The sequence below is a fragment of the Euprymna scolopes genome, chromosome 12 (assembly GCF_053919585.1).
Source record: "Euprymna scolopes isolate OS-2025 chromosome 12, ASM5391958v1, whole genome shotgun sequence".
Classification (NCBI taxonomy): domain Eukaryota; kingdom Metazoa; phylum Mollusca; class Cephalopoda; order Sepiida; family Sepiolidae; genus Euprymna; species Euprymna scolopes.
This window is the reverse complement of record NC_136493.1, coordinates 26,853,966-27,142,323: the sequence shown is the minus strand read 5'-3', so window position 1 is coordinate 27,142,323 and position 288,358 is coordinate 26,853,966. Positions and strand designations below refer to the sequence as shown.

Genomic DNA, 288,358 nt, shown 5'->3' with positions numbered 1-288,358 from the left:
CTGATATACTGTAAAACAAAAGTGTTGATATACTGTAAAACAAAAGTGTTGATATACTGTAAAACAAAAGTGTTGATATACTGAACAACAAAATTGCTGATATACTGTAAAACAAAAGTGTTGATATACTGTAAAACAAAAGTGTTGATATACTGTAAAACAAAAGTGTTGATATACTGTAAAACAAAAGTGTTGATATACTGTAAAACAAAAGTGTTGATATACTGTAAAACAAAAGTGTTGATATACTGCACAACAAAAGTGCTGATATACTGTAAAACAAAAGTGTTGATATACTGCACAACAAAAGTGCTGATATACTGTAAAACAAAAGTGTTGATATACTGTAAAACAAAAGTGTTGATATACTGTAAAACAAAAGTGCTGATATACTGTAAAACAAAAGTGTTGATATACTGTAAAACAAAAGTGTTGATATACTGTAAAACAAAAGTGTTGATATACTGTAAAACAAAAGTGTTGATATACTGCACAACAAAAGTGCTGATATACTGTAAAACAAAAGTGTTGATATACTGTAAAACAAAAGTGTTGATATACTGTAAAACAAAAGTGTTGATATACTGCACAACAAAAGTGCTGATATACTGTAAAACAAAAGTGTTGATATACTGTAAAACAAAAGTGTTGATATACTGTAAAACAAAAGTGTTGATATACTGCACAACAAAAGTGCTGATATACTGTAAAACAAAAGTGTTGATATACTGTAAAACAAAAGTGTTGATATACTGCAAAACAAAAGTGTTGATATACTGTAAAACAAAAGTGTTGATATACTGCACAACAAAAGTGCTGATATACTGTAAAACAAAAGTGTTGATATACTGTAAAACAAAAGTGTTGATATACTGCAAAACAAAAGTGTTGATATACTGTAAAACAAAAGTGTTGATATAGTGTAAAACTAAAACAAAAGTGTTAATATACTGTAAAACAAAAGTGTTGATATACTTCAAAACAAAAGTGTTGATAAACTGTAAAACAAAAGTGTTGATATATTGAAAAACAAAAGTGTTGATATACTGCAAAACAAAAGTGTTGATATACTGTAAAACAAAAGTGTTGATATACTGTAAAACAAAAGTGTTGATATACTGCACAACAAAAGTGTTGATATACTGCAAAACAAAAGTGTTGATATACTGTAAAACAAAAGTGTTGATATACTGTAAAACAAAAGTGTTGATATACTGTAAAACAAAAGTGTTTGTTTAGTGTAAAACTAAAACAAAAGTGTTGATATACTGTAAAACAAAAGTGTTGATATACTTCAAAACAAAAGTGTTTATAAACTGTAAAACAAAAGTGTTGATATACTGCAAAACAAAAGTGTTGATATACTGCAAAACAAATGTGTTGATATACTGAAAAACAAAAGTGTTGATATACTGTAAAACAAAAGTGTTGATATACTGCCCAAAAAAGTGTTGATATACTGTAAAACAAAAGTGTTGATATAGTGTAAAACTAAAACAAAAGTGTTGATATACTGCAAAACAAAAGTGTTGATATACTTCAAAACAAAAGTGTTGATATACTGAAAAACAAAAGTGTTTATATACTGCAAAACAAAAGTGTTGATATACTGCAAAACAAAAGTGTTGATATACTGTAAAACAAAAGTGTTGATATACTGTAAAACAAAAGTGTTGATATACTGCAAAACAAAAGTGTTGATATACTGTAAAACAAAAGTGTTGATATACTGTAAAACAAAAGTGTTGATATACTGCAAACCAAAAGTGTTGATATACTGAAAAACAAAAGTGTTGATATACTGAAAAACAAAAGTGTTGATAAACTGTAAAACAAAAGTGTTGATATACTGAAAAACAAAAGTGTTGATAAACTGTAAAACAAAAGTGTTGATATACTGCAAAACAAAAGTGTTGATATACTGTAAAACAAAAGTGTTGATATACTGCAAAACAAAAGTGTTGATATACTGTAAAACAAAAGTGTTGATATACTGCAAAACAAAAGTGTTGATATACTGCAAAACAAAAGTGTTGATATACTGTAAAACAAAAGTGTTGATATACTGTAAAACAAAAGTGTTGATATACTGTAAAACAAAAGTGTTGATATACTGCAAACCAAAAGTGTTGATATACTGAAAAACAAAAGTGTTGATATACTGAAAAACAAAAGTGTTGATAAACTGTAAAACAAAAGTGTTGATATACTGAAAAACAAAAGTGTTGATAAACTGTAAAACAAAAGTGTTGATATACTGCAAAACAAAAGTGTTGATATACTGTAAAACAAAAGTGTTGATATACTGCAAAACAAAAGTGTTGATATACTGTAAAACAAAAGTGTTGATATACTGTAAAACAAAAGTGTTGATATACTTCAAAACAAAAGTGTTGATAAACTTTAAAACCAAAATTGTTGATATACTGAAAAACAAAAGTGTTGATATACTGCAAAACCAAAGTGTTGATATACTTCAAAACAAAAGTGTTGATAAACTGTAAAACAAAGTGTTGATATACTGTAAAACAAAAGTGTTGATATACTGCAAAACAAAAGTGTTGATATACTGCAAAACAAAAGTGTTGATATACTGTAAAACAAAAGTGTTGATATACTTCAAAACAAAAGTGTTGATAAACTTTAAAACAAAAGTGTTGATATACTGAAAAACAAAAGTGTTGATATACTGCAAAACAAAAGTGTTGATATACTGTAAAACAAAAGTGTTGATATACTGCAAAACAAAAGTGTTGATATACTGCAAAACAAAAGTGTTGATATACTGTAAAACAAAAGTGTTGATATACTTCAAAACAAAAGTGTTGATATACTGTAAAACAAAAGTGTTGATATACTGTAAAACAAAAGTGTTGATATACTGTAAAACAAAAGTGTTGATATAGTGTAAAACTAAAACAAAAGTGTTGATATACTGTAAAACAAAAGTGTTGATATACTTCAAAACAAAAGTGTTGATAAACTGTAAAACAAAAGTGTTGATATACTGTAAAACAAAAGTGTTGATATACTTCAAAACAAAAGTGTTGATAAACTTTAAAACAAAAGTGTTGATATACTGTAAAACAAAAGTGTTGATATACTGCAAAACAAAAGTGTTGATATACTGTAAAACAAAAGTGTTGATATACTGTAAAACAAAAGTGTTGATATACTGTAAAACAAAAGTGTTGATATACTGCAAAATAAAAGTGTTGATATACTGTAAAACAAAAGTGTTGATATAGTGTAAAACTAAAACAAAAGTGTTGATATACTGTAAAACAAAAGTGTTGATATACTGCAAAATAAAAGTGTTGATATACTGCAAAACAAAAGTGTTGATATACTGTAAAACAAAAGTGTTGATATACTGTAAAACAAAAGTGTTGATATAGTGTAAAACTAAAACAAAAGTGTTAATATACTGTAAAACAAAAGTGTTGATATACTGTAAAACAAAAGTGTTGATAAACTGTAAAACAAAAGTGTTGATATACTGTAAAACAAAAGTGTTGATATACTGCACAACAAAAGTGTTGATATACTGTAAAACAAAAGTGTTGATATACTGTAAAACAAAAGTGTTGATAAACTGTAAAACAAAAGTGTTGATATACTGTAAAACAAAAGTGTTGATATAGTGTAAAACTAAAACAAAAGTGTTGATATACTGTACAACAAAAGTGTTGATATACTGCAAAACAAAAGTGTTGATATACTGTAAAACAAAAGTGTTGTTATACTGTAAAACTAAAACAAAAGTGTTGATATACTGTAAAACAAAAGTGTTGATATACTGTAAAACAAAAGTGTTGATATACTGTAAAACAAAAGTGTTGCTATACTGTAAAACTAAAACAAAAGTGTTGATATACTGTAAAACAAAAGTGTTGATATACTTCAAAACAAAAGTGTTGATAAACTGTAAAACAAAAGTGTTGATATACTGAAAAACAAAAGTGTTGATATACTGCAAAACAAAAGTGTTGATATAGTGTAAAACTAAAACAAAAGTGTTGATATAGTGTAAAACTAAAAAAAAAAGTGTTGATATACTGTAAAACAAAAGTGTTGATATACTGTAAAACAAAAGTGTTGATATACTGCAAAACAAAAGTGTTGATATACTGTAAAACAAAAGTGTTGATATACTGCACAACAAAAGTGCTGATATACTGTAAAACAAAAGTGTTGATATACTGTAAAACAAAAGTGTTGATATACTGTAAACAAAAGTGTTGATATACTGTAAAACAAAAGTGTTGATATACTGTAAAACAAAAGTGTTGATATACTGCAAAACAAAAGTGTTGATATACTGTAAAACAAAAGTGTTGATATACTGCACAACAAAAGTGCTGATATACTGTAAAACAAAAGTGTTGATATACTGTAAAACAAAAGTGTTGATATACTGTAAAACAAAAGTGTTGATATACTGCACAACAAAAGTGCTGATATACTGTAAAACAAAAGTGTTGATATACTGTAAAACAAAAGTGTTGATATACTGTAAAACAAAAGTGTTGATATACGGCACAACAAAAGTGCTGATATACTGTAAAACAAAAGTGTTGATATACTGCACAACAAAAGTGCTGATATACTGTAAAACAAAAGTGTTGATATACTGTAAAACAAAAGTGTTGATATACTGTAAAACAAAAGTGCTGATATACTGTAAAACAAAAGTGTTGATATACTGTAAAACAAAAGTGTTGATATACTGTAAAACAAAAGTGTTGATATACTGTAAAACAAAAGTGTTGATATACTGTAAAACAAAAGTGTTGATATACTGTAAAACAAAAGTGTTGATATACTGTAAAACAAAAGTGTTGATATACTGTAAAACAAAAGTGTTGATATACTGCACAACAAAAGTGCTGATATACTGTAAAACAAAAGTGTTGATATACTGTAAAACAAAAGTGTTGATATACTGTAAAACAAAAGTGTTGATATACTGTAAAACAAAAGTGTTGATATACTGTAAAACAAAAGTGTTGATATACTGCAAAACAAAAGTGCTGATATACTGTAAAACAAAAGTGTTGATATACTGTAAAACAAAAGTGTTGATATACTGTAAAACAAAAGTGTTGATATACTGCACAACAAAAGTGCTGATATACTGTAAAACAAAAGTGTTGATATACTGTAAAACAAAAGTGTTGATATACTGTAAAACAAAAGTGTTGATATACTGTAAAACAAAAGTGTTGATATACTGTAAAACAAAAGTGTTGATATACTGCAAAACAAAAGTGCTGATATACTGTAAAACAAAAGTGTTGATATACTGTAAAACAAAAGTGTTGATATACTGTAAAACAAAAGTGTTGATATACTGTAAAACAAAAGTGTTGATATACTGTAAAACAAAAGTGTTGATATACTGCACAACAAAAGTGCTGATATACTGTAAAACAAAAGTGTTGATATACTGTAAAACAAAAGTGTTGATATACTGTAAAACAAAAGTGTTGATATACTGCACAACAAAAGTGCTGATATACTGTAAAACAAAAGTGTTGATATACTGTAAAACAAAAGTGTTGATATACTGTAAAACAAAAGTGTTGATATACTGTAAAACAAAAGTGTTGATATACTGTAAAACAAAAGTGTTGATATACTGTAAAACAAAAGTGTTGATATACTGCACAACAAAAGTGCTGATATACTGTAAAACAAAAGTGTTGATATACTGCACAACAAAAGTGCTGATATACTGTAAAACAAAAGTGTTGATATACTGTAAAACAAAAGTGTTGATATACTGTAAAACAAAAGTGCTGATATACTGTAAAACAAAAGTGTTGATATACTGTAAAACAAAAGTGTTGATATACTGTAAAACAAAAGTGTTGATATACTGCACAACAAAAGTGCTGATATACTGTAAAACAAAAGTGTTGATATACTGTAAAACAAAAGTGTTGATATACTGTAAAACAAAAGTGTTGATATACTGTAAAACAAAAGTGTTGATATACTGCACAACAAAAGTGCTGATATACTGTAAAACAAAAGTGTTGATATACTGCACAACAAAAGTGCTGATATACTGTAAAACAAAAGTGTTGATATACTGTACAACAAAAGTGTTGATATACTGTAAAACAAAAGTGCTGATATACTGTAAAACAAAAGTGTTGATATACTGTAAAACAAAAGTGTTGATATACTGTAAAACAAAAGTGTTGATATACTGTAAAACAAAAGTGTTGATATACTGCACAACAAAAGTGCTGATATACTGTAAAACAAAAGTGTTGATATACTGTAAAACAAAAGTGTTGATATACTGCACAACAAAAGTGTTGATATACTGTAAAACAAAAGTGTTGATATACTGCACAACAAAAGTGCTGATATACTGTAAAACAAAAGTGTTGATATACTGTAAAACAAAAGTGTTGATATACTGCAAAACAAAAGTGTTGATATACTGTAAAACAAAAGTGTTGATATACTGCAAAACAAAAGTGTTGATATACTGTAAAACAAAAGTGTTGATATACTGTAAAACAAAAGTGTTGATATTGTGCAAAACAAAAGTGTTGATATACTGCAAAACAAAAGTGTTGATATACTGTAAAACAAAAGTGTTGATATACTGTAAAACAAAAGTGTTGATATACTGTAAAACAAAAGTGTTGATATACTGCAAACCAAAAGTGTTGATATACTGAAAAACAAAAGTGTTGATATACTGTAAAACAAAAGTGTTGATATACTGCAAAATAAAAGTGTTGATATACTGCAAAACAAAAGTGTTGATATACTGTAAAACAAAAGTGTTGATATACTGTAAAACAAAAGTGTTGATATAGTGTAAAACTAAAACAAAAGTGTTGATATACTGTAAAACAAAAGTGTTGATATACTGCAAAATAAAAGTGTTGATATACTGCAAAACAAAAGTGTTGATATACTGTAAAACAAAAGTGTTGATATACTGTAAAACAAAAGTGTTGATATAGTGTAAAACTAAAACAAAAGTGTTAATATACTGTAAAACAAAAGTGTTGATATACTGTAAAACAAAAGTGTTGATAAACTGTAAAACAAAAGTGTTGATATACTGTAAAACAAAAGTGTTGATATACTGCACAACAAAAGTGTTGATATACTGTAAAACAAAAGTGTTGATATACTGTAAAACAAAAGTGTTGATAAACTGTAAAACAAAAGTGTTGATATACTGTAAAACAAAAGTGTTGATATAGTGTAAAACTAAAACAAAAGTGTTGATATACTGTAAAACAAAAGTGTTGATATACTGCAAAACAAAAGTGTTGATATACTGTAAAACAAAAGTGTTGTTATACTGTAAAACTAAAACAAAAGTGTTGATATACTGTAAAACAAAAGTGTTGATATACTGTAAAACAAAAGTGTTGATATACTGTAAAACAAAAGTGTTGCTATACTGTAAAACTAAAACAAAAGTGTTGATATACTGTAAAACAAAAGTGTTGATATACTTCAAAACAAAAGTGTTGATAAACTGTAAAACAAAAGTGTTGATATACTGAAAAACAAAAGTGTTGATATACTGCAAAACAAAAGTGTTGATATAGTGTAAAACTAAAACAAAAGTGTTGATATAGTGTAAAACTAAAAAAAAAAGTGTTGATATACTGTAAAACAAAAGTGTTGATATACTGTAAAACAAAAGTGTTGATATACTGCAAAACAAAAGTGTTGATATACTGTAAAACAAAAGTGTTGATATACTGCACAACAAAAGTGCTGATATACTGTAAAACAAAAGTGTTGATATACTGTAAAACAAAAGTGTTGATATACTGTAAACAAAAGTGTTGATATACTGTAAAACAAAAGTGTTGATATACTGTAAAACAAAAGTGTTGATATACTGCAAAACAAAAGTGTTGATATACTGTAAAACAAAAGTGTTGATATACTGCACAACAAAAGTGCTGATATACTGTAAAACAAAAGTGTTGATATACTGTAAAACAAAAGTGTTGATATACTGTAAAACAAAAGTGTTGATATACTGCACAACAAAAGTGCTGATATACTGTAAAACAAAAGTGTTGATATACTGTAAAACAAAAGTGTTGATATACTGTAAAACAAAAGTGTTGATATACTGCAAAACAAAAGTGCTGATATACTGTAAAACAAAAGTGTTGATATACTGCACAACAAAAGTGCTGATATACTGTAAAACAAAAGTGTTGATATACTGTAAAACAAAAGTGTTGATATACTGTAAAACAAAAGTGCTGATATACTGTAAAACAAAAGTGTTGATATACTGTAAAACAAAAGTGTTGATATACTGTAAAACAAAAGTGTTGATATACTGTAAAACAAAAGTGTTGATATACTGTAAAACAAAAGTGTTGATATACTGTAAAACAAAAGTGTTGATATACTGTAAAACAAAAGTGTTGATATACTGTAAAACAAAAGTGTTGATATACTGCACAACAAAAGTGCTGATATACTGTAAAACAAAAGTGTTGATATACTGTAAAACAAAAGTGTTGATATACTGTAAAACAAAAGTGTTGATATACTGTAAAACAAAAGTGTTGATATACTGTAAAACAAAAGTGTTGATATACTGCAAAACAAAAGTGCTGATATACTGTAAAACAAAAGTGTTGATATACTGTAAAACAAAAGTGTTGATATACTGTAAAACAAAAGTGTTGATATACTGCACAACAAAAGTGCGGATATACTGTAAAACAAAAGTGTTGATATACTGTAAAACAAAAGTGTTGATATACTGTAAAACAAAAGTGTTGATATACTGTAAAACAAAAGTGTTGATATACTGTAAAACAAAAGTGTTGATATACTGCAAAACAAAAGTGCTGATATACTGTAAAACAAAAGTGTTGATATACTGTAAAACAAAAGTGTTGATATACTGTAAAACAAAAGTGTTGATATACTGTAAAACAAAAGTGTTGATATACTGTAAAACAAAAGTGTTGATATACTGCACAACAAAAGTGCTGATATACTGTAAAACAAAAGTGTTGATATACTGTAAAACAAAAGTGTTGATATACTGTAAAACAAAAGTGTTGATATACTGCACAACAAAAGTGCTGATATACTGTAAAACAAAAGTGTTGATATACTGTAAAACAAAAGTGTTGATATACTGTAAAACAAAAGTGTTGATATACTGTAAAACAAAAGTGTTGATATACTGTAAAACAAAAGTGTTGATATACTGTAAAACAAAAGTGTTGATATACTGCACAACAAAAGTGCTGATATACTGTAAAACAAAAGTGTTGATATACTGCACAACAAAAGTGCTGATATACTGTAAAACAAAAGTGTTGATATACTGTAAAACAAAAGTGTTGATATACTGTAAAACAAAAGTGCTGATATACTGTAAAACAAAAGTGTTGATATACTGTAAAACAAAAGTGTTGATATACTGTAAAACAAAAGTGTTGATATACTGCACAACAAAAGTGCTGATATACTGTAAAACAAAAGTGTTGATATACTGTAAAACAAAAGTGTTGATATACTGTAAAACAAAAGTGTTGATATACTGTAAAACAAAAGTGTTGATATACTGCACAACAAAAGTGCTGATATACTGTAAAACAAAAGTGTTGATATACTGCACAACAAAAGTGCTGATATACTGTAAAACAAAAGTGTTGATATACTGTACAACAAAAGTGTTGATATACTGTAAAACAAAAGTGCTGATATACTGTAAAACAAAAGTGTTGATATACTGTAAAACAAAAGTGTTGATATACTGTAAAACAAAAGTGTTGATATACTGTAAAACAAAAGTGTTGATATACTGCACAACAAAAGTGCTGATATACTGTAAAACAAAAGTGTTGATATACTGTAAAACAAAAGTGTTGATATACTGCACAACAAAAGTGTTGATATACTGTAAAACAAAAGTGTTGATATACTGCACAACAAAAGTGCTGATATACTGTAAAACAAAAGTGTTGATATACTGTAAAACAAAAGTGTTGATATACTGCAAAACAAAAGTGTTGATATACTGTAAAACAAAAGTGTTGATATAGTGTAAAACTAAAACAAAAGTGTTGATATACGGTAAAACAAAAGTGTTGATATACTTCAAAACAAAAGTGTTGATAAACTGTAAAACAAAAGTGTTGATATATTGAAAAACAAAAGTGTTGATATACTGCAAAACAAAAGTGTTGATATACTGTAAAACAAAAGTGTTGATATACTGTAAAACAAAAGTGTTGATATACTGCACAACAAAAGTGTTGATATACTGCAAAACAAAAGTGTTGATATACTGTAAAACAAAAGTGTTGATATACTGTAAAACAAAAGTGTTGATATACTGTAAAACAAAAGTGTTTGTTTAGTGTAAAACTAAAACAAAAGTGTTGATATACTGTAAAACAAAAGTGTTGATATACTTCAAAACAAAAGTGTTTATAAACTGTAAAACAAAAGTGTTGATATACTGCAACACAAAAGTGTTGATATACTGCAAAACAAATGTGTTGATATACTGAAAAACAAAAGTGTTGATATACTGTAAAACAAAAGTGTTGATATACTGCCCAAAAAAGTGTTGATATACTGTAAAACAAAAGTGTTTATATACTGCAAAACAAAAGTGTTGATATACTGCAAAACAAAAGTGTTGATATACTGTAAAACAAAAGTGTTGATATACTGTAAAACAAAAGTGTTGATATACTGTAAAACAAAAGTGTTGATATACTGTAAAACAAAAGTGTTGATATACTGTAAAACAAAAGTGTTGATATACTGTAAAACAAAAGTGTTGATATACTGTAAAACAAAAGTGTTGATATACTGTAAAACAAAAGTGTTGATATACTGCACAACAAAAGTGCTGATATACTGTAAAACAAAAGTGTTGATATACTGTAAAACAAAAGTGTTGATATACTGTAAAACAAAAGTGTTGATATACTGTAAAACAAAAGTGTTGATATACTGTAAAACAAAAGTGTTGATATACTGTAAAACAAAAGTGTTGATATACTGCAAAACAAAAGTGCTGATATACTGTAAAACAAAAGTGTTGATATACTGTAAAACAAAAGTGTTGATATACTGTAAAACAAAAGTGTTGATATACTGTAAAACAAAAGTGTTGATATACTGTAAAACAAAAGTGTTGATATACTGCACAACAAAAGTGCTGATATACTGTAAAACAAAAGTGTTGATATACTGTAAAACAAAAGTGTTGATATACTGTAAAACAAAAGTGTTGATATACTGTAAAACAAAAGTGTTGATATACTGTAAAACAAAAGTGTTGATATACTGCAAAACAAAAGTTCTGATATACTGTAAAACAAAAGTGTTGATATACTGTAAAACAAAAGTGTTGATATACTGTAAAACAAAAGTGTTGATATACTGTAAAACAAAAGTGTTGATATACTGTAAAACAAAAGTGTTGATATACTGCACAACAAAAGTGCTGATATACTGTAAAACAAAAGTGTTGATATACTGTAAAACAAAAGTGTTGATATACTGTAAAACAAAAGTGTTGATATACTGAACAACAAAATTGCTGATATACTGTAAAACAAAAGTGTTGATATACTGTAAAACAAAAGTGTTGATATACTGTAAAACAAAAGTGTTGATATACTGTAAAACAAAAGTGTTGATATACTGTAAAACAAAAGTGTTGATATACTGTAAAACAAAAGTGTTGATATACTGCACAACAAAAGTGCTGATATACTGTAAAACAAAAGTGTTGATATACTGCACAACAAAAGTGCTGATATACTGTAAAACAAAAGTGTTGATATACTGTAAAACAAAAGTGTTGATATACTGTAAAACAAAAGTGCTGATATACTGTAAAACAAAAGTGTTGATATACTGTAAAACAAAAGTGTTGATATACTGTAAAACAAAAGTGTTGATATACTGTAAAACAAAAGTGTTGATATACTGCACAACAAAAGTGCTGATATACTGTAAAACAAAAGTGTTGATATACTGTAAAACAAAAGTGTTGATATACTGTAAAACAAAAGTGTTGATATACTGCACAACAAAAGTGCTGATATACTGTAAAACAAAAGTGTTGATATACTGTAAAACAAAAGTGTTGATATACTGTAAAACAAAAGTGTTGATATACTGCACAACAAAAGTGCTGATATACTGTAAAACAAAAGTGTTGATATACTGTAAAACAAAAGTGTTGATATACTGCAAAACAAAAGTGTTGATATACTGTAAAACAAAAGTGTTGATATACTGCACAACAAAAGTGCTGATATACTGTAAAACAAAAGTGTTGATATACTGTAAAACAAAAGTGTTGATATACTGCAAAACAAAAGTGTTGATATACTGTAAAACAAAAGTGTTGATATAGTGTAAAACTAAAACAAAAGTGTTAATATACTGTAAAACAAAAGTGTTGATATACTTCAAAACAAAAGTGTTGATAAACTGTAAAACAAAAGTGTTGATATATTGAAAAACAAAAGTGTTGATATACTGCAAAACAAAAGTGTTGATATACTGTAAAACAAAAGTGTTGATATACTGTAAAACAAAAGTGTTGATATACTGCACAACAAAAGTGTTGATATACTGCAAAACAAAAGTGTTGATATACTGTAAAACAAAAGTGTTGATATACTGTAAAACAAAAGTGTTGATATACTGTAAAACAAAAGTGTTTGTTTAGTGTAAAACTAAAACAAAAGTGTTGATATACTGTAAAACAAAAGTGTTGATATACTTCAAAACAAAAGTGTTTATAAACTGTAAAACAAAAGTGTTGATATACTGCAAAACAAAAGTGTTGATATACTGCAAAACAAATGTGTTGATATACTGAAAAACAAAAGTGTTGATATACTGTAAAACAAAAGTGTTGATATACTGCCCAAAAAAGTGTTGATATACTGTAAAACAAAAGTGTTGATATAGTGTAAAACTAAAACAAAAGTGTTGATATACTGCAAAACAAAAGTGTTGATATACTTCAAAACAAAAGTGTTGATATACTGAAAAACAAAAGTGTTTATATACTGCAAAACAAAAGTGTTGATATACTGCAAAACAAAAGTGTTGATATACTGTAAAACAAAAGTGTTGATATACTGTAAAACAAAAGTGTTGATATACTGCAAAACAAAAGTGTTGATATACTGTAAAACAAAAGTGTTGATATACTGTAAAACAAAAGTGTTGATATACTGCAAACCAAAAGTGTTGATATACTGAAAAACAAAAGTGTTGATATACTGAAAAACAAAAGTGTTGATAAACTGTAAAACAAAAGTGTTGATATACTGAAAAACAAAAGTGTTGATAAACTGTAAAACAAAAGTGTTGATATACTGCAAAACAAAAGTGTTGATATACTGTAAAACAAAAGTGTTGATATACTGCAAAACAAAAGTGTTGATATACTGTAAAACAAAAGTGTTGATATACTGCAAAACAAAAGTGTTGATATACTGCAAAACAAAAGTGTTGATATACTGTAAAACAAAAGTGTTGATATACTGTAAAACAAAAGTGTTGATATACTGTAAAACAAAAGTGTTGATATACTGCAAACCAAAAGTGTTGATATACTGAAAAACAAAAGTGTTGATATACTGAAAAACAAAAGTGTTGATAAACTGTAAAACAAAAGTGTTGATATACTGAAAAACAAAAGTGTTGATAAACTGTAAAACAAAAGTGTTGATATACTGCAAAACAAAAGTGTTGATATACTGTAAAACAAAAGTGTTGATATACTGCAAAACAAAAGTGTTGATATACTGTAAAACAAAAGTGTTGATATACTGTAAAACAAAAGTGTTGATATACTTCAAAACAAAAGTGTTGATAAACTTTAAAACCAAAATTGTTGATATACTGAAAAACAAAAGTGTTGATATACTGCAAAACCAAAGTGTTGATATACTTCAAAACAAAAGTGTTGATAAACTGTAAAACAAAGTGTTGATATACTGTAAAACAAAAGTGTTGATATACTGCAAAACAAAAGTGTTGATATACTGCAAAACAAAAGTGTTGATATACTGTAAAACAAAAGTGTTGATATACTTCAAAACAAAAGTGTTGATAAACTTTAAAACAAAAGTGTTGATATACTGAAAAACAAAAGTGTTGATATACTGCAAAACAAAAGTGTTGATATACTGTAAAACAAAAGTGTTGATATACTGCAAAACAAAAGTGTTGATATACTGCAAAACAAAAGTGTTGATATACTGTAAAACAAAAGTGTTGATATACTTCAAAACAAAAGTGTTGATATACTGTAAAACAAAAGTGTTGATATACTGTAAAACAAAAGTGTTGATATACTGTAAAACAAAAGTGTTGATATAGTGTAAAACTAAAACAAAAGTGTTGATATACTGTAAAACAAAAGTGTTGATATACTTCAAAACAAAAGTGTTGATAAACTGTAAAACAAAAGTGTTGATATACTGTAAAACAAAAGTGTTGATATACTTCAAAACAAAAGTGTTGATAAACTTTAAAACAAAAGTGTTGATATACTGTAAAACAAAAGTGTTGATATACTGCAAAACAAAAGTGTTGATATACTGTAAAACAAAAGTGTTGATATACTGTAAAACAAAAGTGTTGATATACTGTAAAACAAAAGTGTTGATATACTGCAAAATAAAAGTGTTGATATACTGTAAAACAAAAGTGTTGATATAGTGTAAAACTAAAACAAAAGTGTTGATATACTGTAAAACAAAAGTGTTGATATACTTCAAAACAAAAGTGTTGATAAACTGTAAAACAAAGTGTTGATATACTGTAAAACAAAAGTGTTGATATACTGCAAAACAAAAGTGTTGATATACTGCAAAACAAAAGTGTTGAAATACTGTAAAACAAAAGTGTTGATATACTTCAAAACAAAAGTGTTGATAAACTTTAAAACAAAAGTGTTGATATACTGAAAAACAAAAGTGTTGATATACTGCAAAACAAAAGTGTTGATATACTGTAAAACAAAAGTGTTGATATACTGCAAAACAAAAGTGTTGATATACTGCAAAACAAAAGTGTTGATATACTGTAAAACAAAAGTGTTGATATACTGTAAAACAAAAGTGTTGATATACTGCACAACAAAAGTGCTGATATACTGTAAAACAAAAGTGTTGATATACTGTAAAACAAAAGTGTTGATATACTGTAAAACAAAAGTGTTGATATACTGCACAACAAAAGTGCTGATATACTGTAAAACAAAAGTGTTGATATACTGTAAAACAAAAGTGTTGATATACTGCAAAACAAAAGTGTTGATATACTGTAAAACAAAAGTGTTGATATACTGCACAACAAAAGTGCTGATATACTGTAAAACAAAAGTGTTGATATACTGTAAAACAAAAGTGTTGATATACTGCAAAACAAAAGTGTTGATATACTGTAAAACAAAAGTGTTGATATAGTGTAAAACTAAAACAAAAGTGTTAATATACTGTAAAACAAAAGTGTTGATATACTTCAAAACAAAAGTGTTGATAAACTGTAAAACAAAAGTGTTGATATATTGAAAAACAAAAGTGTTGATATACTGCAAAACAAAAGTGTTGATATACTGTAAAACAAAAGTGTTGATATACTGTAAAACAAAAGTGTTGATATACTGCACAACAAAAGTGTTGATATACTGCAAAACAAAAGTGTTGATATACTGTAAAACAAAAGTGTTGATATACTGTAAAACAAAAGTGTTGATATACTGTAAAACAAAAGTGTTTGTTTAGTGTAAAACTAAAACAAAAGTGTTGATATACTGTAAAACAAAAGTGTTGATATACTTCAAAACAAAAGTGTTTATAAACTGTAAAACAAAAGTGTTGATATACTGCAAAACAAAAGTGTTGATATACTGCAAAACAAATGTGTTGATATACTGAAAAACAAAAGTGTTGATATACTGTAAAACAAAAGTGTTGATATACTGTAAAACAAAAGTGTTGATATACTGCACAACAAAAGTGCTGATATACTGTAAAACAAAAGTGTTGATATACTGTAAAACAAAAGTGTTGATATACTGTAAAACAAAAGTGTTGATATACTGCACAACAAAAGTGCTGATATACTGTAAAACAAAAGTGTTGATATACTGTAAAACAAAAGTGTTGATATACTGCAAAACAAAAGTGTTGATATACTGTAAAACAAAAGTGTTGATATACTGCACAACAAAAGTGCTGATATACTGTAAAACAAAAGTGTTGATATACTGTAAAACAAAAGTGTTGATATACTGCAAAACAAAAGTGTTGATATACTGTAAAACAAAAGTGTTGATATAGTGTAAAACTAAAACAAAAGTGTTAATATACTGTAAAACAAAAGTGTTGATATACTTCAAAACAAAAGTGTTGATAAACTGTAAAACAAAAGTGTTGATATATTGAAAAACAAAAGTGTTGATATACTGCAAAACAAAAGTGTTGATATACTGTAAAACAAAAGTGTTGATATACTGTAAAACAAAAGTGTTGATATACTGCACAACAAAAGTGTTGATATACTGCAAAACAAAAGTGTTGATATACTGTAAAACAAAAGTGTTGATATACTGTAAAACAAAAGTGTTGATATACTGTAAAACAAAAGTGTTTGTTTAGTGTAAAACTAAAACAAAAGTGTTGATATACTGTAAAACAAAAGTGTTGATATACTTCAAAACAAAAGTGTTTATAAACTGTAAAACAAAAGTGTTGATATACTGCAAAACAAAAGTGTTGATATACTGCAAAACAAATGTGTTGATATACTGAAAAACAAAAGTGTTGATATACTGTAAAACAAAAGTGTTGATATACTGCCCAAAAAAGTGTTGATATACTGTAAAACAAAAGTGTTGATATAGTGTAAAACTAAAACAAAAGTGTTGATATACTGCAAAACAAAAGTGTTGATATACTTCAAAACAAAAGTGTTGATATACTGAAAAACAAAAGTGTTTATATACTGCAAAACAAAAGTGTTGATATACTGCAAAACAAAAGTGTTGATATACTGTAAAACAAAAGTGTTGATATACTGTAAAACAAAAGTGTTGATATACTGCAAAACAAAAGTGTTGATATACTGTAAAACAAAAGTGTTGATATACTGTAAAACAAAAGTGTTGATATACTGCAAACCAAAAGTGTTGATATACTGAAAAACAAAAGTGTTGATATACTGAAAAACAAAAGTGTTGATAAACTGTAAAACAAAAGTGTTGATATACTGAAAAACAAAAGTGTTGATAAACTGTAAAACAAAAGTGTTGATATACTGCAAAACAAAAGTGTTGATATACTGTAAAACAAAAGTGTTGATATACTGCAAAACAAAAGTGTTGATATACTGTAAAACAAAAGTGTTGATATACTGCAAAACAAAAGTGTTGATATACTGCAAAACAAAAGTGTTGATATACTGTAAAACAAAAGTGTTGATATACTGTAAAACAAAAGTGTTGATATACTGTAAAACAAAAGTGTTGATATACTGCAAACCAAAAGTGTTGATATACTGAAAAACAAAAGTGTTGATATACTGAAAAACAAAAGTGTTGATAAACTGTAAAACAAAAGTGTTGATATACTGAAAAACAAAAGTGTTGATAAACTGTAAAACAAAAGTGTTGATATACTGCAAAACAAAAGTGTTGATATACTGTAAAACAAAAGTGTTGATATACTGCAAAACAAAAGTGTTGATATACTGTAAAACAAAAGTGTTGATATACTGTAAAACAAAAGTGTTGATATACTTCAAAACAAAAGTGTTGATAAACTTTAAAACCAAAATTGTTGATATACTGAAAAACAAAAGTGTTGATATACTGCAAAACCAAAGTGTTGATATACTTCAAAACAAAAGTGTTGATAAACTGTAAAACAAAGTGTTGATATACTGTAAAACAAAAGTGTTGATATACTGCAAAACAAAAGTGTTGATATACTGCAAAACAAAAGTGTTGATATACTGTAAAACAAAAGTGTTGATATACTTCAAAACAAAAGTGTTGATAAACTTTAAAACAAAAGTGTTGATATACTGAAAAACAAAAGTGTTGATATACTGCAAAACAAAAGTGTTGATATACTGTAAAACAAAAGTGTTGATATACTGCAAAACAAAAGTGTTGATATACTGCAAAACAAAAGTGTTGATATACTGTAAAACAAAAGTGTTGATATACTTCAAAACAAAAGTGTTGATATACTGTAAAACAAAAGTGTTGATATACTGTAAAACAAAAGTGTTGATATACTGTAAAACAAAAGTGTTGATATAGTGTAAAACTAAAACAAAAGTGTTGATATACTGTAAAACAAAAGTGTTGATATACTTCAAAACAAAAGTGTTGATAAACTGTAAAACAAAAGTGTTGATATACTGTAAAACAAAAGTGTTGATATACTTCAAAACAAAAGTGTTGATAAACTTTAAAACAAAAGTGTTGATATACTGTAAAACAAAAGTGTTGATATACTGCAAAACAAAAGTGTTGATATACTGTAAAACAAAAGTGTTGATATACTGTAAAACAAAAGTGTTGATATACTGTAAAACAAAAGTGTTGATATACTGCAAAATAAAAGTGTTGATATACTGTAAAACAAAAGTGTTGATATAGTGTAAAACTAAAACAAAAGTGTTGATATACTGTAAAACAAAAGTGTTGATATACTTCAAAACAAAAGTGTTGATAAACTGTAAAACAAAAGTGTTGATACACTTCAAAACAAAAGTGTTGATATACTGCAAAACAAAAGTGTTGATATACTGAAAAACAAAAGTGTTGATATACTGTAAAACAAAAGTGTTGATATACTGCACAACAAAAGTGCTGATATACTGTAAAACAAAAGTGTTGATATACTGTAAAACAAAAGTGTTGATATACTGTAAAACAAAAGTGTTGATATACTGTAAAACAAAAGTGTTGATATACTGCAAAACAAAAGTGTTGATATACTGTAAAACAAAAGTGTTTGTTTAGTGTAAAACTAAAACAAAAGTGTTGATATACTGTAAAACAAAAGTGTTGATATACTTCAAAACAAAAGTGGTGATAAACTGTAAAACAAAAGTGTTGATATACTGCAAAACAAAAGTGTTGATATACTGCAAAACAAATGTGTTGATATACTGAAAAACAAAAGTGTTGATATACTGTAAAACAAAAGTGTTGATATACTGCAAAAAAAAGTGTTGATATACTGCAAAACAAAAGTGTTGATATACTGCAAAACAAAAGTGTTGATATACTGAAAAACAAAAGTGTTGATATACTGTAAAACAAAAGTGTTGATATACTGCACAACAAAAGTGCTGATATACTGTAAAACAAAAGTGTTGATATACTGTAAAACAAAAGTGTTGATATACTGTAAAACAAAAGTGTTGATATACTGTAAAACAAAAGTGTTGATATACTGCAAAACAAAAGTGTTGATATACTGTAAAACAAAAGTGTTTGTTTAGTGTAAAACTAAAACAAAAGTGTTGATATACTGTAAAACAAAAGTGTTGATATACTTCAAAACAAAAGTGGTGATAAACTGTAAAACAAAAGTGTTGATATACTGCAAAACAAAAGTGTTGATATACTGCAAAACAAATGTGTTGATATACTGAAAAACAAAAGTGTTGATATACTGCAAAACCAAAGTGTTGATATACTTCAAAACAAAAGTGTTGATATACTGCAAAACAAAAGTGTTGATATACTGCAAAACAAAAGTGTTGATATACTGTAAAACAAAAGTGTTGATGTACTGTAAAACAAGGTGTTGATATACTGTAAAACAAAAGTGTTGATATACTGTAAAACAAAAGTGTTGATATAGTGTAAAACTAAAACAAAAGTGTTGATATACTGCAAAACAAAAGTGTTGATATACTTCAAAACAAAAGTGTTGATGAACTGTAAAACAAAAGTGTTGATATACTGAAAAACAAAAGTGTTGATATACTGCAAAACAAAAGTGTTGATATATTGTAAAACTAAAACAAAAGTGTTGATATAGTGTAAAACTAAAACAAAGGTGTTGATATACTGTAAAACAAAAGTGTTGATATACTGTAAAACAAAAGTGTTGATATACTGCAAAACAAAAGTGTTGATATACTGTAAAACAAAAGTGTTGATATACTGCACAACAAAAGTGCTGATATACTGTAAAACAAAAGTGTTGATATACTGTAAAACAAAAGTGTTGATATACTGTAAAACAAAAGTGTTGATATACTGCAAAACAAAAGTGTTGATATACTGTAAAACAAAAGTGTTGATATAGTGTAAAACTAAAACAAAAGTGTTGATATACTGTAAAACAAAAGTGTTGATATACTTCAAAACAAAAGTGTTGATAAACTGTAAAACAAAAGTGTTGATATATTGAAAAACAAAAGTGTTGATATACTTCAAAACAAAAGTGTTGATAAACTGTAAAACAAAAGTGTTGATATATTGAAAAACAAAAGTGTTGATATACTGCAAAACAAAAGTGTTGATATACTGTAAAACAAAAGTGTTGATATACTGCACAACAAAAGTGCTGATATACTGTAAAACAAAAGTGTTGATATACTGTAAAACAAAAGTGTTGATATACTGTAAAACAAAAGTGTTGATATACTGCAAAACAAAAGTGTTGATATACTGTAAAACAAAAGTGTTGATATAGTGTAAAACTAAAACAAAAGTGTTGATATACTGTAAAACAAAAGTGTTGATACACTTCAAAACAAAAGTGTTGATAAACTGTAAAACAAAAGTGTTGATATACTGCAAAACAAAGGTGTTGATATACTGCAAAACAAATGTGTTGATATAGTGTAAAACTAAAACAAAAGTGTTGATATACTGTAAAACAAAAGTGTTGATATACTGTAAAACAAAAGTGTTGATATACTGCAAAACAAAAGTGTTGATATACTGTAAAACAAAAGTGTTGATATACTGTAAAACAAAAGTGTTGATATACTGCAAAACAAAAGTGTTGATATACTGTAAAACAAAAGTGTTGATATACTGTAAAACAAAAGTGTTGATATACTGCAAAACAAAAGTGTTGATATACTGTAAAACAAAAGTGGTGATATACTGCACAACAAAAGTGCTGATATACTGTAAAACAAAAGTGTTGATATACTGTAAAACAAAAGTGTTGATATACTGTAAAACAAAAGTGTTGATATACTGTAAAACAAAAGTGTTGATATACTGCAAAACAAAAGTGTTGATATACTGTAAAACAAAAGTGTTGATATAGTGTAAAACTAAAACAAAAGTGTTGATATACTGTAAAACAAAAGTGTTGATATACTTCAAAACAAAAGTGTTAATATACTGCAAAACAAAAGTGTTGATATACTGTAAAACAAAAGTGTTGATATTCTGTAAAACAAAAGTGCTGATATGCTGTAAAACAAAAGTGTTGATATACTGTAAAACAAAAGTGTTGATATACTGTAAAACAAAAGTGTTGATATACTGTAAAACAAAAGTGTTGATATACTGTAAAACAAAAGTGTTGATATAGTGTAAAACTAAAACAAAAGTGTTGATATACTGTAAAACAAAAGTGTTGATATGCTGTAAAACAAAAGTGTTGATATACTGTAAAACAAAAGTGTTGATATACTGTAAAACAAAAGTGTTGATATACTGTAAAACAAAAGTGTTGATATAGTGTAAAACAAAAGTGTTGATATAGTGTAAAACAAAAGTGTTGATATACTGTAAAACAAAAGTGTTGATATACTGTAAAACAAAAGTGTTGATATGCTGTAAAACAAAAGTGTTGATATACTGTAAAACAAAAGTGTTGATATACTGTAAAACATAAGTGTTGATATACTGTAAAACAAAAGTGTTGATATACTGTAAAACAAAAGTGTTGATATAGTGTAAAACTAAAACAAAAGTGTTGATATACTGTAAAACAAAAGTGTTGATATACTTCAAAACAAAAGTGTTAATATACTGCAAAACAAAAGTGTTGATATACTGTAAAACAAAAGTGTTGATATGCTGTAAAACAAAAGTGTTGATATACTGTAAAACAAAACAACTAAAACAAACACAATCAATAAATATTTGAAACTATAAAAAACTTCAAACAAATGTTTTGTCAAAATGATTGAATCTGAAAAGAGTTGATATGCCATAAAACAAAACAACCTCACCTACCATCATGAATAAAATTGTTGAAGATAAAGAACTGGAATTATTTGGATTCATCGGACTATTGTTCTCATCTTGAGTGTCATTTTCACAACATTTCGGTTGATGTAACCTTCAACCTTCTTCGGGTGTATCTTGTCGAACTTGGGAATGTTTCTGTCAAACTTGGGAATTTGGAACGGAACCTTTTATTTATTTTAAGGGGGGGGTAGCATGCTCTTGTTTCGTCAGCTATGACAGGATAGGGATCTTAAGTGATTTGCAATTGTATTTTTCGATCGCTCACACTGAAAATTGAACCTTCAACTTTCAAGAAAATATCACTTTAGCAATTTATTTTTCCAAGTATTCTAACCACTGTGCCACGGGTCCGCAAGGTTACATCAACTGAAGACGTTATGAAAATGACACTCAAGATGAGAGCAGTAGTTCAATGAATCCAAATAATACAAATAACAAATCCTCATCTCAAAAATTTAGAAAAGTAAATAACTTGAAGCCTAAAAGATTAAGGTGACCCCCTAAACAGCACCACAGCACCATTCTAATGATAAAAGACTTTCCCAAGGAGTGAGAAGATGAGTGCTTCTAAACGTTCTCAAACTCTTCTTGATAATTGGGGTCAGTTCGGGGTAATTGAGTATTGTCGGTCTTGTTTGCTTTTTATTTTTTTATTTTTATTTATTTTTCGTCTTACTTGTGGAGGTATAGGTACATTAGGACTTCGTTATATAAGTATCTCTGCATGTGTTAGTGTGTGGGGGAAGGTGTGTGAATGTGTGTGTGTATATATGATAATCGATAGAGAATTGTCTCTATAATAATAAATACGTAATATGTATGAATTAAAATATCATATTTAAGCGTATCTTACGACCGGGCAGCGCCGGGCGACCTGCTAGTTTTTTTTTTTGTTTTTGTTTTTTTTAAATATATGTATAGCCCCCCCCTCCCTACCTCATCCAATCAAAGGAAGAAAAATTTTTTAAAGTAAAGTCGTCATAGTGCTTTTTTTTTTTTTAGTCATAAAGATGACTTCTCTTTTTTTTTTTTTAACTTGCAATAGTAAGCTTGCATCCATAAAAAAAATTAGCGTTACATTTGATAGCAAATCAGTTCATTAGTTTAGGAGTAAATTACGTAAGCCGCCATTTACACACACACACACACGCACACACACACACACACACACACACATACATATATATATATATATATATATATATATATATATATATATATATATAATATAAAAATATAACACGGAAATTACATAATTGTCGATGCAATAATTTATTTCAACCTTATGGTATTTTCAAGCATCTAAACTAGACAATTACATTTTTGATACCATAAGGTTGAAATAAATTATTGCATCGACAATTATGTAATTTCCGTGTTATATTTTTATGTTATTGCTCTGTTTACCACATTGAGCTCTCATACCCGGATTTCCTCCTGGAATTATTCCATTATAACATTATATATATATATATATATAGGTCTGTCTGTCTGTTTCCATATTTTCAAACTCTATCTCCTCAGAAACTAAAAGTCACAGAGCAGCACTAAGGGCCTCAAATGATTGGATTTTTTTACAGACTGTTCTTTTTTTATGGTTCTTTAGTCAGTTAAAATAGTTTTCAAGGGGTCAAAAATTGGTCAAAATTGAAAAAATTGTGAAACATTTTGTACATTCATCTTAGTTTATTTTTAATTTTTGATTTTTGATCACTTTATGTGTGTTCCACATTGGTAAAGTGGTAACGTCACCAGCTTTGAATGCTAAAGTTTTGGTTTCGATTCTAGCTGATGGCACCTAAATACTTTCTTTTTTTACTTTTGAAATCACAACTCTATAATAATATATACGAAATCTGGACGAATTAAAATATCATATTTAAGCATATTTTACGCACGGGCAAAGCCGCCTCCATCCTCGCTAGTTACATATACATCTAAAATATAAAAGGTTATATGTTTGTCTGTCTGTCTGTCTGTCTGTTTGTCTGTCTCCATATTTCAAACTCTATCTCTTCTGAAACTAAACTAAAAGTCACAGAGCGGCACTAGGGACCTCAAATGATTGAATTTTTTTATGGCTGTTCTTTTATGGGTCTTTAGCCGGTTAAAATAGTTTTTAAGGGCTCCACAATGGGTCAGAATTGAAAAAAAATCGTTATACATTTTTATATTCGTTATATATTTTTACACAATAAAAAGAAACAAACTCGATTTGATTTGGAACAGCCTTTGGAGTGATTGTTGCGAGTGAGAACTTTAGCTAGGGACATCCATTAGTCAAGTAAAAAGGTACGGTGACAGGGATGACTACAGACCCCTCCCCTTCCCTATTTCTTGAGTTGGCCTTGTGCCTTATTGTTTATTTTTTTTTACTAATATTTGTAATCCTTACATTTACAGAAAATCCTTACATTTACAGAAAATCCTTACATTTACAGAAAATAAATGATAAAAACCTCAACATCTAAAGGTTAACTAGTTTATAAATTATTTTACAAAACGAACTCTCATTAATCAACTATTCGTTTTTGTTTTATTGGATGATTGTTTTCGTTTTAATATTACCCGCAGTTCTATTTATAAATATTTTCTATATTGTGAAAGCAACTTCCGGCAGTCGCTCCATTCATTTCTCTAACTGCATATTGCTTATTTAGCAATCAGATGCAATTCTTTGCATATCACACAGATGGCCTCTTTTTTTTTTGTTTTTACTGCAGCCACTGAAAGCAACTCTTCCACTTTTCCAGGTGGCATTCTTGTTTTTCTGCAACCACCAGAATGGTGACTGCCGCCTCGATTTATTGTGTTTTATTTTAATTAATGCAAGGACTAGTAACCCATTTTAAATTTTTCTCGTCTTTCCACACAACCACTAAAACACAATGGAAAGACATACAATGAAATAATCATGAGGAAATATAAATACACTCACACACGTACATGCACACTCACACTCACTCTCTCTCTCTCTCTCTCTCTCTCTCACACACGCACATGCACACTTCGTGAACAGTAGCCTGAGATGTCAGAAATTTTCTGTTCCTATGTCTATCCTTGTGGCCATGTCACTAGTAAGGGTGCTGGAGGTAAACGTTTCATCTGGGCTGATGTTATCCGCCTGATAGTCAGGGACCTGAACCTTGGATTAACCACTAAGCAGGCCGTCCTATCAGCAGGTGCAAAATACTGGGGCTGCTGTATTGCCATTTGGTGAATGGACTCTGGACCATGCAGTAGTTTCGAGTGGGGCCTCTCGATGCCATACTAGTGGGTAATTGTTATGGCTTAACCTTATCATGGCTACAAAAAAAAAAAGAACTAAAAAAAAAACTTCCTCTCCTTTTCTCTCTTACCTTCCCTCTCTGTCTTACTCTAACCAAGTCTGTCGACCTGTTCTACAAATCCCAATCCTCAACATGAAATACCTCCAGAAAAATAACACGTGTAAACCTAGAATCCCATCCTCCAACATAGACCCCTACTACCATGTCTCCTTCTCCAACATCAGGGGTCTACGTTCCAACCTTCCAGAGGTTGAAACCCAATTACAAGAGACGAAACCAGACATATTCTCCTAAGTGAAACTGGCATTAGGCCAACCACTTCCCTTGACGAATTCATAATTAAAGGATACTCTAACTTAACATGTAAATCTGACCCCCAAGATCGCCATGGACATGGAATATGTGCTTACATTAAAGATGGCTTTCCATGTGTTAGGGATATTTCCAAAGAAGACCCTAATTTACCTTATAGGAGTTTCCGGGTTGCACTTGCTTACACCACTGCATTTATATTCGCTCTCTATCACCCCCACAACAGTGGAATTACTACCCTTAAGAGCATATCTGAAAAATTTGACCACATACTGTCTGCTCACCCTTCAGCTAACATCCACATTTGTGGTGACTTCAATGTCCACAATGCGGAATGGCTGACCCACTCTAACAAGACAGATGATGAGGGGAGGTTCTGTCATGATTTTGCCATTGCCTATGAACCCACCGGTGTGCCCAATACTTCCGGTCAGTATGCTAGCCTTCTAGACCTTTTTCTCATAATGTCGCCTGAGCTATGTTCAAGTTCCGCTCTGTCTCCTCTGGGATCTTCCGACCACGCAGCTAAGATAAAAACGAAACGCAATAAGCCTAGAGATGTACCTCTCCACCACTGCATTCGATGTTTAAAAAAGATGTTTCCTCCATAGTATCAGACCTGACCGAATGGCTAATTGTAGGCATAGACCGATTCATACAATCCAAAAAATTCCAACAAAAACCTAACAGCCAGCCATGGTTCTCCCCAGAATGTGCTGCTGTCATCGAGCACAGAAATCACTTTTTCCATAGCTACCAACGTAATAGATGCATTGAAACTAAAGCTACCTTCAGGACTGCCAGCAACCACTGCAAGTGAGTAATAAAAAATGCAAGAGAGCTATATGCTCAGTCCATTAAATCCAAAGTAGCTGAGCAGCGGCTTGGTTCCCACCAGTTTTGGCAAATAGCAAACAGGATCCTGAACAGAAGCGTGCGTTCTATCCCAACTATCATCAATGGACCTGAGTTAATCTCGTCAGCATCAGACAAGGTCAAACTATTTGCCAAGAACTTTGCGGCTAATTCTACCCTATGCGACAAAGGCCATCAGCTCCCCGTATTTCCTCCTATTACGGATAACACACTCTGCAACATACAAATATCTGTGTGTGATGTCGCCAAGCTAATCAAGAACCTTGATTCCAGTAAAGCAACTGGCCCTGACGGCATTCCAATCATTGTGCTGAAAAAGCTTCAACTAAAATTTGCCCCCATACTTACAAAACTGTTTAAGCGTTGCCTTAAAGAGAAGTGCTTCCCAATACCCTGGAAAACCTCATCAGTATGGCCTGTATTTAAGAACTCAGGTGATAAGTCCTCTCCCTCTCAGTACAGACCAATAAGTCTCCTGTGTGTCATGAGTAAGCTGCTGGAATCCATATTAAATAGAGAAGTAGTCAACCACCTCAGCAGAACTAACCTTCTTAGTGACACGCAATATGGTTTCCGTTCTGCCAGATCTACAGCAGATGTGCTAACGGTTATATCTCATAGGATTAGCACATCTCTTGACAAAGGTTTGCTCTCTAGGGCAATTGCTCTTGACATATCAAAGGCCTTCGATAAGGTATGGCATAAGGGCCTACTTCACAAGATGTCCAGCTACAGTATAACTGGAAATGTTTTCTCGATCATAAAATCATTTCTCTCCGATAGGCTCATAAGAGTAGTAGTTGATGGGCAGAAATCAGAGGCCATCAATATTAATGCTGGAGTCCCTCAGGGTTCCATCCTAGGCCCAACTCTCTTCCTGATCTACATCAATGATCTCCCAAAACACATACTTAAATCATTCGTTGACAACTATGCTGATGACGCGACCATTTACGGCAACACATCAAAGGCCGTAAATGACAAATTTCTCTCAGATTCTCTCTCCTCTGGTCTTGAGTGCATGGTACAGTGGGAGAGGAGGTGGCTGGTTACTTTTAATGCATCTAAAAGCAAGCTCCTATCTTTACATCATCAACGCTCTGATCCCCATCTGGCATCAATTGATATGGGTGGTTCACGTCTAGGGGAAGCTCCATGTTTTGATAAGCTTCTGGGCTTGACCTTTACCCCTGACCTGAAATGGAATATGTACATCAAGTCAGTTACCAAGATCACTGGAAAAATGGTAGGATCCTTCTACCACTCCAGAAGATATCTTACCTCTGATGCAATTCTCTATCTGTATAAAAACCAAGTATGTACAAGGATAGAGTACTGCTGCCACATCTGGGCAGGAGCTGCTAAAAACAGCCTATCCTGCCTTGACAGAGTACAAAATAGCCTTCATGGCTTAGTGGGTGATGCCCTTTTCTCTTCTTTGCAACCTCTCTCCCACAGGAGAGACGTTGCGAGCCTGTCTTTGTTTTATCGTTACTACCATGGCAGGTGCTCGTCTGAACTCCAGTCTCTGGTCCCCCCTCGCCAATCTTTCACGAAAAACACCCGTCTAGCTGAAACCACTGTCAAAAATTTCCCCCACTCCTTATCTGTGCCAAAATCAAAACGTAGATTCCATGAACAAAGCTTCTTTCTTAGAAGTGCACGCCTTTGGAACTCTGTTCCAGTTACCTGTTTCCCACCTGACTACAACCGGGATGTCTTCAAGTCCAATATGAACAAATTCCTGATAAACTGCCTCCTTAAGTAAGACACTTTATCAGATCTCCAAAACTAATGTACTGTACAGACAATAACCCTTATCCCCGAGTGGCTTTCGGGCCTTGATAAGTGGTTACTACCTTGTAAAAAAAAAAACACACACACACACACACACGATATATTGCCTTATTAATGTTTCAAAGCTTATAAAGTAATACTTAAAGCATCACTAAATATGTTACAGGGCTGACACATAGATGGAACTAGTAGCAAAATATCCAGATGATTTTCATAAAGTACTAACCTTCAAACGACATATGTAAAAATTTTAGCCTAATCTAATCATTATTTTACAAATTAAAATTATCTAAGTGAAGTTACATAACAAATTCTGAATAAAGTATTGCTTTCTGAGGGGACAAAATACTGTTCAATATGAAATTGTCCTGGAGAACATAAAAAAATGTCAACGCACACATTTAGGCTGACCGTAAACGGAAGTTGCGTGAGATAGCAAAGAAGTTGAAGACATCAGAGGACAGTTTACTCACCATTTTGCCTCAAATTTGTGTATCACCCTATGTGACGTAGCATGGGTGCGCGTATGCAAATGCATGCGAAATGACGTCACTGGTAGGGAAAAATGATGACTTTAAAAAAGGAGATCACATTAGAGATGGAAAGAACGTTCAAGATCATGTTAGATGTTTGGATGACATTCGATAAGACGATCACATGAGGTACATCACAGTGATAACAAGAGAATGAGGAAATCAATGTCATTGTACAATAATAACAACAACAACAACAACAACAACAACAAAAAGCGAGTTGAAGTTCTTTTCTATTCTTTGTTTTCATTGCGACTGAGGCTACAACGTGTTGGTTCCAGGACAACATTATACCTAGAAGTAGATTACGTTGATGAGTAAAGTTAAATAATGCCTTATTGAGTGATGTGTTAAAAATCCTTAATCTTAAGCGGAGAAGTGATATCAGAAACTAAAGCATATTTTGAGGCCACAATCAAATCGTTCCCAGAAAAAAAAAAAAAAAAATAGATCGTATTATAAAACAATAAAACCATTAATTATAGTACAAATAATAATAAAATTTCAAGCTGTAAATTATTTGAAAAAAAAAAAATCATGCTGCTGATAGTTTGTGTGGGAGTGGACAATTTAAAGTTATGCTTTTGATTACAGCTCTTGTCATTTGTTTTTCTTTTCTTTTTGAAAACATATTGGGTTGGCGCAAAAACAATATCGTTTTCTCACATATGTTACTTTTATATATGACTAGCGGGGGGGGGTGTACCCGGCGTTGCCCGAGTGTTTGGAGGTGTGTGTGGTTGGGCGGAGTTGGGGGGAGGGAGTGTTAATGAAAACCTAAGAATAAGCGAAGTAAAAAAAGAAAACAGAAAAACGAACGTTAAAACTTAAGCGGGGGGGGGGGGGGATACCTGGGCAGTGTGTGTGTGGGGGGGATGGGTAATCAAAACATCCAAAAAAAACACAAAAAATCTAACATAAGGCAAACGAACGATGTTAAATGTAAAAATCGAAAAAACGAAAACAAAAAAGAAAACAGAAAAACGAACGTTAAAACTAAAAACCAAAAAAACCAAACAAACACGTGAAAAATGGCTTAAATAAGCCTGCTTCGATATCAAAATTTTAAAAATCAGTGGGTACACGGGTGTTTTTTGGTGTGTGTATGGTCAGTCGGGAGTGGGGGTGTTAATGAAAACTTAAGAATAAGCGAAGTAAGAAAAAAAAAAAACAGAAAAACGAACGTTACATGAAAAATGGCTTAAATAACACTGGTTCAATATTAAAATTTAAAAAATCGAAAAAAAAAAAAATCTCACACCACGATTCGAACCCAAAACGTTTATATAATGCACCAACACTCTAACCAACTGAGCTAACACGACATACATGAAATTGTCTCTGTTCTTCAGATATTTAAACTAAATCAGGTCATGACGTCGTTTGACACATGCGTAGAACTGATCTCGTCATGAGAGGACGGTTTTTGTTGATCCCCCCCCCTGTAGAAAAGTGTTGACTTCAGGGTGAAAAAATTAACGTTTTTGGCCAATTTTTCGATATTTTTCAGGCGAAAATTGAGACCAAATTTGTGAATTTTTGTTCTGCTTGTCGAAAGTTTTTAGCAGACACACAAACATACACACACACACACACATACATACATACATACATACATACATACATACATACATTTTCGCTTTTATATATATAGATTTCTGAATTAATTTATTGATGTATATATAGTCATGCTATATATAATTTTGAAGCGCATTTTTCGCTCTATCGAATCGTGTCACTTGTTACCGTTCTCAATCTCTTCATTCAATTTTTTTTAAGGCTTTTAACAGCATGGACAAAAATTCAAATTCGCACTATTTTCTTGTTCCAGTTCAAACTAGGCTGAAAAGCTGCCGAGACAGCTTGTGATATCAATGATGCGTTTGGCCCAGGAACCACTAACAAACGTGTGGCACAACAATGGTTCAAGAAATTTCGCAATGGTGACGAGAGCCTCAAAGATAAAGACGGTTGTGGCTGGCCGACTGCAGTTGGTAACAAACATTTGAAAGCCTTAATTAAAGCTGATCCTTGCAAAACCACACGAGCAGTTGCTGTTGAACTCAAGGTCGACCACTTAACAGTCGTTCGCCATTTAAAGCAAATAGGGAAGTAAAAAAAGTTGGATAAATGGGTGACGCATGAATTGAATGATAATAAAAAAAATCATCATTTTGAGGTGTCTTCTACGCTCCTTCTGCACAACAAAAACGGCCCATTCCATTTCTCGAGCGGATTGTGACTGTGATGAGAAGTGGATCCTCTACAACAACCAGCAATGTTTGGCACAGTGGTTGGATGCTGGAGAAGCTCCACAACACAAAGCCGAAATTGCACCAAAAAAAGGTTATGGTGACTGTTTGGTGGTCTGCAGCCAGTCTTGTCCATCACAGCTTCTTGAATCCGGGCCCAACAATTATGGCAGAGAAGTAGTGCCAACAAATTGACGAAATGCATCAGAAGCTCCAATGTATTTGCCCGAGATTGGTCAATATGAAGGGACCAATTCTCCTCCATGACAACACTCGCCCGCATGTTGCTCAACTGACCCTGCAGAAGCTGAACGAATTGGACTACTAGACTCTGCCTCATCCGCCATATTCATCAGACCTCTCACCCACTGATTATCACTTTTTCAAGCATCTTGACAACTTCCTGCATGAAAAATGCTTCAAAAGATGAGATGATGCTGAATCGGCCTTTAATGATTGCATCGCTTCCAGAACTCCGGATTTCTATGCTAATGAGGTAAATAAACTTGTTTTTCGTTGACAAAAATCTGTCGATTTTAATGGTTCTTATTTCTATTAATAAAGTTTATTATGAAAGGAGTTATGATCTTTTGAAGTTGAACATCAAAAGAAGCGACATTATTTTTGCACCAACCTAATATTACAGTAATATTGTGTTGGTGCAAAAATAATGTCGTTTTTTTGACATTCAAATGCGTCATTGATATCATGAGCTGTGTCGGCAGTTTTTCAGCCTAGTTTGAACTTGAACAAAAAAATTGTGTGGATTTGAATTTTTGAGTATGCTGTCAAAAAGCCTGCAAAAAAAAAATGAATGAAGAGATTGAGAACGGTAACGAATAACACGATTTGATAGAGCGAAAAGCGCACTTCAAAATGATATATAATATGACTATATATATTTCAATGAATTAATATATAAAAGCAACATATGTGAGAAAACGATATTGTTTTTGCACTCAACCTAATATATTTTCAAAAAAAAGAAAAGAAAAAAAAAGAAAATATATTGCTTAATCCTGGCCAATACCGGGTCAGGACAGTATTATAACAAAGGAAGTGATTTTCATGATAGAAATGTTATTAATAGTCGATACATTTATTTAAAAAAAATTTTTTTCTATAATGAGTTGATTAACATACATGTAGATTTGTTCACAGCTGTGCATCTGTGTCTATTGAAAAATCATCACTTGATATAATTAGAAAGCCGTTTCATCAGGAAATGACAGTTACATTTTGCAACAAATAAATCAAGCCACAGGTTTTATCTTATGTATAGTTAGAAGAATACCCACCCCCAAGAGGACAGTGTCTAGTAGGCGTTCAAGTTCTCTCCAGTAGGCATTCAATTTCTGATAGCATAATTTATGGAGTTTTCAAATTAAATCAAAGTAGAAAAATACCATGAGTAGTCATGACAAAAAAAAACTCTCTCTCTCTCTCTCTCTCTCACTCTCACTCTCTCTCTCACTCTCTCTCTCTCTCACACACACACACACACACACACACACACACACACACACACTAAACAAAAATCTTCGAAACAGCTACATGGTAAGCAGCTGATGATCCTCGTTTTCTATTTAACAATTCTAGTTGAGGTGTTCTTTTTTTACATCCTAATATACTTCGTTTTATAATTGTAGACTTTTTAGAAGTCAGCTAATGCAAGTCCTAAGTCTATTTCTATTTAAAAATTATAGCTAATTTTTTTTTTGTCTGTATATAGTTGAATTCTCTTTTGTAATTGTAGACATCTTAGAAGTAGGATTATACAAGTGCTAAGTCTGCGATAGGTTAAATTTAGTTTTTATTTTTTTTTTCCGGGAATTGATATTGCATTTTTTATTTTTATATTTTTTTTTTTTTACTCAATACTTCTTTAGACTATATATTGTTTTTTTTTTAGATATGTATTAAGATATGTATAAGTTTGTTTTTTTTTAGATATCTATAAGGCCACCATTCGCCCATGTATGGAGTACTGTTGTCACATCTGGGCTGGTGCATCTGCTGCTTGTCTCTCGCTCCTGGACAGGGTTCAAAAGAGAGTCGCCAACCTGATAGGTCCTGAAATGTCATCTAGGCTTCAGCCTCTGTCCCATCGACGAGATGTTGCATCCCTCTGCCTGTTCTACAAATACTTTAATGGTGAATGCTCTGACGAACTGCAAACACTTGTACCTCCCCGACGTAACTACCCTCGACAAACCCAACAAGCTACTAAGTCTCATCTCTTTACAGTAGAGATCCCTAGGTGCAAGAAAGCCTTTTACTCTAATAGTTTCTTCCCAACTGCGGGTCTTTGGAACTCCCTTCCGGGATTCTGCTTTCCCAACTGCACTGATATGCTGAAGTTCAAGTGTAATGTTAACAAACATCTTTCTACTCATCTCCCTTCATAATGACCCTGCTAATTAAGTCCCTGATAGTAGCCCCCTGCCTCAAAGTGGCACTGTGCCTTGTTTGGGGTGAAAATTGAATTAAAAAAAAAAATGTATGGCTTGGCTGCCTTCCTCTTATCTATTTGCCTTTCTGTTACCTAAGGTACTTAAGCTTTTATGCATTTTTATTCTTATAAAATTTATATGCTAATCAACATATCGCAGAATAGATCTTTAATTTTATTATTATTAATTTTATTATATATATTATTAATATTTAATTATTTTTATATTAGTATAAATAGTAACTGTATCGTATCTACATTTTGTTATTGGGGAACTGGTATTTTCCACTAGAAAGCCATGTATTTTACAGCTGTCCTGTTTTTAAATCTCCGAAACAGCTACATGGTAAGAAGCTGATGATCCCCGTTTTCAATTTAACAATTCTAGTTAAGGTTTTCTTTTTTTTCATCCTTATATACTTGAATTCGTTTTATAATTGTAGACTTTTTAGAAGTTGACTTATGCAAGGGCTCAGACTATTTCTATTAAACAATTATAGATAGTTTGTTTTTTTTAAATCCATATATAGTTGAATTCTCTTTTGTAATTGTAGACATTTTAGAAGTAGGATTAAGTCTGCGATGGATTAAATTTAGTTGTTTTTTAATTTTTGCTCCAAGCTTCTTTAAACTATATATATATCTATCTATATATCTATGAAAGTGAAAGTATCTGTGTGTCTGTCTGTGTACATTTTCCTACGCAATAACTCTGTTAATTTTCACTCTACAGACTCGAAATTTGATATACAGGGTACTGAGATTTGGGAAAATCGATGTGATCCGTTTTCGGCCAGAAATTTGGCTGTTAAGGGGTAAAAGTTCAACGATTTGACCTTTGAGAACTCTACCAAACTCCTCCGACAATTTGGGGTCTAAACACTTGAAATTTTAGATATAGGTTCCTTGGACACGGATCTAACTTAATAACTCGATTTGAGCCCAAAACACTAAATTTTAAGGGGTCATAATAGGGGTCAAATTAAAACAATTGACCGTTTTTTTTTTGTTGTTTTTTTTTTTGCTCAGCATGCACCTCCAAACATCCGGGCAACACCGTACACCCATGCTAGTATATATATATATATATATAGCTTATATGTTTATATGTAATTTAACTACTTTGGAAGTATTACATATGAATAAATTAATAAAGTTCTCATTTAGATAGCTCAATAATTCAATACTAGAGCTATAAATATTTTTCTTTAAATATACGATGTTAATAGGCATATACACACAAGTATTTACTCATTTTACTTTCCGAAATTTTGTGTCCATCCCTATTAATGTGGAATATATATATATATATATATATATATATATATATATATATATATATATATATATATATATATAAGTGAACGTGTCTGTGTGTCTGTGTACATTTCCTTACGCAATAACTATGTCAATTCTTAGTCTACAGACTCGAAATTTGATATACGGGGTACTGAGATTTGGGAAAATCGATGTGATCGGTTTTCGGCCAGAAATTTTGCTGTTAAGGGGTCAAAGTTCACAGATATGTCCTTTGAGAACTCTATCAGACTCCTTCGACAATTTTGGGTCTAAACACTTGAAATTTTAGGTATAGGTTCCTTGGACATGGATTAAACTTAATAAATTGATTTGAGCCAAAAACAATAAATGCTAAGGGGTCATAATAGGGGTCAAAGTTAAAAAAATTGACCTTTTTTTTTTTGCTCAGCATACATCTCCAAACACCCGGGCAACTCCGGGCTGAGATGCTAGTATATATATATATATATATATATATATATATATATATATATATATATATATATATTGGCAGCAAGTCATTATTCAAGCATATCTGATTGAACACGACAGAGTTATTCTTTTTTCTGAGTTTTCTGGATATCTTTTCGATTTGCCGAGCAGTCTTTTTTATTTCGTCGGCTTGTTGTACAAAATGGTGGCCCAAATTTGTTGTTCAGCCGTATTCTACTCAAACGCTTTCTATCGGTGCATCCGATTATCATTAGGAGCGATTGTTGTTGCTGTTGTTTTATTTTTATTTTCCTTTCCCTTTGAGGCTTAGTATATTGATAGTTTTTTTTTTATTTATTTTTTTGTTGGTTAAAGGTGGGTGCAGGATGGTTAGGGGCGAATTATTTTTATTTATAATTTCGATTTTCTTATTTTACTATTACTATAAATTACATTAAGCCACAACAACGACAACAACCGCTTCTGATGATAATCGGACGTACTGATAGAAAGCGCTTGCAGGTGTAGGATCTATTTTCTGACACTCTTCATGAAGTTTGGCCTCTAATTCTTTTTTTGATGAACTTTGTGTATTCTCTTTTTCCTAGATAGGACTACAAAGTTTCAATCGGATTTAGGTCTGGGGATTGAAGGAGCCATTTCATCACTGTAATCCTTTTTTTCCTTAACCCATCCCATTGAAACTTTTGACGTATGGTATGGTGCATTGTCTTGTTGGGAGAATACATCATTTGGAATATTATTATTAAATATTTTAGTCAAAGAGGTTTGGTAAAACTGGTTGAGCTTGTTAGTATATGTAGTAATATATATTACTAGCGGGGTTAAAGAAAAGAATAGGCGAAGTAATAACCCTATTTTAATATTTAAAAAAAAACGATGTTAAACTTCCTAAAAAAATCGGAAAAACAGAAAAAAAAAACATCGAACAAATGTAAAACTTCTTTAAAAAAAAAATCGGACAAACAGAAAGCAAAAATAAGGGGAAAAAATGATGAACGTGGTCAGGAAAACAAAAACAAAGGAACACAGCGAAAAACAAAAACAAAATGGCATAAATAACCCTTTGTTTCAGTTAAGTCCATGGTGCGTTTCACCCAGTAGGAAGCATTGAGCGAAAAAGAACGTTAAAATTCCATTCCATTTTTTAAGCAACTACAAAACGAAATAAAACGGAAATGATATATTATGTTTATTTTATAAAAAAAATGGAAAGAATCCTTTTTTTTAGTGTATAAATGTTGGGAGATAAATGGTAATCAAGCAACGTAAAACTAAGCAGGGGATAAGAATTAATGTTTGTTGGAATGTCGCTATCGGCGTTTTACCCGATAGGAAGCATAGAACAGAAAGGCATAGTAAAATTCCATTCCAGTTTTTTTAAGCAACTACAAAGTACAGAAAAACGAAACCGGCGTTCGTTCGTAACTGTCCCTTGTGAATTATCACACAACGGTGTAAATGGATGGCGGGGAAAGGAGGAATTAATTAGAGAGAAAAGATTTTACTAATTCCAGTGATTTTAGCCGATTTTGGCTGGGAACTCTCAGCAGAAAAAATATAAGAATTTACGATTATCGAGCAAGTGGAGAGGTAATATGCCTATAACACGCCTCAGATATTGTGATGCAGTGTGTGCATATTACATTTGCATGAAATATCTTGATTTTTAATCCTATTATGGTCAAAATCATATATATATATATATATATATATATATATATATATATATATATAGGGATTACATGTGTACAACAGTTAAATCCCTTAAGAATCCATGCAGACTCAAACAATTACACTTCCTCTTCCAAGTTTGACAGTTGGAACCACACAATCAGGATGAAATGCCTCTATTTCCCTACAGCGCTCCAGGGGTGTCAAAAGCCTGATGAAAAAAGATGAGAATTTGCTGCAATTTTTGAATAGATGTTATGGATGTGTATTCACATAAAAATTTCAATTGTTCCTTTCAAAGTTTTGGAAATAGAAGTTGTTAACTAGGGCTAGGATAACAGCATATTCTTTTCATTGTTTTGACTCTTGAGTGTGTATTTTTTGATATCTTATATGCTTTTATATTGAGTGATGTGGTTCTTGATTGATTAACTGTGTCTAACTGTGTCGGATATATACTTGAGAGTCAAAACAATGATAAGGATATGCTGTTCTCATAGCCCTATTGTTAACTTATCTTAAAGTTACTTTCGTCAGAACAAACAATTTTGGCCCAATCATCAGGTGTCCAATTTTCATGTTTTTTTTTTTGTTTTTTTTTTTTGCAAATTCATGTCGTTTTTTTCTTGTTAATCTGAGACAAGTATGGCTTCTTCTTCACTTTTCAATCCCGCTTCTAATAACCTTCTTCTCATTGTTCTAGCTAATATGTTCTTGTTTGCATCCTCCCTAAGTTCAGCAGCCTGCACTAAGAACTTTTCTTCCTATCTGCAAAGGATGCTCCTTTCAAAGATCTGTTTTCCTTGGCGGTTGTAGACTTTTTACGGTTGTATCCTTTTTGTTTTTGAAAGACTTTGTTTCCTTGTACCTTTTAATCGTTATTTGAACTCCCTTCTTTGAGCATTCCATCTTCCTGGCAATTTCTACCTGAGAATATCCTTCACCAGATAAAGCAACAATTTGTACCTTTTTAATCTCTGAAAACTGCTTCTTTGGAGGCATTTTCAATTAAATATACTATTATAGCACTGGCAGGAATCAAATATTACCTGAAAATTAAGAAACAACTTTTATTATGACAATGAATCATCTTGAATATTGGAATGAATTTAGTATGAAACTCAGCTAAAACTCTTGAAAGAGGCTTTAAAGCAAATAAATACTACAATCAACTGTTAAATATTTTACATTTGCTCTCAAATGTTCATTGTACAATTCTTAACCTTTAAATGCATAGGTTTTAACTATTATCTAAGTTTTTTTTATAGGAGCTCCATAATATATATATATATATATATATATATATATATATATATATATATATATATATATATATGAACAAATGATTAATAAAACATGTTAAAAGATATCTTGAAAAAGGGTTAAAAACATATTTAATTTTAAAAAAGGAAGCACAAGATAAGTGGATAGTCCTTAATCCGCGGAATTTCGAAGAAATACTCTCCTTCTCATCAGAGGGCAGGAATTAGCAAAATACAGGATCGGATTTTGCATATAAAAGTATTTAATGAAACTACAAGTAAGTCACAGATCTTACTTGGTTAAAAAAAAGGGTGAGGTAAGGGGAACAGGAGGCAAAAGAAAAATGATAAAAAGATTTCATATGAATGGACAGTCCGGTGAAGGGTAAAAATCCAAAAATGGTAAAACCCAAAACGGTCGAATTTAAAATTTCAATCCAGTGGGTAAATTCCAAATGGTCCAAAATAATCCAAAAGGCAGAGTTCCTTGGAAAAAAGCGCAAATGGAATGAATTCCAAATCATTAAAAGAAAAGTACTGGAGAGAATATTTAAAAACACGTCTGTCAAGGCTGGATGAATCAAAATTATATATATATATATATATATATATATATATATATATATATATATATATATATATATATATATACAAACACACACATATATATAACAAATGAACAACAAAATTCTATACACCAAATTTTGAATTCAAAGATGGCGTAATAAAAGAAAAACAGGGTAATTGCAACTTCTCTCCCAATTGTCAGACTTTGTAATCATGTATTTATTTTCTGTTAAAATTTAGAAATGCTTTTTTTTCTGATGTGTTAAGGGCGAAATAAATTCATTGATTGATATAATAATTAAATGAATGATTTTGTGCTACGAAACAGGTGCTGTCAAGAATCGTGCATGTCAACATACTTAAAGGAATAAATGGTAAGATGATCAACATTTTGAAATTTGGAATATAGACTTTTGTCATTTATTTCTTATATGCTCTGTAATTATGTTGAGCTTTATAAATTAAAGAGTTGGTGTAAATAAAAGGTGAAATATTATTGAAGAAACATATTTCCACATAAATATATTTGTGGCATGGCAAGGCCACAAGGGGAGACAACTGAAGCAGCAAAATTAAAGCTGGTCCCCAGGACACTACATATACAAATGTAGGCAAATTTGGGCTTATTTGATTCGTTTGAGAATACAGGTCCTTTTGTTACCAATTTTCATATAAATTTAACCAAAGAATAGTATTATAATCTTCAAAAAGCCTCAAATTTTCATGTAGTTTTGTCCCATAGAACCAAAGATTTCAATATTCAATTCGATAAGCACTCTTGCAGTTTTAACAAAAGAGCTACACTAATATCAGGGCGTCTCCATTTATGCTGAACATCCACAGAATGCCAACATCAATATATTACATATGAAAGAGTCTGCTGTGGAATTTTCACAGGTCCCGCTAGTGAATATGTAATATCTAATCAGATCAGACACGACATATTAGCTTTGATACTCTGCTGATGAGTTACTTTGCTGTTTTTATGGTATAGCCACTCAAGGATAAAGGCTAATGGCTCCCATTATGATCAGTGATAGTGGAAATTATATAAGTTAATCTATTTTATTGGACAACTTATCAAGAATCTATTTATGTTGGACTTAAAAACGCTCATGTTATAATCTGTAGGGAAGCAGCTTCATGGTATTGTGTTCTGCAGACGAGCAGTTTTAGGCAAAAAAAATCTCTGCTTATAGAATTTTCACTTAGATTTATGCACAGATAGTCAGGGAAATTGCTAATTGTTGTTGTTGTTAGTCGAGTGTTTGCTGTAAATGTTTTGCAGGGGGAACCATAGAGTGAAGCTCAGTCGAACACCTGCCATACTAAACTTGATGAGGTCCTGACGATCAGTTAACTACGTTTGTTCGGACACGTTGAAAGGATCAATTCTTGGATTAAAACAAAATGCAGAGATCTTAAGGTGGATGGTTGAAGGAAAGTGGAAAGACCCAGGAAAGCATCAACAAAAATCTTTGATAATGGAATTTGTCAGAACAAAAGACCATCAATCTTGGAGACTAAAGTGGCAGGCTGCTAGAAAAAATCAGAACCCTGACTAAGAGAGATGAGAAGGATGAAGATGATGATGATGATGAAGATAACAACGATGACAGCAACAATGACGATGATGATAATGATAATGACGATGGTCATGATGATGATAATGATGAATGATGATGTTGGTGATAATGACGACGATGATGAAGATGACGGTGATGACAACAACAATGACGATGATGTTGTTGATGCTGATAATAATGATGACAATGACGATGACGATGATGATGACAAAGAAGGTAAGGACAACAATGACAATAATGACGATGATGATACTGATGATGATAATGATGATGACGACTATGATGACAATGACGATGACGATGACGATGATGATGATGATGATGATGATGATGATGATTTCTGCCACTTATTTATCGCTAATATCGAAGCAGTTGGAATCTCCACGGTCTGTTGATATTTGTCCTAATTTATAAAATGGTTAGATAACATAAACAGTGCCAGTGATGAGATTTTTTTTTTAGTTTGACTTCAAAGAAGCAAAAGATAAGAAGAAGGAAAACAAGGTTTATATTTTTATAGTAAAAAAAAAAAAAATGAGACTTAGATTCTGAAAATAGAAAAGAAAAAAATTAGCAACAGAAACTGGTTGACAAAATAAATAAAATATTCCAAACCACTGAATAAATATGGGATTTTCAAACAACTTTCTCTTTTTATTTGAAACAGATTTTTTTTTACATAAAAATTCATTTCCAATTTGATTTTTAGTTTATTGAAATATCTAACTGGATTAATCTGTATTTTTTTTTTTTTAGCCCAAACAAGACACAATGCCACTTTGATGTAAGGAGCTACTGTCTGGGACAAAATTTGCAGGGATATTATGTAGGGAGTTGAGCAGCAAGATGCCTGTTTACATTACACTTTCCTTGTTCTATATCCCTACAGAACACGCCTTATTATATTTTGGCTGTGTTTTCTTCTTCATACCTTTTAAAAATTTTTTTTTCATTCTTCTTTTTCTTGTTTTCATTTTCATTCTTTTTACTTCGTCTTCTTCCTTCTTTTTCTTCATCATTCCCTCTTTTTCTACTTTCATGTTCTTTCCTTGTTTTTCTTCATTCTTCTTTATCATTCTTTTTATTCTTTTTCCTCGTTCTTTTTTTTTTTCATTCTTCCGTTTTCTTTTTCTTTCCTCTTTTCTTCTTCTTTCCACGTTTTCTTCTTTCCTCGTTTTCTTTTTCTCCGTTATTATTTTTCTTCATTCTTTTTATTCTTATTCATTTTTTCTTTACTCTTTTTCTTCTTCCTCCACTTTTCTTCATTCCTTTTTTCTTCACCATCTTTTTATTTCATTCATCTTTTTATTTTATCAATCTTTTTATTTCTTCAATCTTTTTCTTCTGCTTTCTTCTTCTTTCTCTTTATTCTTCTTCAATCTTTTTACCTCTTCATTCTTCTTTTCTATTTTCCTTTTTCATTCTCCTTTTTTTCTTCTCTGAACATCTTTTTCTTCTTCTTCATTTTTCTTTTTTAACCTTTTTACTTATTCATTCTTTTCCTTCTTATTTTTTTCTTAGTTCCGCTTTTTGTCTCCTTCTTTATTCTTTTTACTTCTTCATTCTTTTTTCTTCTTATTTTTCTCTCATTCCTCTTTTTCTTCATCTTCTTCTTCGTTCTCCTTCTTCATTCTTTTTACTTATTCATTCTTTTTTCTTCTTATTTTTTCCTTCATTCCTCTTTTTCTTCATCTTCTTCTTCGTTCTCCTTCTTCAATCTTTTTACTTATTTCTTCTTCTTTTTTTCGTTTTCATTTTCCTTCTACATTTCTCTTTTTCTTTTTTATTCCTCTTTTTCTTCTTACTCATTCATTTCTTTTTTCTTCATTTTTAATTTTCTTCTTCATTCTTCTTACTCATTCTTTCTCTTTCACTTTTCTCTTTTGCTATATTTTCTTTTAATCTTTTAGATGGTGCTTTTCTGCAATATGAAAGGCTTTGTCGGTCAGTGGGTCAAACTTCAGTTTCCATCTTGAAAGGCAGTTCAGTTCGAAATAGCATTTTTTGCTGATTTCTCAGTCAGAAGTTTGGGCATTTATGCATTTTAGTTTTTGACGACGATTTTTTTTGTTTTCATTTTTGAAGATTTTCACTTTAAACAAGAGGAGACGATTCAAGAAGTTCTTAAAGTTTTGTGTAAAGTTTTTGGTAAAAAGCAAAATAAACACACTAAATAACACAAGAACACAACATAAAAAAACACTCGTCTAGCTGAACCACTATCAATAATTTACCCGACTCTTTGTCTGTGCCTAAACCTAAACATATATTCCATGAACAAGCCTTCTTTTTTAAAACTGCACGCCTGTGGAACTTTGTACAGTTTTCCTGCTTTCCAACTGACTACAATATGGTCATTTTCAAGTCTAACGTGAACAAATTCTTGATGAGTCATTCCCTAAAGTAATCCAATTTACCAAATTTCCATTATTAACGATTAATACAACATTTTCCCATTGACTACTGTACACTCTTTAAACCTTATCCTTGAGTGGCCGCCGGGCCTTGCTAAGTAGTGACTCTTTTTTAAAATAAACAAAAATAAAATATTAATTATCTGAACATTGGGAGTTGATAGTGGTCAAGTAGTTAATGACACCGAATGACGACCTGGGTGTCCCAACTTCGAATCCAGTTCATTCCACAAAAATTACTTTCACTTAAGATGTTGGCAACCTTCATGTGGTCCCTCCCATAATCCTTGATGTCTTTCTAGAAAGAATTCTGACTAGGAAAATACTGGGGAAACCAATGCCAACACTAGAATCTTTGGATTCATACAATGATGACTATGATCTGAACAGTTTTTTTTGTTTTTGTTTTTTTACTTGGAGTCACCATTTATCAAGGCCCAGAGGCCACTCGAGGATAAAGATTAAAGAGTGTACAGTAGCCAATGTGTCAATATCATAGGAATCGTTAGTAATGTAAATTTAGTAAATTGGAGGTGAACGGCTCATCAAGAACTTGTTTATGTTGGACTTGAAGATGATCATATCGTAGTCAGCTGGAAAGCAGGCAAACGGAAGACAGATCCACAGATGTGCAGTTCTAAAAGAGAAGCTTTGTTCATGGAATCTATGTTTAGGTTTAGGCACGGATAAAGAGTGGGGGAAATTATTGATAGTGTTTTCAGCTAGATTGAGTGTTTCTTGTGAAAGTTTGGCGAAGTGGGGACCATAGATTGGAGCTCAGACGAGCACGTATTCTTGAATTAAAATAAAACGTTTTAGGTTTTATAAAATAATTATAATTTCAAAATAATTACAGCAGTCAATTTTTTGTATTTTATTCTGAAATGAATGAAAATGAATGACTTTCTTTTTTCACTCGAGCCTTTTTAATGAACAGTCTCTCTCAGAAAAGAAAATTCTGAAATTAATTATATGAAAATGTATGATTTAAAAAAAATTAAAAAAAAACTTTTTGACAAAGTCAACCTTTCATAATAAAGAAAAATAATTTATAGTTTTGAACAGTTTTTATTGGAAAACTTTAAAAACTTTTTGAATTATCGTCCCGTTTCGAGTTGAAGTCTTCAAAATTGAAAACAAAAAAAAAGTTTCATTAGAAACTAAAATGCACAAGTACCGAAGTTTGAAATGGAAATTTCGTTTGTCTATCATGCTTAAAATTCAAATAACATTTTCATTTGTTTGTCATGCTTAAGTTTTACTTGTGTTTGAAATAGCATATTGTTGACATTGTAGTCAAAAATTTAAATAGCAATTTGTTAGCCGGTCACATTTATGTTTGAGATAACCTTTTCTTCAGTCTTACCCACTTGCCTCTCCTTAAAGACAAAGTTAAACGTAAGGTTGGTTTTTAATGTAGTGAAAAAACTTTGGATTTGGGAACTGATATAATGAATACATCCGGGTTCCTCCTCACAAGAATATGATTGGCTGGTGTAAGCCAAAAATAAGGTGTAGCAAACGAGAGTCTAAATCTTAAGGATATTATCAGCTACAAGCGCAAGCATTTAGTTATAAAGGTGACTTACTGTATTGTATTATTTGATTACTGTAGTTAAGACCACTCAGTTTAAATACTCCTTTCCGGCACACATCAGAACCAAAAATAAAAATTTTCTCTATCAGGAGAGATACTATACTTGTTTCTTACCCAAAAGACCAAGAATGATTTTCTTCGATCTATCACATCCCAGTTTGAAATAGCACTTTCGTTGGTGTCTTGCATCGCACTTAAGTTTGAAATGATATCTTCATTGATTAAGTTAAGATTACATGTTAACAAAAACCGTTACTATAAATCTATAAATGACTGATATATATATATATATATATATATATATATATATATATATATATATATATATATATATATATATATATATATATATATATTATATGACTACTTCAATCCAGGGGTTCTCAACCAGGGTCCATGGAATATTTCTGGGGGTCCACAGGCAAAACATAAAACTTATTATCATTATTATCATAATTATTATAGTTGCTGTCAAATACTTTATTTTCATTAAATTAGTTTTCATTTAAAAATAAAGCTTAATTATATAATATTTCTTTGATTATTATAACCTCAAAATTTATATTAGTGAAAAATGGAAGATTGTCTTATGATCAATAGTTATGAAGGGGTCCACCAAGATAAAAAGAAGGGAAAAGGGGTCCATGAGTAAAAAAAGGTTGAGAACCACTGATTTAATATATGAAAGCATTATTTTATGCATAGATTTTAAGTATTTACTTCAACACTGCTCAATAGATAGGTAGAACTAGGTAGTAAGTTATAAAAATATATATGGCAATTAAGCTACACAGAATATTTTGCGTTTCATCCACGCTAGGATTCGTCAGATTATATATATATATACATATATATATATATATATATATATATATATATATATATATATATATATATATATATATATATATATATATGTATTAGTGGTGGGACGATTAACCAGAATTGTAATCAGGAATCTGAAAAATCGGAACATTTGGGGGTATCGGAATCAGTACCGGAATCGGAAAAAATGGTGTCTATTTTCTGATGCCAAAATAATTCTTTTAATTGCCTTTATTTATTTGATTTTGTTTAAAGCAAAATCTTCCATTGCTAGTAATAATGATAAAATAATAAATATTTATTGATTTTAAAATACCAGTAAAGCTAAAATCGATAGATCATCCTCCAAAAGTGTATTTTTGATGTTTAGGAAAATATCTGCATATTTAACATGTGTTTTTATGGAAATCGGGGGAAATAACAATTCTCTAGTTAAATATTTAGAGATTTATAAAGAATCGGAATCGGTAATTGTATCGGGATTGGGAATTTAGCACGGAATTGGTAATTGTATTGGAATTGTGAAAAATATTGGAATCGTCCCACGACTTATATAGACTAAAGGAACTTTAAGTAAAAAAAAAAAAAAAATGTAAAAATAAAATAAAGAATGCAGTTTAAATTCCTGGAAAAAAGAAACTAAATTTAGCCTATTGCAGACTTAGCACCTACATAATCCGACTTTTTAAACGTTTACAATTACAAAAGAGAATTCAACTATATAAGGATAAAAAAGACCAAAAAAAAAAAAAACCTTAACTAAAATTGTTAAATAGAAATGGACTTAGCACTTGCATAAGCTGACTTCTAAAAAGTCTACAATTATAAAAGAGAATTCAACTATATAAGAATGAAAGAAAGAAAAACTTAACTAAATTTTTTTATAAATAGAAAAACGGGGATCATCAGCTGCTTACCATGTAGCTGTTTCGGAGATTTAAAAATAAGACAGCTGTAAAATATATGCCTCTCCAGTGGAAAATACCACTTCCCCAATAACAAAATGTAGAACAATACGGTTACTATTTATATATATATATACTAGCAGTTCACCCCTGTTTTGCTTGGGCCCTATGTACTGTTTATAACTTTATGTGCATATGTATATATATATTAAAAAGTTTGACTCATGTCCAGATAACCTGAATCTAAAATTTCAAATGTTTAGACCCAAAATTGGCACAGGAGTTTGGTAGAATCTTCAAAGGTCAACTCTCTAAACTTTGACCTCTTGCCGAACAAATTTTCGCCCTAAAACTGATTAAAAAGCTTGCTACATGTTTGAATGCTATTTATGTAAAATTTCAAATTTTTAGACCTGAAATTGGCTTAATAGTTAGCTAGAGACTGCAAAGGTCAAGTCTTTTGAACTTTGACCCCTTGACAGCCAAATTTTCAGAAAAAAAAAAAAACGATTAAAAAGCTTGTCCTATGTCTGAATACACTTTATGTAAAATTTCAAATGTTTAGAGCAAAAATTGGCTGAGTAATTTGGTAGAGACCGCAGCGGTCAAAATTGTTAAAAACTTTGACCCCCCAATTATGACCCCTTAACATTTATTGTTTTGGGTTCAAATCAAATTATAAAGTTAGATCCATGTCCAAGTAACCTATATCTAAAATTTCAAGTGTTTAGACCCAAAATTGGTGGATGAGTTTGGTAGAGTTCTTAAAGGTCAAATCGTTGAACTTTGACCCCTTAACAGCCATATTTCTGGCCGAAAATCAATTAAAAAGATGTTCCCAAATCTCAATACTTCTTATGTCAAATCTCGAGTCTGTAAACCGAAAATTGACAGAGTTATTTAGTAGGGAAGTGTACACACACACACACACACACACACACACACACACACACACACACACACACACACACACACACACACACACACACAAACAGACATTTTTACTTTTATAGGTATATAGATATATACATATAATGTACAGGGTGGAACGATAAAATTGTTGCTCTAGTAAGATGACATGATTCCATTTCTGTTTGATAAAAACTGGTTTTCATTTTTGTTGCAGACCATCTACTAGCTGGCCAAATGTCTACAAATCCCAAGAGTGATAGAAGCCTTCTATTATGTCTGAAAGTGACACAATGTTTAACAAGCGAGATCGGAGATGCGCCACTGTATAACTCATGCTCTCTAGCGATCCAAGTTATGACAACAGGACCATTGCCAGCACTCTTTAAATGCATCACTGGATTGCTACAAATAACAAGAACGTGCCTAGGGGGATAAAAACAAAGTTTTCAGCCACGGTTATGGTCTTTGGTATGGTCTTTGGTATGGTTTAAAGTGAGGGCTACATCATGCCACCTCATATCTTGGAAGTCAGATTGAAAGTCAACACCAAAGTGTACCTGAATGTGCTGAAGAGTGTGGTGATATCAGTGCAATCAGATGGTTGCTGGCATACCTTGGGTGTAGCAGCAAGACTCAGCGCTGGCCCACAAGTCCAAAGAGACCTAGGCTTGGCTTCAGAAGGAGTGCTATGACTTTGTATCCTTTTCTTATTGGCTTCCCTTCTCCCCTAACCTGAACACGCTGGACATCTTTGTTTCATCATACACCGAGAACATCACCAACATAACCTCCCACAAAACTAAAGTCAGCCTGAACACTGCCATCTGCCGAGTATTTGCTGAGCTCCCTCCCCTCCCTCGGTGCTTATGGAAAAGGCATGCTTTCAGTTTCGGATGTGTATCAAGGCCGTGATTGAGGCTGAAGGCAGCTACATTGAATAGATATCAGCTCTACTACAAATCAAGTTACCTGAATTGATTTTTTTCAATAGAAGTCTTAAAATAAAGGGGTAGTGTTGTTTTCTTTAGGACGACAACTTTTTTGTTCCACTATGTATATCAATTTTTTCCCATTCGTCACAATTAATTAAGCCTGATAAAAACGCCTTTACACTTTCAGAGTATATATATAAGTAGTGAACGTTCCAGATTCAAATATATATTTATTTTTTCTTTTATAATATTTTATTGGATATTACACATGTTTCATTGAATGTTGAAAAAACAACCTTTATCCTCTTTAATCCAAGAAAAAAAACAACTTTCCAACTGTTTGTTTTTTTCTGAGGAACATATGAACTGTCTCTAATGAGTTGTTTGGTGTTTTTCCAGCATTCAACGAAACACGTGTAAGACACAATAAAATATTATGAAAGTAAAAATAAATATATATTTGGATTTGGAATGTTTACTTTTAATATATATATATATATATATATATATATATATATAATATATATATATATATATATATATATATATATATATATATATATATATATATATATATATATATATATATATATATATATAATGCTCCTTGTCATGAGTTGAGCATATTGGGAAATGATCCACGATATACCATTGGCATATTAAGCGATGATCTTTGTGTAAACAAATCGAGCTTAGGTATTCGGACAATGTCAAAACATCGTTAATTCACTGCTCACACAGCAAATCCTTGACTGTCGTACGGGCAGTCGGGTTTCGATCCTGGCTTGAGGTAATTGCCTATCTAGCCACACTGATGAGCTGTGATACAGCAAAACAGTACTGTATGTGGATGACTATATATATATATATATATATATATATATATATATATTATCAATAATAAATCTTACTTGAAAAGTCAAACTTCTATGCAGTGATCTAATGTCTGTGTTGCAATATTTCTGATATAATAATGGGATATGATTGAAGAAAATTGGAAGATTCTATTTATAGATAGTAGCAATAGGAACTGACCAATCAAATGGAGCCACGTTCAGCTACAAATCAATCAGAAAACGGAATAATTCCATAAGAATGCTGGATCTTTTAGAATTCCTGCACATAATTTTTTGTGTTCACACAAGAAAGATCTTTGTCTTCAAACTTTTACAGTTAAAAACTTATACAGATTAGCTACCCACGGAAAACTTTATTTTTCATCTCCAAACTTGTATAAATAAGCTACCCATCAGAAACTCTTCTAAAATTATCATAGCTTTCAATTTGAAAGTCTGTGATCATTCATATTATTTGGACTCATCGGACTAATGTTCTCATCTTAAGTGTCATTTTCACAACGTTTCGATTGATGTAACTTATAACCTTGTTCAGGTGTATCTTGTCGAACTCAGGAATGTTTCTGTTGAACTTGGGAATTTGGACAGAATTTCAAGCGGAACCCTTGATTTACTTCACAGAGGTAGCATGCTCTTGTTCCCTCAGCCATGACTGGATAGAGGTCGTAAGTGATTTGCAGTCGTATTTTGAGTGTTGCCCACACTTCAACCTACAGAATATCACTTTTATAATTGATTTTTCCAAGTACTCTAACTATTGCACTGTATTTTTCTTTAATTCAATCATCCCGAGGAAGTCTTGAAATAAAGATGAAATGTTGATGAACATATAAGTTGGTTAGTTCCTTTTTCACCTCTCCATCTCTTTATTCTCATTATATATATATATATATATATATATATATATATATATATATATATATATATATATATATATAAAGTTTAATGATTAAAGTTAAATTCTGTAAATCAAAATATATACACATAAATTTAATTTGAGAATTTATTGTTTGAAACAAGGAATATATAGAGAAAAATTATGTTTATTTCCTTAATCCATGGATTTTCAATAATGGCTCATATCATCAGAGGAAATGAAATGCAATTAGCAAAATGTTCAGCTATGAATAAACAAGTATTTTGCTTTTCAGCACATATATTGAAACTGTTATTTGAATGGTGAATAAGAATCATAGAAAAAAGGATTTTATACAACTTGGGCAACTCATTCTGATAATGGACTGCCCAGGTTGGATGAAATTAAAATTAAAAAAAAATTTTTTTTAGTCTTTCGTTGGGAAATTCTTTTGTCAGTAAATCATTTAATCTCCTGTAATTGCTGAATCAAATTGCTTTCTCGAATTCGTAATAGCCTTATGTTTTTAGGGATCATCAGTTGTTTACCACAAAACACTGCTTTAAGGAATTAAAAACAATATATTGATTTGTTGACTATGATCAAAATATTTTGTTTTATTTGGTCTTTGTAAATCAATCGATATTCTGTCCTTGCAACACAGAACCAATTAGTGCCAGGTTTCATATGAAGTTAATTCACGGTCATCTGCATGTGGACATAATGGGACTTGAGAGGATTGTATTTCTTGTCACGAACATGGTGGTCTTGTATTTTATTTTACCACTTCTTTACGAGGCCAGACACAAGGTCTGTTGTGATTTTTAATGAACACACTCTAACCTACAAAAAATGGCTCAGCATTCCTGTCGGCATTTCTCGGCAAGGGCGCCTCAGGCGATTAGCAATAAACTAACCCTCCCTCAGAGAGAGAATTACACGATGGGTAGGGTTAGAAGTGACAACTTCAGAGTAATATCAAAGCTGTGTAGAACAGGAGATTTTGATGGCTTATTGAAAGGATGGTTGAAAGTTCTTTAGTTTTCCACTAAGCCCCTTCCTCTTTAGGAGAGGAAATAAACGTTTCCTCTTTTTGACATCAATCCCCAACCTCCTCCACTCCTACCGAGCCCCAATCCCTCCCCCAAAGAGGAAGTGAACATCTCCCCGTCAACCTTAATCTTCACCCACTTCAGTTAAACAAAACATTTCCCTCTCCGATACCGCCTGAGCTTGCGCCTGTTCTCGTTCTCAGTCCTATGAATGGGGACAGAAGGACCTGAAGAAAAACTCTGCACCAGGAAGGCAGGAAAGGATACAGAAGCTCCCTTTTTTATCAGGAGTGTTGATATGTATGGCTGACCCACAACATGCAGTGGCCAGTTTCATACCACATAAGAGAAAACTTGAAATCATTACAGAGTTCCAGAAAGGTAATAAACCTGAATATTACCAACATCCGAACTTTCTGAATCTGCTAACACCTTTCTTGAGATGAAAAATTGTGACACCGAATAAATACAGTAATTGTGTCTCTGAACTTAGCTACTTAAAGTGTGAAGGGCTTTAGATTCTGAAGCAGAACCGCTTGTATGCTAAGAGATCTGATGGTTTTCAAAGTAGATTAAACTGTGTTGCTAGAGATCCAGTTCAATTCCAGTAGGGATTGTCATGTGCTGAGGAATTTGATGTTTTCTTAGCATATGGTAATGTCCATATATTATACGGCATAATAACATTGATACACCGGTTCTCATTGGATCATTGAAGTTAGACAATGTTGAGCTTTAGAAAACCAGGCGCTTGTATGTAGGAGAACATTGACATTTCCACGCAAGAACTGCAAAAACCTAACATCATCATTTCCCCTGATGTGGATGTGACTAGGTACCACCTGTGAATTTCATACTCCTATGAAACTTCCTCCTTTGGAGAAAGCTGGTTAAACCCACATAGGATGAGCGTCGCTTCAGTAAAGTACAGATATGACAATATCCACAGTCGTAGTGTCCCTGTGTTGGTGAGACATACTTTATCTACAGTGGTTAATTGCATGCTTATGCGTAGGGTTATTTGGTTGTGATCATGATCAATGTTGTCCATTGACAACAGCAAGTTCCGAATCATTGCAGTTTATGCGGCCAAAACTCCCGGGAAGAAGGTTTTCTTTTGTCAGCATTTAAAGATGTTCCTTGTAGTTATGGAGTGAGTAGTTTTAATGAAGGATTAGAATGTCGTAATGACCACAAGATAGAAGGGGGGAAGTATAAACATATTGTATCTTCCAGGTCAGGAGATGTGGACGTGCTCTAGCAGTGTCAAGTACTTATTGGGATCAGATGTTAATGAGAAGAGATGATGTAGATTTTCTATCCTGCTTCACATCCCACTGGCTAGGACATTTGGACCACAAACTTGTGGTCAGTTTGAATTTAAGTACTTAGTCTAGCATAGCTGGGTACTGGAAGTTGAATACCTCCTTACTGGAGATGTGCAACTGTTTCCAGGACTTGATAGTCTGCTCTACAAATTCTGCTAGATGCTGCCACCCATGTTGGTACTTATTCTGAAGGATCTATTCAACCATTTATTTGTTCAACTTAGCAAGAGAATTCTTGATGAAAAAGAACAAGCATGGTGGAGAGGATCTAGAAGACTGTAGGCCTATAAATCTACTGCACTTCCAGGCATCTTCAGCTAGTCGGATAACCCGGTCCAAAACCAAGGAGTTTGGTTCAGACTGAGCCTCCAGCTGGAAAAAACTGATCACAGGTCAAATCATTGGTTGTTATTTGGATTCAAAAGAATCTTTCCACAGTAGAACTGAGGAATACATCATTCACATCTTTCCTCTCATCCTTTGCAACTCTCCGTACTACCTCTGCCTGTAGAACGTCTTCAGGTTTTCATGCATCTGCTCTTCTCTTCTTTGGAAAAGGGAAAACCATCCATGTACAGACAGGTCGGTACTCAACATCCGAGTGAAGGAGGCCTGGGAATGCCAGACATGACAAGTTAAATACATGCTGAAAAATTGGCTTTTCTGAGTCACTCTTTGATAGAGGATCTTCCATGGGTCCCGGCGGATGGGAATATTTTTCTACAGCTTACGCTGAACTTTGCAGTCAAATGTCGTCATAGACCACAAGAGGAAAAAAGTTCTACACCTAATGCTGAGCCATGCTTAGTGTTGCTGGAGCCCAGGGCTCTTATACAGCCTAGGAAGAGATTTTTGGGGAATCTAGTGGAGGGTACTGCTTTGGATTCGCTTGGAGAGCAATTAGGCTGGTCAGAAGGAGAGGCCTGCTCTCAGTGGATTTAGGAGCCAGGCCAAAGCTATCTCAACAACTATCATAAAGGGCATTGCATTCTGAACCAGAGAGTACTCATTCTGGTTCAGAATGCAATGCCCTTTATGACAGAAATGGAGTGAGGATGGATTCTTACTCTCTACACTGTGATGCTAATGAAAAAAATCTCTGAGCATGCCCTTTCCAATTGTAGTAAAGTTTAGCTACTCTGAGAATGTCAGTGAAATAATGGCTTGCATTCACGCTGAACATCTAATGGTCTTGAATGTGGCATATGTCATTCATAAGGTGGTAAGAATAGTGATATGGGTTTCATGTTTTGACAACTTCAATGGAAATGGACCTGTTTCTAATCAGAATCTGGTCATCTACATTAAGCATCAGCTTAAAATAAAGATCAAATGAAATTGGAGGAGATTAGATTACATTGACTTCAATAGGAAGGGTTTGTGTATGACACTAGATTGTGCATCCGTTTAGGAGCCAATTACAAGCCCACGTTATTTGCTTAGGCATGGCACACATGGTTACCCATCGCTCAATTTTGAAAGTCCCTTAGAGTGAATAAGTCATGATGTCATTTTGTTTTTTTGGTATTAGAGAGCCTCCAAAGATGCACACTTTCTGGATTTTATTTTGTTATTGATGACACCCCAAACTTTTGTCTCAAATCTTGGAAGACATCATTCATTCCCACACTTCACAGTGATCTATTATATTTTAAACATTCCACTAATCTCTCAATCCCTGTTGTTTTAGGATTAGCAATGGTCTGTCTACACTTAGCAAAGGGTTGAAAAGGCCTTTCTAAGTTTTAAGCTTTTTGAATATATGACCTATGTTGTCTCTCCTACCCTCACTATGTTTTCTTTTGTAATTTATTTTTTTAAAACAAACTGTGAATTATGAGTAGGATCAACCGAGAGTGAATGTGATATTCTGGTGAGAGAGTTTAGCCAAAAATTAACCAAAGTCAAAAGGTACTGACAAATTATATGACCCCTACCACCACAAAAAACAAACAAAAAAAAAACAAAAAACAAATCGATTCGGGCTTCATGCCTAGCACAACAAATAAACATTTGTAATTTATGTGGAAGCAGAGAGTATACATTGTACAACTCTCTGAAATTTGTAGAACCATTTATTTTCCTAAATAAAATCGCTTGCCTTAATATTTTATTAAATGCTAGCTTTTTTCTCGTCCAATACGGGCTTCCATCTTATCTCGAGATTACTTATAACGTCACCAACTTACTTTTGGAAGAACCCCTCCATCTGCCTTTTCTTTTACATCGTAAGCTTCTTAAAACGTGACTAGCTTAAGTTTCAGAATAAAATCACGCTTTCTTTTAACAGTTAATTTAAAAAAAAAAATGTTTTGAACGCTGCTGACTCAATTTTCTTTCACTACAGTTTGCAATTTTGAGACGGAATTGTTTTTGTTGAGATAAGTGATTTCAATTTTAATCATGCTTTTTATTTTAGATTTAAAATATTAATAACTCCATTTTATTTCAGTATTTAAATTTGTGTATTTCTGTTTTATTAAATGCTATTGTTGTTTTTTTTCTCGTACATAAATGTTTATTTATCTACCGAGTTGATTGCAAAAATAGATTACGAATTGTACTCATTTTTAGTTTGTGTGAGGGGAATCTATCACCATACTTTCCCTTAAACACGTCTGTTGGACTTTTATTAAGTACAATACTTAATAGTTTTTTTTTTTTTTTTTTTTTTTAATGGAGAGTAGAAAATGCATTGTGGATGCGTTATCGGCAGCTCCTGTTACTCTCGCTTCTTCTTATTTGTCCCTCAGTCCTCATTTTTTAATGAGTGATTTTTCTGACAAAGGGAGAAGAAAAAGCTGTTTTCTAGGTTGGCAGTATTTTGTACGAACAGTTGGCTGAGATGGCGGAAATTTTCTGTTTCTATGTCTATCATTGTAGCCATGTCACTAGTAAGGGTGCTGGAGGTAAACGTTTTGTCTGGGCTGACGTTATCCGCCTGATAGTCAGGGACCCGAATCTTGGATTAACCACTAAGGAGGCTGTCCTATCAGCAGGTGCAAAGTACTGGGGCTGCTGTATTGCCATTTGGTGAATGGATTCTGGACCATGCAGTAGCTTCTGGTGGGGCCTCTCAATGCCATACTAGTGGGTAATTGTTACGGCTTTACCTTATCATGAGCTACAAATATAAAAAAAAAAAAAAAAAATTCTTTGTTTCTTTTTCTCTCTTAATTTCCCCTCTCTGTCCTGCTCTAAGTAAATCTGACGACCTAGTCCACAAATTCCAAAATTTCATCATGACAAGTGTCAAGAAAATATACACGATTAAACCCGGTTCTCCAACTTCCAACGTAGACCCCTACTACCATGTCTCCTTCTCCAACATCAGGGGTCTACGTTCTAACCTTCCAGAGGTTGAAACCCAATTACAGGAGACTAAACCAGACCTTTTATTTTTAAGTGAAACTGGCATTGGACAGGCTATTTCCCTAGAAGAGTTCGCAATTAAAGGATACTCTAACTTAACCTCTAAATCTGACCCCCAAGATCGCCATGGGCATGGAATATGTGCCTATATTAAAGATAGCTTTCCATGTGGTAGGGACATCTCCAGGGAAGATCCTAACTTACCCTATATGTGCTTCCGGGTTGCTTTAGCTCACACTATGGCATTTTTATTTACTCTCTATCGCCCCCACAACAGCGGAGTTACTATATTTAAAAGCATATCTGAGAAAATTGACCAAGTCCTATCTGCTTATCCTTCAGCTAACATTCACGTATGTGGAGACTTCAATGTTCACAACGTCGAATGGTTGACCCACTCAAACAAGACCGATGATGAGGGGAGGTTCTGTCATGATTTCTCCATTGCCTATGACCTCACTCAGATTGTTCAGGAACCCACCCGTGTGCCCGACAATGACGGCCAGTATGCGAGCTTACTAGACCTTTTTCTCACAACTTGCCCTGAACTATGTTCAGTTTCTGTTCTGTCGCCTCTTGGATCTTCCGACCACTCTGTTGTATCAATTAAGATAAAAATGAAATGTAATAAGTCTCCAGACGTACCTCTCCATCGTACAGTATATCGATACACTAAGGCTGACTGGGATAGCTTCCGTACATTTATAACTGATCTACCTCTGCATTCCATATTTAAAAAGGATGTGTCCTCTATAGTATTAGACCTGACGGAATGGTTAATTGTAGGTATTGATCGTTTCATACCCTCGAAAAAGTTTCAGCAAAAACCTAACAGCCAGCCATGGTTCTCTCCAGAATGTGCTGCTGCCATTGCGCACAGAAATCACTTTTTCCACTGTTTCCAATGTAATAGATGTATGGAAACTAAAGCCGCTTTCAGGACTGCCAGCAACCATTGTAAGAAAGTAATAAAGAGCGCAAGATGGTTGTATGCTCAATCTGTTAAGTCCAAAGTCACTGAGCAGCGGCTTGGTTCCCACCAGTTTTGGCAAATAGCAAACAGAATTCTGAACAGAAGTGTGCGCTCCATCCCAACTATTATCAATGGACCTGAGGTAATCTCGTCAGCATCAGACAAAGCCAAACTCTTTGTCAAGAACTTTGCAGCTAATTCTACCTTTTGCGATCAAGGCCGCCAACCCCCAATATTTCCTCCTGTATCTGAAAACACACTATGTGATATACGTATATCTGTACGTGATGTTGCCAAGCTAATCAAAAACCTTGATTCGAGTAAAGCAACTGGCCCGGACGGTATTTCAATTATTGTACTCAAAAAACTTCAACCTGAACTAGCGCCTATACTTACAAAACTGTTTAAACGTTGTCTTAAGGAGAATAGTTTCCCATCTCCCTGGAAAATTTCATCTGTATGCCCTGTATTTAAGAATTCAGGTGATCGCTCATCCCCCTCTCAGTACAGGCCAATAAGTCTCCTGTGCGTCATGAGTAAGTTGCTGGAATCTGTGTTAAATACAGAAGTAATCAACCATCTCAACAAAAATAACCTTCTTAGTGACACTCAATATGGTTTTCGTTCTGCTAGATCTACAGCAGATGTGCTTACAGTTATATCTCATAGGATTAGCAAATCTCTCGACGGAGGCAACCTTTCTAGGGCAATTGCTCTTGACATATCTAAGGCCTTTGATAGGGTATGGCATAAAGGTTTACTTCATAAGATCTCTAGCTATGGTATAGCTGGAAATGTCTTCTCAATTATTAAATCATTTCTTTCTGATAGGTTCATAAGAGTAGTAGTTGAGGGGCAAAAATCAGAAGCCCACAGTATTAATGCCGGTGTCCCTCAGGGGTCCATCCTGGGCCCAACTCTTTTCCTGATCTACATTAATGATCTTCCAAATCACATCCTTACATCATTTGTAGACATTTATGCTGACGACACTACCATTTATGGTAGCACATCTAAGACAGTAAACGACCAAGTTCTCTCCAATTCTCTCTCCTCTGATCTTGAGCATGTAGTACAATGGGGAAATGAGTGGCTGATTACTTTTAATGCATCTAAAACCAAGCTTCTCTCTTTACATCATCAACATTCTGATCCACATCTGGCATCAATTGAAATGAATGGCTCTCGTCTTCAGGAGGCCTCAAGTTTTGACAAGCTTCTGGGCTTGACCATTACTCCTGATCTTAAATGGAACACGTACATCAAATCTGTTGCCAAGGCCGCTGGAAAAATGGTGGGATCTTTCTATCGATCCAGTAGATATCTCACTGCTGATGCAATTCTCTATCTATATAAGAGCCAGGTACGTCCAAGGATGGAATACTGTTGCCACATCTGGGCAGGAGCTGCTAGAAAGGACTTGTCCTGCCTTGATAGAGTTCAAAATAGACTTCGTAGCCTCGTAGGAGATGTCCTTTTCTCTTCCTTGCAACCTCTATCTCACAGAAGAGATGTTGCGAGTTTGTCTCTGATGTATCGTTATTTTCATGGAAAGTGTTCGACTGAGCTTCAATCTATGGTCCCCCCTCGCAAAACTTTCACAAGAAACACTCGTCTAGCTGTAAACACTATCAATAATTCCCCCCACTCTTTATCTGTGCCTAAACCTAAACGTAGATTCCATGAACAAAGCTTTTTTATTAGAACTGCACGCCTGTGGAATTGTCTTCCGTTTTCCTGCTTTCCGGCTGACTACAATATGGTTGTCTTCAAGTCTAACGTAAATAAGTTCTTGATGAGCCGTTCCATATAAGTTATCAAATTTACCAAATTTTCATTACTAATTATTATTATATTGTCCAATTTCTACTGTACACTCTTTAACCCTTATCCCTGAGTGGCCTCTTGGCCTTGATAATGAGTTGATACCTATGAAAAAAAAAAGGAAAAGTCCAATGTGAACAAGTTCTAATTGAATCGTCCCCCTAAGTAATCCAAGTTACAAAATTCCCACTGTTTACTATGCTAAAATCACAATGACTAATGTATACCTATTAACCCTTATCCTCGAGTGGCCTCTGGGCCTTGATAAGTGGTGACACCCTTGTATAAAAAAAAAATATATAGAATTGGAAATATTGTTACGTCAGTTCGCCATTATTTTGTAATCGAGACATTTCCTTTGTTATTTCTTGAAAACGTTCGTAACCTCTTCTGAAGTTAAAGTTTAACTTTTAAAAGCGACCATTCAAAAAGTAAAGAGGAGCCGTGAACCAGAAAGCTGACGTAACAATACTTCCAGCCTAATCTTTGGGACTTTTGGAAAAATGGGGGAGACAGGAAAGAAATATTCGGAAATCCAAAAAGGTTTTCATACATATTTAATATTATATATATATATATATATATATATATATATATATATATATATATATATATATATATATATAAGTACTGACCCAACGGGTCATGAATGGTCTAATCATAGATAACGTTCACACGAAGCTTTGGTAATCTGTCGAACATGGCTTAGGTTTACTCAGAATGCGAATAAACGAACACATGCACGTGATCCGTGGGGGAGGGGGTGCGTTATGACGTCATTTCTCTGCTGTCCCATCATGCATCTCGCTAGTGCGGAGAAGACATAATGGCCGAAGCAGACGTCTGCCTTCTACTCAGCATTACCTTTGGATCTTACATTGTCCAAATGATGTGACCGGTGTTGATAGCTTCTTTACATTTTTGGGGGTCTTAAATATATATTAAAAAAGAAAAGTAAAAAAGAAGAATTCTAAGTAGAAGGCGGTGTGTGTCTCTCGGTCGTTTTTGTCGGTAAGGCCAAGAACCTTGTTAAAAAAAATATTTCTGCAGGCGGCCATAACCAGAGTTGTTTCTCTGTGTAAATACCGACATTATTATAATAATATCAAAACCGATCGTTTCAAAACAACTTTATTTTATAAAATAGCTGTTAATTATTTATCTTGTCAGTTTTTTTGCCTTTTCATCTGTGTATCCCTTTTTTATTTATTGCGGTAATTTTTTTTTTTTTTTGCTTTTGAAGACGTCGGATATTACAATTTTTTTTTTTTAGAAAGACTGCTTGTATTTTTTTTTTTTTTGTCGAGAAACCGAACGAACCTCATTGGATCATCATTATTTATTTCTCTTTTATTTAATAAAGAAAGAACGGATTATTTTTATTTTTTTTTCTGTGTTATCTCGACTTTGATTGAAGATCCTAATAAGAGACCTACAAACCCCTAATCATCGCCATGGACGTGGCTTCTGAGTGTAATATTAAGGTCATCTGCCGTGTCAGACCCCTTAACGAAGCTGAGGAAAGGGCCGGCAGCAAGTTCATCCTTAAATTCCCAACCGATGATTCCATCTCAATTGCTGTAAGTATTAATGTTTTCATATGACCTTTGTTATCTTATATAATCTATATGAATAATAATAATAATAATAATAATAATGATAATAATAATACACTGTCGGTCAAGATTACCTAAAAAAAAAATAAATAAAATAAATAATAATAAAAATACCCCCCTCCCCTCATTGTTCTGAATGACTAAATACGTCATATGGTAAAAATACTGTAAATTAAATTATTTATTCTATTCCCCTCAGATGGGAGCCAAAAAGTGACCACTGTCCGGCCTTGGGGCTCGGATCAAAATTAGACAGAGGATGGATGACCACCACCGAGCCCTTAATTACTTTTGATGGCGTAAATAATCGTGAAAGAGGGTGGGCTTGAAGAGAGAGGGTCTTATGACGGTAAATTTATAAGTGAATATATTTGTTTGGTGCTTGTTTTCATTTATCATCTTTAAAACCAGCACATTTCAGGTGAAAACATTGTTACGTACTTACCTTTCATGGCGAAATTAGTATAGCTTCTATAAATTACGAAAAAAAAAAAAAATAAAATTCAGTAAGATATGCTAGATATATTTTTAACAAAAAAAAATCAACCAAAATTACGTTGAGAGATTTTGTGTTTAAAAATGGCGGACGCTTAAGTGATTTTTTTTTTTAATTTACCTATTGTATCTATCTTGTCAAATGATAAAAAATCCTTCTCGGCCGAGTCAAGTTTTACTTTTGTCATATCCAAAATACTCTTTCGTGGTAATTGGATACCCTTTCCTCACATTAAAAATCAACCTTGTGCTTAACTTTGTCCTCGTGGGGAGGCAAGTTAGTAAATATAGACAAGAAATCACCAAAATGAAACGCCAACAGAGTTCTCATTTCCCACGATCTAATGACCTTGTGTCTAACTATATGCATTTACAATAAATATAATCTATTTGGGAGATCTGTAATCAATAATCTCAAACTTGAAATAATAATGTGGGTTTAGAAACCCATTCTTAACATGGGGAGCTTTTTTTTTTCTTTTTTTTTTTGTAATAATATTCTGTACTCACTTAACAATAAACAAAAGATACCATAAAAATTGAATTTAACTTAAAAATCATATCTAAAAAAAAATTTTGTTAAAAATGGCACGATCTGTATTCTGCATAAATAGCACCAAGATCTACCAGAAGATCAATTTCTAAATATTTCACCAGACTCCAACAATAACTCTTCAATTTATTTTACTATTTATTTCTGAATTCATGCAGATATATTTTGGTGCTTATTCGGATTGTCACTCCACTTGTGATTTTAATTTGTTTGGCGTACCTGAACGACCCCCCCCCCCTGCCGTAAAATTAATTCCTTTTCACGTTTTATTTTTTCTGTGGATTATGGTCGATAAGACTTAACTTTCATATTAAAAGAAATTTTTATTTTTTTTAAATTAAAAAAATTTTTTTTTTTTTTTAGTTTATTTAATGACTTTTAACCCGGGGAAGCGGGTTACTTTTCAATTATAACGTTATTTTTGATTTTTGGAATATGCTATCTTCATTTCGTGACAACTAGGTACACGATAAAAGTTTTTCATTTTTGTTTATCTCCACAAGTGCTAATCTAAATAAGCACCTATATTTTAATTTGTTTTAAACCAAACTAAGAGTTTCTCAATAGAAATTCTCTTTTAAAACGTTTCCCATTTAATTCAATCTCCAGAAAATTACAAGTGAAAAAAAAAAAAAAGAAGCAATATTGTAAAAAGATGTTATTTTACTGTCAACACCCATTTTATTTTAAGCAAAAAAGATCAAAATGAGATTTTGTGATGACATATTTGGTGCTTACGCAGATTGCAGCGAAGGAAGGTACCGTGCCATTTAATAGTATTTTCAAATTAAATTCAAGTTTTACGATATCTTTTATTAAATTGTTAAGTGAAAGTGCAGAACAGTTACAAAACACCCTCCTCTGTTCGTAAGAATAGATTTCGGTAAAACTATACAAACACCGTGACAGCGAATTAACCCTAACCCTAAACCCTAACCCTAACCCTAACCCTGTCACGGTGTTTGTATAATAATACCTAGATTTCTAAATAAATAACCTTATTTAAACACAGTAACATAAATGCATAAGTACCGTTTTTTTTTGTTTTTTTTCGATTTATTGATCCGCGCTATTTTTAAATAGTATTTTCAAATTTAATTTAATTGTTTTTAAGGTTCAAGTACAGAATAGGTACAAAACAACCTCCCCTCTCCATATTAAGAATGGCTTTCTAAATAACGTTATTTCAGCACGGATCAATAAGTACAGTGCACTAGTACCGGTTTTTTTTTTTTTTTTTTTTTTTTTTATGTACGGCTCAACAAATTTCGATAAAAGATTAAAGTTAAAGCCCCCCCACCCGGTACAATGTTAAGAATGGATTTCTAAAACTCCGAAGAAGGTGTGATAAAATTTTGCCTCATGAAAAACAAATAAAAGACGATTTTATTTTAGTAAACAACCTTAAAAATTATTTCTTTTATTATTATCGACAAGAATTGGCATTTCAATTTCACACTTACTGAATATCAGTATACACTTTGGTACTCCTTGGGCGTTGAGTTCCATGGCGACTAGCAGAAAAATGTAACGGATGTTTACTTTAGCTACAACAGAACACCGACCACTAAAATTTGTTTTTGTTAGGTTCTCGGGGTCGCTGACAACGAATCTGATATTCAAACTCGTCGCAAATTTACCGTTTGCATGGTATTAACCCCTGAACCCTCGCACTATTTTGTGCCAACTCGCCGCCATCGTTTATGCTATTCTTACATGATATAAAGATTCGTTGTCAGCGACCTCGAAAACCTAAATAAAAACAAATTTTATTGGTCGGTGTTCTGTTGTAGTTGAAGCAAACATTTACCTATTAAATTTTTCTGCTGGTCGCCATGGAACTCAACGTCCAAGGAGTACCTACACTTTTTTTTGAGTGTGGGTAAATAAGTTAGTGCTGAATTTTGTTTTCATTTACAAAATATTGAAAATGTCATATATAAAAATAAGGTGCTTACTGCTTCATGAAAATATTGAATTTCAAGTAAAACCAATATCTACTTATGTCACAGTAATGAACATATCCAAAAATTACGAAAAACGATGAGATAGAAAATTAATTATTAAATAGTTTTCGAAGATAATTGCGAACAATTACAATGGAGTTTTGCACAAAAGCAAAACAAACAAAAAAAAAAACGAGTTCGATTCGTAACAAGGGAGGTAATAATTTTCTGAAAGCTTAGGCCAGTTTAGCAAAACTCAACCTCATGGTAAGAACGGCTTTCGGAATACCCCCAACCTTGAAAGCCGTTCTTAACATGGGGTGGTTGGGGGTGTTTATACTACGCTGGGACAGGTCGTAAAAAATACACCCCCTCTTTTTTTTGTTTTGCTAATTAAATGTAACAAAAAATCCAAATTTGCCTTATAAAAAATGGAAATTATTAATTTTCACTTAGCATTACATTAATGCAATTCATCTCTTTAGTCCTCGGTCAATGGGGAACTCCTTTTAGACCGAATTAATTTTATTTCTAGAATGTATGAAGGGAGCTGGATATTACCCCCCACCCCCCATGAAAACTGACCTTGTGTCAAACTTTACCCTCTTGGGGAGGCAAGTAAATAATGAACCCCTTTTTCACAAGGGACGTTGATAGAAATAATTCAAATTTCCCTTTTAAAGAGTTAAATTTATATTTTTATTTCATTATTTTGCGATAAAAAATAAAAAAGGAATTGATTCATTTTGTCAGCTTTAAGCTGACTGCCATTGAATATTTTGTGCTAGTGCAGTCAGTGCACTTACTGATCCGCGCTATTTTTTAATAGTATTTTCAAGTTTAATTAAAGTTTTACGATATCTGTTTTTATTCAATTGTTAGGTGAAAGTACAGAATAGGTATATAACACCTACCCTCCCGTCCCCATGTTAAGATGGGCTTTCTAAATAACGTTATTTCAGCACGGATCAATAAGTGCATGAGTACCGTATATTTTAAGGAAATTAGTTCTAATTTTATAAATATGAATTAATTATTAAGTTAGTAAGTATCGTACCAATTAAGTTATATCCTTACAATATTATTTGGTCATTGAATGTTATAACAACCAATTTGATATAAGATAATGTCAATGACAGTCATTTTAAAGCTAAAAACTTCAATATATAATTCATTCCATTTTTTTTCTATTGCAAATGAAATAACGAAAAATTTATCTAAAAACATCTTTTTTAAAACTGTTTTTCAGTTTATGACTAATTTATCAATGAATCAACAGTTATTTGTGTAAAAAAATCTAACCCCCCTCCTCCTCCTCTCTTTCTTAAATCGTTTTAAATACAAGTTATGCTTCGATTGATGGATTTCGTTTTCTTATTGTAAATAATTTTTCATTAAAACAAAAGAAATTCTTTTTACATTCTTTCGGGAGATTTTTTTGTTTTGACATCATAGTAGGTGGGTTGTAGTAGCAGTACAGCAAGCATTGTATATATATATATATATATATTTTTTAGTAGTATTGAAGGTTGATGATGGCCAAGCTTGTTAACATAATTTATCTATATATCACATACTACCATCTTTTGATGGTATTAACGTTTTTATTTTTATTTATTGATGTCCACGTAAATTATATTTTTCCCGTCTTCTGTGTACGTTTTAAAAATCCACCCCTTTACTGTGCAAGCCTGACCATTCTCGAAAAAGACATCTGATTTTGTGCAAGGTGACATGACGTAGGAGGAGGAGTTAGTGGAGGAAAAAAATCCTTTCGTCTCGAATGTTGCCTTTTTTTTTTTTGTTGTTTTTTTTAAACACCCTCCCCATTAACTTCATCTTGCCATCTTTGTTTATTTACAAATAAATTTAGAAATATCTTTTTGTCAAATTAATGAGTATGCAAAATACGAACCGTGCTATCTTTTAAAGATAGAATTTTCAGCTTAAATTTAATTTTTACGGTATTGTTTCAGTACGGTACATTCTCTGCATAAGTATCGGTTAATTATGCATTTGTCAAAGCAATGTTCGCGTTTTATGAAGCCAATAATAATAACAAAAGATTAATTTAAATAAACATCTTTTGTAAAATTTGTCTGTTTCTCGCCTCTACTTAGACAAAAAGGCAATCTTATAAAACCAAATATAAAAATATAATTACGAAATCAAATCCTATTTCAATGTAAGTCGTAAAAAAGTCAAAATTGAAAATAATTACTTCGTGACACTTCGAAATTTGAAAGTATTTAAACTGTCGAATAATCATGCTTAGCAAACAAACCCTTATGTAATAAAAGATCCCAAGATTTTGGAAGTTATTTACATTCAATAATTTTATAGATCCCTATTTATTTGCCTCCTCACGAGGGCAAAGTTAGACATAAGGTTGATTTATTTTTAATGTGGGTAAAAAATTCAGTTCTCCGATAAAAGGTCCACTCTGGATTGGGGAAAAAATTTTTAAATTGTCCCGGTTTAGAAGTTTTCATTCATTGACTGCAGACAAATAGGGTGTTGCACGGATACTACACTTTGATCCTAGCCAAACCAAGTATTGTCGCTATGAGGGCAAAGTTAGACACCAAAGTCGTATCTTAATATTGGGAGTTAGGTCTCCCCACAAAATGGGGCACTGATTATTCAGGAAGAGAAATTGTAAAGATCTCCTCGGCACTCCTCACAAATGAGGGCGTAACATGGGATAAACGATAAGTGCATTCAGTTCTGAATGGAGGGTACTTGAGAGGATGATCTCCTTAGTCTTTGATCATACTAAAAAGAAAAAAATTGCTTAAAACTGCCGTTTATTGTATCTTATAAAATGTCTACGTAAATAATGTCTGATATGTAGAGGAGAAAGAAATGTCGAGTAGGTGAATAAATCGACTGAGCAAACGTGACGTAGATTAAAAAAAAAAAGTTTCCAGTTGCATTTTCAAGATGGAAATATTTCATTATAAAAGTTATAACATTTTAAAGTAATATCCATAATGTGCAGTTTAGTTGTATTAATTATATTAATTATTAAAAAAATAAAATAAGAACAAAATGTTATGAATACTCTTTCCACCTACATCATGACGCAGTAGCTTATACTTTTTGCTTGCCTTTACTACACATTTTTTTCTCGTGTTTAGTAATTTAGTTTAATATAACATTATTTAAATATTTCTTTATTATAATTATTTGTTTCCTTTTATTTCATTTTAAAATAATTTTTTTTTCCAAAAAAAAAAAGTCTTTTTTAATGAATAATGTCTAGTTCTCTCCCATTGTAAAAACTTAGACAGGGTCGAAAAGTGGGGTTGAGAAGCTTGCGCTCTCGGGGAGGGGCACTCTGACCTGCAAAAAGTGCCTGGGCAGCTCTGTCGACATTCCCCGGTAAGAGCGCCACAGGCAATAAATTAACCCTTTCTTAAAGAGAGAAGGCTAAGCCTAGGAAGGTTAGCTTCCTAGAACTGCACAGAATTAGCATTACATAGCAATCAGTAGGGACCAGGTCATTACAGGAATGCTAATATTCTAATCTCTGTTGATTTTTAAGGACCCGGGATAAAAATCCCTAAGGTTAATAGCAATTTTGAATCCGAAAAACAAGCGACTCGAAGTCTGAAGTAAACAGTGTCAGATAAAAAAAAAATATTCTATTTTTCTAAACAAAAATAAAGAACTCTAAATATTTCATAAAGTATTTTTTTTATAATACAAAAGATTCAAACTGTTAAACAATAACAAATAATCTATGCAAATAATTAAGTATAATGTGATTTTTTTTTTACACTATTTGCTGCGGACTTTAAGTCACCTGTGCTTCTTATTCACTGCAGTTGTATATGTGTGTGATATAATATATCACTTATATATATATATATATATATATATATATATATATATATATATATATATATATATATATATATATATATATACTGTTTGTCACTCTACAAAGCTGATATTGACAAAGATGGCTAGACCTCTTCTGATTTCTATCACTCACATATTTTATCAGCTAATTAACATTTTCGAGATTATCCGATTAATATTAGTGAATAGTCCTTTTTGTATTTACTAAATATATGCTTTTATTGATTTTAGGGTTAAAGGTTACATTCCACGTCGTAAATTATTTTCATGAAAATGAAAGCGTATATCCAAATTGGGAATTAGTTCAAAAGCAATTATTTTTCAATTTAGTTTTCATATTAATAAAAGTATGCAACAAATCTGTGTATGTTTTTCTCGCGACTACGAGAATTGAATTATTATTTTCTGTAAATTTGTAGATGGGCAACAGGCAACACTATCAGAAAGAATCACCCCCACCCCAAACAAAATTGATCTTTCTTTTTTTTTTTTTAGGCGTCAACATCTAACAAACTTGACTGAAAGGAACACAAAACAAAACCATTATTTTAAAATTTAGAATGCCTGATCGATTTCGCATATAAATTTAAAGTAAACAATCCCTTATTTCCGGGCTGTTTGTCAAAGAAATGTAAGGCAATGCACAAAAATTTTTAAAGAGGGATAAATTTTTGTGGTTGGGGGGAAGGGAGTCTGTCTTAACCCTACCACTGATTTTATGTTCGGGCTGGGGGGGGGGGATGCTATTTCTGTAAATGAAAAGAAAAAAAACATTTCAAACAAAATGAATTTCGACATTTATACCCCCCCCCACCTTAAAATGCATAATTTGAAACCATTGTAAATTACTTCGTGATTCTTCAAACTTTGATAGGAAGCCTTTAAACTGTCGAAAACAGTCATTCATTAAAATTGCTGCTGAATTCTCAATCAGTGAAAGTTGGGAGTTAGTTACATGCAATAATAATAATAATTCTTTTTTAATTATTATTATAACAATTTAGTTAATTTAATAACCAAACTTTTAAAATATAATAGTTACAAAAAGTAAAATTACCGTGCAAACTCTGGATTGGCAGACAGTGATGTAATGTACAGCGTTATTAAAATAAACAAAAATCTAATTGTAAAATAAAAAAAATTTTATTTAAAAAAAAATACCTTTTTAGATGTTTTTTATTTTATCACTTAAAATTTTTGTCTCTTAATTAAAAAAATATCCAATTTAAATGTGGATGGACATTTATATCACCCCCCCCCCTCCTCAAGTGATATCATAACTAATGAATTTATTTTTATTTTATCATTTAGGCATCAAATTTTCTTCAACTTGTTTAATGTTTAGGGAAACTGAATATCAATTTGCCACGTTAATTTAATGTAAATAAACTATAGACTATTTACATTTCGTAGTTTATAAATGAAAAGCAGTGGTTATTTTTAACCCATACCATTCCACCAAGATATTCATCACCATCATATCCGTTTTGCTTGTATGTGTTGTTGGATTGCTTTCATAAATTGATTTCCAAACCAGCCTACCTCAGAACACGCCATAATTGGTATTTATGCACGGACCATGCTAAAATAACACTAGTATTTAGAAACCCATTCTTAACATGCGGAAGGCGTTTTGCAACTATTTTCTATTTTCACCTAACAACTTAAACAAAAGATACCGTAAAATTGATTTTAACTTGAAAATCCTATCTAAAAATAGCACTCTGCAGAAGTATTCTATCTTTTATTTCAAGTTCATCTTTATAACTGTCTTGTTTCCTTGACCATACCCCCCTCACAACTGATAATCTACTAGCACAACTTTCATTTATTCTTTCAACGTGACCATACCATCAAAGTCTCCTGTTCTGCACACATTTCCCTATACTGCTTAGATTTAATCTTCCTCCTCTGTCAACAGATCTAAGCCTGTTTTTAAAGCTCGCATTGCACATCCATTGTATCGTTCTCATATCATTTCTCTCCATGCAACGCATATCCTCAACCTTCACTAGCCAAAAGTGCCACTTTCATACATCATCGCACTGCACTACGTACGAATATCTGATACTCTTAATATAAACAAAAACACCATCTTTTCATAAGTCAGTAAATAAGAATAATCAACGTTAAATATTTAAGCAAATGTTTCTCCTAAACATTAAACAAGTTAAAAAATATATAATCGAAAAATATGGTGTTTAACCGACATTATGAAGAATTAAAAATAAATCAATAATAAACAGTAGCTCCCTTCTCCTTCCTTCCATCTTCCCGTAAAATGTTTACTATGAATTGGAGGGAAGGGGTGGGGGACTACATTGCACAGGTCCACTTTCATGTTGACTAAAAATAATATCACAAGTTATGAATTTAATAAATGAAAAATGATTTCATTAACTTAAATAATGCATTTTGTTTTTGATATTCAACGTATCTTTTATTTTGAGAACATTACAAAAATTATTGGATATCACTATTTTATATTACTATTTACTTGCCTCCCCACGAGGGCAGTTAGACACAAGCTTCGATATTATTCACAAAGTTTCAGCCGGTGTATCCTACTTTCTTGTGCATCTTTTCGAAGAATCTCTAGTCGAACTTGAAAATTCTTTTGGCAAAACTCAGGAATTTCAAAGTGATTATTTAACCCACATGTTTACATATGGCCTAACAGCTGAAAGCATTGTTTAACAATCAGTTTTAAGTGTCGATCTCATCTGAGTTGATGGTTCAATCCTTATTGTAGGCGATAATAATTTAAAAAATAACAAACTTTTCTATCCGGCCATAACATAAACTAGCGAATCTTCCGTATAAATTCCAGAGTTTAACATGAACATTTCCAATTTGGATTAAAAATCACAAACTCAAAACGATGCACCTGAAGATGGTCTGATTTATATCGGTTGAAATATGAGAATAGTAATCTCAATTGTCAGTCCCATAAAAAATCTCACAATTATCTGCTATTATTGTTGTTTCCAGGGCGTGAATTCAAAATATTTTATTATAAAATCCTGTATTTTAAAATTTATATTTAATTTTCATGCGTAAACGAAAATTGAGAATGAAGTTTGAGCTAGCTTAAAAAACAATTCAACACTTTTTATTATTCCTCTTAGAAAAGCAAAGAAAGTCAGTATTTTGGACCCTAATCCAATCAAGCAATAATTAGCCAAAAAGACAATAGGCGATTAGCAAAATTATTTGATAACGTATTATTTGTGCCGAAGTAATCGTTTTTTTAGTTATGTTGATAGGACCGATGTATCGGCCGTACAGGGTTGCAGAGTTAAAAATAGTTTTTTTTTTTTTTTTTTTTTTTTTTTTTTCATGATCAGTTTGTTCAAGTTGAAGATACCAAACATTCACCTGCTATCTGATATTTCATCCGAGAGATCTTTTTAAGATTCTAACCATCTCTTTAAGTGCAATTGTTTGACTCTCTCTTGCACTTGGTTCACCGAGTATATTTGCCAGATTGTTTTGTGTATGTAAATGTGTACACGCACACGTGTGTATGCAAGAACCTGGAGCACATTCACATTTGTTTAATAATTGATTTTTGACATCTGTAGCATCTTCTCAAATTGCTTGGCATCCAACAATAATCACTGATGCAATCCATAAAATTGTTTCTAGTAAAATTTGTCCAAGAGTAAAGGTGGTATTTTGTTGATTGGTGAAGTGAAATTGATGGACAAATGATGAAAGAACAAATGGAACAGTTCTTGGACAAATTGGTCAAAATGCATCTAGTTAAGAGTTGGGCAAGACCCACTCTGCACTCCTCCCACTTTTGAAGGCGTTGTGTCTAATTAGTAAGTTCAAAGTGAATTTGTCCTGGTCTGTCCCTTCATTTGGTAGAGGTATTGGTTTATTGTTGGTTGCTTAATACAACCCTTCGGGGCAATCCTACAAGCTAAGAGTAAAGTGTAGTATCTGTTCTGATACTACACTTAAATCATTCTCTGTCAGTGCAAGAGAAATATTTTTGGACTGAGGCAATTAAAATTTTTGTCCCAATCCAGAGTTCACCCCCCCCCCCCTTTGGGGTAGGGTGGGGGGGGCTTATTTTTCCCCCACATTAAAAACCAACCTTATATCTGCCCTCGTGGGTGTGACTAGCAAACAGAAACCCTATCAAGCAATGCCGATGGAGCCGATCATGACAAATTTTGTACATATTCAAGAGTATAAATTAGCCATGTGTCTAACTTTACTGTAGTTATCTAAGATTTCTTTGCTGTTTCCACATAAAAAGATTAACGATAAATCTTGAATTTAATCATTAAATTTTTATCACTATATTTTTTATTTTTCCTTTAAGAACATTAATTTTAAAACCATTAAAGTGAAACCTTGAATTTTATCAATTTCTTAATACGGTAAATTATTAATGCTATGTTTTAAATAAAATCATCTTAAAAATAAAAAAAAATCAAATGTAAATGAACAAAAAAAGTTAAAAAACTAATTGTAAGTAATAGGCATTTTTATCAACTAGTATTTCAGCCAGGTGTTTCCCAGGTGTTTAGAGGCATATGTTGAGCAAATAATAAAAAAAAAAAAAAGGCGGTCAATTTAACTTTGACCCCGATTATGACCCCTTAACATTTATTGTTTGGGGCTCAAATCAAGTTAAGTTAGATCCATGTCCAAGGAACCTATATCTAAAATTTCAAGTGTTTAGACCCAAAATTGACGGAGGAGTTTGGTAGAGTTCTCAAAGGTCAAATCGTTGAACTTTGACCCTTAACAGCCAAATTTCTGACCGAAAACGGATTACAAAGATCATTACCCTGTATATCAAATTTCGAATCTGTAAACTTAAAATTGACAGAGTTATTGCGTAAGGAAATGTACAGATACACACACAGACACGTTCACTTTTATAAATATATAAATTGGCGTAGAAACAAATATCAAATCTTTATTTTAAGTGCATCTCAATGAGAGCTGAGTTAAACACAACGTCCGTTTTTAATGTGAGGTAAACTCAGGTCCCCCTAAAAATATCACTCTGGATAGAGATTTAAAAAACAACAAAAAAAAAAAAACGTTGCCTCAGTCTAGAAGGATTTCTCTTTCACTGGCCGTGACAAAAACGCAAATGTAGTTTATCAGATTGCCAAGGAAAACAAAGATAAAGTTTGTTATTCAATTTTACTGCCATTAAATATTTTATCCTTAACATTTTTTGTGTTCAATATTTCTGTTAGTGTTTTTTAAATTTTCATTGAAGTGTTCACTGTCTTTGACGTTGCCCGGGAATCGTTTTATTTTGATTTTTGTTTGCCCCCCCCCCATTTTATTTTATTTTTTTAATCTCTTGTCAACAAATATTTACATATTAAGATAATGCAATGAAGAAATCCGGAATATACACACAAAAGTCGGTTTTCCTAAAATCGATTGGACTTTTTACTGAATTTTGAAATTTAAATCCACTTCAGTTTTTATCCTGTCTTTTTAAATTTTCATTTGAATATTAGATTGACTAAAGTTATAATTTACTTTTAATATTAAAAAAAAACCCAATACATTTGAATGTAAATTGTTAGAAACAAAAGATATCTTGTCTGCCAATTTTATAAACCTAAATTATTGAATGAAGAGATGCGCAAAATTATGACAAGACAGGAAAATAAATAGCCACCATTTTGTTTTGTTTAAAAAAAAATGACTAAATTGGTATTGAGATTTTGAATTTATTTTCTTGAATTAAAGTTGGTAATTAGTATGTTTTTTTTTTTTGTTTTTTTTTTAATTATTTCTTAAATTATTTTTTTACTTCGACTGTTGCATTAATTACTACTTGTTTGTGAGAATGCAATCAATATTATTGCATTTCCCAAACTTGTCAATACAGTCGCCATTATTTAGTTATGGGAATCGAATCTCATAATAGTCAACTTAATAAAATAATTTTTATAGAATATATAATATTAATATACGTTCATTAGTTTCATTAAATAGACATTCAAAATATCTCCATAGATTTGTTATTTTACATATAATTTATTTATTTTCGAATATTCCTATCTACACAGCTCAATTATTTGAAAAAACAAACTAGAATTTAAAAATATAATTACGTTATTGTTGCCATTAACACATTGTTATACTCCATTTTTATTTTAATGTCTATTTCTAAAATCATGTATTTCTCTTTTAATGTTAGAATTTACTAAGAATTTTAAAACTAGTTTAAATGACTTTCTAGTCAACAGTTTAAATGCTTCTAAATCCCTTTCAAATTTCGGAAGGTCATTAATTGATTCTTTTTTAATCAACTCTAAACCAGATTAAAATGACTGACTTGTTTACGAATGAACGAAATATATTGTGATGGTGTTAATTTTCTAATTACTTATGTATGATTAAAAAATCGTTTTATTTTACGCTATTGAATTTTTGATTTTAATAAATATTCAAGTAAAAAAAAAAATAAATGTTTATTTAAGTCACGTAATGGCGAGAATTGATCACATAATTTTATTAATCCTAGAAATATCTACACCAGAGATATTTTAAACCTGATTCAAGGAATTCAAAAGTATATTTCTATTAAAAAATGTCTCATTCTAGTGTTTAGTTTTTGAAATCTTTTTTTACCAGTAAATTGCAATAGTATTGATTTCTTTTTATTATCCCAACCAACTGTTCAACTCTTTTCTTTGGTGCAACAACTACTTCCATTTTCATCCTCATGGGCTGACTGACTACTGCAATGCACCCCCTCCCCCTCCAAGTTCGCCATTACTGTTGCTCTTCTCAACAGCTTAACACACTGTAGATCTACAACACACATATTCATCACGTTTTAATGACAATATTTTTTTTTACTTAGTCTATCACGATTAGCATCATTTTTGATAAAATGACTAATAATCCATCAAAGATATATTTTCTGATTGATTAATAGCTACTTTATTGACTCATATCGTATTAAAACAACATCTTGATCAAAGCAACATAATTTCCTTCTACGCATCGTTTAACAATTTTGTTGATTTACGATTTAGTTAAAATTCTCATCACTTGGATGTACTATTGAATTAGTAATCACTCATTAATCCAAAAATAATTTCTGTAAATTAAAAAACAAAAACAAAAACCCAGTTTTGATAATGCTGGCTAATTACGCAAGGACGTGTTTAAACTCTATTTAGAATTGAGGTTGAAATAGTGTTTTATTTTATTTGAATGAACCAATGACATTTTTTCATATTTAATGGCAGTTAATTAGGGTACTAATTAATTAGTGACGAAAAAACAAATTATTCAACTTAAAAGCCCCTTTTTTTTCCCCATATATTTCTATTTCCCCACATATTTAGCAATGACGCTATTTTCTTACTGATTACATAAAAGTAAATAAATGGATGAATAAAAAAAATGGAATTCATTTAGATTTTCTTTATCAAACATTGTAATATGGTTGTCATTTGTGTTAGTTTTCAAATCTTTATTTTTAATTCTATAACTGAAAAATTTGCAACTTTATTTTAAAGCTAGCAAGGTTATCAGAGTTGGGGTGGAGATATCTTAATACATGCATCAGTGTCAGAAATTTCGTGAAAATAGTGAATAATTCCACCCCATCTTTCCAAGCTTATAACTCCTCGAAAAATGTAATTCAAGCCCTAATTTTTTTTTTCAATTAAAGGAGTAAGGACCAAGGTTTTATTTAAAAAAAAAACAAAACAAAACAATGTGTTTTTTTTTTTTTAAAAAGGTTTTAAACTTCGGACTTTACAGGTAAATTTCTAAAAAACTGATTTTTTTTTTTGTTTTAAATTTGAATATATTATTTATTGACCTTTTCTCTTCAATTTGTGATATATAAACCTATTAAACATAAATTAATTATTTACTTTTTAATAGACATTTCAAAATGAGAGGCGTAAATTATTCGACCCCCTATCTTTCTAAGCTTATAACTCCTCGAAAAATGTAATTCAATTAAAGGAGCAAGGACCAAGGTTTCATTAAAAAAAAAAAAAAAAAGACAAAAAGAAAAAATGTGTTCTTATAAAATAAGGTTTTAAACTTCGGACTTTACAGGTAAATTTCTAAAAAACTGATTTTTTTTTTTGTTTTAAATTTGAATATATTATTTATTGACCTTTTCTCTTCAATTTGTGATATATAAACCTATTAAACATAAATTAATTATTTACTTTTTAATAGACATTTCAAAATGGGGGGGGGCGTGAAAATGGGGGGGCGTGAATTTAAAAAAAACGTTTGTCTAAAATATTATATTCGGTTTATTGGAAAGAACATAAAATTTCACATTGACCCTGAAAATATCGTAAAAATAGAATCAATAGAAAAATTTTGATAGATTTTTAAAATTTAAAAATTTAAAAATATTGAGTTTAAAAATTGAAAAATATTGAGTTCGGAAAATTCATTACTGTTTTAAAAAAAAAATAAAAATATTTTTATTACTTTTAAAACAACTGTAATAGTTTATTTTGGAAGTATAATCCATAAAGAAAATAAATAACCCACTTTTAACAGAGAAATTACGAGATTTTTATATTGTATTCGCAGTTTCGTGTTAGGGGTGTCAAAAATTCCTACAAAAATTCTGATACTGCTAATGCATCGATGGGTATATCTATTTTTGAAGGGTGAATTTTGTCCCCCCCCCCAAAAAAAAAAAATTGGCACAAATAGCTCATTATACGCTCTAGTGCCTATCAGTGTTACAACTTCCATAAAAATTTAACCATATTTTTATAATCCATAGATACATTTATGCGTTTTTTATTCATTTATTTTTTTTCTTTTTAACATAAATCATTAATGTCATATTCGGTTTAACATCCGTTTTCGATGCTGATATATGTTGGATTATTTTTAGAAATTGATTTCCAAATGTCTCTGGCAATGTGTTTATTTGGCCCTCTTTCTATCAAGTCCAGCCTTATCACCTATGTTTTCCTTGACTTTTCGCTATGAACTGATCCTGCTAATTCAACTGTTCTACATATACTAATCCAAGAACTCTCATCCATTCTTTGTTGCACACATCTTCGTATACTATCTAGATAAAGCTAAATTAACCCTAACCCACATTATTCATCGTTATGTCTAGAAACTATCATTAAAAAATTTATAATGATCAGTTAATTAGTTCTAAAGTTTCCTTGCACAAACACACACAATTACCTAGTAGACATCATCCCCAAGTGTGTTTGGTCTCTCTGTACAAAGCTGTGCTAAGAAAACTTGACATAAGTATACTTTACCTTATAAGTAACCCTGACCAAATATTCCAAAATAGCATAGTTTTCGAAGCTCAAGATCCCCTCAACCTGGCTCTATACTTGCTCATATATGGAATGGTGCATTTTTTTTTTTTTTTTGTGAAATATACTTTTATACTTGTGAATCTCCTCAAAATCTGTCATTGAGAATTGAAATGGCAATGTCAATGCTCATGTGACAATCTGCAATGTTTAATTACTTCAATTGTTGTGATATGCATCTTAAGGTTGTCAAAAATATCAATGTCTTCATAAAAGTAGTTCTCCAATTTGTCAGCCATTGCATAGATTGTGCAGCCATTCCAGTATCCCTCTACCATGTTAGAAAATTAGAGAGTATCGTATATCTCTACAAAGCTACCATTTGCTCATGCATGAAGTGTTGTTGCTACATCCAAGTTAGTGCATCTATCATTAGTCTCTCCCTCTTAGACAGGTTCTAAAAAAGAGTGTCTAATCGCAATGTTTCGTCTCTGCCTGTTTTACAAGTACATTAATCGAATATACTCTGAACTCGTAGCATTTGTGTGCCTTCTATGCACATACCCCCGATTAATCCATCAAGCAGCAAAATTCCACCTTTCATTGTAGACGTCCCTAGATGCTGGAATGTGTTCTAATCTGATAGCTTCTTCGTTCAGACTGCTAAACTTTAGAATTCTCTCCTTGTTTCCTACTTACCTAACTGTATTTACATGCAGAAGTTTAAATATAATGCGAACAGATATCTCGCTGCGCAACAACTACCCCTGGAAATATGATCCCAAATAGTAAATAGCACTTATATCCAAGCGGATAAAAGTAAAAAAAAAAAAAAAAAAAAAAAATTCCAAATTAAAAATGTTTTATAAAACTTATCACCAAAATTAAACAGAAATTAAAAAGAAAAAAATGCAACTTATTGGCTGAATGATCCAATGGATTTTTTAGCTGCACATTTTTCATTTAGTTGTATTATAAGAACACAAATATAAGAATGACGTAAGCATATCAGTAGACAGTTGAGGATATTAGTGGCAACCATTATGGAGTGTATGGCTGAGCTCTCAGGATTGCAAGTGGTCAGTTTCAGACGGTGGAATCTCAATTGGTTAATCATTTTATGTAAATTTGCTCAGGATCACCTCATCGGAGTGTGATGCAAGCTAGGGAAGAACCCAACCAAGGTGGATGACATTGTAACATCAACGGTCTTGGGAGTTTTTGGTATTAACCTTGTATGTCGTATTTTGTTTAAATTTTTTAAACTTATTGCAATCTTGTTACTGCAAAAAAACAAAAACAAAAAACTATTCTTGTAACAAATCTGATAGATTTCTTTACAAATCATAAATCTTCGTCTTTGATGGATAACTGAGTTTCTCTTATTTTGAAGACCAACTTTCAATTTAATTAGATTTTGTTTGCATGCTGTGATACAATTTAAAGCTATGAACACATCTCCTCAGATATGGTTTAATTGGTTACTTTTATTTATATTGAAATATATTAAAAAATAGACTAAAACATGTTAATGAAATTTTTTTCTCTTTTCATTGAAATATTTGGAAAATAAATTCACCTAAATGCTTTTTAGTTTATTCAAAAAACAAGTTGGTCATGTTAATTTTATTTCTTGAGCAATGCTAGATACAGCTTGTATATATGTATATTTTTAGATCCTGTTTGACTATTCACAAACTCTGAGTTTGCGGATAGACACCCATAAATCTATATTATACTAGCAGGCTGCCCGCATTGCCTGGTCGTAAAATATGCTTAAATATGATATTTTGATTAATGCAGATTTTATATTTATTATATTGGACCCAATATATAGTAATGATTTAAAAAGTTTAAAAAAATAAAAAAAATGACTTGTATGCAACCACCGAAAATCGAAAACAAAACGTTTAATTTACAATTTACTTTGTCTGTTGATGTTAATGCCTGAGCTATAAAGACATATTTACTGCAAGGCTAAAAATTAAATATGAACCAATAGCTTGCATATTCGTAATGCTGTCGTTCGACTTTCACTTGGCAAATTCCATTTTTTTTAATTTTTACAATTTGCACCGATTTTCCCCGACTAAAACCCAAATATAAAGTTTTGCATGGGTTCGAATGCCTTATATATTAAGTTTTATGTCTGTAGTCCAAAAACTGACAGGAGTTTGGTAGACAAAAATTTTTAAACAAATATATGCATGCATAGATATATAAAGAGGTTTGTGTTTACTATGACCTTTTTACGCAAATATTACGCAAATATAAATCATGTAGAATATCTGAATGAATATAATTACACATAATAAACTAAAGATGATCATCCCATAAAAAAGCGAAAAAAACTAATAGGAATTAATATGAATATTTAAAAGAATATGCAAATTAGCTAGATCTTTTGCAGATGAATGCAATTCCATAACCCATATATAACAAAGTTGTATTTTCTTTTTAAATAAATAGAAAAAAGGGTTTTTAATATATCAATACACAAAAAACAAGTTTATTTGAGTATAGATTTCTTTTTTTTTGTGTACCACTTTTTCTTAGAAACTACTTGGCTGATCTGTCTGAAATTTTGTAAGGGCCTTTGTTATAAAATTCTAAGTATTATGGTATCCATGTAGGCATTAATCACCACAATACCACATTTACTCTATAATGGCGTACACCGCTCATTCCAAGTCAACGACTATAACTTTTGCCCATTTTTAATCGGGTGAAAGTCTTATATATATTCTGATATTATATAACTTATATGGATAAGTGTTATTTTGATAAAAGGTGATACAGCATTATCATGGAGTTTGCGTTTGTGCCTGACATAAAATGGAAACTCGTTTTATTTAACCTCTAAATAAAACAAGTTTTAGAAATTACAAAATTAAGGTTAGAAATATTAAGAGATTCTGTGAATGGTGCAGGAGTTCACAAGAGTTGTCATTAATTTCTGAGAAACCCTTGGCCTACCTTGAGTGTGTTAAAAACTATGGGCCTTTATTTTAATGAATGTCACTTTTCTTGCACTCTATCTCATTCAATGCTGAGTATATACTTTGGAAAATTGAATATAAAGTTTGAAAAATCAAATGCATAATATGGTGTTATGTGCTGCAAGAGGACATGGCGTTCTTTATTCAGTCTCAGAGACCATTAGGTCTTTCTGCTTGTATTTCATATTTAGAGAAAATGATAGAAATCGACATTACTGTAGTAAATGCAATGACTAATTTAAATGGTTTTTTAAAAATTACTTAGAAATAATCAATCTGTATGATATATTTTTTTTTAATAAATTTGATATCTTAATATGATTGATCAACAAAAATTTTGAAATAGTTCTTTAAAATTTAAATATTTAACATATTTTTCTAAATTTTTTAGATTATTTTTTAACTAAAACTGAAGACAATATATATTTGTTTTGTTTTATAGAATTACTTATTAAAAACCGACAAGAATTTAGTGAACTTGATAGTTCACCAAAATAGGAAGTAGTGCATTGCAAAGTGATGATGTCAACAATAAGAGGATTTCACTAAATAATTTCGTATAACCATCGTTGTTGAAAGAATTTCTAAAGATTTCCTTTCTCGTTAGATGAACATACCAGAAGTGGAACGAAATGAAACTTTATAAAAAATACAATATCCTTAAAAGGTAATAATACTATTGAATGCTCGACAAAATGGAAGATTTAAAGATATAAGCTTGTAACAAAAAAGTAATTACATTACATTTTAAAAAAGATAAATATGAACATTACTAAGACTAAAAAGAATAAACAAGAAATAAACACACGACAAAATTCCAATAGTATGTCATGTAAAAAAATATAAACATAAATTCCAAAATCACTTTAATATCTATCCATATCGTAGAAATTGTAAATAGGCATGTTTTTGCAGTTAAAACAAATGAAAAATTGGTCAAAAACAAATATATGACAAATAAATGTTACCAAAGGCAAGATAAGTTACTTTTCTACTTACCTGTGTTTTAACTTACTTCAAAGTGTTTATTTACTTTGAAACACAAGTAATGCCAAGTTTTAAGTTGAAACAAGAAAAAAGTAGTTGCTATTAGTCATCCGGGGGAATCTCCATAATCACTCAAAAATCAAACAAAATACTGGTCAAAACCTATCCAATAAATGTCACCAACCATGTGAAAATGTACTGTTCTACCAGTATTTTGTTTCATTTTTGATCGGTTATCAAGATTTTCTAGATGATAGTCTAATGTAAACCAATTTTTTTCTTGTTCTAACTTAAGACTCAACACTATTTTGGTTTCAAAATAAATGCTTTAAAATGAGTTAAAACACAAAATTCATCCATCTAGGTAGAAGAGTAATTTATTTTCCCTTTGGTAATATTTGTTATATATTTTAGTACATTTTCATTTTGTTGTCTTAACTGCAAAATGCCCATAAATAGAATAGTCAAGATATATTTCATGCAGTAACCAGATTTGTCGTTGAATTATTGGAATGATTTTCATTATGACATAAATGCTCAGCATCAGCAATAGTTAGTTTGTTTTATTTTTTTTTGTCAATTTATGATGTGTAGCACTATATTGCTTTCAAGGAAGAATTTTTTTCATTTGAAAAATTCTTGGGTTGCTAGTGTAGCACTGTAGCAGGTCTGATGACCTAAAACCTACAATGAAACCAGTTCATCAACTTCAGAGTGTCTACGACATGGATTTTATGATGGCTCTTCTCAGTTTGTAGCAGTCATTTTTATCATTAATTCTTTAATATCTGTTTTACATATACACATTGGATGGCTTTAAGAATTTGCCTTCAAAACTAACTGATCTGTAAACAGATAAGTTCATTTTTATTGCTTCTGCTCACGTTTCCCTTGGCCTCCCTTTGTGAACTGGACCTGCTACCTAAATTATTCTACATTTGCTAACCTTAAGAACTTGCATCCTTTCAACGTGACCATAACCATCAAGATCTGCTGTTCTGCACGCATCTCTCTACACTCTTCAAATTTAATCTTTCCATGAGATCATCAGAATTAAGCCTGTCTTCAAGTCTTGTTACACATCCATTCTATCATTCTCATAACATTTCTTCACATGCCACGCATGTCCTCAACCCTCAATGGACTTTTTTCATTTCCAATCATCATCACACTACATATGTATTCTGATTGATTGTTCCCTTGATCAACAATGTAATATATTTTTATTTTAAAGTATATTACATAAAACAACCAAAGATTTATCTAATGTTATACAGTCAGTAACACTTAAAGTAGCATTTAAATTATTTTCCGTTTTTTTTTTTTTTTTGTTTTTTTTATACATAACATCTGTTAGAATAAGTCTTGGCATTTGCTATGTAAATGAATAGAAAATCAATACCATTAGTGAGGAATGAATTCATTCATCTTGAAAATACAGTAGAACCTCGGGATACGGCATTAAAAATTAGTAACAAAATACAGTACAGTATATAATACACATGTATATAATCAAATAACATTTTAAATAACACCGTAAGGTGGAGCAAATACAGTAACCAGGGGTTCGGAAAAACATACTCCACATTTTAACCTGAAAAAAAAAAAACATATCCTAGGGCCACCGTATCCTAGGGTTCTACTGTAGAATGTCTAATCAGTAAAGCAAATCTATACATTACTTTTAATAAAGTTAACTTAGCATTCAGTATTTTTACTGTGTTTTGTATTTATCAGTTTGACTATCATCAAAGTACAATTTTCAATTAAAAACTATTTCTTAAATTATGTCAAGTTCAACAAAAATTGAATTGCATAAAGACATTAAATGGTTAAATTTTTCTCCTGTAGACAAGAGATGATAGTGATTACCATATATTTCAGCATATAAGCCTACCCTTAAGTTACAAAAAAAATCATCTTTAAAAATCAATTTCATAAGATACCAAGTGTTGCAATCTCTAGCCTAGGCTAAACAAACATGGTTTCGTGATTTAGCAGTTGTCTTATACAACCAATATGATAAACTTGTTAAAATTTGGTCCAATTTTGTACCTCATCTTAACTGATGGTCGCCTTTTATATGCTAAAATATATGGTACGTGAAACGATTTATAATGAAGAAATAAGAAAATAACCTTAGAAATATGACCCTATGATTTCATCATACTTAAAGTAAAGAATTAATTGGAAAAAATATGAAATAAAGTTGTTTTAAAAATATACCTTTTACTATATAGAAGATTTTGCTTTTGAGATGAGATTCTTTAGGTTTTAAAAAAGAAATAATTTTTTTGTAATTTCCTGAAATTTAAATGTGACGAGAAAAAGTGATCTATTTGGCCACCATTGAATTGCAAAAAACTAAGTTTATAAAGCCAGTTAAAATTAAAGACAGAATGCAAAATTGTTTTTTTCTTGCTATGTCTCACTTTTCTGTGTAATGTTGTATATAGAATAGTATTACTACTTGTGATATTTTATTTATAATTCAACAAAATCCACAATTTTTTTTTTTACTTTGGTTGTACCATTTTTTGAAAGATTGAGTGATCTGACTTCTAAATCTTTAAAGCATCAAATAACTTTTTTTAACCGTACAAGTTTCTTCACGTTTAATTGACAATTAAAATAACATGTAAGAAAATGCAAAATGTTTGCCTTTTTAAGAATTCTTCAGGCAAAATACAATTTCCTGGATCTGATCTATATCTATGACATCATTCATTTGAGATGGATTGAGCTGGTTTCAAGTTAATCTACAGTGTTGAATCAAAACGACTCATCCACATTTGCTCATAGTTGACTCTTAGCATACTGCAGCCAATGATAGATTCATCATTTATTGTTGAAGATGCATGGGACAGCAATAACTTTCAAGTTGGTTTTGATCATTGTGAGCTAAACCTTCAGTTGGCCTGCTTTCCTCGTGTGCCACCCCGATAATGGGGAAAGCATTAGTCTTATGAGGTTGGTTGGAGAAGGACTAAGAGTGCGGCCAAACCATCAGTCTTAAAGGTTTTCCCCATGTCTGGAGATTTGGCATTTTGAACACTGTGATGGGTAATATGAAGCCTGAGGATCAATAAGTGATTGAACACTTGAAGCCTTTGAATGTCTTCGATATAGTTTTGGACCCAGTGTAGAATTGTGCAAATAAGGGTCTGGTATATTGGGTATTTAGTTGCTATCTTTCATTTTTTGCATCAAGCATAAGCAGTGTTGTAGGTAGCAGAATATGTCTTATTGGTTTTTATGGATATCTCATCACGCTCCTGTTCTGTGGCTCTAAAGTTGATGCCAAGATTTGACAATTTTCAGCATCTTTAACTGCTTCACTGTTCAAATTGCTAGTGACTCATTTGGATCGAAGAGTGTTGGCTGAGAATCTGTTTTTAGCTGTTTATTCACATGCTCACCACCCATGACACAGCGACATTGAAAAAAGTCAAATGCATTTTAGACATCTATGTATGTCTCGTCTAATATTCCGATGTTGTCTAAAAAGTCCAGGTTAGTGACTGAAAATTCTTATGTTAACATATCTGAAAGCACAGCACAATTTGTTACAATATGCAGTCGATAATGAAGTTGAAAAGGATGGGCAAAAGAATACCTTTGACAAACATCTTGCCCAATCATTGGCAAGATCTCATTCTGAATTAAGTTTTTATCCTAAAAACAAAACAAAAGCAGCAAAATTGGAAACAAACGATTTCTGTAAAATATTCAAATTTTGATTGGTTATTGAAATCTGACTTCAACCAATGAGAAAAATTCTATAGGAGTTGACCCTGTTGAGGATCACTATATGAGCGAGAACCCAAACACACTCAAGAACCACTGCTTGCCAAACGGACCTTTCTTAGTCAGACAACCTTAATAGTTTGTCATCCAATATGCTTTGTCCACATCTGAGTTCTCATCCATCTTGATTGTCTTGCATTTCTTGTGCTTAAACTGGTTATCATCTCTCAATCTAACAGTAATTCTATTTGTATTTCTTGTGTTGTACATAATGCTTACAGGTAGAACAAAAAATTGAATTTACACAAATTGATCAGAAGTTTCATCTTTTTCTCAGTAATATTCACTCTCAAACTATTACTTTCCATAGCATTTCTTCAAGTCTTTAACGAGTAGATGTTCCATTGTTTAACAAGCAAGTACTAAATCATTGGCATACAGCATCCCTTCTGGACAACCCATACAAAATTCTTTGGACAATGCTTCCAAGATTCGAATGAAAAGTAATTTCAAATGCACTTCTCACCATCAGTATCTGTATTTGTCCTTGCTATCTACTTAGAAATGTTGAATACTTTGTTCTTTTGATTGTCCCTTCGTAGTATATCTGGAAACTTGGTTTGCTCAGTCTCGTTTTGGCTTTGTATAGTGTATAGATCAATATTATCAAAATAAATGTTTAAAAATCGTGTTTAATTTTATGCAGAGGATTCTAGATTAATCATAGTCTTAATCTTACACTATGTGTTCATTTTATTTTTACAAAAAGCATAATTGCGATATTTTTAAAATTTGGTGATATTGCATCCAGAGATGCTGTTATATAATCGTCCTGTTTTTGATGCATAAAAGTCCCCCAAAATGTGGTAAATTCCCTATCTGTGCATCTTGGATTTACACCTGAAGTGTTTTTTTTTGTTGTTTTTTTTTTCCATTTCTTTGTATGCAATTTTGTCATATATATGCAAATTTAAATGTTATTTTAAAAGAAAATAAGCACATTTTTTTTTCTTGGCTAATAAAATTTATTCTTTAATTTTTGATGTTCGCTGCAACTTATGAATTTCATTCATTTATGTAAGAAAAAATGTAACTAGGATTTCTTTAAATCAAATTTGCAATTTTATAATGCTCATACTAAGTTTTAGCCGAGTATCTATAATAAAAAAAAACATTTTTTCATAATTCTAAAATAGTTTTAGTGACTTTTTATTTTGAATTGATTAATTAAATTCAATAATTTTTTATTTAGTCAGTTAAAGAAAAAATTGTCAGGTTAAGGTATTTGGAATAATTGAACTTTTTTCACAAAAGGTGGATGGATATTAATAAAAAACAAGCTTAGTCTGGAGTTATGTAGTTAAAAAAAACCCTACAATTTATTGAATTTGATAGAAGTCTGTTCAAATCATGTATTTCAGAAATTTTCTCCATAAAAATAGCATCACTGTTTTATAAAATAAAGCAATTTTAAAATCAATTTTAAATAAAACCTTTTGAAGCATTAAATTGCTCTCAAATCGAACTAGTATAGTTATTCTTTTAAAATGTAACTATACAGAAATGTTTCTTAGTTTTATTCTCAAAAAAGATACATTTGACCAGGTTCAATTACTACTCAATCATATTTGAAGAACTGTTCAAGTGTGATCATATAAACCCTTGAAAGTTAGATTATTGCCAATATAAGTGGAGAGGCTTCTGCAGGAAATGATCTATGCACAAAGGAAAAATATGGCTTAGGAGAGGAAAAAGAAAGGTTATATTATTCCTATTTACGTCAACACAAGAAGTACATATGATACAAGGTTGGTGTATTATCAAGCTTTCAAAGTAAAAAACATTTGTGAGTATTGGTTTCACTGTGTATAGGACAAGATCTTCGATTTTTTTTTTAATTTGGTGACCATTTTAAAGTTTATCTTCTTTATGGTAAAACTGTTATTAAAGCTTTAAGCTCCATCAGAGTTTCATAATACTTTCAGTTGCGATTTCACTGTCAGTGTTGCCTTCTAGTTTTTAGATTGTATGTTTTGTTGCAGGATTCTCTGTAGCGATGTTCTAGGATTCATTTCCAGTGATTAAGATGATTTAAAAAAATGTTTTTTTATAACCACCTTTTAACCATGGGAGTTCTGTGAAATTGTTGGTTGGCAACACAAAACAAAAAGGCAGTTAAATTCTAACATGCTGTTTTGATTGTTGGTTGAATATTTAATATCATGACCAAATATCTTTTATCTCTTGGAGATTCTGTAATCCATATTAAAATCAATTTGTAGGTGGACAAGTGTTGTGTAATATCACAAATAATGTTGTAGTTCTGAACAGGATAGACACATTGCCAGCTGTTGAATATGATTAGACCATGTTTCACAGCTTTTCTGCAGTTGAGAAAGTGGACATTTTTAGAAAAATGTGTGCTATTAAATATTTTTATTTTCTCCAAAATCAGTGAAGCAGGTGAAGTTGACTTTCAGGGGCCATTGCTAAAGTAGAAATGGGAGAATCATATTGATGTGAAAACTGAAAGTTGTACAAAGATCAAAGCAAAATATGCTTACAAAAAAACATAAAAATATGTGTTATGTTAAAAATGTGTGAAGGAAGTGAATAAACACTTAAACTAATCTAATAAATCATCTTTTAAAAAAAAATTATGAACAATTTTATGACTGCTTAGAAGAGGTTTATCAACCACAAAATATAGAAATAATTTTTATTTTTACCATTTTATGAATTCATCTGGCTCTTCAGACTAGGCTGTCTGATACTAACACAAGGGATTCGTAATAACATGTAACTATTCTATTAATTTACTTAGTATTTTTTCATGTATTTTTTTTAATCTGTTATTGAGGATTTTTGCAATTTCTTTAATCTATATGATATTAAAGTTGGGATCGTGCTTGTATCTTGTCATTGCACACTGGATGACCTCAAAGAAAAGTGAATGATGTAAATAAAAGGGCAAATATATAGTGCGGGAGCGATTAATGACAAAAATAATTATTAGAAAGTGAAAGATAGCAGAGTCGATAAATGCGATTATTATCAAGAAAATATGCGAAAGGGAAAAGTAGTTTTCTTGAAGCATTGCTGGTAAACAAATATAAAAGCCAAGTACGTCCAAGGATGGAATACTGCTGCTATATCTGGGCAGGAGCTGCTAAAAACAGCCTATCCTGCCTTGACAGCGTACAAAATAGACTTCGTAGCTTAGTGGGGGGATGCCCTTTTCTCTACCCTGCAACCTCTCTCCTACAGAAGAGACGTTGCGAGCCTATCCTTGTTTTATCGTTATTTCAATAGCAGGTGCTCGTCTGAACTCCAATCTCTGGTCCCCCTTCGCCAATCTTTTATGAAAAACACCTGTCTAGCTGAATCCACTGTCAAAAATTTTCCCCACTCTTTATCTGTGCCTAAATCAAAACGTAGATTCCATGAACAAAGCTTCTTTCTTAGAAGTGCAGGCCTGTGGAACTCTTCCGTCTGCCTGCTTCCCACCTGACTACAACCTGGATGTCTTCAAGTCCAACGTTAACAAATTCCTAATGAACCGCCCCCTTAAGTAAACACTTCATTAAATCTCCACACTAACGTACTGTACTTGCAATAACCCTTATCCCTGAGTGGTTTCTGGGCCTTCATAAGTAGTGACCACCGTGTAAAAAAAAAAAAAAAAAAAAAAAAAAAATGTAAGTGTATAAGAAGTCGGTTAGCAATGTAGAATACGGAGGTATTGAAGTGAGGTTACGTGTACGTCGCATCACTTCAATCCTCCAGTATTCTACATTGCTGCAGCCTTTTTATACTTTTGAGTTGATTGCAATTTTAGCTGAGGAAGCTCATAATAATGAAACTTAACCTTCAACAATACAAATCCTCCTTTTTTAATTGAGTGGTGCTAGTTCAACCCACCTCCAGTTGATAGTTGAGAATCTAGTCTACCAAACTTTTTCATCCGAAGCTAGGAGGAAAGAAATGAATACACGCCTTTCCCATGAGTATTACTGCAAATGACTGGAGACTTCCATGGGATATAACTAAAACCATCAAAATGCTTGGCATTCTAACGATTAATACCATAGAACTTTAGCATACATGTTGTAACAAATATAACGTTTTAAAAACTTAAGCAGCTGCTGCTTTTCTTAGGTTTTCTTTTGAAATAGGTACGTGCAAAATGAATGCTAATGCTCACAATATATAAACATTTTGACCGCCTCCTTTTACTTAAAAATTCACCAAAAATCAAGAAATTAACCGATTTTAATGAAATTTTCAGTATTTATCAAATAATGATCACGGAATATAATGAACCCATTATTTTAAAATCTTAGTGGAAATATATTTTTTTTAAACAAAAAATACCTTTACTAAAGTTTTCAGTAGTAAAAAAAGAATGATGCATAAATTTATTTTTGCCATTTTTATGAAAATAAAGCATCGTAAATTGTAACAATTAAAAAAAAAATTAATTTTTACAGGAACATTACAAAAAAGCCCTTAGTCTTTATTATTGAATTCGATATAACTCGAAGAAAAAAATTATAATTGCAAAAACATTTCTACTTTTATTAGATTACAGGTTTTGCATAATGTTTATATGTGAAATTCTAATATTTTCCTTGCTTGTATGAATGTAAAACTTTCAGCGTATCATAAATTTTATATAATCTTAAAAAAAAAAAAATTAAATTTAAAAGCAAGAATATAGAAAAATAATTAAATTTAAAAAAAAAATGGTAAAAATTCTACGAACGTTCACAATAGGAATGTAAGGATGCATGGATGGGGGAAGATAAACCGCACCCTCACCTCCCTTTAACTACCTGGCATTATTTTCATACACCCTTTCGACTGTCTGAGATTTTGGGCTTCTATAGAATCTATGTGACAAGGACTTGGTTTTGTTTTGGTTGAACAAAACGAGAATCTCTCGCTTTTGGAGTTAAGCTATTTTCTGTACAAGGTGTTTTTTTTATTTAATTCAATATTTTAGAATTTTACTTAGCTAATTATTTTTGAAATAGATCCAGAAAACTAATATTTATCTTTCAAAGGATTTTTACAATAAATTTAACTTCAAAATTTAGCTGAATTTGTTAGCTTGCTGTGAAAACATTTTTCATAACTTTTTTTTTTTTTTATATGTACAAATATTTTTTTCCTTTTGGAAATTAACTTTAGTCTTTAATCTTTCAAATACAATTAAAAATTAGTCTGAAACTGCCACAAAAATTATGATAAAATCGGCTTTCAAAACTAAGTTCATCATTTTTGCCTGTACGTAGAAATATAGACGTTTTAGGTTAGCGTAATGTCATATGTTTATTTTAAAGATGATTTATTATTTTAAGTGTTTATTCACTTCCTTCACACATTTTTAACATAACGCATTTTTTTTTCTTGTAAGCATATTGCTTTGATCTTTGTACAACTTTCAGTTTTCACATCGATATTATCCTCCCATTTCTAATTTAGCAATAGTCCCTGAAAGCTAACTTCACCTGCTTCACTGATTTTGGAGAAAATAAAAATATTAAAAGCATTTAAAAAAAAAAAAAATTTTTTTTTTTTTTTTTAAAGAAACATAATTTCAGCATCACCTTAGTCTTTAGATAAAAACTTTTAAGAGATGAGCTGACGGTAACACTTATTGTAACTTTTGTGAATCATTTTGAATCTTGATAAGATTTTTTTGTTTATCTTGATAATAAAATGATAACAAAAGAAAACTTATGGTTTTAATGTTTAGTGTTTTGCTAATATCTGTATGAAATTTACAATTATCAATTATATGCTATAAATTTTATCAGAAAAATGAATTCAAATTTTATATAGTTCAAAGATTTTTTTTTTAAATGGATTTTCATTAATTTATTTAACCCATTTAACAATAAAACTAATATTGATTCATAAACAAAAATAAACAAAACTATTATTTGGACTACTATTCATATTTTGATTATTTTCACATTTCTGCCTTTGTAACTTTCAACGTTCTTTAGGTGAATCTTTTCAAACCTGAGAATCTTTCTATTGAACTTTATTTAATCCACCTGCATAGATTGTTCTTGTTCCACTAGAAAACTTGTTAATGTTTTTAAGCATTGCAACAGGGTTCAATCCTTACGAAAAATGGTAATAACTAAAAATAGCATAGCACTTCTACATGGTCATATTTGAATAAATTAGGATTTTATAATTAATATATTAATGGTAATTTTGATGTCTTCATATCAATTTTTTTATGGAAATCTCTTCAGACAAGGCATGAAACCACCTAGTGTAAAGATAATAAAAAAAATACTTCACAGTAAAAAAAACAAACAAAAAAAAACTGGTCAACAATAAATGTTAGATAAATTTTGACCCCAAAAACTGCAATTCTTTTCCCGTTGTCAGTCATTGTTCATGGGATGTGAAGACTAAAGTATATAATAAGGGAAGTGAGAGTAACAAGGCAGCTGAAAGTAAACCAAATCTTCACTCTCTTGATTTTAAAAAATAAGATTAAAAAAAATAAACTCACAAATAATTTAAAGTGTGAGGAACAATCTTTGGGAAATATAATCTCCATGGTGTCATTTAATCTAAACATTGTGCTCTCAGACGGCTGTTAAAGAAATTTTAAATATTTTGAAACATATTCTAAGCATTTGAATGTAATAATTTATTTTTGGAAAAAAAACAAAACTAATATAAAAAGCATTTACTTAACAGAACTAGAAAAAAAAAATGTCAGGTTTATAAAACATTATCCACCATTTTGAGTGCATTGTCTACTGCCCTCTATTTTAGAACTACAAAACATGAACACATTGTTCAAGTAGATTTGTCACTCTTATATAGTAATTGTAGTTTGTTGGATCAACTGATCCATTGCCTTTAACATTAGTCACAGCTATTATTATGCATAGCATATTATCAAAGAAATTGTTGTTTTCGCTTATACATTCATTTTGATGTGAGCATGAACTCACGATCATACCTGATTACTGCTGCCATATTCTTCACTTTTTAATTTACCAAAAAATAAAATGATTTTTTTTCTTTGAAAGGGTTGGGAAATATTAATTCTATGAGGCTTTTCTTTTTTTTTCTTTTTTTTTTTACATGAAAATAATGTCAAGTTGAACTTTTCTCCTCACTAAAATCTTTGCTAAAATTTTCTTCGTTTCACTTCTACCCCGAATGCCATTTTTTAAATCTTCAAAAAATTTATTTACATCCTCTCCAGAAGGTTAGAAACAAGATGTTGATGTGATGAAAATGTTTCTGTGAAACAAACTTGATTTGAACTAGATGCATTCAGGTTTTCAAGTTAACCATGTAGCCACACCCCCACCTCCCCTCAACATGCTCTAAACCACAACTAATCATCATTTCTGTTGCATTCATCACATCCGGTATACAGCACCTGTAATTCAGTGGAATGGATTATCATCTCCTGCTCTGATAACAGAAAGTTCCTCATCTGCATCAATGTTTGTCTCTATCGCTGTAGGAGATTTGTTGAGCACCTGTGGATCTAACTTCACGGCTGATCAAGGAAACGTCATAATATTCCCTTGTTATTGGGCATTGATCCAATGTAGCTGAGTATTTTTAAGATGACATAACATGTTGTTGATTAGAATAGACTGAAATCATTTAGTCCAGTTACTCTTTCCATTGTAAATCTAGAAGTGTATTGGTTTTGGGATATTTTTTTTTATTGTATCCATACTGTGTCTTCCACTGTGTTTGTGGCATGTCCTGTTACGATTGCTAATGCGAGGTAGTTCATGAACATTTGCAACCTAACATTGAATTGCAATTGTTGATGCAGTTAAACGTGGAGTTTCATCTTTTAGCATTGCATTTGCAGCTTAGTCTACAAAGCACTGCTTTCTCACAATTTATGTGTTTAGGATAATTTTCTATGATATTTCTTGGTGAACATGAGTTAAAAAAAATAACCACAAACATCTTGAATGCTAAATGATGTTATTTTTAAGCAACTCATGCAGTAAACTTCTTGTAGAATATCAATACTCACATTATCTTTTGAAAACTGTTTGCAGTCGATCAGTGTCCAGTTATAGCTGTCCAGAATAGCTACTGGGATACTACTGGACCATAATCTGGACGGCTGCCATAAATGCTACATGGTTAATTCTTCTTCTGACAAACTAATCTGCATTTTACTCTGGGATGACCACTGCATTGATGTATTTTAATTATCTGGTTGTCGATCAACATGTCTAACGATTTGGTAACACTTGCAATGTTAGTTCAGCCTCCTTCTTTATTGTGTCCAGTGATCTATCCAGAACTCTGACTAGTTTGCTGACTCTTCTCTGACTTGACCAAAGTTATGTCCACTGATCAACTCCATAACTTTCTACTTTTGTTAAAATAATTTTTTGTTAATATGTATATTTTGGCTTTACTATTTTTGGTGTCAAAGAATCGGTCATCAGGTGTAATATCTTGGTTTAACGTGTCATAACGTTTTAACAAATCTGTTTTACATCATTCATCTGATGCAACCATGGTGCATCATTAATAGCAAATTCTTTCAGCAAAGCTCTCGTTGCTTAGACAGGATGTGGTTGGTGCAATACAGGTATGTTAAACTTGCCTGAAAGCCACATGAGTCAATTTGTGTTGTCTAATTGAAGTCAGTTAATAAAATTACTACAGAATATTTTAGTAGTTTAAAAAAAGAAAACAATATGTAAAGAAATGACGTTTTTATCATTGCTTTTGATAGTTTTTACATTAATGAAATTGAATGTAATTTTTTAAATTTATCGACTGTGCCAAAAGTTTAGTTTATTATGGTTAGAAAAACATGAAATTTTGGCAACATTTACTCCACAACTGAATTCACACACACACACACGTGTGTGTGTGTATATATATATATATATATATATATATATATACATACATACACATATGTGATATCATTTTTAAGTGATAAATGCTTTAAATTAAGAACAAGGTTTTTCAGTGATCAATGAATGCATGTTTATTCAGTATAAATTCTAAAAGCATCGATTTTGGATGTTCAATGGCAAAATTACATCTTTTATACTGGGTGCAAATATATTCGCAAAGAATTGCTATGACTTATTGTCTGCATGTTTGTTTGCCTTGTGTAATGAAACTCTTTATGGATTATGAATTTGGTTATATATTGTGTTAAAATCATATTAGGTCGATAATATTCAATTGCACACTATTGCTCTTGGGAAAGATATGACCCACAATTTCCCCCTATCTATTGGTAAAATATTCAATTTCTACATTAACTCAAACAGGATTGATGTATAGTAAAACTGACAAGCTTGAACTGCTTTTCATCCTTGCAGCAGTTTGTATTAATTATTTTGTCATCTACATCTCAGTTTGACTACACTTTTCTTGTCTGTAATGATGCCTGTAGCTACACATGAACCTCTCCATCTATAGGATGATGACATACAAATTTTTATATAAAAAAATATCACTTATATATTTTATTTTTATGATTGGGGGCGCAATGGATAGAGGTGTTGAGTTTCTATGGTCCCAGGTGAGCATTGTCTGGAGATAGCAGTTTTAATCCTACCCAAAGCAAGCCAGAGGATTAGTTGACCAACAACAAATATGGAAAGCAGTAATTATTGGGGATACAGTTACAAGACTCCGTATTCCTGTTCTGTTGCAGTTAACCATCTGAAGAAGGCCAGAGGATAAGTTGGCCAAAACGTGGTGATATAACTATGAAGATGAGGATAACAGTTCACAAAAAAATAACTACACAAAAAACAACACTTTTAGTAATCTTGATATTGTTCAGAACTGCACCTCTATGCTTTCATTATAGAATTCTATTCTTTCTTTCCAAGACTGCCAAACCCAACACTTTGGCATGGGTACTTGCTGAAGAGCTCATATCATGACTGTTTTCATTAATGTATAAGTGATCTGCATATGCTTACATAACATTCTGTTGCTAAAACACTGCACACACTTTATTTACGGCACAACATTAAGACTAAATGCAAACCAGTTTAGGGTAAGGCCTCAACCTACTAACTAGTACTGTCTCGTATGACCACAACTTGTGTAAACACCTTCAGATATGCCCTGCTATGGTCAAATGTAGATATGTTTGATAGCTGCTGGTACCATTCTCTCAACTTAGAAACAAAAAAATCTGCGTTGGCTATATAGTTAACGTGATTTGTAATATAATCCCATACATAGTTATATGAAACTGTATGAGATACCCAGACTAATCCGATACATAGTCTCATGTAACTATGTATCGGATGAGTCTGCCTATTAGTTGTCTGGTGGTTTTCCAGACATTTGGATTTGATGATTGGTTTTGTATTATTTTCATCACTTGTGCTGTTCTGTGTATGTTGGCCACTTTATCAGTGTTTGCATTTATGAAAATCAAAAACCAGTCGTTTTATGAATTGATGGATTTATCATTGAGATTATGCAATAACATTACACACATCTACGCTATATAAATTTTGAATCAACTGAAAATTCTACTTGTAATATTTTTTTTTATTTGTATAGTCTTCTTTATAAATAACGAAATTATCTTCCAAAATCTTGACATTTGCTTAACGCCCCATACAAGCAACCCACTCACCTACTCATCTGACTCATTCCCTAACTAATTTGCTTATTTAGGGTTTTGTCATAGCATATTAATGAAATCGTATTTGGAAATTTAGATAAAGAATTTATCAGCAATTTCGAATTCCACGTTTACAAAAGAATTTCATGTAAACTTTTTTTGTTATTAAAAATATTTTGCTTTTGTAATGTCTTTTTTCCTTCCAAGGAACATCATATAGCTATCATGTTGACACGTCAGATTCCTGTTAGATCACCAAAGATAAACGATATAGAGATTGGCCAGTGTTAAGTAGATGGTCATGTGGAAAGACCAGGTGTTGCATGTAAAAAAAAAAAAAATTTAATCAATTTTTTCTGTATAAAATGATCCGATGTTAGTTGACATGCTGCAAAACCTGACCACAACTTTTCAAGAGATTGTTGTTACAGATTGTCAAATTACCATTCATCACAAGACATATGTTTTTGTGCTGTGTGACTGTCATTAATGGCATCAAACTTTTCAGAGGTGCAAGTTTATGCTTGGAATATAAGATTAATCAGCCTTTATCTTACCATATTTCGACCTCTGATCATATTCTTTTCTAATTTGAACAAAGCTAAGAGATTCAGAGCTTTGGTTCTGCAACCTTCGTGACCTATTTTTTTTTACATTCCATTTTCACCCCAAACCAGGCACAGTGTCACTTTGATATAGGAAATTGAGCAGCAAGATGTCTGTTCACATTACACTTTAACTTTTGCATGTCACTACAGTTGGGAAAGCAGGAACCCGAAAGGGCATTCCAAAGTCTAGCAGTTCTGGGGAAGGAACTATTGGAGTAGAAGGCTTTCTTACATCTAGGGATCTCTATTGTGTAGGGGTGGGATTTTGCTGCTTGTCGGGTTTGACAGTATTTACATTTGGGGGGTACAATGGCTAGTAGTTCGTCGGAGCATTCACCATTAAAATACTTGTAGAACAGGCAAAGGTATGTAACCTTTCATCGATTGGGCAGAGGCTGAAGCCTAGATGACAGTTCAGGTTAGTGCCTCTTGAACCCTGTTTAGGAGTGAGAAACTAATAGCAGATGCACCATCCAAAATATGACAACAATGTATGGTATATACGTTCAGAGATTACAGTTAGGATATTTGGTGTAGAACGGGCTTGCCTAAATCCATATTGATGGTCGATCAGAAGTTTAGCAGCTGTAAGGTGGACTAGAGCTTGGTTAATTATGGACTCAAATATTTTACCGAAAAGTGGGAGGAGGCTAATGGAGCAATAATTTAATGGGTCAGTTCTTCCGCCAGAATTCTTATCTGCCCATTTCCATTGTGCAATCCAAATCTGTGCACCAGTATATACCAGCACAGAAATTACACTGCACTTTTCTGTGCAATAATTACTCCTTGGAGTTCCATCTATTTTGCTAACGCCAACCAATAAATAATACCACAGACTATTAATAACATTTGAACTTCTCTCGTTCACATTACATCTCCTTGGTTCCAATTCTGCAACAGACACTTGTTCTACCATGATTGAGATATATATATATATATATATATATATATATATATATATATATGTGTGTGTGTTTTAGCTAATGAGTGAACCAGTGCAGCATGAACCAGCTAGTGCTATGTATCATTTCTCGTTTACTTGATTAATCTTGGTTAATGTTAACTTTACAATTGGCCTGAAAAGGAGACTAGTGCTTGTGTCACCTGACTTGTCCCTCCCAACAGTCTTATGCAATGACAACAAAAACACTGCCATTCTTTGAAAGGTCATTTATTTCATTAACTCCTGTTTGTCTTCATTTCTGCAACAATCTCTAATGGCATTCGTAGCAAGTTATTTCGTTTATTTTCCATTTTTTTGTATTGGTTTGGTGCAGAGCACTCTGTGTTTGCAACGGCCACAACTAGTTTTCTTGTATTTATCAGTATCGTTCTAGCTTGTGCATGTCCCCCTATAAAAGACATGAAAAATGTGCGTGCTAATATCTTGCTGAACAGTACAGTTTGTGACATTCCACAAGGAATATATCTACTAGTACTATTTCATTTAATCAATTCTGCTCTGGTAAACTATTTGTTAGCTACAAGGGAGTCTTACAAAGGCTCTATACAATGTTGACTTGGGTGCATTTAAACTTTGCTTAGTTGTTGGTAGATAGCACTAACCCCCTCTTTGAGTAAAAATGCTCACATTTTTACTCAATCTGGCTTGGAAAATAGTGTTAGATCTAATTGGTCCATTAGATTGGACTAAATAAAAATTTGGCTGTTATTCTCACTTTGACAATTTTCATGTACTTATAAAATTCTCTACAACATCAGGACATGCTAACCAGTATTTAGATATCCCACTGACTAGCACAGTCTGCAAAATTCTGTGAGAAATATGGCTGCGAATTCATCTAATCAAAGTTACCTTATTAATAAACTTCATAAGTCACAAAGAAATCTCTTACAAAGGCTGCATATGTCAAACTTTGTGAGGAACCCATTTTCCATGACTACATGCAGTTTCATTATAAGCTCAGCTATCCATACAACAATGACAATTTTGGATCTGGTCTGTCGAGCCCTTAGTGTTAAGATCTAATTGTTCCATTGCTGAAATAGTTTGAACTTGGAAAAAAGAAATTTAGGCTGCTATTCTCATGTGGTTACAATTTTTATGTGCTTACAAAAAATCTCTTTACAACTATAGCTAGATGGGAACACGTTCTGCCACTGTAAATTCGTCAGATGATTATTTCCTTTGCTGGTCGATCGAATCGGCTGATCTACTGCCATTCAAATTACTCATGACTACTGTTATGCAAATTTGAGCTCCATGAACTTGGTTGACCTCTTTCTCGTCCACATTAGTAATGAGATTTCACATTAAATGCTTTATATAAAGTGAATAACAGTATAATATCAGAAAACAAATGAAATAAAAAAAAATATAAAAAATTTCATGGAGCCAATCAAATTGTTTTATATTTGATTTTAGATTTAATATTTTAATTATTAAGATATTAAAATTACTTGATGCTATTAACAATACAGTTGTATTTCAAACTGTGCCATCCTTACCCCCCCCCCAAATGTGTTAATTGAATATGTAAGTATTAACTATAAGAGAACAATAGTTTCCTGAAATTAACTATTGATTTTGAGAATAACTTTCACAATGAAGATTTTATGAAGAACTAGTTTTAGTTTAAACTAGTTGTATCTATCCGACATGCTCAGTTTTTTTTTCTTTTTACTTTTGTCTCTTTCATTTTTCTTTTTTAACAATATTAAATTTAATTAAAACATTATTGTTTGATCATCACATTATTAATTGAACCAAAATGTTGTAAATAAAATGTTTTTAATTTCTAAACTTATTGGTAGCCTTGTTAGATTTTTTTTTTTTTTTTTATAGCGTAAAGCAAATAAATACCAACAAAACATCCATAAATTTTAATCTTCAATTTTGGCCAATTCAAATTTGTCTAAAACCAATAAATTGATATTGATTTTCGTGGCAGGTGTGCAATATGAACACTGGAAACATGGAAGCCCTACATAGTTATCTGGTGTTGCCGTAAAACAAAACCTATATAGTGAAATGATTTTAGATTAAAAACATTTTATTTTTCCTTATGGATAACTCTTAAAATCTATTAACAATTAATGTACTTGTCATTCCATTTTTTTAAAAAAATTTTATCCTGAAATATTAATACAAATAAAAAGTAATATTTTTAATGTTCCCACCTGCACCCCGGTCCTGGATATGACCTTAAACTATATCCGATGGTGAGGCCCCAGCTTGCGGGTTTTAGGGAGTGTGGAGCCACTCTTTAATTGCCATTGCTCGCAGGTCCACTCTGACCCGGAGTGGTAGTACCTGTTAGGGTCCCAACTATGGGTTAAATAGAAACCGACTTGAAAAAAAAAAACAAATGTTTTATTAAAAAACTTTTCAAAATCACCGGATTCGGCATTAAATAACCTGAAAAGGATTGATATGCCGTAAAACAAAAACAATCAACCAACCAACCTGTACCCATCCTATTACCAGCACAGTCTTTTCAACTCATTTTCATTTTATTTTTTTTCCTACCCTTCTTCCCAGCCCCATCAACTACTCTGTTTACCATCATAGGATAATGAGTATGATCTTAAAATTCATTCAGTGGTTTACGTCTCAATATGGGAATTTGGGGGAGGGTGAAGTCATTACTCTTATATGTTCACGTATGGTCCGAGGGGGAGTAGTGTACCGGTATCCAATGTATGGATAAAATAAAATCTATTATTTGCAGATTATTTACAGAATATATGACTACAAAACAAATAAGTGAAGATATTAAATAGTTGATATATAATTTTTTTTTCTAAGATGACTAAATTTTGCGTTCAATAATTCTAAAAAAGTTATTGAACAACCAGGGAAATTTGAAACCTGAATCTAAAAATATAATTCAGTGAATATTAAAAAAAATTAAGTTTTCAAAAATATAGTTTTGTTTTTAATATTTACATGCTTGCATATTATTGATAGGAAACATAAAATGGATGTCTTAAAGAAATAATCTAAAATGTTTTAGAAAAAAATTCAGATGGTAAAAAATTTACTGCCAGAAACTGATAAATTGTGAATGTAATACTCAACACACATTTGTTTTAGTAGGTGTTAACACGTGTATATCTTGTAGAAATTCTTTGGTTTTATTTCTGTATGTTGACTTTGTGCCTGCCTCAATAAACTTGAGTGAGAACTAATGGCATTACAAAGGTGTTCACAAACACCTGTGACTTCTGTATTAACTCCAATGAATACAAAATAATTTTTCCTTTCTTATGCATGTTTAGTTCTAAGCTGATTTTAATAATCTTAAAGCGGTCTTACAAAGTATTTTCTTTTTACTTATCCATAATTTGATAGATATAATTATATTTTGATGACCTTGATAGATGGTGTCATTTCTGATAAAAGTATATTAAAATTTATTATGTTTCACGCATTAATATTGTTTTCGTATCTAAATAAGGTGATGAATAGATTTGGGTGTATTTTTTCTGAAGTGTTCACATTTCAAATCCATGCTATGTATATTATAGAATTAGGTTTGGTTTTTTGTCAAAATGTTGAATACAGCAACAAAACCATCATATTTTATTGTGAGCAAAATTGAAATTATACCTTTGAATATCACAGAACACAACATTAACTATCTTTGAACAGTTTCAGATTAGTAATGAGAATATCAATTTTTGTTTTTGATGAAATTTTGAGTAATTTTTTCATTTTAGCTTATCAGATTATTTAAACATTAGAAAATGTTTTTAGTGACATGAATAACAAGATGAAAATTTTTTAATTATATTCAAAGGTTAATTACATTGCTGTATAATCTATATAATTATAAAATTCAAATTACCTTGTAACGCGTGATGTAACCCCCACATCCAGTTTACGACTTTCGGTTGCACATGCGTACATAAACATAAACCTATAACAACGTAAACAAATATCGCTACTTTTGCAGAATTTGACCTGTGCACTGAAATATTAAAGTTATTTAGAAATTATTTAACATGAGAAGGATGGGGATGTTTTGCAACTAATCTGTATTACAACTATACTGTCGCAATTTTCTTACAAATAAATCAATTTTAACCCATTGACAACGATAAGAACAAATTCCAATGTCGATTTCCCCACCACCTTCCTTTTATTTTTTTTAATTTATTCTCCATTTTTAATACACCTTTCTTAAAAACATTCCTACATTTTCTTCTACACTACCAACATAAATAAATAATCCCAAAAATGTTTTTTTAATTTGTGTTACAAATAAATAATCAACACGACAATAAAACATATTTTTTTTTTTTTTTCGTTTAAATTATCCAAATAAACAATTGTTGATACTTTTTGCTTTTTATTTTACATCGTTCATTTCCGCATTGTCTTAATTAGTTTTATTGACCTTATAATTAACATATAAATTAAATATTTGACCCAATGTGTCATGAATGTTTATTGAAAATAAATGAAAAAGTTACATTTTATTTTCATTTTCTATTTAAAAAGCCATTCTTAACACGGGGAGAGTTTTTTTTTTTATAACTATTCTGTACTTTCCACTAACAATTTCATTTAAAAAAGGTATGTCAAAATTTGAATTTAACTTTAAGTATTATGGTATCTGTTCAGTGCACATTTACCTATAAGTATGGCAAACCACTTATAATTCAATGACTAAGTTTTTTTTTTTTTTTAAGTTTTTTTTAAATAAACAGAACGACTCGTAGAAATCCATCTATATTCTTTTTTTCATTTTAATATACTTTCATAGAAATGTTTCTGTTATGTCAAGAAAAACAATTTTCTTTACATCACAAGTGTCACGCTCATACATGAATTCCAAAGCTAATATAACATGCTGACCCAACGGGTCATGGGTAGTTTAGTAATATAAATAAAAATGAAATGCAAATAAATATGTACAGTATATGTACTACTAGGAGTACAAAAATAACACTATTTTCTAGAATTAGATAATTGCAGGTGGGAACCTGAAATTATCTAATTCTAGAAAATCTGGGCAAAACCAATGTCAACAACAGAATCAAGCCAGCACAAAAATCATACCATGCTAAATTCATGTTATTTTTGTAATCCTAATAGTACATATACTGTACATATTTATTTGCATTTCATTTTTATTTACATAAATGTGACATGAAGGTTGTCAACATACCGTTTAAATTAATCACATTAGTAATTAAGCGTTAAGATTCCAATATATTTTTATAATTAAGACCGTTATTTCATTTATGCTCGTTTTTTTTTTTATAAATCTTGTGATTTTTAACATTGAAGTCTAGTTCTGATTGATTGAGAATAATGTTCGATGTGAAGTCTTATTAAAGTCTTACATATTAATCTTATAACATTTACTTTGAGAATAAAATTTCTGATCTTTCAATCAATTTTATTTGCTTCTGATATAAATTGAGATTTAAATTAAAATTCACTCTCGATTGTTTGATTTATATTCATGTTTTATATTTTTATTCTAATATGTAGAACTTTACATTTTCTGTATGTAAGTTGAAATTTTATGTATCTTAATTTGATACACTATCAAGATTTTTATACATCTTTTAATGTTTTTTTTTTTTTTTTTTTTTTTTTTTTTCACCATTTACTTGCGTTGCAATTAGTTCTTATTGATGTTTTCATTTGTGATATTTTGTATCTGAATTTAAAGTTTTTAAATTTTTTTTATTAAAAATAAATTATATATGGATGACGTACATTAGCATTGATTATTATTACAGGTTGGAGCAGAAAGGTTGTCCCAATTTCAAAGGTTAATAAAAACGAACAAACGATACAGACAGAAAAAAATCTTTGTATTTGTGATTAAAGTGATTGTGAAAATTGCATCATTCGTGATAACTGCCAATGTCTGAGTTTTAACAATTGTTATGTTGAAACTGCTACATTGAATACATTTTATGCTTTTGTAAAAGTCCTAGGACTTGTTTAAAACTGATGTTTATAGAGAGTTAGAAAATCTACAAAATTGTTTTTCCACCTGATTTGAGATCATGATTGTGGAGAGCAAAGTACCTTTGGAAGGTATGTTTGTTGATGGACTTACTGTTCTTAAACTCCTCCACAATAAATCTATAATGTTCTATACTCTGACCAATCTTGGAGTATTATTTGAAACAGAATAAAGCAATTGAATATACTTCATTTATTTTCTTTTTATTTATTAATTCTTTGATCCATGTTATTTGGTATAACCGTAGAGAGCACATCTAGCATGATAGTTTGTAATCTTAAATCTACATGAAGGCTTCAGAATGATATTCTTGCTTTTTCTGTAAACTACTCTATTTCTGGCCATGCTTTTCAAACTCTAACAGGCAAGCCATGTTGGGTTATTTTTGTCGTAGTCACTTGACTCTCAGGCCTTGATCATCTGAACCAAACATCCTTTCCATACATTTCCTCAATATTGTACATTGTGCAATTTACTTATTAAGTGCATTCCTGCATATGCTCTATTTTCTTGCCTCTCAACATAATGGAAACGAGTGTATGTTTTGTTTTTGTACTTCTATCTTAGTTCTTTATGTACTGTTTACATATTACTATGTTTATAGTTTTCTTATCTATTATCCTTTTTGCTTTCTGACACAATTTTTGTATATTTGGTGATAAAACTATACATGCAAACATTATATTCTCAACATGTGGTCAGCTAATAATAAAGTGAAATATAAAATATTTTGACTTTTAACCTTTAAAATTAAGGAAGCCTTTCTGCCACATCCTGTATTTTTTAATGCTTGACTTTCTTACATACTAGTGTCCCAGAATGTCTTTGTATAATGAACCTATTCCTGGTGCATTTACTTCTATTAATATTAGTTAATTCTCTGCTGAAGAAATTCTGTAAAGAAATGTTATTTTAATCATGATTATAATCTATTACGCAATAAAAACATGTGCTTCAGCTAGGTTTAAATAATTGCTTGCTAGAAAAATCAATTCGTGCCCAGAATTCTCATTATATTAAAACATAAAATCTGTATATGTACCTATGACAGAATGAAAATATATAAAAAAAAAAAATCACATGAATTGGTTAAGTAGTTTTAAATAAAATCAAATTTCATGATTAAGCAAGTCTTCTCTCCACCTTTAAAATAATGTCAACAAAGGGAAATAACAGCAAGTCAAACTTGTGAGATTTGTTATAATGCATACAAACTTACATTAATCACTTAAAAATGATTTTCTTTATAAAAATAAAACTACTTGATCAATTTGATTTTTGGAAGATGAAATTTTTGTTTCATTATGGGTATGTACATTATAGATTTTTATTTTTGTTTTTAATATAGGAGAAATTCTAGATAAGAACTGAAAAATCTATAGAACAGTTTTTACTCATAAAAAGTCTATTGCGCTTAACCATTTTATAATTTCTAAAACATTTCACAAAAATTCTCCATAAAACGCACACACGCAGGTATTTATACAAGATTTATATTGACTATTAGTTGTATTTAAGTGGTGTTGCACAAGTACTTTTTTCTTCCATATTTGCTTCACCTTTTTTTTTTATTATTGCATAAATACTTTCAAGTTCTTTTTTTTTTTTTTTTTCAACTCTGAAATATATAAATTAGAAACTAAGAGGCAAAAGTGCTAAGTCAGCAAACTGGCTAATAGAAAGTGGTAGGACATTAATTACATGATGAATGCAAGGAAGGGGAAACTGAATAAATGTCAGCCTTATGTGCGAGCAAAATGGAGAAGACATGACTTAAACACATTTTGCATTTTTTTTTTATTTAAATGTTTTATTTTTTTTAATTAGTAATTGATGTGTAATAAGGGAGCTTAAATCTGGATATAGGTATAAGTGAGATGTGTGTGTAGAACAAAAGATTCCTTTTATGATTTTGTTGAAAAAAAAAAACAGTGAAAGTTTTGAGGTTAGTAGATGTAGAACAGTTAAGGAAGGAGGTTCAGTTCAAAGGGGAAGAAAATGATAAGGATGGACTTAATAACCAAAAACCTGAGCAGAGATGGATTAGTTTGGGGGTAATTTTCTAAAAGCTGTCCAACACCTGCCAGTATATAAAACGGGCGTGTAACTAAGTCTAATGAATTATCGAAATTACATTTGAGACGAGAAACTCCTGAATGCACACATGAAGCACTCATAATCTAATTAATATATATGGTTTCTGAAGTATCTAGTATAAAAATAAATTTTAAATAGGTTTGAAAAAATAAAAACAAATTTAAGATCAAAGATCAGAACATAATTAAAAAAAATAAAAAATGTTTGAAAAATAATCATGTACTGAAATTGATATTTCAATTCATTTTTTAAAAATAACATATACCAATAGTTTTAGGATTCAAAGTCTACAATATTATCCAAATTGAACCTACATTACGGTTATTGTATTAAGCATGACTATATAATATTTATCAACATTTTAGTTTGTTTGCTTTATGGCATTACTAAAAATAACCTGATTTCTTGCTGCATTAAAAATTTAGTGCATACTATCAAATCAGGAAATGTAAACAAAAAATCAAGAGTTGAGTGGAAAATGAGTCGGAAATTTTCTTTGATTTTATTTCATCTTAATTTCTTATATTGTATTATAGAAGACAAATATACATGACTTGAACCCCCCCCCCAAAAAAAAAAAGAAAAAAAAACAGATTTAACACATGTTATGCTGTCTAAGTCATGCCAGCTTGTAAAACTGATATTAAACTGAATATATTGATGACACCGATTCTAACAGAACTAATTAAAGAATTTCTAAATAGTTATTGGATTACTGGAAAATACACCACTCAATAAATTGTCATTTTATTTTAATTGAAAAAAATTTAATAACTAACAAGCCAAACCCAAAGTTTATAAAATCACAAACTCAAGAACGGAAACCACTTAGTAGTGGAAATTAATGAGAAAAACACAGCATCATTATTAGAAACAGAAGTTGCACAATTTCTAATGTAAGTCTTAACCACATAAAATGTGGTTAAAAACACTTGTAAAAGATACAAAATGGTGAATTGAATCTGACAACAGAAGAAATTTTAATTACATTATCATTAAGATATGATTTCTATTTTTCTGCAATCTTAATCTCTCTAACCTCCAATTAGATGTATTTCACAACCTTAATGAGCTGAAATAATTTTATAATATATAATTCAAGGATATAAGCATTGAAAGGACTAACTGGTGAGATGATATGAACAAACATGCTCACATTGGACTCTCCTATGATCTCTAATAAAAAATGGTTTACTATTGAAAATCTGGTGCTACCAGATCAGGCTGTTGTTAAGATATAGGCTTCCTGACTTTAATTAATGATGTTGCTTTTTTTTCCTTTGCAAAACTTAATCATGTTCTGCAAAGCTACAAACAATTTTATGCTACAAAACATAATGAATAAATATTTGAAAATATAAAGAATTTAAAGAATAAATTTTTTTTTTTTTTCAAAATTACAAGATTCTGCAAAAAGATTTGATATGCCGTAAAACAAGCAAACAATCGAAAAAGTTGAACTTTATGTATCAGCTTTCCTGTGGTGTTCAGATGCCTAAAATATCGCCATCACCAAGTTGTATGCTAGCGCGTGGAGAAAACAAATCCATTCCATTCTGGAGATGAATGCCAACAGAAGAGAAAATATACAACCCCATGATTTTGAAAATGTCATGCATGCAAGAGACAAAATTAAATAATGCCAGTGAAACCTAAAAGAAATGTACTCTTATAGAAAGTCATAAAAATGATTTGGTCCTATATGAGAACACAATTTGTGGCTGGTATGGCTCAAAAGTTAACCCCCCCCCCCAAAGCAAACTGAAATAAAAGAAAAATAAATATCTTCATCTGTATGAAAACTTGAGTCAATACAAATGGACATATTTTAAAGAACTGAGAAATCAAAGATAAAAAAAATCTGAAATTGATAAGGAAATAAAACCAACAAATCAATTACTCTTACAGAAACTGTTCCACATTCCATAACAAATATCCTCAATACATCTATCTAGACCAATAGAGGATACCCTTAAAACAAAACAAAAAAAAATCTAAAAAAAAAACAAACCAATTAAAAAAAGAAAAGACAACCTTTTTAACTACTTTAATGAAACAACATTCGAAAGAGTGGAAAAAAAAATGGATGTTGATGATGAATCAAATCACATCTGGAACAAAAATAAAACAAAATTCTTTATAATATAACGATTTATTGAAATATTAGAAATGTATTGGTAAATCATGAAGTGATTCTCATGATAATGTTATAGACAATCATTTTTATCAGAAACATTTAAAGAAAATCGTGACATCTATATAAAACATTATACCAAATAGAATTCTGTGCACAAATGTAGTGCATCAATAATTTTCAATAATAAAATTCCATTAAACTAAATTCATCTGGATGAAAACATGTAGACATTTGCTCTGTCGGCATATGTAATTTTTTTCTTCTATCAACAAATATCAAATCAGAAATAGACTATTAAATAATAATAAAGCAACTCGTCAAAATCATTAATTTTATTAGATTTTTAAATTCCAAAATAAAATGAGGAAGCAGACAAAATAGGCTAAATTATAGAAAAGTAAAATTTGTTTCAACAAATATTAAACAAATGCACACTTGCATCCAACAACATATGTTCAGTGATAGATCTGATTCCAAAGGTTCATGATGAAACATGTGGATGTAACCATTTTCCAATCATCCTGAAACATAAATGCCATCCTCCTCAATCCGAAGAGACAGCACCAATGGGAAATGATACTAAAGCCAATGTCATTTCAAAATTAACACTATAATCAAAATAATCATGAAGATCACTGAAAATATTTCAAAGATTTATAACAAGGAGAACCTACCAAAGTCAACTTGTACTAAATTCTACAGACCCCCCCTTTTTTTTTCTTTTATACCATGATCATAAAACTTAAATAGACAGAGGCTACTAAGCTAATTAGGTAATGCATAAAACTTGGGAACATCGCGATATTTAGCCAATATAGAACTCTGAAAAATGTGGCAGATACATCTTCATTCACATAATTTGGAGGCAACATGTTCAGGACTGCAGAACACAATGCTTTGATGAATAATACTCTTTAGCCATGTCGTGTTGTTGATAGATTAATTTAAATCGCAACAAATAAAAATGTTAACTTATTTGATATCAGTAGAACCAAGACTGGATAAATTATGGAAGAATCAAAAGAACTATGTGGAAAATGTTGATAATAAACTATATGGAACACGTTGAAGAAGAAAGTTGACAGGAATATTAGTAATCCAATAAAATACCTTAAAACAAAGATCAGACAGAAATAATGTATAACATAAAATATTAGCACAATTTTTTACAAAATTTTGTTAGATATTAGAACAATAAATTAAAACTTTACAATCTGCATTAGTTTTTCTTTTTCATTTAAACAAAAACATTCATTGTAAAATTCTATGATTATTTGACAAAAATTTAATGCAATTCTGTTGTAAAAAATAAAAAAATAAATTTGATATTCACATTTTGTTTTTATAGAAAACTAGTCACACACGTTTACTAATAAAAAAAATATTTCCTTATAAGTATATTAATATTTCATCATAAACATAATTTCTGTTAAAATAATTTCCAAGATATCTTCAGAAATATAGGAGAAAAAAGTTTTAATTTTTTTGGAGCAATTATATTTCAATTGTGAAGAGAACCCTTCATTCTATATATAATAAAGCGCAGTGTGTTTTTATCTCCTAGCATACAAAAGTTAGAAAGTTAAAAAAAAAAAAACAAAAAAAAACACACACACACACTGTTGGACAAATCCAATTCAAGTATTCTGGGAAATTGAGAAAGCAAATAGCAGGTCAAATAACTTTTAGTTGTCAATCTATTTCCATAATGAAGCATTTTTTTTAATTTTATTTTTTTACCATTCTGCTTTTTGTACTTATAGGTTTTTTAATGTTAATTTTAAAAACTTTTTCAGTTTTAGACATTTTCTTTCCCTTTTCTTTCTTTTTAAAAAAAAACTTAACTGCTTCACATATGAATATTACTGTGAATACTGACGAAGAATGGTTTCCCATAGTTTACTTTTGCATTGAAACTATATCCTGTCATTTTAATAGACGTTTTAAGGGAATGATCCCAATCAAATGTTTTTTTTACTCTTGTTCACCCCCAAACAAGGCACATAGCCACTTGGACATAAGAGGCTACTATTTGGGGCCGTGTCTAGGAAAGATGGTTTATGTTACATTTAAACTTCTGAATATCAGTACAGTAAGGGAAGCAGGTTATAGGAAGGGAATTCCAAAGCCTAGCTGTTCAATGGAAGAAACTATTTGCGCAGAAAGCTTTCTAGCATTTAGGGACCTCAACAGTGAAGGGGTGAGATTTTGTTAAGTGGGTTTGTCGGGATATGTACATTGAGGGGCACAAGTGCAACGAATTCATCAACGCACATTCCATTTAAATATTTGTAAAACAGGTACAGGGATGCAACATTGCGGTGATGGGACAGGGGTTGGAGCTTAGTTGACAAAGTGGGACCTATTAGATTGAAAACTCTTTTTGGACCTTGACCAAGATAAATATATAAACAAAACAAATTATGGTTAATGACCCATGTGACCATCAAAAAAATTTTTTTTTTTTTACAACTGACAGTTTCAATGCATGAAAAAATTTTGTTGTCATTTATGGCGTTTTCATTTTTTTTGAAGTTTTAGTTATTCTACATACCCATTTCCTTTTCTTTACATCTAAAAAAAAAATAAATGTAATTTTCTTTTTTCATATACTTAATGTTATGCATTACATGTCAAAGATTGAATTGTCTAAAATTGACAAAATTTAATTTTCTTTTGCAGGGGAAAGTGTTTGTATTTGATAAGGTTCTAAAGCCTAATGTTTCACAAGAATATGTGTACAATGTTGGTGCTAAGCCCATTGTTGCTGGTAAGTGAAGTTTGCATACATTCTTTTTTTTTTTCTACTTAAAAACAATTAAAATGATTATTTAACTCAAATTAAGTTAGGATTTCATTAATTGATGAAAAATATCTTTTACTTTTAGTTCAATCCAGACATGGAAAATATTTTCTTGGATTTAGTTTTTTAGTTGCACTGGAAATCATTTTAGTAAAAAGTTTTTTTTTTCTAGTTTTGTTCCTTTAGTTTAATAGTACAGAGGTTTCAAAGATTTTCTATCATTTGAGATATAATATTTTATTTTCTAAATATTTTTTTTCCTTTCAATTTGTATTCTAACCCATTTTTAGTAATTGCACAATTTTAACTCCATAGTAAAATATTTAGATACCGAGCGACTTAATGGGTTAATTGTTTGAATCCTGTTCAAATCTATATTGCTGTATACTTGTGTTCACCCCTAACAAGGCACATCGCCATTTGGACGTAAGGGGTTACTATTTGGGACCATGCCTAGGAAAGATTAACAAGGTGTTGGTTTACGTTACATTTAAACTTTTGCATATCAGTACAGCCAGGGAAGCAGGTATTTCCAAAGTATAGCTGTTAGAGGGAAGAAACTATTAGAATAGAAAGCTTACTGGCATTTAACAACCTCAACAGTGAAGTGGTGTGATTTTATTGCTAAGCGGGTTTGTCGGGGATATGTACGTCGAGGGGCACAAATGCAACGAGTTCATCAAAGCACATTCCATTAAAATATTTGTAAAAAAGACAGACATGCAACATTGCGGTGATGGGACAGGGGTTGGAGCTTAGTTGACAAAGTGGGACCAATTAGATTGGAAACTCTTTTTTGGACCCTATCCAGGAGGGAGAGACTAATGATGCACCAGCCCAATGTGGCAACATTAATCCATGCATAGGTGAATGGTTACCTTGTAGAGGTACAGGATACTCTCAGGTATAAGTAGTTTTCTAGCTCGATAGAGGGAACCCACCTTCTTTGCAGCAGCTTTTGCAATGTTCTCAATGTATTTGTTCCAGTTCATATTGCCCGCAAATGTTAATCCGAGGAGTTTGAAGAATGTTCAGGTAGGGTTTATTTGTCATGGATATAGGTGGTTGGAGAGGTCTTGTAATTGTTAAAGGAGAGCAACTTAGTCTTCCTAGCAGTAAATGTTACCATCTATTTGTAGGCCGATTCTACTATGGTCTGGAGGTCATTTTCTAATGATTTCTACCATTGTCTTAGAATTATGTACATCTGTTCTTCCCTCATGTATTTTATAAAGCATTATATCATCAGCAAATATACCCATCTCGGAAATATTATTAGGGAGGCTGTTTATGAATAATAGGAGTCCATGCTTGGACAACTAATGTAATTAAATCCTTCTTAAGTAATAGAAAAATCAAAGTTGTCCTCGACGGACGTACATCCAAACAGTATGACATAAATGCGGGAGTACCTCAGGGGTCTATCCTTGGACCTTTATTATTCCTGATATTCATAAACGACCTCCCTGATAAAATTGTTTCGGGGATGGGTATATTTGCCGATGACACCACTCTCTATAACAGATATGAGGGGAAAACAAATGAACACATATCCAAGGAAATGGCAGAAACACTAGAGGATGACCTCCAATCCATAGTGGAATCGGGACAAAAATGGTTGGTCACATTCAATGCTGCTAAGACTAAGCTTGTTTCCTTCAATAACTACAAGAAACCTTCTCTACCACCAATAGCAATGGCCAAGAACACATTGCCTGAAAGTACTTCTTTTAAACTCCTCGGCCTAACGTTTACAGGGAATATGAACTGGAATAGATACATTGAGAGCATTGCCAAGGCTGCTGCAAGGAAGGTTGGCTCCCTCTACCGTGCTAGAAAACTACTTACGCCTGCCAGTATCCTATACCTCTATAAGGCAACCATTCGCCCATGTATGGAGTACTGTTGTCACATCTGGGCTGGTGCATCTGCTGCTTGTCTCTCGCTCCTGGACAGGGTTCAAAAAAGAGTCGCCAACCTGATAGGTCCTGAACTGTCATCTAGGCTTCAACCTCTGTCCCATCGACGAGATGTTGCATCCCTCTGCCTGTTCTACAAATACTTTAATGGTGAATGCTCTGATGAACTGCAAACACTTGTACCTCCCCGACGTAACTACCCCCGACAAACCCGACAAGCTACTAAGTCTCATCCCTTTACAGTAGAGATCCCTAGGTGCAAGAAAGCCTTTTACTCCAATAGTTTCTTCCCCAGAACTGCGGGTCTTTGGAACTCCCTTCCGGGATTCTGCTTTCCCAACTGCAATGATATGCAGAAGTTCAAGTGTAATGTTAACAAACATCTTTCTACTCTTCTCCCTTCATAATGACCCCACTAATAAAGTCCCTAATAGTAGCCCCCTGCTTCAAAGTGGCACTGTGCCTTGTTTGGGGTGAAAATTGAATAAAAAAAAAACAAAAAAAACTGAGGCACTCTCGCATTAATATTATGCAGCTTGGATGTACGTCCATCAAGGACAATCTGGATGGTTCTATTGTTTAAAAAGTGTATAATTATATTTTATACCATAGGATTTAATTTTCATTAGCAGCCCTTAATGCCAGACTTTGTCAAAGACCTTGGATATATCAAGGGCTACAGCCCTGACTTCGCCCATCATATCCAATACATGGTGAATATGTCCAAAGATGACTGTTAAAATATCTGTAATAGAACGACATTGCTGAAATCCGTACTGTTTGTCAGAGAGATTTGATTGGGTAAAGTGGTGGACTAATGCTTGATTAATTAAGGTCTCAAAGATTTTAGCGAAGAAGGGGAGGAGACTAATGGTAGATAATTGAGAAGGTCAGACCTTTCACTAAAATTCTTGTACACTGGTACCACAGAGGCCATCTTCCAGCTATTAGAGAAGCAAGATTGAGCAAGAAATTTATTGTAGAACTTGGAAAATGGATGGTCACATTCAATACTGCTAAGACTAAGCTTGTTTCCTTCAATAATTACAGGAAACCTTCTCAGCTACCAATAGCTGTGGCTAAAGATAATTACCTGAAAGTACTTCTTTCAAACTCCTCGGCTTAATGGTCACAGAGAATATTAGTTGGAACAAATACATCGAGAACATTGCCAAGGCTACTGCGAGGAAGGTGGGCTCTCTACCATGCTAGAAAGTTACTTACACCTGAAAGTATCCCGTACCTCTATAAAACCATCATTTGTCCATGTATGGAGTATTGTTGTCACATTTGGACTGGTGCATCTGCTACTAGTCTAGGTCCTGAATTGGCATCTAGGCGTTAACCTCTATCTTATGGACGAAATGTTTCATCCCTCTGTCTATTCTACAATTATTTTAATGGTGGATGCTCTGACGAACTACAAGCCCTTGTACCCCTTGACGTAATTTCCCCCATCAAACCTGACAAGCAGCAAATTCCCACCCCTACACAGATCCCGAAATGTAACTCTAATAGTTTCTTCACCAGAACTGCTAGACTTTGGAATTCTCTTATTGGTTCCTGCTTTCCCAACTGTACTGACATGCAGAAGTTCCAGTGTAATGTGAAGACATCTTGCTGCTAAGGTGAAATTGGAGGCAAAATGCCGGGCAAGCCGTTTCACCTTCGTTGCCGTGCATGCAACCTTCTGGTTGTTGGATAATGGAGAGATTACTGATTGCCCTTTATTCACTAAACTATTATAGATTTTCCAGAAATCACGAGTTCCTATCTTTTTGCGATTCTATGCATTCCCTGATTATTTCAGCATGCTTTCTTTTGGCCGTCGCTATTTCTCTTACAATGATTTCTAGCATCTACAAATTTTTGCCTATTTGTATTTGACTTATGACATACGAACCGATGGAATGCATACATCGTGCAATAGCAGCTACACAATCTGTAGTGAATCTTCATAATTCATAGAGAATTCCTTCATAAATGCATCTTTACAGCATTATTTTGACTGTTTGAGTGTGTACCTTAACACACTTTTCTCTTCCAGTATCTTTTTACCTGTAAAAATGAGCATGAAATTTTAAACAAATGTAAATTTTTAAGTCATTTGAACAGTAATTGGCAGAGTTATTGCGAGATTATATCTATTTGTTTTAGAAATTTCCTGAGTGTATGTATATGTATGTACATATATATATATATATATATATATATATATATATATATATATGAGAGAGAGAGGGGGGGTGCGACAGAAATATCTCCTACATTTTCAACTTTTAAATATATGTTGCTAATGAACTTAGTCAAGTGCCAATGATGTTTTCATTTAGCTAATAACTTGCCATTTTTATTACACGTACCCTCATCAAGCAATATGGTTTGAACTGGTGCATCATGCTTTTTACTGTAGAAATGTCTTAAAAGAATGGTGAATCTGTAACTGCAACACACAGCTTTTCAAGTTCATTACAAGTTAGGACAGCATGGTGCTGTTCAGGTAAAAAAAAATCAATACAACTATGGGTTGCGAATTTCAGAGCTACAAGTTCGACCCTTAAAAGAAAACCATGTGGAAGGCCCTGAAGCGCTCGAATGCCAGACAGTACCCGAGCTGTGAGACTTTCTATTACTCAGTCTTCTACACATTCAGCTCGCAAATATGCTTTGGCCTTGAAGCTGTTTGATTGAACAATCAGAAGAATTCTACACATTAATATGGAGTTCTATCCATACAAATTAGTGATTGCTCAGAAACTTCACGACCACGACTGGGGAAAATCGCATGTCAAAATGTGGGAGATACTTCTGCCACACTCTGTATGTATAAATTGACTCATTTTCACCTCCAAACAAGATATATGGCCACTTAGAATGTAAGAGTCTACTATTTGAGATTGTGCCTAACAGGGGACTGTTGGGAGGTGAGCAGCAAGATGTCTGTTCACATTACATTTAAACTTCTGGTGATTAGTATAGTCAGAGAAACTGGAAACAGGGAGAGAATTTCAAAATATAGCAGTCTATTAGAGAAGGTTTTCCGGCGTCTAAGGACCTTAACAGTGAAGGGTTAGGGTTTTGCTGCTTGTTGAGTTAGTCGCAGAGGGAGGTGGGGGCGTATGTATATTGAGGGGGCACAAGTGTTATGAGTTCTTTAGAGCACATTCCATTAAAGTACTTGTCAAACAGGCACAGATGTGATAATATGGTGATGGGACAGAGGTTGGTGCTTGGCCAATAATGTGGAACGTATTAGATTTGAGATTCTTTTTTGAATCCTATTAATAGTGAAACTAGTGGTAGATGCATCAGTCCAGATGTGGCAACAATACTCCACACATGGGTGAATTGTGGCTTTGTAAAGATATAGGATGCTCTCTGGTATCAGTAATTTTCTAGTACAGTTGACAGAGCCCACTTTCTTTGCAGCAGCCTTGACAATGTCAATGTATTTGTTCTAATTCATATTGCCTGTGAATGTTAGGCTGAGGAGTTTGAAAGGTTGACTCTCAAGTTGGGTGTTATGACAATTGGTGGCTGAGAAAGTTTTTTGTAGTTGTTAAAGGAAAGAAGCTTGATCTTATTAGAATTAAATTTTACCATCCACTTACGTCCCCCGCTTCAGTCTGATTGCAGGTTGTTTTCTAGGGTTTCTGCCATTGCCTTAGATATATGTACATTTGTATTTCCATCATGTCTGTTATAGAACATGATGTCATCAGCAAATATAACCATCTGAGACAATTTTATCAGGCAGGTAATTTATGAATATCAGGAATAATATATATATGATTATATTTTGTAAAACTTTTGTTCATATGAATTGGTATTAATTGAATAAAAAAAGTTGCTATTACGGAGTTATTTTTTTAATTTTTAAAGGTTCATTTAGATGTTGCTTTGAAAATTCTCAGTTTGGTTTTCAGGTGTTTAGTGTTTTTAAGTTTACTGTTGAGTCATGTTGATTGTACCACGTTGTTATTCAGAGAAGAGGAAAGTGTAGGTGGAGCATGCTTTCTTTCCTTGTTTCTTTTTCGTTTGCCTTCCCTTAAGCAAAAGAACTAAGAGACAACTGATGTAAATTTCATTTCTGTCTTTTTCCCCACCTGAATTGAAGGTTGTCTGTCTGCAACCTTATAAATGGATGTTGTAAGACAAATAATGCGAATTTTGAACTGGAACACCTAGCACATTATAAAAATGGATTCAAAGAAAGTGTCAGTTATTAAATTTTGAACTAGTAATCTTGCACTTTCGGAAAAACTTTGATCTGCTTGCTGATGGAAATTGGAGATGTAGCAATCATTTTCTATTATCAGTGGATATTTAAACTTGTATGGCAGCTAAGTTGACATTTGATCAATCACCCCAAGGATGAGTAAAGATGGCTATCTGCTAACTCTTTCTCACATATTGATCAAAGAATGAGTTTTCTTATGCCGTACACTTTATCTCGCTTTCAAATAATACGTCTCTGATCATTTTTCGTTGTGGATTCTTCTATGTAATAAAGCTTTTGTCGTTTTTTTTTTTATGTCTCAATCTGTGTTGCATATGTTGGGCATTGTTTTGTGGTTCTTAATCGGTTCCCATCGGACAAATATCTAATTTAATCGATATAACCCTTCATTTCCTAGATCGACAACACCATATGTTTCGGATCGAAATATTAAACAAAAAATTTGTTTAGTCATAAATGTGAAATGTTCATCCACATCTGGATCATGACACAAGGTCTGCTAGGTCACAATATCCCACTTGAATAAAAAGTTGATGTGGCTAATAAAGATATTAAAAATTACAGGTGTAATATTACATGGCGCTAATATTACATGGCGCTAATAAACTGGTTATAATGTTTGATGGGAGAATCTTTTATCCCCCCCCCCCCCACACACACACACCAATCAAATGCCTCTAAGTGACAGAAAACTGTGAGGGATAAGAACGGATTTGAGAAAAAAAAAGGAATGGAGACTTAGTCAGGGATAGGTTAGTTTGAAAGCCAATTTTTAAAAGCCATCTAAAGTATGCCAGCATGTATAATCAAATATGATTTGGTTAAAATTACTTTAATTGTAATTGTCTTAACACAAATTAAGTTTTTTTGCTACAAGCAACATATTTAGGAAGTACTAGCAGAGTATATCTCTATGATTATATAAAAATCACTTTGTGTATGATTTTTGTCCTCATAGGTTCCCAAATGACAGAGCCTATCTTTTGCAAATTTCACACACACATAATTCATGTCTAGCAATATTCTTAAATATGTTTTGTACAGAAATTAATCCGATAAGTATCGAAAACTGAAAAAAATCCAATCCTAAATGTTATTTTTTTTTTTTATAGATAAAATAGAAGAAATCTTACAGGGGAATTTTTATACGTTACACCAACAAGAGAGAGAATCTTAGCAAATGATTAAAAAAAAAAAAAAAAAATTATTCTCACCTGTAGATATAGCTTAGTGGTAAAGCATTCGACTATAGATCGAATGATCCTATGTTCAAGCCCGGGTGTAACTCCTCATTTTATTTTAATTTTTTCTTATTGATGAATTCAGTTTATAATAAGAGATACCATTTAAAATCGCCACAAATCATTTCTTCATTTGCATGTTTTAAAACTAAACATAAATTAGAAGTGACTTTACCGTCAAGCTCAAATATCAGCTGACGTGATATTGTAAATAAACAGATGAACAACATTATCATTATTATTGGGCTTTTTTTTCAGAGGGCAAGGAATTATCTTTTCATTCAGGATTTCCTTCTCCGAACACAAAATAAATATAATGCACAGCTTGATCTTGTCAACATGAACATTAGAAATAAGGTGTGGAAGTGATACATTTTTAAATCCTCTGACCACAATTTTTGAAGCTGATATGATGCTCGAGTTGAAATATGAATGAAATATTCAACTCTCAACTCTGGGAGAGATTTAGATATTGTGATTTTGAGGTGTTAAGTAATAAAAAGTTAATTCATCACTAGGTACAGTAGCAACTGATTTTTATCGAAGGAAAATAGTATGAGAATTTTGCGAACAGTTGCTGGTCCTCACTTTATTTTTATATTCCTTGGTTAGCTTGGTCAGATGTTGATTACACATTGGTACTGGAGTTGCATAATAATCTAATAATTTGCATTGGTTTTCCTGGCCCATTATGCAATCACTCCAACTCCTCTTCATCCTGTCTCTTCCTCAATTGAGATATGTGTGTACATTTATTTATTTAGAGCAATGGTTCTCAACCGGGGGTCCATGTGGACCCCCATGGTACATGTAACATTAATATCGGTTCAGTCTTCCTTCAAGATAAACTGTTGATATATGTTCTTTGGTTTTCTTTGCATTACTGAAAAATAAAATAGGCTATAAGGGTTCACCAAAATACGTTAAAAATCATGATTAAAAAAAGGTTGAGAACCATTGATTTAGAGCTTCAGCCTACATGTCTATACTGCCGCAATTTGTTGCAACACAGAGCTTACTCTAGCCTTATTACGAGTCCACCAAATCAGTGCGTCTTTCTTTCTCATAAGAAAATCCAAATTAATTGGGTTCAGCATTCACTTGCATATAACATTGCATTACAAACATAGCTGCTGTAAACCCCAAGTAACAAGTGCAAATTAATGACAAGTTAAAATGGAGAAAAGTTCATAAAACTTTCCCTATGCAGTCTGCACTCTGAGATCAAACTCGCTTCACCATGGGTCATATCACCAAGATATCAAAATGAGTCCATGACTTCCAACAATTACAGACCATCCACAGAAACCCAGTACAATCTTTGCTTTCAATCAGATGAGCAATATCAGTACATCTTTCACAGTCTTCAATAAGAACCTTTTCCTTGCAGCTTACTGCACTTCTTGTGAACCTAATGACAACACCGAGTTGCTGCTAACACCAGATCTGAAAACACTCAAAAGAAACTTACCAGAATCTTTCAGAGTATACAGGTTAGGGTCACTGATGATGATTTTCATGATCATCTGAAGGTCTTTCAACTCCATGTTGGTTTTCTGTAGGTTGAACTGTGCATCTTTTTTTTTTTTTTTTTGCTGATATTCAGCAATGACTACCAAATCATCAGCATACAATTCCCAGGGACATCCTATACAGAATTTCTTAAGTAATACTTGAAGTATAATGATGAATAGCAAAGGACTCAATACTGAACATTAATAAATACCAAATTCATCACTAAAGGAGTTGTTAACACTGACCCTGTTCCTAGCATTGCAAGACAGTCCACTCATCAAAAGTCTTATTGCCCATTGAAGCACAACTTGAGGAAAATAATTGAACACCTTTTTCAGGATAACAAAAGTAAAGAATAACCTGTTCTTGAGAAAGTGTTTTTCCTGCAAGTGCTTCAGGATGGAAATAGCATCCATTGTGCCAGGTCTTTAGTGCTAATAGACAGCTTCCTCAAATTTAGCACTGACAGCAGGTTCACAAAGCCTACAAATTTATAGTTTACAGTTTGGGTTTATAGTACACACTTTCTGATCAACAAAAATTTTTGTAAAAACTAAAATACATTATGCAAATAAAATGTTTTTGTTCCACTGCTGATCGGTCTAAATTTCATCTGACAATGCAGTGTAACATATGTCAATTTGGATTCTCTCTCTCCAATATACGTCCTTTGACACAAATATATAGCATAAAATTAATCAACATAATATATATATATATATTATCACAATGGTTGGTTTCATATATATTCTAATATTTTTCTTTTTTATCAGATAATTTTTTTATAAAGAGCACAGAATTGCTCAAGATATTAAAATTATAACATCTGTAATTTTGCAGGCTTATATATTTTTCATGAAGCTATTTTTTAAAAATTTGTCTAATGTGAAGGAATTAATTTTTTTAGCGTGTGTGTGTGTGTGAATGCATGTAGGTATTACTGGACAAATACTTAACATAATTAAATCCTTCTTAAATAAGAGAAGAATCCAGGTTGTCCTCGATGGTCATATATCAAAATAATCATATAAATGCGGTTATGCATCAGGGGTCGATACTTGGACCTTTATTATTCCTCATGTTCATAAGTAACTTCCCTGATAAAATTGTGTTGGAGATGGGTATATTTGCTGACAACACCACACTCTATAACAGACACAAGGCGAAAATCAATGAACATATATCCAAGGCAATGGCAGAAACCTTAGAGGAAGGTTTAGTTATGTCTGTAGTGGAATGGAGACATAAATTGATGGTAGGATTCACTGCTGCCAAGACTAAGCTTCTTTCTGTAAATAATTACAAGAAACCTTCTCAACCACTGATATCTAAAGCTAATGATACATTACCTGAAAGTACTTCGTTCAAACTCCTTCGCTTAACATTCATAGGAAACATGGCCAAGGCTGCTCCAAAGATGGTTGACTAAAAAGTTACTTATGCCTGAGTGTGTCCTGTATCTCTAAGGTCACCATCTGCCCATGTATAGAGCATTTGTGCTGGTGCATCTGCTAAAAGTCTCTCACTCATAGACAGAATTCAAGAGTCACCAACTTAATAAATCCTGTACTATTAGCCAGGCTTCAACCTCTATCCCATCCACAAAATATTGCATACCTCTGCCTATTTTACAAGTATTTTAATGGTAGGTGCTCCCATGAACTTTTAAGTCCTCGTACCAACTCTACATAACTATCCCCACCAAACTTGACAAGCAACTAAATCCCACCCCTACACGGTAGAAATCCTTAGATGCCAGAAAGTCTTTTACTGTAATAGTTTCTTCCCTCGGACTGCTAGACTTTGGAATTTCCTTCCAGTTCTCTGCTTCCCTGACTGTACTGACATGCAGAAGTTCAAGTCTAATGTAAACAGACATCTTGCTGCTAAACTCCCTACATAGTATCCCTGAAAATTATTTCCCATATAGAAGCCCCCTACATCAAAGTGGCACTGCCTTCTTTAGGGTGAAAATGCAATTAAAAAAAGATAAAAACAAAAATATCAGTTAGCCATATCTCAGTTATTTCAACCCTATAGATAATAGGGCTTCTTCAGATAGGCAGCCTGACTAAAGAATGAAAAAAAAAAAAAAAAAATACCTACCCGCTGTTTTAGCCACAATCTTCAGTCATCCTGGTCATCCTAAGATGTCCTCTAGGTATAAGGTTGAAATAAATTTGAGATATGGCTAACTGATGTTTTTGGTTGTTTTTCTTTTAACTTTTATTCTTCTGCTATGCATTGAGTTTTCCTAACTAGATTTCCTACAGAAATTACTTTATCCTTTACAAACGCAACATATGTGTGAATATGTACATAAGTTTTCTTCAATAAAATATTTGTAATCAACGCCATACTGAGATGTTCTAATCTTTATTTTTGTTTTTTATGGTAACTAGCATGGGTGTCCGGCGTTGCCCGGGTGTTTGAAGGTGTATGTTGAGCAAAAAAAAAAAAAAAAAAAAAAAGGGAAGGCAGGCTCGAACCCGTACCGCAAAAGAGGAAAAGAACAGGAAAAAAAACGTGACGTCTTTGCTGTTACGACCACTGCCAAACCGGAAGTGGCGTAAGTTTAAATTAAGGCAAGACAATCAATAAGAGGGGATGGCTTTCGAAAATATCGGCAAAAAAAGCAACTCCTCCCTGTAGAAAAGTACCCAGTTGAGGGTGAGGAAAATGTTTTTAGCCAATTTTTTGGTATTTGTCATCTGAAAGGCCGAGCTTCAAAACAATATTGATCTCGTGAAAATCCGTCACCTCCCTTGAAAGTTTTAGGCAAACATGGAAACCTACATACATACATAGATTTATATATTTGTAGCTCAAATTTTCAACCCAAACCGATAAAAAAGCTTGTCCTATCTCTGAATACCCTGTATGTGAAATTTCAAATGTTTAGACCAGAAATTGTCTGAGTAATTTGGTATAGACCGCAGTGGTCAATTTTTTTTTTTTTTTGTAACTTTGACCCCTATTATAACCACTTAACACTTATTGTTTTGGGCACAAATCAAGTTATTAAGTTAGATCCATGTCCAAGGAACATATATCTAAAATTTCAATTGTTTATACCCAAAAATGGCAGAAGAGTTTAGTAGAGTTCTCAAAGGTCAAATTGTTGAACTTTAACCCCCTTAATAGCCAAATATCTGACCGAAAACCAATTACAAAGATTTTCCCAAATCTCACTACCCTGTATATCAAGTTTCGAGTCTGTAGACTGAAAATTGATAGTTATTGTGTAGGGAAATGTACACACAGACAGACACTTTCACTTTTATAGATATATAGATGAGAGGTCATTAACACACACACACACACGCATTTTATATTTAGGATTTGTATGAAATTTCGACTATGTATTATATTAGATGAATTATTCATTGAGTATTTTTTTCAGAGATTGTGAGGAAATAAAAATAAGTTATTTAAAATTAATAGGTGTTGATAATGGTAAAAATTCAGACTTTACTGATTTTAAAATGAATTGTTCCCAAATCAAATTCTGTTAATGATTTAACCAGTTTTAGAAACTTTCAATTATTTTTTAATGTAATTTTGATACACATAAAATTGTAAGAATTAAAAAAAATTATTTTTTAATTTATTTATAGCATATCTTGTTGACAATTATTTTTGCATTGAGAAAATATTGCTTTTAAAAAGATTTAAATTTATTACAATTTTTATTAAATAAAGCGACATATGTTTAAATTTTTGTAAAAAAACAAACAATTTTTCATAAATTATTTGATCATTTCAAAGAAATATTACACTGGTCTGCGAAGGTAAAGCATCTAAGTGATTCTAGGGTAATTTGCAATGCAGAATCTAAAAATCACACTCATTTTGTTCAATCAGGTCACATCTTTGAGATACGAGGTGGTAAAAGTAATTAAAAACGCCATGTAGTGCTATTCTCTTTAATTTTTGAAAAAATTCTTGACAAAAGAAATAATTTTTTCTTGCATAGTTCAGATGATAAATAGGATATGTTACAGAAAATCTAATCGTAGATGAAGGGCCTTTTCAGTGACTTTCTCCTGTGTTAGGCAGCCACCACGTCTTGTTTCAAACACCATCAATAGCCCACAAGAAAGTTCACATCCCATTGGTCTTGCATTCTTCCATGACACAAATACCTTGGTGGAAACGTTCTCCCTGTTCTTCACTGAAGTCATCACAGTTCTGAAGGAAATAGTCTAAATGAGACTGTAGAAAGAGCATTTTGACTGACATGCATGCCCCTAATTTTTGATAGCTGTTCAAGAGCTCATCGACTTCTTTCTTGTATTCTGTACTTCGATTATTTCCTAGAAAGTTTTTTATCACTGAAGCGACCACCAAACGAACAGCTCGGCTGCATTCAGTGCATCTTCAAACATTCAGTTCTTCATAAGTTCCCTTATCTGAGACCCATCAAAGATGCCATCCTTAGGCTTTTCCAGACTAATCCGAGGAAACTTCTGCTGAAAAGTAAATCCCATACCATCTTTGTCCATTGCCTGCAAAAAGTTCATCAGTCTCAGTTTGATATGTAAAAGTGGGAGCAAAACCTTGTTTGGTTCCACAAGAGAATGAGCCTGAACATTGTGTGAACCAGGTTCCAAACGTTATCGTGGTGGCCATTCTTGTCTGACAAAATGTTGATCATCAGCCCAACTATCCCACAAACACAAAAAGCATGGATACTTTGTGTACCCACCCTGTAGTCCCAAAATCAATCCAACTACCTTAAGATCTCCACAGATCAACCAACCATAGTCATTGTAGTTCAGAGCAGACAGTAGCTGATCCATGTTATGAATTTCTTTCATTTGTACTGAATAACCGATTGGAATTTTGAATCAAACCAGCAATGTTGTTGCAGTAAACTAATGACAAGTTCTTCTGGGTTGTAAAGAACTGTCTAAATTCTCTTTCACGTTCTCGGTACCAAAAGAATGTTGTCTCAAGTGCTAACAAAATTTTCCCACAAAGACCAGAACCCAGCTGTGCTGATTCCGTTGATCCCGTGTCTGGTCATTCTGATCTGTTTGTGTTAGAGGCATTGGCCGGTCATTCTCTTCTGGCATGTATTCTCCACCCTCTGCCTTGTCTAGTGCATTATCAAATTCCAATTCAGAGCAAGATTCCATTACAACATCTAGCTGGGGAACGGGCAAGCCTGAACCATGAGGGACTACTTGTATGGCAGTTGGAACATTAGGATACTGAATATGATGTTTCTTGTGGTTGACTTCTTTAAGATTAGTCATGCATAAATAGCAGTCTGACACGTGATATTTATTCTCTTCAAACCGTTGGAACAGCAAATGGCATACTCTTCCTTTTTTTTTCTCCAATCACGTAAGTTCTCAACACATGTTTTGCAGCTAACATGGTGTACAAATGGTTTGTCCTCGTCCCCAAGCTTAACTCCAAAGTAAGCATGATATGCCTTCTTCACAAAATCAGTTATATTTGCTAGTTGACGAGGAAGAATTACATTACCACATATGTAGCAGGACTTATCGTGATTTGTGCATTTGCGTCTCATTTTCTGCCAATCTAAGATACGTGTCCAAAATAGAAACACAAGAAGCACAGATTCTTATAAAATCAGTCACATTGATTTGAGATCACACTTTTCTATACCATTTTCAGTTTCAGTGTTGTCAATGCAGTTTCGGTTTCAGCTTCCTGAAAGAAACAAAAGCATCATTAGGTTTCAGTATGAGTTTCGAGATGCTACAGTATAATTTTTTATGCAAAATAAGAATAGGCTATACCTGCAGCCTCGCTTTCCTTATACTTAGGACCATACAAGGCCCAAAAGTCGCACTTCTTATAGCTCAAAAACTAGACCTGATCCAAGGAAACAAATGGCATTTTTGAATTCAGCGTACCAAAAAACCTACAAATCATTTGAAAAACCTTTGACCTTTTGAAAAAAAAATAAATGCAGGCCAGTGTTATAATTAACAGTAAATTATATAGCTAGGTCATCATAACTTATAAATCTGAAGATTCTATTGTTGGTATTAGTTATCTCAGTATTTTTCTGGTAAGAATTCTTTCTAGAAATACTTTAGGTACTTATAGGAGAGATCACATAAGTTACATCCTAAATGTAATTTTTGTGGAATAACTTGAAAATCAAGACTATAAGTCTTTGTCCTTAATCATTAGAACAATGTCACTTCCCATATAAATAGATGAAAAAACTAACTGGTTAAAATAATTGCTTCTTTCAATTTCTTCTCAAAGTTGATTTTAAAGCAAGAAAATTTTTACCTGATTAATGTATTATCTGTCTGTTTGTTGGATTGATTTTTATAGCCTGTCTCGTTATTGGATTAATTTTTATACCCTGTCTCGTTATTGGATTAATTTTTATACCCTGTCTCGTTGTTGGATTGATTTTTATACCCTGTCTCGTTGTTGGATTGGTTTTTATACCCTGTCTCGTTGTTGGATTGGTTTTTATACCCTGTCTCGTTGTTGGATTGATTTTTATACCCTGTCTCGTTGTTGGATTGATTTTTATACCCTGTCTCGTTGTTGGATTGATTTTTATACCCTGTCTCGTTGTTGGATTGATTTTTATACCCTGTCTCGTTGTTGGATTGGTTTTTATACCCTGTCTCGTTGTTGGATTGGTTTTTATACCCTGTCTCGTTGTTGGATTGATTTTTATACCCTGTCTCGTTGTTGGATTGATTTTTATACCCTGTCTCGTTGTTGGATTGATTTTTATACCCTGTCTCGTTGTTGGATTGGTTTTTATACCCTGTCTCGTTGTTGGATTGGTTTTTATACCCTGTCTCGTTGTTGGATTGGTTTTTATACCCTGTCTCGTTGTTGGATTGATTTTTATACCCTGTCTCGTTGTTGGATTGGTTTTTATACCCTGTCTCGTTGTTGGATTGATTTTTATACCCTGTCTCGTTGTTGGATTGATTTTTATACCCTGTCTCGTTGTTGGATTGATTTTTATACCCTGTCTCGTTGTTGGATTGATTTTTATACCCTGTCTCGTTGTTGGATTGATTTTTATACCCTGTCTCGTTGTTGGATTGATTTTTATACCCTGTCTCGTTGTTGGATTGATTTTTATACCCTGTCTCGTTGTTGGATTAATTTTTATACCCTGTCTCGTTGTTGGATTAATTTTTATACCCTGTCTCGTTGTTGGATTAATTTTTATACCCTGTCTCGTTGTTGGATTAATTTTTATACCCTGTCTCGTTGTTGGATTAATTTTTATACCCTGTCTCGTTGTTGGATTAATTTTTATACCCTGTCTCGTTGTTGGATTAATTTTTATACCCTGTCTCGTTGTTGGATTAATTTTTATACCCTGTCTCGTTGTTGGATTAATTTTTATACCCTGTCTCGTTGTTGGATTAATTTTTATACCCTGTCTCGTTGTTGGATTAATTTTTATACCCTGTCTCGTTGTTGGATTAATTTTTATACCCTGTCTCGTTGTTGGATTAATTTTTATACCCTGTCTCGTTGTTGGATTAATTTTTATACCCTGTCTCGTTGTTGGATTAATTTTTATACCCTGTCTCGTTGTTGGATTAATTTTTATACCCTGTCTCGTTGTTGGATTAATTTTTATACCCTGTCTCGTTGTTGGATTAATTTTTATACCCTGTCTCGTTGTTGGATTAATTTTTATACCCTGTCTCGTTGTTGGATTAATTTTTATACCCTGTCTCGTTGTTGGATTAATTTTTATACCCTGTCTCGTTGTTGGATTAATTTTTATACCCTGTCTCGTTGTTGGATTAATTTTTATACCCTGTCTCGTTGTTGGATTAATTTTTATACCCTGTCTCGTTGTTGGATTAATTTTTATACCCTGTCTCGTTGTTGGATTAATAATCATTACTTTATTGTTGCTTTAAATTTTGAATCCTATCTCATTGTTGCTTTAAATCTTATACTTTATTGTCAAATTTTTTATTGTGTGTATTTTAACTATTTTAAATATCAAATTAAATTTTCATCAAAATGTCTTTTTCCTCTCAAGTAAAATATTTAAAATATCTTTGTTTTTTCAATATTTGTAGATTAATTTCAGATGATTAAGTAGACACCCCCTCTTTAAAAAAAACAAAAAACAACACAGAATCTTGTTCTTTAGAAAGTAGTAAAAATGTGGGTGTTATTTAGGTTTTAGCGTAGCATAATTTGTTCATGAATATATTATATATTTGGAGTCACCTAATCATCTTTTTACTTTGATTCTTCTCGTGTGTGTGTGTGTGTGTGTGTGTATAGACTTTTAGTGACTGAGGGAGTGGCACTCGTCCGACAAGACGTCGCAATCATCATCATCCTCATCATATAGTGAAAGTTTGGGTAGCTTTTTATTTACAATGTTATCAACACATTATTTTAACAAGATTAGTTTTTTTTAACTTGTTTCAATTAATTTAATGACCAAACCCTACCATAATTATTTTCTTTTATAATTTGATAATATATATATATATATATATATATATATATATATATATTATTAAAGAAAATAATTATGGTAGGGTTTGGTCATTAAATTAATTGAAACAAGTTAAAAAAAACTAATCTTGTTAAAATAATGTGTTGATAACATTGTAAATAAAAAGCTACCCAAACTTTCACTCTTAATTTAAGATTACCTAGTAATTTTAGAGTCATAAATTACTTTCTATTCAACAATTTAAATACTTCCAAATTCTATTCACATTTTAAATATGTTGTAAAATAATTTTTCTTTTCAATTATTAATAAAAGATTAAAATGGCCGACCTGTTTACGAAGAAACCATAATATATTCTTGTCGATTTAATTTCATAAATTATTTCCTAATGTAGGATTTAAATGTTTTTTATTTTCCAGTATTGTCATCTTGACTTCAATAAATATTCGATTAATAATAAATAATTAAAAGAAAAAACAACAATTCAGTGTGTAATTATTAAAGTTTAATTGACAAGACAGATACATAGATATATGTGAGTTTGTGTTTTCTAAAGATGCTCCGCAAAATAATGTCATTGTATCATTTCAAAATAATTTGCACTTTTAAACATTTTCGTTTTTACATTGAATTGCTTGCTTGCCTTTAACATCCTCTTGTATTCATTCAAGTTATATTCTATTTAAACCAGCTTTGCTATTTGTCGAAATTGAGTTTCATATGCGCGATCAAAACCCAATTTATTGATTCGAATCTCCTCCGCATCCGCTCCCTTCCCACTTCAAACCTTACCTTCACTGAATATAAGTAATGGTTGGTCTCTGCTTCTGTTAGACACTTCTTTGCTGGTAGGCAAATGTATTGATTGTTTCCCTGTCTTGACAGCTTTCCTTTCTGTCTGTTAACAGTGCAACTTTCCTGCTTTCTGGTTTTACTATTTCTCTTTATTTTACTACTAAAAAGAATCTCAACTGACTCGTTACTGCTATGATCATGATCATGAACAACAGCATTGCTATTCACACTGAATGCTAGTCAGACTATCTTTGTCCTCTGACTCATTTTAAACTCCCACTAGTCAAGCCAGCTAGATAGCTTGTTCGATGAATCACCATTTATTGGCCACTGGTTGGAGTTGTGTGTGTGTGTGTGTGTGTGTGTGTGTGAATGAATATATATGCTTTCTATGAGTTGTTGCTTTACACTGCAGTATATAACCAAGCCAACAGAATGGATTTCTTTGCATTCATTTAAATGCCAGCAACTGCTACTCTTGTCTAACCTTCATAAATATACATGCTAAAACTACTTCATCAGTTTTTTTTTTCTTATTTACATCATTTACCAATTTTTTATAAGATGAAATAAATAATTAACTGATTTGTTTTCTTAAAGGCACAAGGATGGATGAATATTAATTAATAATGATCATATTTTATAATAAATCATAATATGCTTTATTATAAAATATAATCATCATTTGGTATTCATTCTTTTTGCGGACTGTTATCCCCATCTTTATAGTTGTTGTTTCACTACGTTTCAACCAACCCATCCTCTGACCTTCTTTAGAAGATAAGTTGGTCGAAACCTGGTGAAACAATAACAACTATGAAGATGAGAATAACAGTCCACAAAAAGAATGAATGCAGAAATTATAAAGCCTCATCTCAAAGCCCCCCCCCTCCCCCAAAAAAGTAATCATTATTGATATTTATCTCGAATTAATGTTTACTTTTATTGACAAAGTTTTTATTCATGAATTAAAAAAAGCTAAATTAAAAATAAAACAAACTATTTTTTCTCAAAACAAACAAGACGTAATTTATATGTCATGCCTCCTTGGTATCTTGTTTTAACTCTTTTCAATTCAACCATTAAAAAAGATTATTTAAATTATTATTAAAACATCAACATAAGTATATTATATAATTCCAAAAGATACTTATTTTTTATAATTCCAATTCCATCCTAAAATATTTTATTCTATTGATTTTCTTGGTCTAATCTTGGCAACCTGTTCCAATACTAAATGTAAGTTAATGTCCGAAGAAATATTTTATTTCTGGGATTGAGCTATGTTAAAAAAAAAAAAAAAAAAAAAAAAAAATAGGCATAACTTATAATTAACTGAACAAATTGGCCATATCTATCGAGATATTTTTCTCTCACTCGCACTTCTATGTTGATTCATCCATTCCTTAATATTAATGTATATGAGCCTTTAAAGAAAGAATGACTTTTTTTTTTTTTTTTTTTTTACTGTTGTCATCTAATTTATGTCTGTACATATCATTAACACATGTAAATTAGATGGCAAAATATCTTTATTTCTATATAACTAGCCTGGGTGCCCAGGTGTTTGGAGGTGTGTGTTGAGCAAAAAAAAAAAACAAAACAAAATTTGTCGTAGACAGGCAGGCTCGAAGGAGGAAAAGAACATTTTAAAAAAAAGTGACGTCTTTGCTGTTGCACCCATCACCAAACCGGACGTTATGTAGGTTTAAATTAAGGCTAGACAATCGAAAAGAGATGACTTTTGAAAATGTCATCGAAAAAAGCAACACCTCCCTGTACAAAAGTGCCCAATTGAGGGTGAAAGAATAAATGTTTTTGGCCAATTTTCTGATATTTGCCATCCAAAGGGGGGGGGGCGAGCTTCAAAATGATACTGATATCATGAAATTCATTGTCTCTGTCGAAAGTTTAAGAACAGATATACAAACATACATACATTCATTTAAGCAGACAGATGAGATTTATAATAGATAAAGAATATTGATATTTTTATATAATAATATTGAAGTAAAGCAACTTATTTTTAGTTATGAAAGAATATCTTAACAGATATGTCACAGTTTATGAATTAAATCAAAGTAGTGACTCAAAGGATCATGAGTCTGTCTAGTATTTCAATAGCAAAAAACAAAAAAAATACATTAATAGATCTCCTTTGCACATCGAAGATAAATATATAAAATATTTAGTTTTGATTCACGAATAAAACTAAAAACAAATGTTAAATTCATGGTAATTTTATATTAAAGGATATTTTTATGAAAAATCATTTTCATATTGTTCAAAATTTGACAATTATGATTTTCTATAGTCATTATGAACTCACAGTATTCTGGTCATATTTAGATTTTATTCATCTTAATTATCATTCATTTAGTTTTTTTAGTGAAAAGAAATGACTGAAAATTATAAAGAAATGTACAGCTGGTGAAAATAATGGATAAAAATTAAATCGTAGATTTGATAAAAAAAAATTTTCTTTTTAGAAAATGAGGAATTGAGGAATAAGTCTCAAAAACTATAGAAGAAGAAAAAAAAAATGCTTTTTTCCCCCAATTGGCCTTCAAACCATAGTCAATCTTTTTATTAAAAAAAAAATCAAATGTACAATCAAAATGGGAGAAGTTAAATATCAGAAAGGAGGGAGTTTGACCTCCCCTAAACCACACACAAGTATCAGCTGGTCAAGAAAAGTCTGGTTTCTTGTTTATTTATAACCTTACAGAGACCTTATTCTTGCTGATTATAATACACACCACCTGCTCACAGGCACACTTTTCTGTTTATACAGAAAAATAACTCAGTAAATTCCTGTACATTCTAAAAATAACGGGGGAAAAAATTTAAGCAATCTAAGAGTATTTTAAGCCATGTGTAAAGTGGGCATAGTGTATCAGTGATTGAAAATAATCTGCCTGTTTCAATCTCAACATTAAGAATGTATATGTATCTAAAATATTTTACATTTACTTATATATAGATATGAAATTTCCTTTCATGATTCACGTGACTGATGTGTTTATATTGAAACGCATGAATGACGTCTGTCTATACTTTTTTTTTTTGTCATGCTTTGAGATATTTGCCATGTAAAACACCAAGGAAATAAAGATCAAAAGCATAGCAACACTTTTGCATCTGACTTCAAAAGTGCACCATCCTCTAAACCATTACTGTTTTCCGGTGGCTAGATGGCTATCAACCAAAGAAAGTATTTTGTCACTTTTTTTTTTTTTTTTTTTAACAAAAGCCTAAAAATAAAACTTACACTTAAAAAGTTAATGGAATTAATTCACTTCAAACAGGCAACAGACTTTTAACCCATTAAAAATTGGCAAAAGTTATAGCTTGCTGACTTAGAATGAGTATTTTGCCGAATTGATAGTTGAATATCATTAAATTTTTACTAATTTTTGTATTAAATACGAATTCCCTATTAATCCCTAACTGTACATTGAATGGATACCGTAATACTTAATTCACTGCACCTTATAACAAAGATTTATACAAAATTTCAGCTAGATCAGCTCAGTAATTTCCAAGAATAAGTGAAATGGACAGACATACTAAGGAGTATACATATATGCATCTCTATACATAATATACGGCAACGATTAAATGAAAAAGTTTAATACCTGTATATTATCAATCAAATATGAAATAAGTATCTGGAATCGGCATTATGAATGTTTCTTTAATAAGAACTTCTTTTGAGATGTTGACAAACTGATTCTTTTGCTAGTCCGTTCATTCATATTTCTATGGAAATGGTAGTAGTATTTTTATTCATAAAATAAAAAATGGCAAGGCAACTTGGCCTTCTTTTATTGATGCAGAGATGTTGAAGGCATATTGAATGTTTATCGATGTTTTAGTTACTAATCTAATGAACCTGTTGATCAAAAATGACAATATTCCATCTGATCGCGAGGATGGTTTTATTATCAACCTATATAGAGGGAAGGATGATGAATTAGAAAAAGGCACTTATCGTGGACTGAAACTGTTTATCATATTATAAGTGTAATAGAAAATATATTGCAAATAATGACATGCAGTTTGGATTTATATCTGGACATGACATAATGGATACTATTTTCATTCTTGAGGCCATTGCAGGACTAGGAATAATTATTCATTGTTTTCATCACATATTGACAGGTGTTGCTCATTGTTTTTTTGTCACATTTTGACTGAAGGGTTGTTCATTGTTTTTGTCACATCTTGACATAGGGATTGTTTATTGTTTTCATTGCATCTCGACGTTTCCCTAGATGAGTCTGTGATTAAAGAATACTCTAACTTTATATTAAAATCTGACCTCCAAGATTGGCATGGAATATGTGCCTACATTAGAGATGGCTTTCTATGTGGTAGGGACATTTCCAGAGAAGACCCTAAATTGCCCTATATGCTTCCGGGTTGCACTTGCTCACAGCACAGCATTCATATTTACGTTCTGTTACCCCCACAACAGCGGAGTTACTATCTGCAAGAGCATATCTTAGAAAATTCTGTCTGCTTATCCCTTAGCTAACATTCATGTCTGTAAAGACTTCAATGTTCACCGTGTGGAGTAGTTAGCCCACTCAAACAAGATAGATGATCAGGGGAGGTGTTATCACGATTTCTCTCCATTGCTTATGATCTAACACAGATTATTCACAAACCCACCCGTGTGCAAGTTTCAAACCTAGACCTTTTTTTTTTTTTTTACAACTTGCCCTGAGCTGTGTTCATCGTCTGATCTGTTTCCACTAGAATCTTCCGGCTGCTCGGTTGTCTCAGTTAAGATAAAAGCAAAATGTGATAAGTCTTCAGATGTACCTCTCTATCGTACTGTATATCGATACTCTATGGCTGACTGGGATAGCTTCCATGCCTTTATATCAGATATACGTCTGCATTTCATGTTTAAAATGAACGTGTCCTCTATAGTATCAGATTTGATGGAATGATTGTCAGTATAGACCATTTCATATCCTCCCAAAAAATTCCAGTAAAAAACAGCAAGTTGTGGTTCTCTCCAGAATATGCTGCTGCCATTGTGCACAGAAATCACTTTTTTTATTGCTTTCAACGAAATAGATGTACTGAGACTAAAGCCGCTTTCAGGATTACCAGCAATCACTGTAAAAGAGTAATAAGGAATGCAAGAGGGTTGTATGCTCAGTCTGTCAAATCCAAAGTAGCTGAGCAGCAGCTTGGTTCCCATGAACTAACGAATAGCAAACAGGATCTTAATTAACAGTGTGTTCTCTCCCAACCATTATCAACGGATCTGAAGTAATCTCGTTAGTATCGGACAAAGCTAAACTCTTTGCCAAGAACTTTACAGTTAATGTTACCCTATGCCGCCAACCCCCGTATCGCCTCCTATGTCTGAAAACCCTATGCGACATACAAATATCTGTGCATGATGTTGCCAAGCTAATCAAAAACTTTGATTCCCGTAAAGCAACTGGCTCTGATGGCATTTCAATTGCAATGCTCAAAAAGCTTCAACCAGAACTAGCTCCTATACTTACAAAGCTATTTAAACATTGTGTTAAGGAGAAATGCTTTCCAACATTCTGGAAAACCTCATCAGCCTGCTGTGTATTTAAAAATTCAGGTGATTGGTCATCTCCCCTCAGTACAGACAAATCAGTCTCCTGTGTGTCATGAGTAGGTTGTTGGAATCTGTGATAGAGAAGTGGTCAACCAACTAGGCAAAAGTAACCTTCTCAGTGACATGCAATATGGCTTCTGTTCTGCTAGATCTACAGCAGATGTACTAACCATTATATCTCCTAGGATTAGCTTTACCAAGTGTCAGAAATGGAAGACATTAAAAAACAACTTTATCACTATGAAATAAACTCCCCAAATTACAACTCTAAATCAAAAACTACCAACAAATATGACAATAAAGAAGCAACTAAAATACCCTCTGAGCAAACTAAAACAATAAGTGGAAAAAACTTCTCCAAAAATAAAACTGTGATCTCGATCAGCCTCTGGAAGCAGAGATAAATCTAACTCCAAAAACAAAACTAATTAAATAGAGAAAATGGAAACTAAAGAACCAAGCAATTCAAGCAAATATAAAGAAAATAAACCCAAACCACTCGAATCGCAATAAATTTGACAAATAAAAGAACAAACCAATGGAATATTAGATGTATAAACTTCAACAAAAACCAGACAGATTCATGCAAAACGCAGCAAAACAACATTCCTACAATCGAACTATAGAGGACTAAAACCTAATCATGAAGAAATATCAGAAATCACCAACAAACAAAACCCCTCAGCAATCTGTCTACAAGAAACGCTACTCAAAGAAAATCACAAATATAAGTTCAAAGGATATAACATGTGCGACAAAACATACACATCAGCTACAAATAGACCAATTGAAGGAGTGTCCATACTGATTGAAAAAAACTATACCTCACACAACCCTCTAGATAAATACTGAACTTCAAACAATAGCAGTAACAGCTAACCTACACCGCAAAATAACAATATGCTCGATATGCATTCCACCAAATCAACAAATAAAAAAAGAAATAGATAAACTAATCAACCCCCCCTCCTCCTTTCATAATAATGGGAGATTTCAATGCACACAGCAACTGTTAGGGAAACAATCGAATCAGTTTATTATATACACTGATTCTTTGTCATGCATCTTAACTCTAAGAGGAGAACTCAAACACCCCTACATATATAATGAATGAAAACAATAAAATGAATGAAAAAAGGAAAGATTGTCCTAGCTTGGATACCAAATCATGTTGGTATATCACACGATGAAAAAGTTAATAAACTATCCAAAGAAGCTATATGCAGGAATATAACAAACATCAAAATTTTGTACACAGATTTCAGTAGAAAAATAAAGGAATACAACAGAAATGGCAAGCATAATGGGATACATGCACTCAAAGTAAACTACACAAACCTATAATTAAAAAGGAAAACTAAATAGTAATAAAAGGACAAAAAAACATTGTTCTGAAAAGAATGAGAATTGAACGCACTAAACTAACATGCAAAATCGAAATTAAACATTATGTGACCAGCAAATAACCATAAAGCATATACTAACGGAATGCCGGAAATACAGAGATATCAGAAAAAAATATTATGCAGCAAATGAAATCAAGCACTACACCAGATTATCAAGTATTTAAAAAAAAAAAAAAAAAAAAAAAAAAAAAAGAAATGTACAACTCTTTAAATTACTTTACACAATACTGATAAAAGCAAAAAAAAGTTTAAAGACGCATAACTTTGATAATTAAAAATTGGTGCAACAAAAACCTATCCGAAACCAATGATTTGGCATTAAATGATCCGCAGTGGTTAATATGCCATAAAGCACGAATAAACTATCCACACCAACCTAGGATTAACTAATCTTTCAGCTGGGATTGTATTGTAGGGCCAAAGGCCTTTGATAGGGTATGGCATAAAGGTCTACTTCACAAGATCTTCAGCTACAGTATAGCTGGAAATGTCCTCTCAATTATTAAATCATTTTTCTCTGAGGTTTATAATAGTAGTGAGTGATAGGCAGAACTCAGCTGCTCACAGTATTAATGCTAGCATCCCTCGGTCCAGCCTGGACCCAACTCTCTTGCTGATCTTTATCGATGATCTCCCAAGTCACATTCTTAGATCATTCATAGACATTTATGCTGATGACACTACTGTCTATGGCAACATTTCAAATGACCAGAATCTCTTTAATTCTCTCTCGTCTGATCTTTAGCACATGATGCAATGAAGAAAAGGGTAGCTAATTAATTTTAATGCATCTAAAACCTATCTATCTTTCCATTATCAATGCTCTGACCTCCGTCTGGCATAAATTGTAATGAGTGGCCTTGGCGAGACCTTATGTTTTGACAAGCTTCTGTGTCTAACCTTTACACCTGATCTGAAATAGAACATTTACATCTAAGTCATTGCAAAGGTCACTGGAAAAATGGTTCCATTGCTCCAGTAGATATCTCACTGCCAATGTAATTTTCTATCTGTATAAGAGCCAAGTACACCCTAGGATGAAGTATTGTTGTCACATCTGGGCAGGAGCTGCTCAAACCATCTTATCCTGCCTTGACAGTTCAAAACAGACTTCATAGCCTAGTAGGGGGCTGCCCTTTTCTCTTCCCTACAACCGCGTTTCCACAAGAGGCGTTGCTAGCCTGTCTCTGCTCTATCGTTATTTTCATGGCAAGTGCTCCTCTGAGCTTCAATCTATAGGCCTCCCCTTGCCAAACTTTCATGAAAAACATTCATCTAGCTGAAGCCACTATTGATAATTTCCCCGCATTCTTCATCTGTGCCTTAACTTAAATGTGAATTCCATGACCAAATCTCCTTTCTTAGAACTGCTCGTCTATGGAACTCTATTCTGTTTGCCTGCTTTCCAGCTGTCTACAATATGATTGTCTTCAAGTCTAACGTAAACAAATTCTTGATGAGTTGTCCCCTAAATTGAATTTACCAAATTTCCACCACTAATGATTACGACGATATTGTACACTCACATTAACCCTTCTCCTTAAGTGGTCTCTGTAAAAAAAAAAAAAAAAAAAAAAAAAATCTTAACACTTACCAGCTTTTCAGAGCATATTAGATGTTTCATCTAAGACGGTCTTTTCCAGACTTTATGCTCATGTTTTTATAGTTGGAACTAATTTGCATGCATAAAACTGACTTAAAAAGATGGATTATAAGTATATGGGAGTTTAATTTTGAATGGCTGAGAGAAAGTGTTGAAATTTTGTTAATGCTGTTACAATGTTGGATGAACAGGAGTTCTTTGTAAAGTTTAGACCATCATTGTGACAATTACAACTGCAAGATATTTGCATATATCTTTATTTCTAACAGATTGATGTCACAAGAACAGTGCGTTTGGCTGATGGCTTGGATTTTGTTGCAGTTTGTGCAAAGTGCACTTGAATAATGTGGATTATTGAGTATAGCTTTTAAACAAGATGCAAGAAGACAAAGTTTTAAATATTGCATTACAAAAGTATAAAAAATTTATTTGTAACTCTTAGGTGGTGAAAATTAAAAAGGAAAATGCTGTTTATTTTTTTTAATTTTAGTTACATTTTTTTTACCTGAACTGCAGCATTATTGAAGAATATTTTCAAACTTTACATTTTGAAAAAATTTTTTTTTCTTTTTTGCATGACAATAATTTTGCTTTTTATACATATATAACAAAATAAGAATACTTATCTACAATGTTATTTTATAATTTCAGATGTACTTAGTGGTTACAATGGAACAATTTTTGCATACGGACAAACATCCAGTGGTAAAACACATACCATGGAGGTTAGTATTTCTTTTCGTTTATGTTCAGAATATATTTTTATGAATAATCAACTATAAAAAATAGGAATTTTGACAGGTTTAATAAAATGTGTATATCTATGTATTACTAATTTAGTTGGTGCCAAAATATAAGATGGAAATACAGAATGATCAATCAGTTTAGACGTTGAAATTCTTGTGAATTTTTATTACATTTACTCAGAATGAAAAATTTGAAACAGATATTAATGAAACCTCATACAAATAACTGCTATTAAAGTACAAGTTACTTTATTAACATAAAATGCGATGACTACACATCTTGTTTTTCATGTGTAAAGCAAGCTCAAGTTTAACAAGTTTTTTTAATTTTAATCTCAAATCAAAGATAACTATATGTATTTAGCTGGTATTGCTTGGGTGGAAATATATTTTTTATAAGACATAATGCATTATAGTTAAATTTTGTTTTAATAAGATTTAAAGAATGCCATGTTTTGTGTGATGAATTTAGAACTTATGTATTTTTAATTGAAATAACTGAAAAAATCAGTGTTACATATAGAGAATGAGGGGATTTATTTCGTAAAATACATTTTGATTTTTTTTTTTTTTTTAAAGCATTTTTTGTGCTATTTGTGATTTTAATTGATATTAAATTAAAAAGAATTTAGTTATAAAATCTAAACTTTGCTAAGAAAAACACATAGGCCTTTCATGAAATATCACTTGTTTATATATATTTATGTATACACAAAATTAAGTTATCAAAGAGTAAATCTTTAACAAAACTTATATATAATATATATATATATATATATATATATATATATATATATATATATTTATGAGAGAGAGCATAAATTGAAATATATTCATATTATTTATCTTCGGGCATATGATTGTTTCTAAGACAAAAAAAAAAATTTTTCTTTTATTAATTCCATGTCTTTTCCTCAGAATAGATTCCATAACATCAAAAATAGAAGTCTGACAAAACCTTCGCATTATTCATCCTTTAAAACCGTCATAGAAAAATACATACAAATATTAATATTTATTTTAATTTACTTTTCAATATCTCTGTTTGACCCGCAAGTTCTTGCATTGAGCTGATTTTATTCTTATGATATTTTCAGTATTTAATTTAACTTAATCATTATCTTTAAGTTAACTACATTATCTTTAAGTTAACTACTTGTCAATTTATACTCGACTTAAGTCTTCTAACTTTCAAATTTATATATGTGCATAAAGTTGTTGTTCCTGTTTTCTTTGTTCACAAACTCTTAGGGTTTTAGAGATAGAGCTCTGAAACAATATACAGTATTCCCTCGGTTACGGTCTTTACACATCCATCCTCCATGGTGAAAAACTGTAAACATTGGGTAGTTTTAAAACGTATGAGATTATATACAGTACTAAATGCTTTTCAAACATCTTCTAAAGCTGTCTGGTGTGCATATCCTCCAAATTAATATTTATATTTTTTTGAAATTCTTCAAACTTTACTGGCAAACAAAATCTCAAGTTTTTAGGGGGAAAAAAAATGCTAGCTATTAGATCCAAACTTTTCTTGCTATATTTGAAACAAAATCTCCAGATTTAGCCAGAAAAATGCTAAATTGGTAACACTATTTACTGAGCATTTGTTTTTGTTATTGTCTGGTATACCAGCATGTAACAGAGTTAAGAACCTAGCCTGTGAATATGCAGGGCTGCGAATGGGGAACAACAAACAGGTCAAATGGAAATAGAATAATATTGTGGACTTTACATTTGCACCAGACGTTCATAAAAATGAAATACATTTTATATTATTTAATTTGGTTTAATTTGAAAGTTATAGTAATTGAAAAAAAAAAAAAAAATAGAAATGTTAGCAGTGGGGTTCATTATTTTAAGAAGGACTGAAAAGATTGTTGTTAATCTTGAAGGTATACACGGGTTGGATCTCAAAATTTATTTCAGTGAATGTTACTTTACTTAAACCTTGCCACCCTGACCAAATCAATTTTTAATACATGATTGAGCCCAACTTCCAAAATTGAACATTATAGAATAAAAATAAAAAATAGAAATAAAAATAATATTGTGTTATGGAATTTTCGTTCAATTTTGAGAAAAGTCTGGTCTTCCTGCTAGCTTTATGTATTTTTTCAATAAATCTTAAGTTCTTATAGAGTTGTTTTTATATATATACTAGCATTTCAGCCTGGCGTTGCCTGGGTGTTTGGAGGTGTATACTGAGCAAAAAACAAACGGTCAAATTTTTAAACTTTCACCCCTATTATGACCCCTTAACATTTATTGTTTTGGGCTCAAATTACATTAAGTTAGATCCATGTCCAAGGAACCTATATCTAAAATTTGAAGGTTTTAGACACAGAATTGTTGGAGGAGTCTAGTAGAGTTCTCAAAGATCAAATTGTTGAACTTTGACCTCTTAAAAGCCAAATTTCTGGCCGAAAACCAATGACATAGATTTTCCCAAATCTCAGTACCTTGTATATCAAATTTCGAGTCTGTAGACTAAAAATTGACAGTTATTGCGTAGGGAAATGTACACACACACACGCACACACACACACACGTTCACTTTTATAGATATACTAGCATTTTGGCCCGGAATTGCCCAGGTGTTTGGAGATGTATGCTGAGCAAAAAAAACAACAAACAAAAAAATGGTCAATTTTTTTAATTTGACCCCTATTATGACCCCTTAACATTTATTGTTTTGGGCTCAAATCAAGTTAAGTTAGATCCATGTCCAAGGAACCTATATCTAAAATTTCAAGTGTTTAGACCAAAAAATGTCGGAGGAATTTGGTAGAGTTCTCAAAAGTCAAATCATTGAACTTTGACCCCTTAATCACCAAATTTCTGGCCGAAATCCAGTCACATCGATTTTCCCAAATCTCAGTACCCTGTATATCAAATTTTGGGTCTGTAGACTTAAAATGGAAATGTACAGGTACACACACACACACACACACACACACACACACACACACACACTTTCACTTTTATAGATATATAGATATTTTGTTTTGTATTCCATCTTTTAATGGATAAAATCTGAAGAAATTTTTCAAAAGATTAAATGACAAAAAAGAAACTTCCAGGTGTATCAACTTGGGGTCAGGAAGATAAATTAAACTGATTAAAATTAAATCAATTTGTCAAAAATTAAAGAAAAAAAATCTTCTGAAAATTGTGCTCAACAATAGTATTTTAAAGAATAAAAAATCAAAATCTTTAGATAATGCTTTTATAAACGTATTAAAACTTCATAAATAAAATTTAGATGACATAATCAACCTTTTTTACTCGTACTGCGACCTCCTTATACACATGCAACTTTAATAATTTACATAAAAGATTTTTCTATCAAAGAATTAAACATAAATACTGAAAAAAAAAATCGAATAGATATTTTAAAAATGAAACAATTTCATTGCGTAAATATAATGAATTATAAGAATAGTAATAGTGTTTACAAGTATTTATTTAGATTTTTTTTTTTTTTTTGTGACAGAATAACACGACTAATTCTGTTATTCAAAAGCAAGACGTTGACTTTTATTCAGCACCTTGAATGATCAGATACAGATGCTGTTTTATTTATGAGCAGTGTAGATAAAAGAAATTATTTCCTATTTAATAATTTCTGATTATCATAGAGAGCATGTCCATCTTTAATCTGCCAGTGGCATTCATGTTAGGCAGGTTGAACCAGCTTCCAAAGGAGGAAGTGTCAAAGGAATATTAAATTCACAAGCTATCCCTTGTCGCATGTATATCCTGGTCAGGGAAGATGACAATGTTAGGTTTTTGCAATTTAGGCAGGGAGGTGTTAGCCTATGTGCAGGGCCTACTCTGTACTAAATGGCCACCCATTTGGTACTGACTGGGCCCAACATTGCTTAACTTTAGTGATCTAACAAGAACTGATATGTTAACTTGATTATACCATATTATTCATGCAGTATTGAAATTGCCCTCCACCTAAACAGGCAGTTCACTAATTTTAAGGTCAGCATAGTATGTTCTAGTTTCTTTTCATGTAAGAGCAAAGAACCTCCCTTCCCCCAACCTGTCAAGAGAGTATATTTTTTTTTCATAGTACGTGAAATGCATTTCACAACTTATATTATTGAAAACAGAAGTTTTCAATTTAGTTAGAGGCATTGTATGTGGAAGATGATTGGAATGAATTACAACAGACTTGCATAACAAAAAATTATGCTTTAATTGATAAGTGATAAAATGTTTAACTTTAGTTAAAATGATGATTCAAAATAAGTGTGTAGGCCCTGAACTTTATGCCTACTCCACCTTCCAGTTGGAGTTGGTACCATCACCATTGGTTATACTCTGATTATAACAGAAACTCAGTTTCCTCAAGTTTTTTTAAATTCTTTTTTCACATTTTATTTTAAAATTATTCATCAAAAAATAACATTATTTTCATTGTTCATCCATCTACTCTATTATTTTTGTAAAGAAAGATTATTGTATTTTATTATTGAATCCGTTTAAATATAAAATGGCCATCATTAACTTGTAAGGTATTTGTATTTTTTTATTTTAATGATTAAATATAAGATTTTCTTGTTTGTGTTAATATTTTTTCTGCGTTAATATGAATCTGTATAACCATTTTAATTATAGGGTGTGCTCAGCAAACCCAATATGCACGGCATCATTCCACGCATTGTACAGGACATCTTTAACTATATTTATGGAATGGATGAAAACTTGGAATTTCATATCAAAGTAAGTTAACTGATCTTGTTAGTATAAAAAATGAATCAACTTTAATGATCACTTTTTAAAATCAAACTGAACCTTTCATTGACTTAAATCAATCACTAAAACTTTGTATCTTGTTTGCTTTGTTTATCTCTCTATACATCCATTAAATGAGAGAGATAGGGGCGGATCTACTCTACAAACGTCTAGACTCCTGATGGTTTAATCTCTATAATAAAGTGTTTTTTTTTCTCTTGCCACTCTGGCTATAATAGATTTAGAACCAAAACTTCCGCATGATAATCTGATCCTCACTCCAATTCTTTTAAGCCCTCGTGCATGTTTTCAGAAATCATACTTTCACCTCTTCTTTCTATCTTTTCCTACAGTTCCTCTGGCTTACCAGACTCTCCCAAAAATACCTTCTAAAGAGAAAGTGGCAACCTCATTTATCCAGTGTTTATCTTCTATCTCCCACCTCCTTCCCTCTATTCACCCAAGTGCTTTTTTAACATGAAGGAGTTTTTGTTAAAACACCAAAATTATATACGACTAAAACTGTTTTGGATCTTGTTTGCCTTATGTACACTGGATGGCATCCACTAAAACAGACATTCGAGAGAAGATATATTTTATAACTTCATAACTAGGGCTATGACAACAGCATATTCTTTTCCTTATTTTGATTCTCGGGTATATATCCATTGATATCTTATGTTTTTGTGTAGAGTGATGTGGTTCTCAGTTGATTAATTGGGTCTAACTGTGTCGGATATATACTTGAGTTAAAACAATGAAAAGAATATGCTGTTGTCATAGCCCTAATGATAACTGATACAACAGAAGGAAAATAATATTAGATAAAACAGAGCATAGATGACCTGTAATCCAAACAGTCATTTATTGTCTGTGTGGACACTAGCTCTAGCACTTTGATCTAATATAATATATATATTGTTAATGATCTTGTTATATTGTTTTTTTTTTTTTCTCCGTGCACACTGGATGATGTCACAAAGTTATGATATTCACTGAAACTGAAAAACATGGGGAACATCTTTTATGATGTTATGTTAGAAATAAAGTTACAAAAAAAAAAAATGATATTAATATACAACTAACAGTTATTTTCCTTCTCACCATGCATATTTCACCTGTGTACAGATCTTTTATAAGGTGGGAGTAAAGATAAATAACATGAAAAGTGAATAAAAGAAATGGTGAAAGCGATGGAATAATGCAAATAATTAAGAGATACACACAAAGGGGTTAAGAGAAGAGGAAAAAGGTTCAGTATGAATATCCTGTTATATGTTCACTACATCAGCTGTGATTGCCACATTCATTGTGCTGGACCAAGATTGTTGCTCAATTCTGTCATTGTTGCAACAAAGTAATTCTTTCCCAAGTAGAAACACAATTTCCGTCTATAAACAAATAATGTTTACTTGGTACTCACTTTCTCAACGTTGAATGGCAAACTTTCAGAATGAGTAGTTTTGCATGACTAAAACCGAAAAACACCAACCATATTGACACAGTCCTTTAGCTAAGAGGTTCAAGAATCCAATCTACTCAGAGGCACACCTCAGGAAAAATTAATGGCAACTCTCAGGTCACTGTTAGTGGTCACTGTTCGGCTGACCAGATGTTGACCACTGAAGACATTCACTAAAAATAACATCTAGACAGTCTCTAGCCATGGGACTTGTATGTATATAACCCTGAATATTGCCTTTTCTCACAAAGGCCAATCCCAGGGTAACTTTCCCATTCAATGAAGCACGTATTTTTTCAAACAAAACAATTCCTCTTGGGTAGTCGAAACTGCATAGTTTACATTTGTATATCACAGTATATTTTGACTTTGTATGTAATCTCTATACAAACATGGTCATTAACCAAGGTCAAAGTTATTAAATTATATATTTAATAATATATATAACAAATACTGATCCAATTGGTCATTAATGGTTTAGCAGTCAATAAGGCTTTTCAGTTTGATTAAAAGTGATTAAACTTTTTATTACAATTATCATGTATTAATCTTATGTAGTTTTCTTTATCCTTCACAATTAAAAAAAAAAAAATGATTTAACCTTTTGACTTTTATTTAAAAATTTATTTTTATTATATTCATCATAAACTAGATGTGTCAAATCATTAACATTTGATATCTTTAAGATGTAAAAAAAAATTGAAGACAATTATAGATCTTATAAGGGACGTTTTCTGTTTAGCTTTTATTAAATTTGTGCAGTGACTTTGCATATATTCTATGATTTTCAAATTTTATCTCCAATGTTTACCTGAAAACTTTATTGCCTTGCTGAAATGGATTGAATCCTACGAAATAGATTACAAATAACTATTGATTTAACATTTCTGAATTTTTAAGATGAGGAGTGATTATTTTTTTATTTGGATTCTTCAGATTAATATTCTTATCTTGAATGTTATTTTCACATTTTGGTTGATGTAACCTCCAACCTTCTTCACGTGTATTTTGTCAGACTCTGGAATTTTTCCCTTTAACTTTGGGAATCTGTGCAGAGCTTCAAATGGAACGTTTTATTTAATCCAAGAGTGTAGCATATTCTTGTTTCTTCAGCAATGACTGTATAGGAGTCTTATGTAATTTGCAATTGTATTTTGAGTTGTCTACACTGTATAATACTCAGTGTAGACAACTCAAAATACAATTGCAACCTCCAATGATCTGTGGTATAGTGGATAAACTACTTGGTAAAATTCAATTGTAAAGTTACCTTTTTCTAGAGATTGAAGGTTTAGAATAGAAAGACAGTCTCATTCTAACATTTATAACAACTTCATTGATTATCTTTGTTTAGTAAAAAGGAATGAAAAATAGAAGAGTTAATAGAAGTATGGATGGAGACAAAAAGGTTATAAATTCTTGTTTGAGAACAAAAAAAGTTCATGTACCATACACAGATGTTGAAGTCAGGGTCCAATGATAGCTCTGGTGAATTATATATCTCGTTGAAGTTGAGCCCAGGGCTAAAAGCATTGAGTGGGGTGGGGGGGGGGCGATCTTGTTACACTCCAAAAGAGAAATTGGGGATTGGTTTGAGTCATGTTCAGTTGTTGTTGGTACCGTGTCCTGACTAAGGAAAGAGGAAGTTGCTGTGTATTTTAATCCCTTTAACTCTGTCGCATGCTCAGTTGAGAAATGACACATAGAACTTCTACCCAGTCATGGCTGATGGAACGAGAACATGCTACTCACATGGATTAAATAAATAGTTCTGTTCGAAATTCTGCGCAGATTCCGAAATTTGACAAAGATTCCCGTGTTCAACAAGATACGCCAGAAGAATGTGAGAAGTTACATCAACCAAAAGGTTGTGAAAATAACATTCAAAATGAGAAGAGTAATCTGAATAATTTATTGATTTGTATTTGAATTATTTGGAATGTTCTCGTCTCGATTGTTACTTTCTTCAGGTGCTTCTTTTTGAACTTTACAGATTTTCAAACTGAACCCTTTGTAAATTTTGAAACAACGCACTTGAAGTTCACTGCTTACATCTAATAAAATGCTAGTATAACAAAGATCTGAATAGCAAATTATCGATCCTCATCTAAAATTTCCTAAACCCAAGTTTATTTTACCTGCTTCCTTATAGTTTATTATAATGGATGTCAGTTTCTTAAAGTCATCCAATGATACTGATATGTAAATTTTGTAAAAATAGTTTACATAATTACATTTATTGTTTGGAAACATTTTTAATTTTAGCTAAACCCCTATTAAGGGTTTACATTTGTTCAAAATTTTAGATTCTGTACAACTTTATATGATTGTAGTTGAAATTTTATTAACATTGAATGTTAATAAAATATTTTATACTCTTTGGTATGTTTTTATATTAATAAAAAAACATTCTCTGAAACAAGTTACTTCGTAAAATCTCTTAGATGATCCTTCCCCAAATTTTAAAATTTTAGTTCTAATAACTTAATTAGTATAAACACAGATGTCCCATATCAATATAGATGATACAGGATATCTTTCAAATTGGGTAAAAATATTTTATTTTAAAAAAACTTAACATTACTTTAAAATAATTCTTTATTTCAGATTTCGTATTATGAAATTTATTTGGACAAAATCAGAGATCTTTTGGATGGTAAGTAACTAACATTGTTTTTGACTGATTCGCCCTGACATTGTATCACTCTCATCTGCAGGCTAGACATTTTTCCTTCTGTTATGAAGTTTTCTCTTTCCTTTCAAAGGCCTTTTTGCTTTCTTTTTTCTATTTTTCTGGATGAAATAGTGCTTTAACTTAGGACATTTTTATAAAATATTTAAAACAATCTTTGTTTTGTGTACAATACTACAAAAACAAATGAACGGCCATTCACTTTAAAACTCTGCCATTTTGGCTCCAGGTTCAACATTTGTCCTTTTTTCATTTAAAGTTATTAATAGATTCATTTAAATCTGTTGATTTTCATTGCTTTATATATTTTTTAATGAAAACATTCCATTTAAATACTCATAGTATGAAATCTAAAAACTTGAACTTTAAAATCTTTTTATAATGTGTCTGTATATCCTACTCTTAGTCAAAGCTGTGTTAATAACAGATAAAACTGAAGAAAAATTTAATTCTTAAAAACACAATTGCACAGACTAAAATATTCAGTAATGCTAAATACAAAGAAAATAAGTATAAACAACAAAAGACTCTTCAATTATATAAAAAAGTATTTTCAAAATATTGTAATAAAATATAATCACTCAACATCTGTGTTAGGTTTTATCAAAATATTAATATGGTTTTTCTAAAATCATGTCAATGTGCATAATGTGTCTAATAAACCAGAACAATTCAAAATATCTGATCAAATAATGCAAAGTTTATTAACAAATTGGATCCTATGACTCTTTGGGATATATTGAATATATATCAGATAAAACCAAGCTCAATAGTTACAGCTTATATTAAACAAATCTTTAATATTATAATTTGATAAATTATAAAATTTGAAGTTTTCAATGTTATATTCAAGAGCCAAAAATCACAATCAACTCTTAATGTTTATCCAAGTGTATATGCATTTCAAGAGATCATTTTATTATATCATTAGAATGTTTAAAATTTTGATTATATTATAAATTATATATGCAAGTTATGAAAATGTATTTATGGCAATTAAGTTTCACAGAGGCTTCCACGTTTCATCCCTGTAGGTAATTGATGCAAAATGTGATGAATATGATAAGTTCACATGCATAAATAAACAGGCTCAAAAGTTATTGCTTAGTAATATCGCAGTGACACCAATACTAACCATACCCTATGAAGTGATGAGCATCAAATTCACCTGGCATTACAAGCTATAGTCTGAATGGTTTAATTTGCTTTGCTCTTCATTGAGACTAGTTTATCAGAAAAGCCATTGAGCTGAAAGTGGTGGTGTAGGTGTCAACTTAAAATATAGCTCAGTATAGTGAAGCAGGATGTAGAACTGATTATCTATCCACTTATCTGTGGTGTTCACCAGTGGAATCAAGGCTGGCAGTCACTGGTTTCAATATTAGCAATGAACCACTGCATTTGACTGACCTTCCTTCAAGATGCAGTGAATTCATTGAAAGAAGATGGTTCAAGCTATCCAAAGTGAATGTTGTCATACAAACTGTTTGACAACCAAATCACTGTACTGTATCATATATTGTAGTCGATGAATGGATTCTTTTTTTTATTGTAAATACAATTTGTTTCTGGGCCAATTAAATTGAGTGATCATTTCTTATCTTAATCAACTTAGTTAGTTTCACCCCTGAGGGGAATGGAATTATTGTTGTATCCTCTTCCTTTTGTAATACGTCCATTGTTTCTGTCGATTTCCCCACAAGGATTGGATATAACATAAGGTCGCATATCAATGTTAGCAGTCCACGAATATTACATCTACAATGAGCCACAAAAGCAGCCCAAATTAGATGATTGCTTTCAAGTCTGTTTTTGCTTTTGGATGTAGAAGAGTGAAACTTGAAATAGTTTCTTGTTATATTTTTGATAATCATGTAAAGAAATATGTTGATATTAAAAGAATAATTATAAAATGAGATAAAAGAATGCAAGGCTGAAATGAATCCATTTTAGTTTTCCTCTAAAAAATACCATTTATTAAGAATCCAGCTTTATTTAAATTATTTCACATGATTTTATTTTTTTACTAAGGAACCAAGCTTTGTGGTTAAATTTAGATTTTTAAATGTAACCGTTTTATTAATAAAAAAGAATTGAAAGATATCGTTAACTTTTAAAAAATACATTATTTAAATCTGAGGTGAAAGTTTATTCCAACTGAATAAAATTCTTGGTATAAAAATGGAACTTTCATCCTCCTGACCTTGAATGTTTTATATAGAAATATTCATGACATTTCAAGCATCATATGTGCATAAATATTTAAAATAAAAATTGAAAACCAAAAATGATGCAATTTTAGAATGGATAGAATCATTATTTTGATTATTAGCTTAGACTTTCTATATTTAAAAATATATTCTTTATGGCAAGACTTTTTTTTTTTTTTTATAACCTTTTCCTCCTTTTATTAGTAGTAATCCTGAGTGGGGTGGGTGGGGGTGAGAAATTTCCATTGAGATGGAAAATGTCCAATAAGGTAAAAGTCAAGTCTAAGCGGTATGTTATGAGCTTGGTAACACTTGTTTGAAAAAAGAAATGTTCACATTTTTTAAAATATCATACATATATGAATATCCAAAATGTTTTATATTTAATGTAAACACAGTAAGTTTTATCAATATTCCTCACCATTATATGTACTGGTGTTAATGTAAAAACTTGAATTTTTATTAAAGTTACCAAGACAAATTTGGCTGTCCATGAAGACAAGAACAGAGTTCCTTATGTCAAAGTAAGTCTGTTTGAATAAGTTATCATTGTCTCTGTATATTTCAAACTCTTCATAGTGTGTCCCATAAAGTTATTTTTAGTAATTCATTTATAACTACACTTCTTCAACAATTCATCTGTAACTTTATGTAAAGATACATTTATGGAAATTGTTTATTAAAAAGAATTATTTTATTAAGAACAATGGATGAAATGCATTTAAAAAAAACTTTAAAAAAAAAAAACTATTTAAAAAAAAAAAAAATCAAGCAATCCAAGTGATTGTCAAACTCAAGTCAGTATAATTCTTTGAAAAGAAAAACAAAAATGTGGATAATTCCATTGTTTTATTTAATTTAATCTGCACTTTGCCTTGTCTAAATATGTATTTGGATAATATATATATATGTCTGTATTGTCTATATTAAAGGGTGCCACTGAACGATTCGTTTCCAGTCCTGAAGAGGTCATGGAAGTTATTGATGAGGGTAAAAATAACAGACATGTTGCTGTGACAAGTAAGTGTTACATTTAATTGGCATTTTTTTTTTGGGGGGGGGGGGGTTATATTTATTAAAATATAACTAGTAATCTAAACTTAAATATATTTTTGATTCATATATAAGTAACTTTTTATAACGTTTTTCAAATGTATGCATTTCTAATTTCATTAAATATTAATATTTGTATTGTACATTTTATGTTGTCATATCAAATATTTTGTAATTGTTTACGACCTAATTTGGTTATGATTAAAATTTGTATACAAGGAAACGGGCCAATTTCAAAGTATAGTATCTATTCTTCAGATGCTACACTTCAATTTCTTGTATTCTGTCAGTGGAGGAGAAATCCTTCATGACTGAGACAATTTAAAAATTTTGTTCCTTTTTCCACGTTAAAAAAAATAACCCTGGTGTCTAACTCTGTCCCGTGGGGAGGCAAAGTAAATAGGAACATATATCAAAAGTAATTTTTCATAAATAATTTGTTAACCATTTTGCATAAAAATTTTAATTTAATTAATTCTGTCTATTACAGATATGAATGAACACAGTTCCAGAAGTCACAGTGTATTTTTAATTAATGTCAAGCAAGAAAATGTTGAAACCCAAAAGAAACTAAGTGGTAAACTTTACTTAGTAGATCTTGCTGGTAGTGAAAAAGTAAGTTTGAAAGCTTTTCTTTTTTTCTCCTCTCTCATCTCTTTCTCCTGCTTTCTTTCGGTCTCCCTTTTTTATATTTTCTTGTTTTTTTTCTCTCTTTCCTTCAATGCTTTTTATCTGGTTTATTGTTAGTTTTAATTTAATGATTTACAATTTTATAAAAAAGAAAAATCCAGGAAATATTGATATAATTCAAAAGTAATAATAACACCAGTTTTCTATTGTACGACTTAATGTCCATTGAAACATCTTTGCATCTCCATGATCCACATATCTAGATATGTCACATTCACTCACACTGTTTTTGTCAATTTATCCATTAGACCCTTCCCTTTCCCTCCCTGGAAAGATTACCACCTACATTCTCTATTTCAATGAACTACTATCTCTGTACAGTATATCCAATCCTCTTTCTCTTCATTCCCCCATGTCCATTATTGCACTTTTTATTCCTTTATTTGTAGCTTGTATAAAATGTATCAAAAATACCACCTGTAAAACTATGTCAAACTTTCTATTAATAAAATAAACACAATATTACTCTATGGATGTTTTTCTGACATGATTTTTTTCTTTATTTTGTGGTTATATTTTTTGTCTATATTTTAGGTAAGCAAAACTGGTGCAGAAGGTGCTGTGCTTGATGAGGCGAAAAACATCAACAAATCTTTGTCAGCTCTAGGAAATGTGATTTCAGCTCTTGCTGATGGAAATGTAAGTACTTTTCAGTTGTTGAATATAATTGCATTTTCTATTTATTTATTTATTTTTTTCAACTACATTGTTTTCATATTGGACTTGAAGTGGTTTACTATGATCAGTTTGTGGGGGAAATATGTCTTACTCTACCACTCTTCAGACACCAAAATACATTATTCATATATATATATATATATATATATATATATATATATGAATATATTCATAATTCCTATTTTAAGAAAACAAGCAGTTTGGACTCCCCTTGTTAATTCTCATTTTATTTTATTTTTTGATTCTCTTAAAATTAAGTATCCCACTTTCGTATTTTTTATTTTTAGATATTTTTACAATTTTATATTTTTATATTCATTTAATCTTTTAATGTTCTTTCTATTTGTATAATTATTTTTTTCTCCGATTTATTTATTTATTTTCTCTCCAACTCCTAAACTACACCTTTTAGATTTTAGTCTCTATGTCCAGCTATTCATTTCTCAATTTGCCTTTGTTTTGTATCCATTTTTGACATGTAACAATGTATTTGTTTTTCCTTTTCCCTTTTACCTGCTATTTTTTAAGAAAAATTAAATTAAAAGGTTTATTTAAATAATTTTAGTTAATATTTATCTTCACCTCATACTGGTTATGTAATTAATTTCAAAGTTAAATCTATCATTTTCAACCTTATCTAATATAAACATATCTTCATTTTTTAATTTTTACTATTCATGTATCATTCAGTATACCGAGAACGTGTAAGGGACATAACTCGATTTTGCCCACATTTATTGATTCGTAATTTTATCAAAATTCCTTTATTTTTAATTCACTATTTTGATTTTTGTCTTTATTAATCTATGCTTAGTTTTAAACTTGTAGTTTTCACATTATTTTCTTTATAGCAATCTAGATTCAATTTCTCATTTGATTTCAAACTTATATTCTGATTTAGTCTATTTTAATCCATCATAATTTGTTTATCTCAATATTTTGCAATTACTTAATATTTGATTTGTTTTGTGTGCTATTGAAATGTCTCGGATATTAGTTTATTACTGATAACAATTATTAAATTTAAATTTAATTCTATTTCCCTTAGGTTATATTTAGTTTATTTTTTGTATGTTAATTTGATGGCCTACTACTTGATTTATTGCACCATCCTAAATTCCTTGCATTAAATTTAAAATTCTGTAACACATTTCACTCACAACATACTCTTTTTAAATTATTTTCTAAAATTAAAAAGAAATATTTTTATATATTATTTTAATCAGGTCTTAGGCGTGATAATAGGAATTTATTTCTATGTAGACAGCTTTGTATAACATCAAACTTTTTGTTTAAAATTTCTTTAGAATTCATTATGTGGTATGACTCAAATAAGCATAGATTACATCTTTTTGATTTACTAGATTTATATTTTCTAGCTATTGACCATTTTAATTCAAATTTTATTTTATTTGTACATAGTTCCCTAACCCAATCCGCTAATGCAGTTGTGTTTCTCTTATTTCATTATGGGAAAGTTCTTAGACATAACAGTGGTAGTTCACTAATAACATGTAGTGTGGTGTCACAGTAAATACCAGATCACATTGTTTGGCACATGATTGAAGGGCTTTTCCAGATTGAGGAAGGCAATATGTGGTCTATCAGTTTTTTTTTCTTTTTTATAGCTATTGCAAGACTTTGAGAGAAAGCAACCAAAAATCTATAACATGGCTCCAAATTGACTTAACTAAATTCACTTTGATCAACTCTAATTGAAAATGTTTATGCTAAAATATCCCATTTTCATTATGAATCAGTTGCAATATCAGTTAATATAATAATAATGTATGTGTCAAAGAATGAGAGTTCATATAGAAGCATTGTAATGAAATAAAATACACATCAAGTGCACTTGAAAGCCAAATACGTAATAGTAATATTAAGAAAAAAAACAAATATTTTACTTATTTGAAAGTTATCACATTTCAAACAAGTAAAATATTTATTTTCCTAATATTACGTTGTATTTGACTTTCAAGTGCACTTGATGCATATTTTATTTTATTCAAATGTGTGTTAAATTGTATGAGTCTACTTACAAGATATCCTCAGTACTTTAGTGATGACTTAAGCAGCCTAAAGATTATTACACAATTATTAATTTTGGATCTTTTTATTCAAAGAATTAAGAAAATAGTTGGATACCCGAGAAAGTTCATGAAAAATAACCAGTGTTTCTTAGAAGAATGGTCGTCTATAAAATTTATTTTTTTTACAGATTTTTTTTTCTTCTTTTTTTTACCCTAGCATAAGCAAGACCCGAAAAAAAATTATTCATGTTTTCTATCCTTTCTCATGTAGAAATCTCACGTACCATACCGAGACAGTAAATTGACGAGAATTTTACAAGAAAGTTTGGGTGGAAATGCTCGAACTACCATGGTGATCTGTTGTTCCCCTGCATCTTACAATGAATCAGAGACCAAATCAACTTTGCTTTTTGGTCAAAGGTATGTTTTTTTTTTTTAATTCGCATTTCCTTCATATAATGCATTACATTGACTGTTTTTTTTTTTTTTTTTTTTTTTTTTTTTTTATCTATCTCTGTAACATTCATTTAAATAGATTTTTTAATTAGGTCATAGGCTGATAATTCAAATGATTTCTCAGTTCTTGTCTAGAATTCCTCCTATATTAATAAAATTTTTAGTAAATCTATATGATGTATGTACCTGTGACGGAAAGAAACTGTCATATTCCAAAACTCACGTAAATTGATCAGATAGATTATATATATATATACAAAATAATTTCTTTAACAATTTTCAGTGATTTTAATAGTAAATTGTAGCCATTGCAAGTAGTTTTATTTTTAACTAAGAAAATTAAATTCATGAGTAAGTAAAAAGGGACTGTCTCATGCTAGCTTGAAGAAACAAGGGCAGATAACTTATGAGATCAGCCTAGTAATGTCTGATTTCCCATTAATTGCTTAAAATTGTTTAAAAATGGTTTTCTTTAAAAATAAAACTACCTGATTAATTTACATACTTTTGGAATATGTTTTCGTTCTGCCATGGGTACATACATCATAAAGATTTTGTATTTTTGTTAACATTGAGGAAATTCTGAACAACCACTGATTTCTCTTCTAAATAACAGACATAAACTTATTGAAATACGATTGTTGGTTTTTTGTCATTTCTCAGACACTCTTATTTAAGGTGTTTGTCCTGAAATTCATATTTCTTAGCCCTTTCTATTTTTTTCTGCCTACTTTATTTCTTAACCCTATGAACTTTTGATTCTAATGCATTTGCAAGCTGAGAACCAGTCATCAATCCATGGCAATCAAATTCTGACTGGCAATAACAAATTGATTTCCAAATTCTCATGTTTTAATCTTTATAAATTCGGCATAATGGTTGCCTCTTTGCTAAACGCAGTATTATGAGGTGGCAATCAAAGTTAATTTTAGTAATCCAGGAAATCGAATGTTGCTTTCCCATACATCTAGGTGAATAGCTAATGAAAGGACCCCTTTTAGGTTGCCTTCGATTAGTCACTTCATAAAAATCTTTTTAAATTTTAATTTTCAAGAAATTGTAACCATAATTTTTGTTTATACTTTTTTCTTAATCCTATTTTTCTTTTTGTAGAGCTAAGACTATCAAGAATGTTGTGTCTGTTAATGAAGAGCTTACAGCTGATGAATGGAAACGAAGATATGAGAAAGAAAAAGAAAAAGTCACTAAGCTTAAGGCAACTCTGGCGAAATTGGATGCAGAACTACAGAAATGGAGAACTGGTAATTATGTTGTACTTTTTTTCCCATTCTTATAACAGATTTAATTATTTCAACCTCAAAACAATGTATCATTTTGGTAAATTTTTTGTTTATATATATATATATATATTTTCATTATCATAAAATTACTGTCTAGGAAAAAAATAACTGAACTTTCATTTTTATATATATATATACTAGCAGGGGGTACCTGGCGTTGCCCAGGTGTTTGGAGGTGTGTGTTTGGGTGGGGGTATGGGGGGTATTAGATTAAAATAATCCTGTTTAAAAAAAAAAAAAAAAAATTGGCCGGGTGTTTGGAGGTGTAAAAGAAAAAAAAAGTCTTAGTAGGAAGGTAGGCTTGAACCCTGAAGCCTTGACACGAAGGTGAAAAAAAAAAACCCTGAGACCTACCCATCTCGGCCACAAGAGGAGAGAAAGTGATAAGTGTTATAAGTTAACGTTTATAAAGTGAAATATACAGGTGTGAGAAAGTTAAGTCGCGTGATGTTTTACCTAGTTTTGTGCTGCAAGCCAGTTTCTGTTTCCTTTGCCCCATCATTTGCTTTTCGAAGACACGGCAATCGAAAAATATCTTGAAATAGCTTGTAAAAGTCGGGCAAATTAAACATTAAATTAGCGAACATACCTGCACACACCTTTTGCCTTATATATATATATATATATATATATATATATATATATACATTCATCAAACTTGGCTCAGTTATCTGCATTATTTGTTCTGTTGATTTTACTTGAATCTTTGGCTTTGATAACAACCTTCAAACAGGTCTTCTCAAGGTTTTCAAGTCTAATGTAAACAAGTTTTTGGTGAGCCATCCTCTTTAATAATTGAATCCTACCTAAGTTCCACCATTACCGATTGTCGCAGTTTTCTCTAACCATCAACCTGGCACTCATTAACCCTTATCTTTGAGTGGCCTTTGGGTTTATAAGCGGTGACCCCTACCACATCTGAAACAAAACTGGCCATAGACATTTCTCATTCTCTTTTGACTCTTACACCACAAGATTTTGGTGATCTTGGCCTTTAGTCCATCATTCATGTTACAGTTAGATCTTGTCAGTGTCTCGTTCCACTGTACCCCATATAAGAGTTGAAATGTCAGACATGTCATCAATGAAGTTTTGGTGGCTTCTAGTTGATATGGTATGGCCTTGAGTCTTGCTGCTACACCTACAACCTACCTGCAGCTATCTGATCAAAACAAGATTTAACTATCTTGCTTAGAATGTAGATGTAACCATTAATGTTTAATATGAATTCCTTGGGGAAGAAGTAAGGTGGCATGATGTCACTTTCTATCCGTTTTGATGTCAGATTGTTGATCATGCATTTTTCTCTATAGAATCACCTTATTGCTGAATCCTAAATTATTCCATTCTTTTCTGATTTTTTTTCTACCATCTTCCTGCTGATTGCACAAATATATGGAGTTTCAAAATTGTCCATAATCAATTATTTTACCAAAAAAAAAAGAAGGAAAATACATGGAAATATATTAACAAGAAAAGGTTAACAATGAAAGTATAAAAAATATAAATGCATAAAATCAGTAGCTAAAAATTGCAAACAAATGTTTATACCTTGTAATTTGTCTGAATGTTATAAAAAAATCAGGATTCTTGTCTAGAATTCCCCCTTATATTAAAAATGACAAACATTAAGGAAAATTCTGTATGTGTATGAAATTCAAATATCATATTCCAAAAATTATGTAAATTGATAAGTAATTTTATTTTTATAAAGAAAATAATTTTTACACTATTAATTGGAATTCATAGACATTACAACAAAAATTTCACAAATTTGAATTAGTTATTTATCTTTTGTTTCTTAAGATTATTTTAAAGATGGTGACGTGAGACAGTCGTTCTTCTCTTAATCATAAGATGTAATTTAAGTAATGTTTTTAAATATTTCTGTTTTGTCATGGATATGTGCATCGTACAGATTTTTTTAATTATTGGGAGAATTTTGGACAAGAACTAAATTCAGTGTCAAAACTCAAAATATAATGAAAGCTGTATTTAAAAATGAGATTAAAACCAGCAAAAATTGAATTTTCAAACATTATTTGAATATTTGTACTTAAAATGTTTTCAGTTTCTAAAACGTATTTAGTGAAAGTATTTTTATCTCCATAAAAGGTCAAGCCGTATCTGTAGAAGAACAAGTTGATCTTAAGGAAGATGTACCTGCTGAATCACCTGCCACCAGTACGATCAGCCTGGCTGGAGGACTTGTCGCTTCAATGAATGAGGGTGACCGTACCCAGCTTGAAGAAGAACGTCTCAAGCTTTATCAACAATTGGATGACAAGGTAATCAAAATACTATTGTCTTTGACAACAGAATATTTTTTTCATTGCTTTGACTCTCGAGTATATATCCGACACAGTTAATCAACTGGAAACTACATCACTCTATGTAAAAGCATATAAGATATCAACGGATACACACTCGAGTCAAAATAATGAAAAGAATATACTGTTGTCCTAGCCCTAATTATCAGATACAGAAATCACCTGTTCAGTAATTAGCGAGAATGATATTATTTGTATTTGTGACAGTTGCTATCGGAGATAAATTAACATTCATCTAAAATTTATAAGACAACAAAACTACCCAGAATGGGGTAAAACTAATTTCCTGAAGAGCAGTTTTGCATAATTTATGTTTCCTTACAAAAGTTAATTTAAGATATGATATTAAACCTTATGTCTAGAATCTTAGTTCTAATTTTGATCTAAAGCAATTACATCATTTTGATTTGGTATTAAATAACCCATTAATGGTTGATATGCCATAAGCAACCTTCACCCTCACCCCTCCTAATATACATTACATGATTTTCATTCTACAAAATGTTTTAAAATTTAAAGCTTAAAGGATTTTCAGAAAAATGACATTTTAGGAATCTTGTTTACTTGGTGTCTAATGACTATAGTTTAAATTCAATACAAATCTGAAATATTTGAATTCTTGTTAATCCGATATGATGCCTTTTAAGAAACCAAAATTTGGTCAATATTTATTAATTGATATCTAACACCTATTTAACTTTCACAAAAATCAAAAGTATCTAAATTTTTAAGATGATTTTCATCCAATTAAAACTAAATATAGCCCATATTTCAACCCCTCATGCCTAACGGCAGTATTCCAAAATTCTTTATGGTCAACTAATGAGTTTAGGAATGGATCTTGTACATACAAATATATAAAAATAACTTTATATTAGATAAAATATTCTCATGTTAACATTGTTTCGTTAAAAATAAAAATTTAATACTCAGTCTAACTTTATTTTTTTTAAACACTGTAAATTTTATTGTGAACTAGATGTCCCCACCTGGTATTGCCCAGTATGCAGTGAAGTCATCTTTTTTTTTTTTTTTGTGTGTTTTAGTAAATTTTTATTTGTTTGCACATTTTAAAACTGATACCGAAGGAAGTGTTTTCAGTTTTATCAGTTGTCTGGATATAATTTTAAAAAACAACTTTAATGAAATAGCATAATTTTTTAACAATAGTAAATGAAAATTGATTAGTCAGAATCCAAGTTTAGGATGCCAGATTAAATGCTATTTTGGTCCAACTTTTAAAAATTAGATTATCATTCAAACTTTGTAAATGCTAAGAACTCTATTCCAGAGCAATTAGATATGAAAAGTTAAAACTGTGTTTATTTAATAAAGAAATTGTAATAATTAAATATTTTAGAATAGCATTATCATCTGATCAGTTTTATCTTAACACAATATTCTCATGCAAATGAGACTTTGATTTATGTAAAGAATGTCTTTTGTCTTTGTATCTTTTAAATTTTAGTAAAAGAAATTGTAATTTTACACTTATTTTCTTATGATTTCAAATAAGTCTTTAATGAAAATTATACGTTATAATATACAATTAAGTGGTAGAGTATTTTATTTCAGTTTAATTTTTTTTTTTTTTTACCAAATTTAACAATTTAATTTTTTTTTTTTCAAGTAGGATTTCAATAATTAAATTAGATGATTACTATATTGTTTGATTATTAATTTAACAAAATTGTTAAAGAATGTGACTAATGTTAAGGTAATATTTTAATCTATATTAAATTATTGGATGTAAATAAATTCAAAAAATTTAAATCTTTTAATTCATAAGAATTTTCATAACTTTTAAAAAGTTTTTTATTATATATTTATTAGACTAAAATATGCAATAGTGTAAAGTATTAAAACAAATTTAAAATTTTATTAAAAATTTCGTTTTTTGTAAACAATTCATTTTAATCTGTTTTAGTAGTTGATGAAAATTATATTTCTTTATATTACTTTATATTGCTTCAAAATTTTGAAGCATTTAAACTGTCAAATATAAAATAATTTGTGACTTTAAAAGTTATAAACTTTATATTGCAGCATTTATTGTTTAATGTAATCTATTTTTTTTTTCTTCTTTTTTTAGGATGATGAAATTAACAACCAATCTCAGTTGATTGAAAAACTGAAAGAACAGATGATGGAACAGGAAGACTTAATTGCCCAATCTCGTCGTGATTATGAAAATCTACAACAAGACATGTCTCGCATCCAAGCTGACAATGAGTCTGCAAAAGATGAAGTTAAAGAAGTGTTGCAGGCTCTTGAAGAGCTAGCCATGAACTATGATCAGAAATCTCAAGAGGTAGAGAACAAGAATAAAGAGAATGAAAATCTAAGTGAGGAACTTAGCCAAAAATTGGTAAGATATGAAAAGTTTTTATTACTGCAATTACACAAAGAAGTAATTTCTAATTCACGTCGGTGCAAATATTTTTATGGTAGTATTTTTGGTTCTTCATTGTTGTAGTGAAATTCAAAAAATGAAATATTGATTTTCAAGTGGAACCAATGGTATCTACTTGCCATGTCACTGTAATGAACATATCCAAAAATTATGAAAAACGTTAAGGTAGAAAATTAATTATTAATGAAAACAGTTTTCGAAGACAATTTTAAAAAAGTTGTTGCGTACTAGGCATCTTTCTGATTTGTTTTGTGTGTAGCTCCAGGTGCCTTTCAGTCTTCTATAAAACAAAATATAGTTTATCACCAAACCATGCATTTATAGTGACAAACTTTTAACAGGATACACTTTTCTAGTTTCTGCATTTTCACATTATGGTACTCAAGTGTAATTCATTTTAGTTGTCCAATGATCAAACACTGCATGCCTCCCAGTGACACATTCTTGAGCAGAACATCTGTTATCACTAAATCTCTCTTGTCTATGTCAGACATTCTTTTTCTCAAGGAGAGGAGTCAAAAACGAAATGCAATAAGTCTTCAGATGTACCTCTCCGCCGTACGGTGTATCGATACTCTACGGCTGACTGGGATAGCTTCCGTACATTTATATCTGATCTACCCTTACATTCCATGTTTAAAAAGGATATGTCCTCCATAGTATCAGACCTGACCGAATGGTTAATTGTAGGCCTAGACCGATTCATACCATCCAAAAAATTCCAACAAAAACCTAACAGCCAGCCATGGTTCCCCCCAGAATTTACTGCTGCCATCGCACACAGAAATCACTTTTTCCATAGCTACCAACGTAATAGATGCACTGTGACTAGAGCTGCTTTCAGGACTGCCAGCAACCACTGTAAAAGAGTAATAAAAAATGCAAGAGAGCTATATGCTTAGTCCGTTAAATCCGAAGTTGCTGAGCAGCGGCTTGGTTCCCACCAGTTTTGGCAAATAGCAAACAGGATCCTGAACAGAAGCGTGTGTTCTATCCCGACCATCATCACTGGATCTGACGTCATCTCGTCAGCATCAAACAAGGCCAAACTATTTGCCAAGAACTTTGCAGCTAATTCTACCTACACGACAAAGGCCATCAACTCCCCATATTTCCTCCTATAATAGACAACACTCTATGTAGCAATACACATGAAAAAATTGAAATAGCTTGAAATATTTCAATATTGGTATGCATAGAAAGAGCTTGATGAGCTAAGAAAGAATCTTTTTAAATTTTTAAAATCTGATTAAAATTAAGGAAGTTATGGCTATTTTTGTGCCTCACACGTTTGGATATTTTTCCCTCTTTAAGACCATATGCGTTTCGTCACATTTTTTACACTACTTTTTCAGTAAAAATGTCATATCTTTGTTAAAACACAAGACTAAGAAATGAAATTTACCATATAAGTGTAGTTTTGTACAAGGAATCAGAATATGCAACTGAAAATCTCCCAAAGTTTATGGTTTCCAAATAATCTGCAGTAAATGTGCATAAATATGCAGCAATTCCTTAAAAATGCCATGTATCCATAAACAGAAAAGAAGTTGGAGAACTCAAAGTTGAATTGTAATGTGCTTTATGTACAAAAAACTTAAATCTAAACATAAGACCATTTAAAAATGAATATATTGCAATATTTCTTTGGTATTATTGTAGATTAACACCTTCTGTTTAACCCCACTCAACTCCTTCTGACCACCCCTCCAAAATGTGATTCTACCTTTTTAGGAAATTATGTATAAAATGCCATGAAAAACTTTAATGAAAGATAAACAAATTATTTTAGAATTGAATGTAAAATAATTTCCTATTACAGGTCATTCTAGCATTTTAGGGCAGTTAACTGTTTTTTTTTTCTATGGGAAAATATGCATGCTTTTTTTTTTTTTTTTAAAGATGATTATGTGTAGTTTTAAGAGGGTTTCTATGCAATGAGAATATGGGGAGGGTTGCCATTCGGACTTTGAATTAATTGTAGGGCTAAGGAAAATTATGTGTGAACATACTGAAAACTTGACAGAGACAAAGCTAACAAAAACAATATTAGAGGGGGGAGCGGTTAGTTTCACAAAAATTTAATGTAAAATAATTCATCATTTCCTGGCCGTTCTAGCATTTTAGGACAGTTAACCAATTTATTTTTATGTGTATTTTTCTTTAAGGAAGGATCTATTTTTTGTTTGTTTGTTTTAGATGCTTGTATGTGGCTTACAGAGGTATTTTGTTGGGGGGGGGGCTTGCCACTCGAACTTAGTGTTATTGTTAGGGTTAAAGAGTGTTTTAGGAGGAGACTTGCCACACATAATTTGTATTAGAGGTGAAGTTAAGAGCTTTTTTTCAAAAAGAGCGTTCAAAAATTTGTTGATTTCTATTTTCGAGGTTGAAGGTGTTAATTCCATAGGCCGTTTATACTACGCTGGAGCAGGTTGTAAAAATATCTTTCGCTTAATAAGTAGAAAAAAAATAACGAAATAAAAAGCTTCCTAATTGTAGTTTGATGTGTTTTCTAACTGCTTTTAAAATTTCAAGAATATTGATATAGATTTTGAGGGTTTGTATTACTATACACATAGATTCAAAAAAGTTGTCAAAAAAACAAATATATAACAAATAAATGTTATCAAAAGCAAATTACTTTTCTACCTAACTGGATAATTTTTTAGTGTTTTTATTTAATGTAACGTTTATTCAGCTTGAAAACAGTGTTTACCGATGTTTTGGAAAATTTAAAATGGCGCCCGACTCTCTTGAAATGGTAAGTTTGGGGAAAAGAGTTAAAAATAAAAAAGTAGACAAAATACTGCTAGAAACTCGCTCAATATATGTTACCGTGACATAGGCTGACATATATTCGGTGAGTTTTTAACAGTATTTTGTATAGTTTTTTTTATTTTTAACTCCTTTTCTCAAACTTACCGTGTCAAAGAGAGTCGGGCCAGGCGCCATTTTTAATTTTCTACGGTAAACACTGTATTTTTTTCGAGCTGAATAAACATGTTACATTGAATAAAAACACAAAAAATATATCCAGTTTGGTAGAAAAGTAACTTATCTTGCCTTTGATAACATTTATTTGTTATATATTTGTTTTATGACAACTTTTTCGAATCTATGTATAAACGAGATTTTGATACTTATTTTGATTTTGAAAAAAAAACATTTGTGGCTGTTCGCAGTAAAACATTGTTTTAATTCGTTGTTCAAAACTAATTTAAAGAATAAAAGTGCATGCAAGCTATATATCTAAAAAAGTTTATTTTGTTTTTTTAACCATGTTTTTAAATTTGACGAGATTTGTGAGAAATTGCAACAGATTTATAATGCCGAATTGGTTAGGATTGTTGTTATTATATATTCTGAAAACCGAATAGTTCTAAACTAATGTTATTCTGATAACAAAATAGCTCTAATTAAACATATCAAAACATTTATATTCATATTTTCATGTTTTTCTTAATTCGTTCTTGAATAAAAATTAAAGAACGCGTGTTTGTTTACAACTGTGCTATCGCTGATTCTACAGGCTGGAGCTGCTGCTGCTGCTTAAACTTCATTTGACCAAATTCGATAATTAGAAACAATTTTTTTTTTCGGGTAGGTCCTTTTAAATTATCAATTACCGCGGTCCTACTCAACATAAAACAATACTTTTAATTGATAAAGATAGTAAAAAGATTGATTTACTTACTACTGGGTGTCCGAAGAATTTTTTTTTCAAAATGTTCAATACTCGTCATATTAAAGTCTTATTTTTAACACGACAAAAAAAGAAATGGTCAAAAATATTTCGGACACTTGACAGTATTAAGTGTAACACCTCTTCTAATTGGTTCCCAAATTTCATGACGAAATTCTTCATACAATCACGGTACGGACCTTTAGAAAACAGGGGGGGTCATTACAAAACCTTACCGAAAACGCCATTTTATGACGTTCACATTTTTATCACTTTATTTGCTTAAAACTCTTAAAATATATAATGTACATTCATATTTATTAATTCATTTGAAAGTATATTCATTTCCGAACAAAACAGTAGTAATTTGAAGACTTGAAGTGCTTTGGTTTAAAAAATATGGCTATTTTAGTAGAACTACCTTGAAATCTGTGATTATCCAAAGCGTTTTTTCGTCCGTGTGTATTACTACTCTATGTAACATACAAATATCTGTGCATGAGGTTGCTAAGCTAATCAAGAACCTTGATTCCAGTAAAGCAACTGGCCCTGATGGCATTCCAATTATAATGCTGAAAAAGCTTCAACCAGAACTTGCCCCCATACTTACAAAACTGTTTAAGCGTTGCCTTAAAGAGAAGTGCTTCCCAACACTCTGACAAACCTCATCAGTATGCCCTGTATTTAAGAATTCAGGTGATAAGTCATCCCCCTCTCAGTACAGACCAATAAGTCTCCTGTGTGTCATAAGTAAGTTGCTGGAATCTATATTAAATAGAGAAATAGTCAACTACCTCAGCAGAAATAACCTTCTTAATGGCATACAATATGGTTTCTGGTCTGCTAGATCTACAGCAGATGTGCTAATGGTTATATCTCATAGGATTAGTGAATCTCTTGACAAAGGCTTTCTTTCTAGGGCAATTGCTCCTGATATATCAAAAGCCTTCGATAAAGTATGGCATAAGGGCCTACTTCACAAGATTTCCAGCTACGGTATAACTGGAAATGTTTTCTCGATCATTAAATCATTTCTCTCTGATAGGCTCATAAGAGTAGTGATTGATGGGCAGAAATCAGAGGCCCACAGTATTAATGCTGGAGTCCCTCAGGGGTCAATCCTGGGCCCAACTCTCTTCCTGATCTACATCAATGATTTCTCAAAACACATACTTAAATCATTCGTTGACATCTATGCTGATGACACCACCATCTATGGCAATACATCAAAGGCCGTAAATGACACAGTTCTCTCTGATTCTCTCTCCCCTGATCTTGAGCACAATGGGGGAAGAGGTGGCTGTTTACTTTTAATGCATCTAAAACCAAGCTCCTATCTTTACATCATCAACGCTCTGATCCCCATCTGGCATCAATAGAAATGGATGGCTCTCGACTAGGGGAAGCTTCATGCTTTGATAAGCTTCTGGGCTTGACCTTTACTCCTGACCTGAAATGGAAAACGTACATCAAGTCAGTTGCCAAGGTCGCTGGAAAAATGGTAGGATCCTTTTACCGCTCGAGAAGATATCTCACTACTGATGCAATTCTCTACTTATATAAAAGTCAAGTACGTCCAAGGATGGAGTACTGTTGCCACATCTGTGCAGGAGCTGCTAAAAACAGCCTATCCTGCCTTGACAGAGTACAAAATAGGCTTAGTGGGGATGCCCTTTTCTCTTCCCTTCAACCTCTCTCCCACAGGAGAGACGTTGCGAGCATGTCTTTGTTTTATCGTTATTTCCATGGCAAGTGCTCGTCTGAGCTCTAATCTCTGGTCCCCCCTTCGCCGATCTTTCACAAAAAACACCCGTCTAGCTGAAACCACTGTCAAAAATTTTCCCCACTCTTTATCTGTGCCAAAACCAACACGTAGATTCCATGAACAAAGCTTCTTTCTTAGACGTGCACGCCTGTGGAACTCTGTTCCTTCTGCCTGTTTCCCACCTGACTACAACTTGGATATCTTCAAGTCCAACATAAACAAATTCCTGATGGACCGCCCCCTTAAGTAGACACTTTATCAAATCTCAACATTAACGTACTGTACATGTAATAACCCTTATCCCCGAATGGCTTCCAGGCCTTGATAAGTGGTGACCATGTTAAAAAAAAAAAAACTTACGAATGACCAATCATTTGTAATTCATCAATAGACCATTTGAATTAGCATCTGTTTATAGTAAGCACCCTGTTTCTACATTTACTTATCTATCATGAGAACTTTCTAAATCATTGTCTGTGCCTTGAATCACTTGGTAATATTATTTTGATTTTGGGAAATAATTAAAATGTTTACTTAATATTAAATTATTTTGTTATTCAATTTGCCAAGCAATATATTAAGTTACTTTTTTTTTTCTTTTCTTTTTTTTTCATAAAAATCTTTGACTTCATTCTGGACAATTGGCCAAATGATAGCACCATTTTTATTGTGCTGCTATCATATTTGCATCTATGACTTGAGTATTCCAAGTTTCATCGCAACATGTTGAGTCCTTACACACTTTTATTTATATTTATTTTCTCTTGCAGAGCACCTTGAATAGCTTACAAAATGAATTGGATCAGTTGAAAGATTCATCGATGCACCACAGGAAACGAGTCACTGATATGATGATTAACTTGTTGAAAGATCTTGGCGACATTGGCACGATTGTTGGTGGAAATGCTGCAGAAACCAAGGTAATCTCAGTTCACTACATTTTTTCCTTAAACTTAAAACATTCCCTTTAGGAGAACAAAATCCACTTTTTCCCAGAAATAAATGTGGTGAAACAACAACTGTGACGATGAGGATAACAGTTTGCAAAACAAAAAAATTTTACCAATAAAATAACATGGTACGTATGTTTTTCTGCAATCAGACGCATACCACAGACCACACATGACAAGGTGATTATCAATAGGACATCCTACACTTGGTTTCACTCTTTTCTGCAATTCATCTTGACCCATTATTTGAAATCTGTTATCTGCATCAAGTCTTGTCTAGGGTTTGTTAATAGATATCTTGGTATGTACGTTATGTCTAATTGTGAAAATGAAACTTGTATCACTTTTATTTTATTCCACTTTATAATGAGAAATAAATTGCATGTATATACAAAGAAAGTAGGTTGAAACAAATAAACTTACTTCATTTATATCAGTTCCAAGAATTCAAAATCAACAAATATTTGGCATACAATCATTTCTAAGATGATTTTTGAGAATTGCAAAATTCTGTTTCAATGCCATTTCCATCAGAAATAGAAGTCAGGTAAAAAAACATGAAAACTACTTAAAAAATATATATCTAATTATTAGAAAAAGCACTCGGGAGTGAAAAGAAATAAGAAAAAATACCACAGAATCGCTTATAAAAAAAAAAAAATAAATCAACAATCTTACATTTAAAGGCGATAAAAATCATGCATGAAAATTGATAATACCCCATGGTCTTGTGGTAAAATATCAGGCTACTTATGGAGTGGTGACGAGTTTGAGTCTCATCAGCAAGTTTAGCCATACTGACGAGAAAGAAATTTTGTGGCAGCAACGAGTCTTGAATATGATGAGTAGTGGTCAGTCATCAGATGTTGATAACGATCAATTAAGAGCCTTAGTTTAAGCCAATCGACACAACTGTTCAAGAACTTACTTCTGAATTAAATTTAATGTATATGATCATGTGACTTGTGATGAAAAGTGCGTTCTTTTAGACAACAGGCGATGCTCAACTCAGTGGTTAAACACTGACAAAGCTCCACAATACTTCCCGAAGTCAAAGTTACACCAAAAGGTCATGCTGACTGTTTGGTAGTCTGTGACGGGTCTCATCCATTAGTTTTTGAATGCAGGTGAAACCATTATGGTGGTGAAGTACTGTCAACAAATGGACGAAATGCAGCAGAAACTTTGACAATCAGCATTAGTCAACAGAAAAGGCCCAATTCTCCTCCACGACAATGCCCGACCGCACATTGCTAAACCGACCCTACAGAAGTTGAACGCATTGGACTATGAAACTCTCGTACGCCATATTCTCCAGACCTCTCACCTACCTACTATCACTTTTTCATTTTGACAACTTTCTACATGAGAAATGCTTAAAAAACCTAAGCGATATCAAAAACGCCTTCAGCAACTTCATCGCCACCAGAGCACAAGATTTTTACGTTACTGGCATAAATACACTTGTTTTGCATCAGCAAAAGTGTGTTGATTCTGATGATGCTAATTTCCATCAATAAATTTTTGTTTGAGCTGAAATTAAAAATTTTCTCATCAATGTGATAGGATAAAAAACACCTATTTATATTTGTTATAATCCAACTTAGCACTATCAATTTTGCATGTGTGTAGACTGAACATTGTTTTTGATCATAATCAGTTTCAACATTAAATGATCTCAGAAGGATTGACTTGCCGTAAAATAAATTTTAAATGTTTTTAAAGCAATTCGTTTGTTAACTTTGCAGCAAGACTTGAATAATTTTGTACTAATTTTCATATGTAATCTTTTGTTTAATTCAATTTTTTTTAAAGTGTAAAAAAGCAACTCAATAATAATATCTACAATTTTATCATTTCTAGCCTACTGCTGGTTCTGGTGAGAAGATTGAAGAGGAATTCACTGTCGCTCGTTTGTATATTAGTAAAATGAAATCCGAAGTGAAAACGTTGGTGAGCCGAAACGGTCAACTTGAAACTACCCAACAAGACAATATGAAAAAGATCGATGAACACGAAAAGGATTTGTCCAATTGCAAATTACTTATTCAGCAGGTAATTTTTTTTGATTTTTAACAATTAGCTTTATTTGCAAAACCATCTGTTATATAAAGGGTAGTTGTCTATGCGTTTTGTATGTTCAACTAAAAGGCAAAAACTACAAAACAGACCCACAAAGTTAGTATATTCTTGATCGGCTTTGCTCTCGATGCATATCTAAAATTAAAAAAAAATATTTTTGAGTGTCTTTATCAGCAGGAGAGGGTGAGAGCTTTTTGATTTTTTAGTGTTATGTATTTATTCGAAAATAAAATCCAGACTAATTCTATGAAAAGCTTATATAAAGGACAGTTGTCTGTATCTGTGTGTTTGTACGTCTAGTTAAAACTCGAAAACTACAAAAGAAACGCCCATGAACTTGGTGTGTTCTTAATTAGCATTGCCCCAGATGAATAATATTTAAAAAAAATTATTCATTCTTTGACTATATACTGACACAGATTTCATCAGGGGAGGTCGTTTTTTTCAGCCATTTCATGTACTAATGGAACAGAAGTACTTCCCTTATGCTGACTTGTTTCTTGAAAGGAGTTTGTATGTACAGTGAGAGAAATGGAATGGGCTTAAAAGAAAGAGGGAACACTGGAGGAGAGGAGTGATAAGGAAAGATAATCTTAATAAAAATGTTATACTTTTGCTCCAGGCAATGCAGAGCAGCTGTGCTAGTCTATTATATAAAGGACTAGAGAAGAATTTGCTAGGCAAAGGAGAAAGAGGGGTTTAAGAAGAGAAAGAGAGGTTGAGAGATAGAAGTTTTAATAGAAATGTTTTACCTTTTCCCTGGGCAATGCTGGGTAGCCCCGCTAGTGCATGTGAAGCATTCACTATTTATTTATATTAAAAGTAAATTATCGAAATTGCTCTTATGCTTGGAAATGAACTCGATACAAATAAAGAGAATAAATATTTTCTCGATGTTGTTATCATGTATTTATATTAAAAATTCTAATGATATACACTTTTATTCAGTTTTATTCATTTAAAAACTTATATTTAGGGATGGGTAAATGAGAGTAAAAGTAATTTTTGTCACCCAAAATTTAACTTTGAATGGAAAAATAACGTCCGGTTATTAATATCTAAGCTCTGTATACCGCAAAAAGCATCCAGCTGGCTAAATGCAAGAAACAACGAAATAATTATCAAATGTAACTAAATGTTATTTGAATAAAAATTATCAACCTGACATAAAGCACCTGCATGGTGGGGGGGGGGGCTTGATCAGTTGTCAAAAAGAAGATCAGTTAAAAGTATTTTAAAGATCATTTTCGGCAAAAGGTTACACAGGTGTAATTAAAGTTAGGTCAATTCAGTGAAATAACAATGACCGAATAAAATGCCCTTGGGGTGTAGTTACAGTGACGATACCATCCCAAGGGGGCATTTAAGGTGATCACAAATAAATGTATTATAAATAACTGAAAAAGATATGAATTTAGCCCAATAATCAACCTGTCAAATTATCGTTTGTGTATCTTCCTCCTAACAACCAACTATCCATACCTGTCATTGAGAATAAAGATGTTAAAGTATCATCATTCTTTCAAATGCAACAGAAATACAGTAATTTACCAAAAAAAAATCAGAAAAATTATGATATAAATGAAAATTTTAATATTTATCAAATAATTAATGAATGTCAGTTTTTTTAGATCATATAAATTTTACCCCATCCCCCTCCTTTCAAGAACAAAATTTGTCTCATTATACCCATAGTCAATCACCTTTACCAGAAGGTGTAAATGGAAAAAGAAAATTCTTTTCTGGAAAGCTTTGTATATTTTTTCATTTATACCTGCAGAATATTATCTCTCTTAACATTTATTAATAAATACTGAAGATTTTAAGATAATTTTCTGTTTTTTAGTGGCTTTTTCTATTTTCAACTGTGTTTTTTACGCTGCCAGACTTTAGAAAATACTTTTTGACAGTTTTATCTATCACATTGTTCACAGACCTTGGCAACCTCAATTGTAAATAATCTCAGCAGGGTTACAGGTCATACCTGTTAATTCAAGTATCTTCATTTTTGGGATTAATTATTTTGTTTCTCGCTACATTTAATAAATTTGTAAGCTTTTTTTTTTTTTTTTTTTTCAATCTGAAAATATCACATGTCAGAATATACCAGCAAAGCCACTTTGCATTGTCCTAAGCACAAATATGGTTACAGTTTCATATTAAGTTACTAAAATGTTGAATGTCAGTTTGGTGTTTTCAACCTGTCTTTTAAATATTTAAAAATTTTCTTGCAATTTAAAGGAACTATTTAGAGAATACAAATATATTCTCATTGTTTTAAACTTTAAAATAATTTGTTTTAATTTATTCAGCATGAAGCTAAAATGGCTAGTTTACAGGAAGCCATCAAAGATTCTGAGAACAAGAAGAGATCATTGGAAGACAACGTGGACTCTCTTAATGAAGAGTATGCCAAACTTAAAGCTCAAGGTTAGTTTTTTTTCTCTTTTATTTTTAATTGATCAAATGAAGGAAATACTAAATATCTTTAATTTAGTCACCTTTTATATAGAAGAAATATGAACAGTTTCTATATTAGTGTGCTAATGTAGATATATAAAACTTGATTTGCATATATATATATATATATATATATATATATGAGAGAGAGAAAGTAGGAATAGTGATAAATTTACAATAGTATTATAGTTCCAAGAATTAATGATGAATATTTTGATGTACGATCGTTTCCAAGATGCTTAGGATTTTTTATTTTCTTAGATGAATTCCAATATGTATTGTCAGCACCTTTCTAAAAATAGCGAAGTTCAGTAAAAACAAAAATACTTTCTTATTCCACAAATATTTCAAAATTTTTTTATAGTAAGAAAAAAAAAACAAATGAAAAATTACATGAAATTATATTTGCTCCACCAATAATCAAGATAATAATCTTAACAATAGTAACAGTTCATAAGAATAATCATAATGGCAGTAATATTTATAAATGTATAAAGATTTTGGTTATTATAAGAAATGTGTACTATAAGATTCAGTAAAATACATTTCCAAAAATTTACTGGATTTTTATTTTTTTTAAATGCCTTAAGAATATGTTGTATGGTACTATGCTGTGATGACCATGTTTTTTGATTGGTTGTTCTGTAACAACGCTGTTTTAAAAAAATCCAGACAACTTTGTTATAGATTTGGGTAATTAATTGGTCTGTCGACAGTGCCAAGACCTGCAAAGTTCACAATTCCAAATATTTATTCGAACATAGTTATATAACAGTTTTACTATTCATGTAGGGCAAATTAAGGTATGACACAGCATAATGTCTCTTGGTGATTCTCTATTTGTGTGAGATTTAGGTACGATGGATTGTAATATTGTTGGGAATTCTGTATGACACCAGAACGAATATGTAATATTTGTTCTGTTTAATATGGAGGGGTTTATATTATGTACGTGTGTCTAAACTTGTGTATTATCTAGGTCAATCGGAGAAAACAATGTCTGATCCGTCTCTGATCTTGTTTGACGGGTCTTCAGCTGCAAAGAAGATTTGTCCCAATGAATCAACAAATCTCTGGTTGTCTTTTCAGCAGCTTTTATTACCGATGGTTGTAGACTAACGTATTCTGATCCCCTCTATCCACTATCTCTCCCTCTTGATTCGATTGATCAAATCATACATGTTTTTTCCAAACCTCTACCGAATTCCATGTCACTTTAAAATTAGCTATGTAAACCTACGTCAGACTCTAGAGGACAATCTATTTTAAATTATTGTTTATGTTCTACATTCTTTTCTATTAAACATCTTAAATAATTTTCTCTGTAAATATTTATTTTGCTCTAACATTCTATTTTTACAAATATTACAATAATAATAACAATTGTCAACTAGCAATACTTTTGCCGTTACCCTGCTAATATCTAACATTATCTTTTTTTTTTACCAGACTTAAGAGAAATATAAAAAAAAATGTTCCCTTAAGTTAAGATATGTTTAAGTTGTTCAAATTGTAAATACGTTGTTTATAGTGTTTTTTGTTTATTTTTAATAAATGTTAAAAAAAAAAAAATGACAATGAAAAGTAAATATATCAACAAATTATTCAATTTCCCTAAATCTCAGCCCTTCAGTTTGGAAAAAATAAATTTTTTCTTTTACAAAGATTTTTGATGGAAATAAAATGGTATGCCAGTCTAAATAACAGCTACTTGTTCTTGACATAAGAATCCCAAGTTGTTTGAATGACGTGTCTAAATATCACACAAATACAGAATAAGCAGGAGCAATTGTATGTTTATTATGCCTTAATTTATTGTATAGAATTGGTAGAATCTGTTGAATAACAACAGTATGTATAAAACAAAACAATGTTTATGGAGAAACAAGTTGAGGAATCTGACTGGTGCTAACTCTTAGTTAAGGAACTTTGGAGTTTTCTTTATGCTTTTGTTAGACATTAATTTGGAGATGCTTTCTTTTTAGTCTAATTTTCTTGTTTTTCATCAGTTGTTGAATTCTTTTTCTCATCATTAAAATTAATTTTAAGTTTAACAAAATTCATATTGCTAGTGAACTTGTGACACAAATCATGGTGTCACTGCTCATTATTCCTATCTATACGCGAGTTGCTTTTCTTTTGCTCATACTAACAATCTCTGTGGCTTTCTCCTCCCTTTTGCATACATGAATTTTAAACCAATAACTTTTCTTACTCCTTTTTTTTCTAAATCAGAAAATTCTAAATTAATACTTTTTCTCTTTCTCAAATTGAGATGCTTGCTCGCTTCTAAATGTTAGAAAATATTTTTTAACAGTTTCATCCATCACATTGTTCACTGACCTTGGCGACCTCAGTTGCAAACAATCTCAGCAGGATCGTAGGTCATACTTGTTATGAGTATCTCCAATTTTTAGGAGCACTTATGTTTTGAGTTTTGTTTATGCTTTTGTTAGATGAGTTTAATTTGGAGATGCTTTCTTTGTAGTTTTATCTTGTTTTTTACCAGTTATTGCTGAATTCTTTATCTTCATTAAAATGGCTTAATTTTAGTTAAGTTTAATTAACAAAATTCATATTGCTAAAGAAATTGACACAAATCAGTGTCATTGCTCATTATTCCTATCTATAGGTAAGTTGCTAAAATGTTACATTTCACATTTCTTTAAACCTTTTGTGCTCGCCTATAAATAAAATCCTGTTATTTTCACAGAACAAATGCATTTATCTGCTTTGACCGAACGGGAGAAGGAAAGCAGTCAAGCGAGTGAAACCCGAGAAGTTCTTGAACAACAAATGGAAATGCACCGCGAACAGCACCAAAAACAACTTCAATCCTTACGAGATGAAATTTCAGAGAAGCAGGCGACTGTTGAAAATCTTAAAGAGTAAGTTTTTCCTCTCGGTTTTACCAATTAGATTTATCTATTATAAAAATTGTAGTAACCCATCAACAGTGGAAAAACAAATCCTCTCTCTAAACTGTAAATTGTTTTTCCACTGTTGATGGGTTATTACCCGAAAGGACCTTTGGAATAAGTACCATCTACAGTTAAAAAAATTCAGATAGGTAAATAAATATAAATTTAAAAAAAAAAAAAAATGATTGAATTATTTACCATTTATTTATCTGCTTTATATTCCTGCATTGTAAGCCTTCAAAAAATACCTTGTACGTTATGATTAAATATTTTAGAAGAAGGATCCAATGTAGAATGGTTTTGTTTAAATGAACTAAAAGATCAATACATAATCGTTTTTTTTATATAAATCTTGTAACTCTTATTCATATACATTTTTTAATCTTTCATAAAAATATCCAATAAATTAAGTTTTTCTTTATGTCGGTAGTTATGGAGAATAGACGTTTTGTTCAAATCAAAGTATTTATAGTAAACCAATGATGTTGGCTACTGCGATTTCCTTGGTTCAGTGTTTTATGTAAACTGTCTAGAAAATTCTGACTATAGCACAGTCCTTATTCTGTATAAGTACCAAAATTGCTAACATTTTGTTTTCTAATTTTTTAAAATGTATTTATTTTAAATTTATTTTTTAGTGATAACCAGAGACTTAATTTGGCGCTGGAAAAACTCCAATCTGATTATGACAAACTGAAGCAAGACGAGGTCGTGAAATCATCCAAGTTGGCTGAATTGTCATTGCAGATCGATCGCCGAGAACAAGCGAAACAAGATCTTAAAGGACTTGAGGAAACTGTGGTATGCTTTTAGTTCCTATTGCTTTTTCAGTTTTCGCATGTTTAATGAAATTTGGCTAGCAAATATGTTGAGCGGCATATAGATCTTGTTCTGCCTTGTTATTGTAATGTTATCCCTACATTCTTTAAGGAGGAGTCCTTCTAGACCAGGGTTTTCCAATGAGGTCTGTACCGCTCACCAGGAGTGTGTTACGAGACTTTAGGTGGGCAGTGGCCAAATTTATCTAGTAACATTACTGTTTCTCAACTTATTGCTAATCATCAACAATAATCTGCACATTGGTCGGTGATTCCTGTGATTATTTTTATTTTATTGATTATTGTATTAGCAATGGTTTGATATATTAATTGACCAACTTGATTTATAGTTGTTACTGTTCCTATTCGATTGACAGAATTTTGTTGAATAAACTATTATGAATATTCAATTTATTTTCACTTTAATTAGGTACTATCATTACTACGAACATTATTATGTAAGAACGCATGTAAGGAGGGGATGGTAGTAGGTATTCAAGTGGTCTTTGCCGAAAAAGGTTGGGAGGTCCTGTTCTAGACTAAGGCAGTTTTTATTTTGTGCCCTTTTTTTTAATAAGGGAGTAGATTTTCCCCACATTAAAAGCTGATCAAGGGTTTAACTTTGCCCTTGTGATGAGGCAAATAGAAAAAGTGCTGTGGTTTTGTGTATTTGCAATTTGTATCTTTACGATAGTTCTGACTCCCTGCTATTAAGACTGAAGCTGCCAAAACTGGAGTCAGCTATGCATTACAATCGCTTATGGTGGCATGGCCATGTTGAACAAAGCCCTGATTGGATAAATAGATGTATATACATTTCAATCGATGGTAATTGACAAAAAAGCTGAAGAAGACTTGAAATGACTCGGTTAAAGATAACCTTAAGCAATATATTAAAACCAATATAAATGATAGTGATTTCATGAAGAAAATCACTTCATATTTTCACGACGATATTTGTTGTGGGGAAGATCACATTGAATGAACGAGTATAATCCCCTATTCTAACAATTGTTTACAAAAGTAAAACAGGTAGTTATAAAAAATTTTCCAGCATTAAATTTAATACTACAACCCTTTATTATAAAAGTTTGAATCATTTAAAACCAGGCAAAAACATCTGCAAGAATCTACAGGTTTTTGATATGCTAATGCTATTAATTTTGCTCAGAAGTAAATCATTGACAACTAATGTGTGGACACACACATAAACATCATTGATATATATATATATATATATATATATATATATATATATATGTATGTAAATTTCTTTTGATTATTTTAAAAGGTAGAGAAGTGTTAATATTATGTGGAAAATATTAAATATTGATTTTCTTTTTATTATTTTTCTTTTAAATGCTTGTTTTTTTTTTTTCTATTTAAGGCAAAGGAACTGCAAACATTACATAATCTTAGAAAACTTTTTGTACAAGATCTACAAAACAAAGTTAAAAAGGTAAATATTGTTTTTCTAATATGTACATGAGTGTATTTATGTGTACGTATATATATATGTATGCACATACACACAGTGTACACTGTCAGAAGTGGTGAAAAAAATTACTCTTTACCTGTGTTCGCACAAATATTATTCATATATAAAATAACTGAATTAAAATTATAAGATGGAACAAAGAAAAAGTTAAAAAAAAAACAAACAAAAGCAAATAGAAAAATTATGGAAATAGATTTGCTTTTTGAATTTTCCTAAATATTGAATGGATTTTTCTGCCAGTTTTTTTGTTTAATTAACTTCTGTGTGCATCTCTCTCTGTGTAGCATAACCACGTTGACACACCTTAGATCACTGAAGTTAAGCAACATTGAGCCTGGTCAGTACTAAAATGAGTGACCATTTAATTCCAGGTGCCGTATACATTCTGCTTATCTCGGCATAGTTTTCAGTCGTCCTGGACTTCTTGCCACTGGACTCAAGCAGTGCCAATTCAGGAGAGGTGTGGTTGGGGATTGCAAAACCCTTGCCTAACAATTACACGTACAGCTACCCTTACAGGGTGTGTGTGTGTATATCCATCCTTAAATACACATTGCTCTTTATTATAGAGTAGAGGATATATATAAGTTTCTTGCATGCTATATTAATATTTGAAAAAAAAATTTTTTTTATATTTAAAATATTAAATGAACATTTAGTGTTATAGGTGCAGCAATAATTCCCGAATGGCTCCTGGGCCTTGATAAGTGGTGACCACCATGTAAAAAAAAAAAAAAAAAAAAAGCTTTGGACTTGTCTTGCTAGTTTTCTACCTTGGCTAGTGCACCACTTTCAGTAACAATCTTAAGAAAGGCATGAATCCAGCTATGGATGAAATAGTAAAATGATTGTGAACTAACAATCACAAATAAAGGTCATCATGTGAAAAAAACATGAATTAGATAACAAATTGATTTATATGACCTATGATTTTTTTTATGGAAATTGCTCCAGACAAGGCATGAAGTCATTTGATGTAAGGAGATATATATATATATATATATATATATATATATATATATATAACCTACTTCAGAATCAAAAACAACTAGCCAACTAGCTAAGTGTAATATGTATAGATTCCGACCTAGAAAATAGCAATTCTTTCCCCATTATAAAAAACATCGCTCATGGAATGTGAGGACTAAAGGACAAAATAAGGAGAGCAATGAAAGTAAAACTCAAGATTAACATTCTACTTCATTGTGAACACCTTTTTAACAATTCTGTTTTATGTGTACTTAAAGCAATTTGAATTCTTTGATATTTTTCAATCAATTACATCATTTTTAAACGTGTTTATTTAAGTTATTAAATGAATGTTTACTTAAATATTTACAAATGATATAAATTATTTTTTTACCCAAGAGCTTTTTAAAAAATTTTTTTCTTTTAACTTACAAGTTTTTTTGTTTTTTTTTAATTGTTTTTAAATTTCACATGTCTAATGGAAGGTTTGTTTCATTTGCAGTCATGCAGCAAGACCGAGGAAGAAGATGAAGATACTGGCGGTAATGCAGCCCAGAAACAAAAGATCTCTTTCTTAGAAAATAATCTTGAGCAATTGACCAAGGTTCACAAGCAGGTTGGTTTTATTTTTATTTCAACACTTGATTTGTCGATATCTATTAACACTTATAATTATTTACATTGCTAATTTAAAGTTTCAAATTTCAGACTATCTTTAACAATTTTTTTTTTTTTTTACCATGGAAATACATTTTATAATTTGTCTGTGGAAAGAATTAAATTATTAAATAAATGAAATTTCTATAAAGTTTCTTTCCAATAACTTCCTGTTTGTGGAAAATGTTACCACAAGATTGCTTCTCTAAAGAGTTAAACTTGTTCATTTTCAAATTTAATTTCAAACACTTGTGAACTGTCATCAGAAATCCAATTTTATTCATTCCATTCATTTTTCCTATAACAAAAATTTAACTATTGATTAATTTTGTTAACCTTGGTTTTTAGTGGCTTTTTTAATAAGTGGTGACTTAGTAAAAATAGTTTTTATTTAAAAACAAAAAAAACAAGCTAAGATTTAATGGTAAAAGATAGGGTGAAAAAATATTATATTTTATTTTTTTCATTTCCTTAAAACTTAATTATTAATTAAACATTTGTTATATGCTAGCTTGTTCGAGACAATGCTGACTTGCGCTGTGAGTTGCCCAAGCTGGAGAAAAGGTTACGTGCTACTATGGAGCGAGTCAAGTCCTTGGAATCTGCTCTCAAGGATGCCAAGGAAGGCGCTATGAGAGATAGAAAAAGGTACTATATTTGTCCTTTATCTTTTACAAACAATTGTCTGCTACTTGTTTCTCCTCTCTCTTTCTCCTCTCATTTCCCTCCCCAACCTTGTAACGAGTCTCTTTACCCGTTTGATCTTTCTTCTGTGCTTTATGTGTAATTGGTTAATTAAGAATAATTTGTTTTCATTGATATTAGTAAATATTGCAGAACTTTTTAATTGGTAATTATTTAGAAATGTTTCATTTATTAAATTTTAATTTAGTATTAGATAAATCTTTGAATCTTATTAAAATCAGAATAATCAACAAAGCTGATGGTGTGAGATTAATATACATTTCCATCCCTACAATTATACATTTTCGCCCCCTCTCAGATGGTACTAGGTGATAATACTGTGAAGATAGTAGACCCTTTCTGCTATTTAGATATGCTGAGTTAAATTTCTGTCTCAGATAAATTTTGATCATTGGTTGCACCATTTTGCTTTTAGTTGAGTATTCAAATGATTTTTAATTGTAAAATAAGTTTTGGTACATGTCCAGAATTCGACCTAATTAAAAAGCAAAAATAAAGAAAATAATCTTTGATGTACACACCTGTCACAGAACGAAAATATCTTTTTTTTAACTAAAAGGATCAAATTTTATGGGGAAGCAAAAGAAATCTCATTACTGTTTTTAAAAATAAGGGCAGATGGCTCCACAATAATTCAAACTTGCGAGATCAGCCTTATGTTAACAATTTCACATTAATCGCTTAAAAACAATTTTCTTTTGTAAAAAACAAAAAACAAAAAAACTTTGATCAATTTACGTGGTTTTTGGAATGTGACATTTTCATTCGATGATTGGTACATACATCATAAAAATATTTTGTAATTTTGTTTTTTGATTAGATTGAATTTTGGACAGCTCTAAAGTTTCTTTTTTTACCGTTTTAATCCTTTTCTAAGTTTAATATTTATTAACAATATTTTTACATAAATATTTCTACATACTGATAAATAAGCAGTAATTTTTAGAATTCTAAGCCATTGAGCAGATATAGTAAGTTGTGTGGTGGCAGACGGTTCTCCTGATAAAGTTCATGAATTAAAAACTGAACATTTTGCATAAGAAATATGAAGAAAAAGAAGACATTTTGTTACTAGTGTACATCCTCCATAAAGAATGGAGCAAAATATAATGCTCAGCCAATGTTCTCACTGATATTCATATAAAAAGAATACTCAGTAATTTAATTTTTCATATATGAATTATCATTTCTGATGACCTAAAGAAAAATCACATCCACGATTGATTTTTAATTTAGAGTTAAAAATTTCTTTCCAAATTCATTTCTGGTGGCAAGGACTGTCTGACTTGCTATTTGCTTTCTTGTGTTCCCTCACCACTTGAAATGATTTCATCCAGAGTTAGAAAAGGGCACTTTTTTAATTGCTAATCTTGGTGTGATGAGAAAGATTTCTATTTATTTATATAATAAATACACATTGACATTCGTTATAGAATGAAAGAAATTTAAGATTTCCATAAATGATTTCCATGAAAACAGTTTATTAAATCTGGCACTTTAAATTTCATCAGTCAAGTTTTTAAATTGAACATCAAAATCTATTGCATTTTTTTTTTTTTTTTTTTAAAGGTACATGAAAATTTATATTAAACTTCTTAAATTGTATTCAGACTTTTATAACTGTTGGCATATTAAACATATATATTCTATTAAATAGCCATCTTTTCCAGTTACTTGAACTCTATTTTGTGAACAATACAAAATTCAACCATTTTTATATAAATATTTATTGCTTATACCGTATTAGGCACGAGTAAAAATCACATTCAAAATAAACATTCTTTGATATACTTGTGTATCATGCAAAAATAAATATCTTCGCCAAAAATTTAGAAAGTAGAAATTTTGGTGCTTCTATATTGTAATAAAAAAAATTGAATTTTAAGTAAAACAAATGGTATCTATGTAATTGTCATGTTGTAAATAGTAACATATCCAAATATTATGAAAAACGATAAGATAGAAAAATAATTAATAATGAACAACAGTTTCCGATAAAATTTGGATGAGGAATAAAATTTGTTCGACTTTTGAATTACGTAAGCAACAGAACTTAATTATTTCCCTTACTAATTTATTTCTTTTCTTTTAGTAAGCGTAACATAAGTGTAACTCTTTGTTTCACAAATTTCTTTTTTCATTAATAATTATTTTTCTACCGTATCGTTTTTGTAATTTTTGGATATGTTAGTATTTGAGACCTGATAATTACGTAGGTACCATTTGTTTCACTTAAAATTCAATATTTTCTTTATAATAAAGAAGCGCCAGAGTTACATCAAAAATCGTTTTTCATATTTTGCTGATTTATTATAGCTTGGTTGAATAACACTGACTTATCTCCCACTGCTTTGAGATTTCCACTCTTATCAATGGCTGATGGGCAAAATATAATAAAACTGATTTTTACTTTTAATTAAAATTATACTTGATAATTTTTCATAATTTTTAATGTAGATACCTATTTTTATATGATATGTAAGTATATCAGTTTTTCCTGTTAATTTATTTGGAACCACGATTTTCACCTGTACTGTGTAGGCACCAAATATTTATTTGATTTGGTAATCAAATTATCAGTATTACTAAAATCACTATCTTTTGTTAAACAATGTCAGTCTAATAAAAATAACTGGACATTTGGTGAAAGGTTTTCTTCTAATGACTGTATCATCTCATTTGAATTCTATTCGCCTTGCTTATTTAACCTTTCTCTTTAACGTTGGCCCGGCTCTCAACTTGTGCTTGGATGATGTAAATATGATCCAAACCTCCAAGTTGGCAGGCTTTATAGAGTATTACTAATATTCCACAAGTTTTTTACTTGCATCTAATAATCATATGCTGGGAGATTTATACCGATTACTTGCCACCTCATTACATTAATCTAAATTTTCTTTAATGTATGGAAACTGCAGTACCATTTGGTACTTGAATTAACAATAGCACTTTTGAAAATGGTAGGTACCAGCACGAGGTGGATAGAATCAAGGAAGCTGTTCGCCAGAAGAACCTCGCTCGCCGAGGACATGCTGCACAAATAGGTAAGTAATAAACGTTTTTTTTTTCTTTTTCTTTTATTTAAATATTTTTCTCCACAGATTATTAAATCTTATCTAACATACAAGCATCGTTCCAAAAGTAAAATCGTTTTTGAACTCCAAAAGTTGGAGAGCTACGAAGACAAAAGTCGTACCATTAAAACAAGCAATCTTTTGTGCTAAAGAATTTATTTTTCTACATGGTCAGCACCATTTTCACTACACTTCTGCCAAGAATTCAATGATGCATCTCTGCTTCTGACACATGTCCATGACAGGAGTGGCTTTCCTAGAATCTCACACCGTCAATATTTGCAACAGAGATAAAACTTTCAGGTCATGAATGCATAAGTTGTCATCATAACTATGCAATTTGCAATCCCTCTGATCCATTTGGTCAGAAGAAAAAATAGAAGGCATTACTTTTAGAACGCTCACATAAATCAAACCAAATTTATTGGCAAAAATAAAGTGCAACAAGCCATGTAAAAAGACATATGAACGTCGATATGCCTTCTAAATAGGCACTGTCGATGGGGCATTAGAATACGCTGACTGCCCCCCTGCAAAGGGTAAAAGTCCCTCAATGGGGGTCCTGGATATGATCTTAAACTATATCCAGTGGTGAGGCCCCAGCTTGTGGGTTTTGGGGAGTGTTGAGCCACCCTTTAATTACCATTGCTCCCCGGTCCACTCTGACCCGGAGTGGTAGTACCTGTTAGGGTCCCAACTGTGGGTTAAATAGAAACCGACGTGAAAACAACAAATATATTCTATTAAAAAAATTTTTCTTCAAAATTTTTGGATTCGGCATTAAATAACCCGAGATGGGTTGATATGCCGTAAAACAAAAACAACCAACCAACCAACAGCCTTCTAAATATTTTGGCCAATGCAATTTTGAATGTGGATCTGATAAATGTTGTCATTACCTCATCTGGTAGACTGGAGCAGAAACATGGATATAGAATGCTGTCTTCTAATAAAATGAAAACCTCTTTGGTATACCTTATGCTGGGTTTAGTTATGCTATCAAATTTTTAAACCCAAATGCAAATAAACTTTGCTGCTGACTAGCCAATTTTTATTTATGATTGCATCATGTTATTGGCGATTTAATAGCATACTTTACTTAGTTCAACCTAGACTAATATATAACAATTTTAAATAATCACCCTCCATACCCCCCCCCCCCCAATCAGCGAAGGGGATAACTCATATTTTTATAATTGAAGAATAGAAGAGTTGGATACCTTACAACAAATTTTTTTTTTTTTTCTTTTCAAGAAAAATTGAAAACTAATACTTCACTACAACTTGGATAATGCCATTTACGTATAGCTAGTTTTTTTTTATAAATTAATCAAGGTATAAGTTTGCATCTGAAAAATATCTAAAATGTTTTTTAATAGTTGCAGGTGTCAAATAAGATTAGTCATGTGACTATAACATACGTCACATTACGAACAACCCTTTGAAGGTTATTGTTATCAAATTTGAAAAGATCAGAAGTTGAAATCCTGTAAGAGTTACAAATGATTTGTCATTTGTCCATCTATATGAGATGGATGCTTTGCCTGTCTGTAAGAAAGAACTCTGAAAGTCTCTTAACATCAGAATCATTTGGTTGAGAAATTAGTGATGAGAAGAGTTTTTGTTTGGACCAGTGTCGCTGGAAGACGTGCATGTTTTTGTTGTTGGATAACGAAACATATATTTCACTTGGATATCGCAAAGTGAAAATCTAAAAATCAGAATATGAGCATTGTTGAAACTTTCCTGTTGAAACTTTCTCGTTACTGAAAGTTATCGACAGAAAATATGGAGAATAATTTTTCACCTTTCTGAATTTTTTTTTTTTCAAATTTTTAAAAATTATGACAATAAAAAGTTTCTCTTGGAAACATTGCTAAAAAAAATTGCTAAACATGTCATTTTTTTTTTTTTTTTTTTTTTTTTCTTAATGTTCAATCTGTGTGTCAGTTACAAAGTTTTGATTATATTTTGAGTGTTTGGTAGCAATTGTGATTTAAATCCGTTTTGTTTAGAAGTCACTTCACATTAACAAACGAGCTATGTATTTCCTGTTTATCTGGCCAGAAATTCTTGTGAAAGTTCGGATTTATTGTAACGATATGGACGCATAAGTACCTAAAAATGATATTCAGTAACAAATTTCACGTGGAGATATCAAATGTCTTTGTTACATTTTTATTCTGAAAATCATTAGAAAAATTTTATATTCTATCAAATGTTTTTATTTAACAAAGTAATGAATAAATTTCTATAATTTAAATTATTTAACCGTCTGGTATAATCTTGATTATGGCCACTATGCATGGGAAACGGGTCATGGTTTGGAATGTGGTGTAGGCCAAAGAAGAAGCCAGCTCAATTTGACTAGGGTGAATGTGGTTACATTATTTTATGAATATTGTTAAAATGTTTAAAACAAAACCAGGTTATTTCGAGTAACGACCTCATGTGTAGAACACGTTTTTCTTATCTCCTGGAACAGTGAATTATTCTAAGTATGCAGGATTTTTGTGTATAGGGGGAAACTGACAATATCTTATATCCTGCTTTTTGTGATCCATAGCACAATGTTACTGTTATGTTGTCATGGAATATAACTGGTTGTTAAATGTGGGAATTACAAGACATCGTTTTGGCAGTAAATTATTTATTTAAACAGAAAAATAGTAAAACGTTAGAGCAACAGATTGTGTGAAATGCTGTGTCGGCCACCTTGAAAAGTCTTTTTCCTGCCGATCCAGGGAAGATAACTCTTTGCTTTCCAGTTATTTTCCTTTATAACAGTTACATTCAAGAAGGAGGTATTTTCTTACACACACACACACACACACACACACATATAAAATTTTTGGGCTGCTGATATAGCAGGTCTGATGACTTAAAACTCAAAACCTGCTGTGAAACTTGTTCATCATTAATGACTGATCTTGCAGCATCTACAAAATGTGTAGCATAATATGCAAATTCGTCAACATTTTATTTACACTTATAACTTTCATGTCAATGCTTAGGGATCATGCAGTCATTTCTATTGAAAAAAAAAAAGCGAAAATCTTTGAACGGGTCTGCAAAATAGTCCAGATGTTAACCTTCTCTAGAAACATTTATTTTTCATACTCCATATAGCTTCGCCACATGCTTGAGAACAAAATTTTGCCATTTATCACAGATGTGGGTCAATCTTTCAGTTGTCAAGAACGGTATACCAATATCAACCTTTATCGGGTCAGCCTATGATAGCTGGAACCTGGTAGCTATGAAATATGTCCAAACCCGTTTTTTTAATTTTTTTTTTTAACATCTTTGATGGATCTATTAATATTAAGCTTTTTTTTTATATCTGCAATTTTGTTTGTCTCTTGAAATTACTACTCCAAGAATAGTTCTTAAACATTTAATTTCAATGACATTTAAATTCCTTTCATATTCTAGTATAGTGAAGAACAAAGTTGTGGGAACGTAATATTCAAGTACTGAAACATTGGTAGAGTTCATTAAAGAAGTGCAGATGAAATGTATTGCTGTTGACTATTAATAACTTGGATGCAGTTGGGTGTGCGGGGAGTCAAGCAGTGAATGAGAGCAGACAGATTACTGACATTTTGAATTTAAGCTTGTTAACTTGTATTAGAACATCATGATTTACTTAATCTAACAAATGTTTGTTGAAATAAGATACTGATACATTTATTAGCTATTTTAAAAAAAATTTACTAGAAAAAATGTCTAGCCCATTGGGTTACCCATTGAGCTTGAGTTATTTTGAATCAGAAAGCGTTTTTAAAAAGCAGTAAAATATTTTCCAAAATCCAAATTAATCTCTTGCTTCTCTCTTTTTCTCTCTCCAGGCTAAATAGTATTACTATTTGTAGTGATATTTCCATTTGTTTGTAATGTACTGTTCCAGTATTTTCTTTTTTTTTTTCTTTATTACTTGGGATTGTTAATAAGTACATGCAAAATGTATGGCCCATCCGCAAAATGTATAAACATTTTAACCCTTTCCTTCACTTAAATTCACAAAAATTCAAACCAGTGTTAATGAAATTTTCACAGAATATAATAAACCCATTATTTTTTTTATTATTCTAATGAAAATGTATTAGTGTGTATAAACAAGAAACACCTTTTATTAAAATGATAGTTTTAAGTACTAAAAAATGCATGAAATTATTTTTGGTTTTTATGAAAATAAAGCATTGTATTTTTTAAATATTTCAGAAACATTATGAAAAAAGCTCCTAACGTCTGTATTTATGAAATCAATATAACTTGAAGAAAAAATAATTTCTCAAACTAACAATATTATCATCGAATTAAGCATTGTTTATTTAATGTTTTCACTAAAAAAAAATATAATTGCAAAAAATATTTCATGTGATTTCAATAAGAATTCTCATAAAAATTTCAAATGTAATATATTTTCCTTGTATGCATGAATGTGTAAACATCAGCATAAGAATTTTTTTACAATCTTGAAAATAAAAATAAAATTGAGATCCAGAATCTCTAAGAAAAAAATTAATTTTAAAAATGAGATTATTTCTACTAAGGTTAATTTGGAGAAGTAGGGTTTCGGCAACATTGTTTAAAAAAAAAAGAAAAAAAAAGACAGGATTTGCATCCCACATGCCGTATTCAATTATTAATTGTTTTAATTTATTTTTGCAATGAATAAATTGTCAGTGTAATCAGTGAATTAACTTTTTTCACACTTAAAATGCATTTTTATTTTATCATTACAACACACTTAAGAATAAATCGAGTCATGTAAAAAAAAAAAAAAAAAGAAAAAAAAAATTCTGAACCAAAACATGGATTCCATGAACAAAGCTTCTTTCTTAGAACTGCATATCTGTGGAACTCTCTTCCGTTTATCTGCATTCCAACTGACTACAATGTGGCCGTCTTCAAGTCCAACGTAAACAAGTTCTTGATAAGTCATTCCCCTTAAGTTATCCAATTTACCAAATTTCCACTTCTAATGATTACTATATTGTCCTTTTGACCACTGTACACTCTTTAACCCTTATCCTCAAGTGGCCTCTGGGCCTTGATAAGTGGTGATTCCATTGTAAAAAAAAAAACATTAAATAAGTACTTTTTATTCAAACAAAATAGGATTACCTAAATTAATGAATATTTTCATAATCTTAAAAAATACAGAAATTAAGATATAATGGTTCAATTTCTGTACAAATTTAAAAATAAAATTGGAATTTTGACATTTTCGGCTTGTTTATTAGGATCTAGCGAAAGTTGATTTCTCTTACTAAACTTGCTTTTGGGGGATAATTATCAAATGTTTTTTTTTTTTTTTTTTTGTAAAAATAAGGTGTTTTTGTTTGTTCAGTATATGAAGACATTACTGATTATTTGTGAAATAGTTTCAGAAAATTTTTACTTTCAAGGAGTTTTTGTAATTCATTTAACTTCCAAATTTAGCTGAATTTCTAAGTTTTCATAATTGTTGTGAAACCATTTTCCATAACGTTTTTTTTTTTTAACATGAAAATACATTAGAAATTAATTTCAGGCATTAATGTTTCAAACACTATAAAAAATTATAAATTATAAACCAACTCTAAAAACCATGGGCCCTATCAGCTTTCAATATTAAATTGCACATACGTAGTTCTTATAGAAGTGAAAGTGATGCAGTTATATAAGAGCAAGGTTTGATTCAGTAAACACTAAGAAAGGGTGAAAGTAATAGAAGCTTAGTAAGAGATGGGTTATTTGGTGAGTTGATTGCATATTATGGCTGATTAAAACGAAATTAAAAATTTTATTTTTTTTATTTTAACACAATTCCAAAACAAATATTTTGGCATGTATTATGTGATTAAAATCTAGGGGAAAAAATCCTTAGTAAAAAACGAATGTTGGCTTAACTAACACATTTTTTCTTTAATTATTTAATATTTATTTTAAGATGGTAACAACTTACATGAAGCAAAAAATAAAAGTAAATAGTACCGATTCCAAAAGTTTTATTTTAAATTCAGACATTGTATTTTTAAAAAAAAAAAAAGCTCTCCATTTAATATTAGTTGAAATTTATATATTTTTATTTATGTGTACACTTGAATATTTACAGCCAAACCAATCCGGCCTGGACAACACCAGTCTGTTTCTCCTGCGCAGGCAGCTATTCGTGGTGGCGGTGGAATGTCCCAGAAACGGACCAATGATTACGTCTACGCCAATTAGAATGGCACCTGAAAGCAAGGCATAAGTAAGCAGACAGCTTTTTATTTTTAGTTTCACATGCAGAATTACATATATAATGTCTGTTTTTTTGTCTGTCTCCATCTTGTCTCTCTCTCCCCTCTCTTGTCTCTCTCTCCCCTCTCTTGTCTCTCTCTCTTGTCTCTCTCTCCCCTCTCTTGTCTCTCTCTCCCCTCTCTTGTCTCTCTCTCTCCCCTCTCTTGTCTCTCTCTCTCCCCTCTCTTGTCTCTCTCTCCCCTCTCTTGTCTCTCTCTCCCCTCTCTTGTCTCTCTCTCCCCTCTCTTGTCTCTCTCTCCCCCTCTCTTGTCTCTCTCTCCCCTCTCTTGTCTCTCTCTCTCCCCTCTCTTGTCTCTCTCTCTCCCCTCTCTTGTCTCTCTCTCTCCCCTCTCTTGTCTCTCTCTCTCCCCTCTCTTGTCTCTCTCTCTCCCTCTCTTGTCTCTCTCCCCTCTCTTGTCTCTCTCTCTCCCCTCTCTTGTCTTCTCTCTCTCCCCTCTCTTGTCTCTCTCTCTCCCCTCTCTTGTCTCTCTCTCTCCCCTCTCTTGTCTCTCTCTCTCCCCTCTCTTGTCTCTCTCTCTCCTCCTCTTGTCTCTCTCTCTCCCCTCTCTTGTCTCTCTCTCTCCCCTCTCTTGTCTCTCTCTCTCCCCTCTCTTGTCTCTCTCTCTCCCTCTCTTGTCTCTCTCTCTCCCCTCTCTTGTCTCTCTCTCTCCCCTCTCTTGTCTCTCTCTCTCCCCCTCTCTTGTCTCTCTCTCTCCCCTCTCTTGTCTCTCTCTCTCCCCTCTCTTGTCTCTCTCTCTCCCCTCTCTTGTCTCTCTCTCCCCTCTCTTGTCTCTCTCTCTCCATCTCTTGTCTCTCTCTCTCCCTCTCTTGTCTCTCTCTCTCCCTCTCTTGTCTCTCTCTCTCCCTCTCTTGTCTCTCTCTCTCCCTCTCTTGTCTCTCTCTCTCCCTCTCTTGTCTCTCTCTCTCCCTCTCTTGTCTCTCTCTCTCCCTCTCTTGTCTCTCTCTCTCCCTCTCTTGTCTCTCTCTCTCCCTCTCTTGTCTCTCTCTCTCCCTCTCTTGTCTCTCTCTCTCCCTCTCTTGTCTCTCTCTCTCCCTCTCTTGTCTCTCTCTCTCCCTCTCTTGTCTCTCTCTCTCCCTCTCTTGTCTCTCTCTCTCCCTCTCTTGTCTCTCTCTCTCCCTCTCTTGTTCTCTCTCTCTCCCTCTCTTGTCTCTGTCTCTCCCTCTCTTGTCTCTCTCTCTCTCCCTCTCTTGTCTCTCTCTCTCTCCCTCTCTTGTCTCTCTCTCTCTCCTCTCTTGTCTCTCTCTCTCTCCCTCTCTTGCCTCTCTCTCTCCCTCTCTTGTCTCTCTCTCTCCCTCTCTTGTCTTTCTCTCTCCCTCTCTTGTCTCTCTCTCCCTCTCTTGTCTCTCTCTCTCCCTCTCTTGTCTCTCTCTCTCCCTCTCTTGTCTCTCTCTCCCTCTCTTGTCTCTCTCTCCCTCTCTTGTCTCTCTCTCCCTCTCTGTCTCTCTCTCCCTCTCTTGTCTCTCTCTCCCTCTCTTGTCTCTCTCTCCCTCTCTTGTCTCTCTCTCTCTCTCTTGTCTCTCTCTCTCTCTCCCTCTCTTGTCTCTCTCTCTCTCTCCCTCTCTTGTCTCTCTCTCTCTCTCTCCCTCTCTTGTCTCTCTCTCTCTCTCCCTCTCTTGTCTCTCTCTCTCTCTCCCTCTCTTGTCTCTCTCTCTCTCTCTCCCTCTCTTGTCTCTCTCTCTCTCTCCCTCTCTTGTCTCTCTCTCTCTCTCCCTCTCTTGTCTCTCTCTCTCTCTCCCTCTCTTGTCTCTCTCTCTCTCTCCCTCTCTTGTCTCTCTCTCTCTCTCTCCCTCTCTTGTCTCTCTCTCTCTCTCCCTCTCTTGTCTCTCTCTCTCCTGTCTCTCTTGTCTCTCTCTCTCTCTCCCTCTCTTGTCTCTCTCTCTCTCTCCTCCTCTCTTGTCTCTCTCTCTCTCTCCCTCTCTTGTCTCTCTCTCCTCTCCCTCTCTTGTCTCTCTCTCTCTCTCCCTCTCTTGTCTCTCTCTCTCTCTCCCTCTCTTGTCTCTCTCTCTCTCTCCCTCTCTTGTCTCTCTCTCTCTCTCCCTCTCTTGTCTCTCTCTCTCTCTCCCTCTCTTGTCTCTCTCTCTCTCTCCCTCTCTTGTCTCTCTCTCTCTCTCCCTCTCTTGTCTCTCTCTCTCTCTCCCTCTCTTGTCTCTCTCTCTCTCTCCCTCTCTTGTCTCTCTCTCTCTCTCCCTCTCTTGTCTCTCTCTCTCTCTCCCTCTCTTGTCTCTCTCTCTCCCTCTCTTGTCTCTCTCTCTCCCTCTCTTGTCTGTCTCTCTCTCCTCTCTTGTCTCTCTCTCTCCCTCTCTTGTCTCTCTCTCTCCCTCTCTTGTCTCTCTCTCTCCCTCTCTTGTCTCTCTCTCTCTCTCTCCCTCTCTTGTCTCTCTCTCTCTCTCTCCTCTCTTGTCTCTCTCTCCCTCTCTCCCTCTCTTGTCTCTCTCTCCCTCTCTTGTCTCTCTCTCTCTCTCTCCCTCTCTTGTCTCTCTCTCTCTCTCTCTCCCTCTCTTGTCTCTCTCTCTCTCTCTCCCTCTCTTGTCTCTCTCTCTCTCTCTCCCTCTCTTGTCTCTCTCTCTCTCTCTCCCTCTCTTGTCTCTCTCTCTCTCTCTCCCTCTCTTGTCTCTCTCTCTCTCCCTCTCTTGTCTCTCTCTCTCCCTCTCTTGTCTCTCTCTCTCCCTCTCTTGTCTCTCTCTCTCCCTCTCTTGTCTCTCTCTCTCCCTCTCTTGTCTCTCTCTCTCTCCCTCTCTTGTCTCTCTCTCTCTCCCTCTCTTGTCTCTCTCTCTCTCCCTCTCTTGTCTCTCTCTCTCTCCCTCTCTTGTCTCTCTCTCTCCCTCTCTTGTCTCTCCCTCTCTTTGTCTCTCCCTCTCTTGTCTCTCCCTCTCTTGTCTCTCCCTCTCTCTTGTCTCTCTCTCTTGTCTCTCTCTCTCTTGTCTCTCTCTCTCCCTCTCTTGTCTCTCTCTCTCCCTCTCTTGTCTCTCTCTCTCCCTCTCTTGTCTCTCTCTCTCCCTCTCTTGTCTCTCTCTCTCCCTCTCTTGTCTCTCTCTCTCCCTCTCTTGTCTCTCTCTCTCTCTCTCCCTCTCTTGTCTCTCTCTCTCTCTCCCTCTCTTGTCTCTCCCTCTCTTTGTCTCTCTCTCTCTTGTCTCTCTCTCTCCCTCTCTTGTCTCTCTCTCTCCCTCTCTTGTCTCTCTCTCTCCCTCTCTTGTCTCTCTCTCTCCCTCTCTTGTCTCTCTCTCTCCCTCTCTTGTCTCTTTCTCTCCCTCTCTTGTCTCTCTCTCTCCCTCTCTTGTCTCTCTCTCTCCCTCTCTTGTCTCTCTCTCTCTCTCCCTCTCTTGTCTCTCTCTCTCTCTCCCTCTCTTGTCTCTCTCTCTCTCTCCCTCTCTTGTCTCTCTCTCTCCCTCTCTTGTCTCTCTCTCTCCCTCTCTTGTCTCTCTCTCTCCCTCTCTTGTCTCTCTCTCTCTCTCCCTCTCTTGTCTCTCTCTCTCTCTCTTCCCTCTCTTGTCTCTCTCTCTCTCTCCCTCTCTTGTCTCTCTCTCTCTCTCCCTCTCTTGTCTCTCTCTCTCTCTCCCTCTCTTGTCTCTCTCTCTCTCTCTCTCTCTCTCTCTCTCTCTCTCCCTCTCTTGTCTCTCTCCCTCTCTTGTCTCTCTCCCTCTCTTGTCTCTCTCCCTCTCTCTCTCTCTCTCTCTCTCTCTCTCTCTCCTCTCTCTCTCTCTCTCTCTCTCTCTCTCTCCCTCTCTTGTCTCTCTCTCTCTCTCTCCCTCTCTTGTCTCTCTCTCCCTCTCTCCCTCTCTTGTCTCTCTCTCCCTCTCTTGTCTCTCTCTCCCTCTCTTGTCTCTCTCTCTCTCCCTCTCTTGTCTCTCTCTCTCTCTCCCTCTCTTGTCTCTCTCTCTCTCCCTCTCTTGTCTCTCTCTCTCTCCCTCTCTTGTCTCTCTTGCCTCATCTTGTGAAAAGTTAGAAAGATCCAAACATTTTTTTGTAGTAGCATTTCAGCCCGGTGTTGTTCGGTGTTTGGAGATGTATGTTGAGCAAAAAAAAAAAAAAAAAAACTTGTAGTAGGAAGGCTGGTTTGAACCCATACCATGAAGGAGGAAAAGTACGGGGAAAAACGTGACGTTACCATCACCACCAAACCGGGAGTGACGTAAATTTAAATTAAGGCTAGACATCAAAAAAGAGCGGATGACTTTTGAAAATATTGGTGAAAAAAGCGACCCCTCCCTGTAGGTAAGTGCCCAGTTGAAGGTGAAGAAATTAATGTTTTTAGCCAATTTTTCGGTATCTGTCGTCTGAAAGGCCGAGCCTCAAAATGATAATGATTTTGTGGAAATCCGTCACCTGTGTCGAAAGTTTTAGGCAGACATACAAACATACATACATACATTTATATATTGGTAACTAAAATTTTCGACTCAAACCGATGAAAAAGCTTTCCCTATCTCTGAATACCCTTTATGTAAAATTTCAAATGTTTAGACCAGAAATTGTCTTTAGTAATTTGGTAGAGACCTCAGAGATCAAATTTTTTTTTTAACTTTGAACGCTATTATGACTGTTAGCATTTATTGTTTTGGGCTCAAATCAATTTATTAAGTTAGATCCATGTCCAAGGAACCTATATGTAAAATTTCAATTGTTTATACCCAAAATTGACGGAGGAGTTTGGTAGAGTTCTCAAAGGTCAAATCGTTGAACTTTGACCCCTTAACAGCCAAATTTCTAGCCGAAAACGGATTACAAAGATTTTCCCAAATCTCCATACTCTGTATATCAAGTTTTGAGTCTGTAGACTGAAAATTGAGTTTTCACTTTTATAGATGTAATTATTTGTAATATGTCCTAAAATATTAAAATATAAGTTTTTGGTTCTTATGCATATACTAGACCAGAATTTCCTTAAAACTTTGCTCGGACCTCGATCAGCAACTGATATAAATCACTGGAGTATGTCGAGTGCTGATCCACATATGTACATTGGAGAAAATGATACAGGTGTGTGAGCAAACGATAATTTATTTTCAAGAGAGAAAGCTACCAGCCTCTGAATTGAGGTGCAAGACATATACATAAACGTGTTCACTTAAGAAAAGAGTGTATGTAAGTGATGGCTTTGCTTGAAGGTGTATTAATGCTCAATGCAGACGGTGAGTCTCTATGCGTATTGGAACATTTGCTTTCAAAAGTCTAAATTGGAAATCTCAAATGTGGGCATACAACATGGCCACCACAAAAGATATTCAGAGAGAATGTGGAATTGGGTTGGAGCATACTGGATGAACTTCATTAGGAACATTTGTCAGAATTATTCCCTGGCAGATTTGAGACCCAGGTCACACAGTAGAAATCGAGTCTCTGTTTAACAAGAAAGCATAACGGCAGGAAATTCATTGAACCGCTCTGGAGAATATAACACCACCAACAAAGAGAGTTTCTTGGTGACTGTACAACAATCTGAAATTTTGTAAACATCGCAGCGAATGCTACAACTAATCACCTTGAGAGGATGGGGAAGGAGGCCAAACAATGCAACAAAAAAGAATGCAAAACCAATGCTGGAGCTTCTCGATACATACCTAATTGAAATTATGCAGGGACAAAAATTTAGAAACATCTGTCTCCATCCTAAGTCACATCATAGGAAGCTACCCAGTTGGAGAGGTTCCTTCTATTTTCTCTATCCTTTCTCTTTCCCAGCAACAGCCACCTTACAGTCAACCGAAAATATTCTTAAAGAAATATCCTGTTCTCTAATAGGTTCCTTCCCCACAAGGAAACAAACAGCTGTTATACTAAAAAAAAAAAAAAAATTCAACTATTCTTGAAAAAGAAAAAAGAAAAATCTTTTAATTTTTCTAGAAAAAAATAATCCATTTTTCCAACAAATTCATCTCTCATAAAAAAAAAATAAACAAAATCTTTAAACTTCCACTTTTTTTTTAGGGGGGGGGGAATATATATATATATATATATATATATATATATATATATATATATATATATTTTAAAAACAAATCACATTTCCTAATAAAAAAAAAACATTAAACTTAATATGGTTTTGTTATTTTTATTGTATTTCGATTTTATTTTATTTTATTTTTTTTTTATTTTTTTCCATTATTGTATTTAGTTTGTAATAAATGTTATTTTATTTCCTGGCGTCATTTGCTTTGATCACCGATCAGCATATTCCGGCGCTTTACATCAGCAGAAATACCAAGTTATTTTGTCATTGTGCTTTTGGGCATTAATTTAATTTTTTATTATACTACATACTTTTTTTTTCTTTCCATATTTTAATAAAATGAATGCTTTGTAAAATCTGAACGTGATCTCTTCTGTCGCATTTATATACAGAATATTTAGTTTGTCTTAAAATTTGTTTTACTCTTTTAAATTGGAGAGAAAAAAAAAAGTGAACCTAATGAGAAATGTCCGATCATGTTCGTAAATAATATCCTTTTTTTCTTCTTTTCCAGGTATCTAATTGGAAGAGACATTTTTTACTTCCATTCATCAAACAGATCTACAAAGCTTTCTAGTGCATTCATTGATAATTGATACGGAGGATACCTACCTCCTCCTCCTCCTCCACTACTATACCTCCTCCTCCTACTACTTCCACATGAAGCCGCATTCCATTTTGTTAGCGTTACCTTGTGTCTCGCTGCCACATTGGAATGCATGCTAGCTCTTGCATATCACTGAATGGTAGCGGTTAGAAAGGCTGGTTACTTGGCCAACTCATTTCTGAACCTGCCGTCTCAGTGATGGCAAGTAAGCTGCAGTTCCAACTTTGTACAATTATTATCTATAAAACAAAACAAAAAACTTTGCTACGCTTCTATTTACAACCTATATAGCCAGCATTATTATAACTATTATTATTATTATAACTATTATTGTTCTTATTGGCTATCATGTGTAACAGTCTAATATATCACCATTGTGATTAAGGCTTGTAATTCCATTCTCTTCTATACTGGACTTAACTAAAAAATTAACATTCATAAAAGAAAAAAGACAAAAAGAAACCTTGAGAAAACTTGTATAAACATTAAAAAAAAAAAAAAAGAAAAAAAAATGATGCAAAAAACAAAAAAACTGCAAACAAACCAAACTGTTCATCAACTTTTGTGTTTTTCCCTTTGTTCTTCGAATCATGTTTGTAAGAAATTCTTCACTTCATGGCTGGTCGTTTACCTTGTTTGACTTAACTCAGCCACGTATATACAAAGAAAAAAAAAAGAGGGCATCACTGTAGCAGTGCTGCTCTAGCCTATATAGCACTATCATCCCTGTGTGTCAGAGGCCACAGCCATCATTCCTGCTCTTTTTATCTTAACTGATGAGAGAGAAGTACGTGTTGGTCTCGGCTTACCAAATTCCCAACCTTGTTTTTTTTTTTTGTTTTTTTTTTTTTTGTTTGTTTCACACTCTTAATTATTTATCTCTGGTTCAGCCATATTTTGTTGTGATTTTTATTTTCATCAAACATTCAATCTAATATTTATAAATTACTTGACAGTATGTTTTATTTTTTCCCCCCTTTTTCTTCCTCTTTTATTGTATTAGTCATAGTTCAAACATTTAGATTTATAAACTTGTTGCATTTAAACTGTTAACATGCTAACAAACAGATAAGCCAGTAAATGTAGTATGTCTTCATAGAATTGGGAGAAATAAGTACAAACTTGGTATACAAGTATTGATAAATGAATAATACAGAAACTAATAAGAGAAACGGTTTTTACCTGAGCTTGGTGTGGTGGCTTGTCATTTGGCAAATGGAGATTTATAACATTAATATGAAACTAGGTGCTTGTGTAGATTAAACCAACACATTTCAGGTGAAAACATTACGTACTTGTGTCATACTGAAATTAGTATAAAATTCAAAAATTATGAAAAACGATCCAGTAGAAGAATAATTGCATGTAAAAATAATGCATGAGTTTATATCAATTCATGGACTTATATTGTATCCTTTTTTTAATGTGGAAAAGGTCTCCAGATCCAGAAGAGGTAACAATTGATTATTTTTATTAAATAATTGTAAATCCACTTTTTTTTTTTTTTTTTTTTTTTTTTTTCATAACACAAAATGTCAATGGAGTTGTGTGAATGATTTTTTTTTTTTTTTGTTAAAAATATATCTAGCACATCTATTTGATCGTTTTTCGTAATTTTTGGAATGTATCCTAATTTCTACATGGCTTGGAAATGCGTAATGTTTTCGTCCTGAAATGCATTACGCATTTCATGTCATTAAAATATCACTGATTTGCACAAGCACCTGAAAGTGTTTTAAAATCCATGCAGTAAATTAATGAAATTTTATTTAATTTCATGTGTGATATACTTGGGAGCTCCCACCAAGTGAAACCCGTTTCTTAAGATAAAACGTCTAATGTAGAATGCAAGTATTTCTACAATTCTAGTTTTACTGGATCGCTTAACACATTAATCGAAATACTTAACGTGTAAAGTGTGAAGAATACTTTCCAGCAAAATTCAGTAACATTAAAATTTAACAATCCAGTATCTTGTTTCGACCCCCCTCTCTTTGTCTATTTTTATGCTGCAAACTTTTTTCCTATTGTTCTAAGCCCAAGCTATTATTGTTTTTTTTTTTTTTTTTTAATGTAGTTTAAATGTGTCTGACTTACGTTATTAATATTTATTATTGATGAAAATGCCCTTTAGAATTCGGATTTATTGATGTGAATATTTGAACGATCAGTGTTCTCATATTTATCTTTGCAATATTGTCTGATGTCTGCATTTAGAGGCTAAATATTTGCATGTCTTCATTTGTGGCTGACTGTTGCACGTTCTCAGTGAGAAAATGACTGCATGCTTTCTGTATGATTAGAATACAACCCTTTTTTTTTTTTTTTAAGCTTTGTTTTGTTTTAGCTTTACGTCAGAGGTGATCTGAACAATGTTTGTAAGGAAATGTATATTCAGTATGTTATTCATACTTATGTGTGTGTGTGTGTGTGTGTGTGTGTGTGATTGTTAGTCTTCCATGAATGAAGCGGTTAATCCCATCACCTCTTGAGGAACGTCTCCTTGTGCTGAAGTGTCAACTGCAATATAGCACACTAAAATGCTTATTCTTGCAACATTCTAATTATTTCTAAATTATTTCAATTACTCAACAGTAGCAACAGAACGATTCTAGTTCAAAAACGCTTAGCAATCTGTTGTTATTTTACGTTTTCTTTCCTCCTCCACCATCTTTGCGCAAAATATCTTTTAAATAATCCTTAAAAGTATGTGAAATTTTTGGTTCTTGTTCAGAATTCCCTCTATATTAAAAAGCAAAAATAAAAAAAGAATCTGTATGATGTATGTACTCGTGACAGAACAAAAATATCATATTCCAAAAATCATGAAAATTGATCAAGTAGTTTTATTTTTAACTAAGAAAATCAAATTTTATGTATAAAGAGGAGCGTCAGTCTTGCATGCCATTTTGAAAATAATCTCCAGAAACAAGGGAGATGACTCTATAATAATTCAAACTTGTGCAATTTTTTGTAATGTCTACGAATTCCCATTAATAACTTAAAAAATGATCTTCTTTATAAAAATAAAACTACTTGATCAATTTACGTGATATTTTGGAATGTGATCTATATTTTCGTTCCGCCATGGATACATACACCAAACATATTTAAAAAAATTTTTTTAATCTAGGGAAAGTCTGCACAAGAACATTTTTTTTCTTCTACAAAACCATTTGATTTCCAATGTGTTCACTTGCAAGAGATTAACAAATTAAAAAAAAATCAAGCATATTTTTCTTGAAATGTTGGAAAAGAGAGAAGATATGATTCAGATTCCTTAGATGACTTAATAAAAATGACAGCTTTCTTTAAAAAAATATTGGCAGGCATTTTGTCTGAGAGCAATGATGTTATCTTGTTTGGATTGCCATCTATCATGGTAATGTCGACTACATTCTGCAGAATCTAGATGAGGATTATATTTCCATTTCGTATTTCTGCGTTTGCTGGGTAGGAATGCATTTCAGACCCAATTTAGGAGACTGAATTCAACTGTTCCTTCTCGTTTCTCCCTACTTGTTAGGGAGCTTACGAATCCTACACCACTTCGCTCTTAAAAATGAATTTCGTGAAATTTGTCTGGAATTTTTTGAACAACAACAGAAAATGGATCCTATCCATTTATTATGTCCTTATTCTAAATAAGGTCATAATCTTTCTGAAGATCTTGACTACGTTTGGCCAGTTTAAATGCTACGGCTGCATTCTCTGGATGATTTCATTGTTCCTTCACTGTTCCGTTCCAGTGTCGGACACAGAGCCCTCAGTGGAATGGAACGGCTTCATGTGGCTTTCAATGGAAACTCGCACCAAAAAGCAAAAAAAAAAATAACCAAAAAAAAAAGTCGGAACAAATTATAAACTGAAGTTTAAAAGAATGTTTTTATATTTCTGCCTGGAAAAATATTTTATAAAAAAAAAAAAAAAGGAAAACAAATTACCTTATTTTCAGTTCTGCCATTCTAAGTCGGTACTGGAAATATGTTTTTGCTTCACGTTCTGTGAAGAAACTTTCTTTGAAGTGAATTTCATTGGAAGATTCCCCCCTCTCCATACTATTTTCCTTTTCCAAAATAAAACTTGGCTTCTTTTTCTATCTGCAATGGTTGAAGCTGTTACCACTTGGGCAAGCGGTTGATCTAAACAAACGTTTTAAAAATCACATTCCTTTTTTTATTTTTTTTATTTATTCATTTTGTATGTGCAAAAACATTTCATTAGCTTTTTTTTTTCTTTTTTTTTTTTTTTTTTAACTTTCTTTCATTTTTCCCCCCTCCCCCCACCTACTCATTTAAGGGGAGAGGGGTATTTATTTTCAGTTTTCTATCTTAATTATCTATGGCTTATTTTTATTCGTTTATTTTCTTCTATTAAAATAAACTAAAAATCTTTCTAATCCTGCCCTATTCCCCTACCCTCTGCCATTGCATTAAACAATGATTTCATCCATTACTTTTGTCGACGTTTGCATTACTAACATGACAGGCCAACCATTTTCTATTTTCCGCAATGGTTCTCAGTTGAATCTGTTACATCCATCTCTATCTGCTACATAGATTATGAATGGAAATTATCATTTGTCATGCTGCCGTTTGCATGTGGGATTGGATGCTGTGAATAATAAATGAGGATGCAGACACTCTTTCGTTGGAGGTTGAGATCACTTCATGGTGTTTGAACAAAGACACTTGAATACAATTGATAACAGTAATATTAATTTTCAGTGTAGTATATAATTACAAAAGACTATAATCTCCTTTGTATATATAATATACCTGTACCTACCTAGTGTAGACCAAGAATACATAATGTTATTTTCCTACCAATTTTTTTTTTTAAACTTTAAAGAAAATATTGTAAGTTATGAAAAGATGAAAAAAAAAAACTTACTAAAAATGTAATACAAAAAGCTCCCTTTGCAGTTAATAGGTTAAAGTAGTTTGCTTGAAGCATTGTTTAATGTGTATATAAGAAATTTAGATTTATAGATAGACAGAACAATGCAATGGTGTGATGGATAGACTAAAGCTGGAGCAACTTTAGATATAACAGTGAACCAGCTATGCATTTTCATTTTTATTAATCCAATTCATGTGTATATGTATAGCTAAACATACATTATTTATTTTTTTTTATATAGGAGTCATCTTTAGATTATTTTTTTCTTTTTTAGATTATTTAAAATTATCTCCATTGTAATACTCTGTTTGCTGGAAAAATTATTTTCAGAATAAAACTCGAGTGAATTGGACTACTTTTATCTAAAGATCATGTTGCAAGTTTAAAAAGAAGGAAGTTGCGAGTCAGAATCAAATATAAAATTCCCAGATCAGTTATTTAGGTTTTACACTGAAAATCTGACCCACTTAGATTTGTATATTAGATAATTTATTTACAAAAAAATATTTTAATTTTCTATTCATATACAATTGCATACTTTATTTGTGAAATTTTATTTTTCTCATGTCAAAATTTAATGTTTTTTCTAAAACTATTTCATTTACTTGTATTTAATGCTAATTCTTATATAGTAAAAAGTAAATCTAAAAGCTATGCTAGCAATCTTGTAAAAAACCTTTATAAACAATGTAATACTATAAATACCTTATTTGAGAAAATGAAACCACTCCGAACTTCTATAGATGAAATCAAAGGATATAATTAACTTCCCATAACTTATTAAATCATCGTCCGGGAGAAAATAACTTCTAGAGTTGATGTGCATTAAAAACATAATCTCAATTGAGAATCTTACATAGCGTCTATTTATTTAAAAAAAAAAAAAAAAATTATACATTTAGGGTTGTTTTATTTTACACATATTTCTAGAAATAACAAAGATAAAAGATACTCTTAACCCAGTCATTAAAGTATTGTCATTCATTTGCCTTCAACCTTCATGAAGTTGCCATCAACCTTCAGATTTCGTATTAATGCACCCGTACCAGTCTGTTTCTTCATATTTTTGTCACCCTTCCACTGCACTTTCTCAGCAAGTCCTGCCGTCAACTTCTTGACTTTACTGATGCGTTGTTGAGACAGCATTAAAACAAGCAGGAAGTGGTGTCTGTTATTTAGATTAGGCAAAAACTTATTATTGCTAATAATTATCAGATCTCTTATCGATTCTCTTCATTGAAAAAAAAAAAAAATTGATGCTTATTTAGAAGTACACTTAATTAAAAAAAAAAAATACAGAATCATCACTGAACAAAGATGTCATATTCCAAAAGTCATGTAAATTTATCAAGTAATTTTTTTAACGATTTTTAGCAGTAAAATTGTATTCAATACAAGGTTGATTTTGATCTGAATAGTTCAATTTGAGTTATCTTCCTTTATTTATAAACAATGACTGCTAAAAATTGTAAAATTTGATTAAAAAAAAACAAAACAAACTACATGATTAATTTGTGATTTTTGAAATATGACATCTTCACTCTGTGACAGGTACGTACATTATTATAAAGATTTGTGTTTTTTTTTTTTTTTTTTTAAAGTGTAATTTTAAGTAAAAACCAATATTATTATTTTTTTTTTTTTAACAAGCTTTTTTTCTGTTTTTGTAAGCTGCTTAAAGTTAGCTTTTAATAAAATAAACATTATCTCTATTCAAATAATAATAATAAAAATAAAAAAAGCAGTTGTGAAAAGTAAAACAAAACAAAAACATTCTTTTTTGTGCTTATACGATAAAGAAAGTGCAGCAATCATGGGGTCGATGCTAAAAGTCATGAGATTGAAACTAAATTGAGAAATTAACAACTTTTAAAGTTTCTCTCTAACAGGTTAAAAATGCTATTTAATTAAATGGCACAATTGACAACAATTGTTAAATACCAACTTTAATATTGGTTGGAAAGAAACTTTATCTCAATTATATTGTACTAAGCGAGCATTACTTTTCTCAATAGTTGGAAATGTTTAATTAACTTGCTTCATACTTTGAAAGTCTCTTGAAAATGTCTTTCTGATAACAAAGAGAAAAAAAGAATATGGCTACCTTCCCCAGCATATGTCGATGAGTCTGATGAGTGTCCTTACGCTCTCATATCTTTTTTTACTGAATAGCCATTGCTTAGTCTAATGTTTCCCGGAGTACATACATCATTTGTCCTCTTGATTGGTGCCAGGCGCACCTGCTGGACTCTCAACACATTTGCTTCCTCTGTAATTGGTCGTGTTTTTGCTACAATTTAATGGCAAGGAGCAAAGTGTAGTATCGTTTCTGATACGACATTTCACCTTTTCTGTCCACAGTTGGTGAAGGAGAAATACTTCTTAAACTGAGGCGATTTTAAAAAAATTTTTTTGTTCCAATCCAGAATGCTCCTTTATGAACGAGCTGGGTTCTTTCCACATTCAAAAAAAAAAAAAAAAAGAAAACCGACCTTGTTTCTAACTCTGACCTTGTAGTGTACACTACGAACATTAACATTTTTTTTAATGAGATTACCCTCTCTTCCCTTCCATAATAAATCTTATAGTTTACTCCTGTTATCCTTATTCTCTCCAATACCCTTATTTTGACCCCCTCCCCAACCCACCCTCTTGCTTGCTCATTATCTGGCTGATTGTCTTTCTGGCTGCCTTATTGTTGACCACCCGCTACCCCCCCACTACCCCCAAATTAAAAAAGAAATGGTTTTAATTAAAATCTATCCTTCTGTTGGCTTTCATCTTGGAACTCTACTGTTCAGTCATATTTCTTTCCTCTTGTAGTAGCATGTAGAGGTCTGGTGATAACCAGGGCAGACTCCTTGTGTGTATGCCCTGAGGACTCTAGTATAAGTCCTAGTTCTAAGAAATATGACAAAGAGTTTGAATGTGATTGCATATCCCTCCCACTCCTCCTCCTCCTCTCATGCATGTTACCGTTTTCCATGTGTGTATACAACATGAAATTAGGAATGACTACAAATAGGTTTGAAAGTATTTAAGCACTTGAACGTAAGTGATTATTTGTCAGGTTCAACTGTTTCAGCAGTTGGTGTCTGTGATATTTAAAACAAATGTCCTTTTGTCGTTGGGGTCAGGAAGAGAAGACGAATGACTGCTGCATGTGCTGACTTTTTAGTGTTTATTATTTATAGCGTCCAGTTCAGTAGTCTTTCAACCACTATCCCCCTGTTTTTGTCACTCCCCCACACCTTTATATATATATATATATATATATATATATATACACACACACACACACACTTGTTCTCAAGCTATACAAGCAAGAGTTGAGTGGCATGCTATATTTGTTGATGAACTTTGTTAATTTTCAAATGTTTATTCCCTTAAGCACGTATTAAATGTCTATCGTCTACCAATCCATCTTCCAGGTTAAATATCTCCCCAAACTATAATAATATAAATACACACATACACGTGCAAAAGGCTGTGTTGTAATTCCACCATAGACAACCAGCTGCTGAAACCTAATTACATACACCCATACATCTGGATGTATCTTTCTGAAGACCAGACTTTTCATATTTCTATTAGAATGACAATTCCCTCCAAAATCTAATTGTTGATCCTTAGGCTGCTCTTGTGAAACAAAACTTAATGTACCCAATTATTATTGAATGGACTTTATTGGATATCACCAACATTAAAGATTGATTACCTTGACTGCCTTGCTTTTTCCATTGTTATTAGCTTTTTTTTTTCTTTCTGTTGAGATGGTGTGGCTTGTGTAGCCAGTAATATATATATATTTGATGTACACTTTTTTTTTTTTTTTTTTTTTTTTTAAAGAAAACGTGGTAAGACTCTTAATATATTCATTAGAATTATTACATATGTGATACAACAATCATGCCAGCTGTTTTCACCAGTGTTTAACTACTTTGGAATTACAAATCTATTCCTAACTGGTTTTAAAAATTTGGTGTTATAGCTATATAACATTGAATTAAAATGGACTTTTATTCCTAAATGCCCTGGGCACTGATTAATTTAATTTTAGTAAGGAAACTATTGGTATGAATATTGTATCTATTATATAACTATAATAATATAAATATATACCTTATGGTGGTAGTAGCCATATATTTTCAAGAATAAATTAACTAGTGAATGCTATTACTATGTACACAACATAAACACAAAATCTACAACACTCCACAGCTGTATGCATGTACACAAATACACACACTCTTCTCCCTGTTCTTTGCTGTTGGCATTTTTGTTTTCTTTTTAAATATTGTCTGTTCAAAACTTCATATTTCACAATGTCAGTTTTCAGTAGCCAGTGGATTCCAGCTGACACTCTTCATTCTATTCAGACAATAGATATCATATTAATATTTCTTTGCATCGGAAATTAACATTTTTTTTTATTCCTGTGATATTTTCTTGGCAGTTTTAAGTTTTGCTTGTGTCAATTCCTGAAGAAAAAAAAAAAAAAATCCACTGTGAACCAGAGAAAAAGAAAAAAAATTTCATTTGGAAAAAAAAAAAAAAAAGAAAAATTAGATTTACAGCATTTTTTTTTTTTTTCTGTTTTGTTTTTTCCATATTTAATATTTTTTAAATTTTAATTCATTCAGTTAGTTCAGTAATCGTTTTAATTATAATTAAAAATTAAAAAAAAAAAAAAAAATTCCATTCAAAAAGTGATTTCCCTACCGGAAATACCCGACACCCTTACTATGATCAAATTTGTCTGAGATATTTTGAGTTTTATAACAATCATGCTTATGCCTTTTAGAATGTTCTAATATACGCTTAGTTTAATCAAGTTGGTATATTTGTAATTTTTTGTGCACTATTAAATAATATTTTGTTCTTTTTCTGCACTCCTACCAAGATGTAATAGATAGGCATGCTGTATATAGCTGACATCTTGGTTTTGTAGTTATATCACACATAGTTGACTATGCAGGCCAGATAGATCAGACTCTGGCATCTCCCTTTAATGGTTGACTGTCATACAATAACATACACACTCACACACACACACACACACACACATATATATATTATATATATGCATGTACACCCTCTGTCAAAAATTGTGATTGGTGGGTGGGGTATCATAAATTTAGGAAAAAAAAGAAAAATGGATGAATCAATATAGAAAGCGGAAGGAAAAAAAAAATTGGAAATCTATTTTCTTTCTTAATTTCCCTAAATACTTGAAATGGATTTATCCAGCATTTTTATTTTCCTTACTAATTTTTGTGTGACAGGACGGATATATTTATATATATATACACACACATACACAGAGTGAGTTAAGTAACCGGGTAATTAATGCCTTTTAATTTGATTAGCGACTATTTAGATTTTTTTTTTTTTTTTTTTTTTTTTTTTTTTATTGATCGACTGCTTTACAGATTTTGACTGCCCTCTTACTTTTGACTCGCTATGTAAATTTTTTTCAGATTAACACATACCACATTGAACCTTGCTCTACCTTTGTCTTGGTAAAAAAAAAAAAGATATAAAATGATTCTGATATGATTGTAGGTTTTTATGAAAATTGTGTATCCATTATTTATTAAGTCATTTTGAAAGGTTTCAGATTAGCACTTGATCGCTTATAGTATTTTTGAATTTTGTTTTAGCTGGTTGTGCTAAAGTTTCTTGAAAACAAAATCCCTTTTTTAATTCTTATGGTGATTTTTTTTTTTGTTTTTGTTTTTAGTGTTAAAATTTTGTGATTAATATCGGACTTTCTGCTGCTATTTTTAACATTTTTGCTGGAAAAGATATGAACCCCTAATAGAAACATTGGTTTCAGGTTGCCGATTGGAAAAGATATGCGTAGTCACCTGTGGAAACATTGTCCACAAATTTTGATGTTTGACAGATACCTTACACTCTTCTCTTTAGCATCTTAAATTTGATAATTGAGTATATGTATGCATTATACATATATATATTTATTTTGTACAAAACTTTATGGTAATAAACGGACCATATTTTTTTTTCTTATTACTTAACGTGATAAATTAAAATAATGAAAGAATGAAAATGCTAGCTTTTGAGAGGATAGAGACCAAACTAATTAGCTAGCCTTTTCATTCTTTTATTATAATTTATCATGTTTTGTTGTTGTTGTTGTTGTTTTCATAGAAATCGCTCCAGACAAGGCATGAAGCCATCTGATGTAAGGTTGTTAAAAAAAAAAAAAAAAAAAAATTAAAGGTGAAAAATTAGCCAATTACAAGTGTTTGATACATAGATTCTGACCCAGAAAACTGTAATGCTTTCCTCTTTGTGAAAAACATCACTCATAAAATGTGAGAACTAAAGAACAAACTGAGGGAAGTGAGTTACAAGGCTGACGAAATTAAACCCAGGGTCCACTTTCTACTTTACTGGAAACTGTAATAAAAATATGGTCTATTTATTGCCATCATATATATATATATATATATATATATATATATATATATATGGAAATAATACCACCTTTTCATTTTCCATATATATATATATATCAAAAGTAACAAAGCAATAAAATTTTATTTGAACCAAAAGTTTTAACTGCGAGGTTACCTTTGACTGTTTTAAAAAAAAAAAAAAAAAAAAGATATTTCAGCATTATATGTTTTGCTTCCGATTTGTGATCAGATTTTTTTGAAATGTTTATTCATCTGTATATTGCCAACAAGAGTTAAAAGGATCTTGTTACAATATTTAGATGGAGATATTTTCTGACTGTTTTTCTTATTTTGTCCGCAGCTGTTTTCACAACCTACTACGGCAGGATGAGCAAAACTGCCCGCGAAATAATGTAAAAATGCAACATTCTGATAAACTTTGTGCTGTGATGCTTAAAAAAAAAAATAAAAAGAATACAACATTTCTACCACACCTGTCTGTATCTCAACACTTGCGTTTCCTCTGTAATAGCTTCATTTGTGTCGGCCCTTACTGTAACTGACTCTATTATTAGCTACACCCTTCATCTTAATGTGTATGCTTTAAAAAATTTACACTGCTATTTATTAAAACTTTAAGAAAGAGGAACGTTCTTTTTTTTTTTTTTTTATTTAACTTCTACTTTTTTATTCTTTTTGCTGCGTGTCTAGGGGTGGTACGATTGTTATGGCAATATGACTAGCTATGGCCAAAATTATTAAAAAAAAAAGATATATCTGAGGTTATGAGAAATTTTAAAGCATATATTTACACGTAAACATTTTTTTTTTTTTTTTAAGAAAAAAAATTTGAATTATAACAAAGCATTCATCTTTGACATACAACTATTTGAAAAAGATATTCTGAACAGTCCAAAATACAAATGACTGAAAATTCATAAAATATTAATTTATTAAACTGATTTTTGTTCTCATTTATTTTAACATTCTTGTGATAATAACTAGATTATTAGTTAAATCATTAGTAGATTGACACAAACTAAATTTATAATGCAAAAATAATCAAATGATGACTTGTGTATATTTTAATTTTATTAACCCAAAACTGCAACAAAAAATGTAAGTACACTATTTTCACTTTTTTCATGATATAAATTCATTATATGCTTGGTCGTTAAATAAAATATTTTATTTAAAATCTTATTTAAATTAAAAAGACAAACATTAACTGAAAACACAACAGACTATACTATATTGGTAAAAATTCAATATAATTTTATAGACCAGATAATTCTGTAGAAAATTTTGTTTTCACTATTGATATTTGATGTTAGTTTTATTGAATGTTAAAATAAAGTTTTCCGTATATAAAATTTTAAAAATTGTATAAAGAAATTTATAGTTTTAATATCATTTCAAGTTTTTTTTTTTTTTGTCAGTTATAACAAATATTAAAAAAAGATGATCACTAGATTATATAAAATTTTGGATAGTATTAAAGATAATCCCAAATTAAGATAGAAAAAAAATTTGAAGTAGATATTTTCAAATTTTACAAGCAAAAATAAAAATGAAAATTAATATAAAAAATTTATTTTCAATTTTCTTTAAGGCGTAAATCTAGAAAAATCTAATGATGTCAACATTTTTGCACAAAAATTTATTTTTTGATTACATTATTTTTGATAGATTGACAAAGAATTTTACATGGTGGAAAAAAAAATGTTAAATTTAGTTTTAAATAATTTTCTTTATATAATATATATATATATATCATTTTTTATATAAGTCTGTAAATAAATTAAAATTGAATAATTTCATATTTTTATAGAATTTTCCAAATTTACTCTAGTTTGCTTTCATGATACATTTTTGTTTAGCAAAAAAAAAAAAAAAAAAAAAAATTTACGAAATTCAATCTTTTAAAATAGATGAAAAATCATTTTCAATTTTTAAAAAATTTTTATTTTTTAGCCATTTTTGTAGAGAAAATTATGTACAATTATTTTTATTTTATGACTTCAAACAAAAAAAACCCCTGATAATTTTGGCCTTAGCTACAACTATTAGATGATGAAGCAGTCTTTGTCAATCTGGACTCCAATCAAATCTTGTGAGTAAGATCTTATTGTATGAGATCCCATATTTTCTGTGCAAGTTTATTACCTTATCTATTTGAAGTATTAAATTATCAAAATTCAAACATTTTTTGTCACCTCCTCTAAGCATTCCATTTGAGGAGCTAGATACTATTCAACACTCTTGAAAAAAAATTGTTTCTTATAGTATTTTGGGTGCGATCGTGGCTTTCTATACTACAGGAATATTTCATTTTTTTTTTTTTTTTTTTTTTAAACAAAATGGAAGTCCTCGATATTTGAAAATAATCACATTGTGACCCATATTTGGAGATAAGATGTGTTGAAAGTTAAATAAATGAAAATATTTTTTGTTGTGGAAACTGAAAAATATTGGAGAAAACAAATGCGATTATAACGTCTGGTAAAAGGTATGATACATGTGAGGTCAGAATGGTATTTTATGTATTTTCAAATATAATCGAATTAATTTCTTAAAAGATCTTGAAAAAAATCAGGCATTCAATCAAGCTTCTCAACTGCATCTTAAAGTATCCTGTAGCCTCGAACATTATGGATGGAGTTGATTTTATTTGTTTATTTAGTGTATGTTTAATTATTTATGTATTTTTTTTTTTTTTTAATTTGTCAAGTTTTTGTTTCTTTTAACCTTGCATCATGGATTAAAAAGGATATTTACATCCTGCATGCAATTAACATAAATCTGTCTTTGGTTTGGCCATCTTTGATTCTCGCTAGATGGGTTTACAATCAAGCAGATCTGACGCTCGGATGTCTTAGTCGCCTCCTGAAGATTCTCACCCCATATGAACACTGGCTCCCATATACTTTCCTTTCTTAGGAAATATGATTTTAGAAGCGGTCTTCACGCCGGAGTTGTGTTCAGACATGTTTCCAACATGTTTGCCAGCTCTTGAATCATCATGGATGTATGCCATTTTTTTTTTTTTTCTAACGGAAGATGGATGCTATTTTTTTACGTCATGCCTCTACACATGATTTTGCAAATGAAAAAAAAATGAAGTAGATACTACCTTGTCATGATTGCGTTGTTGATATATATAAATATATATTATTTTCTTATTTTGGCTTTCTAAAATCAGTTTAAGGTTTTTCTTGAAGAAAGGGAAAAAAAAAACTTGCTCACCTGCCAAAATCCTGTGCAAAGGCTGGTTGTTCATATGTTCGTTGTGAATTCACATTTTTTTACTTATTTGTGTCGGATGATCACTGGGTGTTTTATTTCTCTTCGAAGCGACTAATACTGGATTATTTCAGCAGGGAACTCCGGTGTCTGCCTGCTTTTTTTTTTTAATAACCTACATCTAGCATAAGTGCCTTCCAAACAGGTTTTTTGATACTAACCAAACACAGGCTAATGTTTTTTTTTTTTTTTTTTTTTTTTTTTTAATTTATTTTGTTCATATTTATAAAAATTTCCATCAACTTAACATTGTGGGAAAGTTCTTTCTGCCTACACAAAGATTGTCATCAGATATTAATAACTACAGCTTTTAATGTTTTGACATGAAAATATTAGAAATCATAGTTATTAATATATGGCAACCATTTTTTTTTTTTTTTTTTTTTTTTTTTTTGGTAGAATATATATATATTATATATTTTTCATTTTCTAGGTATTTAGCATCTATGTTTACAGAAACTATAAGAAACAGAATTAGTGACATCGCAATATTTAATTTTAACACAACATCTAGCGAATCTTAGATGTTTGATAGGCAATAGATATAATATAGCAAACAATGTTTAGTATGCTGTGAGAGGCAACATGAATAAAATTCAAGCTTCATGCATTTCATTTTCTAGATGCATAATATTGGTTCAGATGAAGAATCTTATGGCTTGAAGAAAACTCATCTGTATCTATAGTTGTTCATCTTTAAAAAAATGATTTATGAAGCAGAGCATTATTGTAAATTTGTTGCTTATAGAATGGATTGAAAATTGGTATCATGATGGGATCTCTTTTAGGTTTGTTTTGCCTTGAAGCGATTCTACCTTCCTCTCTCTTTTTACTATTATGACGAGCTCCTTAGATCAAATGGCTTCGTACCTTGTCTCGAGTGACTTTCGTTAAAAACAAAATTATGGTGGTGGTTACATCTGGCGTGATGAGTTTATTGCTGATTTTCTTGGAAGCAATGTCATCGTTAGACAAAATCAATGTGTCTGCATTTCAAAATGGCACTTTGAGCTTTGTCAAATTGATCACTCCCCATTTTATTGTTTATTTCAAATGTTACTTGAAATTATTTTTTAGATATATGTTCTAATTTAATTAAGTTTCTTTCAATAAGTTCTTATTTACTTGCTTTGAGAGGAAAGTTTTTTTTGTTTTTCCCACCCCCATGAAAACTTAGGTGTTGGAGGGTGAACTTAATGGACATGGCGTTGCTAGAGAGAAGCATGGAAAGTAAGTCCCTTGGGACTCATTCCTACAATATCTTGTATGAATTGTGAAGTATCGTACCAAAGGCCTCTTTGTTATTTTATTTCTTGTTTTTCAATTTAATTTGACAAAGGTGTGTTTTATCAATCTATTTTCATTCATTTATTTTTTAAATTGAAAACAAAAAACATGAGTGAAAAAAATTTTCTTTTTCATTTTCTAGCTTTGTGAGAAAAAAAAAAATAACTTAAAAACATTTTTTGATTCATCTGACCCCTTTGAACCTGACTTGTATCTACATTATATATCGACAACTTAGACTGTCCCCACCCCCTCGTCCCCAATCTATTTTTTTTTTTTTGTGATAGCCTACGCAGCTGGTTGCTTGTTTCTACTGTGTGCAGGAAGAATAGGGGAGAAAAAAAGAAGGGGACTGAGAGAAGGTAGATGTTGAACTAGTGTGTATGTGTACGTATGACACTCCTCCATTCATGTCAGCTCTAGAGTCTGTTCTGTACTGCAATGTGGCACATTAATAAACCATATAAACCAACCTGCTTTTTGACTAAATTCTATCTTGTTTTTTTTTTGTTTTTTTTTCTTCCTTAGATTTTTTCATTAGTGAATTTCTCTGTGCCTCTATTGCAGGGTTTCTCAACAGGGTCTGTACCACCCACCAGAGGGGGCATTACAAGACTCAGGTGGGCGATAGCCAAATTTATTGTATAGGGGGTCCCTGAGATAATAGGTGCAGGGGTGGGGCAGCTTCTAGTAACATTACTAAGTGTTTCTCAACTTATTGCTAATCAACAACATTGGTTGGTGATTCCTGTGATTTATTATTTTGATTTTTATGTTATTGATTATTGTATCGAGTTGACAAAGTTTTTATGGTTTTTAACTTTTAAATTCAGATGAACATATCTCGGCTCAAACAAAAATTTATCGATCAAAATAAGCACCATCAGAATCAACACACTTTTTCCAACGCAAAACACGTGTATTTATGCCAGTAACGTAAAAAATCTTGCGTTCTGGTGGCGATGAAGTCACTGTAGGCATTTTTGATATATTTTAGGTTTTTGAAGCATTTCTCACACGGAAAGTTGTTGAGATACTTGAAAAAATGGTATTCGGTAGGTGAGAGGTCTGGAGAGTATAACAGATGAGTCAGTTTAATAGCCCAATTCTGCAGGGTTGGTTTAGCAATGTGCAGTCGGGCGTTGCCGAGGAGGAGAATTGGCCCTTTTTCTGTTGACTAACATGGGTTGTTGAAGTTTCTGATGTATTTCATCAATTTGTTGCAAATACTTCGCCACCGTAATGATTTTGCGTGCATTAAAAAAAACTAATGGATGAAACGTATCGCAGACGACCAAACAGCATGTCCTTTTGATGCAACTCTGGCTTTGGGAAGTGTCATGGAGCTTCGGGCGTCTAACCACTGAGTTGAGCATCATTGGTTGGCACAAAGAACCCACTTTTCATCGCAAGTTCCGGTTGAGAAATGAGTCTGTTTTGTTGCGTAAAAGAAGGGAAGATGACGGCATTTCTTTTGGCTGTCCTTCAATTCAATTTATCAAGTTTTTTTTTGTTTTTCCAATCTCTCAAATGGTTGTATACGTTGTTTTAATTCAGAAGCAAGTTCTTGAACAGTTATGCGTCGATTGGCTTCGACTAAAGTTCTTGATTGATTGTCGTCAGCATCCGATGGCTGACCATTACACTCTTACACTCATCATCTTCAAGATTCTGATCACCATCACAAAATTTCTTAAACCGCCATTGTACTCTGCGTTCAGTAGTGGTTCTTGGGCCAAATGCTTCATTGATAACATGAGTTGTTTCAGCAGCTTTTTGGCCTAGCTTGAATTAGAATAAGAAAATTGTGCGAATTTGCTTTTTTTTTTTTTTTTTTTTTTTCATCTTGTATTCAACTTTCTAAAAATAAGACGATTGTTTTAAAATGATTGTAATTTAAATGATCAGATCGAACGAAAAACGCGCTTTAAAATGATATATACAATAAAGATGTTATCACAAAAACTTGTTTTAAAATACATCATTTGAAATCAAGATTAACATTTACACATGAATTTTCTTGACCTAATAATAGCAATAGTATATTTATTGACCCGCTTGATTTTTAGTTGTTGCTGTTCCCATTGGAATAAACTATATGAATATTCAATTATTTATTTTTGCTTTAATTAGGTACTACCACTACTATTGCTACTAACATTTATTATGTGAGGATGCATGTAGGGAGAGGTGGTAGTAGGTATCGGAGTGTTCCAGGGGGGACGTTTACCAATATAGGTTGGGAAACCCTGCTCTATCGTTTCAACCAAAGAAAAATGTTCTGAATAGTGGCTAAAAGATGCAAGATTTTCTCTTTCACAGAGATTCCTTAATATTTGAGGTAACAAAAAAAAAAGTAAAAATCATGCTAAAAGAAATTGTTGGTTAAAAATTTGCATTTTTTTTTTTTTTTTTTTTTTTTTTTTTTTTTTTTCATTTTGCTTCCGTCCTGATTTGTGACGGTGATAATTATGCACTGTCTGTTGCCAGAGTTCCAAAGAAATTTTTGTCAATTACAGCACCTAGTCTTCCCAAATGGTTACCCATTTAGTACTGGCCAGACATAATGTTGCTTAACCTCAATGATTTTTACAAAAGCCAATTATCAACATGATTATAGTCGTGTAAATCCAGGATTCTAACAAAAAGAAATTGGTCCGAAAAGGAAGGAATTTTTATTGTTTTTGAATTTTGGAGATAATTTGTATTATTTGGATCCACAACAACTACTGTTCTTATCGCGACTCTTATTTTCACAACGTTTTGGCCGATGTAACCTTCAACCCTTTTCTGGTCTTTATTGTTGACCTCTGGAATCTTTCTGTCAAACTTGGGAATCTGCACGGAATTTCGAATGGAACCCTTTAATACACCGGGGTAGCATGCTCTCATTCTGTCAGCCATGACCAGGCGGAAGTTTTAAGTAACTTAGTCTATTTTTGAGTGTTGCTTGCACTGGGAATTGAATCTTCACCCTCCAGAAGAGTAACTTTTACAACAGAATATTACCAAGTACTTTATCCACTATGCCATGGGTGTTAAAAATCATGAGTCTGAATAATCCAAATAATATGAAAGAATGTTTAATTGGGAATCTTGTCAATATTACATACCTAATTGTGATGTCGAAAATAGTAATATATCTAAAAATTATGAAAATCTATCAAGTAGAAAGTTATTTATAGCTAAAAGTAATTTTTACGGAAAATTGGGTAAAATTATATTTTTCTATGTTAAAACGTAGCCGTTGAGTTCAAACACAAAGGACCTAATTTTGAACGAATATTTTAAATTGTTCATGGCGACCAACATTTTAGCCTTATATTTTTTTTTACTAAAAACACAATAGCAATTCTATTTAATGAATTTTCGTGATTTTTGAATATATTACTATTTTCGTCATGACAATTAAGTATGTAATATTGTTTTTGCTTAAATCGACAATAAAAAAAATTTGTTCCAACAGTGCAGAGATTAGGGATTACAGATTTTTACTATTATTGCAGACTAAGTTATCGACAGCCGATCGATGCGATGGCAATACAAGATTTTAAATATAATGCAACTCTTTTTCACTTAAAAAAAAATCATTTTTCTTATATGTCAAACATGAGATTTTCTTAATTCGTTAGGTCCCACTGTCCTATTTATAGGACACCACATAATTTTTTTTGTAAAATCTATAAGATAATACAGTGGTTCCCAACCACCGTGCTACAGAATGACAACTGGTGTGCTGCAGTACGGTGAAAGTTATATGAGGAGCCGTCAATAAGTTTCCACACTTTTTTTTGTACAGGCATTTAATATTATCGTAGACTCTTGAAAATTCAGTATTTTATTGCTATACATCTTATGAGATGATTGACCAATTTTTATGATTTCAGATACAAATGAACAGCTACAGCAGGCATTGGAATCCACTCTAATAAAGTCTGATTGTCACAGTTGGTGAATTTCAAAAATGCAATCTGGGCGTGAGGTCGCCTTAGAAGAATGATATGTAATAAAGTTCTGTTTTAAATTTTTTTAAAAATGCCACAGAAACGTATGGAATGCTTCAGACTGCTTTTGGACCATCTTGCATGAATCGAGCACCAGTTTTTGAGTGGCATAAGAGATTCAAGGAAGGCAAGGTGTCTGAGGATAAGTCTGTCCCAATAGGTGCTCCATCCTTGTCACAGATTATTTGACCAAAATTGGCATCAAAACTCCCACTCCCTATAGTCTAGACCTTGCTAACTGTGACTTTTGGTTATTCCTTACGCTCAAGGAAAATCTTAGAGGTTGTCGGTATGTGATAATTGAGATGGGAGAGGCTGTGATAAGGGTCATTGACACGCTCACACAAAAGGATTGCCATGGGGCCGTCCAAAAGTTGTTGGCATGGTACAAGTGCATTGCAGCCGGAGGAGATTACTTCGAAAGGGGATTAGTTTCATGTGTGTGCTGTCAAGAAAATTGCCAACATGAAATAAGTCTGGAAACTTATTGAAGGCATTTCGTCAGCTGTTATGGCTGAAAAAACAGTTTTCATAAAGTTAAAACTAGAATTGTTTGCATTAATAAATGCTCACATTATTATGTACGTCATTGATTCTTAAATATAAGAAAAAAGAGAAATACGTCGTTTAATAAAACGTTTTTGATAATCTCTACTTATATATAAAGGCATTTTGTTTGTGTGTTTGTGTAAGTTCGTTCTTTATGGATTCCAAAACGGCTGGGCCGATTTTTATGAAATTTCACACAAATATGCTTTGTGTTTGGGAGTGTTCTTATATAAGTTTTATATCGGAATATCTCCGATAAGTAATGATAATCGGAAAAAAAAAAAAAAATCCCATTTAAGGAGCAGTTCGATTCTGACTAAAGTTAACACTTATATACAGCTTAACATCACAAGTGCATTTGAGAAGTTTTATCAACACACAAGCAGAAGGACTCGGCATATAAAATCAACAGTATGTTATTTGATGAAACAGGTGTGTTCGAAACAAATGTTTCTGTTTAGAGCACAATTGAACTATAATATTTGACTTGCTTTTTAAACTTTAATTCAAGTCATTATATAAAAATAAATGCATAAAATCTACAGTAGGTTCTCAATAGTGCAATGTAAACTACAATGTGTTGTAGACTAAATAAGTCTGCAGGGGGGGGGGGGGTCATGTGAACTTCCTCCTGGTGCATTGTGGTGTGTCCCTGACTAGAACAGTCAATCAATCAATCAATCAATATCGATTGCAATAAATGTATTGGAAGTGTAGAACGTTCAATTCATTGATCCTCATTCACTCCTGGGCAACATCAGGTATCCCTGCTAAGTAATAAATTTTGGTAAGCATTGTCAAATATTCATTTTTATGATAGATGTACCGCCAAAATTTCAATAGTGTTAACTACCTTGTTAAAAAAAAAAAAGAATGCTACTTACTGCAGAAATAATTATTCTAAAGAATTTTATTACTTACATTAAAACCTTTTGCGTAAATAGAAAAAAGCTTTTTTTTTCTTTTTTATTTTTAATCCTTAAAAGTTTTGTAAATATTTAATGTTAAAGAAAATATTTTGTAAACATATATTTTTTCGGGTTTGTATTACTGTACACATAGATTCGAAAAAGTTGTCAAAAAACAAATATATTAGAAATAAATATTATCAAAGGCAAGATAAGTTACTTTTCTACCAACCTGGATACAATTTTTTTGTTTTTATTCAATGTAACATGTTTATTCAGCTCGAAAAACATGCAGTGTTTACCGATGTATTGGAAAATTCAAAATGGCGCCCGACACTCTTTAACATGGTAAGTTTGGGAAAAGGTGCTATAAATAATAAACTAGACAAAATACTATTAAAAAAAACACCGAATATATGTCAACTTATGTCACGGTAACATATATTGAGCGAATTTCTAACAGTATTTTGTCTAGTTTATTATTTATAACATCTTTTCCTGAACTTACCGTGTTAAAGAGTGTCGGGCGCCATTTTGAATTTTCCAATACATCGGTAAACACTGTATGCTTTTCGAGCTGAATAAACATGTTACATTGAATAAAAACACAAAAAATATATCCAGTTAGGTAGAAAAGTAACTTATCTTGCCGTTGATAACATTATATATTTATTTTTTGACAACTTTTTCGAATCTGTGTACAGTAATACAAACCCATTTTTTCTTTTAAATCTTAAAAAGTTTTGTAAATATATTTTAAAAAAATCTTGCTTGCAAACATTCGACCATGTCTGCTATTTAATATGTTTACAAACAACCAACGGCAATGTCAAGGTTGAACAACTGGTGTCATTTGAAATGTTCGTCAATCTTTGTCTTCTGCTACGGGGTATCTAATTCCTTTTATGATAAACTTTATTAATCGAAATAAGAATCATTAGAATCGACACATTTTTGTCAACGAGAAACAAGTTTATCCCATAAGCATAGAAATCCGGAATTCTAAAAGTGATAAAGTATTTGTCATATTAACACAAGAAGAAATATTAATTATAGAAATATTTATTAAATCTAATTTTTTTCTAAACAAGCATTTATTTTTTTAATTAAACAAGCAGTTTTTGAAATAAATTGAACCAAAAAACAGTTTCCAAATAAATTAAGATTTATGAATAATTAAAAAGTCATTAGTGGAAAATGTGTAAAGTTTTTTTTATTTCATCTTCCAAAAATATAGTATCATTTTTCACACACACAAAAAACCCCGAAGATGAAATTAAGATTTGATTTTAAACACAGACAAAGAGAAAGCAAATCAAATTAATACTAGTGTTGATGTTAATTAAGTTCTTGCATTTAAAAAATAACTTTTATGGCTCTTGTGTCAAAAAAAGTGTCAAATGCAAGGGAGATAACTCTGTTAGACTACGCATATACGACTCTGTCCTGTGGGGAGGCATTGTAAATAGGAACAATCTGAGACGCTGAAAACGTATGCAACTTATTAGACGGTAGGTACGTGCGATTTAATGGTGGAAACTGATAACGTCCAGCTTACCACAATTGTTTTTATAAGTTTCCAATTACTTTTTGATTGTATTTGAAAGATTAAAGTCTAAAGTTAATCTCTAAAAGGAAAAATGTATTTTTACACATAAAAAAAAATTATAATGAAAAATGTTTTCACGGCAGCTATAGAAACTCAAAAAGTCAGCTAAATTTGAAAGTTTTTTTTTTTTCTTTTTACATAGGCATCGCCACTTATCAAGGCCAAGAGACCACTCGAGGATAAGGGTTAGAGAGTGTACAGTAGAAATTGGACAATATAGTAACCGTTAGTAATGGAGATTCGGTAAATTTGTTAACTCATATGGAACGGCTCATCAAAAACTTGTTTACGTTAGACTTGAAGACAGCCATATTGTAGTCAGCTTATAAGCAGAAAAACGGAAGACAATTCCATAGGCGTGCAGTTCTAAGAAAGAAGCTTTGCAAGTTAAAGTAATTGTAAAAAAGCACTTGAAAATATTAGTTTTTTGAAATTATTTTAAACATAATTAGTAAAGTCTTGAGATAACGAGAAAAAAACAAAACAAAAACAAACAAAAAAACTAATTATTACGAAAATGTTGTTTAATTATCCCCTAAAAGCAAGAGTTTAGTAATAGAAATTAACTTCGCTCTAAATAATAAACAACCAAAGTGCAGAATTTTTCTATGGAAGCCGAAAATATAAAAAAAATCAATTTTATTTTTTTAATTTATAGAGAAATTGAAACATTATTATACTTTAATTTCTGTATTTTTTAAGATTATAAAAAAATATTCATTAATCTAAGTAATCCTATTTTGTTTTAATAAAAAATGAAGTGCTTATTTAATTAGATTATTTTTCAATTTATACAATTAAGATTTTATTTTTCTATAAAGATTGATGTTTAACTTGGTATTAGTTTTTAATTCAGGAACATTTCAATAATTGCCAACAATATTATTGATTAAAAATTCCCAAATTCAGTAAAATTTTGAAAATATTGATGAAATCTGTTTATCAACGTTTATCCTTAAAATTTGAAATAAAACGTTTGTAAAATACTTACAGCGTCAATTTTATTTTATCTTATTTTTACATAATGAATCGATTATTTCTTAAACATGTTGTAATGATAAATTAATTGAATGCTTTTTAAATGAAACTAAAAGAGCATATTAAGTGTGAAAAAAAGTCAAGTAAATTAACTGAGTACACTGAAAATTTATTCATTGAAAAATAATAAGAAGCTAAAACAATGATTTATTAATTATTAAATAGAATATGACGAGTAGGATATATATCCTTTTTTTTCATACAATATTACCAACCCGTACCTCTCCAAATTAATCGTTAGTAGAAATTATCCCATTTCTTAATATTATTTTTTTAAAGAGGACGACCTCCAATCCGTAGTGGAATGGGGATAAAAATGGTTGGTCACATTCAATGCTGCTAAGACTAAGCTTGTTTCCTTCAATAACTACAAGAAACCTTCTCTACCACCAATAGCAATGGCCAAGAACACACTGCCTGAAAGTACTTCTTTTAAACTCCTCGGCCTAACGTTTACAGGGAATATGAACTGGAATAGATACATTGAGAGCATTGCCAAGGCTGCTGCAAGGAAGGTTGGCTCCCTCTACCGTGCTAGAAAACTACTTACGCCTGCCAGTATCCTATACCTCTATAAGGCAACCATTCGCCCATGTATGGAGTACTGTTGTCACATCTGGGCTGGTGCATCTGCTGCTTGTCTCTCGCTCCTGGACAGGGTTAAAAAAAGAGTCGCCAACCTGATAGGTCCTGAACTGTCATCTAGGCTTCAACCTCTGTCCCATCGACGAGATGTTGCATCCCTCTGCCTGTTATACAAATACTTTAATGGTGAATGCTCTGACGAACTACAAACACGTGTACCTCCCCGACGTAACTACCCCCGACAAACCCGACAAGCTACTAAGTCTCATCCCTTTACAGTAGAGATCCCTAGGTGCAAGAAAGCCTTTTACTCCAATAGTTTCTTACCCAGAACTGCGGATCTTTGGAACTCCCTTCCGGGATTCTGCTTTCCCAACTGCAATGATATGCAGAAGTTCAAGTGTAATGTTAACAAACATCTTTCTACTCTTCTCCCCTCATAATGACCCCGCTAATTAATTCCCTTATAGTAGCCCCCTGCTTCAAAGTGGCACTGTGCCTTGTTTGGGGTGAAAATTGAATAAAAAAAAAATAAATAAAAAATAAAAAAAATCTCAATTTTTTTCAATCTTATTTATTTTCAAAATCGTAAAAAAAAAAAAAAAAAAAAAAAAAAAATTCTTACACTAATGTTTACACGTTTATATTATATTACATTTGAAATTTTTGCCGGAATTAAAATCACATCAGATATATTTTGCAATTGCAGGATATTTTGGTGAAAATATTGAATAAAAAATCCTTAATTCAATGATAAAATTGTTGGGTTTGTATTATTGTACACATAGATCCGAAAAAGTTGTCAAAAAACAAATATATAACAAATAAATGTACTCAAAGCCAAGACAAGTTACTTTCTACCTAACTGGATAATGTTTTAGTATCTTTATTTAATGTAACATGTTTATCAGCTCGAAAAACATACAATGTTTACCGATGTATTTGAAAATTGCAAATGGCGGGGCACTCTCTGGTAAACACGGCAAGTTTGGGAAAACGAGTTAAAACTAAAAAAATACACAGAACACTGTTAAACACCCACCGAATATATGTCAGTCTATGTCACGGTAACATATATTGAACGAGTTTCTAACAATATTTTTGTTAGTTTTTTAGTTTTAACTCATTTTCCCAAGCTTACCGTGTTTACCAGAGAGTGCCCACCATTTGCAATTTTCAAATACATCGATAAACACTGTATGTTTTTCGAGCTGAATAAACATGTTACATTAAATAAAGATACTAAAAAATTATCCAGTTAGGTAGAAAAGTAACTTGCCTTGGCTTTGATAACATTTATTTGTTATATATTTGTCTTTTGACAACTTTTTCGAGTCTGTGTACAGTAATACAAACCCAAATTGTTAGTTCTAGAAATTAATTTTCCTTCAAGTTATATTGATTTTATTAACACAGTCTTTATGAGCTTTTTTAATAATGTTTCTGAAATATTAAAAAAAAAACAACAACAAAAAAACTGAATTGTTAACATCTACGTTGCTTTATTTTCATAAAAATAGCAAAAATAAATCCATACGTTCATTTTAATACTCAAAACTTAAACTTTAGTGAAGGTGTTTTTGTTTACACAAAATAATACATCTTTACTAAGATTAAAAAAAAATGGATTCATTATATTCTGTGATCGATAATTAATAAATAATGAAAATTTGGTTAAATTCGCTTAATTTCTTGAATTTTGATTAACTTTTAAGTGAAGGGAGGGGGCCAAAATTTTTATATATTTTGAGAGTCGGTCACTCATTTTACACATACTTATTAGACGGCAATTAAAGAAAAAGAATAGTTATTACAATTAATCAATCGAACAATGAAACAGACGGTAATTTAAGTAATAATTAAAAAATGAATATAAAAATACTAGTGATGGGACGATTCCAATATTTTTCCTGATTCTGATTTCGATTCTTTAAAAATGTCTAAGTATTTAACCATAAAGTTGTTTTATTATTCGATTACTGTAAAAACACATGTTAAATATGCATATATTTTCTCAAGCGTAAAAACACTTGTGAGGGGGTGAGTGATCTATAGATTTTCGATTTACTGTTAGTTTAAAACCAATAAATATTTATCATTTTATTATTATTATCAGCAGCGTAAGATTTTGCTTTAAATAAAATTAAATAAAAATGACAATTAAATAAAAATGACAATTAAATAAAATTAAATAAAAATGACAATTAAATAAAATTAAATAAAAATGACAATTAAATAAAAATGACAATTAAATGAAATTAAATAAAAATAACAATTAAATAAAATTAAATAAAAATGACAATTAAATGAAATTAAATAAAAATGACAATTAAATAAAAATGACAATTAAATGACAATTAAATAAAAATGACAATTAAATAAAATTAAATAAAAATGACAATTAAATAAAAATGACAATTAAATAAAATTAAATAAATTGACAATTAAATAAAAATGACAATTAAATAAAATTAAATAAAAATGACAAATAAAATTAAATAAAAATAACAATTAAATAAAATTAAATAAAAATGACAATTAAATAAAATTAAATAAACATGACAATTAAATAAAATTAAATAAAAATGACTTTAATTAAAGGAAAATTTTTTAGCATTGGAAAGTAGGCACAATTTTTTTTCCAATTCTGATACCAATTCCGATACCCCAAAATTAAGATTTTTCTGATTCCCGATTCCAATTCCGATTAATCGCCCCAACACACAGAACGCACAGTTGAACATGTTTTTAATACATAAACTTGAAGCAGTCATAAATAATGACATATTTACTCTGCCAGGTAAATGTCTCTGTTAAGTGATGTGGTCTTACACAAGAAAATATTAATTATTTTTAAACATATCTTAATCTTTAAGAATTAAAAACATATAAGTTTCGATTTTAATTACTACTAACACGCCACCTGGCGTTTCCCGGTCGTAAAATACGTTTAAATATGACATTTTAATTATGCAGATTTCGCATTTATCATTATAGATATAATTCTCTATTGATTATTATATTGTACCAAATATGTAGTAGTGATTTCAAAAGTTAAAAAAAAAAATGACTTGGATGCCATCAGCTAGAATCGAAACCAAAACAAATAGCTCCCCAGCGTTATTTGTTCACATCTGAGCTGATTTTATATGCATATAAAAACTTTAAAAATAACATTGTTTAATGCATAAATGTACATTTGCGCATACATAGAGCTTACGCATTATATCGAACTATAACCAACAAGTTCCACTGTTTTTAATTTTAACCTCTTGGCAGGTACTTTTCCAGTTAAAAATTAAATCAATTTTGTACCACAGGTCCGATTACTCCATATATCAAGTTTCAAGTATATAAACCTAAATTGGCAAAAGTAGTTTAGTAGAGACTGATCCGGGATAGAGATTTATTCTAAATGCAGTTTCAAATATTATGCAATTATGCAGAATGTAGAAAATATGCATAAATAGAACTGTGCATAATAGTTAACTGAAACCAATCACCCAATAAGAAAACAGACCCCCCCAAAAAAAACCCAAAACAAATGGTGAATTAATAAAAGTTCCTTTTTTAAAGGAATATGAAAATTAGTACAAACACAAGTCTATACAAAGTGAAAATGTACGAACAAACATAACTGCATGTGAAATGTGATGATATATGTGCGATCATGTTGTGTGCATGAAAGGTAATAACGTACGTTGAAACATAATATTTATTTGAAAGATGATAACGTACGTGAAAGGTGACAACATATGTACGAATATAAATGTGCGTGAAAAGGGATAATGCACGTGCAAACAAAAATGTGTTGCGGTTTCCACCAAAGGAAACTGCTCACCAAAAGAGGATCTTTTTTTTTTTTTTTTTTTTTTTTTTACAAGGTGATCACCACTTATCAGGGCCCGGAAGCCACTCAGGGATAAGGGTTATTGCATGTACAGTACGTAAGTGTGGGGATTTCAAAACGTAAAAACCACAGCCGACGATCCTTCGACAAGTACTTTGACGTGAATAATTATCCCATGGAACTCTGTATAGTACAATTCCCGCTAGAATAATATTCACAACTTTCCCAGCTTCAAATTGATACAACACACAAATACAAAGCTCAAACAGACGACTCCTTACAGCACTTTAAAGACATGAAAGCAAACACAAATCGAGAACAAAAATGACGACCAGCGCTGCAAGCCTTGGTGTCTACAACTACGTCCACCGGATGAGTATAAATACAGTGTTTTTTTTTTTTTTCAAGAAGCAGTCAGTTGCGGCTAGATTGCCACACTGAGGTTGGGCCCGTCGACGGCCTGACCCAACTCAGCAGCAGCAACAGTCATGTCCACGCAGAGCTGTTTAGACTGCCTCCCCGACAATGGCCAAACCCAGTAGCAGCAGCAGCAACCACTTGTCATCGATGTGCTCGATTCCCAGCAGGCCAGCTTCTTAAGCCAGCACGCGTTTCCCGTAGCCACTAGTGACGACCTCGTAGCCTGCCAGTTCAAACACCAGCTGGATTTCAACCCTCAGCCTGAGACCGCCTACCACCATTCAGTTTCTTTATGAAAAATAAACTTGAACGGATTTATATTCGTTCATGACGGTACCTACTGCGTCTGTCATCTCTTCTTTGCCACAGTTCAGCCTGCAACAAATATATGTGAGAGGTGATAATGTATGTACGATCATGTGTGTGTGTGATAGATGATAACTAGGGCTGTGACAACAGGATATTCTTTTCATTCTTTTGACTTTCAAGTATATATCCGACACAGTAAGACACAGTCAATCAACCGAGAACCACATCACTCTATATAAAAACATGATATAGATATTAACGGATATATATATTTTTTTAATTATTTTTTATTATTACATTTTCACCCCAAACAAGGCAAATTGCCACTTTGGTGTAGGGGGCTACTATCAGGGGCAACAATTACTGGGGTACTATGTAGGGATTTGGGCAGCAAGATGTCGATTCACGTTACACTTGAACTTCTGAATGTCAGTACTGTTGGGGAAGCAGGGACCTGGAATGGAATTCCAGAGTCTAGCGGTTCTGGGGAAGAAACTATTGGAGTAAAAAGATCTTTTACATCTAGGGATCTCTACAATGTGGGGGTGGGATTTAGCAGCCTGTCGGGTTTGTCGAGGGTGCTCACGTCGTGGGGGCACAAGTGATTGCAGTTCGTCAGAGATTCACCACTAAAATACTTGTAGAAAAGGCAGAGGGATGCAACATTTCGTCGATGGGACAGAGGCTGAAGCTTAGATGCCAGTTCAGGGCCTATCAGGTTTGCGACTCTCTTTTGAACCTTGTCAAGGAGTGAGAGACTAGTAGCAGATGCACCAGCCCAGATGTGGCAGCAATACTCCATACATGGGCGAACGGTGGCCTTATAGAGGTACAGGATACTTTCGGGTGTTAGTAGTTTTCTAGCACGGTAGAGAGAGCCTACCTTTCTTGCAGCGGCCCTGGCAATGCCTTCAATGTAATTGTTCCAACTCATGTTTCCTGTGAACGTTAGGCCAAGGAGTTTGAAAGATGTACTCTCAGAGATAAAGAGTCGTTGGCCATTGCTATAGGTGGTAGAGAGGGTTTCTTGTAATTATTGAGTGAAACTAGTTTAGTCTTGGCAGCATTGAATGCGACCAACCACTTTTGTCCCCATTCCACCACAGATTGGAGGTCTTCCTCTAGTGTTTCTGCCATTTCTTTAGAAATGTGTTCATTCGTCTTCCTGTCGTGCCTGCTATAGAGTGTAGTGTCATCAGCATATAAACCCATCTCAGAGGCAATTTTGTCGGGGAGGTCATTTATGAATATCAGGAACAATAGAAGTCCAAGGATAGAACCCTGGGGCACCCCCGCATTTATATCATATTGTTTAGATGTACGACCGTCGAGGACAACCTGGATTTTTCTCTTATCTAAGAAGGATTTAATTATGTTAAGTATTCTACCAGTGATACCGTATGATCTGATTTTCCTGAAGAGACCCTCATGCCATACCCTGTCAAAAGCCTTAGATATATCTAGAGCTACCGCTCTGCCCTCCCACGCTTTGTCCAGTGAATGGTATATACGTTCAGAGATCACAGTTAGGATGTCTGCTGTGGAACGGGCTTGTCTAAATCCATATTGTTTGTCAGTCAGAAGTTTAGCATCTGTAAGATGATGGATTAGAGCATGGTTAATTATGGTCGCAAATATTTTGGCAAAAAGTGGGAGGAGGCTAATGGGGCGATAATTTAATGGGTCAGTCCTTTCGCCAGAATTCTTGAATACTGGTACAACAGAAGCGGTTTTCCAACAACCTGGAAAGCAAGCTTCATTAAGGCATTTGTCGTAGAGTTTGGAGAAAACTGGAGCTACTTCGGCTGACCACTTTTTTAATAGCACAGCTGGGATAAGATCGGGTCCACATGCTTTTGAAGTGTCAAGGTTTTTTATGATAGCATGCACCTGAGCAGGGGTGGTTTTCAAATCGTCTAGAGTGGCGTCTGTCCGCATAGGAAAGTCAGGTAGGGGGTGGTTGGAAGGGTCCAGTGTGGAGTTTGAGGCAAACCGACTGGCAAGCATGTTAGCCTTGTCGGTTGCTGAGGAGACAACCTTGTGATTGTTGGTTAGTGGGGGAATTGTTGATTGCCCAATATTACTGTTGTAGATTTTCCAGAAGTCTCGAGTTCCTAGTTTTTGTGCTTCAATGCGCTTTTTAGTGGTTTCCGTAAATTCTCTCTTAGCTGTCGCTATTTCTTTCTTAACATTATTTCTAGCTTCTATATACTTCAGTCTGTTTGAACTGGACTTATGTCGGTTAAACCTATGGTATGCATGCTGCTTTTAAGCAATGGCAGTTGCACAAGTCAACGTAAACCATTGGGGAGAGTGGGGCTTACTATAAAATTTCCGCATGGGAACATGCGCTTCGATTGCAGTTTTGAACCAGTCAGTGGTCTCGTTTGCACATTGTTCAGCAGGGAGAGAGAAAATATTTCTCCATGGGCATCTCTAATTAGTTCCCTGATGGCTTCCCAGTCAGCCTTTTTATAATATCTCGTTGTTTTGAGCACTGGCTCTTCAGTTTTGGCTCTAGAGTTTAGGGCGATTTCAACCATTATCACTGCATGATCAGCGTTCCCGAGTACTTAAGAGTCAAAACAATGAAAAGAATATGCTGTTGTCACAGCCCTAGCGATAACACAAATGTATGTGCTAGATGATAATGTAGGTACAAACATAAATGTGTTTAAAAGGTGGTAACGCACGTACTACCATATATGTATGTGAAGATCCACCCCTTCAAAAAAAAAAAAATCCCTTGTTTTGTGAGGAACGAAAAAAAAAACGAACTTTGAGGATACAACCAGCTTTATCTAGGATATTAAGCACTCACAATCTAGAAGAAAATCGTCGCAGCTTTCTTTTTTTACTGTTTTGATTTAATAAAAAATATCGCGTTCTAAATTATGAGATGAAAAAAAAAAAAAAAAAAAAATGAATGAATCTTTTAGTAAACGAGAGTTGTCTCCCTCCTCTGCACAATGACAAGCAGGGTCGGTAAAATCTTTATATTTTTATGTAACAAGAATCGAATTTAAAATTTTATATTTTCCAAAATCTGAAAAAGAAGCACCTTCAAACAAACAAGCAAATAAATAAATAAATATATAAATAAAAGCAAACAAGAAAAAAAACAAGCAAAAAACAAACAAAAGAAACAAAAACAAAACAAATGTTAAAACCAACAATTCAAGGGAGATAATAAAAGTGTCTCATTATGATTTATATCCCTTGGACCATGACAGTTTGTGGCTTTCAAGATTTGTATATTTATTGTGTTCGCGACAGAATAGATATTTCTATAGCTTATGCCTTTTAAAAATAAAAATGTCTCAATCTAGAGTGATCCATTTTATGGATTTGGATTTCTACCACATAAACCACCTTGTTTCACACCCACCCCTCGTGTGAATGCTGTTAATAGGAGCAATAATGTAATGAAGAAAACACTTCGATTACAATGTACAACAAATTTCAGATTAAAAAAAATTACATGCCACGTAAGACCTGTTTCATAGTCTGATACTAAATGTGACCTTCATTTCACTAGATTATGGCTCTATCTAGGATATTGAAGACTTATGTAAGTAAGGATACCTCTACAATACTGCTAAACCAATTCTTCGATTTCCCCCTCTCTAGAAGAGAAATTATTTAAGTGATTAATGACCCCCCCCAAAAAACAAACAAAAAGCAAAAAAACAAAAAACAAAACAAAAACGGAGTTGTGCAGACTGCAGAACGCTACTAAAAAGCACTAAATATAATTAACGATGTCTCCAGATTACTGCTAAACTGTGTCTCCTCCTCTTTCTTTATTTGTAGTTAAAAACAAAATAACAAAATATTTTTGAACTTCACTTCATCAGGACAAGTTTACTAGAAAGGACGCGATGACGTTAAAATTTTAAACTGTGATATTGTGCCAGACAAATTCAGAATATCAAAAAAAGATGATAAAGATTTTATGTTTTTATATAAAAGATAAAAACACTTTTTAAAAATTTTATTTAGGTATTTTAATATGTTATCTTGTTGTGCAATTTAATTAAGAAAACTTGAATTAGATAAACACTGGTTTTCATTTTTTAAGCGAAATTGTCGTCCAATAATGTTTCATTGTTAAAGTATGCATTCAAAAAAATTAAGATTGGAGCCCAATAAGTTTAAACAAACGCAACAACTAAATTGCGCGCGTTTTATTTACCATCCCTAAAATTCTCTTCTTTATTTGCGTATTTTCATGTAGTTTAACGAAATTATCTTCCTTTGCTTGACACAAGCGCCAGTAAATCTTTATATTTTTATGTAACAAGGACAGAATTTAAATTTTCTATTTTTTAAAATCTGGCAAAGAAGCACCTACAAATAAACAAACAAACAAGCAAACAAACAAATAAATAAATAAATAACTAAATAAATAAATAAATAAATAAATAAAAACTAAGAAAAAACAGAAATATTAAAACTATTCAAGGGAGATAATAAGTGTCTCGTTATAAGTTATCTCCCTTGGACCATGGCAGTTTGTGGCTTTCAAGATTTGTATAATATTTATTGTGTTCGCGACAGAAGAGATATTTCTATAGCTTATTCCTTTTAAAAATAAAAATCTAGAGTGATCCATTTTATGGATTTAGATTTCTACCACATTAAATTCACTTTGTTTCACACCCAGCCCTCGTGGGAATGCTGTTAATAGGAGCAATAATGTAATGAAGAAAACACTTCGATTACAATGTACAACAATTTTTTTTTTTTTTTTTTTTTTTACACAGTGATCACCACTTATCAAGGCCCGGAAGCCACTCAGGGATAAGGGTTATTGCAAGTACATTACGTTAGTGAGGAGATTTGCTGAAATGTTTACTTTAGGGGGCGGTTCATTAGGAATTTGTTAACATTGGATTTGAAGACATCCAAGTTGTAGTTCGGAGGGAAGCAAGCAGACGGAACAGAGTTCCACAGGCGTGCAGTTCTAAGAAAGAAGCTTTGTTCATGGAATCCGCGTTTTGATTTAGGCACAGATATAGAGTTGGGGAAATTTTTCACAGTGGATGCAGCTAGACGGGTGTTTTTCATGAAAGATTGGCGAGGGGGGACCAGAGATTGGAGTTCAGACGAGCATCTGCCATGGAAATAACGATAAAACAAGGACAGGCTCGCAACGTCTCTTCTGTAGGAGAGAGGTTGCAGGGTAGAGAAAAGGGCATCCCCCACTAAGCCACGAAGTCTATTTTGTACTCTGTCCAGGCAGGATAGGCTGTTTTTAGCAGCTCCTGCCCAGATATGGCAACAGTATTCCATCCTTGGACGTACTTGGCTTTTATATAGATAGAGAATTGCATCAGTAGTGAGATATCTTCTGGAGCGGTAGAAGGATCCCACCATCTTTCCAGCGACCTTGGCAACAGACTTGATTTACGTGTTCCATTTCAGATCAGGAGTAAAGGTCAAACCCAGAAGCTTGTCAAAACACGGGGCCTCACCCAGACGAGAGCCATCCATCACAATTGATGCCAGCTGGGGATCAGAGCATTGATGATGTAAGGATAAGAGTTTGGTTTTGGATGCATTAAAGGTAACCAGCCACATCTTCCCCCACTGAACCACGCGCTCGAGATCAGAGGAGAGAGAATCAGAGAGAACTTTGTCATTTACAGCCTTTGATGTGTTGCCGTAGATGGTCGTGTCATCAGCATAGATGTCAACGAATGATTTAAGTATGTATTTAGGGAGGTCATTGATGTAGATCAGGAAGAGAGTTGGGCCCAGGATTGACCTCTGAGGGACTCCAGCATTTATATTGCAGGCCTCTGATTTTTGTCCATCTACCACTACTCTTATGAGCCTATCGGAGAGAAATGATTTAATGATTGAGAAAACATTTCCAGTTATACCGTAGCTGGAAATCTTATGAAGTAGACCCTTATGCCATACCTTGTCGAAGGCCTTTGATATGTCAAGAGCAATTGAACTTGAAAGGAAGCCTTTGTCAAGAGATTCACTAATCCTGTGGGATATAGCCGTCAGCACATCTGCGGTAGATCTTGCAGAGCGGAAACCATATTGTGTGTCACTAAGAAGGTTATTCCTGCTGAGGTGGTTGACTATTTCTCTATTTAATATGGATTCCAGCAACTTACTCATAACACACAGGAGACTTATTGGTCTGTACTGAGAGGGAGATGACTTATCACCTGAATTCTTAAATACAGGGCAAACTGATGAGGTCTTCCAGGGAGTCAGAAAGCACTTCTCCTTAAGGCAGCACTTAAATAGTTTCGTAAGTATGGGAGCAAGTTCTGGTTGAAGCTTTTTTAACACTATAATTGGGATGCCATCAGGACCAGTTGCTTTACTGGAATCTAGGTTCTTTATTAGCTTGGCGACCTCATGCACGGATATTTGTATGTTACCTAGCTTGTTCTGTGTTATAGGAAGAAATATGGGGAGTTGATGGCCTTCGTCGCATAGGGTAGAATTAGCTGCAAAGTTCTTTGCAAATAGTTTGGCCTTGTCTGACGCTGACGAGATGACCTCTGGTCCATTGATAATGGTTGGGATAGAACGCACACTTCTGTTCAGGATCCTATTTGTTATTTGCCAAAACTGGTGGGATCCAAGCCGCTGATCAGCTAGCTGTGATTTAACAGACTGGGCATATAGCTCTCTTGCATTTTTTATTACTCTTTTACAGTGGTTGCTGGCAGACCTGAAAGCAGCTTTAGTCTCAGTGCATCTATTACGTTGGTAGCTATGGAAAAAGTGATTTCTGTGCGCGATAGCAGCAGCACATTCTGGGGAGAACCATGGCTGGCTGTTGGGTTTTTGTTGGAATTTTTTAGATGGTATGAATTGGTCTATGCCTATAATTAACCATTCGGTCAGATCTGATACTATAAAGGACACATCCTTTTTAAACATTGAGTGCAGAGGTAAATCAGATATGAATGTACGGAAGCTATCCCAGTCAGCCATAGAGTATCGGTATACAGTACGGTGGAGGGGTACGTCTGGGGGCTTCTTACATTTCATTTTTATCTTTACTGATACGATGGAGTGGTCGGAGGATCCTAGAGGAGAATGAACGGAACATATTCCAGATTAAGAAATTTTACATGCCACGTAAAACCTGTTTCGTATCCTGATACTAAATGTGACCGTCATTTCTCTAGATTAGGCATCGTTTTCATGTACTGTAAATAATCTATATGTTGATACGATAACGTGTGTGTTATTTTCTGTGTCACACTTACATCCGGGTTGATTAATTGTTATGTACTTCCATTTCTTGTCATAAATAATTTTACCAAAAATTCTTCATAAGTTTTGGTTTCGGTTTCGATTATAGCTGATTGCACTTAAGTCATCTATTCATATATATATATATATATTTTTTTTTTTTCATAAGTTTATATTTCGGTTTCGATTCAAGCTAATGAACCCAAATCATATGGATATATTGTTTTTATTTTTAAAATCGCAACTTTATAATATATAAAAATCGATAGAACATTAACTGCTTCCCCAACAGTACTGACATGCAGAAGTTCAAGTGTAACGTGAACCGACACCTTGCTGCCCAAATCCCTACATAGTACCCCAGTAGTTGTTGCCCCTGAGAGTAGCCCCCTACACCAAAGTGGCAATTTGCCTTGTTTGGGGTGAAAATGTAATAAAAAAAAAAAAAAATAAAATAATATATACGAAATCTGCAAGAATTAAAATATCATATTTAAGCATATTTTACGACCTGGCTACGCTGGCCATTCCTGCTAGCTTGGATAAATACTTTTGCAGTTTTAACAAAAAAGCTACAATAATATCAGAATTCTTGCCCTTTTGGCCAAGATCACAGTGTAGTATCTGTTCCGGCAGATGCTGCACTTCATTTTCTTGTTCTCTTTCGGTTGAGGAGAAATCCTTCACGACTGAGACAATTTTTATTTTTGTACCTTTTCTCCACGTTAAAAAACGACCCTGGTGTCTAACTCTGTCCCGTGGGGAGGCATTGTAAATAGGTACAATAATGTCAGAGCGTCTCCATTTATGCTGAACATCTACAGAATGTCAACATCAATATATTACATATGAATCAGTCCCCTGTGGAATTTCCACAGGTCCTGCTAGTATTTCATTATTATTGGTTATGAATGAAAAGCACAGAATTGTCAGTTAAAACAATATTTGCCCTCTTAACCCTCTGGTGTTGAGTGTCATCCTCCCTTTTTATATTCAAACAGGAATCTATAAACATGCCAGGGTTCCATTTTCCTTTAACACGTTGCACACGACTCAGTCATTTGCATACAGCTGCCATACTTCCGTCCTTGCTCTGTTACAGAATTTCGATTTTACCAATGCTCCAGTCCTCCTCATGTAAAGAATCGCTTTCTAAAATCTCACAACTTTGAATTATTTCGTGTTATTCCCCTTTTTTTCCTTAGCCTGTTTTCAAAATGACGTCGACAGACAGTCGCTCCACATTTTGTCATAAAATTTAATTTTCTTATTTAAATATAAAATTATCTGATTAAATTTACATGATTTTTTGGAATATGACTTTTTCTTTCCGTCACGAGGACATACAACATACAGATTTTTCTTTAATTTTGTTTTTCAATATACGGACAATTCTGGGCATGCACCAAAAATAAATTTCAACCTATAAATATACTGATAATTAGAAATGAACACAAAGTTGACATTTTGAAAGATGTGAATGCAATCTGAACAGTTTTAATACGTCGCCATTTTTGCGTATTTGAAGAATTGGTTCCGAATGTGCGACAGACAACTCTAGTTTATTTTTTCCACAAAATCTGACAAAGAGCCAATTTCAATAATCAATTTAATCAATTCAATTTTAATAATTAAAACTGAAGAATTAATCTATAATATAAAAGGGCAGCTGTCTGTATGCATGTGTGTATGTTTGTATATCTGGCTAAAAGTAAAAAAAAATAAACTACAAAACAAATACCTACAAAGTTGGTATTTTTTATGAGTGTTGCTCCGGATGAATAATATCTAAAAGTTCAAAAACATATTCATTCTTTGACTTAAAACGAGCGCAGATTTAGTAAGAGGGGGCGGTTTTCCAGCCAGCTTATGTACTAAGAAAAGGAAAATAATTCTATCCTTTTATCAAGGAATTAATTCCCTTATGCGGTCTCATTCCATAAGGAATCTATGACATGAGTTGTGTGTGTGTGTGTGTGTGTGTAGAGAGAGAGAGAGAGAGAGACAGAGAGAGAGAGAGAGAGAGAGAGAGAGAAAGCTGGGCAGTAAAGAAAGATAGAGGTGAGGAGAGAAAGAGGGGAAAACTGAAGAAAGAAGGAAAAAGAAAGATATAAGTTTTAATAGAAATATGTTACACTTTTGCCTTGGGCAACGTTGATTAACCCTGACATTTTTCTTTTTACATTTAAAAAAGTTTATTGATTAAAATTTATTGAAAATTTACCAAACAAAACTTGTTGTGGACTGGTCGTATAGAAGGAAATGCGTGTTCATCTCACGTCGGGTCACCAATTTGTTGAGGTACGCAACATAGGAAAAATGAATTGTTTTGAGGAAGAAACGAACAACGTGTTAAATTGAATCAAACGAACTAGGATTTATTTTGTGAAGAAACAAATTAAAGAAAAGGGTACAGCACATGTTTAGTTTGGCGTGTGTCTTTTGCGGTTAACTGGTGAGAGGGAAAGTTTATAGTTTAGCGTGCGTCTCTCACTGTTAGCTGGTGAGAGGGAAAGTCTATTGTTGTAGAGAGAGAGAGAGAGAGAGAGAATCAATCCAGGCCATGGAGATAGAAAACGTGTAAGGTGTATGTACTGTCTGTTGACTCTTGCCCGACGCATAGTAGCAGGTGGCGTGAGGTGCGCGGGCCCCACAAGGGAGGCGGCTGGTCCGCCGACCACTCAGCTTGGAAGCTAAGTCAAAAAAGAATGAAGCAGCTTATGCTTCTTGCTTTTATAGTTGTTTCCGGTGGTCTTTTGTGCATGTGTGGATTTCCTTTGAACGGGAAGTGACGTTGCCCATGTGTGCGTACGTGTATGCGTATGTGTGCATATATGTGAGTACATGTGTATACGTTAGCATGTGTGAATATGCACATGAATGTGAGTGTATGTACGGGAACATGAATATATGTACGTGTGTGTATGTGTGCGCGTATGTTTGTGCGCGCGTATGTATATGACAAGAAATATGGCTTGAGATGTGAACGCATGTTTTTGTGCGCGACTAGGAAATGGCTCGCACAAACTTAAACAATGGAATAATAATATGTCAAAAAAAAAAAAAAAATGCTAACAAACGAACAAAAACCTTTTTCTATGCAATCCAAAAAAAAAAAAAAAAACGTTACTAATTTGCTAATTTAATTTAAATAAAAAATATAATAACGAGAATTAACAACATAAAAACTCTTAGAAACATCTTTATTTCGACATTTCTTTGAAATTACGTAAGGATGCTAATGCTTTATTATATTTCTCTTAGTCTGTCTGTTTGCTTGATTGTTTGTTCCCCTCTCCTCTTTTTACCTAATGACCAGACGTTTTAGCCGTTAAAAACGGGCAAAAGTTATATCCCATTGTCATAGAATGAATGTTTTATGACAAATTGATAGTTGAATATGATTAAATTTGGTCCCATTTTAGCATTTAATACTGATTCTATTAATCCCTAACTGGTTATCAACCGGATACTATAATACTTAGTTCTCTGTGCCTTATCATAGCAAAGATCCATACAAAATTTTAGACAAATCAGCCAAACAATTTCCAAGTCTAGAGTAAATGTGGTATTGTGGCGACTAATCTCTATTAATCCCTGTGGATCGATCGAGCATCAGAATACTTAACTCGCTGCACCTTATCATGACAAATGGCCATACAATATTTCAAATAGATCGGTAGGTAGTTTCCAAGAAAAAGTGGAACGGACAAATAGACATACAGACAGCCAGACAAACTTGGATAAATCTAATATAGATAAATAAATGATATTTTAAAAGTTTGTCTATCAAAATTTATAAAAGCATTAATCAAATGAGTTTCAAAGCTTAAACAACGAAACAATGGGATCTTGATGAAAGAAAAAGGAACATTAATTAACGAACAAAAACATTTTTATGTAACAAAATAATGCAGAAGCCAAATAAATAATAAATAAATAAAAACAAACAAAAAACCTTTATTGATTTGATAACTTAATTAAAAAAAAAAATAATAATGAGAATTAACAAAAAAGCCCTTTTTAGGAAATTTCTAAACTGTCTTTGAAAACCGCGTTCAGATGTAAATATTTTATCAATTTTTTTAAAACTTCACTTTTTTCTTATTAGTTTCAGATACTAAAATATCTATCACGAGAGACACTTTATCAAATCTCCAATACTAACGATTATTACGATATTATCCCATTGATTACTGTACACGCAATAACCCTTATCCCCGAGTGACTTCAAGGCCTTGATAAGCGGTGACTACCATGTAAAAAAAAAAGGAAATATGTTTTTTTTTTCGTAAATAAAATGTTCTTGACTCGTGTTGTTATGATCGAGACTGTGTAAATGTTTGTGCTTCTATATGCTGTAGTGTGAATATAAAAATTACAACAAAAACCTTTTTCCTCCCTGATGATAGATATTTTATTAGGTAAATGTGTAGTTTAGCGGTAGGTGTGTCAGAAACTGACTTTACGAATGCGTGAAACATATTGAATAATTCGACCCCCTGTTTTTCCAAGCTTATAACTACTCGAAAAATGTAATTCAAACCCTTTAAAAGGCTAATCCGTCAAACCTTAGAAAGGCTAAATTTTAAAAACAATATGGCGGCCTCGATTGTCCTACATTTAGTCTAATAAAAAATGCTGAAAAAATAATGAAAATGAAATTTTCATTATTTTTTCAGCCTTTTTCAATTGAAGGAGCAAGGACCAAGGTTTCATTAAAAAAACAAACAAACAAACAACCCCCCCCCCCAAAAAAAAACAACGTGTTTAAAAAAAATGTTTTAAACTTCAGATTTTACAGGTAAATTTCTAAAACCCACTCCTTTTTTGTTGTTTTAAATTTGAATATATTATTTATTAATCTTTTATCTTCAATGTGTGATATATAAAACTTTGGTGAGTAAATTAATTATTTACTTTTTAATAGACATTTCAAAATGGGGGGGGGGCGTGAATTAAAAGAAAAAAAGAAAGAGCATAAAATTTCACATTGATCCTAAAAATATCGTAAAAATTGAATCAATAGAAAAATTTTGATAGATTTTTAAAGTTTAAAAATTGAAAAATACTTCACTCATAAAAATCAATTGATTTCATTACTGTTTTTTTTTTTTTAAATAAAAAAAAATATTTCTATTACTTTTTATACAACTTTAATAGTTTATTTTGGAAGTATAATCCATAAAGAAAATAAACAACCCACTTTTTAAAGAGAAATTACGAATTTTTTTAATATTTTATTCGCAGTTTCGTGTTAGAGGTGTCAAAAATTCCCCCAAAATTCTGATACGCCTAGTTCACCTAGTTCACCTAGTTTAGCGGCGTAAATTATTTGTTAAACAAAAATTTTGTTTTTATATAAAACACATTATTAGACCCAAAGGTTGAAATAAAACCAGAAAATTCATTTTTATTATTTTTTTCATAATGTTTTATTAGACTAAATGTACGATATTCGAAGCTGCTGTATTGCTTTTAAAATTTGGCCTTTCTAAGGTTTAACAGATTGGCCTTTTTAAGGCCAAATTTGGCCCTTTTACGCTCTTTCATTACAATTTTGGTCAAGATCAAAGTGTAGTATCTGTTCTTCAGATGCTGCACTTCATTTTCTTGTTCTCTTTCGGTGGAGGAGAAATCCTTCACGACTGAGACAATTTTTATTTTTGTACCTTTTCTCCGCGTTAAAAAACAACCCTGGTGTCTAACTCTGTCCCGTGGGGAGGCATGGTAAATAGGTACAATAAAAAATGGTGGCCAAAGCATACTTCATGAAAGAGTGTTAAAAAAAGGTCAAATTTGGCCTTTAAAAGGCCAATCTGTCAAACCTTAGAAAGGCTAAATTTTAAAAACAATATGGCGGCCTCGATTGTCCTACATTTAGTTAAATAAAAAATGTTGAAAAAAAATAAAAATGAATTTTTTTCGGGTTTTATTTCAGCCTTATGTTTTATATAGAAATAAATACTTTTTATAATTTTTTGTCTGTTAAATAATTTACGCCGCTAAACTACACATTTGCCTTTTATTATCCGAAATTAACAAGTAAAAAGTCAATTAAAACAAACAAACAAAAAACATATGACGATCTCTTTCACATAAGCACACCCACAAAAGAAAAACAAATAACAACAAAAACAAATAAAAAGTTAAAACCATAAGGATGAAATAAGAATATTCAAGGGAGGTAATTAATAAAACTTTCTCGTCATGATTTATCTTCCTTAGACATTTCGCGACTTTCGAGTAAAAAATTAAATATTTGCAGCTTAACGTGGTTTCAAAAACATTTTGTCTGCTTATTCAAAACTTGAAAAATATGTTCTCGTAATTTAATATTCATAAAAACAAATAAAGATGTTTTTCAAAATTGAAATTGCTATTCAGTCGAATTTTGTAAAAAAACAAAAATAAATAAAATAAAATAAACATAAACTGGAGCTCCCCCCCCCACACGCATTAAAAAAAAAAAAAATCCTAAAAAATGCGCCGCCATTTGTTACTCGCACCACGCACCAACTCATGTTGAAAATTCTATGAAAAATTAATTAATGATCAGATTCTCACAAAAGTTTCCATACTTATTCCGATTAATTTATTTTTAAAATTAAGTTTTCGTAGCATATTAGTGTAAATATAATTTTGTACTTCATTTATAATTTATTTATTTATTTTTTCGAGGAGCATCAAGGAGGATGGAAAGACCGAGGAGAGAAAGCACCAACCAGACCTCCAGTGAGAAATGTGCGAAGAGAACTGGGACCTTGGAGTGTCTTATTGCCATCCAAATCCAAGTGAAAACCCATGGTTGCTGCCAACGAGAAAGCAATGGTAAGAGGCTGTTACAATAACGCGAATCCATTTGCAATGGTTATCGAAAGAGGTGGAGAGTACTGGAAATCTGGGGAGACTTGTTGTCACTCAGACTCCAGTGAATGTCACAAGTTGTTCTCAAAGAGAAATCTTTGCTGATGGCCTGTGTGTCTACTCCTAGTGAGTAAATAATAATAATAATAATAATAATAATAATAATAATAATAATAATAATAATAATTAAAATAATAATAATTAAAATAATAATAATAATAATAATAATAATAATAATAATAATAATAATAATGCATGATTTTTCGGTCTTTTATCTTTATAAAAAAATACAAAATACTGTAAAAAACCAACCGAATATATGTCAGTCTATGTCACTGTAACATATATTGAGCGAGTTTCTAACAGTATTTTGTATATTTTTTTTATTTTTAACTCATTTTCTCAAACTTACCATGTTCAGCAGAGAGTCCGGTGGCATTTTAAATTTTCCAATACATCAGTAGACACTGTATGTTTTTTGAGCTGAATAAACATGTTACATTAAATAAAAACACTAGAAAATTATCCAGTTAGGTAGAAAAGTAACTTATCTTGCCTTTGATAACATTTATTTGTTATATATATGATTTTTTTTGACAACTTCATAAAATGAAATGTGTCAAAAACTTTCATATGGCGTTTCTGGATTTAAAATAAATCGGTGTTTGAGCTGTCCAACTTCAAATGGGATGACAGAACGATTCCATCAATTTCTGTCTCATTTGAAAGTTCTTGATAAGCTGCAAAAATGTATCTGTAATTTGATTGGCTACATCCTTTCTTCTTCACTGCAACCTCTCTCTCACAGATGTGATGTTGCTGGTTTCAGTTTTTTCTATAAATACTACTAAGTTCTTCAGAATTGTCTGATCTTTTTCCTGCTTCTTTTGTTCCAGCTCGTTTGACTCGCTGGTCTAGTGGTCTCCATCAATTTGCTGTTTTAGTGCCTCATTGTAATACAGCTTCTTATTTCAGTAGCTTCTTTCCATGAAACTTGTGGAATTCTTTTCCTGCTGACTGTTTTCCTCCTACCTATAACCTTGGTCTTTTCAAGACTAAAGTCAATATGCATCTCTTGTCTTTTTATCAATCATGTTTCGTTCTTGTTAGCTCCTTACATCAAGTGGTTTCATACCTTGTCTGGAGCGATTTCTCTTAAAAAAAAAAAATTTGGAAGCTACATTTAGTGCTTCTGCCAACCTACAGCGACAGAGTAAGCCTGCTTTCCAGCTGACTACAATCTGATTGTCTTCAAGTCCAAAGTAAACAAGTTCTTGATGAACCGTCCCCCGTAGTAATTCAATTTACAAAATTTCCACTACCTATGTTTACTACGCTGTAATCACATTGACTAATGTATACCCATTAACCCTTGTCCTCGAGTGGCCTCTGCGCCTTGATAAGTGGTGATTCCTGTGTAAAAAAAAAAAAAAAAAAATGTACATATTGTCCTTTTTGGCTGTTATGCAAAGGGGGACCTTGAATACTCCTTTTGAATAAACTCCTTTATGTTATTGAGGGGCAAAAATCAGAAGCTCACAGTATTAATGCCGGTGTCCCTCAGGGGTCCATCCTGGGCCCAACTCTTTTCCTGATCTACATTAATGATCTTCCAAATCATATCCTTACATCGTTTGTAGACATTTATGCTGACGACACTACCATTTATGGTACCACATCTAAGACAGTAAACGACCAAGTTCTCTCCAATTCTCTCTCTTCTGATCTTGAGAATGTAGTACAATGGGGAAAGGAGTGGCTGGTTACTTTTAATCCATCTAAAACCAAGCTTCTCTCTTTACATCATCAACATTCTAATCCACATTTGTCATCAATTGAAATGAATGGCTCTCGTCTTCAGGAGGCCTCAAGTTTTGACAAGCTTCTGGGCTTGACCATTACTCCTGATCTTAAATGGAACACATATATCAAATCTGTTGCCAAGGCCGCTGGAAAAATAGTGGGATCTTTCTATCGATCCAGTAGATATCTCACTGCTGATGCTATTCTCTATCTATATAAGAGCCAGGTACGTCCAAGGATGGAATACTGTTGCCACATCTGGGCAGGAGCTGCTAGAAAGGACTTGTCCTGCCTTGATAGAGTTCAAAATAGACTTCGTAGCCTCGTAGGAGATGTCCTTTTCTCCTCCTTGCAACCTCTATCTCACAGAAGAGATGTTGCGAGTTTGTCTCTGATGTATCGTTATTTTCATGGAAAGTGTTCAACTGAGCTTCAATCTATGGTCCCCCCTCGCCAAACTTTCACAAGAAACACTCGTCTAGCTGTAAACACTATCAATAATTTCCCCCACTCTTTATCTGTGCCTAAACCTAAACGTAGATTCCATGAACAAAGCTTCTTTCTTAGAACTGCACGCCTGTGGAATTGTCTTCCGTTTTCCTGCTTTCCGGCTGACTACAATATGGTTGTGTTCAAGTCTAAAGTAAATAAGTTCTTGATGAGCCGTTCCATATAAGTTATTAAATTTACCAAATTTTCATTACTAATGATTACTATATTGACCAATTTCTACTGTACACTCTTTAACCCTTATCCTTGAGTGGCCTCTGGGCCTTGATAATGTGGTGATGCCTTTGTAAAAAAAAAAAAAAAAAAAAAAAACCTCTATCTTTCGTGGGTGAGATACTGACCCTAATAAATTTAAAAGCAACAGATCCAGTGATGTAGCTAGTATGCACTTATTGACCTTCTTAGCTGTTGGGAGTCTGGGTTTAAATCGTCTATTTTTTCTGGAGACTTTTCATGATGGAGTTTTAGGATTTGTGAAATAAGTCGCCAGACTTGGTTAGAGCAGGGCAGAGAGGGAGAGTAAAAGGGGAAAAAGAAGTTAAGAATCTTTTTTTTTTTTTGCAGACCATGATAAGGTAAAGCTGTAACAATCACCCACTAATATGGCGTCGAGAAGCTCGACCACAAGCTACTGCACGGTCCAGAATCCATTCACGAAATGGCAATACAGCAGCTCTAGTAATTTGTACCTGCTGATAGGACGGCTTCATTAGTGGTTATTAAAAGGTTAGGGTCTGTGACCATCAGACAGATAACTAGAGCCCAGTAAAACGTTTACCTCCATCATCCTTATTAGTGACATGGTTACAAGGATTGAAATAAAAACAGAAAATTTCCAACATCTCAGGCGACTACTGTTTGTTTATATATATATATATATATATATATATATGATTAGTTTTTTTGGAAAAAGAATTCCAGCAGAGTGCTCAATTAAAAGGAAAATCCAAATTTTAAGAGCGTACTTATATTTTGTGTACAGAAAGTTGTTAGTTGAGACAGGTCATTGGTACCGTCGGTTTCAAGCCCGATAATAAGGCCCGTTTAAGGTATCCTTATCAAGCTCTTCTCAAGTGGAAGTGAATGGGGTGAGGTCGAAACCCTTCATGTTAACAAGATCTATCCGTCAAGGTTGTCCGTTATCACCAATGTTGTATGTGCTGGCGCTTGAGCCATATTTGTGCCAGCTTCGGGTGAATCCGGTCCTTCGTGGGATTACTTTGCCAGGTGGCTTTACCCCGGTAAAGTATACCACCTATGCCGACGACGTGACCATGCTTGTAACGAGCAGTGCTGAGATTAAGGTCGTCCACATAGAAACAAGTCGGTATGCCAAGGTCACAGGGGCCATAATCAACTACATTAAGTCTATTGACTTATGTATCGGTGCCTGGAGGGGTATGCCCCTTCAGAGACCCTTTGGTTGGACTGATGGGCCATGCAAGCTACTCGGTGTCTGGTTTGGCCCCAACCTCCAGGTGGAGAAAAATTGGTCGGAAGTATTGGAAGCGGTCAAGGTCACATCTCATTTGTGGGTCTTGAGAAACCTGTCATTGGAGGGTCGGGTGGAGGTATGCAATTCTCATCTCTACCCCCTGACCCTATACCGTCTATCAGTACTCCCACTTCTGGAGGCCTCACTAGTTGATCTGGTGCATGCTCTTTTTGTGTTCTTATGGCGTGGAAAGCAAACCATGGTTACCCGGGAGGTCTGTTACCTGCATCTGTCTGAAGGCCGTCTGGGTATGCCTACTGTGGAAATATATAGACACACTCTTAGGCTGATATACCTGGATCGAATGTGTACACCTAGTGAGGGAAACGATGTCTTTTGGATGGAAGACACTAAGAAAGCCTTTCAGGTTTTGGAGAGTGTGCATTTGGCTGAGGGGGAGGCACACAAGTTGCTCTGAAACGAGTGCCCTTTCTATCGCAAGTGTTGGCAGGCCTTGAGATTCCTTCTATGGGTGAAAGAAAGCCTCTCTGACACCCAGCTTTTGTCTTGCAAGGTGCTATATTGGGCCTTAGTGAGGGAATCTGTTTGAGACAAAAAGATTGAGGAGTTCGGTTTTACAAAGGAGGAGCGCCGCTTAATATAGCCTTGGGCGCCTGGGTCAAGCTGCTTCGATAATTACGAGGCATCACTCACCTGGCTGGTAATTCGAAATGCCCTCTGGGTCAGCAAAAAAATCTACGCAGCGGGTTTTACTGAGACACCTAATTGTGTCCAATGCGGAGATTGGGAGGAAGACCTTGATCATGCTTTCTTCCACTGCGCCATCGTTCGACCGTTGTGTGAGTTAGTTGAAGGCTTCACGGTTCTCATGCTGAACAGGCAGTTCTTGTGCTGGATTCAGTTTCTCCGTGCTGCAACTGGGCACCGACCATGAAGAAAGAAGAACGCTACATTTTTCTGTGTTTGCTAGAGGCGTGATTTGGACGACGCGACAGAAGGAGGTTTACGGAGATGAGACCTTCACTGCTCCCCAGCTTGTTCTCATTTTCAAATATCGACTGGAAATGCAAATTAAGCTGGAGAAGGTGAAGCTCGCTCTGGCAAATTTCAACGACAGGTGGGTGAAAGTTTCGCGACTGTGTAGAGTGAATGGAGCTGATCTTGAGTTCCTTTTTTGAATTTGCTAAGTTTTCAAGAATTTTGGGTGACCTGAACAAACATAGTCATGCATCGAACCACCTAGAATAGGCTAGTTAAGCATTTTTGTTTGATTTTTAACTTAGCTAGAGTTTGTATGTTGTCATCGTCCCAATCCCTTTTTAGTTTGCCCCTGTCCCATCGCCCCGTTTTTTTTTGTTTTTCTTTCTCCCTCTTTTGGTTCGATAATCCTCACTCCCGGCCTCATTAGGTGACGGATAGACTGCTTTGTCAGTGATGTAGGCCATTTTTGTGGTGTTTATTTAATAAAATCAGTTTTCGGGGAACTACATCTTTTCGACTGACAAAACTTTCTACCTGCCACAATTATTAATGAGGTGGGGTTCTTTTTACTAACCAATTTTTGTTTTCATTGTAAAATTTTTCATTCGTTATTGTATATAAGATTTTTATCCCCCCCCCCACATCATGTATATATTTGTATTTATCGGGTTTTAAGTAGGATGTCCACAGAGTGATTCTGGTATTTTGGTGAAAGAGTCTAGTTAAGTTAACGTTAGTTAGGTCAACATTACTCCCCCGCCTTTTTGGCCTTGTGCCACATTTTTATTGTATATTATTTATTTCAATAAAATAAATATTTACCCCCAAATAGTAGTCAAAAACAGTTTACACACCACCTTTTTTGATATAATGGAAAAATCCCTTCGGATTCAATTTTGGTTTGACTTGAGAAAAGGAAAGAAAAATAAAACAAAAAAATAAAATAAACAAATAAATGAACAAATAAAAATAAACCAATAAAATAATTGTTTTTTTTTGGGGGAGGGGGTTGTCTTTATTCTCATTGGTCAAAAGAAATTGTTAATATGTTGGTATAATGTGTGCAAAAAGGAGCCATTTTTTTTTTTTGTAAATCACATTGAGTTTTATTTTTATACATAAAAACACTTTTCAAATATATATAAACATATGCACAGAAATTCACAAATATACATTTTGTTTTTGACAAATGTTTGCCAAAAAAAAAAAAAAAAAGATACAAAAAAAAAATATTTGACAAAAATGAAATTTACAAGTTTTTAACAACTGACTTCTTTTTTTTTTTTTTAAACAAAAACTGGAAACATTGTTAGGTATTAGTTGGTAAGTTTGTTGGTTAGTAAGTTAGAAATAGTCGCAGTTTAACGTCGTGCTCGGGACAATTTACAATTTTTTTTTTTTTTTATTAAAATGCAAAACAATCGGAACCAAATAGATGCATTCTGTTCATTTTAGGTTTTACACCGCAAAACGCTTCACACGGCGTTTTGCCTAGTCTTTTATTGAACGATTTATTTCTGATATATGCTGCTGCCATTAAAGCATACGTCTATAAACTATGCGCTAATTTCGATTCGATAAGTAGGCATCATGTCATCTCAAAAAGGGTTCGCCATGCCCTTTCAGCGGTGCCATTTTGGAAGGTGGAATACGGCGCAAATTTCTCGGGTTTAATATGGTGGTTAATTAATAGAAGTTCAAAGTCTTTACTAGTAAATTCAGTCCCATTGTCTGAGCAAATAAATTTTACTGAACCGTACGGGGCAATATCAGCTAAATATTTCTTAGTGGCGTGGAAAGTGTCGGATTTGTTTTTTTTTTTTTTAGAAAATAAGCTATAATTAAACCGAAAAAATCATCAATAAAGTTCAAAATGTACCTTAGATTATTTCTCCCCATCGGACCTGCTAAGTCACAATGCAAAAGTGAGAGAATTTTCGTGGCTTTTTTGTCTGGCGTTCTGCTTATATATATTGTCATTTTCTCCTGTGCTGTGCACACACATCATAATTTGGGAGATCGTCTGAAGGTATTATTTTCATGCCTTCAACTAATTTTGGTAATTTTTTAATATCAGCTGTATTGCAGTGTCCTAGAATTTTATGCCAGGTTTGCAAGTCGTGACAGGCAGCTTTTGAAGGAACCATACTTTTTAAATAATATAGTCGGCCATTTTCTTTAATGTCAAATACAGTTCCATTGGGGTATACCAATTTTGATTTGTTTTGGTCAAACTTTATATTCACGCCTTTTGTTATAAACATTAACAAGTCTCAAAGTATTGAGAACATAAAAAAATATGCGTCGCTACTGGTTCTTATTATAGTCCGTGCATACGTTTGTTTCTGTGTGTGTGTTTGTGTGCATGTTTTAAAAAACAATTTTTGTTGTTAAAACAATTGTAAAAAAAAAACAAAAAAAAAAACAAACAAACAATAAGTGTAAATAAAGATTACAGATTGCAACTTTTCGCGCAATAAATAAATAAATATATACTAAGTAAATCAGTAAAGTAAAGTCAAACTGAGCCACAGCAACATGTAGCTGGGTACAGCTAGTAATAATAATAATATGGAGTCCCAAGTATAGAAACTCCAGATGTAGAAAACCTGCAAAACTTGGATACAACAAACATGGAGAGCGAGATCTATGAAACAACAGAACTTAACGAGAATGGATTAGTTGAAGTAGAAAACATCAGGCAATTATGAATGAGGAAAAAAACAAACCTTCCATCCTTACGGGATCAAGAGAGGAAGAAATTAAAAGCTGAAACAGAGAAGGTGAATAAACTCCTTCCATACATTCCAACAGATACCATTACAGACCTAAACAATTTAATCTATGCAGGGTCCAAGACGGTAAGTATGAGGTTTAAAGTATAAAAGAAGGAGAAAAAAAGGGGACCGATAAAACCTGGATGGGAATTGAGGCTGGAAACGCAGATCAACAAACTAAAGGAAGAAGTCAAAGTGATAAACATGTTGCGTGCAAAGAGGACTGGGATCTTGGGGAGTCTTATTGCCACCCAAATCCAAGTGAAGACCAATGGTCGCTGCCAATGATAAATCAATGGTAAGCGGCTGTTGCGATAACGCAAATTCTTTTGCAAAGGTTATCGAAATTGCAAATCTGGGGAGACTTGTTGTCACTAAACTTTCAGGGAACACCACAGGCTGTTTTCGATGAGATCTTTGATGACCTGTGTGAAAGCTCCTTGTGAGCCAATAATAATAATTAAACGTTTTTGCTTGAGGAATTTTTGAAGCAATTCCCCACACTTAAATAAACCAATGTTTATAAGTCGAAAACTCTTTCGTCGTTCTTACTATGATTTGTGGTTCCTTATTTTGCTTGACTGTTGAAAGTGGAACATTTTACTTTAAAAATTTTCAGCCCTTACTTGAAAACTAAGTACAGGGTGTCCAAAAAGTCACTGAAGAGTTTTGAACGTAGATAGATTCTTTATTTTCCATGATATCTTTCTGTAATTTTAAAACAATCTGACTAAGACATTGGGCAATTAAAATATATGCAACTTTCAAACAATCTTTATTTATGAAAAATAATGTCTTTTAAATGTTACCCATTTTCAGCCCCGCATAGTTATGCTCTTTCCAAAACATTATTCATGACAGATTGCAGAATTTCTGGATTGCGATTTAACTCCTTTATTTCGTTCCTGATGTTTTCCTTCAATTATTGCAGGGTTTGGGGTTTGTTAACATAGACTCTTTCTTTAAGATATCGTCACAAGAAAAAATCGGGACTAATCAAGTCTGGGGAACGTGGTGGCCATTTGACATTGCCATAGCGAGAGATAATGTTGTCACCAAAACATTGCGTACGTTGTTCAATGCTATACGTATCCATAATAAATTTCCAAAATATTATCTGTAAAATATCTGAAATAGAGTGAGAGAGAGAGAGAGAGAGAGAGAGAAAAAACATTAATGGTAAAGTGACAAAGAGTTTCAACCTTTCAGTGACATTTTAGATACCCTGTATAAACCCCATCACACCGTTTAAGAAAAACAAACATTATTGCATTAGGAATATTTTGAAGCAATTCCTCATCCTTGAGTAAACAAATATCCATGGGTCAAAAACTCTTTTGTCATTCGACTTTGCTTTCACAGATTCCATTGCAAACAAGACTGACCTTTCGTCATCATTTCGAAACTGATTTGGAATGAACTCTTCCATGTCCTCCTCTAAACGCTAATCAGATGACATTTTTTACAAATGTTAGCAAAAATGTCAGAGGATAGACAGGATAGGATCAAAATGGAACAAATCTGGGATATATATTAAAAAAAAAAAACAAGGTTGTGGATCGGGTGAACATTCGTAACGTTTGCACGACTAAAAACACCCTGAGAAAATGACAAAAGGTTATTCGTTTGCAAAATGGTTCGTCTACGAGTCAGAGTTGCGTTAATTGCTCTGAAACAAGATGAACGTTCGTTTTAGATTTCAACATGCCAGAAAAAAGAAGAAAAAAAAGTAATTTCAGACTTTCATTGCATTTTGTAAAACTTGGTTATTTATTTTATATGGTGGCTATTTTAAGGCGTCCAAGTATATAGGACAGGGACTGTGAATAAATTCTTTTGGTTTGGTTGTTTTTGCTTTCCGGCATATCAATCCTTTTTGGGTTTTTTAATGCTGAATCTAATCATTTTGATAAAAGTTTTTTTATATTTTACGTTCTTTGTGTTTTTAAATATTTATGGTGTTTTGTTTTGTTATTTCGTTTTACGGCATATAAAATCTTTCTTGTGGGGAGTTATTTCAAGGGTGTAGGTAGCCGAGATTCAACTCAGTGTTAAAAAGTGTCTGTCCAGGTAGGAGAGAAGACATCTTTCTTCGTAGGTGTATTTTATACAGAATAGACGACCGTGCATGGAAACCTATTGCGCATGCATCTCATACGCTTTTGTCAGCAAAAATAGACACTCAAGACCTGAAAAAGAAGCGTTGGATATCATTTTTGCAGTGACAAAGTTATGTATGTGGAAGACAATTTTTTATTACAAACCCACCATAAACTTTAAGTAACAATTTATGTGTTGAAGAAGGGTTTACCAACACATATAAGGAACAGATCATCATCATAATTTGTATGAATCCGAAGATTCGCATTGGTTTTCTCGTCAGAATTCTTTCTAGAAAAAGATCTGGGATTACATTAGGAACCACGCGAAGGTTGCTAACATCATAAGTGAAAGTGATTCGTGTGGAACGAACTAGGCTCGAACTTGGGACACCCAGGTCGTTAATCTGTGTCGTTAAACACTAGACGACCGTCACCTCCTCGAACGGAAGATTACAAAGATATAGAACCATCATCCAAAATTAGAATTACAAAATGGAGTATCTCCCATCTTCAAAAATCAGTGATATTGATGAATTATTTAGATTGATACAAAAATCAGTTGAACACTCTCGGAGATACGACAATTGTATTTCTACAAACGAAAGTGCAGGTGAAAAACACGCTGTATACCATTATAAGAGATCTTTCCTAAATAATCATTCATCGCTTTTGTCTTTATTTCTCCAAGTGTCACGGAAAGATCTCTTATAATGGTATACAACGTGTTTTTCACCTGCAATTGTCGTATCTTCAAGAGTGTTCAACTGATTTTTGTATCAATCTAAATAATTCGTCCGTATCATTGATTCTTAAAGATGGGAGATACTTTGTTTTAAAATTCTAATTTTGGATGATGGTTCTGTATCTCTGTAATGTTCTCATACGCAAATTTTATAGCAAGCCCCCACTCTCCCCAGTGGTTGTGCAGATGCCATAGCGCAAAGGCAGCAGGCGTACCGCAGATTTAACCCACACAAGTCCAGTTCAAATAGACACAAGTATATAGAAGCCAGAAGTAACTGTAAAAAAGAAATAGCAACAGCTAAGAGAGAATTTACTGAAACCAACAAAAAACGCATCGAAGCACAGAAATTAGGAACCTGTGACTTCTGGAAAATCTACAACAGTGTAGTAAATAATGGGCAATCAACAATTCCCCCACTAACCAACAATCATGAGGTTGTTTGCTCTGCAACTGAGAAGGCTAACATCCTTGCCAATCGGTTTACCTCTAACTCCACACTAGACCCTGCTAACCATCCCCTCCCTGACTTTCCTTTGCAGACAGACGCCACACTAGACGATCTGAAAATCACCTCTGCTCAGGTGCATGCTATCATAAGAAATCTTGACACTGCAAAAGCATGTGGACCCGATCTCATCCCGACTGTGCCATTAAAAAAGTGCTCCGCTGAAGTATCTCCAGTTCTCTCCAAACTTTACAACAAATGCCTTAATAAATCTTGCTTTCCTGCCTGCTGGTAAACTGCTTCTGTGGTACCAGTTTTCAAGAATTCTAGCGAAAGAACTGACCCAGTAAATTATCGCCCCATTAGCCCCCTCGCACTTTTCGCCAAAATATTTGAGACCATAATTAACCAAGCTCTAGTTCATCACCTTACAAATGCTAAACTTCTGACTGATCAACAATATGGATTTAGACAAGCCCGTTCCACAGCAGACATCCTAACTGTAATCTCAGAACGTATATACCATTCACTGGACAAAGCAATAAGCAAGTCTAAAAAAGGGATAGCGTTATAGTGTGATGTTTATCTACCCTATTTCCAGAATATATGGACTCTTCTAGATATTATGAGTGGAGTTATGACTAAGTGTTGTGACATTCATTGGTCGCCAGCCATAGCCACAGTATCGGACGCAGACTTTCTGTCATTTATATTATTTCTGCACCTTTTTTTACAAGGCAATCATCACTTATCAAGACCCATGGGCTATTCGAGGATAAAGGTTAATGAATGTAAGGTGATAGTGTAATAATCGTTAATGGTGAGATTGGGTTGAAATTGGATTATTTAAGAGGAATGGCACAAGAAGAACTTGTTTACATTATGTGGCAGTATATGTCAGTGCCATGGTTGCTAACACACTCTACAGCATGGCCGGGTGGTGATTAAGCCATAAGCGTAGAGATACAAAGAAATGCAATCCCAGAATTCCCTTTCTACATCGACCCTTTTTTGCCCGGGCGACATGGGGTAAGCACGTGTGTTTCTGTCTCTTCGTAAACAAGAGGAGGCACCCCCTTCCCATCAGGACTATTTATGTAGCTCAGTCTAATAATTTTTAAAGTTTAAGTATTAATTGCTTTTGATCCTTTTTGTAAAACATTGTAAAATATTGTAATATATTTATGCATAGAAATAAAATAGTTAAGATTTCTCATAAATATTACGATTGTGTCGTGTTGTGTGTTTTATTGAGTCTGCCATGAATGCTTCCATCAAACAACATAGCGGTCCGGGAGACGAAGAAAGAAAATTCCAACCAGAATGCCATTTATATATATATATATATATATATATATATATATATATATATATATATATATATATATATATATATAACTACTTAATTTACTCACATAAAATTAATATATGAAAGTATAGATTTATACGTAAACTTTAAGTATTTACTTCAAAAGTGCTCAATGCGTAGGTAGAGATAGTTAGTAAGTTATAAAATATATATGGCGATTAAGCTACACTGAATATTCCGCGTTTCATCCACTCTAGGACTCTTCAGGCTTATGCGCGAATTCTAGGGTTGTTTGTCGTTTTTATATGCGCATCTTCTATTGAGATTTTAGTTAGCCAATCAGCTTTCTAGTATCCACCGCGCCCTTCATATCAGCCAATGAGCATGCATTTATCGGACAAAGGCCTATTTGACCTCTGGTTGACCTGTTCCTTTGTGTGTGCTCTATTTAGCCTGAATATTTAGTTTCTTGATCTGTTTTAAATCTAGGTTAGTTTTTTTTAATGTTAGTTTATATATAAATATATATATATGTGTACATACATATATGCACATATATATACATATATATATATATACATACATATATGTGTGATCGTTTATGTATATTCATGTTTATTTAATTTATGTATTTGTTTATTTTTTATTGTTTTTATTAGTTTTAAACTATTTTGTATCGCTATCCTAGAGTAAATTTTATCTTGTGAACACAGTTGCTTGCTATTTCTCTTCTACAGTTTAATAGATCTGGGGGTTCTTTAAAGTACAGGATAGAAAATTTTTCACGAAGCCATAATCTACATGGGTTGCCTAGGTCCCTACACGTGGTAGCTTGTCTTATTATTTTCCATGCGACTACTGGCGAATGTCCGCGTTCCTTGAGTTCCCAGTATTTATTTGCTAGTGTTGTTTTCATACGGTGTTTTTTTTTTATTGTTGAATGTACTTTTGTGGTCATAATATCGAGTTTTGAAATCTAAGGAAGTCATACCTACGTAATATTTCTTGTTATTCGGGTTTTCTTTCGCAAATATTGTGGCCTGGTAAACTACGCTTTTGGTTAGATTTACCAGGCCACAATATTTACGAAAGAAAACCTGAATAACAAAAAATATTACGTAGGTATGACTTCCTTAAATTTCAAAACTCGATATTATAACCACAAAAGTACATTCAACAATAAAAAACACCTAGAGGTCAAATAGGCCTTTGTCCGATAAATGCATGTTCATTGGCTGATGGGAAGGGCGCGGTGGATACTAGAAAGCTAATTGGCTAACTAAAATCTCAACAGAAGACGCGCATATAAAAATGACAAACAACCACAGAATTCGCGCATAAGCATGGAGAGTCCTAGAGTGGATGAAACGCGGAATATTCAGTGTAGCTTAATCGCCATATATATTTTATAACTTACTATATATATATATATATATATATATATATATATATATATATATATATATATATATGTGTGTATGTGTGTGTGTGTGTATTTACATATATTTATCTATTTACATATTTATATCTCTCTCTTTCTCTCTCTCTCTCTCTCTCTCTCTCTCTCTCTCTCTCTCTCTCTCTCTCTATATATATATATATATATATATATATATATATATATAGTTTTTATATTTAAATTTCATTCAGAAAAAGTATAATTTTCAGAACAAAATTTATTGTTTGGACAAAGATTACAATATTTATATTAATTTCCTTAATCCACGGATTTTCGATGTAGGCTCATCTCCTCAGAGGAAAAGTCATTAGCAAAATATTAATTTTGGTTTGATATAATTTTGCTATTTAGCACATACATTGAAAATATATTTTAAAGATTAAATTCCTTTAAGGGACATAGAGAAAGAAAATAAAAGTCAAAAGGTTAATGATATATATATATATATATATATATATATATATATATATATATATATATATATATATATATATATATATGGTTGACAAGAAGATTCGTGCGAAATTTTTAATTTTGATTTCAAATGATGTACTTTCAAATAAGTTTTCGTTATAATACCTTTACTTTATATATTATTTTATAGAGCGTTGTTCGCTATATCTAATCGTTTAAATTAAAATCGTTTTAAAACAATCATGTCTTTTTTTCAGAGCGTTGAATACAAGATAGAAAGAAGCAACTTCGCATAATTTTTCTTATTTCAATTCAAGCTTGACCGAAACGCTGCTGAAACAGATCGTGATATCAACGAAGTTGGTTGGTTGGTTGGTTGGTTGTTTTTGTTTTACGGCATATCAACCCTTTTCATGTTATTTAATGCCGAATCCGGTGATTTTGAAGAAAATATTTTTAATAGAATATATTTGTTTTTTGAAAGTCAGTTTCTATTTAACCCATAGTTGGGACCCTAACAGGTACTACCACTCCGGGTCAGTGGATCTGGGAGCAATGGCAATTAAAGGGTGGCTCCACACTCCCCAGAGCCTGCAAGCTGGGCCTCACCATCGGATATAGTTTAAGGTCATATCCAGGACTCCCATTGAGGGACTTTTACCCTCTGCAGGGGGGCAGTCGGCGTATTCTAATGCCCCACCGACAGGGCCAATCAACGAAGTGTTTGGTGCAGGAACCCCTACTGAACGCACAGCACAATGGTGGTTGAAGAAATTTCATGGCGGAGACGAGAGTCTTGAAGGTAATGAGCGTAGTGGTCGGCCATCGGATGTTGACAGCAATCAATTAATAGTCTTAGTCGAAGCCAATCCATGCACAACTGCTCAAGGACTTGCTTCTGAATTAGACATAACGTAAACGACGATTTCCAACCACTTGGGAGAGATTGGAAAGACAAAAACCTTGATAAATAGATACCTAACGAATTGGACAACAAAAAGAAACACCGTTATGAAATGTCATCTTCCTTTCTTTTATGCAACAAGAACAACCGGTTTCTCGACCGAGTTGTAACAACCGGCGACGCTTAGCTCAGTGGTTAGACGCCGATGGAGCTCCACGACACTTCCCGAAACCAGAGTTGCACTAAAAGAAGATCATTCTGACTGTTTGGTGGTTTGCAACCGGTCTCAGCCATTACAGTTTTTTCGAACGCATGCAAAATCATTACGGCAAGGAAATACTGTCAACAAATGGATGAAATGCATGCGAAACTTCAACAACACCACCCAGCATTAGTCAACAAAAAAGGCCCAATTCTGCCCCAAGATAAATCCCCGACCGCACGTTGCTAAACCCATTCTGCAGAAGTTGAATGAATTCAGCTACGAAACTGCCTCCTCCGCCATACTCTACAGACCTCTCACCTACGTACTATCACTTTTTCATCTTGACAATATTCTGCGTGAGAAATGCTTCAAAAACCTAAACGATATAAAAAACGCTTTCAGCGACTTCATCGCCACCAGAAGGCAAGATTTTCACGTTACTGGCATAAATACACTTATTTTGCGTTAGTAAAAATATGTTGATTCTGATGGTGCTTATTTCGCTCAATAATTTTTTTTTATTTGAGCCGAGATATGTTCATCTGCATTTAAAAGTTAAAAACCGCAAGACTTTTCTTGTCAACCTGATATTTCCGTTTTTCTTATTTATTTAAAACTTAGCTGTATTTTTTTCATTCGCTTTACTGATTATTAAATCGATTTACATCCCATCTCATATTCTGTTAATGTAATGTAAATTTTATTTATAAAGATTTGAGGTACAATCATGAATGATTCATTTAGAGTTTCGCTGATAGCAATACATATGCATACATGTTCGCTACTACGCATATCTACCCCCCGCCACACACACACACACACACACACACACACACACACACACACACACACACACACACACACACACACACACACACACACGCACGCACGTATGTACATATAATTATAAATTTAATTTTTTTTATACCTACAGGGACTAGTGTTTCATACTTTCGCAATCATCAGTGCAGAAAATGACGATTGTCGTGTAAGGCATAACGTTATTAAGACAAAGTGATCAAGCGACCGGAAATCGCTTCATCTTAATAACGTTATATATATATAGTGCTCAATAGGAAATGTGTAGTGCTTCAGCATGATTACGCGAGATCTCACCCAACAACACAATGTTGGACTATATATATATATATATATATATATATATATATATATATACTCTTTATTTGTTTTACATAAACGGTAATATGTTGCTACACATTCATGAGCATGTTTCGGTCAGCTAGTTACCAGTAACTTGGGGAGTAGCCAATGCATTGTGGATGCGTAATCGGCAGCTCCTGTTACTCTCGCTTCTCCTAATTTGTTCCTCAGTCCCCATTTTTAATGAGTGATTTTTCTGACAAAGGGAGAACAAAAAGCTATATCCTAGGTTGGCAGTATTTTGTGTGAACAGTCGCCAGACATGTTGGAAATTTTCTGTTTCTATGTCTTTTCCTGTAGCCATGTCACTAATAATGGTGAGGAAGGTAAACGTTTTAACTGGGCTGACGTTATATGCCTAATAGTCAGGAACCCGAACATTGGATTAACCACTAAGTTAGCTGTCCTGTCAACAGGTGCAAAGTACTTGTACTGCTGTATTGCCATTTTCGTGAAGGGATTCTGGAACATGCAGTAACTTCTAGTGGAGCTTCTCGATGCCATATTAGTGGGTAATTGTTACGGCTTTACCTTATCATGTGCTACAAAAAATATATATCTCTTTTTCTCTCTTAATTTCGTTCTCTCTCTCTTTCTTCATATATATATATATATATATAGAGAGAGAGAAAAGTCCTCCATCTTTCTCTCTCTATATATATATAGAGAGAGATTTGTAGTCATCGACATATAGTCCTGTTTTGTTGTATCACAACTCATCAGTGCCGCTAGACTAGCATCTTTCCCAAGCCAAGGATTGAACCTAGAACCGTCGTGTTGACATTCGGCAGTTCTCCCACTCGACCACCGAAGCGACGCCCGCAAATAACCCGTCCGAATATATATATATATATATATATATATATATATATATATATATATATATATGTATATGTATATATATATATATATATATATATATATATATATATATATATATATATATATATATATATATATATATATATATATATAGAGAGAGAGAGAGAGAGAGAGAGAGAGAGAGAGACGGGGGCGTTTTTGTTGAGGTCCACGCGAAGATTTCAAAAATATACCTGTTGGCAAATTTGTTCTCACGCTGGCCAGGTTGCTTGACAACTTGTATGACTGTCCTAAAATATCGGAATGTAGTGACTCACAATTCAAAAGAAAACTTTCTTTTTATTTCGCAACCAAAAAGAAAAGCGAAGAATGACTCATTCTCTGTCACCATTTCATTCTCCAACCACCACCAAACTCCCCTTCCATTCCTCCAGCCGGACAATCACACACACAGAGAAGCGTAGCTAACAAGTGCAACCGTGCAGTGATCTATGCAACCCAAGAAAAGAACGAAAAGAAAGATAAAAAGAAAAAAAGAAAGGAAAAAAATAAAAATAAAATGCTATCCTCAACATATAATTAGCGTTTCACAACCGGCTGGATATTTTAAATCTTATCAAAGGTTTTCTCGTGCCATTGCGACTGCCCTGGCTTATCTCGTGTCGAAAGTCAACCCCATTAACAACAGCACCGCCTACACTCTTTATCATAAATAAATTAAGTACTGCAGCCATACCTGGGGAGGCGCCGTTCACAGCACCCATTCTTGCCTTGACACACTATGAAATCAACTTCGAAAACTGTTTGGGGGTGATCTATTCTTTACAGCCTTTGGATGTCCCTTTTCAGGGTTTTTAGTTTTGGGGTAAGATTTTTGGGAAGTAGCAGTTGCAGAGACACATTTTTAATAAAAACCTGTACTTATGTCATACTCCAACGTGAGAGAGCGATATAAACACATACATAAAGTTAAAAAGCATTAGTTCACAAAAAGAGATATTTCATCTATAATATAAATCTCACCTGTCTGTTTAAATGTATGTATGTATGTATGTATGTATGTCAAAGAGCGAATGAACTCTTTTTCTGTGTCAACGGCCAACTTGCACAGTGTATATTTGTGGGTGTGTGTATGTGTGTATATGTGTATTGGGGTTGAGAGGGCTCCCGTAAGCCGTGGTGAAGGCAACCTTTCTAGGAGAAGCAAATCTCTGATTTAAAAAAACAAAGCGGGAGACCAGTACCCGCATTAAGCTGGTCTGCAGTTTAATTTGTTGCTGGCTATCTTGCTCTTACTTGTTGCTGGATCTCAACATTTTGAACCGAGAGAGAGACAGCTGTCGTACAAAGCTAAGACTCTGTAACATCATCTTTGTATAGATACTCCCTCAGGCATTTGGGTTCATGGATTTTAAATGTCTGAGGGAGTGGCACTCGTCTGACAAGACGTTGCTATCATCATGTATGTATGTATGTATGTGTGTATGTATGTCTGCCTAAAACCTTCGACTGAGGCGCCGGATTTTCATGAAATCGATATCCTTTTACAGCGCGACCCTTCGAACAACAAATATCGAAAAATTGGCCAAAAGCATTAATTCCTTCACCTTCAACTGGGTAGTTTTCTACAAGGAGGGGCATTTTTTTCGCTGACATTTTTGCAAGTTATTTAAACCTCACGTCAACGACGTGCGTCAGATAAAAGACGTTATTTTGACCGCCCGTGTCGTCATAGGCGCATCGATAAGACCGTTTCTTTTGTTTTACCTCTGGCGCGTTAGGGGTTCGAACCTGTTTACTACTCCTATTTTTATTAAATTTTTTTGTGCTCGCAATTTTCCTTTTGTTTTTTCTTTTTTGCTCAACTAACACCCTTACACACACCTCCACTTTCTTTTCCGCCTTTGCATCACGGGTTCGAGTCTGCCTGCCTACTACACCTTTTTTATTTTTTATTTTTTGCTCAACCCACACCTACAAACACCCGGGCAATGCTGGACACCCAGGCTAGTATGTCTATAATGGAAGTTTACACAGATAGGAAAATATAAAATGCTTGTTAATATTTTGAGAGTTCTTGCAGAACAAGGAGATTTGTTAGCTGGGATATCGAGGACTACAAAATCGATTTCGAAAACTGGTTGGGGATTAGCGATTCTTTTATTTACAGTTTTTGTAGGTCCGTTTTAGGGTTTTAGTCTAGGGTGTAGCGACCGCTACATACGGCCAGAACAAATCTTCGACAGAGACATTTTTGTAGCAATCACCGTTTCAACGCCCACGCTTATGAGAATGCGCAAAGACACAACGTCGTGATTTGGCCACCTGCACACCTATTAATTAAGGAAACACGTTGCGTTCCACGCGTAGTGATACAGCAAACAGGCTGGAATGTTCGAGAACATATGTATATAAGGATTCGCCCACGAAAATCAAATCAGTTTAGTTTTGTTTCAGCTTTCTCTTGTCTTCCCCGAGACTCGATCTGAAAATAACTCCGCCCTTGGAAGGCATTAAAATTCCCCGTCTTGAATTTGCGCGGTAAGCACATGAACCTTAAATTATCACCATGGAAAATTACCACATCGAACGAGAATTTAAATCTTTTTTAAAAATCTTATTTCGAATAACTATTTTCTTATGTGATGAACACACATACGCGTGCATTTCGCTTACATGGTTTAATGGCTGTTTTTCTATCAGAGAATAACCACATTCAAACCACGTGTCCGGCGTTGTCCCGGTGTTTGTACGTGTGTGTTGAGCAAAAAATAAAAAATAAAAAAGGTGTAGTAGGCAGGCAGACTCGAACCCGTGACGCAAAGGCAGAAAAGAAAGTGGAGGTGTGTGTAAGGGTGTTAGTTGAGCAAAAAAGAAAAAAAACAAAAGGAAAATTGCGAGCACAAAAAAATTTAATAAAAAATAGGAGTAGTAAACAGGTTCGAACTCCTAACGCGCCAGAGGTAAAACAAAACAAACGGTCTTATCGATGCGCCTATGATGACACGGGCGGTCAAAATAACATCTTTTATCTGACGCACGTCGTTGATGTGAGGTTTAAATAACTTACAAAAATGTCAGCGAAAAAAATGCCCCTCCTTGTAGAAAACTACCCAGTTGAAGGTGAAGGAATTAATACTTTTGGCCAATTTTTCGATATTTGTCGTTCGAAGGGTCGCACTGCAAAAGGATATCGATTTCGTGAAAATCCAGCGCCTCAGTCGAAGGTTTTAGGCAGACATACACACACACATACATACATACATACATTTAAACAGACAGGTGAGATTTATATTATAGATGAAATATCTCTTTTTGTGAACTAATGCTTTTTAACTTTATGTATGTGTTTATATCGCTCTCTCACGTTGGAGTATGACATAAGTACAGGTTTTTATTAAAAATGTGTCTCTGCAACTGCTACTTCCCAAAAATCTTACCCCAAAACTAAAAACCCTGAATGGGGCCGCAAATGGATGGTACATTTAATGCTAGTAAGATTAAGTTGTTCTCCTTTAACAATTACAAGACAAGATATCTCACTGATATCCATGACAAATAACACCCTACCTGAGAATTCTTCTTTCAAACTCCTCGGCCTAACATTCGCGGGCAATATGAACTGGAACAAATACATAGAGGACGCTGTAAAGGTTGCTATAAAGAAGGTGGATTCCCTCTATCGAGCTAGAAGACTGCTCACACTTAAGAGAACTCTGTATCTCTATAAGGCCACTATTCGCCAATGCATGGAATATTGTTGCCACACCTGGGCTGGTGCATCTACCATTAGATTTTCCCTCTTGGATAGGGCTTAAAAAAGAGTCTTCAATCTAATATATCCCACTTTGTCAACTAAGCTCCAACCCCTGTCCCATCGCTGCAATGTTGCATCACTGTGCCTATTTTACAAATATTTTAATGGAATGTGTTCTGATGAACTCGTTGCACTTGTGCCCCATCGACGTACATATCCCGACAAACCCGCTTAGCAACAAAATCTCACCCCTTCACTGTTGAGGTCCTTAAATGCCAGAAAGATTTCTACTCTAATAGTTTCTTCTTTCAAACAGCTAAACTTTGAAATTCCCTTCCTGTTACTTGCTTCCCTGACTTTACTGATATGCAGAAGTTTAAATGTAAGACCATGCATGCATCTTGTTAATCTTTACTAGACATTGTCCCAAATAGTATCCCCTTACGTCCAAGTGATGATATGCCTTGTTAGGGATGAACATGATGAAAAAAATGTGTAGACAAGGCGTTTCTGTTATAAAATCTTCATTTAAATCCGACGGTGATTTTTTTGTTGCACCAGATCTTGCAGAGGTGATTAAATGCTATTCTGCTCTGCAAATCGTAGTCTATATATATTCCTTGTTTATCGAGCTTCCTAAATAGGTGTCGACTATGTCAAAAGGAGGGTGGACCTATAAATTCACCTTTGTCCGTTCGTCCGTTCGTCTGTCTGCACTTTTCTCAATAACTGCGTCTTGGACTTTTGTGACATTTTGCACAAACATTAAACATGATATGAGTAAAAAGGTAACAGAACGGATTTTCTGGGAAAACTCCAATTGCCCCCCCCCCCGGGCTGCCTTTCAGATTAAAATGGCTAAAATTGACACTTTTGTGCTTATAAAATAAAAATATTAATTTTTTTTTTTTTATAAAACTTTTTGAAAAGTTGTAAGTAAATGATTTCTATATAATTTTTGTTTGTCTATACTTTGCGACAACTCTTGTGTGTGTCCCAGGGACTCTTTTAGAGCTAATAAAAACATTCAATTTTTGGGACTATTTTAACATATTTGTCCAAAATTTTCTGTGTATGTCTATTTAGCAGTTTTGCATAGTGCTGAACTCAAATTTTAATATGTTAAGGCCTTGGTGACTTTTGGGGCTAAATGGGGTGGGGGTGGGGCAAATGATGGACTTAGTCATTTCTTTTGTTGCATGGTGCAGAACTCAAATTTACATATGTTAAGGCCTAAAACTGCACCGTTTGTTTATTTTCAGCAGGATTTGACTAAATGGAGGGGGGACTTAGTCATTTTTTTATGCCTCGTTCACTGTGCACTCACGGGAGACCATGCATGCTTTACTATTTAGACTCAAAGTAGGCATGGATATTACAATACGGCTCCTCATAAAAATGTTCGTGTCCGATGCATCCGTTCAGTCTCGAATGACAAAGGATAGCCTCTGTAGGGGCAGCTGCGCCTGCAATTGTGAAGAAAGGGTTGCGCATTATCCAACTCACTACTCCTGAATCTGCACTGCTTGAGGCCAGCGGCAAGGAGAAGTCCATGACAACTGGAAACAATACCGAGATAAGCGGAGAGCACATACAACACTTGGAAGTCACAAATGGTCACTCATTTAGTATTGACCAGGTTAAACGTTGCTTAAGTTCCGTGATCCAACGGGAACTGGTGCGTCAACGTGATTATGCCTCACCCACCTTCAAAATAAAACTGTCTGTCTAAGAATAAAACATATTTTTGATACATACGCGAAATTTTTATTGTTTCAAAAGAAGTTTATCAAAAACCGATCTCACCATCCACGCGAACATGGTTTCAGCAGGTGAGACTGCCGTCAGAGTGTTATTCTATACGTAATTCTATAACACTCACAAGAATTGTTGTAAGGCTTGGTTCATTGGTATATCCAATGCGTCTTTTATCATTCTTTTAAGGGTGTTCACCAATCTCTTGCCAGGTAATAGCGTTCTTGAAGTATGTGCGATCGGATTCTTCGTGTCATCGCGCATTATATGCAATATACATGCTCTAATGCATTATGAGCTGGCGTCGCTAGCTACGATCATATCTAATTTTGAATCGTAGTGTGTCAGAAAAGATCTGATGTTAATGTATCTTTTATCATTTCGAACGCCGCCTGGCAATCGGAAGTCCAACCCAAACCTTTTTTCCTCTAATAATTCGTTTAGCAGGGTGTGTAGGTTGTACATAATCTTAATGAAAACTTGATAGTAGTTGAACTCAATTCTCAATGAGTTGCCCGTATTTTCTAACCTGTCTAGTTCTATGTTTATCTTGTACAATGGAACATTTATCGTTTTTTTTTTTTGAAAATGGCTTTAGTTTATATTTTACGTCGAATCTAGCCTTCATTTTAGTGCATCTGCCTAATCTAGCTGAAAAAAAAAAACTTTGGAAAGTTTTCTTTTAATTCAGCTTTTAAATCATCGCCATATTATGTCACGTTACGTTCTCAACTTTCTGACAGAAATTATTTATTGACCGATCCTAAAGGTTAAAAGTTTTAATCCAGTCTGCCCCAAATAAATTCTCGAAATTTTTAGTACGAAAACTTTTATATTTTAATTGTACCGTTCAAGTTTACTAGTACAAATAATTAGCTAAAAAGTTAATTTTAGTTTCAGTCACGGTTGCGAGCTGACCTTTGTGTTTTCTGCAGATTCAGTTTATTAAGATTCTTCCACGAATGTAAATTTACTATGAATCAGACCCAATGTCCAACTGAAATTTAACTATTTTATTAAATATTTTGACTATTACGTAGTTGGAGAAAATTTCGTCTGAATTTGTGTTGGATATTCTAAAATAATTCCATTTTTTTGCTTTACTTTTGCTTTTACAAGCAAACTTTTATGACAAAGCTTGATGAAAGTTTTATTCAAAAAAAGAAAAATTTTTTTCTAATTTAATTTTCCACAATTATCAAAAAGAATTTATAAGGAAAGTTAAAATAATTTTGAAGAATGTTTGACGAATAGTGATGTAATTTCAAAAAATAAATATCAGAACTGCAACAACAATTTTTATGACGAAAAGAAGAATTAAATATAATTATAAAAAAAAAAAATCGAAAAAGTTTACCGACGCAGAAACCAGAAGTCATACCAAACATTTGATTTTCAGTATGGATCGTTGTGAATCGTTCGTTAAGTATCCATGAATTATCGGTGCCAATTTCTCTTTGAACATTTCTTTGGGAAAGTCTTGGAGAAATATATAATAAAAATAGAGAGAAAAAATTAATGCATACTTTCTGAAAACAGGTTTGAATACTTAAGTTAATTGTAGTAGTACTGCGAACAGATTAGCATTGGCTATGTTAATATATATATATATATATATATATATATGTATATATATATATATATTTAGTAAAACTGGTAATCAGTAAAAACCTGAAGAGAGTGCTCAATACTATTGCAGAGCAAATATGTGTTTTATTTTTTATTACCGTTTTATCTGTTTGGTTACATATGTTTTGGATGTTGGACCATGTTTACGATCCAACAGCCTCGTCAGACTTTGCAGAAATGGTTGTTAGTATTTGGAGGAAGTGTTTTAGAGGAAATACGAAAAAAAAAAAAACGGGGGGGGGGGAGAGATAATAAGGGGGGAGGCGGGTATCGACAATATTTAAGTTTTGAAGGTTAAAATACATTAGATTGTAGTGTGTGTGTGGGGGGTAGCAGATTCAGGTAGGCGTGGGTGGAGATATATGAATATAGGGAGGGGGAGAGAGAGGATGGTAAAAACAGGGTGGGGGGTAACTTAATATTGTCAATACCAGTCTCCCTCCCCCTTATTAACTCTTACCCCCCTTTTTTCCAGTATTTCCTCTATAGCACTTCTTCCAAATATTAATAACCATTTCTGTAAGGTCTGACGAGGCTGTTGGATCGTAAACATGGTCCAACATCCGAAATATATGTAACCAAACAGATAAAACGGTAATAAAAAAATAAAACATATATATATAATATATATGAATATATATATATATATATATATATATATATATATATATATATATATATATATATATATGAATATATATGTATATCTATATATATCTATATCTATATCTCTTTCTATATACATCTCTCTCTCTCTCTCTCTCTCTCTCTCTCTCTATATATATATATATATATATATATATATATGTAAATATTTTTTCAATAAACATTAATACTTTTTATACCTACAGACACTACGCAATTATGAGTGCAGGAAATAAAAATTACTGCTGAGGAATAAGGAAAAAACATTATATAGAAAGAGGGGTTATAAGCGCTCTTTATTCCTAGGCATTTCAAAGCCTAATGCTTCTCTCCAGAAGAGGAGAAAGGAGAGGGAAATGCGATATCTAGCTGATCATATGTTAGAATGGAAATGTGAAATAAGAAAGACAAATGCAAAATAAAGCATTAAGGATGAAGGGAACTCAAAAAAGTAGGCAAATGGCAGTTACATAACTAATGGTTGCTGGGACAGGAGGGGAGCGATGGAGGTGCTTAAAATGGGATGAAATTCTAATAGAAGAATGGATGAGTGTTTTTAGGCAAAGGAGCGAAGAAGAGTGAGAAAAGTGTCTAAAAAGAAATACGATAATAGAAACAAAATACAATAATAATAACATTGCATACCGAATAAAATATTAGAGATAGAACAAAATCTAAGCATATATAAGCTGCGATTTCATATCACACACACACACACACACACACACACACACACACACACACACACACACACACACACACACACATATATATATATATACAATATTTATTACGACACTATATATACACATTTAAAGGTCGTACCAGTCAGGTTTCATTGCGCTGAATCAACCATAAGGGAAATATGTATATATAGTGTTGTAATAAATATTGCATATTCAACTCTCACACCTACGATCGAGCACTTTATTGGATTTTTTTCATCGCCTTCTGACACACACACACACACACACACACACACACACACACACACACACACACACACACACACACACACATATATATATAATACAGGCTCTTTCAGTCTTTGACAGACTATGGATACCCACAAAGGGGTGCCTGCGCGTGAAATTTTTGTGGCAAGAGGTGCGCAATCTCCTACCACACCTATCCTGAGTCGACATTGTTAAATACCAGTGGCAACTAAAGTGTCTGTACAGGACGACTGGAAACAAATGTCGAGAACACATACAGTGCCTAGAATTCCCAAATGGTCACCCATCTGGTACTAACCAGGCTCACCGTTGCTTAACTTCGGTGATCTGACGAGAACCGGTGTGTCAACGCAATTATGTCGGGTATGCCAAGCGATTATGCCACACACACACACACACACACACACACACACACACACACACACACACACACACACACACACAAATATATATATACATATATATATATATAACTATTCATTTACTCACATAAAGTTAATATACAAAAGTATAAATTTATGCGTAAACTTTAAGTATTTACTTCAAAAGTGCTCAATACGTAGGTAGAGCTAGTTAGTAATTTATAAAATATATATGGCGATTAAGCTACACTGAATATTCCGCGTTTCATCCACTCTAGCATTCTTCAGGCTTATGCATAAAACGCGGAATATTCAGTGTAGCTTAATCGCACTATATATATATATATATATATATATATATATATATATATATATATATATATATATATAAAGCTGAATGTGTGTGTGTGTGTGTGTGTGTGTGTGGTCACGAATAGGCTCCTATATGGTTGACTATTTTAAAAAACTGATTACATATAATAATAGAAGATGTATCGAGACACAGGAATGGGTATGTTTGATCTGGCAGAACGGTGGTTCATTAAAATTGTCGGATCTGCGTTCGCGCCTGGACCACAAAGTATGGAAATAAAAAAAATTAAAAGTTAAAAAAACAAAACGTTTACAAGTGTTTTTGATATAGATGTAGATAATAATACTCTGATAAGTATGTTTTAACTTAAATAGGGATGGTATAATATAATTGTGGGGTCTGCGTTCGCGCCTGGCCTCCATAGAATGAAAATAAGCACAAACTTTAATAAAGACTTTTCATATCTATCTGCGTAAGTATACTTTGATAATTATGTTTCAGTTTGAAGAAATATGGTATAATAAAATTATGGGGTGTTCGTTCGCGCCTGACCTCCATAGAATGGACATATGTCACAAAGTCAACGACGGGTACTTTTGCTAGTATATACTAGCAAAAGTACCCGTCGTTGACTGGGTTCAAAAACAGCCTACAGAAAATGAACTCTGATTTATGAAAGTATGATAGGTTATGAAAAGGAAGGGTTGTAAAGAGATAGCTTCGAATTTGGGGGTATCAAAACCAAAGCAAAATATGATGAAAGTAAAAATAAAATAGATAAACCCCATAATTTATTATACCATACCTGTTCATACTGAAACACTTATCACAATATTCTGTGGATCTATATTAAAAAACCTTGTTAAACTTTGTGATATATTTCTATTCTATGGAGGTCAGGTGCGCACACACACACACACACATATATATACACACACACAAGCATACACACAGCTATATATATATATATATATATATATATATATATATATATATATATATATATATATATATACACTAGCGGGTGGACCGGCGTTACCCGGGTGAGGAGAGATGAAGGGAAGGGGAATCAAAACAACAGTGCAACCCGTGGTGGAAAGAGGTGTTAAAAAAAGGTGATAGTAGCAGGAGAGGGGGAGAGGTGGAATCAAAATAACAGTAGCCAGCCCAGGGAGAGGGAGGTGTTTAAGAACTTTTTTTTTTAAATATAAGACATGTTAAGTTGTGTTTGTACTGTAATTGACTGAGGTATTACTGTCTGTGAATTTTTGATTAAAGGACGTAATCATTTTATACCAAACACTTAGTTTAAAGCAAACTTAGTTAAAAAAGTTTTATTTGAAGTTTTATTATTTAAAGTGACTCCAGTGAAATTCAAATGTATATTTTTATTTCGACAAAGAAACAATCTTTGCTTAGTTTACGATTTTTTTGTTTCTATAAAGTTTAATTAAAGTACAGTAATATTCCGGTTTTATATTGTAAAAAATAATATATATTTTAAAAATATTCACACACACGTAAATTTTCCAATCTTATAAATAAACTTCCTTCCATTTAACGAAAAACAAAAAACAAAAAAACAAGACAAAAAAAGAACAAACATTAAAAAATTTACGCCTGGGGTTTGAACCTATACTCCATGTCATGCAAGAAAGAAAGAAAGAAAGAAACAAAGAAACAAACAAAAAACACGTAAATTTTCAAGTCTTATAAAATTCATTGCAGTTAATGAAAAAAAAAATAAAGAAATTTACGTGCGGAGTTTAAACCTGCAGATCACGTCATGCAAAAAACAAAAAAAACAAAACAAAACAACAACAACAACAACAACAAAAAAGAAAAACAAACACAAAAACAAAAAAAACACGCTATAAACTTACCCACAGTAGAATTTTCACGGCCTATTGTTCTATCATTGCTGCTAAGCGACGAAATGGAAAAATGGCTTTACCGATGATAGGTAAATTAAAATAACGGTTTCGATTATCGATTATCGGTAATTATCGGAGGTATTCTGAGACAAAGCTTAACTAAGATGACCCCCAGATTTATACACTAAAATTCTGTAAATTTCAAATAAAATCTGTCCAGCCGTTTCGGAGTCTATAAGAAACGGACTCGCATACACAGGCATGTATATAATTGTAGAGAAAAATAATAGATATTTAAAAAAATATACACACACACGTAAATTTTCCAATCTTATTAATAAACCCTTTTCCAGTTAACGAAAAAAAAAAACATTAAAAAATTTACGTGCGGGAGTTTGAACATACAGATCACGTCATGCACCCCCCCCCCCCAAAAAAAGACAAAGCAAAAAAAACAAAACAAAAAAAACATAAATTTTCAAATCTTATAAAATTCATTGAAGTTAATGAAAAAAAAAAATAACAAATTTACGATTTACGCGCTACAGACCATGTCATGCAAAAATGAAAACAAAAACAAACAGACGAAAAACACGCTATCAACTTACCCACAGTAGAATTTTCATGATCCGTTGTTCTATCATTGTTGCTAAACAACATGAAAAAAATGGCTTTACTGATGATAGATAAATTAAAATAACGGTTTCGATTATCGATTATCGGTAATTATCGGGGGTATTCTGAGACAAAACTTAACTAAGATTACTCCCAAACTCATACACTAAAGTTCTGTAAATTTTAAAATAACATCTGTTCAGCCGTTTCGGAGTCTATAAGGAAAGAACTCACACACAGAGAGACAGAGTTACATTTATATAATTGTGTATATATATATATATATATATATATATATATATATATATATATATATATATATATATATATATATAAATGTAAATGTTGGTTCGTTCGGAATGAATTGTCTAAAAAACCACTGGACGGATGGCTTCCACGTTTTGGTATAATATGTTTACTATATCCATGTGTGTTTTTATATATTTCTTTTAATTATAACATTATACTTAATTTTTCTATGATAAAAAGGTGGATTTCTTTTTACCGAGAGGCCATTTTTTTTAATTAGGGACAATTATTTATTACCGCTTCCTGTCACGTGACCAGTGTTACAATTTAGCGGTTTTCCTGCTATATCTGGAGATTTTGGTTACAATCTAGCGGGAAATTCTAGAAAATCTGGAGGTATTTGGCACCCACACACCCGCATTAGCGCTTGAAAATATTCAATGTAAGTAAAAAAAAGTAGCATTTATTGCCTTTGGTAACAATTATTTATTGATTATTTGTTTTGTTTTTCACCTTTTTTTTTCGACTAACCATTCTTAAATCTAACTATAAAATCGATTTTTCCAAGTACATTTTAGGTGGGGGGGGGGGATTCCAACCTCCGAAGTTTGGGTTTGTATTACTGTACACATAGATTCGAAAAAGTTGTCAAAAAAATATATATAACAAATAAATGTTATCAAAGGCAAGATAAGTTACTTTTCTGCCAAACTGGATATTTGTTATCACAGGCAAGATAAGTTACTTTTCTGCCAAACTGGATATTTAAATTAACCACACGTGGTCTCAAAATGAATGACGACGCTCAAAGTGTATACACATTTTGACTCCTCCCTTTACTTAAAAATTCACCAAAAATCAAGAAATTAACGAATTTTAATGAAAATTGCAGTATTTTTCAAATAATGATCGCAGAATATAATGAACTAATTATTTTTACTTAACTCTTAGTAAAAATATTTTATTTTGTTTAAACAAAAAATACCTTTACTAAAGTTATGGTTTTCAGTAGTAAATAAAAAACGCAAGAATTTATTTTTGCTTTTTTTAAAGCATCGTAATTTGTAACAATAAAAAATAATTTTTACAATAACATTACGAAAAAAGCCCCTAAAGTCCGTATTAATGTATTCGATATAACTCGAAGAAAAATGAATTATCGGATACTATTCAGGAAATTAAAGATTCAATTAGATTCCTATTTCAGTCACCTAAATTATTTAGGGTGAAATAAGTTTAGGAATTTATAGTCAAACCTAAATATATTTTTTTGGGTAAATATCCAGATACGCTACTACAGAACACCGACCACTCTAATTTGTTTTTTTTTTGGGGGGGGGGGACAAATATATAACAAATAAATGTTATCAAAGGCAAGATAAGTTACTTTTCTGCCAAACTGGATATATTTTTCGTGTTTTTATTCAATGTAACATATTTATTCAGCTCGAAAAACATACAGTGTTTACCGATGTATTCGAAAATTCAAGATGGCGTCTCACACCCTCTTTAACACCGTAAGTTTGGAAAAAGGTGTTATAAATAAAAAACTATACAAAATACTATTAAAAACCCGCCGAATATATGTCAATCTATGTCACAGTAACATGTATTGAGCGAGTTTTTAACAGTATTTTATCCGGTTTTTTATTTATAACATCTTTTCCCAAACTTACCGTGTTAAAGAGAGAATCAGACTCCATCTTGAATGTTCCAATACATCGGTAAACACTGTATGGTTTTCGAGCTGAATAAACATGTTACATTGAATAAAAACACGAAAAATATATCCAGTTAGGTAGAAAAGTAACTTATCTTGCCTTTGATAACATTTATTTGTTATATATTTGTTTTTTGACAACTTCTTCGAATCTATGTGTACAGTAATACAAACCCAACATATTTATTCAGCTCGAAAACCATACAGTGTTTACCGATGACGTGGAAAATTCAAGATGGCGTCTGATTCTCTCTTTAATACGGTAAGTTTGGGAAAAGGTGTTATAAATAAAAAACTATACAAAATACTATTAAAAACCCGCCGAATATATGTCAACCTATGTCACGGTAACATATATTAAGCGAGTTTTTAACAGTATTTTATCTGGGTTTTTATTTATAACACCTTTTCCCAAACTTACCGTGTTAAAGAGAGAATCAGACGCCATCTTGAATTTTCGAATACATCGGTAAACACTGTATGTTTTTCGAGCTGAATAAACATGTTACATTGAATAAAAACACGAAAAATATATCCAGTTTGGTAGAAAAGTAACTTATCTTGCTTTTGATAACATTTATTTGCTATATATTTGTTTTTTGACAACGTTTTCGAATCTATGTGTACAATAATACAAACCCAATATGTTACATTGAATAAAAACACGAAAAATATATCCAGTTTGGTAGAAAAGTAACTTATCTTGCCTTTGATAACATTTATTTGCTATATATTTGTTTTTTGACAACTTTTTCGAATCTATGTGTACAGTAATACAAACCCCACCGACCACTATAATTTGTTTTTTTTTTTTTTGGGGGGGGGGATGTGATGTTGGGGCGCGCGCGCGCCCCAACATCACATCCGCCCCCCCCCCCAATGTACAAAGTAAAATCTTCGGAAAATGTTAAATGGTGTTCTAATTGGTAAATGTCGGTGCGTTACTTACGGAAAATTTGAAAATTCGATGTTCCAGGTAAAAAAAAAAAAACAAAAACAGATAAATTAACCCCCCCCCCTACTCCAACTTGGTATGCTTTCCTTTTCTTATTTTATTTCTTTTTCAGCTAATTTTAAATTTTCCACCCAAAAAGCGCTATAATGTATTTTTGAAAATTAGAAAATTCTATGTCCTGGAAAAAAAAAATCCCCTCCCCCCAACTTAGTTTGATTGGTGAAGCCGTCGTTTATGCTACAGCGTGCATGCGCGTAGCATAAACGGAAGCTGCAAAATGGTGGAAAGAAGTTCGTGGGTTCAGGGGTAAATACCATGCAAACGGTAAATTTGCCCCAAGTTTGACTATCAGATTCGTTGTCAGCGACCTCAATTACCTATACAAAAACAAATTAGAGTGGTCGGTGTTCTGTTAAAAAAAAAAAAAATAATTTGTACATTCTCTTGAAAAAAAGAATCAAACTTTTCTCTACTTTCACATGTGTTCCATTTTAACAAACTGAGCCACAGCAACGCGTGGCCGGGTACAGCTAGTATATATATATATATATATATATATATATATATATATATATATATATATATATATATCGACACTGATGAGTTGTGACACAACGAAACAGGACTGTATGTCCATGACTACAAATATATATATATATATATATATATATATATATATATATATATATATATATATATAGAGAGAGAGAGAGAGAGAGAGAGAGAGCTTATATGTTTCTATGTAATTTAACTATTTGGAGCAGTGATTACATATGAATAATACGATATACTCGTGACGCAAATAAAATATCGTATACCAAAATCACACAAGTTAATCAAGTAGTTTTATTTTTAAATAAGAAAATCGCATGTTATGGCTAAGTTAAAAGCGCTGATATCGCAACACCATTTTAACAACAAAGGAGATAACTGAAAATAATTCAAACTTGCGAGATTTTAGAAAGCCATTCTTAACACGAAGAGGGAGACATTGGAAAAATGCAAGTTTGCTTAAAAATGAACTTCTTTATAAAAATACAACTACTTCATTAATTTACCAGATTTTTGGAATAGATACTTTCTTTCTGACACGGTTGGTTGGTTGGTTGTTTTTGTTTTACGGCATATCAACCTTTTCAGGTTATTTAATGCCGAATCTAGTGATTTTGAGGAACGATTTTTTTAATGGAGTATATTTGTTTTTTTTTTTTTTTAAGTCGGATTCTATTTAACCCATAGTTGGGAACCTAACAGGTACTACCACTCCGGGTCAGAGTGGACCTGGGAGCAATGGCAATTAAAGGGTGGCTCCACACTCCCTAAGGCCAGCAAGCTGGAGCCTCACCATCGGATATAGTTTTAGGTCATATCCAGGACCTTTCCGACACGGATACGTACATCATACAGATTTTCTTTTCTTTTTGTTTTTTTAGTATAGGGAGAATTCTACACAAGCACTGAAAACTTTTATAATCAAACACGAATCCCTTTGTTCTCATTAAAAAGAGACGTATTATGTGAACTTTCCTGTGTTTTTTAAAAAAATCTTAATAATTCATAGACATTATAAACATTCTCAGCCAGACATAACACGGAATGTTTATTGACTATGAAGTAAATCAGGTTAATTAAATTATTGGGCCACTGATAAGGGCATTTAGCTATTTGTAAACAAGGCCATTCTAACACACACGCGCGTATTTATCTGAATGAATGACTGCGAAACTTGGGATTATTTCTTGCATTGGCAGTGATGGCAAAAGCAATTATTTCAAATTACGTTTATGAATTTTTGAGATGAGGATTTGTTATTCGTATTGTTTGGATTCTTCGGACTACTGTTCTTATCTTAAGTGCTATTTTCACAGCGTTTCGGTCGATGTAACCATCGAACTTCTTCGAGTGTATCTTGTCGAATTCTGGAATCTTTCTGTCGAACTCGGGAATCCGCATAGAATTTCGAACAGAACTCTTGGTTTAATGGCGTAGTATAATCCAGTTGTAAAGCTATATATATATATATATATATATATATATATATATATATATATATATATATATATATATATATATATAAATACCCGTTCACATACACCTTTTTACGATAAAGCTAGAACCCAGAATTAGACAGAATCGAGCAATTGCATCGACAACGGACGTCTCTTTACATTGTTTTTTTTTTTTTCCATCATATTCAAATAAATTAAACTTGCTTTCATCACTGAAAAATACTTTTGCCTAATATATATATATGATTGTTGAGCTGGATTAAATCCGACGATATGAAATAAAGTGGAGGTGGAAGTACCTGAATACTCAACGTTTCGCCCGATTTATGCGGGCTTCTTCAAGAGGGATGGTCATTGATAATATAAGGAATGAAAACAATAAAAACATAAATACAGTAGAACCCCGGGATACGGCATTAAAAATTAGTAACAAAATACAGTACAGTATATAATACACCTTTGATTTATATTAAAAAAAACAAAAAACTCGATGGAGCTTTTCAATAACAAGTAAAAGTTCATATATTATTTAATTGGAATTCATTAGTGAGATGAGTTTTATTTATTAATTTTATTTGCAGACTATTATCCTCATCTTTCTTAGTTGTTGTTTCACGATGTTTCAGCCAACTATTCCTCTGGCCTTCGTCAGTTGGTTAACCACGATGGGATAGGAACTCCGAAATTCCTAACTGCATCCTCATCAATTATTATCTTCCGTAGTTGTTGTCTCACCACGTTTTGGCCAAGTAAGCCTCTGGCCGGCTTTGGGTAGGATTGAAACCGCTATCTTCAGACAATTCTCACCTGGAACCGTAGAGATTCAACGTCTCTATCCACTATCATAACGTTATTAAATTTAACGTATATAAAGTTTGTGAAGCATTTTTAATATAAATAAATTGTTCATGTGATAATGTAGAAGAAACTTATGTTTACATCAAGCGAGATGTCCGTGTTGACCTTTAAGATCCACTTTTAGTTATAGGTTGTGCGTCAGTCTAGAGAAAAAACAGCAAAAAAAAAAGAAAGAAAGAAAAAAAGGGAACGTCAGTAAGTCCCAATAGTAAAAAAAAAAGAAGTTATATTGCTTAATATTCGAAAAACTATTTGCGTACAATGATAATGCGGCATTATTATTTTTTTTTTTTAATTTAAACGCAATTTGGTCACAAATAACGTAGGTAAACGATAATGGTTTGTTTTTATTCGAAAAGCTACTTATTTGCGATAATTTAAATGCGATTGTTTTTTTAAAACGCAAGTAGGTCATTCATAACTTAGGAAAACGATAATTTGTACATGAATAATTTCGCAAGTGTATTTTCTAGACAATAATATTGTACATAAAACGCAAATATGTTCCAAATATCGTAGATAAACAAAAAAGATTTTGGGTTTGTAAATAATTTCGCAACTTTATGTTCTATAAAATAATCTTGTGCTTATGCACGTCGATTAACCAGTCAGTTTTGTAACGAAGTAGGCATAATTTCGCTACTGTATTTTCTAGGAAATGACTTTGTGCTTAAAACGCAAATATGTTCCAAAAATCGATTCTTGCAACTGTATATTCCATAATTTTTTTTTGTACTTATTCACGTTGATTTCTCCCACGGTCATTTTTGGTAATAAATAGCCATAAAAAATAATAACGTTGAAAAAAACAAACCAAACAAGCAAACAAACAAAAACAAACAAACAAACAATTATATTGATTAATAATCTATGTGTATTGTTTATAACCAAAGAAAATGTTCTGTCTAAACTAAAAAAAAGTGTGTAATCTTTCTCGAAAAGGTGTTTCTATATTTCGCTCTCCCTCTCTCACTCTGTCTGTCTGTCTCTTTCTTTCTCTCTCAGTCTCTGTCTTTATATCTAGGTATCAGTCGATATGCCTTTCTTCCTGTCTCCCTATAAGTCGATCTTATTCTGTCTGTATCTTTATGTGTACGTGTGTATTTGTTTACAAAATCTGTCGTTCGCTCGCTGCTATGGCAAACGTTAAATATTGTGATTACGGTTGTTGTTTTTTTGTGCGCAGGAAACAATATGTATAATGGACAACAGTAGAAGAATTTAAGTAATATAGTCAGGATAAGGAAAATGAAACAGGAAAGAAACTGGTGGTTTAGCGGCCATGTTTTTTAACTGCTAGTGTGTTCGTTTATTCAGTAACGTATCTATTCTCGAATAGGCGGGTTGAGAGACAGCAACCAATGAGAAGTTATGGAAGTTTGTAAGGGAGAAATCATCATTTTGTATAAGGGAAATAGAAAGTTACTGCTGTGTATAGGAGTTTATAATCCATCTAAAAAGGGTGGCTGGAGGACATAGTAAGAATGTGTATATATTTTCCGGGTGTAGACTGGAGGCAGGAAGAGTACTGTAGCTAAAGAGGGAAAAGTAAGGACTACTTCCTCTGTAAGTAACGGCGATAGTCATGATGCCTCTCCTAGGATGTAATATAGGGTTTTAATCCAACGAATAAATGTGTCTATAACAGCGATCAAAAGTTAGATGAGGCGGCTGATAATAGTTTAGACATAATATAGTATGTGGCGTTTGTTCTTACAAACCTACCGTATTTTGGTCTAGAGGGTAAAAACTGCGCCTCTTTTATTATATATATATATATATATATATATATATATATATATACGCTATAATCGCGTTGACACACTGGTCACCGAAGTTAAGCAACGTTGAACCTGGTTAGTATCAGATGGGTGACAATTTGGGAATTCTAGGGACTGTATGTGTTCTCCGTCATGTATTCACTTGCCACTGGTATTTAACAATGTCGTCTCAGGAGAGATGTGGTTGGAGATTGTGTATCTCCTGTCACAAAAATTTCACGCGCAAGCAACCCTTCGTGGGTATCCATAGTCTGTCCAAGACTGAAGGAGCCTGCTTATATATATATATATATATATATATATATATATATATATATATATATATATATATATATATATATATATATATCATGGCATTCGCATTCCTATATATTTACTTTCGTTTTATTTTGTTTTATTGTATTTGTTTATTCATTTAATTAGTTATTTATGTCTTATATTATTTATTATATTTATTTATATTTTAGTTTTTATTATTTTACTACTTATTTTATTTGTTTATCTATTTAAGTATTTGAATTATTCCATTCTTCTTTCCTTTCGACAGGAGCTCGTTTTAACACATATGTAAGAATCAATCGTTAAACTTTAACTTTGACACGTGGTACGCTTTCCGTTAACCGAAATAGAAACTACTACATTATTAAATGTTCATATTTATTGGCTTGAACAGTTTGTTTATTTGCAGTTCTGATAATATTAGCCTCACACCAGCGATGAGTGCCGTACTCATAAAAAGCTGTCGATAGGTTGGCCCAGAAACAGTGTGTATTCTCTCCTGATGAAACTAACACTATCTGAAAACCAAACTATAATACCCCACAATTTATAATAACCAACAACTAATTTACGAATGGAATAACTACAATAAGGTGACAAAAACGTCCATATTTCTATCCTGAATATCCGACACTAACTCGAAACTGAAATAATATACTTGACGTTCAAATAAAACAGACAAATCATCGAGCATTTTGTTTCTTAATGTTCCATTTTATATATACTTTTTTTAATGACTGGTTTCTTCTGTGGAAAGCAATCATGTATTAAGTCGCCTAACGAGGACTTCTGGTTTTAACCGTCCATTTGTCCAAACCATAAGCATGTTCAAATCATAAGCATGTTCAAACCATAAGCATGTTCAAACCATAAACATGTTCAAACCATAAGCATGTCTTGTGTTGCGGCATGTAAATTGTTTATATTTTGGTGCTTGATAACCGTAGTAAGAAAAGGAAAAGACACATCCATAAATCTGATTTCTGGCACATATTAGCTTTACAATAGTTATATATACAGAAAGTCGGAGACCCTTTCGCTCTCACAATTATATCTACTACTACTTCTACACATGTACACCAGCAAGACATTTCCTTAGATATTCTTTTATAGCACTAAATTATTATTATTATTTCATATTTTAATTTAACTATTGTAATGTTTACATTGGCAAGCAACGTAGACTTGAAAATATAAGAAATAATTTTTTAAAAGCCAATTCGATGCTAAAAAGGTGTTTTTGTTTCAATAAATGAAAACAATGTAAGTCAAATATTCATCGATGAATTATAGATATTATTTGTTTTTCTTCTTCTTTATTGTCAAGCTATAACAGCAAATGCTGGAGATAACCGACCTCTACTGTTGTTAAATGGAGACGTGTAAAAACTTATATAGTCGGGGGGTAAATAATTGAAATACCTGATAATTTGAAAATAATTATTTCTTTTTGGATTGTGTCATTCCTAAAAAATGTAATACAAAGTAATTTCATAAGTTTCTGTTTAGAAAAAAAAGGTTTGTATTATATCCCTTAGTCTAGTCCTTTCAACAGTTATCTCCCTTGGCCGGACATTTTTCTTATAGAGTTTCCCTTGACTCGACGTTGGCAGGTTGACCGGTGTTTTTTCGCTAAGTGTAGTCAACCACCTTTCCAGTCCCACATGACTCTTTTTATTATCTTCTGTTATCCTTCACCGTTTTAAGGCATCTCTGGTAAGAAAAATTATATATCCCCCTTCTTAAAGACATTTTTTAATACTTTAATGTTATTTTTTAAAATATTATTTCATCTTAACTACGAACCTTGTTTATTTTTTTACCCATGTGTCCGGCCCCATAACTTCTAGCGTGTTGTTCATTTCTTTACGCACATGACTTCCCATTCAGCCCTTTATATCTTCTCGCTTCTGGATTTTTCTCTTTGTGCTCTGAACAATGTTTTGTTTCATTCATTTTTTTTTACCGTATCTACTCTCAATAAACCTGTTTATAGGATTTCCTGTCTTCAGAGTCTTGATTGTCGGTATGCGTTTAATGCTAACTGTTTGAGGATCGTATGTTTATAATCAAACACGCATTCTGAAGACAGTATAGTTTGATTTTCTTTATTTTTGTGATACGAATGTATAATAGTACTTTTATACAAAACCTAAAGTTTTAAACAATAAAAAGGTTCCTTTTGACCTTCTTGTTTTTCTGTCACTTTATGGTGGATATGATTTTTTTGTATGGGAAAGGGGTAAATGGAGAAATAATGGGATCCTTCTATTGATCCGGAAGATATCTACCTGCTGATGCAATTCTCTACCTATATAAGAGCCAGGTTAGGGTAAGGGTTAGGGTTAGGATGCGATTCTCTACCTATATAAGAGCCGGGTAAGGGTTAGGGTTAGGATGCGATTCTCTATCTATATAAGAGCCAGGTACGTCCAACGATGGAGTATTGTTGCCACATCTGGGCAGGAGCTGCTAGGAAGATCTTATCCTGCCTTGACAGAGTTCAAAATAGACTTCGTAGCCTAGTAGGGAATGCTCTTTTCTCTTCCCTTCAACCTCTTTCTTACAGAAGAGACATTGCGAGTCTGTCTCCGCTTTATCATTATTTTCATGGCAAGTGCTCGTCTGAGCTCCAATCTATAGCCCCCCCTCGCCAAACATTCACTAGAAACACTCGTCTAGCTGAAACACTATCAATAATTCCCCCCACTCTTTATCTGTGCCTAAACCTAAACATAGATTCCATGAACAAAACTTCTTTCTTAGAACCGCACACCTGTGGACCTGTCTTCCATTTGCCTGCTTTCCAGCTGATTACAATATGGTCGTCTTCAAGTTCAATATAAACAAGTTCTTGACAAGCCGTTCCCCTTAAGTAATCCAATTCACCAAATTTACACTTCAAACGATTACTATGATATTATCACTTTGATCACAGTACACTCTTTAACCCTTATCCTCGAGTGACCTCTGGGCCTTGATAAGTGGTGATTCATTTGTAAAAAAAAACCGAGGGATCAATGATGGAGGAAAGGTTGAAAATAACTGGTATAGATTTTGTGTAGAGGGCAGGCTAGTGACAAGTGTATAGGTAATAGATCCAATATTTATACAGTAAAAAGGACCGTAGAATTGAAAACATAGGAAATCATTTTTGAAAAAAAAAAAAAAAAAGAAAAAAAAAAGAAGAGAAATATAAGGCGTGAAGTCCATAGTGCAACATTTTCAGTATGTCTTTATGCATACATGCATGTATTTATAAGTGCCGGTCTTTTATCGCCTTGTCTGAAGCCGCTGTTTAACTAAGACAAACAAAACTCTTTTCATAAAAAAAGATATAAATAGATGTTCGCTGAGTATTTTTGCAATATTTTTTTGAAGAGAATGGATTTTGGAAAACGAGATAGGCTATCTGATATGAAAACCTTAGTTTTTTCCCCTGCTCGAAAATTTGACGTTATTTGTCATTATTTCACTGTTTTTGTCTATGGCGTTTGACCTCTGGCCCCTGTCTCAACTTTAGGCTACCTCTCTTTAATTTAACTTTTGGAACAATTCTAATACGTAACGATGAAATGAGAATAATAACGTTGCTTCTGCGCATGCGCAACTGCCATTTATTTGTGTTTTCTATCTTAAACCTTCCCCGATTTCGTATGCACCCGCTGGATCTTTGTGTCGAAGGTATAAGTCCAGATTTTGCCGGTATAGCAAATAGCTGCGACAATCGAGGAATGCATCACGCAGGCTAGAAACAAAAAAAAAAAAAAAAAAAAAAAAAAAAGAAAAAGTTCCACCTTCATGTGCTTTATATTCTTTCTGAGAAGGAGATATTTTATCGCTACTCGCCTGAGATTCTATTACTGGAGAATGCTGACAGGTCTGCTGAGGCATTTTTGTATGTCAGAGTGCGCTTTTCCTAGAGCGCTGGCTTTTACAAAACGACGCTTAAAAAAATAAACTCACTAATCGTCGATTGCGTGGCACAGATGACTTGTCGGCACGTTGTCGACTGAAATAGTTGTACAAAATTGCACAATCCACTTAGCTAAAAATCAATCAGTCTAACGTGTCCAAAGCTTATTGCTCAATATCCGAGGGGAAATTTTTTTAAAATCAACTATGAAACTGAATGCCATATTAGAAGATTGTCTGCGTGCCTACTTGGACTACACCAGAAATGTAAGTTTGTATAGGTGTATATCTTTTAAGAAAGAAATCGGAGAAGCTTCATGACACACCCTTGTTGAATTTCGCTCGGATGACCCTTATGTAATATTTACAAATATTTATCTATGGCCTCTCCCATCTTTGCAAATAACTAACAACATCTGCTAATATAATGATCGTAGAAGCCCAAGTCAATTGCTCTCTCTCTCTCTCTCTTTCTCTCTCTCTCTTTCTCTCTCTCTCTCTCTTTCTCTCTCTCTCCATATCTAACTGTTCTAATTTATTTGACTCTGCCTGTATATGAGGCTTCTTCCAAAAGTAAGGCATCCTATTTTTTTTAACTAAAAAACTAAAACGTTGAGGAGCTACGAAGACGGGCGTGGTACCATACAAACGAGCAACCTTTTTTCGACATAGTCACCGCTATTTTCAATGCACTTTTGCCAGTCTATTTTGATGCTTCCGTGGTAAAATTCCGGACCGCGCTTTGCCGCTTGCATCTCTGTCGCCACTATGAAATCGACGAACCCATCTACTAACTGTGCTGACATCAATTGTATCGACTTCTTAAAAGTTCAACAGGCGCAGGTGAATGTTGATCGGTTCATTTTTTTTCTGCATGGAGATTCCACAACGGCATTTTTCATATGTAATATATTGTTGCTGGGCATTCTGTGGGCGTTCTGTTCAGCATGAAGGAAGACACAATCATATTATTCTAGCCCTTTTATTAAAACTGTAACTTTCATATATTTCATGGGCTATTTATTTCATTAAAAACACACCGGTCAGTTAACTCACATTTAATCATTTCTCATAATTATTTAATATGTTACTATGTTCGACAATAATTTATTACAATTTTCACCCCTATTATCACCCCTCCCCTTACTAAAATAAAAAAAATGATATATTATATGAGCTGATTATTTCATAAAAAACACAACCATCAATTAACTCACATTTAATCATTTTTCATAATTCTTGGCTATGTTACTAATTTCGACAATAATTTTTCATAATTTAAACTTACCATATCGCACACCTTACTAAAATTATAACTTTGATATATTGTCTAAGCAGATTATTTCATTACAAACACAAAATTAACTTACATTTCATTATTTTTCATAATTCTTAGATATGTTACTAATTTCAACAATCACTTTTTATAAGCTAAACACACCTTATAGCTTCCACCCTTACTAAAATAATGACTTTGATATATTGTATGGGCTGATTTTTTCATTACAACACACCAATCAATTAACTCACATTTCATCATTTTTCATAATTCTTGAATATGTTACTAATTTCGACAATCATTTTTTATCATTTTAACCGGCATCATCGCCCCCCGTACTAAAATAATAACTTTGATATATTGTCTGGTCTGATTATTTCATTGCAAACACACTAAATCACATATTATCATTTTTCATAATTCTTGGATATGTTGCTAATTTCGACAATAACTTTCCTTAATTTAAACCATCCTTATCGCCCTCTCTTACTAACATAATAACTTTGATATATTGTCTAGGCTGATTATTTTATTATAAACACACCAATTAATTAAATCACATTTCATCATTTTTCGTAATTCTGGGATATGTTACTAATTTCGACAATAGTGTTTTATAACTTAAACCATCTTTATCGCCCTCTTTTACTAAAAATAACTTTGATATATTGTCTGGTCTGATTATTTCATAAAAAACACAACTATCTATTAACTCACATTTTATCAATTTTTATAATTCTCAGATATGTTACTAATTTCGACAATCACTTTTGATATGTTTAACCCACATTATTAACCACCTACTACTAAAATAATAACTTTATATATTGTCTGGGCTGATTATTTTAACTCACATTTCATCATTTTTCATACTTCTTTGATATGTTACTAATTTCGACAATAATTTTCATAACTTTAACCCACTATGTCGCTCCCCCTTACTTAAATAATAACTTTTATTATTTGCCTGGGCTGATTATTTCATTACAAACACATCAATTAATTCCGGGTATTCTCATAGTATATATGTTCCACCTATCTTATCCAATACCGGGTCATATTCTGCTAGTATATATCTTTCAACTATCTCATTCGATCCTGGGCGACACTGGGTATTCTGCTACTATATGTTTTCCACCTATCTCATTCAATACTGGGCGATGTTTTCTGCGCATATATATTTGCACTTATCTCATTCAAACCGGGGACTGACTTCATGTCCGCCACCCCACTATTAAATATATACATGAAATAAAGTAAGGTTTAAAACGTAAACTGTTTCAGCCATTTCTGGGACTGACTTTATATTCCCAACCCACTGCTAAAAATATACATGAAATAATGTAATGTCTAAATAGTAAACTGTTTCAGCCCTTTCCGGGACTGACTTCGTATCCCACACCCCACTGTTATAAATATACATTAAATAAAGTAATGTTTAATGCGTAAACGGTTTAGGCCATTTCCGGGACTGATTTCATATCCCCCTACACTACTGTTTAAAATATACATGGAATAAGGTAATGTTTAAATTGTAAATGGTTTAAGTCATTTCCGGGACTGACTTCATATCCCCCACCCCACTGTTTAAAATATACTTGAAATAAAGTAATGTTTAAATCATAAACTGCTTTAGCAGCTTTTCGAAATTAATACATAAAAACATTAACACGGTTAGGGATTGTTCTTATTTATGATGCCTCCCCACGGGACAGATTTAAACACCAGGGTCGTTTTTTAACGTGGAGAAAAGGAACAAAAAATTGTCTTAGTCGTAAAGGATTTCTCCTCCACTGAGAGAGAAGAAATTGAAATGTAGCATCTGAAGAACGGATACTACAATTTGATCTTGCCCAAAAGGCCAAGAAGAACAAATCATTTTTATTAGCTTTGCCTCAACAGTGACACCAATTTTTTTCTTTGTTTTAATGGATGGAATTTCATAACAATTAAATGACCCGGTTGTAAGCGTGACACACACACACACAAAAACACACACACACACGATATCGTATTAATATATAGATAATAATAATAATAATAATAATAATAATAATAATAATAATAATAACGATAAAGAAAAAATGTTAATAATTTCGTGAAAAAGCACCCACTTCGAAAATTACATGTGAAATAATTATTCATGTACGAACAGCATATTTTCATTATTTATTATGATGAAAAGGAAAATTTACTTTAGAAAACATATTACTACTCTGATATTCCTGATGTTATCAATGGGAAAGTTTTTCTGTAGGCATATAGAATAGCTCGTAGTGTTATATAGCCGCTATATAACCGAATCCTAGAGATTTCCAGGTTGGTATCTGGGCACGCGTTTAATTCACTAGTGGAGATGCACTTCCCAATAAACTCGCCTGGCGGGTAGGCAACAAAGCGTTAGTCCACGGCAACCTGTTGCAAGATGCCTTTCTGAACATGTATTTCAAGCACATGTTTGCCGCAGTGAATGGTGACATCTGAAGTGTGTATAGCCTGCAGTTACGCCTCGTGGATCACCTAAAAAATGTTGTAGCTGGGCTGGCCCAATCCTAATGAGCAAAATGTATACTTATATCCAAGTTCTGACAACGGCGACGGATATAACTGTGCATATACGTAACGAGTTCATACAGTGATGTCTCTGATTTATGTATGGTCGATATACGTACGAGTTGTCTAGCGGCTCGTGTCGTCTAGCGGATTGTGATGTATATGGTTTGGTTGTTTTCTTTTACGGCATATCAACTCTTTTCGGATTATTTAATGCCGAATCCAGTGATTTTGGAAATAATGTTCATGTTGCATCCAGTTATTTTGTAGAAGGTTTTTATTCTTCAAATTCCTTGTATCTTCAATCGCTAGTTTGTAGTGTTTGGTTTGGTTGTTTTATAGTGGATTTTATCGTTTTTGTTTCCTGCCCTGCAGAACATGAATGAGTTTTGCAATGGGAGTGGGAAAAGGGTTACAGTATTAATGTTTGGTACATTTTAAATTAGGAAACCAGTCAGGAAGTGGGGGAGATAGAAAGAGAAAGGGGAAATGGGAAGAAGGGAAAGGGGGAAAGGTGGGTTGTTGTTTTTGGTTTTGGTTCTGCAGAACATAATTAAGTTTTGTCAAAGGAAGTAGAAAAACATAAAGCATCAATGTTAGATGTATTTCGTTTCAGGTGGCCAACATCTTCAGACAGCCTGATCTGATAGCACCAAGTGATGTATATGTGAGTGTATATGCGTGTCAGTCCGTATGTATGTAATGTTCTCTTTTCTAGTAAGTGTCATGTTCACCGAATGGGTGGCTGAGTTTGTGTGGTGTTTACACATACATAATATCACATATAGATATAGTTCATCCAGCGGGGCACATAACGTACTGAGGAACAGTTCTTTTAACAAAAGACGAATAACATCTTTTCTGTGGGGGCACATCAGACAAAAGAGAAACATACCGTCTGCTCCTTCTACTTTAATAGTTTCCCCCCTTGAATTGCTAGACTTCGGAATTCCATCCTTGTTTCTTGCTTTCCCGACTTTATTAACCTGTAGAAGTTTAAATCTTATGTGAGCAGATATCTCGCTGCTCAATTCCACACAGATCGCTGTTAGACATAATTCCAAATAGTAGCTCCTTACGTTCCAAGTAGCAATATACATTGTTTAAGGTGAAAAAGAAAAAAAAAAGTTTAAAAAAAAAATCAATTTTCACTCCAAACAAGGCGCAGTGCCAATTTGAAGTAGGGGGCTACTATTTGGAACATAAGTTGCAGGGATATTATGAAGGGAGATGAGTAGCAAGATGTCCGTTCACATTACACTTGAACTTCTGCATGTAAGTACATTTTGGAAAGCAGAATCCCGGAAGGGAGTTCCAAAGTCTAGAAGTTCTGGGGAATAAACTATTAGAGTAGAAAGCTTTCTTACATCTAGGGATCTCTACTGTGTAGGGGTGAGATTTTGCTGCTTGTCGGATATGTTGGGAGTATTTACGTCGAGGGGGTACAAGTGCTTGTAGTTCGTCGGAGCATTCACCATTGAAATACTTGTAGAACAGGCAGAGGGATGCAAAATCTCGTCGATGGGTTGAAACTTAGAAGACAGTTCAGGACCTATCAGATTGGCGCCTCTCATTTGGACTCTGTTCAGGAGTGAGAGACTAGTAGCAGATGCACCAGCCCAAATGTGACAACTGTACTCCATACATGGGCGAATGGTGGCCTTATAGAGGTACAGGACTTTCAGGCGTAAGTAGCTTTCTAGCACGGTAGAGAGAGCCTACCTTCTTCGCAGCAGCCTTGACAATATTCTCAATGTATCTGTCCCAACTCATGTTCCCTGTGAACGTTAGGCCGAGAAGTTTAAAAGAATTACTTTTAGGTAATGTGTTTTTGGCCATTGCTATTGGTGGTAGAGAAAGTTTCTTGTAATTATTGAAGGAAACAAGTTTAGTCTTGGCAACATTGAATGTGACCATCCATTTTTGTCCCCATTCCACTACAGATTGGAGACCTTCCTCTAGTGTTTGTCATTTCTTTAGATATGTGTTCATTTGTTTTCCCTTCGAGCCTGTTATAGAGCGTGGTGTCATAAGCAAATATACTCATCTCACACACAGTTTTATCAGGAGGTCATTTATGAATATTAGGAATAATAAAGGTCCAAGGATAGACTCCTGAGGTACTCCCGCATTTATATCATATTGTTTAGATGTACAACCGTCGAGGACAACCTGGATTTAATGACGTTATATATTCTTCCAGTGATACCATATGATCTGATTTTCCTGAGAAAACCATCAGGCCATACCCTGTCAAAAGCCTTAGATATATATAGGGCCATCGCTTTACTCTTCCCTGCTTTGTTCAGTGAATGGTATATACACTCAAAGATTACAGTTAGGATATCTTCTGTGGAACGGGCTTGCCTAAATCCATATTGATGGTCGGTCAGAAGTCTAGCAACTGTAAGGTGATAGACTAGAAATGTATTAACTATGGACTCAAATATTTTGGCGAAAAGCAGGCGGAGACTCATAGGGCTGTAATTTAATGGGCCAGTTCTCTCGCCAGAATTCTTGAAAACTGGTACCATAGAAGCAGTTTCCCAGCAGCCAGGAAACCAAGATTCATTAAGGCATTTGTTGTAAAGTTTGGAGAGAACTGGAGCAACCTCAGCAGAGTATTTTTAATAGCACAATCGGGATGAGATCGGGTCCATATGCTTTCGAATTGAGAAAGAATGATTTCCAGATCATCTAGTGTGGCGTCAGTCTGCAAAGGAAAATCAGGGAGGGAGTGGTTTGCTGGGTCCATTGTGGTGTTTGAGGCAAACCGACTGGCAAACACGCTAGCCTTCTTGGTTTCCGTGCAGACAACCTGATGATTGTTTGATAGTGGGGGAATTGTTGACTGCCCATTATTTACTACAATGTTGCAGATTTTCCAAAAGTCACGGGTTCCTAATTTCTGTGCTGTGATGCGGTTTTGCATTTGAACTGAGGTGATGGGAGTTTGATTTATCAGAGAATGAATGAGAAGATGAAATTGCAATTATTATGTTGAGCAGAGAGGACTGCAATAAGTCTTAGTGGGAGGTGACAGTTTATAGGGATTGGTATTGTTTAACACAACAGTCCTTTCTAATTCGTTTATACGGTGTAGTTAAAAGTGCTTTCTGGCTAACATAGATTCCTTGCATCTGGAGAATGTCATTTTATGACTTTCCTAACGTAATTACGTTTCCATTATCCATTGTCATGAGGATTAACCTGGGCGAAAAGGCAGCATTAATCTAGAAGAAGCCTCGTTTGGCTAACACTTCTCCACTGGAACATTTTCACATTAACAACTATGCAATTGGGACGTTGTTGTTATTGCAATGTTTGTCCAATAGCAGCAGCAGCAGCAGCAGCAGCAGCAGCAGCGATAATCACAAACCAACGCCTTTCGACACCTGCTAAGGTTTATGTTTCATCCCACAAAGAACGCAAGCAAACATTCATCCCGTCGAATTGCCACTTTAAGATTATTGCAGGAGATAACAACGTAATGCGAGAACTGCACAATTTTTTTTTACATAGGCATCACCATTTATCAAGGCCCAGGAGCCACTCGAGGATCAGAGTTAAAAAGTGTACAGTATTCAATTGGACAATATAGTAATTGTCAGTAATCGAAATTCAGTAAATTTGTTAACTTAAAGGGAACGACTTATCAAGAACTTGTTTACATTGAACTTGAAGACAACGATATTGTAGTCAGCGGGAAAGCAGGAAAACGGAAGACAGTTCCACAGGAGTACAGTTTTAAGAAAGAAGCTTTGGTCATGGAATCTACGCTTAGGTTTAGGCATAGATAAAGGGTGGGGGGAATTATTGATAGTGTTTTCAACTAGACGAGTGTTTCTTGTGAAAGTTTAGCGAGGAGGGACCATAGATTGAAGATCAGTTGAGCACTTACAATGAAAATAACGATAAAGCAAAGACTAACTACATCTCTTCTGTGAGAAAAAGGTTGCATGGAAGAAAAAAGGACATCTCCTATGAGGCTACGAAGTCTATTTTGAACTCTATCAAGGCAGAACAAGTCTTTTCTAGCGGCTCCTGTCCAGATGTGGCAACAGTATTCCATCCTTGGACGAACTTGGCTCTTATATAAATAGAGAATTGCATCAGCAGTGAGATATCTACTGGATCGATAGAAGGATCCCACCATTTTTCCAGCGGCCTTGCAACAGATTTGTACGTGTTCCATTTAAGATCAGGAGTAAAGATCAAGCCTAGAAGCTTGTCAAAACATGAGGCCTCCCCAAGACGAGAGCCATTCATTTCAATTGACGCCAGATGGGGATCAGAGCGTTGATGATGTAAAGATAGAAGCTTGGTTTTAGATGCATTAAAAGTAACCAGCCACCCCTTTTCCCATTTTACCACGTGCTCAAGATCAGAGGAGAGAGAATCGGAGAGGACTTGGTCGTTTACGGTCTTAGATGTGCTACCATAGAAGGTAGTGTCATAAGCATAAATGTCTACGAATGATGCAAGGGTGTGATTTGGAAGATCATTAGGAAGAAGAAAAGAAATAAGTGGGAGAAGAAAAAGATGACGAAGAAGAAGAAGAAGTTGAAGTAGAAGAAGAGAAGGAAGAGAAATAGAAAGAAGAATACGAATAGAAAAGAGGAGAAAAAGAAGTAGAAGAGAAGGAATAATAATAAGAGGAGGAATAGAAAGAAAAAGAATAAAAAAGAGAAGAATGAGAAGAAGAGATAGAAGAGGAAAATAATAATAAGAGGAGGAATAAAAAGAGAAAGAAGAAAAAAGGGAAGAAGTAGAATAAAAATAATAATAAGAGGGGAATGAAAAAGAGAAAGAAAAATAAGAATAAGGAAGAGAAGGTAAACATTTATCATTGTTCGCTAATCAAGACATCAAAAACTTTTTTATTGGCTAATTGAATTTCATATTATGTCGCTATCGGCTACACAACTAGCATCCCACATTATTTATTTCAATATATATATATATATATATATATATATATATATATATATATATATATATATATATATATATTTTTTTTTTGTCTTTATGCTAAACATTTTTACAAATCATAACATCTTATTCGTTAATGTCTTTACTAGAAAAGTTTACGCTGAGGATTCTTCATCTGTTGAATATAAAACTGAAACAGGAAGTTTAGTCAAACTTCGTTTATTTGAATTTAAATTACCACTTTAATTACTCCAGGTATATATATATATATATATATATATATATATATATATATATATATATATATATATATATATATATATAAAGCTGAATATGTGTGTGTGTGTGTGTGTGTGTCTGGTCACGAATAGGCTCCTATATGGTTGACTATTTAAAAAAAAAAAACTGATTGCATATAATGATAGAAGATGTATCGAGACACAGGATTGGGTATGTTTGATGCTGCAAAACGGTGATTCATTAAAATTGTGGGGTCTGCGTTCGCGCCTGGTCCACAAAGTATGGAAATAAAAAATTAAACAATTACAAAAAGCGCTTAGAAGTGTTTTTGATATAGATGTACATAATAATACTTTCATAAGTATGTTTTAACTTAAATAGTATAATAAAATTGTATGGTCTGCGTTCGCGCCTGGCCTCCATAGAATGGAAATAGGCACCAACTTTAATAAAGACTTTTCACATCTATCTGCGTAAGTATACTTTGATAATTAGGTTTCAGTTTGAAGAAATATGGTATAATAAAATTATGGAGTGTTCGTTCGCGCCTGACCTCCATAGAATGAAAATATGTCACAAAGTTTAACAAGGTTTTTTTTTAATATAGATCCACAGAATATTGTGATAAGTGTTTTAGTGTGAACAGACATGGTATAATAAATTATGGGGGTTATCTATTTTATTTTTACTTTCATCATATTTTGCTTTGGTTTTGATACCCCCGAATTCGAAGTTATCTCTTTACAACCCTTCCTTTTCATAACCTATCATACTTTAATAAATCAGAGTCCATTTTCTGTAGGCTGTTTTTGAACCCAGTCAACGACGGGTACTTTGCTATATATATATATATATATATATATATATATATATATATATATATATATATATATATATATATATATATATATATATATATTAAATAAGATACGTGTTACATTGAACACTTTAAAGCCAAATAGCTGCAACGCGAATTTTTTTCACCTTTATAAAATAACGAGTGTATATTTTTAAAGTGATATATTTCGGAGTTTTCAATCTATATATATGTCTACATTTTTTTCTCTTATTCTTCGCCATGGTGTTCAATGTAACACGTATCTTATTTAATTTTCAAATTTCACTCAACGCCTTTTAATTGATAACCTACCCAGATTTTCAAATCACGCGCGACCACGCGTAATTATCCGGCTACAGATAAATCCACAGCTAGTATCATGTGGATTCAACTCAAGTTCTCCCATTCAACACCATGGCGAAGAATAAGAGGAAAAAATTTAGACAGGTATATAGATTGAAAAAGGATTGCATATCTCCGAAATATATCTCTTTAAAAATAAACACTCGTTTACTTTTTAAAGGTAAAAAAAAATCTAGCTACATTATGTAGCCAGACTTTGTGGAAGCATCCTGTAGATTATGTAGCAAGACTTTGTGGGCACCCTGTATATATATATATATATATATATATATATATATATATATATATATATATATATATATATATATATTATTTACGTGCATAAAAGTATACCTATAGACATGCATGTTTCTAGCTTTTAGCCATCGTTACAATCGATCTCATGACACCAGTATCCGTATTCTGTACCAATATGCCACGATCTATCACCACTTGAATGTACGATGTTTATATATATATATATATATATATATATATATATATATATATATATAAGGTAAAATATGTGTGTGTGTGTGCATGCGTATGCATGCGTGTTTGTTTGTTTTGCAAAAACTTTCGACAGAGACGACGGATCCTCACGAGATCGATATTATTTTGAAGCCCGACCCTTCGGACGAAAAATATCGAAAAATTGGCCGAAAATATTAATTATTCTACCCTCAACTGGGCAGTTTTCTGAAGATAGGGGTCGGATTTTCCGACGCCATTTCTGCAAGTCATCTTTTATTTTCGATTGTCTACGCTTAATTTGAACGCTTTCGACTCGGTCGCCTCATGGAGCAGCGGTAAGACGTCAGATTTTCTTTCACTTTCGTTTCGCCTTCGCGTCACGGGTTCGAGCCTGCCTGCCTACTACCACTTTTTTTAAAC

The 288,358-nt window shown here is 32.4% G+C and overlaps 1 protein-coding gene across 2 annotated transcripts; it reads left to right on the top strand.

Annotated features, from left to right (window-relative positions):
- The first annotated feature begins 59,213 nt into the window (after nucleotides 1-59,213).
- On the top strand, nucleotides 59,214-193,943 carry LOC145291217 (kinesin heavy chain). 2 transcript variants are annotated; one of them, XM_080136804.1, is made up of 24 exons: nucleotides 59,214-60,053; nucleotides 109,075-109,162; nucleotides 136,638-136,711; nucleotides 141,365-141,469; nucleotides 145,551-145,599; nucleotides 148,314-148,369; nucleotides 148,778-148,865; nucleotides 149,389-149,513; nucleotides 150,123-150,227; nucleotides 152,571-152,719; nucleotides 153,869-154,017; nucleotides 156,172-156,344; nucleotides 158,479-158,754; nucleotides 165,017-165,166; nucleotides 167,060-167,251; nucleotides 169,591-169,708; nucleotides 172,452-172,626; nucleotides 173,298-173,460; nucleotides 174,865-174,936; nucleotides 176,447-176,560; nucleotides 177,113-177,249; nucleotides 180,271-180,350; nucleotides 186,484-186,621; nucleotides 193,134-193,943. In XM_080136804.1, the coding sequence occupies exons 1-23, from the start codon at nucleotides 59,928-59,930 to the stop codon at nucleotides 186,594-186,596; spliced, it is 2,877 nt and encodes a 958-aa protein (XP_079992930.1). In that variant the 5' UTR covers nucleotides 59,214-59,927; the 3' UTR covers nucleotides 186,597-186,621; nucleotides 193,134-193,943. The 2 variants fall into 2 exon arrangements, with proteins under 2 accessions (XP_079992930.1, XP_079992929.1); XM_080136803.1 differs by having other exon boundaries at nucleotides 180,253-180,350.
- The last annotated feature ends 94,415 nt before the right edge of the window (nucleotides 193,944-288,358 follow it).

Excerpts from the sequence above, each read along its gene's own strand:
- LOC145291217 (XM_080136803.1), top strand. The coding sequence starts at position 59,928 with ATGGACGTGGCTTCTGAGTGTAATATTAAGGTCATCTGCCGTGTCAGA. Across the intron at positions 148,370-148,777 it reads ACAGAGTTCCTTATGTCAAA|GGTGCCACTGAACGATTCGT; the intron begins GTAAGTCTGTTT and ends TCTATATTAAAG. Across the intron at positions 172,627-173,297 it reads ACTGTTGAAAATCTTAAAGA|TGATAACCAGAGACTTAATT; the intron begins GTAAGTTTTTCC and ends TTTATTTTTTAG.